Source organism: Lutra lutra, chromosome 16, assembly GCF_902655055.1.
Source record: "Lutra lutra chromosome 16, mLutLut1.2, whole genome shotgun sequence".
Taxonomy (NCBI): Eukaryota; Metazoa; Chordata; class Mammalia; order Carnivora; family Mustelidae; genus Lutra; species Lutra lutra.
Genome location: NC_062293.1, coordinates 21,278,120 through 21,564,970, shown reverse-complemented (window position 1 = coordinate 21,564,970; position 286,851 = coordinate 21,278,120). Strand labels below are relative to the sequence as shown.

The 286,851-nt window shown below is 40.4% G+C and overlaps 12 protein-coding genes, 2 long non-coding RNA genes and 1 pseudogene across 17 annotated transcripts; 2 read left to right on the top strand and 13 right to left on the bottom strand.

The window, feature by feature from the left end:
• Positions 1 to 8,029: 8,029 nt before the first annotated feature.
• KRT24 (keratin 24) lies at positions 8,030 to 12,864 on the bottom strand. Its single transcript, XM_047709057.1, has 8 exons — positions 12,205 to 12,864; positions 11,324 to 11,406; positions 10,461 to 10,617; positions 10,041 to 10,202; positions 9,817 to 9,942; positions 9,281 to 9,498; positions 8,783 to 8,895; positions 8,030 to 8,375 (listed from the first exon to the last, which is right to left on the bottom strand). The coding sequence occupies exons 1-8, from the start codon at positions 12,847 to 12,849 to the stop codon at positions 8,272 to 8,274; spliced, it is 1,608 nt and encodes a 535-aa protein (XP_047565013.1). The 5' UTR covers positions 12,850 to 12,864; the 3' UTR covers positions 8,030 to 8,271.
• A 19,061-nt stretch (positions 12,865 to 31,925) lies between these two features.
• Positions 31,926 to 39,510, bottom strand: KRT25 (keratin 25). The gene is made up of 8 exons (XM_047708273.1): positions 38,911 to 39,510; positions 38,086 to 38,168; positions 37,500 to 37,656; positions 34,958 to 35,119; positions 34,747 to 34,872; positions 34,177 to 34,394; positions 33,288 to 33,355; positions 31,926 to 32,292 (listed from the first exon to the last, which is right to left on the bottom strand). The coding sequence occupies exons 1-8, from the start codon at positions 39,337 to 39,339 to the stop codon at positions 32,183 to 32,185; spliced, it is 1,353 nt and encodes a 450-aa protein (XP_047564229.1). The 5' UTR covers positions 39,340 to 39,510; the 3' UTR covers positions 31,926 to 32,182.
• Positions 39,511 to 44,119: 4,609 nt separating this feature from the next.
• KRT26 (keratin 26) lies at positions 44,120 to 49,893 on the bottom strand. The gene is made up of 8 exons (XM_047708272.1): positions 49,448 to 49,893; positions 48,483 to 48,565; positions 47,929 to 48,085; positions 47,402 to 47,563; positions 47,191 to 47,316; positions 46,613 to 46,830; positions 45,097 to 45,164; positions 44,120 to 44,508 (listed from the first exon to the last, which is right to left on the bottom strand). Exons 1-8 carry the CDS (start codon positions 49,874 to 49,876, stop codon positions 44,357 to 44,359), a joined length of 1,395 nt encoding a protein of 464 aa, XP_047564228.1. The 5' UTR covers positions 49,877 to 49,893; the 3' UTR covers positions 44,120 to 44,356.
• Positions 49,894 to 56,445: 6,552 nt separating this feature from the next.
• Positions 56,446 to 84,595, bottom strand: LOC125087692 (keratin, type I cytoskeletal 27). Of its 3 annotated transcripts, XM_047708270.1 has the most exons (9): positions 84,097 to 84,583; positions 83,344 to 83,426; positions 82,682 to 82,838; positions 81,563 to 81,724; positions 81,353 to 81,478; positions 78,243 to 78,453; positions 57,352 to 57,358; positions 56,884 to 56,933; positions 56,446 to 56,768 (listed from the first exon to the last, which is right to left on the bottom strand). In XM_047708270.1, exons 1-9 carry the CDS (start codon positions 84,544 to 84,546, stop codon positions 56,626 to 56,628), a joined length of 1,389 nt encoding a protein of 462 aa, XP_047564226.1. In that variant the 5' UTR covers positions 84,547 to 84,583; the 3' UTR covers positions 56,446 to 56,625. The 3 variants fall into 3 exon arrangements, with proteins under 3 accessions (XP_047564226.1, XP_047564227.1, XP_047564225.1); XM_047708271.1 differs by lacking the exons at positions 78,243 to 78,453; positions 81,353 to 81,478; positions 81,563 to 81,724; ... (1 more) ...; positions 83,344 to 83,426; positions 84,097 to 84,583 and adding exons at positions 58,971 to 59,096; positions 59,189 to 59,350; positions 59,595 to 59,751; positions 60,122 to 60,204; positions 60,674 to 62,714 and having other exon boundaries at positions 57,352 to 57,569; XM_047708269.1 differs by lacking the exons at positions 56,446 to 56,768; positions 56,884 to 56,933; positions 57,352 to 57,358 and adding exons at positions 76,543 to 76,882; positions 77,163 to 77,218 and having other exon boundaries at positions 78,236 to 78,453; positions 84,097 to 84,595.
• Positions 84,596 to 91,861: 7,266 nt separating this feature from the next.
• Positions 91,862 to 96,299, bottom strand: KRT10 (keratin 10). 2 transcript variants are annotated; one of them, XM_047707468.1, is made up of 8 exons: positions 95,677 to 96,299; positions 94,772 to 94,854; positions 94,257 to 94,413; positions 94,007 to 94,168; positions 93,792 to 93,917; positions 93,250 to 93,467; positions 92,539 to 92,891; positions 91,862 to 92,229 (listed from the first exon to the last, which is right to left on the bottom strand). In XM_047707468.1, exons 1-8 carry the CDS (start codon positions 96,286 to 96,288, stop codon positions 92,123 to 92,125), a joined length of 1,818 nt encoding a protein of 605 aa, XP_047563424.1. In that variant the 5' UTR covers positions 96,289 to 96,299; the 3' UTR covers positions 91,862 to 92,122. The 2 variants fall into 2 exon arrangements, with proteins under 2 accessions (XP_047563424.1, XP_047563425.1); XM_047707469.1 differs by having other exon boundaries at positions 92,539 to 92,888.
• On the top strand, positions 92,846 to 249,624 carry LOC125087297 (uncharacterized). The gene is made up of 5 exons (XR_007123401.1): positions 92,846 to 92,897; positions 101,726 to 101,965; positions 246,569 to 246,827; positions 248,136 to 248,620; positions 249,349 to 249,624. It is a non-coding gene; the product is annotated as an uncharacterized LOC125087297 (long non-coding RNA).
• KRT12 (keratin 12) lies at positions 129,532 to 135,489 on the bottom strand. Its single transcript, XM_047707470.1, has 8 exons — positions 134,684 to 135,489; positions 134,227 to 134,309; positions 132,885 to 133,041; positions 131,641 to 131,802; positions 131,417 to 131,542; positions 131,065 to 131,285; positions 130,320 to 130,390; positions 129,532 to 129,646 (listed from the first exon to the last, which is right to left on the bottom strand). Exons 1-8 carry the CDS (start codon positions 135,296 to 135,298, stop codon positions 129,555 to 129,557), a joined length of 1,527 nt encoding a protein of 508 aa, XP_047563426.1. The 5' UTR covers positions 135,299 to 135,489; the 3' UTR covers positions 129,532 to 129,554.
• Positions 142,190 to 150,741, bottom strand: KRT20 (keratin 20). Its single transcript, XM_047707472.1, has 8 exons — positions 150,275 to 150,741; positions 147,705 to 147,787; positions 146,219 to 146,375; positions 145,780 to 145,941; positions 145,529 to 145,654; positions 144,393 to 144,613; positions 143,602 to 143,639; positions 142,190 to 143,077 (listed from the first exon to the last, which is right to left on the bottom strand). Exons 1-8 carry the CDS (start codon positions 150,677 to 150,679, stop codon positions 142,980 to 142,982), a joined length of 1,290 nt encoding a protein of 429 aa, XP_047563428.1. The 5' UTR covers positions 150,680 to 150,741; the 3' UTR covers positions 142,190 to 142,979.
• Positions 157,755 to 165,031, top strand: LOC125087298 (uncharacterized). The gene is made up of 2 exons (XR_007123402.1): positions 157,755 to 157,817; positions 164,491 to 165,031. It is a non-coding gene; the product is annotated as an uncharacterized LOC125087298 (long non-coding RNA).
• Positions 184,175 to 207,261, bottom strand: KRT23 (keratin 23). Its single transcript, XM_047707474.1, has 8 exons — positions 206,827 to 207,261; positions 193,763 to 193,845; positions 191,767 to 191,923; positions 190,258 to 190,419; positions 190,048 to 190,170; positions 187,029 to 187,249; positions 185,969 to 186,000; positions 184,175 to 184,545 (listed from the first exon to the last, which is right to left on the bottom strand). Exons 1-8 carry the CDS (start codon positions 207,220 to 207,222, stop codon positions 184,460 to 184,462), a joined length of 1,260 nt encoding a protein of 419 aa, XP_047563430.1. The 5' UTR covers positions 207,223 to 207,261; the 3' UTR covers positions 184,175 to 184,459.
• KRT39 (keratin 39) lies at positions 229,101 to 237,004 on the bottom strand. The gene is made up of 8 exons (XM_047707471.1): positions 236,549 to 237,004; positions 235,176 to 235,258; positions 234,385 to 234,541; positions 233,579 to 233,740; positions 233,344 to 233,469; positions 231,633 to 231,853; positions 229,934 to 230,195; positions 229,101 to 229,202 (listed from the first exon to the last, which is right to left on the bottom strand). Exons 1-7 carry the CDS (start codon positions 237,002 to 237,004, stop codon positions 229,943 to 229,945), a joined length of 1,458 nt encoding a protein of 485 aa, XP_047563427.1. The 3' UTR covers positions 229,101 to 229,202; positions 229,934 to 229,942.
• On the bottom strand, positions 243,739 to 249,840 carry KRT40 (keratin 40). Its single transcript, XM_047707475.1, has 7 exons — positions 249,397 to 249,840; positions 248,535 to 248,617; positions 248,115 to 248,271; positions 246,577 to 246,738; positions 246,380 to 246,505; positions 244,575 to 244,795; positions 243,739 to 244,050 (listed from the first exon to the last, which is right to left on the bottom strand). The coding sequence occupies exons 1-7, from the start codon at positions 249,838 to 249,840 to the stop codon at positions 243,951 to 243,953; spliced, it is 1,293 nt and encodes a 430-aa protein (XP_047563431.1). The 3' UTR covers positions 243,739 to 243,950.
• A 21,481-nt stretch (positions 249,841 to 271,321) lies between these two features.
• On the bottom strand, positions 271,322 to 272,146 carry LOC125087434 (keratin-associated protein 3-3). The gene has a single exon (XM_047707756.1). It carries the CDS (start codon positions 272,098 to 272,100, stop codon positions 271,804 to 271,806), a length of 297 nt encoding a protein of 98 aa, XP_047563712.1. The 5' UTR covers positions 272,101 to 272,146; the 3' UTR covers positions 271,322 to 271,803.
• Positions 272,147 to 274,628: 2,482 nt separating this feature from the next.
• LOC125086675 (keratin-associated protein 3-1-like) lies at positions 274,629 to 274,979 on the bottom strand (annotated as a pseudogene).
• Positions 274,980 to 282,646: 7,667 nt separating this feature from the next.
• LOC125087740 (keratin-associated protein 3-1) lies at positions 282,647 to 283,209 on the bottom strand. The gene has a single exon (XM_047708382.1). It carries the CDS (start codon positions 283,169 to 283,171, stop codon positions 282,878 to 282,880), a length of 294 nt encoding a protein of 97 aa, XP_047564338.1. The 5' UTR covers positions 283,172 to 283,209; the 3' UTR covers positions 282,647 to 282,877.
• Between the last annotated feature and the right edge of the window lie 3,642 nt (positions 283,210 to 286,851).

The window sequence follows — 286,851 nt, the reverse complement described above, 5'->3', positions numbered from 1 at the left end:
CTGGTGTATTCAGCTAAAATATTTTTCCATCTTTAGGATTTCATTTATTTCTAAGAAGAACAATACTCCTTTCGTCACTTGTAATTCCAGGATAAAAATAAGCCTAGTGTCCCCTACTGCTTCTCTCCACAGCTTATATTTTCCATTGTGCTCTTGAAGGTAACCACACCTTACTTCTGTCTGAAGCGTTCAGGGACTCATTTTACACTGTCAAGTCTGGTGTTGCTCATGGTTGCATTTGACATATGGACAACAAGACACAAAAAAGCTGTTCGTCGCACTCACATTCTAAAGGTCTGCACACTGTTTTTGTTGTTGTTGTTTTTTGAAGAAGGGAGATTGTTCACTTTTTTTTTTAAAGATTTTATTTACTTATTTGACACAGAGAGGGAACATAAGGATGGGGAGTGAGAGAGGGAGAAGTAGGCTTCCTGCTGAGCAGGGAGCCCGATGTGGGGCTTGATCCCATGATCCTGAGATCATGACCTGAGCCACCCAGGCACCTCACTCACACTGGTATTTAACAAAGCCTGTGTCGGGGTCTTCACAGAAATTTTATAAGTACATGTTCTTTAAGGACAAATACATTAAATAGTTGTCTAACTATATCTTCCTAGCATTTATCTCTTCTTTTGAGGATATAACAACTGCAGGCAATTTACTTAGTTTAATTTTGTTTAAGTATTTTCGAAACATTTCTGTAATTCCTTCCAGAACATAACCTATAGAAAAGTAAGCAAGTTAGAAAAAAAAAAACAAACTAACAACAACTGAACATAGCTAAGAAGAATATTCTGTTGCTTATTAAACTCCTTAATCTGGTTAAATCGAGGAAAGAATGGGTAATGGTGTCAGATGGTCTCCCATCTTTTCATATTTTGTCACTTTTCATATTCTGTTGTCCAGCAGTAGCAAAATTTCTTACCTTGTTTTTAAGTTCCTCAGTTATCTGGTGATACTTTAGTCCTGTTTTACTTCTTGACCATTACCCCAGGTCCAAATTTCTTACACCATGCTTTGATTTTATATTCAAGTGAATGGCTTGCGGGATCCATGGCGCCCTCTTGTCCTGCAGACCATGAGATGGTCACATCGTATCCTTCTCATTATCATAGAGTGGCCTCCTCTCACCTCCTCCCTACCTGGCACCCCCAAAGCTGGTGCGAAAAGGAGAAGCCTGAGGAGCCACCCGCTATCTACCCGCCCCCCCAGGATTTTTCCTTTCCTATGATCAGAATCTAATTGCCATAGACTAGATTTTGGGGCAAAATGGGACAGGGTAGAAGGGTTTCAATCCTGCAAAGCCCAACCTCCAGGAGAGTGTTAGGGAGTTATCAGTTGGTATCTCCTATTCTAGCTGATAAAGTGGGTGTTTCCTCTCTGATACCATCACCTGAAGGATTTTCAATGACATCTGTAATACTAAGTCAACGTTTTGTTAATTGTTTGTTAAACTCCATAGAGCATCTTATTTATTTGAAAGCACAGAAAACGCCTCACGCTGGAGAAGTGAAGCAGATAACATTTGCAGGCTATCAGCCTACTTGTATTTTCACTTATTGATTTCTGTCCTCATGCATTTTTAACCCACTGAGCCACCCAGGCGCCCCCCCCCCTTTTTAAAGATTTTATTTATTGTCCTCATGCATTTTTGATCCCTGTGCTTAAAAAAACTATTTTCCTTTGGAATTAGATGACAAATATACCATCTTTTCGGATGAAGGTATCTGAAACCAATTTTAGGGATTTCTGGTGAAGTAACAGCAGTAAGTCCCTACTCTATGTATATTGTTTTAAGTAAGAATAGAATGTAGGAAGAAAAAATGGTCAGATTCCTTTTTATCATCTTCTTTTATTTTTTTCTTGCTTTTGCCAGTTGTAAGAAAATAAAATTTTAAGTTTTAAAATTTTCTCAAAGCCTACCTTGGGCTTTTGAAGTGATCAATAATACCTAACCGTAGATTCTTATTTAATGAAAGTGTAAGATCTCCCAGAAAGTTAGAGAAAAGGAGAAACTGCTATGCTATAACGTTTTGATTTACTATTAAACAGCAAGCTTTTAAGTTTTTCCAGGTCCTTGTAAACCTCTGCTGTGGCTGCCCCTTATTTCTTCTACAGGTAAATCCAACATATGCAGATTTTGAATTACAGCAGATTACCTAAACTTGGAGATAATAAGCATAACATACCCTACTTCCTCTCTCCAGATGCCTTTTTATAAAGGGAAACCCCTCTTCCCTGATTTCCATATTACAAAATACATTCTTCTTCATTATGTGTATTGTCAGAGGTAGTGAAATAAATCTACTATCTATCTATCTATCTATCTATCTATCATCTTTAACTAAAGCTGTCACACTAGAAATACAATATTTTTTGGTAAATAAATTTGGTGTCACTTGATGTTCTTTCCCTATATGCCTTTGCTTCTTGCTTCATTTTACTTAAGGGAGCTCTGAGCCTGTTCCTATATCTTCAAACACCCTACTCACCAAGTAAACATTTATTAACACTTTTGTTAACACTGAAACAATTTAACACAGAATAAAATATTCAGATGGCTTATTTAGGAAACATTGATGTTAAGCTGATATTTGTGATTGGCAGGAATGATCTTTGTTGTGGTATGGCTTGCGTTTTCCAATTTTGTTGTGTTCTTTTCTAAGTGATACAAACAAAATTAATATGTTGAATGAGAGAATCAAAAATATATTTTAAAAACTTCCAGGGTAAAACGATGACCCCCAACTGGTAAGAGTTTGTGAAGCAAATAGAATAATAAAAGGAAGTTCCATGAGTTAAAAAAGAAAGGGGGAATAAAAGAAAGGATAAAGTTTCTCTGTAAAAGGTCTAGCTCAACAATTGTGAACATGCCTTGGCTGCTGAAGTTAGACCATATCAAAAGATTTACACAAGCCCAGGGGTCATTCTCCCACGGTTCTTGATCTTTGTGTTTAGTTCTGGATGCCATAGTTTAAAAGGTCTAATTAATTCCAAAGATGTCCATAATAGCCAATGTGTGTGGTCTAGTTAATGAAAAATATGGAAACAGTTTCAGAAGAGGCATGGCTCAAGAAATTGGGATTTTTGTTTAGAAAAGAAAAGACACATGGCCATTTAAAAATAACTCTAAAGGCTTGAACCAGGATCAAATTGCCTGAAGTTACACAGGGAGACAGATCTGGCTCTGTGTAAGGAAACCACTTCTAACTTTACACCTATTCTTAAATTGAATGATCTGCCTTCCCAAGTCACGAACTTTGTGAGCTCTGGGCACCTTCAACCAGAGATTGGAGGCCTAGAATAATATTTCAGGAAGAATTTATATTCTGGGTGGGAGATTGGAATAAAAGTCAAATATAAAAGTTTGTATTTATTATTTTTTAAAGATTTATTTATTTTAGAGAGAGAGAGCACAAGTGGGAGGAGTAGAGGGAGAAGAAAAGAGAATCACAAGCAGACTCCACAGTGAGCCTGGAGCCCAAGGGGGAGGGCTCAATCTCACGACCCTGAGAACACGACTCTAGCCAAAAGCAAGAATTGGGTGCCCAACTGACTGCACCACCCAGGCACCTTACCAGTTAACTTTTTAAAACTCTGTTGGGTGGACAGCCACATGCAGAATAATGAAATTGGACCATTTTCTTACACTATACACAAAAATAAACTCAAAATGAGTGAAAGACCTAAATGTGAGACAGGAATCCATCAGAATCCTAGAAGAGAACATAGGCAGCATCCTCTTTGATCTTGGTGGCAACAACTTCTGGCTAGACACATCTCCAAAGACAAAGGAAACAAAGGCAAAAATGAGCTATTGGGACTTCATCAAGATAAAAAGGTTTTGCACAGCAAAGGAAACAGTCAGCAAAACCAAAAGACAACCAACAGAATGGGAGAATATATTTGCAAAGTTTTAACACCCAAAGAACAAAAAATCCAATCAGGAAATGGGCAGAAGACATGAACAGACATTTCTGCAAAGAAGACATCCAAATAACCAACAGATACATGAAAAAATGCTCAACATTGCTCAGTATCAGGGAAATGCAAATCAAAACCGCTAAGGGAAGAGATACCACTTAACACTGGTCAGAATGGCTAAAAGTAATAAGTCAGGAAACAACAGAGGATGCAGAGAAAGGGGAACCATCTTAGACTGTTGGTGGAAATGCAAGCTGGTGTAGCCACTCTGGAAAACAGTATGGAGTTTCCTCAAAAAGTTGAAAATAGAGCTACCCTATGACCCAGCAATTGCACTAGTGGCTATTTACCCCAAAGATACAAATGTAGTGATCCAAAGGGGCATGTGCACACAAATGCTTATAGCAGCATTGTCCACGATTGCCAAACTGTGGAAAGAGCCCAGATATCTATAGAAAGATGAATGAATAAAGAAAATGTGGTGTATACATAATGGTATATTACTCAGCCATCAAGAAAAATGAAATTTTGCTATTTGCAACAACATGGATGGAAGTAGAGGGTATTATGCTAAGTGAAATAAGTCAGTCAGAGAAAGACTATCATATGATCTCACCCATATGTGAAATTTAAGAAACAAAGCAGAGGAGCATAGGGGAAGGGAGGAAAAAATAAAACAAGGGAGACAAACCATAAGAGACTCTTTTTTTTTTTTTTAAAGATTTTATTGATTTATTCAACAGAGAGAGAGAGATCACAAGTAGGCAGAGAAGCAGACAGAGAGAGAGGGGGAAGCAGTCTCCCTGCTGTGCAGAGAGCCCGATGTGGGGCTCGATCCCAGGACCCTGAGATCACGACCTGAGCTGAAGGTAGAGGCTCAACCCACTGAGCCACCCAGGTGCCTCCATAAGAGACTCTTAACCATAGGAAACAAACTGAGGTTTGCTGGAGGGGAGGGACTAGGGGACTGGGGTAACTAGGTGATGGGCATTAAGGAGGGCGCATGATGTAATGAGCGCTGGGTGTTATATACAACTGATGAACCACTGAACTCTATCTCTGAAACTAATGATGCAATGTATGTTAATTAATTGGATTAAAATAAAATAATAAAGTTAAAAAAAAAGCAAAAAAAAAAAATAAAACTCTGCAGGGGTGCCTGGCTGGCTCGGTCAGTAGAGTGTGTGACTCTTGATCTCAGGTTGTAAGTTTGAGTCCCACACTGGGTGCAGAGATTACTTAAAATCTTAAATATAAAAGTTTGAAAAAAATTATGATTTTTATGTTGTTATTATTGTGATAGATATCTCCAGCAGTGATATTGAAACTTCCTGGAAACTTTTGGGTGTGGAACACTCAGTGGGGAAAGCACAGTGACCTTGTCTTGAAATGGTGACACAAAGCCATTGTTTGCATAAAAACCATCACGGAGACTTAGAAATCTGACTTCTTGGTCTTAGGCAAACTAATACAAAAGTCATTTGAAGTCATTTATTTTACAGCTAGCTGCAAGCAGTGAGTAAAGCTAGATGCAGGGCATGTTTCTAAGGTTAGGGTGTTAGAATGAATCAGCAGAGGTTGTCATGTTATGAAACACTCCCCAGCTCTGCGGTGTTGTTGAGAAGCAAGCTGGAGCCGGGTGAGGTAGTCCTATTGCAGTTTTTTTTTTTTTTTAAAGATTTCATTTATTTATTTGACACAGAGAGAGAGAGATCACAAGCAGGCAGAGAGTCAGGCAGAGAGAGAGGGGGAAGCAGGCTCCCCAACAAGCAGAGAGCCCGATGCGGGGCTCGATCCCAGGACCCTGAGATCATGACCTGAGCTGAAGGCAGAGGCTTAACCCACTGAGCCACCCAGGCACCCCAGTCCTATTGCAGTTTTAATGAGCTCCTCCTGTATGCTTTCATGTTTGTTGTGATTTGGTTAATGAAGTAAACAACGCCTGTCCCCCAACCCCCCCACCCCCGCCCAGGCCCACTCCCCAGGAATCCATGTACTTTACATGTGATAGGTTAGTGATACATTCTGGGCTTGTCCTCTATATTTAAATGGCTTTAAAGGCAAATATAAAAACAATTGGTTGAAGTGTTATCTCAGCGTTTGCTCCTTTCCACTTTATCATATCATATTGCCATTGATACTACAAAGGAGTAAATTGTTTTTAAAAGGGCTTGACCAATATTTTCCAAGTGTCCCATTTGAGCCACTGATAATTTTTAAAAGTGCATCACATGCAGTAGCATTTTGTTAATTGAGGAGGTTATTTGGAAAATATTACCTATGAGTTATGTTCTGGGTGATTTATATTCATCACTTTGTCTTCTCTTGTAGGTCTTTTGAACAGCATCTAATTCCATGAAGTCATTAAGCAAGTTTAGGCTCCTTTCCATAGACTCTCAAATCTTTTGGCTGTTTCCTCTTCTCTGCCTACTACAAACCTTGTTTCTTGCTTCTGATCTTTGTGAGGATGGATGCCATGTCCATTCTTGCCCATTGTCCCTTGAGGTCAGAATGACAAGAACAACCACACGAATTTCTGGATCAAAAGTCAACAGATGAAAATTCTTATGCTAGTAGGCACTGGCTCTCCTTCTCATCATGAGTAAGTCCACTCTCAAGTTGATGGATTATTAACTTTAGAGTTCCAGAGTAAAACATATGCAGTTTTATGTCATGTGGCTTTGAAATGATTTTAGAGCAGGTCATAATGTGTGAGTACCCTATCCTGAACATTTTATTCAGTACTCTGAGTAAATCTCATGATCCAGATGGTTCAGTAATTTCAGGTTTAAAAAACTGATATGCTTGAAACAGACCCTGCTGCATCTCAGTATGTTCTAGCCTTTTCTACAAATGATCATTTAGTACAAACACAACATCTTAGTGCATGCCAAGGAAACACAGAATGAGGGTTTTCAGAGTAGCTACGTGTTGTTGCTTTGACATAAGGATAATACCAGCCATCAACATAGGTGCCAGGTGGTACAGGACTAGAAGACTACATCTGGGAAGACTCATGGAGAGAGGCTTCCCTGATGTGGCCACGATGACCTGGGGCTGGAGACTGCACATGACTGGTTTCCATTTGTGTCCTCTCCCCATTAATCAGCTGGTTCACATTTCTGAACTTTTCAGTACAGGAAAAACATCCAAGGTTTAATTTACTGTAATGGCTTGATGGGAAACATATGTTTGACTCAAGACCATGTTTCTCTTTTTGAGTAGTGGTTTCGTGCTTAGCTATTAGCTTTGTTCTCTGGTTATCTGTTTAAGTCGAAGTCTTAGTGTGCCTGCAGGTTCATTTTTAGGTTTTATTCAATAAGCCTAGCAAATGAAAAACTACATTTTCCCGATTGTTTTTGATTATTGAAGTTTGATACTCTCATACAGCTCTTACTGATTTTATATTTGAAGGTATGATTTGCATAAATTATGTTCAGGTTTATCCTTTGCAATTTTATATTTGTCTTTTCGTGCCAAGTTTCAAGTTCTTTTCTTGAGGACTGGCTTGTGGGGTTGATTCTCTAATTTGTGGATCTGGTCCTATTAAATTCCTTATGGGAAAGACTTAACCAGCTTAGCTTTGTCCTGTGTCTGGTTCTTCCTGGGACTGACCCTGTACCACCTCCTGACCTACTTTAACAGGCTTCATTATCCCAAGTAAGACAAGATGGAGCCATGTGGATGACCCGGGGGTAGGAACTTCAACAACTAAGAGTAGGAAAAGGAGACATCTGCTTGGTTAAGTGACAGTTTTTGGCTAGAGGTGTGGCTAGACTTTGTAAGGGTACAAGTATCTGAGATCTTTTTTCTTTGGGGCTTCCGAGGTTTTCAGAAATCTGGCACCCTATTACATATCCCATCTTATTTCCCACAACGTTTTTTTAGGGATGCTGAAGTCTAATTTTAGTTATCACTGGGTTCCAGTGGGATGTTGCTAGAAATGCCCACATACCAAATAGCTCCAATCTTGATTTTTATGAAGAGGGTATTATATAAATAATGAATTAATATTAGTAACATAATAGTGAGGAGAGATTGTAACTGATAGCTTTATTTCTAGGTAAAATATTGAACTTCTTTAAAAATTTCAGGAAGCATTTAGTTAAGTTGCAAAAGTAAGTTTATTGAAGCATGAAAACAATTAGAGCAAAGTTGTTATTTCAACTTTTTCAAGAGTGTTCTAGTAAGAAAAGAAAAGAGGATGCGAAAAAATTGCTTGGTCATCTATTTCTGGATGGAAACTCTTCCTGAAGTTATCCAGAAAGATGGCAGGATTGATGTGATTTCTTCATTTGTGTCCTTCCATTTTTCTCTGAAAGACACTCTTGCTGATCTGGAAATTGCTTATTTCACTTTCACCTCAGACACGTTGCTCACTTGAGATGAGATGACTTTGCCATCCACCACCTCCTCCACGATGGTCTTAGTCACTCTGGTCTTGTTTGGATCTGGAAGTCACAGAATCACAATGTCAGTGTGGAAACGATCACAGAAACCCAGATCAAGAGACATTCAAATGCATTCTTTTTTTTTTTTTTTTAAGATTTTATTTATTTGACAGACAGAGATCACAAGTAGGCAGAGAGGCAGGCAGAGAGAGAAAGGAGGAAGCAGGCTCTCCACGGAACAGAAAGCCTGACATGGGGCTCAATCCCAGGACCCTGGGATCATGACCTGAGCCGAAAGCAGAGGCTTTAACCCACTGAGCCACCCAGGCATCCCTCAAATGCATTCTTTAAGTAAGTTCTCTTGGGTTAAGGTTTTGTAAACAGTAGTACATGCTTTTTATAAGACAAGAGAAGCATGCCTTTACTTTTAAATTATAAGATGATCATGAACATTAAGGAGTGTTTACCTCTTCCTTGGCCAGAACAGCTTCCAGATCTTGAGTCACCAGATCCCACATTTCTGGATCCTGTACTTCTGGATCCCGAGTTTCTAAAATCAGATCCTCCAGAACCACAACCCCTAGAGGAAAAAAGAATTGTTTTCCTTTGTAGTTTGCAAAGGTGGGAGAAACCCACCATGCAGGGGGCTCTCCATGATGAAGGTAAATATTTTTGGATTGGACTGAGTCTCTGTGACTTTGTATCATCATCATCATCATCATTATTATTATTATTATTATTATTATTATTATTAAAGTTGGGCATGGAGCCCAACACAGGGCTTCAATTCATGACCCTGAGATCAAGACTTGAGCTAGGATCAAGAGTCAGATGCTTAACCAACTGAGCCACCCAGGTGCCCCACTGTGACTTTTTAAACCAAGTCTAGCCCCCAGACCCCTTTCTGGTTTCATAACAGAAGTACACCAAGAAATGCACTGAGTGGGTTCATGACTTTCACTCACCCTCCCTCCCCATCGAGCAGGCGGCGGTAAGTCTCAATCTCCATCTCTAGGCGGGTCTTGATGTCCAGAAGTTGCTCGTACTCTGTGTTCTGACATTCGGTCTCACCCCGGATCTGGCAGATTTGCTCCTCCAGGCTGCTGATCTTCATCTGTATTTCTGACAACTGAGCCATGTAGCCAGCTTCTGTGTCAGCCAGGGTTCCCTCCAGGGAGCTTTTCTAAGAGAAAAAGCAAATCAAAACCTCGTGATGCAAAATCCCCTTTTCATAAGGTGCTAAAAGAAGTACATCTTCAAGTGACAACTTAGGATGTTCTATAATTGGTTCCTTATTTTTGTTGGCGTAACTGTTTTTCTTTAAGCCGAATCTTCTACGGAAGTATATGATCTTGAACTGGAATGTTTATGCTTTCTATAACCACAAGCGAGCTCTCCTAATGCTGCTTTCATTATGTGCCAAGTGGAACATCTTGGCGAAGAAAGAACGCGGGATCGCTTAACTGCCTGTTGGAGGTGTTGCAAATCTCTTTGCACTTACCATGGCCATTTGGGACTGAAGCTCAATTTCCAGAGCTTGCAGAGTACGTTTCAGTTCTGTTATCTCATTCTTGGCGGAACTGGCTGCCCCAGCATCTGTAGAAATTTGTGCTTGCAGCGATGCACTCTAGAGAAAAAGCAAATGCCGTCAGGGCAGGCTGAAGAACTGGGAGGAGGTGGCCTGCATGTGACCGCGGGCTCGGGCATCCAGCAGTGATAATCCACCTGTTTGTTGAACTGCTCCTCGGCCTCGCGGCGGTTTTGCTCAGCCAGCTCCTCATACTGTGCCCTCATGTCATTCAGTAACTTGGTCAGGTCAGTCCCTGGGGCAGCGTTCATTTCCACGGTCACGTCCCCTCCGGAACTTCCTTGCATGCTCTTCATTTCCTAGCATGAGGAGAAACACCAAGGTGATAAAAAGAGGAAAGCAAAGACTTCTTAAAATGTGCATAGCCAACAAAAAACCTGAAACTAAGACACTATAGGCTACCCCCGCGTCCCACTAAATTCATATATAATTTGCTCATGACTACTTTTTTCCTCGATCATAGGTGTCGGAAATCCATTTAGAGAAAATGTATTTTATTTTTACAGAATGATGTGGGGTAGGCCAGGGTCCTTTAATAACGTGCAATGTGTTCCTACCTCCTCGTGGTTCTTTTTCAGGTAGGCCAGCTCCTCGTTGAGGCTCTCAATCTGCATCTCCAGGTCAGAGCGTGTCATGGTCAGGTCATCCAGAACTTTCCGCAGGCCATTGATGTCGGCCTCCACGGCCTGCCGGAGATACAGCTCATTCTCGTACCTGGAAAGGACAACAGTAGGACAGGACAGAGCATTTCAAAGTCCATCAATTCTTGCATAGTGAAGAAAAAGATTTTTCCTCTGAACTGTTGGTTTATTTATGTAATCTCTACCCCTAACACAGGGTTTGAACTCACGACTCTGACCGAGATCAAGAGCTCTATTTTCCTCTGAGTGAATCAGCCACGCACCCCCTCCTGAGCTATTTGATAAAAAAAAAGGCTACTAAGTTTTCTCTTAGGAATTATTCCCCCGGAACGAAAATTGTGAACTGAGTATTAATTCTATTGACGGCTGATATTTTTATTTTATTTTATTTTATTTTTATTTGACAGAGAGATCACAAGCAGGCAGACAGGCAGGCAGAGAGAGAGGAGGAAGCAGGCTCCCCGAGAGAGCAGAGAGCCTGATGCGGGGCTCGATCCCAGGACTCCGAGATCATGACCTGAGCCGAAGGCAGCGGCTTAACCCACTGAGCCACCCAGGCGCCCCGACGGCTGATATTTTTTAAAACAAAAATTTCATCCTTAATTTGCCTCTTTTTGTTTTCTTGTTGGAGCAGAGTGGTGCTTTTTAAAATTTACTCTTGGAATGTTTGTAAATTTAGGTCTTGATCCCCTAAAACATAGTTCTTTGAATTTAGAATAAGTGAAACAGACAGATTGCATTTTATTTCTCCCACATTTGCAAGTCTTCTCTTTTCTTACTTCATTCTGAAGTCATCAGCAGCCAATCTGGCATTGTCGATCTGCAGAACAATCCCAGCATTTTCAATAGTTGAAGTAATGATCTGGAAAAGGCAATAATAGTGAATGCGTCATGGATACTTTTTACCTGTGTCTGCATGCCCCCTCTGTGAGGGTAGATGTCCTTCACGTTGGCTTTTAAAGGTAAATTGCTCTGAAAACTTGCTTAGTAATGACATCTTTATTGATAATCTGGTGTTGTTGGACTACATTTTTCTGCAAAAAGGTAACAGTTTACACATTTACTGGAATAGGCATGAAACATTGTTTTATAGAGCACAGCCCTCTGCTTATTTCTGTTGCTTTGGAGAATCAGTTAATCTATAAGTTCTTTTAGAAAATAGTACAAAAAATGAATTTACTTCTAAAAAGTCTATAAAAAAAATTTCCCATACAATCGTGGCTAAACATTTAAGATTCTGCTCACACAGTATTTGCACCAGATTTTCTAGGAAGAAAAATAGTTGTAAAGATGATTTAAATATAGCAAGACACTAAAATATGTTGACCTGGCAGAATTAATCTGAAAACATTAGATTAAGCTAGTGTTGACTCATTGCCACCATTCTTATATGTACATGTTAATTAGCTGCCGCGCATTATATAAATTTTGCTCTTATGTAGAAACACTCAAATTTGAGATGCAAACAGATAATTAGTACGGTTGGATGTCATATACAGTACTGTCATAGTTAAAACATACCAAGTCCCATTTTACATGTACCACAAGCAAATAGGTCTTTAAATAATTCCTTGACGTGAAATCTTCATTACAGTATATGGTCTGAATAAGAGCAAAAGATACAGAAATAATAGAAACTCGGTAGTGGATAGTGTCTCACCTGGTTCTGGAGATCTTCAATGACTGGATAGTATTTGCTGTAATCTTTTCCAGATCCACCATCTCCAGATCCAGGCCCAAACTTCTCATACCACTCCCTGATTTTGTTCTCCAGATCAGTATTGGCCTCTTCCAGGGCTCTGACCTTGTCTAGGTAACTGGCCAGGCGGTCATTGAGGTTCTGCATCGTTTGCTTTTCACCTCCAGAGAAAAGGCCCCCATCGCCAACACCACCTCCCATACCACCCCCCATTCCACCGCCATAGCTGTAGAAGCCTCCACTAGCACCACCACCAATTCCAGACCCCCCACCAAAGCCAGAACCCCCACCAAAGCCAGACCCCCCACCAAAGCCAGACCCCCCACCAAAGCCAGAACCTCCTCCAAAGCCAGCCCCAGGGCCTGGAGTTCCTCCCAAACCACCCGCTCCTGAGCAGCTACCAAAACCTCCCCCAAAGCTACCTCCAAAGCCACTGGTCGATCCCCGACTCAGGCCACAGCTACCGGTTCCTCCTCGGAAGCCCCGGGCAGAGCCACCCCCCAGACCGCATCTGCTTCCACTGCTGAAGCTGCTCCCACCAGCAGACACCCTGACCAAGCCGCTGCTTCCAGCCCTGGAAGAGGAGACTCGAGAAGAGCAAGACATGGTACTCCTGCAAATGTTTAGCTCGTTCTGGGGAAGAGGAGAGGTGACACTGAAGCCCGTATTTGTAAGCTATCTTTTTGGCCCTTATATACACACTTTCAGGGTGTTCCTTTTCTGTGTCACTTCTTAATCCCTATTACAGTTTTGCTAATCTGCAGTTGGAACCCACTCTACTGGCTCTTTTTCTGAAGCTAGGTCAGAGCCTCAGGGCATTTACTCTATCAAGAAAAAAAAATGAGGTGGAGCAAAACAAAACCTTTTTTTTCCCCCAGAATTACAGTTTTAATCTTTCAGAGGTTTCGATGACTTAGAATTCTTTCCTGAAAGTGTAATTCTATTCATTTTGCTTCATGATTTCCCAACTGAAGAACACATCCCCAGATTAGCAAATGCAATTAAAATACTTAATACAATGAGAATGGAAATTTCCCAACAAACTCCTAACTTTTGTTCATATTATCCTCTTAAAGTTGAAATTAGCTCTAGCATCAGCATTAGTTTTAGGTTTACTTAATTGTCCTTCTCTATGATCATTTCAATCCCCATATTTCTAAGGGTACGTTTGTATTGAAGTTTTCTTTGTGTTCTGAGATCAGATTAGGTATTTTCACTGTTAAAAAGAAAGAATTAAATATAATAATCTTTCCTGCATGTACTATTAGATCTCAGCAACATGTTTACTTGAGCAGAGAATATCCTAGAAAGACTGGAAACAGTTTTAGATGGGGATTCATTGTCACTGATACGATGGTACGAAGATGCTTTTCTTTCTGATTAAATTCGAGCCTGAGATGGTGATAGCAACTTCCTTTTTTGGAGTCAAATCTTAAGAAACTAAGATGATGCTGATTTTATCTTTGTTTTAAAGGTGTCTGGAGAAGGGGATCTGAATCCACTTCTGCTAACCACTGTTATGCCTGGAGTCATTTTGCAGATATTAAAATGTGGAATTCCCCCCTGTCTGCTTTCTGCTCATATTTTTTCTATTTTGGTTGAAAAGATATTTAGTAAAGATACGTATCCACTTCCGATAACTAATGTTATGACTGGGATCATTTTACAGATACCAAAATCTAGAATCCTCCCCAGTTCACTTTCTGCTTCCTGTTTTTCTGTCCCTTTGTACTTTACATTACTTCCGTTTGCCTCTGCTAGTAGTTTCTCTGGTTTAAAAGTTTTTGTTTTTGTTTTTTGGGTTTTTGTTTTGTTTTGTTAAGACGCTCCTATATGATTCCCCTTACATGAAGTACCTGGCATTGTCAATTCCAGAGACAGTAAACAGAACTGAGTTGCCAGTGGCTGGGTGGAGGAGAAATGAGGAGTTGTTTAATGGATATAGAATTTCAGTTTTGCAAGATGAAAAGAGTTCTGGAGGTTGGTTGCAGAGCAATATGAATGTACTTAATACTGAGCAGACACAAATGTGAAGATGGTAAATTTTGTTATGTTCACTTTACCACAATTTTTAAAAAGCGTCTTTTTTAAAAAAAAGATTCTATTGATTTATTTGAGAGAGAGAGACAGCAAGAGAGGGAACACAAGCAGGGGGAGTGGGATAGGGAGAAGTGGGCTGCCTGGCAGGCAGAGCTCAATCCCAGGACCTTGGGATCCCCACCAGAACCAAGCTGAAAGCAGATGCTTAATGATTGAGCCACCCAGGCCCCCCTAAAAAGTAACTTGAAAAAAAAAAAAGTGTAGATGCTTTTAAAACCTTTCTTGGCCTCAGCTTTATGCTCAGGTAGCTGAGTTTTGCTTATTTAAACTAGTTTTTATCTTGGCAGTCTCTTTAAATTGTGTGTGTGTGCTTTAATCACCATCAATCATTTGTCATCCTGCGTTCTGCCTTCTGTTAATTTCTCCTTGGACTGCCTTTGATTGGGACACACTATTGAATAGGTGATAATTCCTTTTGCTGTGTAGCTCTTCAGGAATTAGTTTTTACATTTGCCTGCCCTGTCTTCTTTCTCTTCTCTCTTTCTCTCTCTCTCTTTCTTTCTTTCTATCTATCTGACAGAGAGAGAGAGAGAGAGAGCACAAGCAGGGGGAGTAGCAGGCAGAGGGAGAGGGAGACACAGGCTCCCCACCAAGTAAGGAGCCCAACGTGGGGCTTGATCCCAGGACCCTGGGATCATGACCTGAGCCAAAGGCAGTTGCTTAATCAACTGAGCCACCCAGGTGCCCCTATGCCTTATTTTCACAGCAGTGGTGTGTTACCATTCTTCTGTGGAGGGTGCCATCTCTCCAAGGCTGTTGAGGTACTTTATAAACTTTAAATTGTTAAGCTGGGAGTAATTCTCATCACACCCTTTTAAGGTAGGTAAAAAATGCACCAGCGTTAAGGAATGTTGGTCATCTTGCCTCACCCCTCCCCAGAGCTGGGAAACCAGGGAAGCCTAAGCACTAGTGATTAATGGTATGATGGTAAATGCTAGAGATAAGAAAAAACCACTGGGCTTTTCTTCCCTTTCATAAATGTATGAAATGAAATCTTTCCATGTTCATAAAGGCTGGCATTTGCCTAAAGGAAGGCCTAAAGAAAGGGACAATAGCTAAATGAAAGAAAGCTAATTGCAATGGTGAAATTTCAGAGCCTGGGTAGAAAGAGCTTTATGTGGAAAGAATGAGAAAAACCAACATTCAGCAGCAGCTCTGGCCTCTGAAATTTGCTTGAGACTTGTGTTTTTAGTTGTCATGTGAGTTGTATCTTTTTCATTTTGGTGGCTTTACTAACCTTCTATTTGGGGATATCTGGATTGTTCGGGTGTCCACTGAAGAAGCTTGTGATGACTAAGGTATTCCATCTTCTGTACTATTTTTTTTTTTTAAGCTTTCTTCTTAATATAATTTTTAATGCTGACACATTTCTTTTTTGTTTTTAAAATTGAGATTCAAAATTAAGTTCTTTTTTAAAAATTAAAAAAAAAAGATTTTATTTATTTATTTGACAGAGAGAGAGAGAGAGAGAGAGATCACAAGTAGGCAGAGAGGCAGGCAGAGAGAGAGGGGGAAGCAGGCTCCCTGCTGAGCAGAGAGCCCGATTGAGGGCTCAATCCTAGGACCCTGAGATCATGACCTGAGCCAAAAGCAGAGCCTTAACCCTATGAGCCACCCAGGCGCCCCCAAAATTAAGGTCAAAGATGCTTCTCTGATACTCTAGAGTTATTGCTGGGAAGCGTATGTAATAAATAAAACAACCATTACTACCTCAAATTCCTTGCCTGATGAGGTGGTGTATGAATATATATAGACATAAACTCACAGGATTTTCTTCTATTCATTAGTATTACTTTACATGCATTTTTAATGCTTTCTTTCTATGGGTCAGTACATTTCATTTTAAATGGGTAGACCTATCAAACAGACTCATCTTAATTCTATGATTGGCAAACTCTAGAACACTGGTGTTTAGTGGATTGAAGGGTTTTAATCGCATATATAAATAAAATTCTGTTCTTGCTTGAGGTGTTAGAATTCATTTTTTGTTTTAAGATTCTATTTATTGGAGAGAGAGTGAGAGTGAGAGAACACAAGCAGGGGGAACGGCAGATGGTGAGGGAGAAACAGACTCCCCACTGAGCAGGGAGCCCAATAAGGGCTCCAACCCAGCACCCCGGGATCACGACCTGAGCTGAAGGCAGATGCCCAACCGACTGAGCCACCCAGGCGCCCTAGAATTCTTTAGTAAATACTGGTCCCCCTTGTTTTAAGACATCCTCCAAATTTAATACTTTCTTTATTTGAAATAATGACTTGCCAAAGCTCACAAATTAATTCTTGCCATTTCTTTCATTTGTAAAATGAAAGCTTCAAGAATCTGGTGAGTTTGCAGTAAAACATAATGTTCAGAGATGCCAGCTTCAGTGCCTGGCGTCCCAGAGTTGTTCAATATAAGATCCTTTCAAAGAAATAAAGTGAAACCCTGATGACCAGGGTCCCAGTTCAGTGCTGCCCTTAGTTATATAGTGCTTTGAATAGTTTCTTGTGAGAGTTCATTTTACTTGTAAAGAATCATGTAAATGATGGTTCAGTATAGAATAAAACTTTTGCAATGAGTGCAGGATGATTTGCAAATAATAACCTTAGACATTTTTGTCAGATAGATTATAGTATTTCTTTATTTTTATTTTTTAAAAAAGATTTTATTTATTTATTTGTGAGAAAAAGAGAGCACAAGTGGGGGAGCAGCAGGCAGAGGGAGAAGCAGAGGGCCCACTGAGCAGAGGCCTGGTGGAGGTCTTGATCCCAGGACGCTGGGATCATGACCTGAGCCAAAGGCAGATGCTTAATGGACTGAGCTGCACAGGTACCCCTGTGCATCCAAATTTTACTACCTTTCAAGACCTGCCTCTTTTTGAACACTTTTCTTACCCCACCTACCAACTCCTAATTTACCAGCTTCCCCACCTCTCTACAACCTTCTTTCTTTTGTTCTTATAGTTTCTACCACATTACTCACCACTTAGCTATTCTTTTATTTTTCCTTAAAATTAAAAAAAGCGGGGGTTACCTGGATGGCTCAGTTGGTTAAACATCTGACTCTCGATTTTAGCTCAGGTCATGATCTCAGGGTCATGAGATCAAGTCCCACATTGGGCTCTACCCTCGGGGTGGAGCCTGCTTAAGATTCTCTCTCGCCCTCTGCCCCTCCCCCTGCCATCCCTCCTTGGCATGCATGCTCTCTCTAAAAAAAAAAAAAAATTAAAAAAAAAAAAGAGAACATATTCATTGCAAAAACACTTAAACATACAGTTTTTCTTTAAGGATTTTAAAGTGGTACAAGTAGTACATTTTTTTTTTCAGAAAAATTGGAAAATGCTTACAAACACGCAGCAGAAAATAAAGATCACTCACATTTTCACTACCCACAAACAGCCACTGTTCACATTTTGGTGTACATTCTTCCAGATTTTTAATAAGCATGTATGTAATTTGTGAATAATTATTTTCTTACAAAAGTAGATGATCCTGCACTCATTGTCTTGAAACTCTATTTTTCATTTCTCAAGAGATGACTGACATCTTTTCTGGCCAATATACCAACTTGAACATTCTTAACTGGCTGCATAACATGCCTTCAATGGACCTTGATGTGTGTTTGGTAACAGTCTATTGATTCTTTGTTGTGGGATATTTTATAATGTCTGGTTTTTCACTATGATAAGACACCAGAAGGATGGGCATATAATAAATAACTGTCCCAGGAATGGAACTCCAGGTTCTAAGAACATGCTGTTTTATGAAGGGCCTTTGATTCCTGTTGCTGAATTGTTGCCAATCTCACTCTATCTAACAATGCATTTGTGCCTTTTCCCTATACCCTTGCTAAAATAGGTATTACCACTAAACAAAACAGACCTGTTTTGATGTCCTTCTTTGAATATGAGAGGCCTTGGACATGGGGGACTTTGCTTTTTTGTTTTGTTTTGTTTTTTTTTTTAAAGATTTTATTTATTTATTTATTTATTATTTATTTATTTTATTTATTTATTTGATAGACAGAGATCACAAGTAGGCAGAGAGGCAGGCAGAGAGGAAGGGAAGCAGGCTCCCTGCTGAGCAGAGAGCCTGATGCGGGACTCCATCCCAGGACCCTGGGATCATGACCTGAGCCAAATGCACAGGCTTTAACCCACTGAGCCACCTGGGCGCCCCGGCATGGGGCACTTTGTAATGTTTGTTGGTCATTTATATTTTATGAATCGCTTATGTGTGTTATGTATCCATTTCTTAACATGATAGCTATCTTTTACTTAAGGATCTGTTCATGAATTTATATTTATATACTGGGGATATCAGTCAAATATGTCATATTGTCATATATGACAAGGACATTGAAAACCCCTGTTAACTTGAGGCATTGCTGAAAATTTAGACATAAAGTGATTGGCTGTTGGCTCCCTTCTGCATCCAGCCTCCAAGAAGGTGGGCTAAAGTTCTTATCTTCTTGGGTGATGGGGGGATGTGGCAGGCAGACAGGCAGTGTTGGGGGCAGTGGTTAGGGAAGGGGAGTTTGGCAAACAGGAGGTTGCGGATGAGTTGGGCCAGCTAACCAGGTTGTGGATTCTTGGAACTACCAATTTCTTGGGAGTTCACTGGTCCCAGAATCCGCTCTTAATTTTGGACAGAGAAAACATCTGCCAGCAGGTGGCGCCAAACTGCAGCTAAGACAAGATTGAAATCGTGTAGCCCAAATCTGGAGTCCCTTGGCGGGCTGCTGCAGATTCCCCTGCGGGGGGGGGGGGGGGGGGGGGGGGGGGGGGGGGAGGGGGAGGGTTGGAATGGATTTTGACCACGTTTTACCAAGGTTTAAAATGTTTTCTTTTAATTTTGTGTTTCTCACGGTATATCATTTTTTTTTTAATACGGATCTCTCTTTCCCCTCATGCTTTCGTAAAAGCAAAATCCTCTTTGGATTTCTTTCGGGTAGCAAAATCATGTACAAATATATGTCTTCCATAAAAGGGAAGTGGTATAACCGTGAATTTTTGAACAGAAGGGGAAACTTGTATTCTCTTATTATTTTATTATTTATTATTCAATTTATTATTATATTCATATACCAATTATTCTAATGTTTTCTTTTTATGATTCTATAAATTATCATCCTTTTACTATCTTATTTTATTATTCTATTCTGTCATTTATTTTATTCTTTTATTATCTTGTTAGTTTATATTTTACATACCAGTAATAAGTCAATTTTTATCAGTTATTATTTGAACATCTTGCAAAAACCACTCTGCCAGATCTTAGGGCATAAAATTGACAAGTCGTGGTCTCTGATTTTAGAGAACTTATGCATAATTTTTGTTGTATTTTACATGATCACAGAAAATCTTCTCTTATGTAATTTTCACAATGTTAAGCAAGTGTGAGAAAAATAATTTACATTTTTTTCCTACTGAGAAATAATAGAGCTTATTTGCTGTCCCAGTGGTTGACCTAGTTGTAGACACTTGGTTGCCGCGGGCTGATTTATCATCTTCCCTTGTTTACAGATCATTGCCCTAGTTAGAAACCCTGTTTCCATGTAGCTTGGTCCTAGAAGCTCACTCTACCTTCTGTCACAGACTTGTAGCCATATCCTGCTACCCAGTGACAGAAACTGATTCTCTCCTAGTTTTGCTGCTGCAGTTCTGTGTTGCAGCCCCCTGCGAAAACCATGACCCCATTGGTTCTCTGCGTTCAAACACCTGTGCCATCTCCATCATGTCCAGTCGCCCAATTGCCCATCATCATGTTCAATCGCCCAAATTCCTTTTAACCACTAACTGTTGGGACTGATGTAGGAGATGCTGGAAAGGAGAACATCGTGTTCCTGCTGTTGGGCCTTCAAGTTGTCCTAGAGCACTAATGTCGTAAAGTAGGGTTATCTGTTCTGTATTAAATCCAACAAATTTTTATTGAGCCCTTATTCTTTGACAGATATTGGGATGGGAAACAGGGCTTTGTGTTTATCAATCTACAGAATATCTGCTCAACTACATGTGGTTAAAATTGGCTATGGTGGAACTTTATGTAACTATTTATGACCTTGTTTCCATAGGAAAATGTATTCAAGGTCCAAAAGGTCAGCATGGCGTGTTGCCTCAAGAAACCTGGAGCCACATTTTTTGTACTTCCAGCTCCCCAGTCACTATCTGGCTGTGTACCAGCTGTAGGACGTTGAGAAAATTACTTAAATCTCTGTACGATGGTTTGCACATGTGTAAAATGAAGACAATGGCTCCTACGTCATAGAGTTACCGTGAGGACTAAAGAAGGTGTAGTTGTAAAGAACCAGGAGTAATACTTGGCATATGGCAGATGTGAAATGTGTTAGTCAAATAGAAACATGTATTAAAAAACCTTTTGGAATTCAAGGCCCTCTTGAATTGAAGACTGCTTTTGTTTTTAACAACACATTAATGTAATTAATAACCATTATGTCTTCGTTCATTTAAAAAAGTCCTGGGTTTTTTTAAAAAAAGATTTTACTTATTTATTTAACAGAGAGAGAGAGAGAGACCACCAGGAGGCAGAGAGGCAGGCAGAGCGAGAGAAGGGGAAGCAGGCTCCCTGCTGAGCAGAAAGCCTGATGCGGAGCCCAGAGATCATGACCTGAGCTGAAGGCAGAGGCTTAACCCACTGAGCCACCCAGGTGCCCCTTAAAAAAAGTCCTGGGATTTTAACCCTAGGACCAGTTACCTAAAAAAATAGAAAAAATAAATAGAAAGCAAGATTATGTATATGTGGCAATGCATTATTTTTTATTTTAAAAGTCCCATAAAACAAAAACTTATGAGAAAGGTTGAGGAGTGTGGGTTTCTTGCTTGACTCATCCATTCTTTAATTACTGGATAATATTTGCTGTAATCCTTGGCTGGACCAAATCCCCATTGATTTTGATTTTTGAATCAGCAGCTTGTTGATGCTGTATCCTGGGAACTGAGGTTCCAGATGGTATGCTTTTCACATGGGAAAAGCCCACCATTGTAGCCTCCAGTCTTTCTATCATGACACCTGCCTTAACTGTAGGTGTGTTTATCACCATGGAAACCTATACTTACACCTACACCACTATCTCCAATCTGTGCTAAGTATCATTTCTCAAAAGTTTGTTCTAATGATTCATCATGTTCAAGGCCTTTTGCTCCTTTAAATAAGACATCATTTTCTTGTCTAATCTCTCCTGCTATTCATACTGGCATTTCCACATAATTTTTGCAGTTTTCAACCATACTTTTACATGTCAATGAAATCTAAGTAATAATTATCAGAGTTGTTAGAGGCAGTCAAGACATTCCACAATGAAGGAAACTGAAGCTTGAAAATTACGTTTTCCCAAAACAAATGAACAAATAAAAAAAAAAAGAAAGAGAGAGACAAACCAAGAAACAGACTCATAAGTATAGAGAACAAACTGGGGGTTACAGGGGATGGGGTGGGAGATGGGGGAAATAGATTGAGGGGATTAGGAGTGCATTTGTTGTGATGAGCACTGCGTCATATATGGAACTGTTGAATCACTGTATCATACACTGAAAACTAATATAGCACTGTATGCTAACTACACTGGGATTAAAATTAAAAACTTAGTAAGATTTAAAAATTTATGTTTTCCTTTATATAATACAATTTGTTGGTGCAAACTGTAGAATTTCCGGAGTTGGAACCTGGGTCTCTTGACTCTGACCAACACTTGTTTCATTATATCGAATGTTCTTTGTCGACCTGCTCTCCTCATGGTTGTCACCTTCACTGTGTGTCCCTGATATACATTTACCTCGAAGAGATCCTAGGCTGAAAGGGGTCACACCTGAAGGGAATGAAGTTTATGAGGGAAAAAAAAAAAACAAAACCCACGAATCTCCTCATTTCTAGCATCCCTTAATGTGAAATTCAGTGTTCCCACCTTAAATTCTGTCCCTTTGGAGCAGTTTAAAAATTATCACTGGGTATTTTATATTTTATAATGTTTTCTTTCTTTGGGAAAGAAAGAACCCGAGAGAGGGAAAGAGGTGTGTTAAAGCAGTTTTTTAAAATTAAAATTTTAAACCTTTAATTTTTATTTATTTTTTTAAATTTTAAACCCTTTTTTAAAAAATAAGATTTTTTATTTATTTGTCAGAGAGAGAGAGAGAGAGCGCACAAGCAGGCAGAGAGGCAGGCAGAGGCGGAGAGGGAAGCAGGCTCCCCATGGAGCAAGGAGCCTGATGCGGGACTCGATTCCAGGACCCTGGGATCATGACCTGAGCCGAAGGCAGCTGTTTAACTGACTGAGCCACCCAGGCATCCCAATTTTAAACCTTTTAATGACCAATATTTTCTTATCACTAACCCTAATTCTGTCAGCTTTGAGATATTTACTGTGAAACAGGTTTGCTGAAAGTTACAGTTAAGCAAAGCTTCCCATGAAATCTACCAATATTCCTGTGACTTGTGGACAATCATACTTGTATCATTAATCTAGAAGCATTCAGTCTTTGCTTTAGTGAATTCTTTTCCTTTTTTAAAGGTTTAGTTATTTATTTGAGAGAGAGCGGGGTGGGAGGGGCAGAGGGAGAGGGAGCAAGAATCTCAAACGAGACTCCACAATGAGCCCAGAGTCACCCCTGGGGCTGGATCTCATGACCCTGAGATCATGACCTGCGCAGACACCAAGAGTCTGAAGCTTAACCAGCTGAGCTACCCAGGTGCCCCTAGTGAATTCTTCTTAATGAAACAAATATAATTTACTTTCTGTTCATTTAGTATTGATTGGTGGCATAAAATGAAACATCTTAGGTCCATGTTGAAGAGAAGTTTCTGTTAGCTTCTGCGTCTCCCCATATATTTTAAGACATTTTGTATAAAATCACCTTTTGTGGAATAAGTTTCAAGGGATTGAGATTTTTGAAATCCTTGCCAAATTCATAGGGTAGTGTGTTGGGTGTGGAAGGAATTGGAGTGGCAGTTTGGAGACATGAGTCCAAGTCCCCTACTGCCCCTTAATTACTGTGAGACCGAGGACAAGACAAGTTAACACCTCTGAGTCAGACCCTTGGTCTGTAAAAGGGCATCACGCTTCTTACCTTCTAGGGTTTCATGAAGATCAAATTCTTGTTATCTTGTATCTTGTATCTGTACATTAAAATATCTTGTAGCGATATTAAAATCCTAAAGTGATCTATAAACATAATGTACAATCACCATTCAATTAATTAAGATGCTAGTGTTTGTTCCTTGAATTATATTTCCAGGCTTTAAGAAAAACTGATAATTCAAGGTGAGGAGAAATGGAGGAGTGAGTTTTATGTCTGGAGGATGAGTTTTTATATCAGAGTTAAGTAAGTACCCATTTGCATCTTCTCTTTCTTTGGGTTTCTAGACCTAGAAACTGAACTGTGGCAAAGGTTAAAAAATGCTCTTTTTCTGATATGTCTGAGACATGATTATCTGTATTGACTGAATTTCCTGTTTTTGCTTTAATGGCCTGGAAAATGGTTTCAGTGCATGTAAATTTTTATTAAGGTTGCCTTGTTTCAAGTATTCTCTCTCTCTCTCTCACACACACACACACACCCCTATCCCTCTAATATGGTGAATGCTTCCAAACACTATTAAATACCTCTGATCCTGGTGGAGATTTAGGTCCATGCCCTGGGGTAATTATTTCCATCTTCTGCTTTATGTGGGAACCGAGGGGCCTTCTGTGAATGTGTCGCATGTTTTCTCTGTGGCTAAGGTGTTGGTTATATGCCAGTACAGGTCAGTGCAGACCTGACAGATGTTAAATATGGAAGAAGGTCTCTAAGATAGAACTCACTTTAAGAAAAGATGGCTTGGGGCACCTGGGTGGTTTAGTTGGTTGAGTGACTGCCTTCGGCTCAGGTCATGATCCTGGAGTTCCCGGATCGAGTCCCTCGTTGGGCTCCCAGCTCTCAGGGGAGTCTGCTTCTCCCTCTGACCTTCTTCCCTCTCATGCTCTCTTTCACTCTCTCTTTCTCAAATAAATAAATAAGATCTTAAAAAAAATAAAAAGAAAGGAAAAGATGGCTTCTACCATCAGCAACCCTTGACTGCAGAGGCTGGATATCCCAAGGGGCGTGGAGGTCTTGAGTGTGGACTGCTCATTCATCCTGGCAGGTCAGGGGTAAGCGTTGTAGGGAGTGATTGCTCTGACATGAATGCTGGAATGTCTTGGGGCTCTGCTATGGGATCCCACAGGCGGTGAAGGGTTAACTCAGCAGGCTTAGGATGCCCAAACCCTGCACATTCCAAAAAAGGAACTGGCTCTTACCCAGCTTCTGAGAGATTACCTCTAAGCCTTGGAAGATCCTGCCTGATTAGAAGACCTTTCTAGATGCCCGAGAGTTTATTTAACAATGGGATTTCTGGGGGGGGGGGGTCCTTGGGCTACCCTGTATCAGTGTGACCTCTGAAGGAGCTGGAAATTGAGTAACTAAGGTGTGTCGCATGGGTCCTCCCGGCAACATAACTGACCCCCCAGTAAAAACACTGGACATCAAGGTTTTGTGAGTTTCTTTTATTGGAAAAACAATATGTTGTCACAAGTCATTTCCGGGAGAAGTAAGTCCCAATTTATATGATTCTACTCTGCTTCATCTCTTCTATACCTGGATTTTAATCTGTATCCATTCACTATATAAAAAAAATCCCATAACCATGAATATAGCAGCTTTTCTGAGTTCTGTGAGTTCTTCTGGGGAATCATTGAACCTGAGGATGGCCTTGGGGCCCCCAACACACCTACACAGAGCAGAGCTCCAGAAAGAGAGGAAAGGGTGTTTGTTTCCTTTTTCATTTTCCCATACAACTTCCAAGTCTTGTAGCATCTTGAGACTTGAGATTATGTGCAGCCTAATGCAGAGCATTAAATTTTGGTGGATAAGGTCTGTATGTAGTTTCAGAGGTAGGGGTTAAAGAATTAGAAAAATTAGTGTGTAAGTGTTAAGGAGACTCTCTGATACCTATATATATATTTTTATGTTTCAAAGTTATTAAATCTCCTGAACAATTACAAGTCTATAGCTAGGTTTTCTCAGTGCTGTGTATAAATAAGCCCCCTTTGATGTCAGGCAGTGAGAAAGCTCTAATGAACCAAGGCAGTGATGTTCTTTTTTCCTTCCTGGAGAGCTTTCAGCTGCTTCTTGCCTGAGACATGTGTTCTAGCATGTTACCCACCGTGCCAGGTTGTACCTCCCACCTGAACAGGAACATCTTGGCCCCGCTGGGTGCCGTGTCCCTACAGGCATGAGCCTCACAAAGGATAGGATCGGGAGCTGTGCCCTGTGTTTTCTTTACAGACTTGCCATTTTGCCAATTCACTCATTGCAATTAGGTCATTTTTTTCCTGAATGCTTTTGTTTTAGTTGGCTGATTTATTAAATTCATTGTCTTATTGAAAAGTAGGGAGAATTACTGTTCACCTTTGAAAGGACTGATAACCATTCTCTCTCTCATTCTGAGTACTGTGGGTGACTCGGAATCCCGTTGAGGACTCTGAAGCCTTTGGGGGAAACGTGGACTTGATCATCTCTATGTTTTCCTATGTCATTAAGGTTCTTGGATATCATGAACTTCATTTTTATATCTTTATTTCTTCATTATACTAGCCACATTTATTGAGGGCTTAATATGAACCACTTTTCAACCTATATAAATTGAATATTTACTCCTTGTAACAACCCTCTGAAGGAATTGTTATCATTATTATCACCATTTTACAGGTAAGGAAATGGAGGGATAGGGCAGTTAGATAACTTTGTCAAAAACACACAGCTGGGGGGACGCCTGGGTGGCTCAGTCAGTTAAGCATCTGCCTTTGACTCAGGTCATGATCCCAGGGTCCTGGGATTGGGTCCAGCATCCGGCTCCCTGCTCAGCAGGAAGCCTGCTCCTCCCTCTGCCTGCTGCTCCCCATGCTTGTGCTCTCTCTCTCTCTCAAATAAATAAATGAACAAATAAATATCTTTAAAAAGCCCCACACAGCTAGAAATAGGTAGAAATTATTTTGCATTCAGGCAGTTCAGGGCCTGACCCTTTTACTGTGCTTTGATGCTGCCTTCTCAAACAAGCAAGTTAGAGCCTGTGTGTGTCTTTAGTTTGATATGTTCGTTGGATGACATGAATAGAAGGAGAAGGTATAAGCCGGGCTGCTCCGACCTGCCAGGACCACTCAGCTCCGGTCTGAGTTGTCACAGAGCTCTCGGTCGGTGCCTTTTTTGTGCCCTGGAAACTGACCACCCAGAATTGTGGAATATGGTTTTATATGATACAACAGACTACTCCTGAGGCTATAAATGGCTCCTGAGGGCTTTTCTATGGATGTACACAAGGAAACAAAGAAACAGGCAAAGGAAAAGGGCTAAAACCAGGTATGCTATTTAAAATACTTAACAATCATTATTGCATGGTCACTGATGAGCACCGAGTCTGGAGCAAGTCTGTAGTGGGGTCCTAGAGGCCTCTGCTGCCATCACATGCTTAGTCACTGGGTGGTGGGGAGTGACTCATGGAGAACGAACTGGGGCCGTAGTTGAAGGCAGTTGAGGCAGCGGGGAGGTCTCTGCACAGTGGCTACTTAAGTCATATGAAATATTTTGGTATTTTCATGACATGCACCATCACCACTCTACTCCTGGTAAATTTGTACAACCTAGAAAATGTGCCTCCTCTCTTGGGCAAGCAGCTTGGGTTGTGGTGCATGGGCTGGACCCCTGGTGCAGGGCATAGCCTGCAGAAGCCCTACAGGCAACATTTCCTAATAACAGTCTTAACGGGGAGTGGGGGAGGAGTGTGCATATCATAACTTCCCTGGGGCTGGCATGTTGTTTTCATGCTTATTCCAAAGTGGACATACACTGAACAGAGTCAAGGATTACTGCTTTATTACATTACCTGGGCGATCATCATTCTGTGTTATTATAGAACGGTATCTTGTTACAATACAGGTCATGGGCACATGTTTTGCTTAAATTATCTCAGGAAAACTCTTGTACAACCTCCATCCCCCAATCTGATGATCTGATTCTCTTGCACAAAAACCAAATTTGTTTTCATAGATGCCTTTTGGTTATGTATTATGTTAAGTGTGGTACAGGTAGGAATGATCCGAGATTATTTTGGCAGTTAACAATACCAGTGACTAATTATTTAAATTCCTTTTAGGCCTTAGATGCAAATTCGAATTGTTTTGGTACAGGTCTGAGTCACGTTATTCATTCATTCAGCTCTTGAGTTTGGTCCTGTGCTGGGTGCTAAGGATTCAGGGATGACTTAAATAGCTCCTGCTCTCAAGATCTTCCTTACAGTCGGCCAAATCATGAGTTAAATGTGAAATAGGCAATTATAACACAGAGCAAGGATATGGATCTAAGTGCCACGGAGTGGGTGTTTGGAGAAGGGCTTCTCCCAGAAGGATGAGTAGGAGTCTTTTCAATTGGGCCACACCTTCACCATCCCAGGACCCTGGAATCATGACCTGAGCCAAAGGCAGATGCTTAACCAACTGAGCCACCCAGGTGCCCGGATGTTTTGACATCTTAAACAGCTTGCTGACCCAGGGCTGGCCAACTCTTAGAGGTAGCAGAGTACTCAGCTGGGATAATGTCTTTCGTATGCAAACCAAACCATGCCGCATTTACACTCCCAGCTCTCTTCCTTATCCCTTTAATATGAATTTTCTTTCACTGAAGCTTATTAACTCTCTGTCCTTGATGCAGATACCCGGTATTTCATCTTGAATGGGAGCCTGGCTCTGGCAAGACATCCTAGGCCCATCACCCTGGAGAACATAGGAGTGAAGGGCCTTGGTCCTTCTAGTGGACATACTATGCCCCCATTCTCAGGGGGCCAAGTCCCCTCTTTGAGGCAAACGTGGTCACTCTACTGTCGCGGCCGGCGCGACAAATCGACCAGGAACGTGAGGGTAAGAGGATGCTGAAAAGAAATTAAGAGACAAAGAGATGGGGACAGGAGAGCACCAAGGAGGATGTCCAATAGTGCCAATTTTATTCAAGGCAGCAAGGCATTATATAGCTAACAGAAACAATCATAAGAAAGTATCTATTTTTAGCTGATTACTAAAGAGTTTGTAACATGCACAGAAAATCCTTCAAGTTTTCCCATTATCTATTTCCCAAGCACCAATAGCAGACCCTCTAGCGCCAGATGTACTGACTTCAAGGCTAACTCAAGACATAGTTTATGTAAGCATAGCACAGTCTTACAGTGGTGTAGTCTATAGCCCGTGCAAGGACAGCAAGGACCAGCCAAGAATTTCTGACCCCGATCAAATTGTGTCTATCTGACTAGCAAATGTGTGGGAAGTCACGTAGGCGAGCGCACAACACATAGCACAGAACCTTTCTCAGTGCTACTCGACTTTATCGACCTAAGCCTTTTGTTCGGCTATTCAGCCTTTATTATTTTTTTTTTAAAGATTTTATTTATTTATTTGATAGAGAGAGATCACAAGTTGATGGAGAGGCAGGCAGAGAGAGAGAGAGGGAAGCAGGATCTCCGCTGAGCAGAGAACCCGATGTGGGACTCGATCCCAGGACCCTGAGATCATGACCTGAGCCGAAGGCAGCGGCTTAACCCACTGAGCCACCCAGGCGCCCGGCTATTCAGCCTTTAAAGGAGGCACAAGTCAGGGCCTGGTTTGGTTCTTGTCTCAAGCCTTACCGTGGCCTCCCACACTCTACAAAAACTCACCGCTGGAACACTTCTTGGGCACCAAGCTGGTACAAGGTATGAGCTTTGCAGCTGTTGGAGATGGTAAAAAATGTGTCTTATAAGCTCTCCTCCCTTTGAAAGCTGCCAGATGAGTTAAGGAGGAAACACCTGAACTTATCACAGATGTGACATTTTATAGTTTCAATAACCGACTTTAGTCTGATATTCCTCTGATCTAAAAATATTCCTCCTGGCTTTTCAGCAAAAGAAATACATACAAATGTCTTACCACTACATCACTCATCACAGGCTAAAACTGGACACAAGTGCCCATGAACAGCAGAGTTCCACTGCTAATGCAGAGTGCTAATGCAGAGCAGCAGTTTATTTATAAAATGAAATGCTACAAAACACTGAAAATTAACAAACTTTAGCTATTGCAACAACATGAATGAATCTCAAAAATATGTTGAGTGAACTAAGCCAGGCACAAAGGAGTAAATAATGCATTATTACATGGATATGAAGTCCTATGACAGGTGACACTGACTTGTAGCATGAGAAATCAGGAGAGTGGTTATCTTTGGGGAGGGGACTATGGACAGTGTCAGGGACAAGGCAGGAAAGGGTGGTTCTAGGGGCTTAATTTTCCATTTCCTGATCCAGACAGTGGTTACATGGGTTTGTACATTTAATAAAATTTGTTGAGCAGTATGCCTATGATCTTGCATTTTTTTTCTGTGTACGTTAAATGAAAATGTTTACTTGAAGAAAAAATTACCTCTGGTTTTAAATGCATTCATTCAGGGGCTCCTGGGTGGCTCAGTCAGTTAAGTGCCTGATTTTAGCTCAGGTCATGATCTCTGGGTCCTGGGCCTGAGCCCCATGTCAGGCTCCCTGCTCAGTGGGGAGTCTGCTTCTCTCTTTCTCTTTGCCCCTCCCCCAGCTTTTGCTCTCTTGCATGCACTCTCTCTTAAATAATAAATAAATTTTAAAAAATGCACTCATTCAGCAAATATTTAATGTGTACCTACCACATACTAAGTACTGTTCTAGGTGCTAGAAATATGATCTTGAACAAAATGGATGACATCCCTGTCATTATCGAGCTCACATTCTAGTTCAGAGGAAGGAACAGCAAACAAGATAATTTGTATGGTGATGAATGTCCTCAAAGAGATAAGACAGGGCTATATATTAGAGACTTTGGCTAGAGTGATGAGAAGCAGCTCTTTTGATGGGAGTGATAAAAAGGAACCAGGCATAGGGAGAATGGGGGGGGGAGTGCATTTCAGGCAGAGGGAACAGTTAGTACAAAGGCTCTGAGGCAGGATGAACTTGTATTTAAGGGATAAAATAAAGGACAATACGGTTAGAACTGAGGTTTAGGGTCAGAGTGTAAGATAAGAGTGGAAGGATAAGCAGGGCCAGGTCATAGAGGTCACATATTGAAACATTAATCTTTGTATTGGGGTGCTCAGTCGGTTAAACTTCTGACTTTTGATTTTGGCTCAGGTTGTGATCTCAGGGTTGTGAGATCGATCCCCATTTTGGGCTCCATGCTCAGTAGAACATTGTGGGTTTTTTTTTTTTTTTTTAAGTCATTTTTTATTGAGGAGCAACCAGTGATGTGCTGGTAAATATTTAATAACCAACTCTCCCCGGAGGAAGAAGTCCTGATTTGTAGTGTTAGGTGATTTCTCTGGTGTAAATATGTTCTCCATGGCTGATTTCAAGCTACCAAGGTGACATCACTAGGTGGGGAGTTGGGAAGAGATGTACAGAACTGGATCTCCTGAGATGAACAAACAGCTCCCAGTAGGTGTAATTGACAGAAATTTTAAAATTCACCTTTTTATGGGTATGGAGCTATAAATTTTGACAAATGTATACTATTGTTGTCAGAATTTAAATTGGTTAGCATCACTTTAATGAGGTACGATTTGATGATAGGTGGGAAAGGTGGTATAAGTTCCTTCAGCAGTTAGGTAATTACGAGATATTTTTTCTAAGTGGAATTTTTTCTTAGACTATAATGTTTTGTTTCATATAATCTGATGGAGGATACTGTTAGGCATTTTGACTGTAGTGGCCTCTGGCTAAGATTCATTAGAAGAAAATAATAAAAGTAATTCAAGGATAATTCTAGTGTCTTTGAAGAATCCCAGTGTCTTTTCTGCTTAATTTTCAGATGAAGCCTGAAATCAAATTTTCATGGATGGATTATAATATGGACAATCCATCCATAGAGGACTGAGAAGTCAACAGAGTATCTAGGGATAATATTTGATCTGAGAAAATCATGTTTCAGTTCATCTGGTTTATGTCCTTTTACTAGAGATGAATCCATTGGTCAAGAGAGTTGTAAGCATCAAGCATACATTGTAATACAAGTGAATAACTCCATTAATAGAACTCTAAACCAGAACTTTTGCTTAACCTCCCTGTACTTGAAATATTGTTTAAATACATGTTCAAAAAGGAAATGAGATTTGAAAATTCATCATTATAAGTATCAAATATGAAAAACTGAGTTAGCATTTATTGAATGCTTGGTCCTTAAGAGCATATCCAATAATTTACTTGTTTAATCTTTACCATAACCACTGGAGAGAAGTAACACTATTATTTTACAGATGAACCTGAATTGTATACATTGTAGCTATTATGAAAGAGAAGAGGCTTGTTATTCTATCACAGCAAGGCAGACTGGAGATTTAATTGGAAATATTTTTATTCCTTTTGAGTTTATCTTATTTTGAGTTATTGGGAAAGCCTCATGAAAATCTAGGTGGAAGCCTGTCAACTTTCTGTAAAAATTTTCATATAAATTAAATGTTGTTAGGTGTTCATACATCTGTACCACAGACGTGAGCAGTTTGAAGATAAGACAAGACCACCAGTGGTAACTTGCTAAAGGAAGAAGGTTTATTGAATACAAAGGACTGACAACATTTTCTGTAGGGCAATCAAATGACTCATCAAATTTGCATGTGACATTCTTTCGGATGAATGGGGGCGATACCTCTATTGATTGCCTACATAACGCTTATATTTCAGTAACAGAAAGAAAACAGGACAGGCATTTTTTCTTAGGCTTGCTCACTTTTCCAGATATAATGCTCTCTCTTCTTAGAGAGTATTTGACATGTGCTCTCTCTTGTGTCATAAATTAATTGTTTTGAGATTTCTCTTCCAGGGAGTGGAGCCTGGTGGTAAGTATTTTGCTGCGTTGGTCCACTTCCTCAAGAACTTTCTTAACCACTATGGCTTTGGCCAGATCTAAGAATTAAAATTTAAAAGGAGATTTTAGAGAGTTGAAAAAAGATGAACAAGATCCTGTTAGCTAAAATGTGGAAGCAGCCCAAGTGTCCACCAAAGAATGAATAGATCAAATATGGCATGTAATTCAATGGAATATTATTCAGCCTTCAAAAGGAATGATATTCTGACACATGCTACACATGGATGAATCTTGAAGACATGATGCTCAGTGAAAGAAGTTATCAGAAAAAAGACAAATGCTGTGTGAGTCTACTTCTACTAGGGACCAGGAGTAGTCAAATGTATATAGAGAGAAGTAGAATGGTATTTGCCAGGGGCTAGGAGGAGGAAGGAATGGGGAGCTATTGTTTACCAGTTAGAAAGCAAGATGAAAAGAGTTCTAGAGATGGATGGTGTTGCTGGTTTCACCACAATATGAATGTATTTAATGCCACTGAACTGTCCCCGAAAATGGTTAAGACAGTAAAGTTATTTGAGAGGGAGAGAGCCCACAATGGGGTGAGGGTCAGAGGGAGAAGCAGACTCCCTGCTGAGCAGAGAGCCCAACACAGGACTTGATCCCAGGACTCCAGGATCAGGACCTGAGCCAAAGGCAGATGCTTAACAACTGAGCCACCTCGGTGCCTACGACAGTAAAGTTTATGTTCTGTGTATTTTACCACAATGAAAATATTGAAAAAAAAAAGATGAATAAGAAATTATATCAATTAAAGGAATAACAGCATTTTTAATAGGAAGGACTAGGCAGTAAGCACAAATAGATGAATTTTTGGTGAATTTTGACTTCTTGGTTAGCTAAAAGCCTGGTGACATATTACTTTGTTTAGAATTAGCACATATCACTGAAGTTAGACATCCAGCACATGCTGATTTGTATACTATAAATCTTTATTGTTATCTATTCTTACTAAGCCCTGGGAATATAAAAACAACCAAGCTGGACATTGCAGATGAAATAGTTCAGCATAAAAACAGAATTTCATTTTAATTACCTCTGACTTGATTTCCCATGTTTCCAGATCCATAATCTTTAGACTTGTAACCTCCAGACTTGCAAGCCCTGTGAACACGTATTGTGGGAAACTCACAAAAGAGAATGATTTAGAGAGAACCCCTTCTTTCTTTCTTTCTTTCTTTCTTTCTTTCTTTCTTTCTTTCTTTCTTTCTTTCTTGATTGTATTTATTTATTTTAGAGAGAGTACAAGTGCATGGATTGGGGGAGGGGGGAGAGGGAGAGGGAGAGAGAATCTCAAGCAGGCTCCACACTCAGCACAGAGCCCCATGTGGGGCTTGATCCCATGACCCTGAGATCACGACCTGAGCTGACGTCAATAGCTGGACGCTCAACCAACTGAGCCACTCAGGTCCCCCCAGAGAGAACCTTTTCCATTCTGGATGCACTCTTGCATTTTCTTTAGCTCTTTGGTGAGAACAGTTGCAGTGGGTTACACAGCTGGAACTATTCTGCTTTAGCATCAAGGGGTGATTTTTAAAAATTTTTTAAAGAGAGAGAAAGAGAGAGGACAAGCAGGGGGAGAAGCAGGCCTCCCACCGAGCAAGGAGCCTGATGCAGGGCTTGATCCCAGGATGCTGGGATCATGACCTGAGCTGAGGGCAGATGCTTAACCCACTGAGCCACCCAGGTGTCCCAAGAGGTGATACTTTTAACTGTCATACCTTGAACATAGTGCTTGTCCCATTTTGGTTTTGTAAGATGTTAATTTGTATCTTGGTGGTCATGTATTGTGTTTCATGTTTAGCATTCATGATAATGAATGCAGTCATGTCAGTTTATGCTCACTTTCCAGGGATCTAAGCTTTTCTCCCTTTCCTGAGATCCAGGGACCTCAGGACATCTTTCCTGTAGATTATTTCACGTACCCATCCTCTCCACCGATGAGGAGGCAGTAGGTCTCGATCTCCTTTTCCAGGTGGACCTTGATGTCGAGGAGCTGCTCGTACTCCAGCTTCTGGCCCTCCGTCTCGGTTCTGACCTGGTGCAGCTGCTCCTCCAGGGCCCCAATCTGAGCCTGGATCTGGGCGAGCTGCGCACAGTAGTTGCCTTCGGTCTCGGTCAGGGAGCACTCCAGGGAGTGTTTCTGTCAGGAAACAAGAACGAACCAGAGATGCAGAACCAGAGATACGCAGAAATTTGCCCCGATAGGTGACTTTCTTCTCTTGTTAGTTTTGTCTCCAACTGTGTTCGATTTCCCATGGATACATGGTGAAGAAGGCTCTATAGCGTTCTTAAAAAGGAGCACATCTCTCTTTTGGGTGGAATAAGCCAGAGACATTAATGTTGCTGTTTTAGCTGTTCTGTTCTTATGTTCTAGGTTAATTGTGTAAATATACCTGTGGATATATTCTCACCAGGGTGAAGGGCTTTAAAACCAACTGGCAGACATTTAAAATGATACTCTGGGAGATGGTAAGAAATCGTCCTCTTCATACCGTGGCTAAGAGAGATTGAAGTTCAATTTCCAATGTTTGGAGATTACGCTTCATTTCAGTCAGTTCGTTCCGGGCTGAGGTCGTGGCCCCAACGTCCTCAGAGATCTGCTGTTGCAGCGAAGCACTCTGAAAAGGTAGGCGTGAGGAGGAAGTCTTAGTTTTGTGACCATCCCTAAGACGCAGAGGGGTCATTTTTTTGGACAGGACTCACCTTCTCGTTGAACCAGGCCTCCGCGTCCCTGCGGTTCTGCTCGGCCAGGGCTTCGTACTCGGCCCGCATGTTGTTCAGCAGGACCGTGAGGTCCACCCCGGGCGCAGCATTCATCTCCACGTTCACGTTCCCGCCGGCTGCGCACTGCAGGACCTGCATTTCCTAGAGGCAGAGAAGTGTGCAGCTCAGGTGTGCAGGGATCTCACAGAAAGTCAAAGGCTCAGCTTTGAAAGGGTTCTTAGAGTTCAGCCCCAGATGTGCAATGACCCTCCTCTACTTCTTATATTTCCCATCTCACAAAGCATCCTGCTTCCTCATGAGAGTTTTTCAGTTGCTGCAGAGCTCTCCCATGCGGCGAACTCAAATCCTGTTTTTATGACCTCAATTCACTGGTTTTAGTTCTGTTGCACAGAAAGTCTTAATTCCCTTTCTGAATGAAAATCCTTAAGATATTTAAAATGAATTGTCCACCATCTCTTATTCTAGCCATTTATAGCCGAAATGTCTCCCCCTTGGTGGACTGGTCTTCGAATCTGCTTAGCAAGCAGCTTTGATGTGTTCTTGGCTCAACTAGAGCCTGAACACAGCATGAACAGGGGTGGGGGGCTGAGTCTGAGTTGTTCTGAACAACTGAAATAATACTTATTATTGTTATGAGTAATAATAATAAGTACTTATGTGTATATATTTATTTATACTAATATATTTGTTTATTTACCAGTAATAAAGGAAGGACACTATCCTCTATAGGATTCCTAGCTGTTTAAGAACCTGTGACCCTTACACAGGGACAGTTGGTGTCAGGCACAGCTCTAAGTGAATTCTGGTTCTGCCTCAGAGTGGTTGGGTGAACTTGAGAAAGTTGCTTAACTTCTTTGAATCTCAAAATGGTTATCTGAAAGTTGAGGATAAAAACCCGTCTCTGGGGACGCCTGGGTGGCTCAGTTGGTTGGACGACTGCCTTTGGCTCAGGTCATGATCCCGGGGTCCCGGGATTGAGTCCCACATCGGGCTCCCAGCTCCATGGGGAGTCTGCTTCTCCCTCTGACCTTCTCCTCGCTCATGCTCTCTCTCACTGTCTCTCTCTCAAATAAATAAATAAAATCTTAAAAAAAAAACCACAACCCTTCTCTGGGTGGTTGAAAGGGGTGAAGGAACTATTAGTAACATGACCAACAATATACCTGGTGTATAAATGCTAAATAAATGCTAGTTATTATGATCATTGTCATCACCGTAGAAGTTGGAATAGGTCTTGCAGTCCAAGTCCACACATGGCTCCATCTGCAGGGTGTGCTGCTGGGATGGTGTGAGGTGGTTCTCTCAGACTGTAGTTGGCAGACCTCACAGCTAACACTGTGTGCACTGAAATCCTACCAGTCAGCTTCTGTCTCTACTGCAGAAAACTCTCCTCCCCACCCACGTCCTGGGTTTGCATTGGTCTTTATGACGATCAATAATGAGGTTTTCTTTCCTTCCTGCCCCAAGTCCCTCGAGGGATGCTAGCATTCTTTCCTCCCTGTAGCCCCAGATCTGCTCTACCATCAGATGTGGTTTTTACTTCAGAGGACTTCACTTCCCCAGTTCAAGCAGAAAAAGATAAAAGAGATACATGTGGGTTTGCCTGTAAGTGAGGCATTAAAAAAAAAATCAGTGGCATTCAATTTATCAAAACTTTATTGAGTAATTACCATGGGCTATATCCATGCTTGAACCATAGAAATGTTGTTCTTTGAGTAGTTATTTTTAGAAGACAGGCTCATGACTAATCAAGTGGTATTTTTAGCCTGGTCTCCTGCTTTAAGTATTTGGCTTGACTGTAGAAGCCTTTCAGCTGTTTAAAAAGATCAAGTTCATTTTCAAAGAAAAAAGATCAAGTTCATTTTTAAAGAATAAAGATTTTTCCCCCCCCCCAGAAAACAGTGGTTCTAAAAGCAATTCCAAAGATGTGTCTGGCATAGTGGCTGTAGGATCCGATTTTAGGATCTAGCTTCCAACAGTGACTGCTTTGAAGTATACTCTTTATTTGGAAGAAAAGATTTTGATGTAACAATTTATTTTCAGTCTCACTATTTTTATAGACACACCTATTAAGAATATGCATTAATATTAAGTGTATATATTTAATGTATGTACAAGTAAATGTTTAACTGTTTTGAATCTGCCACGATCATATAGGAATTTAGATCTAGTTTTCTTAGGAAGTCCTTATGGTAAGTATATTTATTTTATGTAATTAGATGTAATCTCTTAACTGTCCCATTTTAACTTAGCTATAATTATCTAGCCAAATACTACTCTTGTAAACCTGATTGATCTGAAAATAGGATTCTTTCTTTTTTTCCCATGGGAAACCCGATGAGAGAGCAAGGTTGAATCTTTGCAAATACTTTGCCATTTCTCAAGACAACTCATGCCTCATTGCCCCTCTGACAGTCGGTGTCTAGTACCAATTTCTTATCTAAGAAGTCAAACCCATTGTCTTCCACCAGATGGATGGTGTCTGCAGAGGGATAGCAAAATGCACATCATCAGCTCTTACCTCCTTATGGTTCTTCTTCAGGTAAGTCATCTCCTCACTGAGGGTTTCATATTGAATCTCCAGGTCCGTTCGGCACAAGGTGATTTCATCCAGAACTCTGCGTAGCCCATTGACATCACTCTCCACACTCTGGTGAAGAGCCAGCTCATTTTCATACCTTAAGGAATATGAATGATTTTCCAGTATGTCATATGGTGAAAGAAATAGTCACCAATCAATGATCAAGAGCTAGAATTCTGGAATTTTGAAATGGCAGATTTGGCCACCAGAGACATTTTCAAATTCTACTGTATAAGAATAATTCCTTTCTTTAATTTGAGGCATTTCTTTGGCAGAAAATGAACTAGGGGGTTGGACACTGGTTTTATTGCAGTTTGTACTTTGTGTCTTATAGCCAAAATATTTTTTAAAAGTAGCATTTATTTCATTTCATTTCATTTTTACATTCTGTTTATTTTAAATCTAAGTGTTTTACCAGGGTTGGAATAAGAGTTTGTCATATTTAATGGAGGGCTCAAAAAATAAATTCAATCTAAGGCTTTGTATTAATTCCCATGTATCTTTTTCACTCCCTGAGTCGACTTACTTGAGTCTGAAATCATCTGCTGTCAGCCTGGCATTATCGATCTGCAGAACAGCATGAGCGTTGCTGGTGGTGGAAGCAATGATCTGGAAATGGGGAGTTTGACAGTTAAAAGGCAATTTAGCACAACCAATAAAAAAATAAGTTTTTTTTTTTTTTAAGATTACAGAGTCGGAAGGGGCACCTGGGTGGCTCAGTGGGTTAAAGCCTCTGCCTTCGGCTCGGGTCATGATCCCAGGGTCCTGGGATCAAGCCCCGCATCAGGCTCTCTGCTCAGCCGGGAGCCTGCTTCCTCCTCTCTCTGCCTGCCTCTCTGCCTACTTGTGATCTCTCTCTGTCAAATAAATAAATAAAATCTTAAAAAAAAAGATTACAGAGTCAGAATAATAAAAATTAATATAGCTACTAGATAGTTTACTAGTTCCTAGATAATGACTAGTTATCATGAGATTCACCAACTGAATCTGCTTAATGCTTATTTCCAATGTCAAATTGAAATTCCCTTTAAGAAATTACACATGGGGGTGGGCGCCTGGATGGCTCAGTCAGTTAAGCATTAGCGTTCAGCTTAGGTTGTGATCCTGGGGTCCTGGGATGGAACCCCGACTGGGACTCTCTGCTCAGAGAAGAGTCTGCTTCTCCCCGTCCCTTTGCCCCTCACCCTGCTCGTGCCCCATCACTCTCTCTCAAATAAATAAATAAAAATCTTAAAAAAAAAGAAGAAATTACACATAGGGATGATCAATGTTTTTAGTATTCAGTGAAGAAAGGAAAAGAACCTTCAGAAATAAAACTATGTAAACACGATCGTGAAGTGTAGCTTCTTACCTGATTTTTCAGATCATCAATTATCGGGAAATATCTACTATAGTCGTGATCAAGACCACGGCAAGAACCAGGCCCGAATTTCTCGTACCAGCCCTTGATCTTCTGCTCCAGGTCGGCGTTGGCCTCCTCCAGAGCTCGCACATTCTCCAGGTAGGAGGCCAGCCGGTCGTTGAGGTTCTGCATGGTCACCTTCTCGTTGCCCGACAGGAGGCCCCCCTCATTCAGCGTAAAGCCCGCACAGAGATTGCTTCCCCCCGCATTTCCTCCTGATGAGCTGCCCCCGAAGGCGCACGAGAAACCACTTCCAATCCCAGGCATGCTGCAAGCGTTGCCAGCTCCAAAGCCGGTCCCCCCGCCGGAGAGCCTGAGCGATCCCGCAGTAGCCCGGGGACAGGCCCTCCGGGACCCACTGGAAAGCCGAAGAGACATGGTATCAGGGCAGGCGCGTTGCACAGCTGTCTTGGAGAGAGTCAGAGCAGAGTGCCTCCTCGTCTCAACTGTTTTGTTTGCCTTTTTATAGACAATTCTCAAGTGTGTTCTGGATGAAATTCTGCCTACATAGAGTAAAACATGGCTTGCCAGCCTCAGCAAGTTAGCATAATTGGATGATTTTTCCTAATTAGTAACTAACTTAGCTGGGCTGCTTTCTGTAGGAGGGCAGTTGCCCTCAGGTTGGTGGTTATCTGAGAAATGGGTCTGGGTGGAGCGATGTCAGTTTCCTTACTGCCTTCTTAAATTGCAAGTGAGTCATTCTTGACTTCCATCCTCAGAAGATAAAACTCATCAGTCCACCGCACAATAAAAACCTGGCGTCATGGTTTTGGGCTATTATGCTAATAGATATGGACGTTTCTGAGACTTTTTCTACTTTTATTTTCACAGTTCTTTTCCACAGAAGTAGAGAACAGACCTGTAATAGTTAAGTCTCCCCACCCCCTGCCCCATATGGTCCTTCAATCCCTGGTTTCCACCTCCTCTTGGCACTGTCCTAATGGGAAGTTAACTTCCATTTTGGCTGACATGCCATCATCTTCTGTTGACACTTGCTTATGTTTGGGGATAGTTGTCTTCTCTTATCCATTTTGGCAATTAGGAACACACCCCTAATTGCTGTTATGTGTTGTGGGACTTCCGAAGGACATTAACTATTTCCTGACCCTGCAAAATCTGAAGCAAACCTGGAAGGAAATAGTTCATCTGTTTTTATTTCATTGTGGGTTAGCTTAGGTGAAAGTAGATTAATTATTTATTGGGTGTGGGTTCCCAGATATTCATTGAAAACCCTGAAAATTTTGGAAGTTTCTGAGACATCTGGAAATTGGCTTGTGGATAAAATTTCCTTGAATATTTGTTATGGGTGTGATGTTCATTTGTTCATTCACTTAACAAATATTTATTCATTCATTCACTTAACAGATTCATTTGTTCATTCACTTAACAAATATTTATTAAACACCTATTATGTGCCAGTTACAGTTCTGGGCACTCGGGATAAGTAGATTCATACATTATTTGTCTTTTGGTGACTGGCTTATTTTATTGAGCGTGATGTCTTTAAGGTTCAACCACGTTGTAGCATGTGTCAGAATTTCTTTTTTTTCTAAGGCTAACTGATGTTCCATTGCACGTGTATACCATTTTTGGTTTACCCACTCATCAGTCAATGGACATTAGGGTTGTATTGCTTTTTTGCTGTTGTGAATAATGTTACTACAAATACGGGGGTACGAATATCTGAGTCCCTGCTTTCAGTTTTCATGGAAATATACACCAGGGTGGGATGAACAGATCATATGGTGATTCTGTTTTTAATTTTTTGAGGAACCAGCATACTGCTTTCTATAGTAGCTGCACTGTTTTATGTCCCCATCAATAGTGCACAAGGATTCTAGTTTTTCCACATCACCAACATTTGTTCTTTTCTTTTTATTTCTTTTCTTGATAGTGGCCATCCTGATGCACAGCAGGTGGTATCCCTTGGTGGTTTTGATTTGCATTTCCTTAATGATGTGTGATGTTGAGCATCTTTTCATGTGCTTGTTGGCCACTGGAGTATCTTACCTGGAGAAATGTTCATTCAAGTCCTCTGCCCATTTTTAGAATCATGTTTGTTTTTTTGTTGTTGAGTTGTAGGAGTTTGTTATATGTTCTGGGTATTAACCCATTATCATTTCTTTGTTAAACAGGTTGACTTTATCACTCTTTTTATTTTTAGACTGTGTTTCTTTCATTTGAGAAATGACTAATTCTTGAGGTCATACACATATCTTCCTATATTGTTTTCTAAACATTTAATCATTTTGCATTTCACATTTAAGGCTTTGGTAGTTGGAATAATTTTTAAGTATTCTTTTTTAAAGTTCTTTGATATAGAATCAAATTTCATTTAAAAAATGAAATCTAGGGGTGCCTGGGTGGCTCAGTTGGTTAAGTGGCTGCCTTCAGCCCAGATCCTACCAGGGTCCTGGGATTGAGTCCCACTTTGGGCTCCTTTCTCAGCAGAGAGCCTGCTTCTCTCTCTGCCTCTGCCTGCCACTCTGCCTGCTTGTGCTCTCTCTCTCTCTCCCCCACCCCCCCGACAAATAAATAAATAAATAAATCTTAAAAAACAAACAAACAAACAAACAAACAAAAGAAATCTACCTGTATTTATGTTTGAAATGAATCTTTTGTAGATAGCATATATGTGGGTTGTATTCTAGAGAAACTCATGCACATGTAGTAGGTGACATGTACAGAATGTTTATAGTAATATTATTCATACTAGTCCCAAACTTGAAGCAATTCAATAGTAGAATGGGTAAATTGTGCCAAATATTTTAAAAGTTTTGCCAAGCTGGGAGTTGTGTAATGGTATCTCCTGTGGTTTCAATTTCTATTTCTCTGATAGCTAGTGAGGTTGAACATTTTCATACATTTATTGGCCATTTAGGATTTCTCCCGGCACATTGAAGATATCCTTCTACTGTCCTTTGGATTCCATTGCTGCTGTTGAGAAGTTGGCTTTCATTCTTGTTGACACTCATTTGAAGGTAATAATCCCCCCCCCATTTGTCTGATTTTAAAGATATTCTATTATCTTCATTGTTTTGTGGTTTCACCATGATTTATCTATATGTGGATCTTTTTATCTTGTCTTCAGCTTTAGTATGATCTGGTCCATGTGCATTTCATTTTATTTTGATGTGTAGGACTTCCTTAATCTGTGCACTGGTGTCTTTCATCCGTTCTGGAAAAATTTCAGCTTTTTATCTCTTCAGATATTGCCTTACTCCAATTGTTTTATCCTTCTGGAAGCCAGAAAGGGTTTGCTTTCTCGATTCTGACTTTAAACCAATTGCTAGGGGGTAGATGCAGTGCCTGTTCTGAGGGCCTGAAGCTTATTCGATGTTTGGTCCGCAGATGGTAGTGTCGGCAGAGGCACTATACTGAAAGAACAAACCTATATTTGAATGAAATAAGTGTTACTTCTGTTACTTTATCCCTTCAGGATAAAGGGATTCAGTAGTGTTATCCTGAGAGCATGTGGTCAGTTTTCCTTCTAAAAAAATGGTACCATCTCAAGGGCTCAGTTCCTATGTCTGCCAATGATAGATCAGTGGTTTGACCAGCCTTAGGGAGATGGAGTGTGAAGTATAGACTTCATATCTGTCACAATGGCCACTTTGACAATGGGCTCATTGTGCAAGCATTGAGGTGGTGAAGAGGGAGGTTGGCTGACCTCCACAAGATGAATCAGCTTGTCCACATAGTTTCTCTGGGGTAGCTGTTCTATAAAGGGCATTAAAATGAGCCATATGCCTTGTGCTTACTCCCAGGAGAATGCAAGTTTAATAACCATGGACTTGTCATATGTCAAGATTTTTTATAGGAATTGCTCAAAAACTAAAATTTATAAAAAAATTCTTGTGTATAAAGAGCATAAAGTGGTACTAAAAATAATAAATATATTGCATTACCCATTTATTCCTGACAGGAAGAGATTTTTGTCTTTTGTAGGCATTAGTGAAAACAAATTCTCCACAATTTTACATATTTGATGACTTAAAAGATTTTCCATAGATTAGCTTCTGGACACACTTCATACCTTATATCTCTTCTATTATCTACATATTTATTTCTGGTGCTGTGTGTTATAAGATTTGTTCATATCACAACTTGCAGCCCTGTACCTTTATGGTATGATACTGATGGGCACAGTGGACAGTGAGAATATTCTTAGAAGCTTCCCATGGAAATGCTGAGAACCTCATTAAATATCCCACTACTTTCATCTCAAATCCTCTTGACTTAGGGTGACTTTATATCCATATGCCTACAATAGGTCAGTCTATGTCTGCCAATATGCCTGGTTAATAGCATCCTTTACTCTCCCTCAAATGTTATATTTCGATAATAAATTGTATGGTCACCCCATATTAGATGTGATAGATCACCCCCAGACACGAGGGAAAGAGTGATGGAGGAGAAATTGGAGTGGAAAGAGAAAGCAGACTTAACCAGTGGTGCCAAAATTATCTTAGTTTTGCAAAAATGGCTATGCAAAAAAAAAAAAACAAACAAAAAAAAACAAAATAAATGCAAGGGCCCTTCCTGTTCTAATGAGGGACCTGAAGCTTATGCATCGTTAGTGTCATGGTAAATTCACCTGTCAATCACCCTGCCCCTCAGCTTTATCCCTTAGCCTGGTTCATCACCAGACTTGGTTCTTCTAAGTCCTGACTCTCTCCTGGATTCTATGGGGTTGGTCAGTTCCTTGAACATGTATTGCTATTGTTGTTGTTGTTGAGGATTCTTCCACCTTTCTGAACCAACAGGCTTTCCCCACTGTGGTAGGGGTAGAGAGAAGAATGTACTGCAAAATGGAAAAACAGCTATGCAGATTCAGATTCAACAAACTCACATTAACTGATCACCCATGCAGGCTCACCATTATAAGAGTGAATAAATCCTAGGGATCAATGGGGATACTCTTTCCATCCACAGAAACCCAAACCCAAGGAGATCTAGTCATTTACGTGGTTGACTGGGGACAGATTTGGGACCAGAGATGAGGTCTGGTACTCCTTCCAACTTATCATGAATTGAAGTAAATGTAACTGTGTGAGGCACTTTATTTTAGGAGCTATCCTTAGTACTGTCACATTGGGATCAACTGTAGAAGCTCAAAAGCACCAGAATCATCAGAAATAATTTGCAACAGAAAATTTTTAATGAATGACCAAAAAGTCCCTGAAATAGAAACAAAACAGACAGAGCAAGATTTTTCCTACTCCTGAAAAGGATTACATGGAAAGAACATGAGAAAGAGAAGAGAGGAAAACAAATTCTTGCCCTTGCATTTTTAAGAGCGGACATGAATGATTTCCTTGGGTTATTTGGCCAATGGGATTTTGCAAAGGCAGTCTTCTTCTTCTTCTTTTTAAAATAATAACTTCTTTTCTCACTATGGTGCTTTAGAAGGTATTCGTTGCTCCATTGTAATGTTGCTTATTTTCGAGGATTTTTCTTCAACTGAATGGACCCTCAGTGAAAGGACATTACCAAGTTGATCTAGTTCCTCAACCACTGTTTTGACAAGAATTTCTTCTTTTGAGTCTAAAATAAAATAAATGCAAATTTAGTGCTCATTCTTAACAGGCTGGAAAGTACTGTTATGCACTTTACGGTAGGCTTCTAAGAAATAATGTTTGCAATAACCTGAGATACAAAACTTGTGTTTGAAGACTATGCTTAGCAAGGCCCAGGTCTATCTTATATTTACCATTGTTTTTAGAACAATGGGTGTTTGAAGGTGTAAATAAAACATAGATTAAGACAACCTAAGTACCAGGCAGTATTGGCCTGGAGCAGGCAGTTTTGTCCTCTTTTAAATGCCAACTTGCCCTATTTTTGTGGCTTAAAATATAGTAGCTCCTTCACCAAAGCATTGGAATTGGGAGAATAATGAGTTTTAGGTAAGAAAAATGTTTGGGGATTGAGTCCCCACTTCAGAAATTTCACAATTTGACCACGTCTATTCTACAGGAGTATAAAATACATTAAGAAGCCGCCATCATGGCCCCTGATTCCTTCATTCACTAGAATTAACCTTAGAACAATTTGATTTAGTTTACAAATAAGTGACTTATTTAATAAATTGCTCAAGTTGAAAAGATTTATGCCAAGCCATAAAACCATCTGTACCTTGGACTTGATTTTCAGAATGTATGGGCCCACGTCCTTTGGATCTGGGACACACGGGCTTGCCTTTTCTGTGAAAAGAAGAGTAAATTGTTGCATTGTTTTCCCTTTCATGAGGAAGCTCAGAATAACTATGAGCTGGGAATAAAAGTTCTGGAGTTCTAGTTTCCGCAAGATGAAATTCCTGTTATGCTTAAGAGATATATAAGTAAGCCTTTCGTGACCTCAGTGTGGCGAAGGGAGAGATTAAGTGAGTATTTAGGATCAGAAATTCCCTTGTGACCAGCTATCATCTCTTTTGTCTTGTTATCTGGGGACTCCAGTTTCTGACCTTGTAGTCAATCACCTGGCCAATGAACAAGTTCAGGGTGCCACAGTGCAGAAGGTGCTGAGCTAGGTGCTGTAGAAAATATAGAATGATGATACGAGCAGTTTATGCCATTGAAAATAAAGTATATGCATGTTAGAATTTAGCTGGAATGCAAGGGGTACCTGCGTGGCTCAGTGGATTAAAGCCTCTGCCTTCAGGTCAGGTCATGATCCCAGCATCCTGGGATCAAGCCCAGAATCGGGCTCTCTGCTCAGTAGGGAGCCTGCTTCCTCCTTCCTCTCTCTCTGCCTGCCTCTCTGCCTGCTTGTGATCTCTGTCTGTCAAATAAATAAATACAATCTAAAAAAAAAAAAGAATTTAGCTGGAACACAGCATGAAAGGTACAGTGAAAGAAGGGACTAATGAGGGCTGTAATGAGCGCTTTGTTCAAAGGAGGGAACATCACAGTTGAGTTCCTATGAGAATAGGTTGTAGAGGGCTGACAGTAGCCTTGGAAGATGCATGAGATGGTGCTGACTCGGGGTGTGACCATCGGCAGGCATTTAGTAACCGCCACTGATTACCGAGTACCTTCTGTGTACAAGGCACTCTCATGAGCACTTCACCTCCATAGCGACACACGATGGTAAACAGTGTGGTTTTGGTGTTCTCACAATCTTACCAACCAGAAAAACGGGATTTAAATAGGTTAAACCATGCGTTCGAAATCACGCAGTGGTGTGATCTGCGCTCAGGGCTACAATTCCAGGGCTGTTGCTCTTGGCTAACAGGCCATGGTGACTTCCCCAAGGAAACCACCATTGTTCATCTTTCAGATGAAAATGTCATCACCCACCCAATGCAGGGTGCATGCGTGGTCACTAGTGAAGTGCCAGCAAAACAGAGTGTGTTGTTATAGGACATGTGCTTCAACATTAAATCACAGAAAGTGATTTCTCCCCCTGGCGTACAGGAATTGTTTAACATTTGGTATTTAAATGTCCTCTATGTTATTATAGATACACACACTTCACATACTTGGACATTTGATTTGGCTGCCTGTTTTCATTTCACATGGATACAATAATAAATTCCCAAGACCACAGGTGAATATGATCCTGAGAGTATGAAATTCTAGCATCGGATATCGGTACATGTGGCTACAGAGAAAACCTAATTGATGGGAGATGATTTTTTAAAAATATTTACCTTTCTTCCCCATCTATTAATTTGCAGTACGTTTCTATTTCTTTCTCTAAAAATATTTTGATATCTAGAAGCTGTTCATACTCCAGCTTCTGGCCTTCTGTTTCCGTGCGGATCTGTTGGAGTTCTTCCTCCATTGCCCCAATCTGGTCCTGGATTTGCTGGAGCTGGAGGCAGTAATTGCCTTCCGTCTCGGCCAGAGAGCATTCATAGGAATGTTTCTGAAGGGAGAATAAAGCAAGGCTTGCGTGAGTAACAGATAAAACAGCATGTTCATGTTCGAAACATGTTCAAGGTGGAAAGAAGCATTTGCACAAGGTTTAAATCTTTTCGGTTGAAAATCCGTGTAAGCCAGGTTTCTTTAAAAACAAAACCAAACCACCATTTTTGTCTCCATTGAGAAACGTTTGATTTTTAAGTATTGGGATTGGCGAGTCAGAAGGAACGTCTATGGACGGCGTTCTTATTTACCACATTTTATACTTTCAGTTCTATGTAATTCGTTGTATTACATAGATTAGATGTGCATTTACTTATACACACATACACACGCTTTCCAATCAGTGGTGACTCCTACGAACCATGGCCACGATGGACTGAAGTTCTATTTCCAAGGTCTGCAGACTGCGTTTCAGCTCCGTCAGCTCGTTTCTGGCTGTCATGGCCGCTCCTGCGTCATCAGAAATCTGCTGCTGCAGCGACGCACTCTGCCGTGTAATCATCAGAAGGTTTAGCGACCGGCTCGGTGGTCTACTGACCAAGCCCTTGGTGTGGGATCTGCTGCAGACGTACCTTCTCGTTAAACCAAGCCTCCACGTCCCTGCGGTTCTGCTCGGCCAAGTCCTCGTACTCGGACCGCATGTTGTTCAACAGGACAGTTAGGTCCACGCCGGGAGCTGCGTTCACCTCCACGTTCACATCCCCCCCTGCCGTGCCCTGCAGGACTTTCATTTCCTAGAAAAGGGATCAGTATGAACCCTCAAGGCTGAGGTTGTTGTTGTTTTTGTTTTTTTTTTTTTAAGATTTTATTTATTTATTTATTTCTCAGAGAGAGAGAGAGAGAGAGAATGAGAGAGCGAGCACAAGCAGGCAGAGGAGGAGAGAAGGAGGCTCCCTGTCGAGCAAGGAGCCCCAAGTGGGACTTGTTCCCAGGATTCTGGGATCATGACCTGAGCCGAAGGCAGCAGCTTAACCGACGGAGCCACCCAGGCATCCCAAGGCTGAGTTTTGACTGATCTTCCCACTCTGCTCTGAAGTGGACAGTGGGCCTGAGGAACGAAATCAGGTACTATCCGAAGCTACGCTGCGGGGTCCCTTACCTCCTCGTGATTTTTTTTGAGGTATGCCAGTTCCTCACTGAGTGTTTCAAACTGTATCTCCAGGTCGGCTGTACAAAGGGTCAGCTCGTCCATGACCCTGTGAAGACCATTGATGTCGGCCTCTACGCTCTGGTGGAGAGCAAGTTCATTTTCATACCTGAAAGGTTAATAAAATGCTTGAGACTTGTGACTGTGGGCAGGTGCAAAGCATAACTTCCTCTGACATCTGGTAAGAAAAGATGGGATATCTGTCCAGCCTTCTAAAGCTTAATGCTTTGGCAAAGAGAGGACCCCCTTTGGAATACCTACTGATTTAGGATGATTATTTTGGAAGAGTTGTTCCTTCAGAATTTTCATCATCCAATGTGTTTTATAGTTGAATCAAAATGTAGTTTAAAATTTATGATAGCTCTTTTTATAAGGGCACATTTAATTTCTTCAGTGATTTAGTCTAACTTCATAAAAACATGTTGCTTTTTACAGCAAAAGGACTGTTTTTTACTCCAACCATAGTATTTACCTTTATTATAGTTAATTACGTTATTTTCACCTACTTCAGCCTGAAGTCATCAGCGGTCAGTCTGGCATTGTCATTTTGTAGAGCAATGCTGGAGTTACAGGTGGCCGCAGAAATAATCTAAATAGGGTAGATTGTGCAAAACATTTAGGTGCTGAAAGTCAAGGGGGAGTCCAGATTTCAGTGTGATTCTTTTTTTTTCTTTTAAGATTTTATTAATTTATTTGACAGAGAGAGAGAGATCACAAGTAGGCAGAGAGGCAGGTGGTGGGGTGGGGAGCAGGCTCCCTGCTGAGCAGAGAGCCCGATGCGGGGCTTGATTCCAGGACCCTGAGATCATGACCTGAGCCAAAGGCAAAGCTTAACCCACTGAGCCATCCAGGCATGCCTTCAGTGTGATTCTTATCTTCTCAACCCATCAAGTATCTACTTTAGTATCACTTTTTCTACATGAAAAGAATCTGGACTTTTTTTTTTTTTCCCTTCAGACAGCAAACGTCCAGAGCTTGAGTCAAAGTGTAAGCTTTTACAATCACAGATACTTTTATTATTCTTGATCAAAATATACGAGCTAGGGGCCCCTGGGTGGCTCAGTGGGTTAAAGCCTCTACCTTCGACTCAGGCCATGATCCCAGGGTCGTGGGATCGAGCCCCGCATCAGACTCTCTGCTCTACGGGGAGCCTGCTTCTCCCTCTCTCTCTGCCTGCCTCTCTACCTACTTGTGATCTCTGTCTGCCAAATAAATAAATAAAATCTTTAAAATATATATATGAGCTAAATACATGATCAGCAAGCCAATTGTATCTGTTTTGAAACTATTTGCCTTTAATGCCCCAATTGTTTTTTGGTGGGTGGGCCAGACACTGCTTTAAGCCCTGGAAATGGAGACTGAGCAAATTCTACATCATGTCAAAATTTTAAGCACATTTTATATTTTGTCTTTTTTAGGTTACGTACACCCAAAATTCTATAGTAAAAGTAGGCAAATCCATATTTCTTACCTGCCTTTTAAGGTCCTCAATGACCGAGAAATATCTCGTGTAGTCATGGTCTAGTCCCCGGCAAGAACCAGGCCCGTATTTCTCATACCAGGCCTTGATTTTCTGCTCCAGGTCCACGTTGGCCTCTTCCAGAGCTCGCACCTGGTCTAGGTAGCATGCCAGGCGGTCATTGAGGTTCTGCATGGTCACCTTCTCGTTCCCAGAAAGCAGGCCATGTTCATTTCCAAGAAAACCAGCACAGACACCCCCACCACCATTACAGAAACCTCCTCCAGAAGAAATGCTCCCAAGAGTACAAGAAAAGCTGCTTCCTGCTCCAGAGCCACGGTACACATTTCCAGCCCCGAAACCTGGACCTCCACCAGACAGCCGCCCCGGGCCAGCTCGTGAGCAGACTCGCCTGGATGCACTAGAAAGTTGAAAAGACATGACGACAGTACCCCAGAGCCACCCTTTCTCAGTGAGGAGCGAAGCAAAAGCACACCGTCCGTAGAGGTGATCTCCGTTGGCCTTTTATAGGACTCAGTAGGTCATTTCAGTCTTGACTTTCGATCTGTAATAAAATATTACTCGCTCCCTAATTGTTGTTTTTCACAATTGGGTGATTTTTAATAGTGTCCAGTCCGTAGGTGGATAGGTGCCCCAAAGGTATCTTGGTCTATGAAAAGGTGCCTGGTCGAGTAATAGTAAATCACAGTTTCAAAGGTCAAAATTAAATATGAGTAAACATACATCTTTTTTTGACTTCTGGAAGAAAGTCTAGTCCCCCTCACCCAAAAAACAATAAAGAATTAATAATTTACATGAGAAATGTCCACTGCTTTTGTCCTGCAAATGTTTATGGAGTATTTCTATTATGCATGCCTTACTGGGCATTTCCTTTCTTATTAATATCAGATACACTCAAAATACAGTGATCTGTTGGGGTGCCTGGGTGGCTCAGATGGTTAAATGTCTGCCTTCAGCTCAGGTCATGATCTCCAGCTCTCGGGATCGAGCTCCACATCAGGCTCCCAGCTCAAGGGGGGAGCCTGCTTCTCCTTCTCCCTCTGCTTCTCCCCATACTGTGCTCTTTCAGTCTCTCTCTCTCTCTCTCTCAAGTGAATAAATAAAATCTTTAAAAAAAATACAGTGATCTATTGGTAGTGGGAATTTTAAAATTGATTTCTTAAGTTGAAAATGGAAAGTAACAGAAGTCCTGCAATATTCTGCTTATCAGTTTAACTAAAATTAATGAATATGTGTCAGGGACAGAAAATTATTTCTATTGAGATTTCTTGATTTAGTCCAGGAGCAAAATATCCTTTCAACAAACTTCTGAGTCTCCACACTGTTCATTTCTTTACCTCAAAAATATTGTTCTTTTTTTTTTTTAGTTTAAATTTATGTACTTATGGCATTAGGAATTATTTTGAGAACTGAACTTACTATTGATAATTAAGGAGTAAGATATATAAAGGAGACATGTATTTTCATCCCTACCTAGAAAACCAATAATTACAGTACTCAAGATGCTAGATTAGTTGTTAACAGGTAACCAGCCTCTTCATTTTCTTTCCTTGATGCCCATGGGAAGTTATCCCATTTGGTTGTGCTTCATTTCCCTGCTGGGCAAATGAAAATAATAACACTGAATGCTGAACAGTTTCAATAATTAATGACTATAAAGCAGTCTGAAGGGTACAAACATTTTGTAAATGTTAATTATTTAAATTATTATAATAGAGTGAACATGTCAGACAGGGTCAGGTTTCTATGACTTGTAATGGTACAAATTGATTGGTTACTGATTATGGGTTTAGATTGTGTCGAAATGGTAATTTTTTCTGAATGATTCGAAATGGTAATTTTTTCTAAATGAGATTTTTCAATGCTGTGTGTATCCCATACTTTGGAAAACACCCAACGTTACTGCTCCTAAAAGATAGGTAATATTTGGTGGGCCAGAACGCCAGGATTTTTTTTTTCCTGAAATATCTTAAGATAATTAATATAAAACTGTAATTCAGGTTTAGAATAATGTGTGATAAGAGAAGTAGCTTGTATTCAGAGGCTCACTATTGATTTTGTTGTGACCTGGTCATAATTTTAATCTTTTGTCCAAACTTCCCATGAATGAAACAAGAAAAACAGAGTATGGGGTCAGTGTAATAGTTTATGTCTTGAGTCTCTTGGATAAAAGGTATTATGAGGCTGCAAAGTATTATTAACATAATCTATTTATCTCCAGATATTTTATAAATACTAATTAACTTGTAATCTTTTGGGGAACAGGTTAAGCATATATTATTAGAAACATTTTGGGGATGAGTTGGCTGTGAGGCTAAGGGACAAAACAGATCACAAAGCATTTTTATATCCAAGGAGGACTGGAATGAGTGGTGCTTAGCTCCTTCCGAAAACACTGTCATCTGTTTAGTCATCAAGGCAGATCTCTTGACTTTTCTTACTCATAGATTTCCTCTACGCTAATACTTGCCACAGAAGTTTAGGTATACGTTAGTTCTTTCCAGAAGTGGGAGATAGACAATGAATTCTATCCATACATTTCTTCCTTGAGAGTGGCTATTTTCTTCATAGTAAGAAACACATATTTAGCCACACATCATTATCCTTTCTTGAAACTCTATTAGGTATTAGAACATTCATTATACAATGTGCATATTCTAGGTCCTCAGAAATAATTGAGGTAAACTGTGAGTTATGTGGTATAAATGTTTGCTCACCTCAGGATAAAGACATTCATCATATTATCTTATTCTAACAGTAATAGGCTAATTTCCCTCTGATAAATTTTATGTTTAGTTTCAAACATGCTTCAATACCTTCTTAAAAATTTTTTAATTTAAATTCAATTTAGTTGGGGTGCCTGGGTGGCTCAGTGGGTTAAAACCTCTGCTTTCGGCTCAGGTCATAATCCCAGGGTCCTGGGATCCAGCCCCACATCAGGCTCTCCCTGCTCAGCAGGGAGCCTGCTTCCTCCTTTCTCTCTCTGCCTGCCTCTCTGCCTACTTGTGATCTCTGTCTGTCAAATAAATAAATAAAATCTTTAGAAAAAATATATTCAGTTTCGTTAACCTATACTGTATTATTAGTTTCAGGGGTAGAATTTAGCAATTCATCAGTGGCATATAACACTCAGTGGTCATTACATCAAATGTCCACTTTAATCCCCATCACACAGTTACTCCATGCCCTCAATCACTTCCCCTCCAGTAACCTTTAGTTTGTTTCCTAGAGTTAAGAATCTCTTATGGTTTGTCTCCCTCTCTGTTTTAGTCATATTTGGTTTTCCTTTCCCTTTTCTTCGTTCATCTGTTTCTTAAATTCCACATATAAGTGAAATTTATGGTATTTGTCTTCCTCTGACCAACTTATTTTGCTTAGTAGTTCCATTCATGTCATGTAAATGGCAAAATTTCATTCTTTTTGATGCCTGAGTAATATTCCATTGTATATAAATACCACATCTTTTTTATTGTCTGTCGAAGAACATCTGGGTTCTTTCCATATTTTGGCTATTGTGGACATTGCTGCTATAAACATTGTGATACATGTGCCTTGAATCACTGTTTTTGTATCCTTTGGCTTTGTATCTGGCTTCTTTTACTTAATATAGTGACTTCAAAGTTTCATCCATGTAGTAGCATGTGTCAGAATTTCCTTCCTTTTAAAGGATGAATAATATTCCATTGTATGCCTACACCACATTTTGTGTATTCATTCATTGTTGATGATCACTTGAGTTGTGTCTACATTTTAGTTGTGAATGATGCTGCTCTGAACATGGGTGTACAAATACCTTTTCAAGATCCTGCTTTCAATTCTTTTGGGTATATACCAGGAAGTGGAATTGCTGGAACATGGTAATTCTATTTTCAATTTTTTTAGGAGCTGCCATACTGTTTTTCATAGTGGCCATGCCAGTTTGTGCCAATAGCGCACGAGGGTTCTAATTTCTTCATGTTTTTATGTCTTCCATGCTGTTTTATTTACTGTAGCTTTATAATGTATTTTGAAATCAGAAAGTGTGATTTATGCTTTCTCAAAATTGCTTTAGCTATTAAGGCCTTTTTTTTATCTATATGAATTTTAGGATTTTTTTTCTATTTATGATAAAAATGCCATTGGTATTTTGACAGGGATTGCATTATATCTGTAGCTTGCTTTGGTAGTGTGACCTTTTAAACATTATTAAACCTCTGATTCATGAACATGGGATGTCTTTTGATTTATTTGTATCTGCTTTAATTTCTTTCATTACTGTTTTGTAATTTTCAGTGTACAAGTCTGTCATGTCCTTAGTTAAGTTTATTCCTAAGTATTTTATTCTTTTTCATGCTATTATAAATGGGATTGTTTTCTTAATTTTCTTTTTGGATAACTTATTGTAAGTGTATAAAAATGTAACTGATTTTTATGTTGATCTTGTATCCTGTAACTTTGCTGAATTTATTTATTAGTTCTAACAGTTTTTGAGTGAAGTTTTTAGGGTTTTCTGTATATAAGAGCATGTTATCTGCAAACAGAGACAATTTTACTTCTTCTCTTCCAATTTGGGTGCCTTTTATTTCTTTTTCTTGCCTAAGTGCTCTGGCTAGGAATTCCAGTATTGAATAAAAGTGGTGAGTGGGGGGCACCTGGGTGGCTCAGTGGTTTAAAGCCTCTGCCTTCAGCTCAGGTCATGATCTCAGGGTCCTGGGATCGAGCCCCGCATTGGGCTCTCTGCTCAGCAGGGAGCCTGCTTCCTCCTCTCTCTCTCTCTCTCTCTGCCTGCCTCTCTGCTTACTTGTGATTTCTGTCTGTCAAATGAATAAATAAAATCTTAAAAAAAAAAAGAAAAAAAAAGTGGTGAGTGGACGTCCCTGTCTTATTCCTGGTATAGAGGAAAAGCTGTCAGTTTTTCGCCACTGAGTATGATATTAACTGTGGTATTGTCATAAATGGCCTTTTATGTTGAGTTACATTCCTTCTATACCTAATTTTTTTTTCTTGTAAAGATTTTATTTATTTATTAGAGAGATGGAGAGAGAGCACAAGTATGCAGAGCAGCAAGCAGAGGGAGAGGGAGAAGCAGCTTTCCTCTGACTAGGGAGCCTAATGTGGGGCTCAATCCCAGGACCCGGGGATCATGACCTGAGCCGAAGGCAGCCACTTAACCAAATGAGCCACCCAGGTGCCCCCTTCTAACCTAATTTGCTGGGCGTATTTATCCTGAAAAGGTGTCGAATTTTGTCAAATGCTTTTTCTGTATCTATTGAGATGACCATATGATTTTTACCCTTCTGTCTGTTACTGTGGTATATCACATTTATTGATTTGTATGTGTTGAACCATTCTTGCATCCCAGGGATAAGTCACATTTGGTCATGGTATATGATTCTTTTAAGGTATTGTTGAGTTTGTTTTGCTCCAGTTTTGTTGAAGATTTTTCCATCATATTCATCAGGGATATTGACCTGTAATTGACCTGTCTTGTAGCATCTTTGTCTGGCTTTGGTAGAAGAGTAATGCTGGCCTTATAAAATGAGTTTGGAAGTGTTTCTTCTCTTATTTTTTGGAAGAGCGTGAGAAGGATTGGCATTAATTCTTCTGTAAGTAGTAGAATTCACCAGTGAAACCACCTGGTCCTGGGCTTTGCTTTGTTGAAAGTGTTTTTGATTACTGATGCAATCTCCTCACTCATCTTTGATCTGTGTAGATTTTCTGTTTTTCATGATTTAGTCTGGCAGATTGCATGTTTCTTGGAATTTATCTCTTGTAGATTATCCAATTTGTTGGCATATAAATGTTTCGGTATTCTCTTATAATCCTTTCTATTTCTGACATCACTTTTTTTTTAAATTTTATTTATTTATTTGACAGACAGAGATCACAAGTAGGCAGAGACAGGCAGAGAGAGAGGAAAGGAAGCAGGCTCCTGGCCAAGTAGAGAGCCCGATGCGGGGCTCGATCCCAGGGCCCTGGAACCATGACCTGAGCCAAAGGCAGAGGCTCTAACCCACTGAGCCACCCAGGCGCCCCATCTGACATCACTTTTAATGTCTCCTTTTTCACATATAATTTTTATTTGAGTCCCTTCTCTCTCCCTCTGGTTGGTCTAGCTAAAGATTTGTCAATTTTATCTTTTCAAAAAACCCAACACTCAGTTTTGTTGATCTTATCTATTTCTTTTCTAGTCTTTATTTCATTTATTTCTCTTCTAATCTTTATTCTTGCCTTCTGCTGACTTTTGGCTTAATTTCCCCCCTTTCTAGTTCCTTGATATGTAAAGTTAGATTATTTGTGAGCTTTCTTCTTTCTTAATATATGATTATCACTATGTAGTTCCCTCTTAGTACTGCTCTTGCTTCATCCCATAAGTTTTGTTATATTTTCTTTTTCATTTGTCTCAAGATTTTTAAAAAATTTTTCCTTTGGTTTCTTCTTTGACCCATTCATTGTTCAGGAGTGTGTTAGTTAATTTCTATATATTTTTGAATTTTCCAGTTTTCCTCCTGTTACTTACTGGTTTCTAGTTTCATACTTTTGAGGCCAGAAAAGATACTTGTGATTTCAGTCTTCTTCAGTTTGTTAAGATGTGTTTTGTGGCCTAACATTGTAGAATTCCCCCCTTGCCCTATCTAGTTCCCCATCTTTCTCTCTTCCCTTCTACCTTCAAATATCACCATTTATATATATTTTTTATTTTTAAGATGTTTTTGATTCTTAAATTTCTTATTTCCATGTCTATGAGCATGTTGCATTCAGGGGTTAGATTTTACAGACTGTCTTATTTCACCGCAGCACTCAGCAAGTGTGCTTGACCAGTGTTTATAGAAGGCAGGAGGAAGATTGAAAATTTTACAGAGAAGTGAAAAAGACTCCAACCAGTTTACCTGTTAAACTTACTCCTAACTTGTGAAGGCCACTGAATTAAACAAAAGAAGCTAAAAATCAGATTCAGTTCCCCTTGTGGATATGTTTAAAATGCCACGATTGACCAGAACCAGAAAAGATGACTTGCAACAGGAAGAACTTTTATTGACATGCCACCATAGAGAAAGCCAAAGAAATGTTACCATTTGACAAATAGCTTGTCTTAATTCATCGGAAGAAAAGCAAAAAACTAAGGGAGATTTTATTCAGGAACCTAGCTTCAGTTTGGTATTTTAATTTAGGGGCTCTTCTTCTGGAGTTCAGGAAGGCACCCTCTGTTCACTCTTCACGTTGTTGGCTTTGGTGGATTTCTCTTCCACAGTGTGAACTCTGGAGGAGAGAACTTTGCCACGAGGATCGATTTCTTCAACAATTGTTTTCACCATGGTGGTTTTAGAGGACTCTAAAATGACACATGAATTGTCAGAATTTATCACATCGACCAAGAGGAGATAACTAACTTATCATTTGAAAGTTACACAAATGCATTTCCAATGCTAAACACAACTTTTGTTTACCTTTTATCTGATTCCCTGGTCCTCCGTAGCCTTTTGATTTAACACAAGAGCTGTAAAAATATAGAGATCTTGCATTAATTATTTAACTCTATTTTTTTTAAAGGTTTATTTATTTATTCACAGAGATCACAAGCAGGCAGAGAGGCAGGCAGAGAGAGAGGAAGAAACAGGTTCCCCATTGAGCAGGGAGCCTGATGCGGGGCTCGATCCCAGGACTCTAAGATCATGACCTGAGCTGAAGGCAGAGACTTTAACCCACTGAGCCACCCAGGCACCCCTATTTCACTCTATTTTGCCAGGGAAACTGGAAAACAAAGTTTTAAGATAGGAGATCTCTGGATTCTGAAAGAACACTAGAAGGGGTTTGGTTATACATGATGTGGGTCATATATACTTTGTACTTGATTTCAAAAAATCTTTAATAACCTTAAAGTATTAAAGTGTTTTCTCAGCAGAAGCTGTATTTACCCATCCTCTCCATCAATCAGGCGGCAGTAGGTCTCAATTTCCTTTTCTAGGTGGACCTTGATGTCGAGGAGCTGCTCGTACTCCAGCTTCTGGCCCTCCGTCTCGGTTCTGACCTGGTGCAGCTGCTCCTCCAGGGCCCCGATCTGAGCCTGGATCTGGGCAAGCTGCGCACAGTAGTTGCCTTCGGTCTCGGTCAGGGAGCACTCCAGGGAGTGTTTCTATGGATCAGTAAGACATAGTTTAGTAGAAAATATCACAGTGTTGTTTTAGAATAAGGCAGAGCACTTAAAAGATATTTAAAAGAGATATCTTACAAATTTTTTATCTACAAATTTTTACCATATTTACCACAAAGGGTCCCCCTTGTTCAATATTAATTGTTGCCTTTATTAGGTGCCATGCTGTTTTTCTGTTTGAGAATGACACAGTTGGTGGTGGATGTCACTCATATGTCCAGGAGTGTTAGCAAAGATAAACTTGTTTCTTCATAGGGCACAGTCTAAAGGTCTCTCTGCCCCACCTCTGCTTCTAGAGTCTGGTACAATTTGCCACATTTCCCAGGAATAAAAGTCCCCCTACAATTTGCTACTTTGTTTCTAATCATGTGATTAGTAATTAGTAATTAACATTAATAATTAACTATTAATAATTAACAGCCCCATGGTGAACTGGATAAACACTGCTGAAGTAGAATGACCCAAAGAAAAGAAAGACCTTTCTAAGCTTAAAATCGTTTGTAAATCCAAAGTGTTTATAAAGGGTTTCTCCTCAAGAGGGATGCTTGCTGTACTTTTAGATGGAATGAAGATGTAAGTGTCTTCCTCTTTCAGCTGCAGGAATTTTTATGCCAAGTCCTAATTTTATATACATTCATACCCTCTTTTGTGGATAAACTCTGAAGGTTTGTTTATTAGCCATAGTGGGAAAAAAAAGTATAGATGTGGGAGTTAGGAAGTTTGGAGAGAAGCTCAGGTTCCTTTGAATTCAACTGTAGGACTCTGGGAAAACTGCTTAACTTCTTTGAATCTCAGATGGTTCTTTTGGAAATAATGACAGGAATTACAAAGTCTGCCCTGCCTAAGCCCTAGGGTTATTATGGACTCAAGTGGGAGAAAGTGCTGGGCAAACCCTTAATGAAAAGGTTACTATTATTATCAAGGGCGTTTAGCTTTATAGACAACACGAATGCCTCTACTTTGCTTCTTGTTTATGCCATTTAAAAAGGAACTTGTAAGTGTTCTTAATTAAGTGACCCAAAGGAATGCCAGATGAAGATAGGAGGGATGCCAACGCATTTTTGCACTCCACCGGGATTTTTTTTTTTTTTTTTTTTTTTAAATCTTTGGACTTGGGAGAGAAGATTCAGGGTAAAAACTATTTTCTTTTTCGAGTACCTCAAAGTAATTGTCCTTGCTCATTTCCAATGTTTCCTAATTATGAGCACCTAGGTCTACTTTTCAGGCCAAGAGGATTCTGCTGCTCAAAATGCAAACGCGGATTGTGTCAAGCCCGCGAATTAACAGAGAAAAACGAAAATAAGTAATATCACGTGGAAGAGACGCTCTTTACATTTCTTCCCCACTTCTGAAATCAATCTTTTTTTGGTACTGTTTACTGACCATTGCCAAGAGGGACTGGAGTTCGATCTCCAGGGTTTGAAGAGTACGTTTCATCTCGGTTAGCTCATTCCGAGCAGAGGTGGTGGCACCAGCGTCGTCGGAGATCTGCTGCTGCAGGGAGGCGCTCTGAAAGGTTGGGGAGGTAGGGGGTGGTTAGGGTGCTGCTGGCCTTGCATCAGCGCCCAGGGCCACACAAGCGCGCGCTGGCGGGGTTCTACCTTCTCGTTGAACCAGGCCTCCGCGTCCCTGCGGTTCTGCTCAGCCAGGGCTTCGTACTCCGCCCGCATGTTGTTCAGCAGGACCGTGAGGTCCACCCCGGGCGCCGCGTTCATCTCCACGTTCACATTCCCTCCGGCCGCGCACTGCAGAGCCTTCATTTCCTGAAAAATTTGACCAGTTTGGAGCTGAATATTTTCAAAGGAACCAGACCGACAGGATGCATAAGTGAGAAACTTCTTTTCTTTGGAGGCGGGTAGATAGAAACATTTCAATCAGCCACACAGAGAAAGTGACGAGTTCCTTCTGGAATACTGATGTCGGACATTGTTGTACTGGTCATCTGAAATTCATTTTTAAATTTTGGGAGCAAGGCGGATCATGGAATCGGGGAAGACAGAGACCTACCTCCTCATGATTCTTCTTGAGGTAAGCCAGCTCCTCGCTCAGGGTTTCCAGCTGGATCTCTAGGTCGGTTCTGCACAGAGTCAGCTCGTCCAGGACCCTGCGCAAACCGCTGACATCCGCATCAACGCTCTGGTGAAGGGCCTGTTCATTTTCAAACCTTAGAAGATATTTGACAGTTGTTATCACCTTAGTCCCATCACTTCTTAGGTTATCATAAAACGCCAACCATGATTCAAGGTGAAACTGTTAAAATATACTTAAAACTTCAGTTAGACTGCCCATAATGCAGTAAGCATTTATTTGAAGTAAGAGAATGGGAACACTCAAAATTCTCTTTCATAGGATCTCGATATTCATTTATATCGATTCCTAAATTTCCCAAGTAAAGCAGATCATTCAGCTGGTCATTCTTATGTGCATTTAGTTCAAAACAAACAAGGTTAAACTATTGAGGTGACCCCGAATAGCTTAGCTTTAAGGCGGAAATGTTGAGAGAACTTCTTTGGTTTCTCTTCTGCTCTACTTACTTTAGCCTGAAGTCATCAGCTGTTAGTCTTGCATTATCATTTTGCAGGATAACATTGGCATTGCTGGTAGTTGCAGAAATGATCTGGTAGATGGAAAGTTAGTTAGAAGTTAGGAAATGTCACATTTCCTTGAAAGAAGGTCACCTATGAAATTATAGGAATCTTCTGGCATTCTGTCTCCAATAATAAGATGATTCTTTTGCAAATGGGAAACTAAATATGGCCTCTTTCACCCTTCACCACCCCCTCTACCATAAAGAAACACTTTCTATGGAAAAAGTTATAGATAATATAGCAAGAGATGGTGGGCGGTTTTTGATAGTTTCATATTACGAAAAGCATAAATATGCATACCTCATAGCAGGTATAGGTGAGCCGTGTTCAAAGATTACAATTTGAATGGAAATTATTTTTAATATTCATAATGAGTTATGGAAAATCAGAAGCTGAGAGCAAAGCCCTGCTGTGTGTGAGAGAGCTCACACATTTGTGTGTGCTTGTGTGGCTAAATATTCTTAGCATTATTAACCCTCACAACATTGTGCTTCTTACCTGGTTCCTAAGGTCATCAATTATTGGGAAGTATCTGCTGTAATCATGATCAAGACCACGGCAAGAACCAGGCCCAAATTTCTCATACCAGCCCTTGATCTTCTGCTCCAGGTCAGCGTTGGCCTCCTCTAGTGCTCGCACATTTTCCAGGTAGGAGGCCAAGCGGTCGTTGAGGTTCTGCATGGTCACCTTCTCGTTGCCCGACAGGAGGCCGTGTTCATTCCCGGTGAAGGCAGCGCAAGAAGCACTTCCTCCACCCAGCCCCCCGCCATAGCCTCCTGCAGATGAGCTGCCCCCAAAAGCGCAAGAGAAGCCACTTCCAATGCCCGGCACACCACATGCATTTCCAGCCCCAAAACCCGCTCCCCCGCTGGAGCCAAGCCGTCTGGATGCAGAAGAAAAGCGCATAGACATGATGTCCAGACCCACAGAGCTTGTTCCTGGAGTGAAGCTCTGATGGCAAATGTCCAGTTCGAACAGTTGAGTTTGTCTTTATATACACATTATCAGGGTGTTTCTCGATGAACCTAGCTACCCATAGCAAACTGGTGTTTGCCAGCTCATCATGAATTATTCATAATTGGGTAATTTTTTTTTTAATGAATGCCTTTACCCTACTGTGTCCATTTCTGTAGGTGGATAGTTACCTTGGGGTTATTTGTTATCTCCAAAATGGGACAGGGAGGAGTATTATCAAGATTATTATAGTGATGCATTTCAAATTTAGTATGAGCAATTCTTCCTGTCTTCCAGGTTTCAGGACTACAGAACTCCTATAAGAATAAAAAAGCGTCTAGACAGATTTCTCTTTCCTTGCTCAAACCAATGACATTACATTTTCTTTAGCAAGTGAGCCATCACAGTCATGGGTTTCAGTGGATAATATGGTCTTTCTTTGAAAATAATTTCAAGACCAAGTCTCATGGTACCAGAGGAAGGAGGCCAGGTCTTAAATGAGAAATGAGGATTTAAATGGACTCTTCTTTGGAGACAGAAAGTCTTCCTTGATCCTTATCCCTCCGGAATTACCATTTCATCTTTACTGGTTTTCTGTCTAAGGTATAAAGGTATTAGCTAATTTCTCTGGGTCCAGCTTTCTTATCTGTAAAACGAATGGACCAGACTATGGCCTGTATGTTCCCTTTCTATTTCTAGATTTCTTGTATTTTTATATTTCTTCCCTTTCATTATTTCTAGAAAGACTTTCTGCATTTACTTCCTCCATACTTCCCCTCCTATTCACTCCTGAATTTTGGTCCCCTACTTTACTGAAAATAACCTCAGATTGCTAATTATCTCACATCCAGTCCAGTCATTGTTTCTTATGTTTATTCTCCTACACCCTCTTGGACACATTTGATACTGACCACCGCAGGCTTACTGAATTCTGAACAAATGCCCTCTGAAAATACTTCTATTGGAATATTTCTGCTTGTTCCTCTTCTTTCTTCCAGTGTATATGTGCTTTATATCTTGTCATTCCTTATAGTTTTGTGCCTGGCACTCTTGTTTTCTACACATTATTCTTTGGTGCTGTCATCCCTTCTTGTCACTTTGACTGTAAGTGAATGGTTTCTAAATATACATCTTTAACACTGGCCTGTGTCCCATTCTAGACCTACGCCTCACTATGCCCACCAGACATTTCTGCTGGATGATTTCTAAATCAACACTCAATTACCTTGTCATCAAACTTTGAACTTTTCTATCTTTTTTCATTACCTATTGGTGAAATTACTCTGAGTCACGCTCATGATTGCTAAGAAATCTTTAATTTCTATCATCTTCTACAGGCCTACATCTAGCAAGTCACTAGGTCCAACTGAATCTACTTCTGTGGTGCCTTTTGAAACATTTTTCTCTTTTCTATTTTTTTTCTCACTATCATTTTTTTTAGCTCAATGATTGGATTTTTGGTTCAAGTCTTTTTCCTTCCCACCCTGGTCAGTAGGCAGAGCAGTAAGTTAAGATACCATTCCTGTAATAATACACAACCATTCATGTCATTGAAAGAATGTGAGTTCTTTGATCAAATATATCATCATTCATATCCTAGTTCTGCAACTTTCCGGCTGTGTGACCAATGCAGAGTTCCTTCTTGCTGAGCCTCCGTTTCTAGGACGGATACATGACTTATGTTTTGTGAAGCTATTAAATGGTAGTTACATTTGTAAAGCAATTATGCTTGTCGATAATATGTAGTCAGTAAATATTTCTTTCCTTTTCCCACTTTCCTACAGTTTAAAATCAATGGACTATAAGCTTGATAAAGCTCCTTCGCCTGATGTGTAAGTTTCTTCTTGAGGTAGGTCATACCTACCTGATTTGTGCATTCTTTCACTTTACTATTCTGCTCCCCTCCCTCCTTTTGGTCTTTGCTCTTTCCAGTTGAGACTATTTGAGATCTTGCACTTGCCAAGAACAATGGACATCACTCTCAATCATACAGATTAAAAATGAAATTGCTGGGACGCCTGGGTGGCTCAGTTGGTTAAGCAGCTGCCTTCGGCTCAGGTCATGATCCCAGCATCCAGGGATCGAGTCCCACATCGGGCTCCTTGCTCGGCGGGGAGCCTGCTTCTCCCTCTGCCTCTGCCTGCCATTCTGTCTGCCTGTGCTTGCTCTCTCTCCCTCTCTCTCTGACAAATAAATAAAAAATCTTTAAAAAAAAATGAAATTGCTAAAAATATAAATTTTCATGACCTAATAAGTGAATCTGCAGAAAAGCAAGCCAGAAAAATCTGTTGATCAAGAAATCATATTAATAAAGCATTAGAATTTATTGTATTGCATAAAATCATGACATGAAAAATGTTATTTTTAGCAATTTGTAAGATTATATTATTATATATTACTACTACCTCTACTACATGTTTTTTTTTTTAAAGATTTTATTTATTTATTTGAGAGAGAGAGCATGAGAGGAGACAAAGTCAGAGGGAGAAGCAGACTCCCTGCGGAGCTGGGAGCCTGATGTAGGACTAGATCCTGGGATTCCAGGATCATGACCTGAGCCGAGCCAAAGGCAGTGGCTTAACCAACAGAGCCACCCAGGCACCCAACAAGGATTTTTTTTTTTTGTAAGTAGGCTACATGCTCAATGTGGGGCCTGAACTCTTAACCCTGAGATCAAGAGTCACATGTTCTACTGTCTGAGCCAGCCAGGTAACCCCACTCTACTGCATGTTTTAAGTAATAAAATATTTTTTTTTTAAATTTATTTATTTATTTATTTATTTATTTATTTATTTATTTGACACAGAGAGAGAGAGAGACAGTGAGAGAGGGACTACAAGCAGGGGGAGTGGGAGAGGCAGAAGCAGGCTTCCTGCTGAGCAGGGAGCCCAGTGGGGGGCTCGATCCTAGAACCCTGGGATCATGTCCTGAGCTGAAGGCAGAGGCTTTAACTACTGAGCCACCCAGGTGCCCAGTAATAAGATATTTTAAAGAAAGAAATTTATGTGTTAGTACCTCTAACTGAACCTTTTCCTGACTTTTGGACAAGGGACCCGATACTTTCATTTTGCACTAGGCCCTACAAATTAGGTATCCATCTGTGATTGTTGGGTCCTTCTCTGGGGTAGCCAAAGAGTTCTAGAGAAAAGACCTGCAGATACTTTGAGTGTTTCCCATAAGAGAATGCTTACTACCCATCCACCCTGGAGTGAAATACACACATTGCCTCCAAATATTTAGGACCTTACTCTTACAGATGAGCAGAATTTAAAAAATCACCATACATTGAAAAAACATTCCAGCATGAAAGACAAAGACTTGAAGAAAGAAGCAAAAAATGGCACTTGACAAACAGACAATCGAGGAAGCTGAAGAAAACTTAAAAAAAAAAAACAAACCAAAAAACGAAACTACCTATCATTAATGCCCTTAGAAGTAACAAAAATACTACATATTTGAAGCATGAATAGAGTGTCATTAAAATTAAACAGCAGAGCACAAGAATGGGCTCTCAGAATGAAAAAAATAACTCCCCAAATAATTTCCAAAATAACTTCAATAGATGCATTGGAAAATAAGCTTTAAAAAAAAAATCTCCCTAGCAGTTGAGCAAAGGTCAAAAAGACAGATAAAAGAAAGGATTAGAAAATTAGAGGCTTAGTTCAAGAAGAACAACCTTAAGTAAATCTTTCAGAGAGAAAGGGGAAATGAAGAAATTATTTTATAAGTATATTTTATAACACTACTCAGAACTAAAGGACTGAGCTTCTAAATTGAAGAGACCACCAAGAACTATGAGTAATAAATGAAAAAGAATCACAGCAGAGCACATGCTCAGTTTATTTCAGAGAACCGTGGAGAAAAAGAGAACACAAAGTGTCAGAAGAAGAGACGACACCCATCCTCCAGTGATGGGGAAATCAGATGGCTCTGAACTTCCCAGCAACCCTGGAATCCATGAGTTCAGTGAAGAACGCCTTCAAAATTCTCCTTGAAAATGATGTCCAACCCCAAATTCTCTACTACAACAATTAGTCATGAGTGAGGGAGAAAAATATTTTCAGACATGAAAGGTCTCAAAACATTGATCTCCTTCACACATTTTGTCAGGAAACCACTGGAAAGAAAAGTGAACAAGAAAAGAGAAAGCTCAGAATCTGAGAAATGGTGTCCCACTACAAGTGCACCGAATGCATGACCCTGAAGATAGCTGGTAGCAAGTCAGAAAAACCAATATGAGAAGAGAGGATTCTTGAGTTGGATGTCCAGATGAAAGATGAAAAAAATGGATGAAAATAGGTGGGGATAGATGGAAATGATGGATTTTGTTTGTTTGAAAATGGTTTTGTTCATGTAAGAAAGAGGCATAAGAGATTAAGGTATACAGGAAACCGAGTTAGTAAAAATGTTAGAAAAATATTTTGAAGAACAAAAAGCTGTACAAGAAAACATGACATATACTGCCAGCATAATGATGAACAATATCCACTTAGTCATACTGGTGAGAAGACTGAACACTGGTTTAGCCAAATATTGTGGTAGAGCTATGTTAGGAAGAGGAGAAAGGTGGTAAAGGCAAAACTCTCAACTTTCTTTTAAGAGCACAATATATAATATGTAAAACTGGTAAATCAAGCATAATATTTAAAAATCTAGAGATAAAGATGACAAGGAAGAGCTCAAAGAGTTGTAAATGGTTGCCTGTAGAGGGCAGAGCTTGAGGTAGAAGAAGGGAGAGAAAAAGATACCATTGTTTTTTGTTTTTACTTTACTTTTATTTTATATTTTATTTATTTATTTAATTGACAGAGAGAGAGAGAGACCATGAGAGAGGGAACACAAGCAGGGGGAGTTGCAGGGGAGAAGCAGGCTCCCCACTGAGCAGGGAGCCAGATTCCAGGACTCTGGGATCATGACCTGAGCCAAAGGTAGATGCTTAACATGTTACGACTGAGTCACCAAGGCACCCCTTGTTTTTACTTTAAGCGCAATTTAACTGTTAAAACAACGTGCATTCATTACTTCGATAAAAAGCAAAAGTTTATTTAAAACTAACAAAGAGAAAAAAATCCCAAATGCATGTCAGAAGTTTCATTGTAAAATTTACAAATAAACTTGATACATAATGCAGTTTAAAAGAATAGACACTGTGGTATCTCCATGTCTCGCAGTTAAATAAGACTAGATGAAATACCCTAATGCTGGATAAATTATTATAAAATGCCTTTTAAATTCATATCTAAGCTCAAAAGAAAATAAAGGAAGTCGTTAAAAAAAGAAAAAGGAAAACACATAGAGTCAAACCACGAGTGGTGAGCAGACACAGAAGTTTGAGCTGTCCCAGAAATATGCTCAGAGCAGAAACAGATTTTTCTGGTTAAGAGACCCGGTGAGGGATAAGATTTGGACCTTACCAAGTGTCATAGCGAAACTTGAGACTCCACTTAAAACTATGTACCCCAAAGCCTATGTTGTCAGTGGAAAGGATGAAGTTAGAGAAATTTCCATGTTGGCAAAGCACAGAAACAAGCATTTCATTCTGTTGCCAGTGGTACTGAATAAAAATTCAATACTATGACTATTATTGATATTTGATAATGACTTATCATTATGCTCTTACTCTGATACAGTCTAGCAGTTTGAATTTATGCCCACTTAATCTGAGAACCCCAATCTAAGAATTCGTTTAAGACATTTTTAGGTTGGGGTGTCTGGGTGGTTGGTTGGTTAAGCGTCCAACTCTTGTTATCGGGTCAGGTTTTTTTTTTTTTAAGATTTTATTTATTTATTTGACAGAGAGAGATCACAAGTAGACGGAGAGGCAGGCAGAGAGAGAGAGAGAGAGAGAGAGAGGGAAGCAGGCTTCTTGCTGAGCAGAGAGCCCGATGTGGGACTCGATCCTAGGACCCTGAGATCATGACCTGAGCCAAAGACAGCGGCTTAACCCACTGAGCCACCCAGGCGCCCCTCAGGTCAGGTTTTTTTTTTTTTTTTTTTTTAAATTTTTTATTTTTAATTTTTTTTTTTAGTTTTTTTTTTATTTTTTCAGCATAACAGTATTCATTATTTTTGCACCACACCCAGTGCTCCATGCAATCCGTGCCCTCTACAATACCCACCACCTGGTGCCCCCAACCTCCCACCCCCCACCCCTTCAGAATTCTCAGATCGTTTTTCAGAGTCTATAGTCTCTCATGGTTCACCTCCCCTTCCAATTTCCCTCAACTCCTTTCTCCTCTCCATCTCCCCTTGTCCTCCATGCTATTTGTTATGCTCCACAAATAAGTGAAACCATATGATAATTGACTCTCTCTGCTTGACTTATTTCACTCAGCATAATCTCTTCCAGTTCGGGTCAGGTTTTTATCTCAAGAGCTCAAGCCCTGTGTTGGGCTCCATACTGAATGTGGAGCTTACTTAAAAATAAAAAATAAATTAAAGATAATTTTATTTTATTTTTTTATTTTTTAAAGATTTTATTTATTTATTTGACAGAGATCACAAGTAGGCAGAGAGGCAGGCAGAGAGAGAGAGGGGGAAACAGGCTTCCCACTGAGCAGAGAGCCCGATGCAGGACTCGATCCCAGGACCCTGAGATCATGACCTGAGCTGAAGGCAGAGGCTTAACCCACTGAGCCATGCAGCTGCCCCTAAAAATAATTTTAGAAAAATGTTTTCAGTTTGGTAATGCTTTGTAGTACCCTGGAGAAATCACCCCATTCCTGGCCCTGCAGGACTCCCGAAGTTAAATTCCAACCACATTTACACTCATAATAAAATAAAATAAACATATGAGAAAACAAACACGTATGACTAAGAGCCAACATTACTATGTCTATAGAATAGAACATCAAAGGCCAACAATAATGAGATTGCAAGAAAGTGTATGCAAAGAAAGTGTGGGTTTTTTTTTGTGTGTGTGTTTAGAGAAGTGAAAGAGAGAACTGGAAGTGTTCCAAATGAATAACTATTAAAAATGACTCAGTAAATTTCAAATAGAAATGGCAATGGAAAGGAAACGGATGAAGAGGATTAGGCGTGCACTTAACTAGATGAACACTGAGCATCTTGGAACTGTTAAGTCACTATATTGTACATCTGCAACTAACAGAACACTGTGTGTTAATTATACTTGAATAAGAAAAAGAAATGGGAAATGCAATAACTAAAAATTAAGAATTTTAACTGAGGGGGTGCCTCGGTGGTTCAGTCGTTAAGCGTCTGCCTTTGGCTCAGGTCATGATCCCAGAGTCCTGGGATCAAGCCTCGCATCAGGCTCCCCACTCTGGGGGAAGCCTGCTTTTCCTCTCCCACTCCCCTGCTTCTGCTCTTGCTGTGTCTCTCTCTTTCAAATAAATAAATAAAATCTTTTAAAAAAAGGAATTTTAACTGGGGATTAAGCAACAGATAAGACACAACTAAGGAGGAAATAAGTAAATTGTACGAAAAATAAAAGTTTATTGTTCTAGATGGAAGAGAATGAGATGGAAGGAGGGAGGAAGGAAGGGGGGGAACAAGAGAGAGGAAGAGAGAGGGAGTTTGGAGAGAAACTCTGAAATACTTTTCACTGGAGTATCCCTAGAGACAATATTAATGGGGTAGAAGGTAAGAATTTTCTAGAATGGGGCAGAAGGTAAGAATTTTCTGGAATAGATTAGAAACAGTCCTCCAATTCAAAAGGCAAAGTGAATTTAAGAGTCTACTTCTAGTCACATTGTAGTGATGTGGAAGAATACCAAAGACAAGGAGAAGACCTTAAAGCAGCCAGAGAAAATAGAGATCATCTACAGAGGAACCATAATTAGACTGTCAGCAGCTTCCACTAGCAACAATAGTGTCTTACCGGAATGATTGCTACAAAATATATAGTTTTTAAAGATTTATTTATTTATTTAGAGAGGGGGTAGGAGGAGAAGAGGGAGAGAGAAACTCAACCCAACTCTGTGCTGAGACCTGAGCCTGATGCAGGGCTGGATCTTATATCCCATGATACCACAACCTGAGCTGAAACCAAGAGTTGGACGCCTAACTGGTTGACACCACCCAGGTGCCCCTCTACAAAATATTAAGAAAAATATCTACCATATTAAAACTGAGTGCCAAGCAAAACTGTCTTTCAAGAATAAGGTATGGATTCTAGGAAATCATGGCAATGGTTGCAGAATTTTTGAATCCTCACAAAGAAATCACACAGAACAATTATATCACAAAACCAGAGACCTGTATACAACGTTTTTTAAAAAGATTTTATTTATTTATTTGAGAGAGAACACAACTAGGCAGAGAAGCAGGCAGAGAGAGAGGAGGAAGCAAGCCCCCTGCTGAGTAGAGAGTCCAATGTGGGGCTCGATCCCAGGACCCTGAGATCATGACCTGAGCCGAAGGCAGAGGCTTTAACCCACTGAACCATCCAGGCGCCCCTGTATACAACTTTTGTTACAAATCTAGCTGACAAGGTATTACCATGAAACCCAAAATGTAAGCCGGTAGAACAAATTACCATGAGCCACTAGACTTGTAGGAAGAAGAGGGAATCCAGAGGTATTTGAAGGGTCTGATTATTGGAGAATTATGGAAAGCCAACTGAAAAGGACTGCAGGTGCATTGGAGAAGAACAGGTAGAAACTATAACCTGAAACTGGGTTTGCCTCTTGGTAGGTGGGAGCCAAGACAAAATCAAGCCAAAGAAGAGGAAAAGAAAGGGTTAATTACTTGCAACAAGCCAGGAGAACACCATGGATATTTCCAAACAACAAAATTAGGGAAGTTTTAAGGTACATGTGTATTCATGTGGGGCTTGGCAAGGGAGAATTCAGTAAAGAGTTGGGGCAAAATCATCCTAATTGGACAGGTTCTAGTTGACTGAAGTCATGGGGTGGGGGGGAGGTCAGCATCGCCAATTCGCTGTTCCAGTGAGTCTGGTGTTTGAGTGCTCAAAAGGGTTTAAATCCTGTAAAAAATGACTCAAGGATATGTATTAGGTCAATCTTTATTTTTGAAACAGTCCTGGAAGTATTATCATTAATTTGTTGTCTCTGATATGGTTAGGCTATTTCCTGGCCTGGTACAGACTTAGTTTCTACATTCCTGTTATTCCTTTAAAATCCTTAACTACTGGGATTTTCGCATTTTTTGATTCCAGTGTGTCCTAGGAAGCGTGCAAGGAGTGCTGGCAAGGAGTGCTGGCACAGAGTGGCTGGGGGCTAAAATGACTTCTCTTATGTTAAGAAAGCTATGACTCGACTTTCCTTTTCTGGGGACCTCTAACCCTATCTGCCTACAAAACTGGGAGAGTTTTGCCTATTCAGAAGTAGGTGAGTGAAAAGAGTCTCGCATGAGCTCAGACGGAAACAGTCTAGACGTTGTGAATTCTTGAAACGGACCAGCTGTGTTTCCTTTCCAGGAGAGTGCCTCACCATGAGAAGAAACCCCCGGAAGAAGAATTGAAACTGATCAGAAGAGGGTCAGTAGAGATGTAGGGAAGAGAAGGTCCGGATACAGTGGAGGAGAGAAAAAGAGACGAGAAATTTGAAATCAAGCCAATGTATTTTTGAACTCTAGATGAAAAAATGAGAAAAGGTATCTATGTGCAGTTAGAAAAGCTGTGTGGAACTATACTCATACTAGAGGTTAAGGAACGTGAAATGCCTATAAAAATGAGCAGAAGAAAAGGATTGAGGTAAAATCCCACAAAACGTCAGCACATAAAAACAAAAAAAGTAGGAGCTGAATTACATCTCTATAGAAAAGGAGAGTATCCCAGAAAGACATGTCCACAAAACAGATTAAGATACAATGTACCACTTCAAAGTGATCTCAAATGCATTAAAAAATGGTGGTTGAAAAAACAGTCAACACAAGCCATAATTAGGACACTTCGAAATGAGAAGACAGAACTTACTAGGAAAGGATTAGATATAAAAGCAAACAAAATCATTATACTGAATAAGATCCAAATACAGGCAATGAGAAGTTTAGGGGAAATCAGTTCCCAGAGAAAAGACGTATTCTGGAAATACACACTCTTCAGTCAAACGTTAGCCAATACAATTCAGTAGTATATTAAATAGCATTTTACTAATCCAAGGAGTGATACATAGGAAATGAGGATGGTTATACTACATGCATAAAATGTCATATGACAAAAATCCTCTGATCATCTCGAAAGTACTAAAAGAAAAATATGGGCAATTTTACCTATCTTGTTGGAATGGCAAAGACCTTTCTCAGCAGATGTAAAACTCTGAATCTATGATGGAAATTGATCTATATATATATTATAACGTATTATAAAATTCTGTGTGATGACAAAACATATTAAAAGGGAAAGAGAAACAGCAACCCATTTGCAACACCCAACAACAAATGGTAATTCACTCTTGTAATGAGCATTCGCAGACCTTGGCTCTTAGAAGAAGGGATATGAGTTTGTGATTTCTGCTTTAACAACCTCGCCAGCATGGTATCTGAAGTCCTCCTTTAGATGGCAACCGATTGCTTAGAAGCTCACCACAGCAAAAAGTACCCTTCAAGGATTGGAGAAAAACATGTAATTTTTTTTTTTTTATTTCTTTTCAGCATAACAGTATTCATTGTTTTTGCACCACACCCAGTACTCCATGCAATCCGTGCCCTCTCTAATACCCACCACCTGGTTCCCCCAACCTCCCACCCCCCCACCTCTTCAAATCCTTCAGATTGTTTTTCAGAGTCCATAGTCTCTCATGGTTCACCTCCCCTTCCAATTTCCCTCAACTCCCTTCTCTTCTCCATCTCCCCTTGTCCTCCATGCTATTTGTTATGCTCCACAAATAAGTGAAACCATATGATACTTGACTCTCTCTGCTTGACTTATTTCACTCAGCATAATCTCTTCCAGTCCCGTCCATGTTGCTACAAAAGTTGGGTGTTCATCCTTTCTGATGGAGGCATAATACTCCATAGTGTATATGGACCACATCTTCCTCATCCATTCGTCTGTTGAAGGGCATCTCCACAGTTTGGCGACCGTGGCCATTGCTGCTATAAACATTGGGGTACAGATGGCCTTTCTTTTCACTACATCTGTATCTTTGGGGTAAATACCCAGTAGTGCAATTGCAATGTCATAGGGAAGCTCTATTTTTAATTTCTTGAGGAATCTCCACATGAAAATCATGTAATTATTAAAAGAACTCCTGAAGAACTCAGGAGCCCTGGAATTCTGCAGAGCAAAGGAAAATCATAGGTCTAAAGGCCATGGTGAATTCATAACTCTCCTTGAAAGGGAGAACAGATTTAAGACTAAGTTCTGAGGATGGGGTATTTGCTTTGATCCTATGAACTCAACAGAGTGTAAAGGAAACACACCCAGAATTTAATTTTACATCTGTTCCTTAGCTAAATAGATACACAGGGAATTCTGGTTTGTTTCCTTGGCAAGAAATTGTTAAAAAACAAAATTCAACAACAGAAAAGCAAGAGGTTTTTAGCAACAGAAAGAAAAAAACTAAAGGATTGTTACTTCTTCTTTTTGGGAGAAAGAGGAGAGCAAGGGGGTTTTTTGTTGGTTTTTTTTTGTTGTTGTTTCTATCATGCAGATGACCTCACCAGTAATGATCAGGACTTTTCAGATTGACTGTTAAAAGGTCACATTCCTAGAAAAGGTTGAATCTAGTTAAGTCTTGGTTTGCTGTTGTGGGGGACATATGACTTCATTATAGGCTTGTAGTTTCTTTCTTTCCTTTTTTTTTTTTTTCAACAAAATGATGACTTAGAGATAGTTGCTTTTCTTTCTGATCTTGTAACATTAAAGCAACCTTACCACAAAGTACAATGTGTGCTCCCCATTCTACCAGGAGTACAACTCTGATTTCAATTCCAGGGTGAGGGTGTCCCCCCACCCCCGACACCCAACAGTTCTTAGACACCAGCAACAATTCTCCCACACTCAATTCTGACACTGTCTACCTGGAGATAGGCAAAGGATTCAGTCCTGTTAGACTGCTCACTCTGCCTCTAACTAGTTCAGACCCTAGTCTCAAGTCTAGGTTGTCATTTGTGCTTCTAAACCCACTGGCTGTCGGGTCAAAGGCTTTCCGCCAATCCCCTCCCCTCCTTGGTTTGATTAATTTGCTAGAGTGGTTCACAGAACTCAGAGAGACATTTTATTCACTAGATCACTGGTTTATTACCAAAGGAACAGTCATATGAAAGAGATGCATAAGACATGGTATGGGGAAAGGGTGTGGAGCTTCTGTGCCCTCTCCAAGTGTACCATCGTCCCCAAATCTCCACATGTTCATCAATTTGGAAGCCCAGCAAACCCCGTCCTCTTGGGTTTTTATGGAAGCTTTGTTACATTGGTCTGGGTGATGAAATCATTGGCCTTTAGTGATTAACTCCAACTCCACACCCCTCTCCCCTCCCAGGAGGTGGGGTTGGGGGTGGGACTGAAAGTTCTAACCGTCTACTCACAGGGTTGGCTCAACTGACAGCCAGCCCTCCATCTTTAGTTTCTTTATAGGCTTTCCCAAAGTCACCTCATTAACATCACAAAAGAACCTTGCTAGCTCTGGACATCTTGGAAGTTCCAAAGGTTTTAGAAGCTCTGTGCCAGGAATGGGACAAAAACATATTTCTTATTACAAATCACAGTATCGCACAATGAAACACTGATCACCAAGAAGTGTTTTTATTTAGTCAGTGTGTTCTGAGCATACCTGATCAGCAGGGCTGGCTTCATCAGCGTGAAACCTGTGCATGACACCAGGTTTCCTGTTCAGAAGGACCCCACACTTGGTTTAATGCTCTTCTGATGCCATCTTGGTATTCTTAATAATACTGGTCTGCAGTTTTTCCTTCCTGCCTCAGCAGCCTGTAGCATAAGCAATGCCGAGTTGCACAGCCTTCTGATGCATACATCCTGTGGAGTTTGCTGAAACTGAAAGCAAGTTTAAGGTTAAGTATGTCTGTGATTGAGTAAGTAGGGTTCCTGACAACCCTGAGAGTTTTTCCACTCAAATGGATTTGTTTCAGATGCAGAAAGAAGGCAGTGGTGTTCTAAGGAACAGGAATTACCAAGGAACCTTATCACATACTCTTATATTCCTATATGAGCCAACCACTTAGGCTGAAAACAGTGATGTAGAATAGGGCAACCCACACCATCTTTTCCTGTCTTTTTTATCATCAGTATGTCAATGGTGGATAGTGTTGGCAGAATGTGAGCAGATAAATGAGTGAAAGAAAACCTGTTGAGTTGGTTTGGTGCAGTGTTTCCACTGTTTTGGTAAAAGAAGAAAATACAGATGTTTGTGTAGGGGCCAACCAAAGGCAGGGTGCCTCAAAATATGCCACTTTGGTGTACTATTTTATTTTATTTTAGTTTTTTTTAAAGATTTAATTTATTTGAGAAAAAGTGAGTGAAAGAGAGAGAGAGACCACAAGACAGGGGAGGGTCAGAGGGGAGAAATCCTGTGGGGCTCAATCCTGGGACTCTGGGATCATGACCTGAGCTGAAGGCAGGTGCTTAACCGACTGAACCACCCAGGTGCCCCTGGCATATTGACTATTTTAAATAAAAGTTACTTAAGGGATAGCTTATATAAGAAGGACACTCAGACCTCCTCTGTCCCCCTGAAAGCAGGAAATAAATCTCCCATGTAAAACATACTCTATACTAAGAGGTAAAGAGATGTCCTTATTACCGAAAATGGAAAATTTAGAGCCAAGAAGGTTGTATAAAAAACTCTTGTTACTTTTTAGTGATTTACAACCACAGCCCGAATTCCATTTAGAATTCCTTACTAATTGAAGCTCCCAAAGCGATGTTTTCTTTCTCCTGTCAATTGCTTATAGATTTAATTTTCTCTTTGTCTAAAAAGTATAAAAACTGCCTGCCTGGGTCATGTCTTTGGGTCTCAAATTCATTATTGGGTCTCTGTGCACATGTGATAAGACTTTGTTTTTTTCTCCTGTTAATCTGACACATGTAGATTAATTCTTAGTCTAGGTGGAAGACCTTGAAGAGTCAAGGAAGAATTTTTCGTTCCCTTCACATATATCAGCTACAAAATATGGCTTGTGTTATTTTGGTGATTCTGTGTACAAGTTAAATGTCCTTATATTTGAATTTTAAATGGGTATTTCCCAATATAAAAAAGAATGGCAAAATTTATGCCAATAAGTGTACATTTTAATTTTAATTTACTTAGAATGACATTAAATGGCAAATTTAAAAATCATGACAAGTAGAGTGCATGACTGCAGAAGAAAGGAAAAAACTTTATATTTTAGTGCCTTTAATGAAACTTTATCCCTCTGATTTTTTAATGAGGGACTCCACATTTCATCCTGCACTTAGCCCAGCAAATTACGCAGCTGCCCTGTACACTGCATATTTGGGAGATTATTTTCCCATGAGTTTTTAGTATTTGCTTCATGTGATGCCTTTTGACTCAAGATTTGGTAAACATCCCATCCTTTGTCACTTCTTTAACTCCCGTGTGGCTGTTGCATTTTTGGGTAGAAGTCCCACCTTCTCTAGAGCTTCTCAGAATCAGGCCACATACTACAGAAATAGGAGAGCTGCTCTCCTTTTAGGGAATTTAACATTTGTTAGGACTCCTTACCCTACATTTTGATCTAGAAACATAGAAAGACACAATAACTGTGATCATCAACCTCATGAGATTTTAAACTCTAGACCAGGTGTTGGTGGGCTGAATCTGGTCTGTTACCTGTTTTTGCACAGCTCATGACCTAAGAATGGTTTTCACATTTATAAATGGTTGGGGAAAAATCAGAATAATAGTTCATAATACATCAAACTTAGTTGCAGTTTGAGTTTCAGTGTCCATAAATAAAGTTTTATTGGGACATGGTCATGCTCATTCATTTACCTATGTCTAGGGCTGTTTTCTGTGATAAATGTCTTAGCCAAGTAGTTGAAATAGAGACATTATGGCCTGCTAAGCCTGAACTAGTTGCTGTCTGGGGCTCAACAGAAAGTTTGCTCTAGGAAAAAAAAGTCATTCACATGAGGCTCATTGCTGTGGATCTTTCCAGAGTTAATCCTGATTGTATGGGGAACAGTATCCTGGGAAGTATCCAGATCTCCGGAAGAATTTGATAAACTCATTGGTAAAAAAATACCAGGAATGCGCCATCTAGTGATGGGATTTTTTAATCACAGGAGAATTTCTGACTTTTTTCCCCAGATTATTTGCCGGTGCAAAATGGTGAGTTAGTTAATTACCTCGTGAATATTAATACTTAAATGCCATGTGCTACTGACTATTATTTAAAACTAGAGTGGAAGGCAATGAAAATAGATTCCATGCATGTATGCCCGTGAATGAGATGTAGAAAAAAAACCCCTCAAATAATTGCTTATTAGTTATAGGTAAATGGAAATGAGTACACATCCACTTTTTTATTTATTTGAAAACAAACACCCAAGAATCTATAAAAGTTAACTAAGAAAACAGGCATTTTTGCTAAGTAACTTATCGGTAAGGGTAGAAATGTTTATTTTTTTGTTTTGCTTTGTTTTTCTTCTCCTTGATATTTAGAATAATGCAGTTGTACAGGATCCTTTTTCCCCAGATTGTTCTTTTCTCAATGGTGGCTAGAACGGAACCTTTTGCTCTGTTTTACCACTGGTCATTTTAGATGTCTTTTCTTCAATGGAGTGAACTCTTGATGAAAGAACTTTACCACGTTGATCTATCTCTTCAACCACTGTCTTTACCAGTGTGGTTCTGGATAATTCTAGAAACAAAACACCTGTGAATACACATATTCCAGCTAAAAGATTACATGAGGAAGAATTCCAGTGCTGGTCGTGATATATTATGTACACTTTGGTTAGAGCATGTACAGATTTATCATAATAGTTTGGGATAATTTTATCCACTTAAGATAATACTTTAAGTTCAGAGCATTTGAATTAAAATTACTTAAAATAATACAGAGCATTATCGTTGCCACGGTATATGATTGTCATTAATGGGAAAGTACTTGCAGTAGAAACAGAACTAGATTTTATTACCTTTAGGTGAATTCCCTGAGGCTCCTGATCCAAAGCCCTTTGATTTGGAGCATGAGCTGCAAAACAAAAACAAAAACAAAAACAAAAACAAAAACAAAAAAACAGTTTATTCTTTAATATTTCAGATTACTATTTAAGAAATATTCATTGAGTCAAAGGATGGACATGAACTCAAGGAAACTTTGTATGCCAAAAACAGATCTTAATTTTCTGTAAAGGAAAATATTAAAATTTTGGGGTATAGGAGGAGAAAATAATTAAATGTCTTCTAAAGAGAGAATATAAAATATCTTTGTTTTCATTTGATTTGTTTTTTTAAACCCAAGGATTTATAACCTAAGGAGAATATATATACATATTCATATATAATATAGTCTATATCCACATGTATGAATATATACTTTTTAAATGAAAATAATACTTTTTTAGAGACAGAGAGAGGTGGGGGAGGGGCAGAGGGAGCAGGAGAGAGAGAATCTTAAGCAGGCTTCTTGTCCAGTGGGGAGCTAAATGTGGGGGTGAATCTCACGAGCCTGAGATCAGGACCTGAGCCAAAATCAAGAGTTGGATGTTTAACTGACTGAGCCACCCAGGGGCACCTCCTTTTTTTTTTTTTTAAGTGTTTTGTTTATTTAAGTAATCTCTACACCCCTGTGGGTTTCGAACTCACAACCCTGAGATCAAGTTTCATGCTCCTGGGGGAGCATAGAGATCCTGGGGGGTTGTATAGAGTGCATTTATTTCAGAGCAGCAATTATATTAGGAACAGAGTGAAAGATGGGTAAAGCCTGGTGGGGGGTAATCTTGAAACCTACAATGATTAACATGGATACAGAATGGCGTCTTCTGGGGGGACGACTGGGGTCATCCGAGGCGGATGAAGAAGGGGCTGTGATGTAGAAAATATGGCAGGGCTGACCGCAGAGGGAAGAGGTGGACACATGTCTCTGGAGTGGGAATTTAGAACAAAAGGCTTGGAGGCATGGAACATGGAGGGACAGTCCATGGTTGTGGTTTAAAATAGGTAACAACCTATTCAGTAAAATACTGGATTTTCAAATGGTGTTACTCACTTCCCATCTCCATCAATCAGGCGGCAGTAGGTCTCGATCTCCTTTTCCAGGTGGACCTTGATGTCGAGGAGCTGCTCGTACTCCAGCTTCTGGCCCTCCATCTCGGTTCTGACCTGATGCAGCTGCTCCTCCAGGGCCCCGATCTGAGCCTGGATCTGGGCGAGCTGCGCACAGTAGTTGCCTTCCGTCTCAGTCAGGGAGCACTCCAGGGAGTGTTTCTGAGGACAGGGGATGTCACAGCAAGGATGAAGCCACTTTGAGGACTATGCAGGCCAGAGCTTCTCGGCAAACAGCAGCCCTGTTTCCTAGGTGAGTTTTAGAAATCTGTGGGGCTCATCACAACCACACGGGAGGTGCAGAGGAAGGGGAAGTCATAGGCATTTCCCTGGGAGGGGGTCTGGCATGTTGGAGGACCTGATATGGCATAAATGACCCTTTCCCATGAGACTTTTGACTCTAGGTAATATTTCCTATCATGATCAACCTACATGTTTTAAAACTCTCTTTGGGGGATAGTGCAATAAGAAATCATATTGGAAATTTTATATATTGAAGTTATGTATTTATTTTTGGGTTGGTTTTTGTTTTTCAATCTTATTCTGCTCCTGTCTCCAGAGACCTACCCCACCACTGCTCCAAGGCCTTGCGTGCTGCCCTTTGTTTTTCTGCTCTGTCCTGGATTTGCGTGTTGTTATTCAAAGGTCTTTTATGAAGTACTTGAGATAGAATGAATGCCTTAACAGGGGTGGGCTTTCAACACAAGAGATGTGTTTCACAGCACAGTACAGGTCATTATTTCCATACTACTCTTATGAATATTATACCTCCTCATTTTCCCTTGCACAGCCTGTCATCTGTCTCATCATGTGATGTCTGCTTCAATTAAAGTAATTTTCCTCTCCCCTTATTATAGATGAATACCTCTGGGTGGTTATTACTTCTCCTGATATTAGTAATTATCCGAGTGTCCACCCCCATTCACGCCCTTTCAGTTTCCTGTTCTTGTGTGGAGCCACTCCTGATCTTACCTTATTTAAAATAAAAATTTATTTATCAAGGGAAGGGTAAACCTCGGTCTCTCTCATTACATATTCTGAGGTAGTTGGGCCCAAATATTAAGTATTTTTTATTTAAAAATACTTTTAGTTTTCCTTTTTATTGTACTTACGGCATTATAGTGGTTTTTAAAATTTTTTGTATTACTAAATACATCATCTATTGACTTTATTCTAGGATAAAGAGGGAGTTATAAAATATTCATCATAACAGGTGGACATGGTGTTTGATGGGGCTAAGAACCACTGACTTAATAAATAGGCCAATTGGGGCGTTACATGGGTGGTGCTGGGCTCTCCAGGGTAAAAGAGTGGAAGGTGAACAGGACAGTAACGGGGAGGAGGAGGCCCCAACTGGAAAGACATCAGTGAGGTGTGTGCTCTGCTGTCCAAAACTTTAATTTTCCTGATGATGTATCCTCATATGGTATTCATTTTATTCCTTTTTTTTTTTTTTAAAAGGGGTTGAGGGGTAAAGGGAGAGGGAGAGAGAGAGAGAGACTCTCAAGCAGGCTCCCCACCCAGCACAGAGCCTGATGAGGGGCTGTCTCAACCCTGAAATCATGACCTGAGCCGAACTCAAGAGTTGGATGCTTAACTGACTGAGCCACCCAGATGCCCCTGGTATTCCTTTTTAAGTCTGCAAATACTCTTCTTAATCAGAGGGCACAGCATTCCTACCTCTACAGCCTTTCACTGTAAGGTTAGCTTGTAGATAAGGAAGGAGGACAGGATGAACTTGCAAGTTCGCATACTACAGGAAGGACAGGAAAAGTTTATATTACACGTGATCTGTGTACTAAACCAGAGAAGATTCTTGTTAGAACCCATTTATGACAAGAGAATCTCAAGCATGGCAGTTAGGTTCTACGCCACCAGTTTTCTAGAATTCAGTTATATTGTCTAACATGGGCTTTTTGTGTGGCTCATCTCCTGAGTCCGAACTATGGTACTCCCAGCTGCACAGAATGAACTACTATCTAACATCATCTCCTATGTGATGCTTCCCTTTTAATCTGGGAACTCAGGAATTTATTTCCTTCGGCGCAGCTCAGAAACGCAAGAGCAGATCTGTGCTCAGGAATAACAGCAGCAGGCAAGGGTCCCTTGGGGTTCTAGTTGCAGGGAAGCAGGGAGAGAGGCAGGGCTTCAGGAGCCCAGAGGGGCAGGGGAAGGCTTGGGTTACCAGCCAGCAGTGGTGACGAGGGTCAGGACGAGAGGGGCACCCTTGTTAAGTTGGGGGTTAGTCAGTGGTCAAAACAATCTCTAATCTAAACATTATATGGTAAGAGAGCACTGTATCTTTTTAGGGGGACTGAATCAAAATGGTCTTCATGTAGTTCTGAGTCTTCCTTACCTTCTCTGCTTGCGGCACCTACTTGTATCATAATGACGCTTTTCTTTGGGTCACAACTTCGTGTCCTCAGGGAGCAAGAAACCCCTGATGGGTATGGGAACCGTTGGGCCACTGGTATTTGCGGTAATTCTCAAAATCAAGCTTTTTGGGTGCTGCTAGCTCATACCCCAGAAGGGAAGCCATTTTTAGTCCTGGATTGTCTCCATCCATGGTAACCTCTGAAATAGTTGGCAGTAGGTGCCAAGCTGGCTGGGTGCCCAGCTCTGGGAGGTAGGTGGGGATGAAGGGGCTGAGAGGAGCTCATAGGGATTCAGATAGGTACCCTCCTTTCCTCTGTCTGATGGAAAGGACCATGTGGCATGAATTGGCCTTCATCAATCCTAGGAGATGCTGGTGACCCTAGGTCTGCCTCGTGTGGCTGCCTGACGGTGTCCTGACACTTAATTTTCAGGCGGGGTAATACCCCTGCGGCTTGTTCTGCAGGCTGAAGAAGGGACAAGGGACACTGAGCAGAGGCCAGGAAGGAAATCTTCAGTGACCTCAGGAAAAAAGACACGCTCTCTGTCCGTCTCTCTTTCCGAGGGTCTCAGTGTCTGTCTGCCTTGCTCTCTTCTGCTCTAAGTATTTGGAGGTGAAGCTCTAACAGGGAAAAGGAGGGTCTTCGTGAGAGTCACAAAATGCAGGCTGACCCGCGCTCTCGCCTACCATTGCGAGGAAGGACTGCAGCTCGATCTCCAGGGTCTGCAAGCTGCGCTTCATGTCGGTCAGCTCGTTCCTGGCCGAGGAGGCCGCGCCCGCGTGGTCGGAGATCTGCTGCTGCAGGGTGGCGCTCTGCAAGGTGGGGTGCGGAGGGGTGAGCGGGCCTGCACCCCAGCCGGCGGGCTCGGGGGAGGCGGGGCTGGGCATGCGCCTCACCTTCTCGTTGAACCAGGCCTCCGCGTCCCTGCGGTTCTGCTCGGCCAGGGCTTCGTACTCGGCCCGCATGTTGTTCAGCAGGACCGTGAGGTCCACCCCGGGCGCCGCGTTCATCTCCACGTTTACGTTCCCACCGGCCGCGCACTGCAGAGCCTTCATTTCCTGCAGGGACACGTGAGCGGGACTCGAGGGGCAGCGTATGATCAGGGCGCGCAACTGCTCTCCCGCGCTCCTGCCTTTCTAGCCCTCTGCCCTGCGACTCTTCCCTCCCCCTCTTTCTCTTTTCATGTTTCCTGGCCTTTCCCGCCCCCATAATTCTCTCCTTTTAGGCTTTTCTAACCGGTCACGGGGTGTTTCCCGAACATTTTCATCCATTGTTTAGGAGACTATTTTGGAGATAGTCATTTTTTTCCCCCTCTAAGGGGTTTGAAGCTGCGTGGTATAACGTTGTCAAGTAAGGGGTTTATTACTGTACAGGGTTCCACATTCAAGTAAAGCCAGTCTCATTAAGTGGAGAAAACAGTGACATCTTTTCCTAGTCAGGTCTTTTGTGGGAAGGTGGATGGCAGGATGGCCTTTTACGAATGACAGAAATAATACAGTACAAACAAGGACGGGTGTATCAATGCCAAAGCAATGCACCATTTTTATTTATTTTTTTTAAAAGATTTTATTTATTTATTTGACAGAGAGAGTGAGATCACAAGTAGGTAGAGAGGCAGGCAGAGAGAGAGGGGGAAGCAGGCTCCCCACTGAGCAGGGAGCCTGATGCGGGCTGGATCCCAGGACCCTGAGATCATGACCTGAGCCGAAGGCAGAGGCTTTAACCCACTGAGCCACCCAGGTGCCCCGCAATGTACCATTTTAAAAACATTAGATTGTTCTATCAGGCTAAAAAAATGGAAGGGTGCCGATCAAATGGTTAATACTTATAACCTTGGGGGATGAGGTTAGAAGGGCAGAGAGAGGGAGAGAGAAAATTCTTTCTTTGTATGCCTTGGCATTGTTTAAATTATTATGACGAGCACGAAATACTACTGTAAGTTAATGACACCTCTCCCCCCCAAGTATTAAAAATGTACAGAATCGCGATTTCATTAGTGGTTCAGCTTCTCCTACCTCTTCATGGTTCTTCTTGAGGTACCTCATCTCTTCGCTCAGGGACTCGTACTGCAGCTCCTGGTCGGTTCTGCAGAGCGTGAGTTCGTCCAGGACTCGCCGCAGCCCGTTGATGTCAGCCTCCGTGTTTTGGTGAAGGGCGAGCTCATTTTCGTACCTTGGCGGGGCATTAAGTGAATTTCAGCCCAAGTTAGACAACCTCAAGAGGGGAGAGAAGTAAAACCTCGGTCGCTTTAAGCGGTGCATTAGAAAATGAATTGGGACTCCGAGTGTTATAAAAGCATACAAGGAACGCCTTCCTCCACTCCTTTACCCAGTGCTCTGCAAGGAAATTGACCGTTATTTAGTGACAAAAATTCTGATAGCAGATCCCCATTAAATAAAAATATGCCATTTTAGAATTTTATCTTAGTGCTTGGCATTCTTCCAGGCAGGCGTAGAAATGAAGTGATATTTTGTCCCCAAAATGTAATAAATATATACAAATTATGAGTATAGCTGATTGTAAGAACATGCCTTGTGTCATAGGGCATTGTTATAACATGCGTTACTTCCTTTAATCTTTTATGGTTTATCTACTCGGGGTGAAATTGAAATTTTATTTAGCATATTAAAATTGACAGGAAAGTTTTTCTAGAGAGTGCTTGTTTTCTATCACTTACTTTAGCCGGAAGTCATCAGCAGCCAGTCTGGCATTGTCAATATGCAGAATTACATTAGCGTTAGCAGTAGTGGAAGAGATAATCTAGAAGAAACCAAAAGGGAGGACACAACAAATAAGCCTGTTCTTAGAATTTATCTCAGGAAATGAAACATGTGACACGATTCACCTTTGCATAAAATAATCTTATTTCCTTAAGTGACAACAGAAATATTTAAAATTTTCATTTTTAAAAATGACAAATGTGGTTATTTCTCACCTACTCACATAACTTTTAGAATGCAACACTTTCTTATCAATGTATATATTTCAAAACTAGTAACATTCAAGCTGCTTGAAATTCACACATTAATGTACTTATTTTTGACTAACAGGAAGAATGATTTGTGAAAATAATAAATAAATAGGAACATAAATGACAGATAACAGTTATGAAGCATTTCCTGTTTATGTTGTTTATGTTCTATATCTTTTGCTAGGTAGTTCTTAGTTTTAAATACTTTCAGTGTTTTCAGTATTTTCAGATTTGTGATTTCTCACCTTATTCTTTTTTTTTTTTTTTAAGATTTTTTATTTATTTGACAGAGAGAGAGAGAGATCACAAGTAGGCAGAGAGGCAGGCAGAGAGAGGAGGAAGCAGGCTCAGTGCTGAGCAGAGAGCCCGATGCGGGGCTCGATCCCAGGACCCCGGGATCATGACCTGAGCCGAAGGCAGAGGCCTAACCCACTGAGCCACCCAGGCGCCCCTTCTCACCTTATTCTTAAGATCCTCGATGATTAGGTGGTATCTACTATAGTCATGATCAAGTCCACGGCAAGATCCTGGTCCATATTTATCATACCAATCCTTGATTTTCCTCTCTAATTCAGCATTTGCTTCCTCCAGAGCTCGCACATTATCCAGGTAGGATGCCAAGCGGTCATTAAGATTCTGCATGGTCACCTTCTCGTTTCCAGACAGAAGTCCCCCTTCACTTCCAGCAAAGCCAGAACAAGTGGCATTTCCAAGGACACCACTAGCACGGTGCCCCCCAGGAACACTGCCCAGGCCTCCTCCCAAGGCACAGGAAAATCCACTTCCAGCAACAGAGCTGCCACACGCATTGCTGCCCACAAAGCCTGAGCCTCCACTGGATGGTCTGATAGATCCAGTTCCAGACCATAAGCGAATATGCCTGGACCCACTAGAAAATCGGAGAGACATGACAGAATGAGCAGTGTTCACCTTGTCTGTAACAAGATTGCTGGAAGTTCAAAGAAGAACAGAATATCATGAGCTGATGGTTTCTTTGGGCTTTTATACACAATTATTGGGGTGTTTCTATTTGAGTTATGCATGCCAGAAGAAAAATGGCATCATTCTGATTAGCATGAAATTATGTATAATTAGTTTTTTTTTTTTTTTTTTTGGTAAATTGATGTCTAACATCCCTGGCTGTTGCTTCAGGATATTTGTTATCTTAAATATAACAGGGTTCATTCTATATTAAGTTCATTATTTTAACTTCTAATTTTGGATGAGTAATCCTTTACTTTCATCTAAACCGTAGGAATATACCATCATTATCTGGCACCAGATATTATAAAGTTTTACAAGTTAAGTAAGATTGCAATAGGGTACCATCAGCTAGCTCCAGCAGGGTCTTTATTAACAGAGAGGTGAATAAAGAAATAGTAACTAAAGAAACCCATATTTTATCCTGCCATAGTAAAAGAAAAAAATTGTGTTATTTAAAAAATACGATCCTGATAACTTCTCTGGTCTTACCATGATTATGACATCTACGTATTAACTTGAACAACAACATAAGTATTAACTGATTCCTTTATTGAACATGTATGGCTACTATGTCTGGTGTTCAAAACTAAATGCAAAAATGAAGGCATGATGGTAAATAAATGCAAAGATGAAAAAGATCTGGGTCCAGTCTTTAAGAAATGTATGGTCAGGATCAGGCAGAAGCTGGCTCATGTTTAGCCTTCTGTGTCAAAGAGTTTGGAATGACTGGGTATGTGTGTGGAAGGGGAAGGGGGTCCTGCTGAGAAATGGGAGAGATGAGCCAGAAGTGATCTGAGAAGGCTCCTCGTGAGGTAATGGCCAGGAAGATGGGAGTGAAGAAGGTGGAGAGGATGGGGAAAAAAGGGATAGGAGGGCTTTGGTTGGGTTTGACTGGTTCTAGGTTCTGTGGAGAAGACAGGTATTAAATTGTTTTGCTTCCAGGACAGTAAGGGGTCTCCCGGAACTGGGCTCCCATAAGCATTCTGAAGCCTGGGCAGCTGGCGTTATGGCTGTCATCGGCCTGGCCTTTAAATACATTTTCTGGGCCAAGTTGTGGGATTTTTTCTTAGAGCAGCAAAGGGCCTTAGACATTACCTAATTCAGGCCCTTTGTCATGAGGCCACTGAGGCCCATAAATGTTAAGATTTGTCCAGAGTCACCAGGAACATCCCAGGTGGAAACAGCATATGTTCTAGATAGCCTAGAGATTCGGGCACCATGGATGTATTTTAAATACAAATAATTTCTCTAAATGATCCATGCCCATACAAATACCTATTTTATATATTGCCCTCATAGTCTTAACATGTTATCTTAATTGTGAAATTATTTTCTTAAGTTACTGAATTATTGAAATTGAAATGTTAACAATTTAGAATGTTAAAATGTATGAAGAATTATAAATCTCTTCAGTGCCTGATTCACTGTAAATATTAATTATCTAAGTTATTGGTGGAGTGTGTATGCATCCTGCATATGTAAAAAAAAATTCCAAAGAACATTTTGGGACAAAAAAGGGAAACAAGTTTTTTTTTTTTTTTTTAAACTTAAGTTGAAATGACTTGTCGTGTCCCCCCCCCACCCGTCAGCATCCTCCCTGGTGATCCCACACTGTTTACCACAATTGTCCCTGTCCTTTTATTTCCACCAGGGGGCAGCGCTCACCTGCAAATGGATGTGGCTTGGGCTGAATTACCACTTCAGCCTGGGTCCTAACAAGCCCTCAGCTGGGAATGAAAAAAAAGCAACCTCAACATTGACCTTCTCAAAGTTCCAGAGCATGAGGAGTATAAAGACAAGATTTCTTTGTGCTTATATGGTGCTTTACAGCTTCCAAAGGGATTTCTTGTGCATTATCTCATTTGAATCTCACAGAGAATCTGTGAACCAGGAAGAGATATTTCCTTCTTCTGATTGAATGATGAGAAAATGGAGGACAAGGACTATTCAGGGATGCACAGCATGAAGCTGGGTGAGTCACGCTAGAATGGGCCTTGGGATTCAGTGTGGTGGTCCTTTCGTTAAAGACAGTTATCTTAAAGTCAGATAGAATAGTAACTCCAATGGTGCCAAAATCTCTTTTTAATGAAAAACATTAACATATTTCTTACAAAATTCTTTTCAGAATTTCTAGTTAATAGCAAAATGAAACTTTGGGCTACAGTTATGCTGCCTATCAGGTGTCATGCATTCATTTTTTTGTTCATTCAAGAAGTATTTAGTGACCGTCTACTATGCACAGGGCACTTTATTAGTAGTGGGACATACAGAGGGGAAGAAAACAAACGCCTTCCAAGATTTACTGTGGATAATGTTGCTGTGAACATGGCACATACAAATAGCACTTTAAGACCTTAGTATCAGTTCTTTTGGCTTTAGACCCAGGAGTGAAACTGCTAGATCATACGGGACTTTTGTTTTTAATTTTCTAAGGGATCATCATACTGGTTTCTGCAGCATCTATACCATTTATTTCCACCAAGAGGGCACAAAGATTCCAGTTTCTCCACAACCTTTCCAAAACTTGCTGTTTTCTATTATTATTATTATTATTATTATTATTATTATTGATGGTAGCTTTCCCAATCAGTGTGAGGTGGTATGTTATGGTAGTTTTTGATTTGCATTTCCCTCATGATCAGTGATGTTGAGCATCTTTTTATGTGTTTATTCACCATACCCCACTTGCTTTTATCTTTACAACTGTTTTCTATCTACTGAGATGCATTTTGGTACCATTTTGTTTTCTAGTCTTCCCTTCAAATTTCTTTCTTTAGAAAACCTTCCAGAGGCTCTATAGATCAAAACTTGAATAAGAGTTCCTCTTCCAAAAAGGTCATTGTCATCGCTTTGTCATGGCTCAGCTAGCCTGTGAACCTGTTTATTCATGCTTTTCAAGCATTTCTTCTGAGGTAACTTATTCAGAGTAGGAAAGATTAATTAGAAGCTTAAGTATGTGATTTTTTTTCTTTGCTAAAATCCTGAAGGACAAGATTATTTTCAAAGCACTACTCAAATTCTTCCCCTAGGTAATGTCTAATATTTGTACTAATTCATGATAATTTCCTTTCTGACTGTTACTAGGCTGCAAAGATCCCTTATTTAGCCTGGGGGTGTGAGATGATGTTTGTTTTTATTTAGAGACACTGAAAAGCAATGTGACAACTCAAGAGTCCTTCCTCCTTTAGCATGAATTTCTGTGGGACACCTAGTTCAAAAAGTATCCTTAAAGAAAATGTCCTTCATACTTGGTTTCCAGACTGGATTTATTTTTGTTGTGATAACTTCTCTTTGTCACTCAAAGATGCAGCATGGGTCATTTGCCTTGTGATCAGGGTGACCACAGGTGTAGCTTTTAGGGATGGTCAACTCTCTCAAACCTTTGGGATAATCATCTGGTCCTTCCTACTTGCCTTCATCTCTTGCTCTGTTTTATTGGTCCTTAGGTTCACAGGACTACATTCATCCTAATCCTTTGTGACACACTCTCGCCACTATTTCTGCTGTCTGAGTTTTGTTTTGCAGCCTCAGGATGGCAACTGGACCTTGATCTCTAACCCACGGCAGACCATGGTAATGATCAACTATTCTAACAACCTATTGGGATGTGCGTGTCCATCTTTGGAGAAGCTAGATTATTTAGCCAATAAACATATTTCTCTGGGGATGAACAGAATACTATTTTTTTTTTTTTGGTTTTTGTTTTGCTTTATAAAATCCTCATTTATTTGGACTTATTTAATACATACCAGGAGCACACATTATGAAGGCTGTTTATATACCCTTTCTTATATAAATAAAGAATAAAAGCAAATACACTGAAGAAATAGAATTCAAAATTTATAGCAGTTACCAAATTTCAGGACTTCTTTTTCAGTTTTTTTGATAATCTTTTGAAAATATTTTTCAAAATGTATTTTTTGTTTTTCAATGGAAATATAATTGATATACAATATCACATTAGTTTCAAGTATACAATGTAGTGATTTGACAACTCAATACTTATGCTGTGCTTCCAAGTGTAGCTACTATCTGTCACCATGCAATGCCATTACAATAACATTGACTATACTCTCTGTGCTGTATCTTATGCTCATCCATGTGATTTACTCATTCTGTAACTGGAAGACTGTACCTCCTAATCCCCTTCACTCAGTATACACATCCCCCTACCACCCTCCCCTATGGCAACCATCAGTTTGTTCTCTGTATTTATGGGTCTGTTTCTGCTTTTTGTTTCTTAGATTACACATATAAGTTAAATCATATGGTATTTGTATTTCTGTCTGACTTCACTTAGCATAATACCCTCTAGGTCCTTGAATATTGTTGCAATGGCAAGATAGTGCATCCTTTTTTATGGCTGAATAATATTCCAGTAGTAGAATTACCAGATCATATGGTTTTCCTATTTTTTATTTTTTGAGGAAACCCCATACTATTTTCCACAGTGATTATACCAATGTACATTCCTACAAACAGTACACAAGGGTTCTTTTTTCACCACACCCTTGCCAACACTGATTATTTCTCCTCCTCTTCATTCTAGCCATTCTGATGAGTATAAAGTGGTATCTCACTATGGTTTTGATTTGTATTTCCTTGATAATTAATGATGTTGAGCATCTTCTCATGTGACTGTTGGCCATTTGTATGTCTTCCTTGGAGAACGGTCTATTCATGTCTTCTCCCACTTTTAGTTGGATTTTTTGTTTCGTGTTTTGAGTTGTATAAGTTCTTTATGTATTTTGGACATTAACCCCCATGGGATATGCCATTTGCAAAGATCTCCATTCGGTAGGTTGCCTTTTCATTTTGTTGATGGTTTTCTTGGCTGTGTAAAATAGCATACGGTTTCTTCAGTGTCTACTCCACAGTGGGCATTTTTTAAGGGTTTTATAGGCATTAACTAATTTTATTCCCATGATAATCTCAAATGAAGGAGCTATTGTCCCTATTGTATAGATAAGAAAACTGAGACTCAGAAGGGTTGAAGTAACTTGTCCAAATATTACATGATTTGTAAATGCCAGTGCCAGGATATGAAGAACAGGAACCATTGACTTTGAAATTTCAGCATGCTTAAAGCTACAGATGACCTCTTTCCCTAATTCTCACTCTCCGGTTGGAAGGTAGGTCCACTGGGTGGACCTTATTTAGTTAACCTTGCTCAAGCTACTTCCCTTATAAACCTGACCATAACTAAGTTACCTCACCATATCCTAGCAAAATTGAGCTATCACAGACATCAGACTCATGGTGGAAAGCTTTAAGGAGCATGACACAAATCCTTCTGGAGAGACCAGCTTTTGCTGTTTAGTAGGATTCCACATGAGTGCCCGAATTGGTTCTGCTAGTCTCACCGGACACTGTCCTGCTTAAATAGCAGGATTCTGTAACTTCAGAATTTGTAAGAATGTGTACAGGATTTTTAAAATAGCTACATGATAAATCCATGTAGTAAGAAGAGTGATCTGTATAGTTAACAGTAATTTTTTAAACTATAAATACCAACATCCTTGTTAAAATCAAACTTGTTTAGACAGCCTATCTTTATTAAACTATAGTTTGAGTTCAGTTCAGAAAGTTCTATTTTAAAATGTTTTTCAGTTTTATTGATATAATTGATATATCATACTGTTTAAGGTGTGTAGCACAATGACTTACCTATTCAGTGAAATGATTACTGCAATAGTTTAATACTTAAAAAATAGTTCTTTATCAGTGAAAATGTAATATAAGTAACTGTTTAAGAAGGTATTGGAAGACTGAACAGGTAAGATGACAGGACTACCATGATTTAGACCTTTCAGGAATGAAGATTTAGTATACCAGCCAACCAGATGAAGAACTCTGACCAGCTGAGATCCTGGCTTGGGGTGGGAGGTTAGGCAGGTGGTGGTGGTAGAAATGGGTGGAAGAGACAAAGCTTAATAATAAATACAACTATCTCATGGTAACATATTTATATTTGTGTCATTGAGTATGGAAACACTTATTTTTTCAGAATAAGGAGAAAGGCTATCTCAGATTATTACTATTACTTTAAATCCTAGGACTTGGCTAACTTTGTTAGGTATTTTAAAAGGTAGTGTTTCTGAACAGCAGTGAGTATATACACAGTGGCAGCTCAGAGTCCTTACCCAGCAACATCTGTTTTAGGGTTTTACAGTGTGACATGTTGGGACTTCAACAGGTAAGCTTAGGAGACTCGCTCCCAAGAAGGGAGGCTGGTACCCACATAAAAAGACATGCCAACTACAGTGGACAGTTTCTAAACTATGGTAATATTTGGTGCTAGGTAGGTCATGGACTCTTGACTATAGAGAAGGCCATTCATTCTGAAATATGATTCTGGTCATCAGTCTGGAGTTCAGAGGGTAGGGAGTTCCAAGTAAATGACTTGGGAACCAGGCCTCAGGTCTTGGGGCAAACAAGCTCACACCAGTAAGGATACAGAGGAAGGCTGTTATTTGGTAGTCATGGGTACTCTAGGGACACTCACCAGGAAACACAAGGTAATCTTAGGGGTAAATAAATCCAGCCCTTCATAAATCCACGTGCTCCATATACTAGCAATATAGTAATGTCAGCCGGGTTCTTAGTGGCTGAAGGATGTTGACTGGGTTGACCCTGCAAGGACCAGGTCTTTAGCCCTTATCATTAGGTAAGAGTTTGGTGGACGCAGGGATCTAGAATTGTCCCTTTGGTACAACTGGCATCATCATGTCTTGACAACGTTTCTGTTGTTCGTCTGATAGATACTAAATACTTTCGTTGGGGTGATAGGATTTTACTGGCCTGGTAAGTAGTGGATGGTATCTCTTACAGTATATAGCAATTGGGCAGAAATGAATAGGAAGAAAATGAGGGTAGGTAAATGTGAGGAGCCAAGTAATCAGAAAATGTGAAACTTTTGATAACTTTATCTTTGGGGTCTTATCTGAGATATTTTAGAATTTTCAGGATTGAAATTACTCAAAGCCAGAGCACTGGGAGTTTTCCATATACTGTGTATCTTTAAGAAACAGTAAGACTGGGGTCTCAGAGACTTTCACTCTGTGAGATTACGGACATGGATCCAACATACCCATAAGATTAAAACATTTATGCAAAAGAAATCATAATAATAATTCTGTCTTCAGAATTTCTGGATAAATCAACCTTCAAATGCTATAGTTCATCAATCTTTAAAGTGAAAACTATTAATTTAAATAAAGACAATTCTGACCAAATTGGATAGCTTGCATCAGTAAGAAAGTTTATTGAAATTCATTAGTGAATGAGAAAAGTTTTTTTTTTTTTTTTCATTAAAGAACACTTTCTGGTAAAGTGAAAAAAAGAAATACAGAAACCACAAAACACCTTTTAAACACCTTATTTTCAAGGAATAAACCTATTTCCATAGACCATTAAGACTGAAGTGTTTTGGTGATTTTGTTTTTCATACATCTGTGCATAATGGTCTGCGTGAAGGGTGACTCTTCCCTCGTGATGCGGCTTAATAGTAGTGTTTCCTGGTTTCCGATTCAATAATTGATGAAAGGACTCTACCGTCAGGTGCCACCTCTTCAATAATTGTCTTGATCACTCTGGGTTTGCTAGTATCTGTAGGTGAATTACGAAAAAAAAAAAAGAATTTAGACTAAGCTATTTATGGGGTCCTTACTAATCAAAATTTCTAAAAAATAAAAAAATTCACTTTTTACGTTGTTTAAAAAAAACAAACAAACCGAACAATGTTTAAGCAAGAGCATCTTGGACCACTACATTTTTCCTTCAAGATGGATGTCAAGTGTACAGTTTACTAAAAAATGCAAGTGGGAATCTTCTCTGAGATTTTAACCTTTTTAAACAGCTCTAGAGCGTAGAAAAGCAACAAAACCATCACAGAAAGTTAAAACTAATTCTGATTACCCCAGCTAGTTTCTGCTGACCTTGGTCCCTTGGAAGAGGACTCTCCAACCGACCCAGAAGACGAGGACTTGTGACCTCCGCTGGAGCTGCCGCCACCGTAGCCGCCGCCGGAACTGCCGCCGAGACCGCCGCCGCCGCCGGAACTGCCGCCGCCGTAGCCGCCGCCGCCGGAGCTTCCGCCGCCGCTTCCGCCGCCGTAGCCGCCGCCGTGGCCGCCGCCGCCGGAGCTTCCGCCGCCGTAGCCGCCGCCGTGGCCGCCGCCGCCGGAGCTTCCGCCGCCGTAGCCGCCGCCGTAGCCGCCGCCGGAACTTCCGCCGCCGCGCCCGCCGCCGTAGCCGCCGCCGCCGGAACTACTGGGAGTAAGGGTCACGTTCGGTTAACTTAACTTTGGAAAAGGGGGGGTCGCTTTCGACGTTATTTTTACTTAAAAAATAAGCAAAACGGGTTTCAAGAGGAGAAAAAGAAAAAAACTGTCAAGTATAAATTCTGAAACCCATTACTTCAAAACAGTTTCATATTGCACACGACCCTAAGGCTCAAATTCATGGGACATTGAAGCTGTGGCTCCATACGCCTTTTCCCGTACTCTGCTTTCTCCTTTCTCCTCCCTTTCTCCTAACCTCTGGCACTTCTTTAGGTTTTGGAAAAGCCTGGCGATTTAGAACATTGAATAAAACCAATTGGGATCATTTAAAACTTGCAGTGATTTACCTTCCTTCTCCTTCTAGCAGGCTACGGTAGGTTTGAATTTCATTCTCCAGTCGGATCTTGATGTCCAGCAGTTGTTGGTACTCAGCATTCTGGCACTCGGTTTCAGCTCGAATCTGTTGCAGTTGTTCCTCCAAAGAGGAGATCTGGGCCTGAATCTGTGAGAGCTGCACACAGTAGCGACCTTCTGTTTCAGCCAACGAGGATTCCAGGGATTGTTTCTGAAAAAGAATAAAGAATAGATAGTGACTTTGCGACCTCACTGTTTAATTAAACACAGTGAAGGTTACTTAATAATTTAATAAGACATCAAATATAAGAATAAAGAAAATGAATAGAATTTGTGTTTTATGTTTAATGGCAGCATTTTAACTCAAATATGTTCAGAGCAGGGCTGCTAGGACTTTTCTCCCCTTATCAAAGAGCTTCAATTTTATTTCCTCTTTCTTACCCCCTCTTTCTTCTTAAGTTGCATATTCTTATGTGGGCATGAAAGTTTGTGTGATAAATTGAAATTATTTCAAGAGACAGAGTTATTAACGTACCAGGGCTAGTTGGGACTGTAGTTCGATTTCCAGACCTTGAACTGTGCGTCTCAATTCAGTAATCTCAGATTTGTGGCTGGACATTTGTTCAATGTTACTATTGATTTCCGTAGTCAGTTCCTTGCTCTAGAGTATTAAAAACAGGGGAAAAGATGAGAAAAAAATCTGAAATAACCAAACATCCCCTGGCCTTATTATGAAGGAAGATGAATTACCTTTTCATTGAACCAGGCTTCAGCATCTTTGCGGTTTTGTTCAGCAAGTTGTTCATATTGGTTTCTCATGTTATTCAGAAGTTCAGTCAGATCAACACCTGGGGCAGCATTCATTTCTACATTTACATCACCAGTGGACACGTTATGAAGGTCTTTCATTTCCTGTTTGAGGGACAGAAAAATTTAATGACTGCCCCATGACCACAATGAACCCTTTCTTGGCTGGGGGAAGTATAACTTTTTGTATCACCTCTTCATGGTTCTTCTTCAGGTAGGCCAGCTCCTCAGTCAGGCTCTCGATCTGCATCTCCAGGTCAGCCTTGGTCAAGGTTAGCTCGTCTAGCACCCGGCGCAGGCCGTTGATGTCCGCATCCACGCTCTGGCGCAGGGCCACCTCGTTCTCATACCTGGAACAGGCATAGTACAAAATACTGGCTAGAACTTACATATGGAAGGTGTACTTGGTCTGAGACAAAGAAGCAAATACAGAGTTTCGTTCATATCATGGCAACATTTATTGTTCACCGTAGGGATATCAGTAGTTTCATGAAAAGAAGCTTAGCATTTACTTTAAAATGCATTTTCTTCTTTTAATGTTGCCAAAAAGGTAATATTGAAATTGAAAAATTTTCTGACAACTCCAATACCATTTAACTTTGCATGAATTCAAGAAAATGTAAATACTATTGGGGTTGTTAAAGGTCATTGTTAAAAGCAACTCATGTATTTGTTGTGACAGTATTGTGCCACATTCACTTAGCTTACTTTAATCTGAAGTCATCAGCTGCCAGCCTGGCATTGTCGATCTGAAGCAGGATATTGGCATTATCAGTTGTTAGACTGAGGATCTAGAGGGAGAAGCAAAGAAATCAGATACATATACGGCTTTTATGGTGTCAGTGGCAGAGATGAACTGCATTATTATGTTTTCTTACAAAATCTTGAGGGAATTTATTTTATCTTAAATATAAAATATTGCAGGGTTACTCAGTTACTTAAATTTGAGTCATTTGTTCTCTTAAAGTTTCTATACTTTGCTGTTTCTGTATCATCCTTTTCTGGAAACTAACGGCAGTTATAAGCTGTGTTCCTGCATGTGTGTCCCCCCACTTTTATACTGGGTGATTTCCATGTATTTCAGCCAACTTTTAACTGACTCATATGTTTGGTTTAACTTGTTTCAAATATATGTTCTAAATGGGTACACTCTGGGCTGGCACACAATAGGTACAATTCACAAATTCTCACAAATGGGATACACAAACAGTATCCCATTTCCGTACTGGGGAATTTATGTTGCTTGTCATTGGTAATTAATTTTTGTTGTTATTAATCTGAATAGTATTTTGTTTTGGTTCATTTAATAATTCTTCTAATTCCTATATTTGTAAATGATCTAGTATTTTAGCTATGGATCATATACTCATTAAAACCTAAAAAATTCTCAGTAATCTGCCATCCTGTAAGATACAGAACACACGGGCTGAAGATTACAATGACCATATCATCACAAATATTTACCTTTGATAAGACTGGATTATTTTTGGAAGTAAGAAAGTAACATAGGCAAACACAGTGAATAGCTACATTGTGGTTAACTTAAGATCATTCTATTTCAATTACATGGATAAGAAATAGCCTTAAAGTTGTATTTTTAAAATGTATCTTACCTGATTTTTAAGTTCTTCGATGGTTTGGTAGTATTTGCTGTAGTCACGGGGCTCTCTCTGGCTTGAGTTGCCATGCTTTTCATACCACTCCTTGATTTTGCCTTCTAGCTCGTAGTTTGATTCTTCGAGAGCCCGAACTTTGTCCAGGTAGGAAGCCAGGCGGTCATTCAGATTCTGCATGGTTACTTTTTCATTTCCAGAGAGAAGGCCGCCATCTCCTCCAAATCCGCCCCCATAGCCTCCAAAGCTGCCTCCACCGAAGCCGCCTCCACCAAAGCTGCCCCCTCCAAAGCCGCCGCCTCCAAAGCCGCCGCCTCCAAAGCTGCCTCCTCCGTAGCCCCCACCAAAGCTGCTGCTTCCATAGCCTCCACCGAAGTTACCTCCACCAAAACCTCCTCCTAATCCTCCATAGCCACCTGATGAGCCCCCAAAGCAGCCTCCACCAGAGCTCCTGCGACTAAAAGAGCCACCACTGAACCCCCCTGAGCTAAATCCTCCGCCAATGGAGCCTTTGCTGCTTGAAATTCTGAAGGATGATCCTCCTCCTCCACCTCCTCCTCCCCCACTGCGGGAGGAAGAGTATTGCTTGCTTGAGCTGTGTTGAACAGACATGGTGATGCTGTTTAGCCCAGGGAGTGCTTGCTACCAAGGACAGTGACAAGCCTTTATATACTGAGAGGGTGTGTCCCACACGTGTTCGAGTTTGCTTACTTGCACGGTTTTCTTTTTGCCAGTGTAGCATCTTCACTTATGATTGCATACATTATCTTTAGTAATAACCAATTCCAATAGGTATGGTTTTGAATTTGCCCTCAGAACAAACAGGAGGTTTACTATGTTGAAATTGAAAATGGGTGTTGTTCAGATGAGCTTGTGTTTCATTAGGCTTTTTCACCTTTTGAAGAACATTGAGCAACTTAAATCCAGTTTTTCTCAGCACTAATTTAGGTTGCACAGAATGTTTACAAAGTTTAGAAAAGGAATTTTAGCCACAAAATTGTAGTTAAAATGATATTTTCAAATCATGTTTTAAACAGTTCTAATGGATTAGAACAGCAATTAACATAAAGTCTGCCAGAATCATGATCTCTAATGGAGATCTTGTAGAAAATTCCAAGCAAACAAAAAGAAAAGAAAAAAACATATGCTAAACAATTTAGTGTTCAGAAGTTGCCACATATAAAAATTAAAGCCATTAACACACAATTAGGAAATGTGTGTATATATTTTATATGGAATCTTTTAATTTATTTGGAGAATGAAAGTCTATTGATACCTTGCTAAGGGAGTTGGAAGTGAGTGATGATTTAGGAATCTGCTAATTTAGTGGTGCTATTCTTTTTAACCTTAAAAAAAAGAATCTAAAATCATGAAGTTATTCTGTCTATTTTAAACTTTTAAATTCATCATGTGAAGGCTTTTTTGAAGACCATAATGGAGAAATTCTTAGCACAAGATAGGAAAAACTTACCTCCAGTACTTTTCTGTACTCTATGTTTGATCCCAAAATGGAGAGTTTAGGTATGTTATGATTGTGATTAAAAATTTGTTTGTAGGAGTGCCTTGGTGGCTCAGTGGGTTAAAGCCTTTGCCTTTGGCTCAGGTCATGATCTCAGGGTCCTGGGATCAAGCCCAGCATCAGGCTCTCTGCTCAGCAGGGAGCCTGCTTCCCTTCCTCTCTCTCTGCCTGCTGCTCTGCCTACTTGTGATCTCTGTCTGTCAAATAAATGAATAAAATCTTTAAAAAAATTTGTTTGTAAGAGTATAAATCCAGATTTTTAAAAAATTTAAATTCACTTTATTTAACATACAGTGTAGTATTAGTTTCAGGGTAGAATTTAATGATTTACCAGGTGCATGTAACACCCAGTACTCATTACATCAAGTGCCCTCCTCAATGCCCATCAGATTAGAGACTGATGCTTGCTCCAAAAATTATGAACTGGACTGTGAACATATGTCTCCAAGTTAGATTCTGTTTCTCAAAAAAAAAAATTTTTCCTTGGATACACTGTATGTAGAATTTCATGTAACAGTTTGTCTAGTGAATATTTAATTAGGACTTTCATACATGATATAAAATTGTTTTTTATCCACCCATAGGCTATGATGTTGCTATTATTCAAAAATATATTCATGAATGTCATACACATTTTATACAGTGCCATTTGTGGTCCTGTACTTTATAATCTCTGAAATAACCTGCTGAAATACAGATGGATGGTGGTGATTATCGCTAGGGTGTAAAGAAGATACTGAAGCTGTGCGCGGTTATGGTTTTGCCTAACAATATAAAACAGGTGTTTGAACTGAGGTTAGAAACGTTCCTCCTCTACCGCTGTGTCTGTATCGTCTCTACTCTGGTGGTTTGATCTGATGGAATTGAATGCCTCTGTTTCTTACCATAAACTTTTCCATATGGAGCAAAACAAAATGTACTTGGAAGCAAGAAAATATTGAAGGGGCATAGTATTTGGCACACGCTCTTTTCTTACTAATTGCTTTTTCATATTAGGTTTGCAGTTGCACAGTCTATGAAAACTGTAGAAATAGTTTCTTCAGGGAAAGGGAATGTGTCTGGGGGTGTTAACGAAGAGCCAGTTGTTAGAGGTTACTACTCAGCGCCTTGCAGTTCCTCCAACTTGTTAGCACATGCAAGCAGGGCAGTAGTTAAAAGAAATAATGAAACACAACCATGGGAATTGATCTTCGTTGAAGATAGCATGCTGTAGAGGACAGGAAAAAAAAAAGCATACCAGTAAGTTCAGAAAGGATGTTGAAGCCTTGATATTAATGAAAGCAATTCAGAAAGAAACCATTTTAATTAAAAAGATATTTTAATAGATTTTACCTGCAGTTATCACTAATTTTGATCTTGATCTTACCAGTTTTGATTCAGTATTATCTTTTACTTTTTTTTTTTACCTTGGTAGGGAGATATAAAATTTCAATTTATTTTCAGTTATTTAACAAGTGGTATGAAGAATCTGTTACAATCATATTAAAGAACATGTGAAACATTTGCATGAAAGTACATGGGAAAAAATACATGTATAGAGACTCTGCTAATACCAATTAATTTAATTTAAATCACCTTTAAGGATATTATTGAAGATTCCTTATTAACCTGCATACTCTAGAAATTGATTTGTTTTAATTTGTACTGTCATTTGTTGAAATCTGCCCTTGGCAGTAGTGAAATTACAGAAGTGCTATGGAACAATTCTACAGCTAAATTGGGTGAAAATTTATGACTGTCAGTTCTAGTCTTGGCACCATTTACACTTGATTGCCATAATCCACACTAACTGTAATTTCGTTGCTTTTGATTTTTATTTTGTCTCTGTGAGGCATATTGATAGGTAGTTAGAAGACAGAGAGATGAGTGAGGCTTAGCTCTCGCCCTTGAGGATTTTGCTAATCCTTTGCAATCTAATTGAGGAGGGAAAACATACATGATCCGTCTAAACACCAGACAGAAAGAGACAGATACATCAGACAGATACAGCAGATACATTACCATGTGGATGGTAAATGAAGTGGAAAGGGAGATGGGGTGGAGAAAAGGAGTTAACATTTCCTGAACATCTCCTATGTTCCAGATGGTTTACTCTCCTTTAATTCTCCCCCTGTTCTCTATGATAGGTATCATTTACCTTATTTTATAGCTGAAAAAAGAATTAAGCTTTAGAAGGCTTTAGAAATTTGCTCAGAGTAGCACATGTTAGAGCCTGGTTTTGAACAAGACCTATGTAGCTTCAAAGATAATCCTGTTTTCGTGACACTGAACTGTCACTGTAAGACTGATGAGCAAGGAGTTTTATTGGAATAAGGTCATCTGATGAGATTTCATGGTGCCAGTGGAGTTTAAGCTGAGTCTTGTAAAGGATTGATGGGATTTTTCTATGGGTGCAGCAGCGAAGAGAGGACTCTTCTGGGGAGTAGGGACTATGAAAATGCCAAACAGGTGGACACTCTTAATGGACCACTTTGGCTGGAACAGATCATCTATATTTATTAATTTCTCTTACCAGATTTTATTGAGCATCTGCAGTATTCCCTGGGGATACACAGGCGACTAAGATACAATTCCTGCCCCTTAAGGAATTTGCAGTCTACTTGGAGAGGGAAGCAAACATACCCACAAGTCAGAGATTATAATCTAGGGTAATCTGGACTACACTTGAGGCATGGACAAGGTGTTGAAGTGGTGCAGGGAGGGGTTCTAGCAGTCTGGTTGTGTGTGTGTGTGTGTGTGTGTGAATGAGAGAGAGAGAGAGGTGTGATGTATGTTGTATGTGAGGGCATGATGAAAGAAGAGTGACGTTTTGAGAAGTTAGTTTCTTTTAAGATGGGAATTTGAAGTAATACCAGGATATTCATGTAAGAATGACAGCAGTTAGGCTCGTAGGACTACAGTTCAGGAGAGAGATTAGAGGAGACTTCAGGATAGGTAGGAAGGAATTTAGAAAGAAATTAGCAGAAGGTCTAAGCCTGAACTTTGAGGGATGTCCACTTTAGGGGCTGGGAAGAAGAGCAAGAGAATGATACTGAAAAGTAGGGCACCTGTAATGGGGAGAGAGGAAGAAGGATCATGGAAGCCAAGGGAGGAGGCCCAGATAAGTGGGCTGGTCTGCAGAGAGGTCAAAGTGAAAGGAGATTGAATAAAGACTTGATTTGGTAGTTAGGAACCACTGGCATCCTTCCATGGGGGAAGTTTAGTGGAGTTTGGTGGGGCAGTCCACAATGTATACTCTTTGCTTATTGTATTTTGTTTTCATGTAATCTAGTGTATTAGTTTCTTCTCTAATTGCTTCTGGATTTGGAATCATGGTTAAGGCGGGTATAAATGCTGTTCTCATGGGGTTAATTTGGCTAGGGCTCTTAAAGCATGTTGTTGATTCAACTTTGTTATCTTGATTTGTCTCACTGTTGGGATTTGGATCTTTTCTATTTCTTCCTTATTTTGCTTCAAGTAAAATTCTCTTTCGAAGTATCTAGTTGAAAATTCTGTTTGCAATTTCTTTCTCTGATCAATTGAAATATAATGAGTAATTTAGGTGGTTACGAGAAGATGACTCTGGTAATGCAGATTATGTCTCGAGATGGCAGGATTAATGAGCTAAATGTTTAGAATTTTCTATTGTTTATCACGTAAAGTTTGAAAGGTAGACATATTTTGCTTGAATGATCTGTGACTTTGTGTAAATTGCTAAATGTCCCTTTTTAATTACCACCCAAAGAGTCAAAGCCAAGTGGAAAGTTGTACAACTGTCTGATGGGTTTGGTACCCTCCTTGCAGAGAGTCAAGTAACTAGGCAGTGATTAGCTAAGTTATTGGTAAGGCCCATGGTGGCTTCTTATTGGAAAACATCTAAAATTCAGGGTTCTAAAATCTGTAGACACTTCCATATCACACAATTTTCCTGAAACTTCTGGGACTGTGCTGTGATGAAAGCCACAAAAATATGGCCACTGCATGCAGGCTTTTCAGTGAATGTATCAGAGTGGTTAAGTGGGTGGGCTCTGGAGCCAGACCTCTGGGGTTATAACCCATGCCCCACCACTCACTGTGTATCAGTTTCCTCATTTCTAAAGAAGGAACGATAATTTTCCTTACTCTGCAGTGTTGTGGTGAGAGTTAAATTACTTAATAAACCTAAAGCATTTAAAGCAGTGTTTGATAGACATAGAATAAGTGCTTAAGACGTGTGTTTTTGTTACTGTGATCTGCTTCTCAGAGCCCAAGCCACTGTCAACCCACAGCAGGCCAGCAAAACACGAGTGAATGAAAGGATAAGGTTAGAAGTTGGAAAATGTCTAGCAAGGAGGAAAACATGGCCAGGGAGGGGGGTGGACAAAGGAAAGTTGTGTTTTATTGATAACTTCGTGATAAACCATGTCAACTGTTTTTCTCTAAGGGATATATGCTTTCCTCTTTAACTCCATTCTTTTCTTTACCTCCTACATCCACCAAATCACCAGTTTTGTCACTATTTCTTTTGTAATAGCTGATGTATCTGTCTCTTTCTGTCTGGTCCCACTGCAGCTGCCCTAGTCCAGACTTTCATCACCTCTGTCATGGATATTACATCACCAGCTTCTGAGGACATTTTCTTGGCTCAGTGCTATGTCACCTCTTTACTGCTACAGAATTAATGTTCTTGAAGAAGTGTTGTCATGACTTCATCAACGTACTCAAGCACCTAACATGGATTCTTTTGTGGGTGGATGAAGTCTTCTCAACAGCCTTGCCCGACTCTCTCTGTCCAACTTCATGCTCCCTACGGTGAGTAAGGATGGCAGTAGGGAAGGAGAGCTGCATTCTCCTGATGATGTAATTATGTGGCCTTGGGCAAGACACTCTGCCTCTCGGTGTCTCATTTTACTACCCCATAAAATATGGGTAGTAATGTAGGTTTCCCCGCTATTTGAAAGTAGAGTGTTCGGGCAAAGCGAAGAAGCAGTTACCATTAATTTATATGAAAAAAATTTTGAGCATCCCCAGATCCCCAAAATAACCTCTCATAGGCTTTTCTGATCCCGTGGGACACATCTTGCTAATGGGTACACAAAACAGATTGAGATAAAGCACAGGTGCTCACAAACCCAGTTCAAAGCTGTGGCAGCTTCACGCTGAGATACTGAACGTAGTTCTCAGGGAGCTGGGTGGTGCCATTCTTGCTAACCACAGCAATGGCTCACTGCAAGAAACACTGAGTGCTATTTTTGCTTTGTGCCTTTTTCATAAAAGTGCAAATCTTTGGATTTTTACCAGTTAATGAAAACAGGTACCAATGCAGGTCTTTTGTAAAAGCAAAATCACACAGAGGCACCTGGGTGGGCAGTCAGTTAAGTGTCTGACTCTTGGTTTCGGCTCAGGTCATGATCTCAGGGTGGTGAGATTAAGCTCCCAGCTGGGCTCTGCGGTCAGTGTAGAGTCTGCTTGAGATTCTCTCTCCCTATCCCTCTTCCTCTGTTCTTCCTCCTGCTTGCTCTCTCCTCTCTCTCTCTAAAATAAATAAGTAAATAAATAAATAAGACCTTAAAAAAAAAAGCAAAATCACATAAAGGTGAACTTTCAAAGAGCAGGGGATGCCTGTACTAGTAAATATTAAAATATGTGTAATAATCCATAATCCAATGAAAAGCATTTCCATTAAAAAATTCTTTAATCATAAGCAAGTCTTTTTAATCTTGGCCAAGATACCATGCTTTATCTGTAAATTTAAGGCCTTCCTTTCTTGCTCATGGTTTGGAATGTCTCTCTTCCACTTGGCTGCTTATTCAAACATTCTAACCTCAACTCTAAAGTCTGGCTTGAATGCCTTCTCTTTCATGAGGTTTCTCACCATTAATATAGTTATGCTTGTCTCTTTCGTTTCCTGTGGGTGTAACCTAGTATTTTGTAATGTGCTATGTTACTATTTTTCCCAATGAGATAAGGCATTTAAGTCCCTTTAGAGAAGGGAGGGTACTTTATACCCAGTCGGTACCTGGCAGATACTTACTGTTCTCTGAATGTTTTTATATCACCCCAGTGTCTTTTTCTGCTTTCTTTTATTTGACTTTATTTTGTACTCTAAACTCTTTCCACATATTTTGGCAATGACGCATGTTCACAATTTAAATAAAGGCTAGTTGAAGACAACTAATTTTGCTTTAAAGTAATTCATAATACTTTTAGATGTTAGAATGTTGCATAAGATGATAAAAAATCCAATATTCTGCATAGGTATTTTAAGATATCTTAAAATATATAAATATATATATCTTAGACCACATATATATTTAATATATATTAAGAAAACATTTTGGGCCTCACTTTTTCCTCTTTATTAAAGATCCCCATTTTGGTTTTGGGTGTGTTGAGATGATCTTGACACTGGCATACTGCTAAAAATATATTTGTACTTCGAAAATTTCAAAGTTTTTATTAGGAAAATTGGCTATTTTTGTTGGTTTTCTGGATAGATAGCAAATGAATTTGGTGTAATTTAAAGATTAAATGTTATGTGACTTAGCTTTTATGTTTTATTAGCATGGCATAGGTTTCTTCCTTTTGAGTTCATTACATGATCATTATGAATTAACCTTCATTAGGAGGAGAATTTACCCATGTAGAACAGAAAGCAGAAACATAATATCCCTTTTGGTTTTCATAAAAAGGAGTAAAGATGAAGATATCAAAACTAAACACTGTCAAAAATACATTGGCTGTTTTCTTTCCTCATTCCTAAATCCGAGAAAATTCCTTTAAGTCCATTTGTGGTTGTTTATCAAAATTGGTCATCTCAAAGATGGCTGGTAATGAGAAAAAGTAACTTTATTACCAAATCTTATTAATTTTTACTTAGGGAATCTGGACAGATGTAGAAAAAATAGAGAAAATTTTGAATTCAAAATGGTAAACACAGAGGTTAAAACTATAATAAAAGCAGTAATCCCCTACCCTAGTAATTTTAAATGAATATATGTAATGTGCTTAAATTTAAAAAATCTTATGAAGTTAATCTCTTAATTTTATTGCTTAGAGATTTTTAAAATACTTTAAAGAATTGAGCAGTTTGTCAGTTTCATAACAAATTGAGAATAGCTCTTTGTCCAAATCACTGTGTGTGTGTGTGTGTGCGTGTGTGTGTGTGGTGGGAATGGTAAGGGATAGATTTCAGTAATTATTTAAATGTAACACATAATAGCAATGGAGAAAATTTACCATAACCATTCTGTGTCCTCTCTCCACAAGGTTGATGAGAGATAACTCCCAAAGAACTTTTAATTTCTTGGATTAAACTTATTAAATAAATATGTAAGTAACATTTGCAAAGTCAGTCCTCAGATAATTAAAGCTTATGGAGACTTATTCTAGGTTCCAGAACCCATGAGAAGCACTTGACCTGAATTTTTGTCTCATCAAATCCTGACAGTGATTGTATGAGATAGCTTTTATTTTAACTGAAAAATTAAGTAGCTTGCCCAAAATTGTTCAGTGAAAGGACTCAGCTGGGATTTGAATACAGATCTATCTTTAGAGGTTTTGCTTTAACATCACGAGTAACTTAAAACTCTCTGGAAGTGATTTAGGATTGTATTTTCCAGTCTTGTAATTTAGGAAATTAACAGGAACATAGGGATTCTATTTTCTTTCTCAGATTGGATAAGCTTTCTTCAATATCATTTCATCTGTGATGGAAGAATGGACTAATTTGAAAAGAAAGAGAATTAATGGGGCGAGAATTCTGCTGTTGAAGGGGTCAGACTTGTCAGTCTTGTCTGTACCCTGGCTAGACTCTGCCTTAACTTTCAGCAGGTCTTTTTATCTTGGGTTTCTAGAGGTTCCAGCTTTCTTTGGCTGGATTGTCCTCAGCTCCAGACCAGTCATTAAAATAACAAATCAGAGCAATTAGCCACCATGCATAATTGCAGCGTTAATCCTTTTATTATGCTGGCTTTTCTAGACAGAGCTAACACCCATTATGGAGATTAACTGCCTTTTTTTTTTTTTTTTTAAAGATTTTATTTATTTATTTATTTATTTGACAGACAGAGATCACAAGCAGGCAGAGAGGCAGGCAGAGAGAGAGGAGGAAGCAGGCTCCCCGCTGAGCAGAGAGCCCGATGCGGGGCTCGATCCCAGGACCCTGAGATCACGACCTGAGCCGAAGGCAGCGGCTTAACCCACTGAGCCACCCAGGCTCCCCTTAACTGCCTTTTATAAAGTTTTTTACTCTAAGTCTTGAGCAAGTAGTGTATTATCAGAATTAAAGTAAATTGTGCCATGAAGGGATTCTGTTTCTTTGGGATTTTCCTACTTCCATAATCCAAAAGCTACCCAATTTTTTGTGACTCACTAGTATTTCCTGTATTGATCGTTTTGGTTAAAATGTGGAGCTAAGGTTAGAATTTTTTAGTCCTAGAGCTAACATATAAATGAGTGGATATTTATAGAACTGTAAGATGCTGTATTTTTTTTTTGACATTTGGAATACAAATGCTACAACCTAAATATGATCTAGTAGAATTGCTTTAAAAAAAACTAAAAACCCAACACAAACTATCCAGTGACATGGACTCTGTAACTCAATGGGGATAATTGCTGTAATACAATGACTGATATATATAATATTACTCACACCTATGGCCATCAGGCTGCTCTTAAGTATAAGAATACTATGAATAGCAAAAACTTTCATCACTAACATTTATTTAACATTTACTCTGTGCCAGACACTGTAAGAGCTCCATGTACATTTTCTCATGGAACAACACTGTATGGCAGATACAATTTTTAGACCCTTTTTAACAGAGGAGGAAACTGAAATGTTTGGTGCTTGTGTGTTGGGCACAGGGTGGTACAGCTAATACATTAGTATCTGAGCTAGAATTGAAACAGCTCTGTCTTGTCTAGATCTTACACTCTTAACCACTTACCTTTCACTGTCAGATGTTCAGTTAACCTTTGTGGTTTCAAAGACCATCCCAGAAATGTAAATTACAGTGGTGAGGAGGGTACCTTTTTATTATAACCAGGACTGTTTTAGGATGGGCTTACATTTTCTCCTTGTAAATGAGCTAAATGGAATTTTGAAAAAGTAAGCAGAGTTGAAGATTATTCCTTTTTGTTAGGTGATTTTAAAATGTTATTTTCACAGCTGTTCTGCAACACCTTTTGATGTGGGTATGTTTTGAGGGTAATGGATTTGATTAGGTGGGAGTGGGTCAGTCACAATGGTAAATTATTTCATGGCGAGTGCTATTTGGCCTGATATTTTAGGTTTGAGTACCCATACATAAGCAATTGAAGAACTGAGTATTTAATAGGGAGCTAGGGTCTTAGTGGATTATTTTATCACTTAGCCAGACTTTCCATTCATTAGTTTATGGTACTTTTCAATCTCATTCACCAGTCGAATCTTAGGAATTGTTCTAGTCAACATTCTGGCTCTGCATTCAAGTACTGATTTGTTGAACTTGACCCTCCAGATTACTCATCAGTTTTTGATTTGTGAAAGTTGACCATATTAGTTGGTTCCTTCCAGTTTTTGTCAAACTGGACTCAAAGGATTTTTGCTGCAGGAATGGACCATAAAAGTGAACAGATGATTTGTTAAAAATTGCAGCATAGAAAAACGGAGCGTGGTAGAAAAACAGAGCAATGTAGAAAGAAAGAACGTCATCTAAAACAACTGCCAGACAGACTTTGATTTGTGCTTTTAAAGAAACTGTTCTTGGCACCGTGCCTTCCTCTTATTTCTGATTTATTGTTTCTCCATTGTTTAACCTTAAACGGAGTAACTTTTAGTTTTTACAGTGAAGAGATTATTCTATAGAGACTTAAAATGGTTTGAGAAATCTGTGATCAGTCTTATAACTGTCACAGGGGAGAACAATTTGGACTTTCAGAACAACACATTGCAACATTCTTACTAGCGATGGTTGAGCCTGAAGCTTTAATTCCAGTGTCCAGAGAGTTTGCTGCAACTCAGCCATCTTATTCCTGCTGGTACTTACCAGCAGAAGCCAATGCATGCCCATTTAGTTCTTTACTCTGAAACCGTAGAGTGGAATAAAAATAATAAACACTTGGTACCAGCTTAGTACTGGATGATTTTTTTTTTCTTGGTGATTGGCTCACCTTTCCATTGACGAGGCCTCAGCCTCTCTATGGCTTAGTTCTGCCAAGACCTCATACTGCCTCCTCATCTGGTCCAGCAGGGTGGTCGGTGTCCACTCCTGGGACACACTGATTTCTACATTAACTTCAACATGAAGTACTTTTCATGATACCCTTCATGTACTGATTCAAAATAAAATAATTTGAAATGTCACAGGTTACTTGGTTTTTGCATCTGGAATATAATAATGCAAATAGATTAAAAAGATAAAACTGCAGGGGCGCCTGGGCGGCTCAGTGGGTTAAAGCCTCTGCCTTCGGCTCAGGTCATGATCCCAGGGTCCTGGAATCGAGCCCCACGTCGGGCTCTCTGCTCCGTGGGGAGTCTGCTTCCTCCATTCTCTCTCTCTGCCTGCCTCTCTGCCTCCTTGTGATCTCTCTCTCTCTCCGTCAATAAAATAAATAAAATCTTCTTAAAAAATTAAAAAAAAAACCTGGAAATGTATTTTTAGAAATCATTGTTGAGGTTTTAACAATTTTCCAGGAGATTACAAAATTACCAGTTACCAGATTTAGTAAATAAAAATACAGAATGCCTAAATAAATTAAAATTTCACATAAACAATGATTACTTGTTCTTTTTTTTTTTTTTAAAGATTTTATTTGTTTGAAAGAGAGAGTACAGTGGGAGAGGGAGAATCAGACTCCCTGCTGAGCAGAGCCCGAGGCCCTTCTAATTTTCTGAACCCCCTCAAATGTCATAGCTTTCTTCCAAGGCCAACAGACCCCTAGCCACTTCCAGCACTGCTTTGCTGTCCGAACTCAGAGCAGGAAGCCATTGTGTGCAAATGTAGCAGAGAGCTAAGATTGAAGTATATAGCCTCAAAGTCAGCAAACTGTGGAGACCATTATAGAACTTTATATATGTAACACTGTAACATTACGTTGTCTTTAAAGAGCAGTTTGTAAAAAAAATACCTAGTTTTTAGGCATCAGCTTAATTTCTCTACTTAATTTAGAGATTGACAGGCCATATATGCTCAAGTGATGCCTCCCCAGGGTGTTGGTTATATATGACAGGAGACTACGTGCGGATGGGAAAAACAAAGATCATTTTATGACTTTGCTTTTTGAACCATGATGTATAATCATTTTTTATTGAAATCCTGCAGGCATGCCTGTCACAGAAGAAAACGTTGTTTCCTTCTGACCCTTGTGTTCTTAACACTCTCATGCTCTTGAGCCTAGCTCAGTTTTCTCTCTTCTTTGTGTAACTTTGCAAGCCAACTACCAGTCTCATTCCCGGGAGTCTGTGCCGGGTAGTGCATATGCTTAGGAATCAAACCTATGTGTGTTCACTGTTTTCCAGCCTGGATAAAAGTTACTTATGAGTTTATCTCAGTTTCCTCATATGTACAACTTCCAAAAGATGTTGGGAAAACAAATGAGAAATGAGTATTAATGCCTGGTACATAGTAGGCACTCAATAAGTGCTCACTCTCTCCCTTACCCTCTTCTCCTCCCTGTTCCTCACTTTAATCCAGAGTGGTCTTTATTATTTATTTTTAAATTTTTAATATTTATTTATTTTTATTGTGTTATGTTATTGCGTATCATACAGTACATCATTAGTTTTTGATGTAGTGTTCCATGATTCATTGTTTGCGAATGACACCCAGTGCTCCATGCAATCTGTGCCCTCCTTATTTTTTTTCTTTCTTTTTTTTTTATTGTGTTGTGTTAGTCACCATACAGTACATCATTAATTTTTGATGTAGTGTTCCAAGATTCATTGTTTACATATAACACCCAGTGCTCTATGCAATACATGCCCTCCTTAATACCTATCACCAGGGTCACCCATCCCCCCACCCGTGTCCTTTCTAAAACTCTCAGTTTGTTTCTCAGAATCCACAGTCTCTCATGTTTGTCTCCCCTTCTGATTCTCCCCCTTCATTTTTGCCTTCCTTCTCCTAATGTCCATGCTATTCCTCATGTTCCACAAATAAGTGAAACCATATGATAATTGACTTTCTCTGCTTGACTTATTTCACTCAGCATAATCCCTTTCAGTCCCATCCGTGTTGATGTAAAAGTTGGGTATTAATCCTTTCTGATGGCTGAGTAATATTCCATTGTATATATGGACCACATCTTCTTTATCCACTCATCTGTTGAATGGCTCTTTCCACAGTTTGGCTATTGTGGACATTGCTGCTATGAACACTGGGGTGCATGTGGCCCTTCTTTTCACTACAACTGTATCTTTGGGTTAAATACCCAGTAGTGCAATTGCTGGGTCATAGGGTAGCTCTATTTTCAACTTTTGAGGAACCTCCATGCTGTTTTCCAAAGTGGCTGTACCAGCTTGCATTTCCACCAACAGTGTGAGAGGGTTCCCCTTTCAGAGTGGTCTTTAAAACTCATGACCCTGGGACACCTGGGTGGCTCAGTTGGTTAAGCATTTACCTTTGGCTCAGGTCATGATCCCAGGGTTCTGGGATTGAGTCCTGCATCAGGCTCCTTGCTTACAGGGAGCCTGCTTCTCCCTCTGCCTGCCACTCCTCCTGCTTGTGTTCTCTTTCGTTCTCTTTCTCTGACAAATAAATAAAGTCTTAAAAAGAAATAAAACTCATAACCCTAGTTATATCACCATTCAAGACATACTTATTGAATGCTGCAGTGGGTGTCAGGGACTCTCACAGGATGGTTATGGGCCTCAGAGTTTAGACAGTTCTTATACATGCCTCTTGACCAGAGTTCCTCCTAAGTTCAGCAACTGAGCGTGTGCTGATTCTAGATATCCATGCAGATCTCAGACTCCTCTGGACAGAACTGTGGAGTTGTTAATGTTTGTCATTGGCTCCCTTTCTTTTTCACCCTTTCTTCTCTGGATTGAAATCTCTCCCCTTCCTCTGAAGCCATGGGCTTCCTCTCTTTCTTTTTTAAGCAATTAAAAAATATATTTAATTTATTTATTTGACACAGAGAGAGAAAGTACAAGCAGGGGATGCTGCAGGCAGAAAGAGAAGCAGGCTCCCCGCCGAGCAGGGAGCCCGACCTGGGGCTCTATCGCAGGACCCTGAGATCATGACCTCAGCCGAAGGTAGACACTGAGTCGGCTGAGCTACTCAGCCCCATACATGGGCTTTCTTGTGTTTTAATCCCCTTTTCTGTCTAAGGAGAAGATACGGTAGTGTTCATTTACACAAGTAGAAATATAGCTTTATTCACTGTGCTATTTTGGGTACCCAAGCATTTGCATTTTGAACTTGTTCTTCAATTGAGAAATAAGAAATTGTTCCCCATGATAGGATTTTCAGTTCTTGGTAAGAAGGGAGGTTATTTTGGGCAGAAATCTGTTGAAAGCACAGTTTTGCACTTAAAAGGGCAGCCTTAAGCAAAAATGTGATTTAATCTGTCAGGAGGTATGTGTGTGGGAATAGACTGAACGAGAAGGCACAAACTTTCTTATTTCTTAATCTATGCCCAGATTTCTTCCTGTTTCCATGCCTGTATCTCAGAGTTCTGTTCCAGATGTCTGCTCCGAATTTCTGGAAGCCACCTCTCCTTCCGGCTTTCTGTCTGGCACTTCTTCCTCTCTTATCTCCTAGTCTGTCCTAAGCATCCCAAATGTCTGCAGGTGGTGGCTCTGTGCCCCCCACTCCCTCATGCCATGATCCCCACCTCTGTCTGTCACACCCCCTCCCCAGAGCACAGGGAAGGTTTTGCCTTCTCATGTCTTCCCCGCAGGGCCTGTGATTTTGTTACACTTAGGTTTGCAGAATGGAGGGGGTGAAAATGCGTGGAAAGACAGAAGAGTCTGAGCCTTCCTCTGGGTTTCAAGAGTGGATGCTGATTATTGGGAAGTTAGATTCAAGGTAATTGTCTTTTTTTTTTTTTGTGACAACTGTCTTTTTAATGTTGGTATATATATTTCTGTAGCAGTGAGGAAGAAGAGAATTAAACTTATGTGTATCAGGAAAACTGTCAACTAAGACACTAATGAATGTAGCTGCTTGAGAACTAATAAGAGAAAAGTGAACCTAGAAATTGTCTGTATACATGTAGTAGTAATAATCTAATTCAGCAAACGTGTACTGAGTGCTGACCCTGCAAAACCATTTGCTCCTCTGGATCCACTTTCTACCTTTATCCTCCTTCTCTTCTGCTCCAGGGAGATAGCTATTCTCTGGCTTTTATTAGTTTGCCCAGTGGGGACCCAATCAGTAAATGGGAGGAAGAGAGGGAGGAGAATGAGTTTGGGGTATTTATTCCCCCGGCCCCTACCAGTTGGGTGTGGCTTTTCATTAAAAGGCATAGCTCCTTGGGGCACCTGGGTGGCTCAGTGGGTTAAAGCCTCTGCCTTCGGTCATGATCTTAGGGTCCTGGGATCGAGCCCCGCATCAGGCTCTCTGCTCGTGGAGGAGTCTGCTTCCCTCTCTCTCTCTGCCTGTCTCTCTGCCTGCTTGTGATCTCTCTCTCGCTGTTAAATAAATTAAAAAAAAATCTTAAAAAAAAAAAGGCATAGCTCCTTTCATGGTGACCCTCTTTATTTGACTTTCCCCATTCTGAGTCCCTTTCCTTTGTCTTTTTGGGCATGGGGGTAATAATAGTTAGTGGTGGTTTCCCTACACCATACCCGCACTTTTGCATGTAGTCGTGTATTAGACTTTCCTTAGTTTTTCCTAATTCCAGGGTGCCTGCTGTTTCCTGCTTGGAATCTACTAGATGGCAGCCCAGGAGGTTAATAGGAAAGTGAATGATTGCAATGCCATGAAATGCGTGCTTATCAAAGTATAGGCTCTTTGAAGGCACAGACCATATATTATTCATGTTTCTTTCTTGACATTTAGCACAATTCTAGGTAGAGAACAGGGCTCTCCTGCTCCTGGAATGGTAGATTTATGCATAAAGAGTATTGGGAATGGAGGATGGACTGAGCATCTGTTCTAGAAGGATCCAGGTGGGTTTCACAGTGTAGTTAATCATGGCAATCAGAAACAGACTGGTTGCATTAAGCAAGGGAATTCACTGGAAGACTATCGATGGCCTCTAGAATCGAAGGAAGGCAGAGAACAGGGCTTGGCGGATAGGAACTGGGGTGTCCTGGAGGACTAGTTTACAGAAACCCCAACAAAAGTCATTCATTCAGTATGAATTGGGCATCCTCCCCGACAGCTCTTGGCTTTCAGTTTCTTTAATATATGTTGACACTGTTACACAGGACTGAAAATGTTCCTGGTTACTTTTCCTGGTTCTGTTTGCTCTATGGAAACACTCTGGGCTTCTTCCTTCAACCTTCCTCTCAGAAACCCTGCTTGATGCTCCTAGTAAGGGAGGACGTCATAGAATCAGATGAGATCTGATCCCCTGTGGCAGCCTGTGACTTGGGACTACAGAAACTGGCTCACCCCTCTCTTCCTTGCATCCTCCCTAGATGAAAGGCAGGATAAGGCGGGCAGTAGGTGGGAACAATACTTAAGTTACAAGAGTTTGCAGGAGTAAAGTAACAATGGAAGGTGAGTTCTTTCTCTGAAGAGCCAAACCTGCCTGCAGAGGCGGGGCTGTTTTGCTGTGAGAGAGGGTGTTTCCCCCATCTCTAGGGAGGAGGAGAAGAACGAGTACCTACCAAAGTTTCCATCACTGAATTTGGATTTTTGTTATGCTGCTCTCTTCCTCTCGGCAGCCCTCCGCTGCCAGCTCTCCTGGGTCCCATGGTCACTAAAGCCACGTCCCAGTTTAGTTTGTCCTCCCCTGATGTGCTCCATTTCCCTGTTTTCTTCTTCTTTTTGAGACTTTTAGCGTTTTGGGGAAATAGGTACTAGGAGGATAACCATCTGGTTAGTCTAATTCATCAGAGGTGTGGCTTACTGACAAAGGTGGGTAGGGGCAGAGTGGTGTTCACCAAAACTACTTACATTTTAAAAATGTACTTTTTACCCATGTGAAATTTCAGGCATTGTGGTGATAAACATTTTCTAGGAAGGACTTTTCTGTGTTCTTTCAGTTAATACAACTGACTATTACATCAGGTGAAGTAGAAAAGAGGGTAAGGAGGGTTCTTTTTTTGTCTCTAGGTCTTTCCCTTCACCTTCTGCAAGGAAGGGTTGGGTACTTTGGCTCTGATTTCCCCATTGTTATACAAGTCACTCACTGAATATATATTATATACCAGAAACCCTTTATGGGGTTCTGAAGATGCAAAGATAAGTAAGATATGGTCCTCGCTCTCAAAGAAACCATATCTTGGGGAGTAGAGGGTAGGGGATAAGACACAAATAATTACAGAACAGGATGATTTTAATAATACAGATTTATGTAAGTAAAGCACCAAGAAAAGCTCCAAGAAAGACAAGCACCAAGAAAGAGAAACCAGTTTCTGGAAGACATAAGAGATGCTCTTTGAATGGTATCTTAAAAAATGAGTGGGGAAAATTTTTGAGGCAGAAGGACCAGTATGTATAAAGGAGGTGTAAATATACATGTCATATTTGAAGAACTGAGAAGTTTGATTGGCTAGGGGATAAAGTTTGTTTGAGTGACTTCCAAGAGATAAGACTGGAAAAATAGGTTGGAACCAGTTGGGGAAGGGCCTTTAATACCATCCTAAGGAATTTGGATTTGGTCCTATAATCAGGGCGTGGACCAATAAAGGTTGCTAAGCAGAGGATGAACATGACCCTAATTTTTAGAAAGATAACATTGTTGCCCGCGTACTAGATGGATCACAGAGAAACTGGAGGCAGGGAGATGAGATAGGAGGATTTATAAGGGTCTGCAGGAAGGGGAAGAAACAATGAGAACGTCAAGAAAGTAGTAGTGGGGTGGAAAGAAGGGGAAGATAGAAGATAAGAATGGTTGCATTTGATTATTACTTAGTTTTGGGTTGATGAAGGAGAAGGAGAAGGAGAGAGTGTTAAACGACAAAAGGTTTCAAATTTTGGACTTTGAGAAGTACCATTAACTGATACGGGAATGCAAAGGAGGAACAGGTTTTGTAGGAAAGATAATGAGTTCACAATAGGGAAGACTGGGGGTAAAATACCTGTCAACACCCATGTGTAGATATTCCAAAGGCAGTTGCGTGTGGGTTTGGGATTCAGAAATCGTGGCCAGATTTGGAAGTTACTGGCAAAGAGCAATCATGAAACTGGATGAGATTTTGCAGGAAGAACTGGTAGAGATGAGGACCAGGGATAAAACCTTGAGGAACTGTAACATTTAAGGAGAAACAAAAGAGGTTGAAAGGTAACACTCAAAGGAAGAAGGAGAGAGCTAGGAGACAAGAATTTCAAGGAAGCCAAGGGAGATGAGAATTTCAAGAAGGTCGAATGGCCAACAACGTGGAAGATTTCAGTAGTTCAGAGATGGCAAGTAGGGCTATGACTGCTAAGTCACTCTTCAGTTTGGCTGCTTTGGATTCTGAAAAGATCATGTAAGTATAGGGGAGTGTGTTCTCTCAAAGCTACTAACTAAAATACATACACATTTTCAGTCTTTATAGTTTGTTGGTTATATAACATGGCCTTTTTCTCAAATTAAAGGAAAATTTAAATTCCCTTTAAAAAGGAAATTAATAGAAGAATTTAGGAGAGTGCATAAGGGTAGGTATCATCCATATCAGGGTGATAGTCGAAGCCTTGAGAACAAATGGGTTTTTTAAGGGAAAGAAGAGTAGAACGTTAAGACTGAATGGTGGGGAAACTCTCAAAGTTAGGCTAAACATAGGGGATAAAGTAAGTGTCTAGTAAAGAGAGTGAATGAGGAGTGATCAGGAAAACTAGATGAACCCCCAGAAATCACATTATGGATTGAAGCATGAATGATTCACCCACTGGGGTTTCTAGAACCTCCCAGAGCTTCTTCCAAGTCTTGAATTTCAAAATCTGCAAGAAAGATCGGGGAAGATGAGGGCTAGAACAATGTCCATGATATTCCCACAAGATCCTTAGAGATCTGAAAGCCAGAATTTTCCAGACAACATAGGGTGCAGAAGCCAGACCATCATCTGTGATCAGGGAAGAAAGGATGGAGATGGAATGAAGCCATCTGTGTCTTGTATTGCTGCAGCATCGCGAGTGGGCACAGAAGACAAAAAAATTGGTGAGGAGGGAAGAGTGGAGTGAAGATTTTTGGATGTGGAATGTACTTGAGAACAGAAGCCGGTAGAACTTTGTAGCTCTTTAGGGCTTCTGGGAACGCAAGAAAAGGGGAACTTGCAATGAACCAAGAAGTGAAATAGTACTCAGGTATCTGGGAGAAAGAGTGATCAGAAACAATAGTGATCTTGTAGAATTACTGCATTGTACACCTGTAACTAATATAACATTGTATGTTGACTATATTAGAATTAAGATTTAAAACTTAAAAAAATTATTTAATTGAGAGAGGGAGAGAGAGAGAGAGAGGAAAAAAAAAGTATGGGGAGGGGCAGAGGGAGAATGTGTTCAAGCAGGCTCCTGGCTGAGTGCAGAGCCTGGCTTAGGTCTTGATCCCATGATCCCAAGATCATGACTCGAGCCAAAACCAGGGGTTGGATGCTTAACCAACTGAGCCACCCAGGCACCCCTAAAATTTAAAACCTAATAAAGAAATAATAGTAGTCCAAGACACAGTGAAGCCTTGATGATGTAGGAAATGACCTGTTGGATAATTTAAGCTTCATCATAGGGAACTTTTAAAGAACAGATACATGGTATCATTAAAAAAAAGACTAGAAAAATTCTATGTTTTAGAAGAGTCACTATGGTAAATGTGAATGGAGTCTCTAAGGTGTGTATCATTCTCCTTTGAACTTTTAAAATGATAAGGCTTCATTCTTATGTACAATGAACCAAGGGGTGCCCTTCCATACTTGAAAGAAGTAGTCTCAGCCATAAATATGGATAAGACCGTGAAGTATCCCCATGAACTTGAGAGAAAAGGAAATATATTTGCCTTCCTAACTGAACTAATAAAACCAAAATATAATCTACCTCCCAGGGCCAACAACTGGGTAAGGAGTGTGGTCAGCAGGGGATATCAAAGGGGATTCAGGGAAGCTTCCTTTGGCCTTATCTTAAGGAGAGAGATGCTGAGCTTGAGCACGTGTTCAGTCCAGCCACTAGGGGGAGTTGCCTAACATGTGGCAGAGATACCTTACCTGGCCTGGCGGCAGAGGGGTGGGGGGTGGGGGGGTTGATCTGGAGGAAATATTCCTCAAGTTTTTCTCTTAACTTCTGTTCAAATTCTATGCTTATGTCGCAACTTTCTGATTCCTAATTCATCCTGTCAAGTACGTGTACAGCAGGAAAGTGGGTGTTCTGAGTGGCCTTGAACACCGGGAAAGACATGTCCCTTACTGTTAATTAATTAGCTGGCATTCTAATCTATACATTAGTATTGTATGAATACAATCATTATAAGTCTTCATGAAGTTCTACGTCACCTCTGAGTATACTGGTAAAGTCCAGTTTCTGGACATGAAACAAGAGGAACAGATTCCAGACCAGGGTAAGGTTTCCATAATTCTAATTTATATCTTTAAAAAAGTACTTTGATAATAAGTCTTATGGGCCACTTTCTATCTGCCTCATTATGTATTCCTATACCTTCCATTAGTGGTTTTAGGAATAATAGCAGGAAGCATTACTTTCAACATTAGCTTTACTTTCAGCAGTTGGTAAAAAAGTGGAGCTTGTATCCATTCAAGAATTGAGGATAAAAAGTAGAAAATAGTTTAAGAAATGTGTAGAGATGACAAAAATAAAACATTCTTGCTGCCACTCTTCTGTCCTGTACTCATAGCAGACATTACTAATTGATAATGACATTTTTTCCTGCTGACCCTAGACTGACCTGTGAAACTTATTATTAACCTTAATCCAAGAAGCCACAGCCAGTTGCCTAGGTTGGATCCATGTGAGCTAAAACTCTGCTCTTTCTAGTTTAGATGAGTTGTTAGGGATTCTGGTCATCAAAATTACAGAATTCATCTGGAAAGGACCTAAAGGACAGTTTATCTTTTGAGTTTGATGTCATGGGGAAAGCTACTCTGCCCTTTGACCAAAAGCCCTCTAAATATTCTTACAGAAATTATACCAGACTAGAAAGATTGACAGAAATGATCAGAATGGAATCATCTAGGCCACTAACACATTCACTGTCATGGTGTCAACCAGGACACAATATTCAAGGGACCTTAGATGTTCCCAGATTTCAAATCCTAGCTCTGCCTCTTACTGGGTGTGTGGTAAGTTACTTAACATCTCTGAGCCCTAGTCTCCTCATCTGAAAAATAATACCCAATTCATTAGGTAGAGACTGCACATTTAGATAACACATGCTAAGTGTCTTGCAAATGGTAGGTACTTACAAATGTTAGTTCCCTTGCTTCTCTTACTCAAGCAGAACTCCCTTACTCAAATACTTCCCATCTCTGCTTGAATAGTTCTAGTGAAGAGAAGCTCATTATCTCATTGGGCCTTTCATTTCTGCTGCTCTAACTACTGAAAACTCTCTCATTATATTGAACTGAAATCTGCCACACAGAATATAGTGTGCTCTCTGTCACATAAAACTTAGCTTTGGAGTCTTTTGGATATTTAAAGAGTGTTACTCTACCCTCCAAAATCGTTTCTGTTCTAAGCTAAGGGGTCATCAGTTCATTCACTTGCTCCTTTGAGGACATGGCTGGTTTTCTCTTCCATTATCATCTGGGTTGCCATTGCTTGGATCACTTCTAAATCTGTAGAATTGATTGAACTTCTTTTTTTCTGTCCCTAAGTGTTAATTCAAGGGATTTTTTTTTTTTTAAGGAATCCATGCTTTGTTTTATTATGTTGCAATCAGTCTCCAGCATAGTCATATTTCCTGAGATAGAATATAGCACAGAATTTCTTGTTTTCCTCTTAAATAGAGAAATTATTTAAATTGAATAATTAGTCATTAGTAACCTAACACCTTTGCCTTCCCCACCCCCACCTCGCCTTAGTTTCAGGATGGCTCAGGTGTCTTGGACACACTTGTAATGGAAACTTGTTTCACTCACATTTTGGGTTCACCCTTTTGGGTGTGAGGCCAAGGCTCGTCACTCAGACATTTCTGATTGTGGTGTTGATTAGCTAGTTGGCTTCTAAGCTATAATTATCTCCCTCCTTCAGTTAAAATCACATTTCTCTATTACAACATGAGCTATTGCAAAATCTCATAATACACATTGGATATTTATTTCATTCTAAGCAGACTTTCCCCGACAATTCCTATTTTTTCTTCTGAGTTGTTGAGCTGTTAGGTGTTACTGTTACAGTACCGCTGAGTAGGATGTTCTTCCTAACACAAATTCATCGGTGGGCACTTGGCAGTATTGTTGGTTTTGTTTTCCTGTGTCCTCACTTGCTGCAATAAAGTGATTAAAATACGCTTTATTACTATTCCCAGATTACAGAATTTTGAGTGACTCACAGCTAGAGGCGTACCTGTGTGACAGCATAATTGGTGCCAAAATGAAAAATTCAGTCAATATATGATTTATTTTAAACTGTGCCAAATGATAGGCTTAACAAATAGTTTTCATTGGATTTCAGCCAATCTTTTCCCTTGAATTTTTCAATCATTTTGACAATGTATAATCTGAATGTGATGTTTCTAAACCATCACTCCAATCAACATGTTGGGCACACCTACATTCGGCCAGGTGCTGCATTAAGGGCTGGGAATGTATTTCTGGATGGTCTCCAATACATGGCCCTGACTTTGAAGAGGAATCAGACAACACAAACTCATCTATAAATAAAGCTCTCACCACCATGGTCAACATAGGATTCTCAGAAGAAGGTCACTGGTCTTGTGGGAAAGCATTCTGCGGGAGATGCTTTCTGGTTCTGTTCTTGCCTGCCCATTTCCATTTAACGCCATACACTGAGATTTTTATATCCTCAAACTGCTCAAATGCTTTTCTGCTGTAAAAGTGGCCCTGGTCTTCGCACCCCGGCCCTGTGTGTTCTCTCCCTCCACCAACTTCTGTAGACCTCATCTGTATATTCTTTCTGGTCTAGGCAGGTGTCTTTATCCCTCAAGGTAATGTTATTTGCATATATGTCTATGCTTGGTCCAGTTGCTTCTGTAATGGCCAGTAAATATTTGAGAGAAAAGTCTATTTGAGATAGAATACCTTGGTTAACGAAGGAGGAACAAGTTCTATTTTGGTCTAGATTGCCTGGAGTATTAAGGTTTCAGTCTCAATTTTTACATGGAAAGCCAAGCTATCTTCCATCGGTTGCTTTAAGAGAACTCAGTTTTGTATCCATAGTGATGAATGCCCGTGTACAAAGCACATTCTACTGATGAATAAAAGGATTCTGGGATTGCTTCATAAGTGAACTTTGATGGATACAGTTTTGTTTTGTTTTGTTTTTTCTTATGAAGACTTCATAGAGACTGAGGTACTGTATTTTGTGAAAACAACTCCTGGGACTCTTTAGATATATGGGAAAAGTCCTCAGGTTAATTTCCTTAAAAAAAAAAAGCATCATTAATGTAAAGACTGCTTATTGAAACTGAAGATCACTTTCTACTGAGTCATCAGATACTGTCTGTTGAGCAATATGATTTATATCAATATGCCTTGTGAAATTACCAAGTGAGAATTTGTGTATTTTAGATTAAAAAAAAGTTATGACTCTGCAAAGTGACAAGTATCCTTTAGGTTTTTCTGAGAATATCTGTTGAATTCACCAAATTTCTCAGTAAAATGCAAACAACTTCTTCATGGTGTTTCAGTCCCCAACAGTCTAATTTTTTTTTTATTAGGATTTAAGGAGAATAAAATAAGTGGAATTCCTTTCCATGTGACTCATATATTTTTTAAAAAATAAAGTAACTAGGGTGCCTGGGTGGCTCAGTGAGTTAAGCCTCTGCCTTCGGCTCAAGTCATGATCCCAGAATCCTGGGATCGAGCCTTGCATCAGGCTCTCTACTTAGCGGGGAGCCTGCTTCCTCTACTCATTCTCTCTGCCTGCCTCTCTGCCTGCTTGTGATCTCTGTCTGTCAAATAAATAAATAAAATCTTAAAAAAAAAGTAACCAAAATAAATAGATTCAACCAAAATAAATATATTCAAAGCATCCTCTTTATTTCTTTATTTAAGTATAATTAATATATGGTGTTCTATTAGTCTCAGGTATACCGTATAATGATTCTGCAGTTCTGTACATTTCTCAGTGCTCATCAAGGTAATCCCCTGTATCTGTTTCAGCTATCTACCTCCCCTCTGGCAACCACTAGATTGTTCTCTATATTTGAGTCTGTTTTTCGTTCGTCTCTTTTTTTGTTTGTTTACTTGTTTGTTTCTTAAACTTCACATATGAGTGAAATCGCCTGGTATTTGTCTTTCTCTTACTGACTTATTTCATTTAGCATTATGCCCTCTAGGTCCATGTTAGAGGGGGATGTTAGAAATTGCAAGATTTTATTCTTTTTTTGTTGTTGTTGCTGAGTAATATTCCATTGTAGATATATACTGCATCTTCTTTATCCATTCATATGTTGATGGACACTTGGGTTGCTTCCATATTTGGTTATTGTAAATAATCCTGCAAAGCATCCTCTTAATCCCTACTATATGGTGGATACTGCTTAGCTGCTGTGCATTGAGAAATTTGGGTTTGTTTATTCAATCTTACCAAAGATAAGTGGTGGAAAATTTGAGTTAAATAAATTTTAGAGTTAATAGATAAATAGAGAAAAGTCTGTTGAATATTTCAAGAAAATAATAGAAGAAATAGATCAACACTTTTCAGTGCCTCTTCTGTGGAAGTCCTGTGCTAAGCCCTGGGGATGCCACAGTAGTGTTGTTCCACTTTTATTCAGTGAATACTCTAGCCCTTGCACACAATTCCATGTACACATATTCAACAGATACTGATTTTTTTTTACTACACAATGGGCTAGATTGCTGTTTTATATACTGGGCTGGACACCAGGGCTACTGTAGAAGGCAAAACAGTAGGGAGCTTAGAGATCTTACAGTGGGAGAAGCACGCATTAATTCAGTAGTCGTGCACATAAGTATATAAGAAGACTACAGTGTACTATGAGTGTATATAATAGGAGAATCTGATGTGGTTATCATGGGGCGGGGAGGGGAGAGGAAGGGGTAGAGACTTCCCAACTTTTCAGGGGAGGTGACATCTAAATTCAAACCTGGCAAGGTGAGTGGGAGTTAGCCTGGTCAAAATGGAGAGGAAGCACATTCTAGGCAAAGAGGGGAAGGCCAGTGGCAGGGTGTAGAAAAGCTGAACTAGGCCAGTAGCGGGAGGTGAAGGCATGGGGAGGCACACAATCTGAGAGAAGGGAAAGGGGGCCCGGCCAGACCTTGCTAGATTTTGGTCTTTATTCCAAGGACCAGGAAGCCTTTGAAGGGTTTTAAGCAATAGGGTGACAGGGTCAGGTTTGTCTTTTCAAAACAATCTCTCCCTGACTGTGGCGGGAGGAACAGAAGGGAGGGAGGTGCACATGGAAGCTGTGTGGTTTTCAGGCAAGGGGTGATGAGCAGTGGCCTGGCCCCGGCTGGTGGTGGTAGGGATGGAAGAAAGTAACTGGATCACAGATACTTAGGAGGCAGAATGCCAGATGTGTCCAGGATGTGCTTAGAATATTTGTTGAATGAATAAATAAATGGATGGACTCAGGAGACACAGAGCTCGACCTAGTTAAGAAGTTACAATGGAAGGATTTTTAGACCAATTTCGGTGGAATAACGTCTCTCGGCTTGTTTGGCCAACGTGCAATTTGACTGAAATGTATAAACTGGTTAAAATAACCTTTATTTCCTGATTTTTCTGACTAAACCAAACATAAATGACCCATAAACATTGTAAACATCTAGATAAGTTACGATGATATAAGGTATTTGGATGTATTTTTATATAGCAAGTGTTTTGTGATGCATGGCATGCAATTTTGGGATGTGGTTTTATACGATTAGGCTTTCCGAATGCCAGTACTTTGGAAAATGCAGCTAAACAGTCTCCCTCTGGAGAAATAGGGAAATAATTGTGTAACCTGCCGCTTTAGCTTTTTATCTGCAATGTTATATTGTCCTTTAACTCCCCAGAAATGATCTCCTCTGTCATGGCAGCCCTTCGCCATGTACCCTGGAGGTGACAGATGATGATGATAACGATGACTAAACTGTTCAGGGAGCTCTCCTCCCTGCTGGGACCTACCTTCCCCTCGAGCGATTCTCATCTTCCCACTGGTTACCATTCAGTTCTTGCTCCTTCCAGCTCTGCAAGCTGTGGAAACACCTTCCAGAGTCACGTAGGGGAAGCTACTACTCAAGGCTCCACTGGGGAACCCAGTCAGATTCTCCCACCCTCCTCACCCCTTGGACCCCTTCTCCTTAACTCCCAACCTCTGATTAATGAGACAGAGAGAGTGGACGTCATTGTTCTGCTTCATCTAGAGAGCATGGAGGGTGAATTCTGTGTTAGTCCGGATCTAGTTCTGCAGTGTTGGTTCCGGGATTCTCTCTTGATTAGATGGTGATTGTGTATGTTTGTTTTTTTAAAAAACAATGATGAAAATTTACCTTATTATTTATCAACCTACTCAGTTACTTATCAGATAAGATAGGGAAGTTTAACATTACTCTGTCATTCCAGAATCAGCACATGAGGTTGTGTATAATGGGTGTCCAGTGAAAACATCTTAAATTACCTTGAAAGTACTTTACTATAATGAAAAATGTGTTAAAATACAATTAAATATTTAAGAGTATTGTAATTTAAAAATATGTCCCAATGTGACTCTTGATCTCTGGGTTGTAAATTCAAGCTCCACGTTTTGGATGTGGAGATTACTAAAAAGATAAAATTTTTAAAAATACCCTGAAAATACCTGTTTAACAGTGTGAGTTGCCCCCTTTAAAAACTTATAAAACTCCCGAAAATGAATGAAAAGGTGCCCTATCTTCCAAAAGGAATTGACTAAGCCTCCTCACACTTCTGTTAAATAATCACATTTACTGTGTATGGAGCAATGCCACTTCTGCCAATTAAAAATGATGGCAACTTGCCTTATTCTATTTGCATTAATGTGACCAAGGAGAATAAGGCATGAAACTTTATCATGTATTTACCTTTAGTTCATAAAAGCTGGTTATTTTCAAAAGAATATATTAAGACTTACATATAGTTGGTGCTAGATAAAAATTGGTTGAATGAATGAATATACAAATAAAAATATGTGATCCCCCACATGTATACTTAAATATACTAACTGATCATTGTTTAAAAAATTAAAAATTATACTTCAACTGGTTAAAAAAGTTGTACTTGCAGCTCTGTTCATTTGAAATATGAAATCAGAGCCTTACTGATTAAAAAAAATCCCATGGGACTGGAAGAGATTATGCTGAGTGAAATAAGTCAAGCAGAGAGAGTCAATTATCATATGGTTTCACTTATTTGTGGAGCATAACAAATAGCATGGAGGACAAGGGGAGATGGAGAGGAGAAGGGAGTTGAGGGAAATTGGAAGGGGAGGTGAACCATGAGAGACTATGGACTCTGAAAAAAGATCTGAGAATTTTGAAGGGGTGGGGGGTGGGAGGTTGGGGGCACCAGGTGGTGGGTATTGTAGAGGGCACAGATTGCATGGAGCACTGGGTGTGGTACAAAAATAATGAATATTGTTATGCTGAAAAAATAAAAAAATTATTAAAAAAAAATCCCATGGTATTTGCAAATAAATGAAATATCCCTAAATGGATACACTTCTCTTTTTTTTTTTTAATTTTAGATTTTTTTAAAAATTTGTCAGAGAGAGGGAGAGAGTGAGCACAGGCAGACAGAGTGGCAGGCAGAGGCAGAGGGAGAAGCAGGCTTCCGGCTGAACAAGGAGCCCGATGTGGGACTCGATCCCAGGACGCTGGGATCATGACTGAACTGAAGGCAGCCGCTTAACCAACTGAGCCACCCAGGAATCCCTGGATACACTTTTCTTAGCAGAAACTTCATGTGTATATAACTTTAGGAGGTGCGTTCCAAGCTGACAACTAAAATGCACATATTCTGACCAGCCAAGTTCAGCCAGGGAAGTGGCATGGGATGAAGAGGATATATTCAATTAGGACACTGATATTTTTTAGTTTGATTTTGAGGTTATGATACTAATATTAAATGAAATTTAAATCTTAGGTCCAGCTCCAAGGCTTAAGAAACATTTACTAGCCCATAAAAAGGTCATTTTTTCAGCTATGTGAATAAACTTTTCAAGTGATGTTTGAGTATGTTTTTAAAAGCTTGAGTAGTCCAGATTGTTTGTCTGGTTCTCTAGATTCTGAATAGTTACTACCTTTCTTTTTTTTTTTTAGAATTTATTTATTTATTTGACAGAGAGAGATCACAAGAGGCAGGGAGAGAGAGAGAGGGAGAGAGGAGGAAGTAGGCTCCCTGCCAAGCAGAGAGCCTGATGTGGGACTCAATCCCAGGACCCTGAGATCATGACCTGAGCCAAAGACAGAGGCTTAACCTACTGAGTCACCCAGGTGCCCCTACCTTTCTTTTTTATGTGTTAAGACAACTTGCCTCCTTCCTGGTGGACTTTCTGGTGGACACTAAAGCTACTCACTTGTTATTTAAGTAAGAACATTTTAATTTACTAAGTTGATGCTTGTAAAAGTTTATTTTTTGTCTTTCTTTACCTCTCTCTTTCTAAAAATTTTATTATTTTTTTTTAAAGATTTTATTTATTTGACACACAGAGAGAGAGAGTGCACAAGCAGCAGGAGTTGCAGGGACAGGGAGAGGGAGAATCAGGTTTCCCACTGAGCGGGGAGCCTGACCATTGGGCTTGATCCCACGACCCTGGGATCATGATCTGAGCCAAAGGCAGATGCTTAACTGACTGAGCTACCCAGGCACCCTGCCTCTCTCTCTCTCTTTTTAAGATTTTATTTATTTATTTGACAGACAGAGGTCACAAGTAGTCAGAGAAGCCTGAAAGAGAGGGGGAAGAGTAGGTAGAGAGGGGGTGGGGTGGGAAGTAGGCTCCCTGCTGAGCAGAGATCCTGATGTGGTGTTCCATCCCAGAACCCTGAGATCATGACCTGAGCTGAAGGCAGATGCTTAACCCACTGAGCCACCCAGGTGCCCTCTCTCTTTTTTTTTTTCTTTTTAAGTGAACTTCCTAGGGGCACTTGGGTGGCTCACTTGGTTAAGTATCCAACTCTTGATTTTGACTCAGGTCAAGATCTCAGGGTTATGAGATCTGATACTGTGTCGGGCTCTGTGCTGACTGTGGAGCCTGCTTGAGATTCTCTCTCTCTCTCCTCTCCTTCTGCCTCTCCTACCACCTCTCTCCATCTCTTTAAAAAAAATACATAAAAAGAAACTTTCTAGTATCAAACATACATACCTCAAGTGGCTTGAAAAGCAGGGTTGATTAAATGTTGTATTAAATGTTCAGTTCCTGAGATTCCAGTAGGTGGCACTCTTGCAAAGCCTCAAGAAGTGACTGCTTTGGCAATCTAGGGTTGTTTTCTAGATTGTTCCCTTCCTACTGTGGATTAATTGCAAACCCCTTTATTCTGGATAACTAAAATTTATGGTTTCCCTGATTATTAGAGTTATACATGCTCTTTGTTAAGGATTTTAGGAAATGTACATGAGAAAAAGTAAATTAGTCTTCCAAGTCCTTGGTAATTTCCAGGAGGTAACCACTGTAACAACTTAGTATATACAATATTTCCCACACTTTTCTGTGGCCTCTACATACAACAAATGCATATAAAAAGTAAACCTTTTAATTTTAAATTTAATTTAAAATAATCATGAATTGCATGTCTTTTGTTGTCTCATTCTGTACTTAGAATTTCTCTTATAAGTTATTTTCTTTAAAGATAGACTTCTTACTTCTGCAATTCATTAATTCCTGAGTCCAAAGGGACCTTTTATGTCTCTGTTGAAGTTGGGCTTGTGATCTAGTGAATGAGGGCTGGAATCTCATGATAAGGGTACTATGCTAAATGCATTTCTTAGCAGTGAGAATAGGGCAGAGTGAACTTAAATAGTAAACCTAATGTTTCCTTTCTCAACTGAAGACTATAGAATATTCTGAGATATTACCAGAAAAGCACTGTAATTTTGGATTTGATGGCTGAGATCCTAGCCATTGGAGCTTAAGGGAAATTTTGTGATACCACTGATTTTTTTCAGGTAGTTCCCCCCACCCCAACATTATATAACTTTAACGCCAGCTAACTTCCTCTGGAGTGAGCAATCCAAGAGACCAAGCCAGAATTGAAATGCCTTTTTTTTTTTTTAAAGATTTTCTTTATTTATTTGACACAGAGAGAGAGTGCACGCAAGAGAGCATAAGCAGGGGGAGCAGCTGGCAGGCAGAGGGAAAACCAGGCTCCTTGATGAGCAAGGAGCCCAGTGCAGGACTTGATTTCATGACCCTGAGATCATGACCTGAGCTGAAATCAAGAATCAGACACTCAATCTACTGAGTCATCCAGGCACCCCAGAATTGAAATGCTTTATTGACCTAACCTTGAAAATCACACACAGTCACTTCTTCAGTACATCTACTCTTTTCATTGTGGGAGGGAACTATATACAGGGGCATGAGTACCAGGAGGTGGGGATCCTTGGGGCCATCTTGGATGCTACCACAAGAAATTATCAATGCATAGACGGTTGCTTTGTTTTTTTACTGAGGTATAATGTTTATTAGTTTCAAGTATACAGCGTAATGAATCAATATTTGTGTATATTGTGAAATGATCACCACAATAAGGCTATAGGTGTTTATTTTAGAATGATGGGGTTAGTTAAGATCACCTAGGGAATGAGTATATAGAGAGAGGATAAATGGGAAGATTGGGCCAACATTCAGAACTCATAAATATGAATCTGAGAAAACGTGACAAGTGAGGTATTATCTTGGGGAGCTCAGTGAAGAAATGCTTCCAAAAGAAATGAATGCTGAGAAACTAAGTAGCTAAGAACCAATAAACTGGGTTTATCCTTGTGCAAAACCCTTTTCTCTTTTGAGTCTCATACAATTCAGATGTAGTTATAAGGAAGACAGATGTAATTTGAAACAGTAACTGTTCGCAGCCACTTTTGAGTGCCAAAAAAGGGACATTCTTTTTTACTTGGGGGGGGGGTGTGGACTTTATTCAGGAAAAGACCTTGATAATCTCTTCGGGTCTAAAAAGTAAGGTTCTCCTATGACATGTTCTAGAAGGGGAGAGCTGGGCAGAGAGTTGAACTGCTGTGCATAATACAGGGAGATAAACGGAGCACTGGAAACCACTAGCAAATATTAAAAGGAAGTGTGACTTCAGAACGCTGCACGCTGAAGCAAGTCAGCTAAAATGGCATAATAACCTTCCCTGGGTTTTTGTACTCAGCGAGGGAATTCCTCCAGGCTTGCATGACTCCTCCCTCTCCTTTCTGCTTCCTTTGACTCTCCTTGCTCATCAGTTTCCCTGGTTTCCGCATCCCATTTTTGTTCCATACACTAAGTAATAATAGAATGCAAATACTGAGTACTTGTTAGGTGCCAGAGACTGCTCCTAGTGCATTATGTACGTTACCTCATTTAATCTCCACAAAACCCGCCCACTTCAAAGATCCGGAAACTGAGGCCCACAGAAGTTAGGTTACTTGCTATGAAGTGACAGAGCCAGAATCTGAACCCAGTCTGGCTTTAGAGCCCAGGCTCTTAATCATTAAATCCTGTTCTCATTTTTCCTTTTAGGGTTTTGAATTTGCCAGATTGAATCCCCATCTACTCAGGCTTAGACTTTGGCCACCTTCTGCCACAACCCAGGACATGAAATTTGTTATTGACTTGGGGGTCCAATCTACCCCAACAGAAACCCACTCTGGGCCTCACCAGTGCCAGAAGGGAGAAAGGACATCAAAGCCATGTTTGTTTATAACCTTGTGTTTTTTCACGTATGTTCCTCTCTTCCCTTTCCCCTTCTCTGCCTGGTTGGTTTCTTTTAAAAAATTAATTAATTAATTAATTAACTTGACAGAGAGAGAAAGAGAGAGTGCGTGCGCCCATGCACGTGGGGGGAGGGGTAGAAGGAGAAGGAAAAAGAGAATCTCAAGTAGACTCTGCTCTGCAGAGCCCGACTCAGGGCTCAATCCCAGGACCCTGATGAGATCACAATCTGAGTCAAAATCAAAGGTTGGACAGCCAGCCTACTGAGCCACCCAGGAGCCCCTGCCTGGTTGATGGTTGAATGAAGCAATTAGTTGCCTCCTGACAAATTGTTCACTTCTTCCTCCATGTGTCCCCTGAACTGTGTGCCCTATCTCTCTGTATTCCTGGTAGATGGCTATCTCTACCCTCAGCTGTGAGCTCCTCCAGGCAGGGACCCAATCTTACTCATCTTTGAGTCTCCAGTCTTTCACACTGTAGGGGTTCTGTAAGTGTTTCTTGACTGAATGAAAGAAGGTCTTAGAAAATGAACAGGACAATTGTCATCCCCTAGTGGACAATGTAATTTTGCTGTAACCTGGATGGGCTGATGTAAAAAGGATGTAAGTTTTTTTTTTAAGGGTTGTTTTTGTGTGTGTGTGTGTGTGTGTTATTTGACAGAGAGAGAGAGAGAGACAGCAAGAGAGGGAACACAAGCAGGGGAGGTGGGAGAGGGAGAAGCAGGCTTCCCACTGAGCAGGGAGCCTGCTGTGGGGCTCAATACCAGGACCCCGTGATCATGACCTGAGCCAAAGGTAGACACTTAACGACTGAGCCACCCAGACACCCCAAGGACAGAACTTCTAAAAGAATCTTCTTAATCTCCAGCCTCGACACCTTCATCTCAGTGTTTATCTACGTTACTATTAGTATTTTCCAAACCTCTGTCTATGCTCTTGACATTATTGTTGGACACAAGAAGGTACATATTTCACATTATTGCCATTCATCTTTTATTGAACTCTATTAAAACAATACTACTTGATCAAAATCCTGTGATTAAAATATGTTCCAGGTCACCAAGAGAAAGTTTATTAGAAGACTACACTGGATCCAGAAAGATGTGAGGTGATTTTGGTTTGTTATAAAGACCGATATGGCCACTGTGACTTGTAATTAAAGAGCAAAAGGGACTCAAAGTGAATAGAGAATCCAAGAAAAATGAAACAGACTAAAATATAATTCAACTAATATAGTATCTTACTGAAAGGAATAATTTCTACTTGTAAATTTCCTGTTCCTAAGAAACCAAACATGGGGCAGATCTTGTGAAATTTTACATTAGTTCTTCTTGAACCTGAGATGAGACCACTTCACCGTTCACCACTTCCTGCACAATTGTCTTGATTTTCCGGGATTTAGTTTGGTCTAAAGATAAGAATGGAATAAAGGGGCAAGAGTTAGTGTTTCACATATTCATCCAAAGTTGGTTGTTGAGGTACTGGCAGATAGAATCCATCTAATTTAAACTTTCTTTTCTTTTTTTTTTTTTTTTAAAGATTTTATTTATTTATTTGACAGACAGAGATCACAAGTAGGCAGAGAGGCAGAGAGAGAGGAAGGGAAGCAGGCTCCCTGCCAAGCAAAGAGCCTGATGCGGGACTCGATCCCAGGACCCCAGGATCATGACCTGAGCTGAAGGCAGAGGCTTTAACCCACTAAGCCACCCAGGCGCCCCTAACTTAAACTTTCAAAAGTGACTCTTGCATTCTAAAGTAATGCGTTTTATTTAGTGAAAATGAAATATATTCAGTATCTTATGCAGAAATGAAAATATATATTTTTTTAATTTAAAAAGTGGTTATGATGCTCATAACACTTCTTTGTAGAGTAGATTGTTTTCCTTCTGGGATTGCCAGAAGTTTTACTATGGTACAGTCTACTCATTTCTCTGCAGGAATGCATAAATATTTTTTCTTGGCTCAGAATGCAAATATACCTTAAATTATTAATAACACTGCAATATTCAAGAGATCTTATTTTAGTTATTAATAAGTGTGATTCTGACTTACTGTAAGTGATTCTTAGGGAATCTACATACCTTTAGAGGAACCAATCGATTGTGTTTGAGGTTTGGACTCTGTCACATATAAAGTTTCATCGAAACCGTCACTGTAAAGAAAACAAGGGAGGTGATACCACATGATGCTTTCTGGGAGGAGGAGAAATAAAGAGTTTGCTTTTTAAGCTAACAATGTACATAAAACTATCACTAAATAAAGAAGGTATTTTAAATTTCTTAATGAACAAAGAGTAAAGAATGCACCCTGAGAGTAATCAGTGCAGTGGACCTTTGTTATCAAACCTTGCCTAAAACAGGTTCCCTAAGTGAAGCAAACTGGCAATTAAGGGAAGGTCTGATCTCAGAACTTAGATTTCCTGATTTATAGCCCTGGCCTCTTCCCCTACTCCAGGCTGCCGCTGCTTTGGGAACGTTCATTGCAGGAGGCTGTGAGGTGGTTTGGGTGGCTATTGTTTGATGGGTCATTCTTAGCATTGAGGCATTGATATCAGAACCCTAATGGGGCACTTCTCTAGTGCTCATTAGTGGTTCGCCTCTGTTTGTGGTGCCATTATCCCAGCATTTTATGAATGATCAAGTAAGATCATGGGTGACAACACTTTGCAAAGTATAGAACTTGAATAAATTTAAGGCATGTTGTTAGGAGATGTGGTATTTTCCATCAGCAAAAGAACCCTTACTTCTGTTGCCCCAAGCGCATCAGGTGGCCACAGTTGGTTAGCCACTGAAGTTATTTTCAACCTATTTGAACCTGTCTATTCACCGTTGGGCCTCCCCGTCCAGGAGGCGGCGGTAGGTCTCGATCTCCAGCTCCAGGCGGGCTTTAGCGTCCAGCAGCCGCTGGTGGTCGGCGTTCTGGTGCTCGGTGTCGGCGCGCACCTGGAGCAGCTGCTCCTCCAGACTGCTGATGAGCTGCTGCACCTGGGACAGCTGGCCGCAGTAGTCGCCCTCCACTTCGGCCAGCGAGACCTCCAGGGATTTCTTCTGCATGTGGGAGGGAAATGGCAGAACAACAGAGGGGACTGTTAAGAGGAAGGCAGCTGGCCAATGGCCTTACCAGCGTGGATGCCCGTTTTCTTTGGAAGTTGAAATGATGCTGTGTGTACGCGCCCTACCGTGGCCAGCTGGGACTGGAGCTCTATCTCCAGGTTTTGAACTGCGCGCCTCAGGTCGGTGACCTCGCTCTTGCTGGACTGAAGCTGCTCCGTGTTGGTGCTGATCTCCTTCCTGAGCTCCCCACTCTGCCACGGCAAAGAGGGGCAAAGGGATGTGAGCGCACTCTGCTCCCGTGGGTCTTTTCTGCAAATGTGGCAAAGCCTTTTATTTTTGTTTGTGGTACCTTTTCAATGAACCAGGCCTCTGCGTCCTTACGATTCTGCTCAGCAATGGTTTCGTACTGTGCCCTCATGTTGTTGAGGAGCCTGGTGAGGTCCACCGCCGGAGCAGCGTCCATTTCCACGCTGATCTCCCCTGGGCCGCCTGCCCGGAAGCTTTGGAGCTCCTGGGGACAGCGAATGAAAGAGAGGGGCGCAGAGGCCCATTATAACCTTTGTGGGTCTCTTCCAACAGAAAAGAAATTAAACGTTATATTTTATGACCACGTTGGTGACTGACACAATGCATTAAAACTTTTTTTTTTTTACCTACAAATTCATAATTTTTCTTTCAACTTAAAAGAACTTAGACATTGTCTTGGGTCCCTAAACTTACCATGGGTCCTAGGGGCTGTGCCTATCATGGCAAATGGGTGAGTTGGCCCTGCTTCTTGGAGGTCGAGGGCATTTACAAAGAAGGCAAAGCCTGGTGGAAAAGATGTAGTGGGGTTTTAACCACAGCTGCCAACTTGGGGCTGCAGGCTGTGTGAAGGCTTGCACACTGTACCATAGTCGTGGATTTCCAATAGAAAGTTCTGTAGAAGCCCATTGCCAGGGTCTTGATTAATGTCTGTTTATACACCAGGTTTTGCTATACTGTGTGGCTTACCAGAGTTCATTGTGTGTTTTACGCAGGGCATAACCAGTTTCTCAAACGTGTATAACATTATGTATTACTGACAGGCTTCTGTTTTTGAACTTTAAAAATACTATGTGTTTAGAAATCACTGAATTTGGGGCGCCTGGGTGGCTCAGTGGGTTAAGCCGCTGCCTTCGGCTCAGGTCATGATCTCAGGGTCCTGGGATCGAGTCCCGCATCGGGCTCTCTGCTCAGCAGGGAGCCTGCTTCCCTTCCTCTCTCTCTGCCTGCCTCTCTGCCTGCTTGTGATCTCTGTCTGTCAAATAAATAAATAAAATCTTTAAAAAAAAAAAAGAAATCACTGAATTTGGACAATTGAAATTCTGGTTGTCCTTATCTAATGTTGAAAACGACAAAATCAGAAAGCTCCTCTAATCTGTTAAACTTCAGTGGGAACCTCCATCAATCCTGCCACCACCACCACACATACACACACCCAGAAATTCAAAACAAATGGCTAATTTAACAGGGGTGTCATGTGTCCCCCATTATCTGTTCTAACTCTAGATTTGTGAATGTGAAATTGTAATTTTTGGATTTAGGGGGGGAAAAGCTTAGCAATCTGCCTACCTCCTCATGGTTCTTTTTCAGGTAGGCCAATTCTTCTGTTAGGTTCTCGATCTGCATCTCCAGGTCAGATCTGGCCAGGGTCAGCTCGTCCAGGACCCGGCGTAGGCCGTTGATGTCTGCCTCCACACTCTGGTGCAGGGCCAGCTCGTTCTCATACCTGAAAACCAAGCGCAAAAACAGTTTTTGGAGTAAACGTACCCGTTTAAATAAGTCTCCTGCCATCATCTTCAGGGTTGCTTTGTGTCCTGGGTGATTAGGTAGAAGTGGTAGCATTGTAATGTATGATGCTCTGTTTCCTTTTGAACATTTTTCTTTCCTTTTTTTCATAATAGTTTACTGCTCAGCTGGAGAGAAGTGAAAAAATTGTGAGATGAGACTTCTCTCCCATCAGTGAGCCTCAGTAGCCCTGCATCCCAGGGGGCAGTTTCCCCTTTGACTGGCTGCCCTGGTTGTAAAAAGTAAGAGCCACTCTCCAGGTGGAGTTTCTGGTGGAATCCTAAAAGCAGTTGAAAATAAATAATTTTTTTGCTTATCTTTATTCATGATTTAATTTAACATTTGATACTTCTCTAATAGCTTTTATCAAGATTTTATAGGCTGAGGATCATCACCAGTACAACATCCTGCATGGAGATTTTGTGCAGCAAAATGAGTGTTAGTGTTTCTGCCTTTTTTTTTTTTTTAAGATTTTATTTATTTATTTGACAGGCAGAGATCACAGGTAGGCAGAGAGGCAGGCAGAGAGAGAGAGAGAGGGGAGGAAGCAGACTCCCCGCTGAGTAGAGAGCCTGATGCGGGGCTCGATCCCAGCACCCTGTGATCATGACCTGAGCCAAAGGCAGAGGCTTTAACTCACTGAGCCACCTAGGCACCCCTAGTGTTTCTATCTTATGTGTGGGAGGGTGGAATATGGGAGAGGAGGAAGGAATATAAAAATAGATTTGTGGTTAATATTTTAGTGGTGTGTGTCATCAGGAGAAAGATAATTTCACTTCTAGGTAAAAAACATTATTAATTCATTTTGATACATGGAAGATTGTGGTTTAGAACATTGGTGTAAATATCATGTTACATTATGACCCAAAAGCAAATTACAAGCATGGTGGTGATCCTAGTCCTAAGTGTAAGTAGCTTATAATTAAGGATGTGTAATGTGAACTGTGTTTGAATCTGTTTTCTTCCTAGAATGCCCTGTGTAAATTTACCAAAACAACAAATGTGTGGAGCCTACGTACTGCAGAGGGTTTAAAATATTTGCCATCAACAAAGGCAGGAGAATGGGGAATAAGAAGAGATGATGAGACACATCAATTATCATTAGTTTTTCTTTTGTTCTACTCACTTCATTCTGAAGTCTTCTGCGGCCAGTCTTGCATTGTCGATCTGCAGGATGAGCTGGGCATTTCCAATGCTGGCAGAAATGATCTGGCAAATAGGGAAAAACGTACAAAATGAGGTTGTAAGATACTAGTATTATACAAGTGCACCTGAGAAGAAATTTTTAGGTGATGTTAACATGCTATTTTATTAAGAATTTAAGGCAGTTTAACTTTTTATAAGAAAGCATTTACAGTATTTTATTTAAAAATTGAGAAGCATTTTTTGCAGAAAGATAGTGGAAATACAGTCACTTTATGATAAGTGATAAAATGAAACTAAGTATCTTGAGATGAGAAATTGTTCCAGATAAAGCCAAATTGAAAAATACCATAAGTTTTAGATGGTTTATCACTGTAAAATATTATAATAGCAAAAAAGAAAAAAAATTCCCAAAGCCCCTCCAGAAACCACATCATTACCTCATTCTTGAGGTCTTCGATCAATGGGTAATATTTACTGTAATCACTCTGTGACCCGGGGTCTCCAGTCCCAGATCCTCGTGTTTCATACCATTCTCGAATTTTGTTTTCTAGCTCAGTATTAGCCTCTTCTAGAGCTCGAACCTTATCCAGATAGGAAGCCAATCTGTCATTAAGATTTTGCATGGTTTCCTTTTCTGATCCGGAAAGAAGGCCTCCATCATTGCCAGAGAGAATACCCACAGCACCACCACCTCCTGGGCTTCCCCCAAATCCAATTCCCAGGCCACCAAAGCAACCTCCTAGACCTCCAAAGCCACCTCCCAGGCCTCCAAAGCCACCTCCCAGGGCTCCAGAGCCACCTCCCAATGTTCCCCCATAAGCAGTGCCCAGACCTCCAGCAAGGGAAATTCCAGAGCCACCACCAAAGCCAGAGCTAGAACCAAACATGGAAGCAGCAGAAAAGCCTCCCCCACAGCTGTCCCCAAAGCCAAAAGTGCTCCCCCCATAGCTACTGCCAACAAGGGAAGCAGATGTGCCCCTGGCTCTGCCTGATGTCCCACTCTGGGAAGACAGCCGTCGGGGCAGCCCAGAGGTCCGCACTGAGAGAGACATCGTGTTGCTTGAGAGATCCACAGCCCAGGGAAGGGGGCCACAACCTGAGAGGAAGCAGTGTCAGCAAGGCAGAAAGGTTGCCCTTTTATAGGTCATGAAATGGGTGTTGCAGTTGAAAAGTTCACTCTCTCCACTCAAAACATCATGCCCCCCATTTTTTGACCAGCTCAACCAGTAAATGATTTATGCATACTGAAAACTCATTAGTATAGAAATAATTGAATAATTGTGCCCATTACATATTTGTTATATGAAAAGGAAATCTGGGTGGAGTAGATATAGGTTGTCACAAGAAATTTTCTCTTCCAGATTATTCCATTGCTTGTATTCTTTGCATCGTCCAGTGTTTTATGCACTGTGGGAAAGCAATGAGTGATTGTTAAATGGGTAAATTAATCGTACGTCGTGCTCAGCCTTGAGCTTCTTAAAGTTCTTCACTCATTATTTCCTACTTTTTCCTTTAGAAAACTGAATGTAAACCATCCGATCATGATCTAGTCTATATTCCAGTGGAATATGGCTTCAGAAGCAGTTGTAAAATGCATTGGTGGAAGGTGGAGGAATAATTGCGTTTTCCAGGGGGCGCCTGGGTGGCTCGGCAGTAGATCATCTGTCTGTGGCTCAGGTCATGATCTCAGGGTCCTGGGATCCAGCCTTGCCTTGGGCTCCCAGCTCAGCGGGGAGCCTGCTTCTCCCTCTTCTGCTCACTCTGCTTGTGGGTGCATGCTCTCTCTCTCTGTCAAATAAATAACTAAAATCTTTGAAATTAAAAAAAAATGCATTTTCCAGATTGATAGAGGAATTTGAGCTCTCAAGGATTTTAAAATCTCGGATTAGGATGTTACATGGTTTCTTTTTTTCTGATTCAGAAAGAGGACCCCTTAAACATTGAAAAAAAATTTTTGAGTAGAATATTATGTAGAGTAGAATATTGAGTAGAATATTTTTTTTAAAAAGATTTTATTTATTTACTTGACAGACAGAGATCACAAGTAGGCAGAGAGGCAGGCAGAGAGAGAGAGAGAGAGAGGAGGAAGCAGGCTCTCCGCTGAGCAGAGAGCCCGATGTGGGGCTCGATCCCAGGGCCCTGAGATCATGACCTGAGTCGAAGGCAGAGGCTTTAACCCACTGAGCCACCCAGGTGCCCCTATTGAGTAGAATATTATTATATTATAATATATTATATTATATTATATTGCTCTTCCTCTGCATGAGAATTACCCTCTTAGTAAACTCTGTGAAATCAGGAGTCCGATTGTTCACTGCTCAACCCCCAGCATTGCTAATGGATCAAAATGCAATTGATTTTTTGTATATTAAAATTCCATTACTGCTCTCACTCTCAACCCCTGTCCCCTACTCTAATATCCAGATATTCTCTGCCTTGACTCTAGCTTCCCAGAAAGTGAGGCAGGTACTTTAAACCTGTGAACAGTTTTGAGCTGGTGCTAGCAGTGCCCTGTGGTGATGTGGGGGCAAGTGCAGAGGACTTGGACCCGAAGCCCACTCGGGCCTCTCTAGGGAATACGCAGTGGCAATTCTGGCAAGCAGAAGAACTGTGTGACCCTATCTATCATCTATCTATCTATCTATCTATCTATCTATCTATCTATCTATCTATCTATCTTTTTTCCCAGGGACAGGAATGATGAACCCCAGGTGAAATCCAATTCCAGTTTCCTTCTACCTTACTGAGAAGGGACGCACATGAAGGGACATATTTTCCCCCAGCCTATACACATCACAAGGAGCAAGCCAATGGGATTTCTTTTTTTTTTAATTTTTAAAAAAGATTTTGTTTATTTTTATTTGACAGACAGAGATCCGCTGAGCAGAGAACCCGATGTGGGGCTTGATCCCAGGACCCTGAAACCAGGACCGGAGCTGAAGGTGGAGGCTTTAACCCACTGAGCCACCCAGGCGCCCAGCCAATGGGATTTCTAAGTAAAGGGATCTTAAACAAGACATTTACAGAAACTATGTATTCTCACTCACAATAGATATAAAAAGGATGCAGCAGTCAAACGTAGACTCATCTTGATGAGAGATGCCATAATCCATTTGTTTCATTTCTTGAGAAGATAGAAATATGTTAAGTGGAAATGCCAGGGACCTCAGCCTCATATGGAAATTTTTAGCAAGGATTCCTTTTAATGTATATTACAAGCGTTTTGTTTGAGCTTGTCCTTGTTTGAATTGCTGATAGTGATAGTGTGCTTACCATGTTGTGGACACCAGGTTAGGTAAACGGCAGACATTATCTTTAACCTTTGTGGCCACTTCTTAAGTAGGATACTTTGCTCCCATTTTTCCAAATAAGCAATCTGAGGGTGACGATGTTAAATGACTTATTTAAAACCACACCTCCAGGAGGTGGTGAAGATAGGATTCGGGTTGCAGTGCCTTTTATAGACAACACAACCCTGCTTCTTACAGTGAAAACAGAAAAGAGTAGAGCGTCACTCTGACCCCTCAGTCATGAGACTGGATTTTGCCCTGCACATCAACCAGGAGCTTAGCTTGTCTCCTTGAATTGCTTTTCTCCTTGAATTGTGTTTCTCAGTGTTCAGGCTGAGGCCCAAAGAATGACACCACCCATGAAATCCTACAAATACATGAGCAAATGTAGTTTTAGTTGTACTTTTTACATGTAACCACATTGTCAGAGATCATGTAAAGTACTAGTTCAGCTTGTACTTCCTGCACAGGAACTTGACATTATGGTCATTAATAGTTAGTTTATAAGTAGGATTTCCCCCCTTTCCCCTGCCTTCAAGGATAATTCCATTATTATTGCCATAGAAATGAAACAGGCTATTACTGGCTTACAGACTTGAGGAGATGTGCCCAATCCAAGCTTGTAGCTTAGTGTCATCACATAATATGGGAATATGATTAACTTGAATTCTTGAACTTGGAACTGATTTTGTGCTGAAATATATATACTTTCCACCTCTGATGCCTATGTGTACATTTTAAATAATCATGCTTGGTATCTATACATTATGTTTACGTATTATTCCTTCGTGTTTCTATACATATTATTTATCATCCTAGACTGTAAGTTTCTCAGGTAGGGACTATGTTGATTTTTTTTTTAATCCTGAGTCTTAGCCTAGTGTTCGGCTGAGCTTCATCCTTGTACTTCTGGAGTTATTTCACTTGAAAGAACTTCATCCTTAATAAGTTTGAATGTGTCATTTAAAATTCATTTCATTTGAGAGTGACTTTGCTCTAATTTGCTGGTATGCTTTGAGTAAGATTTATTCTGAATCCGATTATGAATGGACCGCAACTTCAGAACTTGGAAAGAGAGATGTTTCTTCTTCAGTGGCTGGTTTTTTTTGGAAGGGAGGGCTACGTTAAATAATAAAGCCTGTATTTTAGAGTTTTTAGAAGTGAAAATAATTTTCTCTGACAGCTTTAAAAATATAGGAGGGTGGGAATATAGAAAACAGATACAATCTGGTGGTAAAGTGATTATGTAAGTCTAGGCACAGAGGAAAATGAGAAAGGGGGAACTGCTCAAGAGTCATGACTTCTCTCTCTGTAGAGTTTAGAGAATACTCAAGATAGAGACAGTTATTTATGTGGTATTTGTAAATCTTTTGATTTATTAAGTAAAACATATGCCCATCTTCTCATGTCACATTGGTTAGTTTCCTGCTCTTTGATGACAGGACTTTCCACCTGAGTTCTTTCCATTCAAGCAGACCTTCCACTTCCTGAAATTTACTGATCACTGGGTCCCTAACACCTTTCTCTTTTGCTTTCAATAACATTTGAAGATCCTGTGAGTAAAATAATATTGGGCTACTGAAGTTTTATGCTGTGCTTTTGAAATGAGGAGGAAAAAACACTCTGGTGGTCATGCTTGAGGGTGAGTTCTGGACTCCAGAGCTCAGTGTTCTCAAAGGCAGGGAGGGTTGCCTCTGGTGAGAGAGGAGAAGGAATCTTGGAATCTTCCCTTTCCTGGGAAGGTGAGTCATAGAAGTGAGTCTAGGGGAGAAAACGAATGTTTGAAGGGAGATTAAAATCACTAGCCTGTGCTTTAAGTTGGAATTGTTATTTGAGACTGCCATCAACTTCGTGAGGATGCGAGCAGAGGGTGTCCACTGGTCAAGTTTTGATTTTATATCATTCCATGGCATTCTTTTTAGATATTACAAGGCTCTGTGTAGATGTAATTAATCAAGGCCAGAGAAAGTAGTTCTCTCCAACCTAGTGTCACCTCTAGGTTTTCTCTCTGAGTTTGATGGGTCCACTTGTGCACTGATGATTTTGTATAAGGTCATGAAATTTATTGATAATGATTCTATGTGTGATAACAAGACCTATATTTAAGGACTACGAATCTGGGGTGCCTAGGTGGCTCAGGGGGTTGGGCCTCTGCCTTCGGCTCAGGTCATGGTCTCAGGGTCCTGGGATGGAGCCCCACATTGGGCTCTCTGCTCAGTGGGGAGCCTGCTCCCCCCCCCCCCCACCCGCCTGCCTCTCTGCCTACGTGATCTCTGTCAAATAAATAAATTGGAAAAAAAAAAAAAAAGGACTACGAATCTTCCATAGTTCTGTATACCTGTCAGAAATAGGATCATGCTGTTCTGTTTCCTAGCTCGTATAAGAAGTATAGATACAGAGATTAACACTTTACTTTCACACAGTCACTACTGGTAGAACCGGTGATAGAACCGTATATATGGCCTCACCTACTTTCTTTGAAAGATTATTTAGAAGAAACTAGAGATTGACCGAAAGGCAAGGATTAGTTTTCATTTTTTATGATAGGAAATTCAGTTAAAAATAATCTGCTTTTGGGGGCGCCTGGGTGGCTCAGTGGGTTATAGCCTCTGCCTTCGGTTCAGGTCATGATTCCAGGGTCCTGGGATCGAGCCCAGCATCGGGCTCTCTGCTTAGCAGGGAGCCTGCTTCCCTCTCTCCCTCTGCCTGCCTCTCTGCTTACTTGTGATCTCTTTCTCTCTGTCAAATAAATAAATAAAATCTTAAAAAAAAAATCTGCTTTTAAACAAAGTGTCATTATTGTCTATGGCAAAAGGCAATAATTATCATATTGTCGATGGCCATGCCTAGTGAATTTCAAATCCACTTCCTGCAGGTTTTTTTTTACTAATTAGACTCAGTCTCTGGCATTTGCATGTTGGGGTTACAGACTGTTCTGCACTGTATTTTGGTAGGAGAAAAAGAATTCACTTCTAAAAGTTCTTAACATCTTTAAAAGCAGTTTACTAACCAGAGTGACTTGGAAAGAAATTAAGAGAAAAACGAGAATGAACCTCTTTACTTTGAAAAGCAAAGGGGGTGCCTGGGTGGCTCAGTGGGTTAAAGCCTCTGCCTTCAGCGCAGGTCATGATCCTGGGGTCCTGGGATCAAGTCCCGCATCGGGTTCTCTGCTCAGCAGGGAGACTGCTTCCCTCTCTCTCTCTGTCTGCCTCTCTGCCTACTTGTGATCTCTCTCTCTGTGTCAAATAAATAAATAAAATCTTTAAAAAACAAAGCAAAGGAATGAGAATGGGTGAAGATAATTTTTTCTGACAAAAGTTATGGTAAATCCAGTTGTGGGATGCTGGCTGGACCACATTTGTGACTTTTGGGTGTTGTCTCTGGCTAGTGAAAATGGCAGTCAGAAAACAGCAAATGCTGTAAGGAGAGACATGCTCATTTCAGGTGTAACTCTGTAATTGTCATGTAATTAATTGCTTAAAAGGGTATCATGACTTTAGACAAACAGTCCTAAGGTTCAGTCTTGCCTCCATTACTTGGTAACTCTGACTTTCGGAGAGTACCTATTTCGTGTCTTCATATATAATCCTCATTTGTAAAATGGGGAGAATAGAATAAGGTCAAACCATATGAAATAGCTATTTTTTTTAGATGTTATTTATTTGACAGAGAGAGAGATATTACAAGTAGGTAGAGAGGGGGAAGCAGGCTCCAGCTGAGCAGAGAGCCCGATGCGGGGCTTGATCACAGGACCCTGAGATCATGATCGGAGCTGAAAGCAGAGGCTTAACCCACTGAGCCACCCAGGCACCCCAGAAATAGTATTTTTAAAAGTAAAAAATGATTACATATTGGCAAGTTCATATGATTCAACCTAATAGCTTCTACTTCATGAAGTTACTGTGAGGATTAAATGAGAAATGCATATAGAATGTCTGGCATAGTGCTTAGCACATAGTAAGTGCTCAATAAATGATAGATGTTATTATACATAAATGAATAACATTATTTTCAATATAATCACACTCAAAATCCTATTTACTTAAAAACTTATATGTCAAAATTTAAATTCAAGTTCTTAATTTACTAAAATACCATGAGAGAGGGCAAATTTATTTTTTCCTGTAAACATTTGCAAGGTGGTTACTGCACACTGAAATGCAAAATGGGTGGGAATACAGTCTGCATCTTTTTGTGTCAGACTTTCCTCACTAAGCATTGCTTTTTCAAGGTTCATCCCTGTTGCATTATGTATCAGTACTTTGTTGTTTCTATTGCCAGTTAATACTCTATTGTGTGGACATACCTCCTTTTGTTTATCCTTTGATCAGTTGATGGACATTTGAATTGTTTCCACTTTGGGACTATTATGAGTAATACTGCTATGAACATTTCTGTACAAAAGAACACATTGTATGATTCCATTTGTAAGAAATGTCTGGAGTAGGCAAATTCATGGAGAGAGGAAGTGGATTGTGGGAGAACTGGGGGGAAGGGAAAAGGGAGGACGACTCCTATTGGGTTTTCTTTTCTCAGTGATGAGAATGTCCTAAAACTAGACAGTGGTGATGGTTGTGCAATCCTGTGAATATGTGGAAGACCACTGAATTTTGCACTTTTCAAGGATGAATTTTACAGTGTGTGAATTACATCTCATTAAAGCTGTTCTTAAAAAAATAGGTAGAGATGTTTCATAACACATATTCACCCCATAAAGAAAGAGAACACCTGATGATTTATGCGGTTTATTGTCATAAAGGGAAGAATTAGGCGTTGAGAAGGATTTCACTGATTTTGCATTTAATCTACTTCCACTTCAGGCATAATGTGCTTCATTCTTAATCTGCTCAGCATTTGTGATTGGAGTCTGACTCCCAGATTATTTGAAAAGCTGAGTTGAGTTTTAAAAGGTAGCAGAGACAATGGAAAAAAATGTAGATGTAACTCAAAGCTAGCAGGATTGTACCAATATTAAAAATCCAATGAAATTAACCAAGAAATTAGCTCATTTAAGAATCCAAGGGCCTCTGAATGGAGAGTTTGTAATTCAGAAACAGGAAAAATTAGAGCAGTTTATTTGCAGTTTTTAGGGACTCTTCTACTCTGTGAAGTTTAGTGTAATTCAGGTGTGCTGAAATTTTCAGGAATATTAACGAATTGCTGTTAGGTGGTTTCTAGCTTATTATTAATGTGTTTCATGGTGAAGGTGGTGGTAATGACGTTTTAAATGATCTAGTGCTCATTGGATTTCATTTTTGTAGGCGATTTGCAGCTTCTTGAGTAAAACATTTATATTCAATTTCAGAGATTGATCAATGGGCTTTTGTCCCTTTCTGGTTACCACAGAGCACTAATGGCGCTGTCTTATGGCTGCTGTCTTACAGCGACCAGAAATTACAGCTGTGTTTCTTTCAAACCCTCAGTGGCGTCTCTGGGCAGTCATTTACAAATCTTCTTCCACCTCATTGGTTTTATATGATACAACCTTGCCGTCCACCATTTCTTGCACGACTGTCATAATCTTCCTTTTTCTCTTTATATCTGAGTTTGGATTTAAGTATAAAATGTTAACTTGGGAACATGATTCTGATGGTATATACTATTCAACTCTAAATCTTTATTATTTTATACATTTTTTTCTTAAAAGAAAAAGAAACCCATTCTTGTTCTTAAATAATCTTGTCCAGTTAATAAATAAATGCAGAAAATATGTCACTGTCCCCCAATTCACAAATTTTCTGCTCCCTCCCCAAAGAGAAGTATTATTGAATTAAGCCAACTGCACTTTTTCATCTCCCCCCCCCCTGCCCCTTTTCAGGATCCCAGGATGTCTCAGGACAGTAATAGCTTGGACCAAGAAAATCACACTGTTGTGGGAGTGTGACAAACTTCCCATGTTGGGGGTTTCTTTATGTAATGCACCTGATTTTCAAAATCCCTACGGTAATATCTGCTCCTCCTGAGAACTAATCTCTCTTTACTTTTCACCAGTGTCATTTGATAAGTGGTAAGCTACTGAGTGAGGAGTCAGTCTCATAGGAAACACATGAAATTAGAATACTTACCTTTCTCCTCTGAGATGCTTAAGTCATCTTCTGTAGTTCTGTTTTGTTTTGTTTTGTTTTGTTTTTTAAAGAAGAGAAAAAGAAAAAAAAAGAAGAGAAAAAGAAACAGGAAAAGATGTTATTGCCATGTTAATGAAGGACTATCCTGCCTTTTCTGTTTCAAAATAAAGTCTGTGTGATGTGTGTCTTAATGCTGTGTTTGTATTTTTTCCACTCTTACCATGCTTGTTACTTTGAACTTGAGTTTCTTACTTTTCAGTTTTATATATATATATATATATATATATATATATATAGTTTCAAAACTGACCTGTTTATGCTATACTAGAAGCTTTTGTAATTAAAATAACAAAATTACAGTGGAGGTTTAAATCTTGTGTTCTCTTACTGAGTTTCTTGGGTGTGGTAGTTGAAGATGGTTGTTGTGGCAACACTAATGATTCTCAAACTGACTCCCACAAACCTGTTCTTCATTTTGTGACCTCTCAGGGAGAATTTTTAAAAGTTATTGTACTTCCAATTATGTATTAATCATAAAAATTAGCAAAAGCACAATCTGTATTGTTTACTGACTGTATATCTTCTAAGTCAGCCCTACTCATGACCTCAAGTACAAAGGCTGTACCTGGTATTTTGGGTCTGGGTGTACTTTTGGTGTATTTTTGTTGTGTTGTTGTTGGTGTATGTGTAATTGCTTTTGTGCTAGGGATTGCACTGGTGCTGGGGAATGAGTGACGGTACAGCACAGCATGTAGACCCTGGCAAGTATCCCTTGATTCTAAGAGCCTTACTTGATGACATCTCCTTCCAGAAGGCGGCGGTAAGTAGCAATTTCCTGCTCAAGCCGGGTCTTTATGTCAAGGAGGATATTGTATTCATTGCTCTGGCATTCTGTATCCTTCCTAATCTGCACCAGCTGGGCTTCTAGGTTGTCCATTACTCCCTGGATTGTGGCCAGTTTTCTACTGTAACGATCTTTGGTGTCCTCTAGTGTGTGCTCCAAAGTCTCTTTCTATACGCACAAGAAAAAGTGAATGTTTCTTAGTTGAAGACTTAAGAGGTGGTTTGATTTTAATTTCTTTGAGGGGAATTCCCACAGCTGGTCACTGTGGGCGTGATTCCTATTTCTAGCTTTATCCCACTCTTTCCATCCAGGTAAACTCAGCCAGCTGCTATGACCTCTAGGGCTCTTTTGTTTGTTTTTAGCTTCACACTCACTGTTCTCTTACTTGTGTATTGTATTCTTGTTCTCAGTATTTGTCTCCTCTCCCTGTGATTTGTGGTGCCCCTCCAAGGGGAGGATTAGATTTCCTCATCCCATGGATACCAGGTTTGATCATGTGACTTTCTTGGGCTAATGAAATCCAGGTGAAATTGATAAATGCCTTTTCTGAGGAGAAGCTTTAGGAGCTGTCACATGGTCTGGCCATTGCTCTTTTCTTTCTGCTACAGCGCTGGCATGCCCTGGCCAGGGTCTCTTCCCTTAGCCTTACCCCTGGAGTGGAAATGTCACGGAGCAGAGCTGCAGCCAAGCCGTGATGGATGTAGTGTTGTGGTAAGCCACTGTGATTTGGGGGTTGTTACATAGCATAATTCCATCAGGAGCTGACTGATCTGCTTAGCCTGGAATGTCTTTACCCCTCTTCTCCAACTACAGAGTCATTTCAGGTTTTCCCATCTAGTTGAAATGCCACTCTCTGTGTGAAGTCTTCCAGATCTCCTTGTTCCCCTGCATCCCTGCTGCACATTACTCTTGTTCTGGATTTCTTTCTGTGTTTTAATTATAATCACTATTTTGGCCTGTTTCCCTGCCGCTCTGCAGGGAAGAGGGGTTATTTCCTAGAGGTTTCTGCATCTCCAGACTTCTTCACACAGGCACTCAGTAAGCACACACTGCATTGAGAGTGGGAAGTTAGACGTGCTTTACCAGACTGAGGAGGGATTGCAGTTCTATCTCCAGGTTCTGGTAGGTGCGTCTCAGCTCCTTTACGTGAGCCTCAGTTTCTTTTAACTCTTCATTGCTCAGTGTGACTTGTTGCTGCAGTGCTGGAGTCTAAAGTTCCAAAAAAAAAAAAAATGAGTAAGGAGAGACAGTAAAGAAAATGAGTTATTTATTTATTTATTTATTTTAATGACCGCATCTACACATTTGCTTACCCTTCAGAATTATGCTATTACCTGTCTCTCAAACTGCTCTTTGGCCTTCTGAAGGTTGTCCTGGGCTATCACTTCATACTTCTGCCTCATTTCATTCATGGTGGTGCCAAGGTTCAGGCCTGGAGCAGCATCCAGTTCCACACTGACAGTGTTGCCCAGGTATTTCCGTAGGCTGTCCACTTCCTGCAAGAGTGAACATCCTGATTACAATCTGAAGCATGTTCTCACATGAGTCTGAGTGGAAAAGCTATAAGTCTTAGGGCTTCCTTCATTGGAGACAAGCGAAAAAGAAAGACAGTGACTTAGGTAGGGCTTATGCTAGTCCAGGGACTACTCCATCATTGAACCCTGACTGCTCACACCATTATTATTATTCCTTTCTTTACCAATCTGTCCCTACCAGTTATCATTATTAGAGTCATCCTGTCATTCCCGACACCACTTCCGAATATTTTCTCACCTCCTGATGTTCTTTTTTGAGAATATCCAGGTCTTTACTCAGTTCTTTAAGTTGAATCTCCAAGTCTGTTCTAATTAGGGATAGATCACCCAAGACCTTATTCAGGCCTTGGATTTCATCCTCCACTGTGAGGTGTAGCGCCCTTTCATTCTCATACCTGTGAATTAATGGGTACGCAGAGATAGTTGAGTCCTCTTGAAACTATAATAGAAAAGAGAGTCTTAATATAATGAGATATTTTTATGTGGTATATAAGGATAGATTTCAATACACTGTGTCCCTCTTTATACATTCCAAAAATGTTCCTGAGAACCTAGGAATCAGATAATTTGTTCCATAATATAATCTTTGTAATTTGGAGTGATTGGTAAAAAAGCAATCTGAAATAACTCTTAAAAGTTTCTAAATTCCAGAATATATTTTAAAAGAAATAAAAAATATTTTGCTTTAATTAATGTGTCAGCAAAGGATTCTCATTATTGATATTAAGCAATGGTTAGATTTACTTAGTGAATGCACACGATCAGTTTATTTTTATGATTTTGTAAGCAGATGCATCCAAAGTGAATTATCTCAAAGAATTCATGATTCTCCCCTACGATCTCAAATACTCTCATTTTTATTAAAGTAGCAAAACTTTAAAAAATGATAATGCAATGGAACATTCAGGTGCTGATTTAGTAAAACTGGAATTAATGAAGGTTTACTGCTTTAATCTTCGGATCTGCTTTCCCATTTCCTTCTTTTTGATCCCTTGTAGCATTCGAATGCTACCCTTCAAAACCACAAAGGACGTTTTAGTACCAAGGCATTGTACGCATTCAGAATGGGAAAGCCCTAGCATAGGGGCCATTTATGAGGAACAGCTGTGATCACATGTAGTGTGATATGGTTACAAGGGAGTGAACACAGTCTGAGCTGGTTTAATCGTCCTAGTTCTTTGGTTGGTCAGACTCTGTTATAAAACACCAGCAAACTCAGAATTATCAAAGGGAACCCCCTAGAACTTGGGCCATACACTTTCAGGCACTTGAAGGAGTATGGATGACTCAGTCGGAGAATCACCACACGTAAGTAAACACATGACTCGCTTTAGATAACAGAAGGGCCCTACTGCAGAAGGGGAGTTTTATATTGCTTTGGTATTACTCCAAAGGGCAGAATTAGGTTCAATGGGTGGAAAGGTAGATGTAAGGTTACTAAAAAAGAATGTTACAGCAACCAGAGATAACCAGTGAAAATAGGAGTAGTTACTGGAGGTGTTCAGTTTCACAGTGGGTGACGAAATCTTAGGAATGTGAGAGAGAAAAGTGTAGCCCTGAGTGCTAGGTTGGATCAGATAGCTCCTAACACCCTTCAAACTCCCAGATTCTGAAAGTACTTAAGGTAGCTCCTTTACCAACAAGAATGTGGAAAGCGGAGTGTCATGAAGGGCTACTAAAAGGAATCCTTTTTCCGGAAGGTTTACCATGGTGTTAGAACCTACTTCAGCTTGAAGTCCTCAGCAGCCATTCTGGCATTATCAATTTGAAGGACACAATGTGCATTTTCCAGTTGTGCCTTTTTAATCTGGAAAGTATATGAGAAAGAATGACATTTTCAACCAGACAGGAGTTTCACATGATCAAGTGTGTCCTCAGATACAAACACTATTCTATCAAAGATGATGTTTATTTCAAGAATTTCCAAGCCTGGGTGGCTCAGTGGATTAAAGCCTCTGCTTTCAGCTCAGGTCATGATCCCAGGGTCCTGGGATCAAGCCCCGCATCGGGCTCTCTGCTTAGCAGGGAGCCTGCTTCCTCCTCTCTCTCTCTGCTACTAGTGATCTCTGTCTGTCAAATAAATACATAAAATCTTAAAAAAAACAAGAAAATGGGAAGAGTAATGATATGGCCATTTAACACAGTGGAATCATAAAATGTAACTCTGGTCCCCAGGGTTTAGTGAACTTAACGGTTTTATAAAAGGAAAGTTTCATTCAACTTGAGCCATCAAACCTTATTGAGTGGCTTCTCTTTGATTCTGCTTAGAAAATTCTGCTTAGAATATTCTCGTTAGCCCTTCTCCCTTGGTGAACTGTTTCTCTTCCACATCTCGCCTAGACATCATTGCTTCAAGGAAGCCTCAGTGATTTCCTCGAGGCAGAATTAGATGAACTGCCTGTGTTCTCATTGCCCTACATAACCCTTCTTGGTAGCATTTATCCCTCTCTGTGCCTGTTTCCCCCTAAATCACATTATGTTCAGCAGCATATTCCTCAATGCCCAGCACGGGGCCCAGCGCTTAGTATGTACTAAGTATGTACTGAATGAATGGACACCTGTTATATGAGAGTTGTGCCAGGCACTGAGCTGTCAGGATGGATAAGCCCTTGATCTTAAAAATGGGATTACCCTAATGGGTGGGTTTTCTATGATGCATATGGATCTTGTCTGCTTGTAGAAGATATTACGTGACATGTCTCAGCAGATCCAGTCCCGGAGAGAGCTGCCCTCATAGACTGAGTTTGCCCGGCTAAATGGAATAGATGGCTCTGTCTGTGTGTTTGGGTTGATCCAAAGTAGATTCAGAAACAGGAATCATGAGACAGGGAAGAATGGTTTGCTGGTTTTGAACGTTTTTAGTAGGAACCTGAGAAGAATGACCTCTTGGTAGAAAGACAATTTAAACACCTTTGCCTCACCTCCTCCTAGTTTCTGAAACCCCCAAAATAACTTCCAGGGGAACCTGGTTCAGATTGCACTGATGTCTAATAAAAATGCAAGAAAAAGAGACTTGCTGGTAAGGAAGTGGTCTTTGCTCTAAAGGAATATGAATGTTAAAATAGAAATGGAAGGGATTCTTTCCTTGATTAGATAAGAAATTGAAAGAGCAAATGCTCCTGTCATATCTGGACTTTTCAACTGGGAGCAACGTCCACTTCCTTTATTGCATGTGATTGATAAAACAGAACTCCACCTTCGTGGGAGTAGGTTGTGATATGATTGCAACAAATTTGAACTGGGGGCAATAGAACATTTTGTTATTGTAGAAGTGGTTTCTGAACTGCTTGTGATGATGGTGAGATCATTAAACAGGGCATTTAAAAATCTGCATGTCATTCAGGTGCCTGGGTGGCTCAGTCGGTTAAGCAGCTGACTCTTGATTTCGGCTCAGGTCATGATCTCAGGGTCCTAGGATTGAGCCCTATATAGGGATCTGCCCTCAGTGGAGAGTCTTCTTGATATTCTCTCTCCTTCTCCCTTTGCCTCTCCCCCTGCTTTCTCTCTCACTCAAAAATAAATGAAATTTTAAAAAAACATTTATTTATTTGACACACACACACACACACACACACACACACACACACAGAGTGTGTGTGTGCACAAGTAGGCAGAGTGACAGGCAGAGGAAGAAATAGGCTCCCTGCTGAGCAGAGAGCCCAATGTGGGGCTCGATCCCAGGAATCTAGAATCATGACCTGAGGCAAAGGCAGATGCTAACCAACTGAGCCATCCAGGTGCCCCTCAAATATAGATAAATCTTTAAAAAAGTCTGGATGTCATTAATACCTATTTCCCTTCCCCTTATTTCCACCCTGGATCACTTTGTCATTGAAATTTATGATACAGTATCTTAATACTTATATTGTGGTATTTATGTAAATTAAAGGAGGAACATCTCTAAGTTGGCTGGGAATTCAAAAGTTAATGAGAACTGGGTGAAAAAAACCCGAGATTTATAATCACATAAAAATTTTAGCTCTTTACAGAAAAAAAAAATGTTTATTATCCATTTAGACTTGTCCTGGTAAACTGTGACAAAAATACAGATTATATTTTCCTGTTTTTCATGTAATTAGATTTTAAAAGTGAAAAAAATATTTACAGTCATCCAATTATATATTCAGCTACTCCAGCACTAACAGTAGATGGTAGAATGCACCATTTTTATAGATGTAGCATTTCAGCCTAATTGCTTTATAATGTGCGTTTGGGCCCACGTGCCATATATGCCCTCTTGGTATGTATTCTGCAGCCCCACAGTGGAGTAAAAAACACCGGAGTCATCCCTTACCTGATTTTGCAGCTCTTCTATTTGTTGGTAATACGCACTGTAGTCCCTGGTGTTGGGCGTGTTTGTTTCATACCACTGCTTAATCTGCAATTCAAGTTTGGAGTTGGACTTTTCCAGGGACTGCACTTTTGCTAGGTAGTTTGCTAGGCGTTCATTTAGGTTCTGCATGGTCATCTTCCCATTACCAACAAACAGGTCTCCACCGGAGGGATCACCCCCATAGCTCATCATATGTCTGGAGTTCGAGATGCGGATGCCCTGACCTCCAGCTCCCCCATAGACGCTGGGCGCAGCTGCAAGGTGCCGCATGCCCCCCTTCCTATGCGTGGAGCCGCTCACGCTGATTGCAGGGCCCTGTGAGGAGGAACTCAGACCTCTGTGGAGGCTTCTGCGAGTGAATTCCATTGGGGATTTGAGGAGGGAGCACCTGTAGCTTCTGGATGGCTGGAACGGAGTCTGTCTCCTGGTGGATGAGCTGACCTTTTATAGAGTTCCGAGGAAAGAAACACCTCCTCTGCTGACCTTTCACCACTGTCTACAGTACCTTGCTTTGTATTTTCTTTTCCCCTTTGTACAGCATTCTATTTAATTTCATTCCAGAAATTACCACTAGAGGCATTTCTTGGAGGTTTTCCTCAGGGGCTTGTCCTTTTTTTAAACAGAGGCAACAAAAGGAAACCAGGAAGATGTATTCTTTTAGCCTATGCACCTGCCTTGGCAGATTTTTTTTTGTTCTAATATACACATAAAGAATATTGGCAAATGCTCTGAATAATTTAGGTTCCTAAAAAGACAGATGTGGGTGCATAATAGTTACACTGGTGATCAAGAACAATGTTTTAAAATCTATTTGTCTTTTTCTTTTTGGGGAGAACATTTAAGTTCTATTCTTTTGGTAAATTTCTAGTGTACAGTACAGCATTATCAACTGTAGTCACCATATTTTACATTAGATCCTCAGACCTTACTCATCCTAAAGCTGAAAGTTTGTATCCTTTTACCTCTCCCTATTTCTCTCTCCCCCCCCCCAGGCCCTGGCAACCACTGTTCCTATGAGTTTGATATTTTTTCTTATCTTAAGATTCCGTATATAAATGATATGCAGTATTTGTCTTTTTCTGTCTGACTTATTTCACATAGCATAATGCCCCTGGGCATCTATCTATGTTGTAGCAAATGGCAGGGTTCCCTTATTTTACGTGACTGAATAATATTTAGGGGTGTGTGTGTGTGTGTGTGATCTTTATCCTTTCATCCTTTTGTGGATCCTTAGATTGTTTCTATATCTTGTGGATAATACTGTGGATAATACTGCAATGAACATAGGAGTGCAGATACCCTTGAGTGATTTTATCTCCTTTGGATATATACTTAGAAGTGGGATTGCTGGATCATATGATAGTTCTATATTTAATTTTTGAGGAACGTCCGTGTAATTTTCCATAGTGGCTGTACCACTTTACATTCCAAGCAACAGTGCACAAGGATTCCCTTTTCTCCACATCCTCACCAATATTTGCTATCTCCTGTGTTTTTAATGATGATTACTCTAATACAATGAGGTATTATCTCATTGTGGTTTTGATTTGCATAAGAACAGGGGTTTATAAGTATGGATAATCACTCTTCAGAATCTCTCTTTTATGCTTTGTTTTTGTTTTTAAGTTTATCCCTGTTTAGAGATTATATTTCATAAAACTATTAAAATATTTTGTAGAAAACCTCAGGTATTTAAAACAGGAGTGAAACATTTATACATTTGGAGATATAGTTCAAGGAAGTGAATTAAGCGAATTTAGGTGAGTGATAGATAGATGATTTTGAACTCCCTCCCCTGCCCCAATGCTAATGTTCTAAGACCAGGTAAAGTTTTTAAAATGTAAATTTAAAATTTTCAGTCACTGCCTGGCTTGAGGTCTTATTCCCTGAAAATGAAATGAATAGTATCGTGTTTTGCACCTGACCTGGTGCATGGAGTCTCTCTCCCCCGTTTTAAGGTCAGCTCGGCACCCACCGTGAGACAGATTGCTTGCTCCATCCATTCTGAAACTACAGCTGCTCCCTCCTAGATTCTCCATTGGATTTCACTGGCAGAAGTTTTCACGGAAGCCTGATCTTCCTGAGGGGTCCACAGGCTCATGGCATCAGCAGAGCAATGTATAGGCAGGGTGTGTGTGTAGGGCCTTGGGACTACACCCAGCCTCTGTGGTTGGGCTGGAAGCCTCTGCAGGTGTGTAGACATCCAGGCACATGGTGAGCTCTGGGTGTGATCTCACCAGTGGAGCTCTGATAAACATTGTCAAACCAAATGGAATCTATTCCTTTGTTCTTCCTTATTCAAACCCCCTGGCCCCAAAAATTCACTGAAACATTTAAATTGTTTCTTAATCAGGTCACATATTTCAAAGGGTTGGAGAAGTTACAAAAAACATCTCATTAATTTTCATTCTGATGCTTTAATTGAGGTTTGTATATGGTTAAAACAAGTAAGCAGACAAATAAAAAAAAAAGAAGAAATCTAAAAAAAGTCATCTCCAAAATCTCTGCACATTCTTTCTGAAGAATTTGGAATGTGCTTTTTTAGTGGCCCAACAAAATGGCTTTTTACATTTGAGTTTGAGTTTTTTTGGTTAATCTTTTTTTTTTAAACAAACATCCTTTTTCTAAAATAATATAAGACTATATTATTTCTCTCTTATAAGCAGTGTACTTTAAAATAATGTTTTGTGTTAGACTTTGCTTCAGTTACATATAAATTGGGAGAGTTAAATCTACTTCATGCTCTTGATGATATATGTGTGGGTAGCTCTTACTGTGTTTTCATTCATTCAAACTGCCATCAGTCGACTTTCACAGAGTGTTCACCACCAGTGACTGAGCATGTAATATGCAGACCTTGCTATTTGTTACCAAGCTTTAAATTACTTTGTAAATAGCTGTCATAGCTAAAATCCTCTATGAACCTTTTATAAACACATGAACTGTATTCTTTTATATATGTGTTTTCACTAAGTAATATCTTTTGTTGTTGCTTGATGGGGGAGAAGGAGGTCTTTTGATTAAAGCCATTGGAAAGCTGTACTGTTTAAATTACACAAGTTTTACAGTGAGTTAGTTTCAGCTAAGAGTTTAACTACATTAACACAAATGATCAAGGTGTGCAGAAGCATTATTTAAATTAAGAGTTAGCTTTCTAAGAGCTAGGAATATCAATACAGTTATTAAACATGATAATTTGTCTTTTCTTCTTTAGCACAATTATTCCTTATGGCTGGCTGGACACAGTTTAAGTGAAACAGTTGAAGTCTCATTAAAATCATTAACATAATTTTTAACTTTCTGGAAAAATAACTATGTTATTCCACCAGTTTTTGGCTAGTATTTGTAGGTTTTTTGAGATCTCAAATTTAAACTAAAATATGATATAGTAGGGCTATTATTATTTTTAATCAAAGTATAATTGACATAGAGTGTTATACTAGTTTCAGGTGTACAATGTAATGATTCACAATTCTGTTATTATGGGGTTCAGTCATCCAATCTAGAAAAATTTTTGTTGTGAAGATTTCCACATATATTTCAGGGCAGGAGAATTTTCCAGCTCCTCTGCCACATTGAGTTTTATGCTCTGGTAGATTATTATAACTTGTAATGTGGCCAGAGAAAACCAGGTTGATATTTCATAGCAATTAATTTTTCTGAATTATACCAGAGGACCAGATGACTCTTGTTCATACACAAGTTATTTAGAAGTTAGAGCCCCTGCTATTCCAGACTGTTGGATGACAGCACCTATAAATAAATATTTATTAGATCTCCACTTTGTTATATTAAGAGGAGATACATTTTGACCTCTGAGACAGACTCTGCTGAGGGTATTAATAATTAATATTAAGTATAGCCAGTCATTTGGAAAGTTATTATAAGCACTACATAGCCAGAGGATTTTCAATTTTTTCCCCCATCAGGGACAAAGTACCACAGCCCGGATATGATACATACAGAATCTGCAGTCTCTGGTGGGGTGTGAAGCTGTCTTGCCCAGACTTCTCAGGTAGGGTGTATTGCTCTCATTGGTTGAGGAGGACGGCATGTAGTAACTGTGGGTGTTTTTGAGCATTGTGGCTCTAGATACCATACAAAGCTAATTCAGAAAAAAACATGGCCTCTGTGTTTAAAACCTGGTGTACTTAATGAAATGGTTACAAGTGAAATGATGTGGAAAGGAATAAAGTATTTCCATATTTTAAAAATGGGAATTGTAATTCTCTCAGACAAAATTACATATACAAAAGTAAGTTCCAGATTCATTAAAGATATAAATGTGAAAGGTAAAAATTATACAAAATTTAGACAAAAATACAGAATAGTATCTCTAGGAATCAGGGTAAAGGAATATTTCTTAAACAAGACACAAAAAATGGGAACAATGATATTAATTTAACAATTTTTGCTCATTAAAGGACTCGATAGTTATAATAGGAAGAGCCCCAAAGGGTGAGCAGTTATAATACATGTAACTGACAAGGAATTAGTTTCCAGAATATGCAAGGAATACCTACAAAAAAATAAGAAAGAGAAAAAACAACCCAGTGAGAAAGTGGGCAAAAATATGAATGGATGCCCAGAAGAGGAAAGCTGAATAGCGTATGTCACACCTGCCAACTGGAATAAATTAGAAGGATGGATAAGGGGAATTCTTATCCACTAGTAGTCGCTGTGTAAATAGATACAGTTACTTTGGAAAACAGTTTGATCTGATCTCAGAACAGTGAGCGTCAATATGCCTGTCATCCAGTAATTTCCTTCCTAGGTACATCTTCCAGAGACAGTCATACAAGAATATTAACAGAAGTATTATTCATAATACTAACACACACACACACACACACACACACACTCTTGAAACAGCCCTAATGTTCATCAGCAGTAGAATGAATAAATACATTGACAGATATTCACACAATGGTATACAATGCAGCAGTCTGAAATGGACAAAGTACATCCTTCACATGGATGGATCTAAAACGCATGTCTAATGAAAGCAAGGACACAAAATAGTGTTTTCAGGTCAATCAATTGATATAAGTCACAAAAACAGGCAGAACTAAATCATGTATGATTAAGGGATATACATACAGATCGTGTGGTAGATTGCAAGCAACAGTCACAAAGCCCACACCCCTTTGCAAGTCCTCTTAGAGTTTGAGGGGCATCTGGACCATTGACATTTTTTGAAGTCTCCTGATATATTAAAGAAATGAAAAAAAAAATCCAAAATGGGGGTAGCCAAAATTACCATGTTTATTTTTATTTCCTACACATTAGCATTTTCAACACAAAAAATAGAGTATGTTCATGTCAATACAAGATTTATAAAAAATGCTCGCTTATTCTCATGCATTGTAGGCTGTGGGATCCAGTGCTGGGACAGTTTTAACTGGCGAGACGAACTGAAGGTCTTTCAGTGCTGGAAGTGATCACTGAAACCAGATATTGCCACATTTGAACGTAACCTCTAAAGTCTCTGAATGGGAAGCCATAGGTTGAATGACTCTTCCTGCAACTGGCCTCATGTCTGGATTATTTCACTAAGGTTTGATGTTATACCAAGGATAGCAACTAGGTACTTATTTTATATTAGCTTGACTAAGAGAAGGCCTAACCAAATTCCTCCCAAAACAGAATAATTTTTCATCCAGGCAAATTCTAGTTCCTATTCTTAGAATCACAGTTAAGAACTTAATGACAATTTTAAAAGAACCTCTTAACTCCTGCTTCTAGCCATCAATGGTTCATAAATGTAGAGGTCTATCTCAAAATGCCTACCTACAAATGCAAACCTGATCGTTTGACTTCTCTGAAAAATTCCTGGCGCTTATGTGGTCAAATCCAATACATAGCTCTCTAAGATCTAACCCCTGCCTACCTTTCCAGAATCCCCTTCACACTCTCTGTCCTCCTACTCTGCAGTTCAGTAACACAAGCCACTGATACCCCTCCACTTCATGCCTTTGCATGGGTGTCATTCCTTCCAGGAAGACATCTTTGTGTACCCAGACTCTTTCCTTTCTAGGGTCCCCAGCTCTCTTGGTTTGCCTGAGACTGAGAGGTTTTCTGGGATGTGAGATTTTGAGTGTTGAAATAAGGACAGTTCCAGGCAAACCAAGACAGTTGGTCATCCTTTTCAGCTCTCCAGTGCATGTCTGTCTGGGATACACATGCATACACTCTGGTCCTGAATTCTTTGTTGAATGAATGGGTGTGGATGTGGGGAGGAGATAAGGATGACTCTCAGGGTTCTGACTTGGGTGACTGGGCCATGATAATCGTGCCCTTTACTGAGGGGGTGCACTGAGGCAGGGCTGGGACGTGATCCGGGGAGGGATATTGCAAAGGAATACATGATGTATTCATCTGTAGACATGCCAAGTTTGTGGTGTCTGCACTATCAGATGTACATGGAGAAGACCTCTATGAAGATGACTGTTGAATGCTCCAGTCTGAAAGAACTGGGTTGGTGGTGTACAATGAAGTAGTAGGTAAGCTTTCTTCTACTTTGTTCTCACGTTATCCCTCATATACAAATTACCACCATAACTCTAGTTCACTTGGTCTTTTGGGAACTCCAGAGTCAAATCTCTGCACTGATAGATCACAGTGATGGGGAGGAGCCCTACCTTGCATGGGCCTCTTTGCTGCCCTAAGGTTTTTCCTTTCCATTCCATTTCCTTTCCATTCTTTAGACTATACTCTAGAATGTACAGAGTACTGCCACATTGCCAGGCAACTGAACATTTCATTCATTTCAATAAATTAAAAATGTAGTAGTTATGGTACTTAAGTGCAATTTGTGAAGGATCCAAAGTCTGACCTAGACTTAGCAACTGAAGGGTAACAACCAATTAGCATTGAACCTTTTGGACTTTAAGGGAAGAAGTGATCAGTGGTTCAGTTTTATGATGTCTTTTCATGTTATTTGAACAACCTAAACTTAGTATTTTTGAAAACAAGTGACAGTTACTCACTGTGTTATTCTTCATGGTATGTATGTATGTATGTATGTATGTATTTCATGGTGCTTATTTTTAAATACAAAGAACTGTAGGCTATTATGTCTGGAAGAGACCTTGAAAATTGTGTAGGTCATGTTTCTCGTTTTATAAACAAAAGAGCTAGGGTGTTCATAGATTAATTGTTGGGGCATCTGTTGCCTATAGCAACAATACAAATATAGAAAGTTGGTCAACTTAATCAGCATAATGTTTGCTCTCTAAATTGTTTTTCAGTAAATTTGCCTGATCCAGGAAAGCTGCCTTGCAAACAGCACCCTGATAAAAAAACAAAAACAAAAACAAAAACGCAACTCTCACTGATTGTATTACTACTTAAGAGGCCAATAATATGGCCATATGTTCTAATTTCCACTCTGGGGCTAAAAACCTGCTCTTTCAATATCTTCCTCCATTTGCTCCTAATAGAATGAAGTAGATGTTCTACGGTGTGGCAGTGATCACTGGCCCCAGAATATTCCTCAAACAAGGTATAGTATATATGAGTACATCAAGCCAGATGAGGAGATGTATTATTAATTGGTCTTGTGGAGCACAAACAGCATATGTGTTCACATTTCAGCCTTGTTGGGTATGTCATTACTTTTTAATGTGCACACATATAAGTTAGAAAAAACTATAGAAAGCAGATTGTTGATTAGATGCTTATAATGAAAATATGTTGTAGGGAATTAGGCTAGAACTTGAAATGAGGGAGAGAGAGAGAAATAGAGAAAGAGAGACCAAGAGAGGCAGGTTGAGAAAGAGTGAGTTTTTACAACATATAATTTTGGAAGGAGGAGTTGTAAACAGGTTTTAGTAAAAAGTCTATAAAGATCAACATTTTGTGAACTAGGCAGTTGGCAAAACACCAAAACTGGCTTTTAAAAATAAAAAAAAATAAATTAATCAAATCATTTATTCTTTGTTGAATAAATGAACAGTGTATTCAGTCTCCAGTTACGTTTGTTGAATGTAATAAATATGACATTTGACTAGAAGTCATGTTTTTAATCTCTAATTCAGATCCCCTCCCCCCCGCCCAGCCTCCACAGGCATAGGGTCTTAGCATTGTCAAAATGGAAGCACCATATAGCAAAAACAGCCCAGGAAGCAATGATCAATTAGTCAGATACTGCTCTCAAGGAATGCCTCTAGCAGAGGAAATACTGACGTGGATTTTAATTTTAACTGTAATTTTAAAAAAAGATTTATTTTTTTTTAAGAGGGAGGAGGGGTGTACAGAGAGGGAGAGGGAATTCCCCCAAGATCCCCAGGACCCTGAGATCATGACCTGAACCAAAATCAAGAGTCAGCTGTCTGACTGAACCACCGAGATGCCCCTTAATTTTAATTTTAATTTTAATGTGCATGGATAAGAAAGATGAATGAGTGTGGGAAGGGAGAGTAGAACATGGAGACCTGAGGGGCTCTGAAGATAAAGACTTGGATGAGTTAAGTCAGCTATCCAGCTCTGGGGTCCAGGTTATATATTAACTGTTGAGTGGGGATGCTAGGATATGATAAGGTAATAAATCCTTAGGTAATCCCATTTGGGCATCAGAGGGTCAGGAGGAAACAACCTTATCATGAGGAGCGTCATTTAACCTGATTTTGAAAAGCGAAGGCAGAGAAACACCATCACTGTGACAAGATTGACTCGCGACAATACCCAGTGCACATAGTAGAGCCTTTGGACAGTTTGATGTTTTGTTCCTGTGCTGTGTTCCTTGCCTTGTAACCAGGGGCTTTACACCTCCCTGGGGACTTCCTAGGTGTCAGTGGAGACCTGGTTCATTCCTATTTTTTTTCTAAAAACAAGTTGCTACCATTCAGCTCTCATAATGCTGCTAATATTTTTGATGCCTCATGTTCCACAAAGGCCTCCTTTGTTTGGTGTTTTCTACTTTTTTTTTTTTTTTGGTGTTTTCTACTTTTTTAAGCAATGAAAAGCCTGGAGCAATTTCTTATGTGTTTGACACATATGTTGAGGGATACTTAATAATTGCTGCCCAGGGCAAAATATAACAGGGTTTTATAGCCAAGTCTTTTGTTGATAGAGGGGACAGGCTGGGAGCTACACACACTGTTTCAAAATCAATGCGTCTCTGTGACATGAGCTGCCAGGAGGACTACAGGTTTTGGAAGCCCAGAGTAATTAAGGAGCAATATATTGGTTCTGAGGAACTGACATTAATGTTGACATATGAGGTTTCTGGGCAATTTGATCTGTAACAATAATTCATTTTTTCCTATTGCAGCACTAATTTTGTTCCTAAGTCATTGGAGGCTTTATTAAAGATTTACCTGGTGGCTTTTTAAAAGCACAGTATTTACTGTGGTGTATGTTCAGTTACCAGTTATGTTTATTGGACATAATAAGTGTGACATTCAGCCAGAGGCCGGGTTTTAATCTCTAATTCATCCTCTGCCCCAACAGCCTAGACTGACACCAACATAGGGTCTTAGCATTGTCAACATGAAAATACCAGACCACAAAATTGTTCCTGGAAGCAGTGATCAGCTAGCCATAGATTAAAATGGAAACCAATTATTCTGGCCTGCCATGCTCTCATGTTAAAGCCACTGTCCTTAACCTGCTTCACCACCATGATTGCATTTTGTCTCCAACGTTTTGCATTGTAGTATTCCAGAAATTTTAGCTCACATTCTTTTTTTTTTTAAGATTTTATTTATTTATTTGAGAAGGAGAGAATGAGAGAGAGAGAGAGAGAGAGAGCACTAGAGGGGGAAAGTCAGAGGGAGAAGCAGATTCCCTGCTGAGCAGGGAGCCTGATGCAGGACTCAATCCTGGGACTCCAGGATCATGACCTGAGCCGAAGGCAGTCACCCAACCAATGGAGCCACCCAGGCACCCCTTTAGCCCACATTCTTAATGTGGACACTTGAATGAAATCTTTTGGTAGAACTATAAGAAGTCTTTAAGGACTCTGTCCTCTTTACAGCTCTGTCAAAATGGATTCAGCAAGTAGTTTGTATATTATTTCATAGCTTGGGAGTTTTAAAATAGTCCTAAGGGGGCGCTTGGGTGGCACAGTCGGTTAAGTGGACAACTCTTGGTTTGAGCTCAGGTCGTGATCTCAGGGTCATGAGACTCTCTCTCCCTCTCCCCCCATGATCTCTCTCCTTCTCTCTCAAATAAATAAGTCTTTAAAACTGTACTAAGATATTTATATACACAGGTGATAATATCCAAGGTAAACTTACCATCATAAAATTTACCTTTTGGAATGAACCAGCTCTCTTGGTGAGGAAAGAATAAAGTCAGAAAAGAAAATGGCTGCAAAAACCTGAAATTGACTCAAAAATTTTAGGTCCATCTTTCAAAGATATCCCAGAACTTGTGCCTTCATCATAAAATAATTCATTATAATCAATTTTGAGTTATTCTTCCACATTTTTCTTTATAAGCCTATTTGCCCCATGTTGCTCTGCTATGCCCCATATTAAAACTTGAAATGCAGTGTACGTGTTTACATACATATCAAACACAATTCATAAATGTGTATATACATGTGTTCACAACTTTCTGCTATAAAGGAAATGTCAGATTTACATACTCCCTGATTTGGAGGAATAAAAGGTTAATGATGACTTCTATTTTCTTATATATTGAGAAACACACATTTGAAAAATAGACTCAGTAAAAGAATTAAGGAAGGGGCACCTGGGAGCCTTGGTTGATTAAGTGTCTGCCTTCAGTTCAAGTCATGATCCCAGGGTCCTGGGTTTGAGCCCAGCAGCAGGCTCCCTGCTCAGCAGGGAGTCTGCTTCTCCCCCTCCATAAACATGAGCACACTTAGTATACACTAGGCTAGTAGCATTGTGTCACTGATATTGATTGAGCCCGTGTGGCTAGTATTAGATTTGCTGAAGGACAACCTTCTGGATGAACATGTAACTGAGAAAGCATGTGGTAACTTTGAAATGTGTACAGTGACCCAGACATATTGTAAGTGGGAGGAGCTATGAATGATCTACTTAGAGCATCAACACATGAGATATTCATGTGCTGGGCACTGAGGATAGAAAGATGCATAAGACAAGGTCCTGTCCTCAGGTCTGCTCCACTCTGGTGTGTGTGTGTGGGGGGGTATGTTGGGATGGAGGGAACCAGAGAAGCAAATTTATAGTGCAGTGAGAAGTTGAGGGATAAACTCAGCTATCAGGGTGTTCCCTTCTTGGATGATGTCCAGGGGTGGTCTCATGTTCCTACCCTAGGGAGTTTATAATCAAATGGAGAGGATATGTAAGGGAAGGTCCAGTAGTGCTCCTAGAACAGTGCTATTCAATAGCAACCACATATCTAAGTTAAAATTTTCTAGGGCCACATTTAAAATGGTTTAAAAAAAAGGATTAATTTTAATAATGTATTTTGTTTAAGCCAATATAGCCAAAACATGTAATCTATAAAATTATTAATGAGATACTTTACTTTTTTTTTGAAATGTCTTTTTTTTTTTTTTAAGATTTTATTTATTTACTTGAGAGAGAGAAAGAGAGCAGAAGCTAGTGAGAGGGGCAGGCATAGGGAGAGGGAGAAACAGACTCCCTGCCGAATGGGGGGCCTGATGCGGAGTTCATTCCCAGGGCCTGGGGATCATGACCTGAGCCAAAGGCAGACACTTAACCAACTGAACCACCCAAGCGCCCCTTTTTTGAACTGTCTTTGAGATGTGGTATCCACATAAACTAACAGCATATCTCCATTTAGACAAGCCCTCAGTAGGTTCATGAGGTTAATGGCTACTTTACTGATAGTTCTAGAGCTCAGCTACTCAGTCTCACAGTACAGGTGTGCCCTGGGTCCCCTACTTACTTCCTGAATCAGGATCTACATTTTAACAAGACCCTTGATGAATCACTGATGCTTTATATGTGCTGTCTGATGACTCAGAAAGCTGATTATTTGAAATCACACACAACCTCGCCTCTAATCATATTTGTGCTGTATACTTCCTTATCAGAGATTAGGTAAACTATCTTATCATAACCAGACCAAATGTAGGGTTCATTTTAGCCCTTGTTGGAATCAGTGGCTTCTCATTAGTTTTTTCTTTTTTTTTTTTTTAAATTTATTTTCAGCATAACAATATTCATTGTTTTTTGTACCACACCCAGTGCTCCATGCAATCCATGCCCTCTCTAATACCCACCACAGGGTTCCCCCAACCTCCCACCCCCCCACCTCTTCAAACCCTTCAGATTGTTTTTCAGAGTCCATAGTCTCTCATTGTTCACCTCCCCTTCCAATTTCCCCCAACTCCCTTCTCCTAACTCCCCATGTCCTCCATGCTATTTGTTATGCTCCACAAATAAGTGAAACCATATGATAATTGACTCTCTCTGCCCGACTTATTTCACTCAGCATAATCTCTTCCAGTCCCGTCCATGTTGCTACAAAACTTGGGTATTCATCCTTTCTGATGGAGGCATAATACTCCATAGTGTATATGGACCACATCTTCCTTATCCATTCGTCCGTTGAAGGGCATCTTGGTTCTTTCCACAGCTTGGCAACAGTGGCCATTGCTGCGATAAACATTGGGGTACAGATGGCCCTTCTTTTCACTACATCTGTATCTTTGGGGTAAATACCCAGTAGTGCAATTGCAGGGTCATAGGGAAGTTCTATTTTTAATTTCTTGAGGAATCTCCACACTGTTCTCCAAAGAGGCTGCACCAACTTGCATTCCCACCAACAGTGTAAGAGGGTTCCCCTTTCTCCACATCCCCTCCAACACATGTTGTTTCCTGTCTTGCTAATTTTGGCCATTCTAACTGGTGTAAGGTGATATCTCAATGTGGTTTTAATTTGAATCTCCCTGATGGCTAGTGATGATGAACATTTTTTCATGTGCCTGATAGCCATTTGTATGTCTTCATTGGAGAAGTGTCATTAGTTTTTTCTTGATCAGGATGTTGAGATATTTTAGTGAAAAATGAAGGGTAGGGCCAAGGATGAGACAGGGTCAACTTTTTACTCAACAATGACACTATCATTATCATCATAGCAATTCTTTTTGGACATTTAAATGTTTTGAGAGGGAGAAAGAGGAGGAGAGGGATTGAGAAGGTCTGGTTAGTTTCTTAATTCATGGGTTTTTCATTATGTCAGACCCCTTCCCCCCAGGGTTGGCTTCATGGGCATATGACCTTAGAAGGGTCTGGCACTTTTTAAAAAAATTTAATTTAATAATTTAATTAATTTATTTGAGACAGAGCACACACACATGTGCATGCATGTGAGAGCACGCATGAATGGGGGTAGGGGTAGAGGGAGTGGGAGAAAGCAGACTCCCTGCCAAGCATGAAGGCTGAAGTGGGGCTCAATCTCAGGACCCTGAGATCATGACCTGAGCTGAAGGCAGATGCTTAACCGACTGAGCCATCCAGGCACCCCTGTCTGGCCCTTGTTTTAATGCTCTGCTTTTGCAGTGTGGAAATTTTTAATAATTCTGAACAAGAGGTCCTGAATTTCATTTTGCCCTGGGCCTGCCCATTATGTGCCTTCTTCTGTTCTCCCCCTTAAGTGTGTTCTTAATATTCACCTGTATGTAGCTAGCTGTAAGAGAGTAAGTATGGTTTGGGAGGAGCTGATGCTCTCTTTCACTTCTCCATCACCACAATCTCTTTATAGCCCAAGAAATAAAAAAGAGATAACCCAGGCTTCGGGGGAACTAGGATCAACAATGCATGACCTAATGGTGCTTTAAAACTGGATGTCAGTGAAGGCTAAATGCTCTGACGGTGTAACAAAACACCGTTCCCATGGAACAAAGAGTAAGTCCTAAATCAACATGTATAAATAGCCCCACCCTCCCAATCATCTCCACCAAATTTACTTTTATTCATCCACACTGTTTGTACAGAGCTCAGGTCTATCTGGACAATGCCAGTGAGTCAGCTGGGTCCATCTGTGTTGAAAGTTGTGTATCAGTGAAAGTTAAAAGGTTGACTTGCTTCTGTTTTGTCACAATTTTAATAATAAAGTGTATATGCTTTTGGTAGTTTTAGTGCTCAGACCCCAAATCAAATGCTTTGAGCTAACTCAAAGCTTTCAATTTTCAATTTTCAATACTTCAAAGTATTCAATTTTCAATACTAATCTACTTGGTCTAATTTATAATGCCTTAAACTCAGAGTTTGGTCCATGGAGCTGCAACACTGGCCTCACCTGCGAGCTGGATATGAAAGACCCACAGTGAATATTATCCTCAATGTGGAAGAACTGAGAGCTTCTCCCCTAAGGTCAGGAACAAGACAGATATGTCCACTCTCACCACTGTTGTTCAACATGGCAGTACAAGTCCTTGCCTCAGCAATCGACGAGGAAAAGAAATTAAAGTCATCCAAGCTGGCAAAGAAGTTAAACTTTCACTCTTTGGACACAACATGATACTCAATGTAGAAAATCTAAAGACTGCCAAAAAATTGCTAGAACTGATAACAGGCTTTCAGCAAAGTTGCAGGATATAAAATCTATGCACAGAAGTCAGTTGCATTTCTATACACTAGCAATGAAACAGAAGAAAGAGAAATCAAGGGATTGATCCCATTTGCAATTGTACCAAAAAACACAAAATACATAGGAATAAACCTAACCAAAGAGGTAGAAGATTCAGAAGGTATTCTGAAAACTATGTAACACTTATGAAAGGAATTGAGGAAGACACAAAGAAATGGAAAAACATTCTATGCTCATGGACTGGAAGAACAAATATTGTTAAAATGTCTATGCTACCTAAAGCAAGCTACACATTCAATGCAATCCCTATCAAAATACCATCAGCATTTTTCACAGAGCTGGTATAAACTATCCTAAAATTTGTATGAACCAGAAAAGACCCTGAATAGCCAAAGTAATGTTGAAAAAGCAAAGCTGGTGGCATCACAATTCTGAACTTCAAGCTCTATTACAAAGCTGTCATCATCAAGACAGTACAGTACTGGCATGAAAACAGACATTATAGATCAATGGAACAGGGTGGAGAACCCAGAAGTGGGTTGGGTACAAAAGTTGGGTATTGGGAGGGAGACAAACCATAAGTGACTCTTAATCTCACAAAACAAACTGAGGGTTGATGGGGGGAAGGGGGTTGGGAGAAGGGGGGTGGGGTTATGGACATTGGGGAGGGTATGTGCTATGGTGAGTGCTGTGAAGTGTGTAAACCTGGCGATTCACAGACCTGTATCTCTGGGGGTAAAAATATATGTTTATAAAAAATAAAATTTAAATTAAAAAAAAAGAAACAAAACACAGGATAATAGGGGAAGGGAGGGAAAAATAAAATAAGATGAAATCAGAGAGGAAGACAAACCGTAAAACACTCTTAACTATAGTAAAGAAACTGAAAGCTGGATGAGGGGAAGAATGGGGGTAGGGGATTGGGGGTTGGGGGAACTGCATAATGGGCATTAAGGAGGGCATGTGATGTAATGAGCACTGGGTGTTATATGCAACTGATGAGTCACTGAGCTCCCTCTCTGAAACTAATAATATACTATATGTTAATTAATTGAATTAAAATAAAATAAAATTTAAAAAAAAGTGGACCCTCAACTCTATGGTCAGTTAATCTTCGATGAAGCAGGGAAGAATACCCAATGGAAAAAAGATAGTCTCTTTAACTAGATGTTAAAGTGATGTTGGGAACATTGGACAGTCACATGCAGAAGAATGAAACCAGACCACTTTCTTATACCATACACAAAAATAAACTCAAAATGGACAGAAGACCTAAATGCGGGATAGGAATCTATCAACATCCTAGAGGAGAACATAGGCAACAACCTGTTTGACCTCGGCCACAGCAGCTTATTGCTAGGCATGTCTCCAAAGGTCAGGGAAACAAAACAAAAATGAACTAGTGGGACTTCATCAAGATAAGATGCTTTTGCACAGCAAAGTAAACAGTCAGCAACACTAAAAGGCAATCTGTGGAGTGGGGGGAAGATATTTGCAAATGACTTATCAGATAAAGGGCTAGTATCCAGAATTTATAAAGAACTTATCAAAATCAAGACCCAAAAAACAAATAAGCCAGTCAAGAAATGCGCAGAAGACATGAACAGACATTTTCCCAAAGAAGACATAAAAAGGGCCAACAGACACATGAAAAAAAAAATGCTCAATATCACTCAGCATCAGGGAAATAGAATTATGCTGAGCGAAATAAGTCAAGCAGAGAGAGTCAATTATCATATGGTTTCACTTATTTGTGGAGCATAACAAATAGCATGGAGGACAAGGCGAGTTAGGGAAATAGAAATCAAAACCACAATGAGATACCACCTCACAGTGCTCAGAATGGTTAAAATTAATAACTCAGGAAACAACAGATGTTGGTGAGGATGCAGACAAGGGGAACCCTCCTACACTGTTGGTGGGAATGCAAGCTGGTGCAGCCACTCTGGAAAACAGTATGGAGATTCCTCAAAAAGTTAAAAATAGAGCTACCCTACGACCCAAAAATTGCACACTAGGTATTTACCCCAAGGATACAAATGTACTGACCCAAAGGGGCACTTGCACTCCAATGTTTATAGCAGCAATGTCCGCAAGAGCTGTGTAGAAATATAGGGCAGGGACCTTCCAGTGTGGGTAGAGCAGTGGCCCCTCACAACCCAAGCTGGTGCTGAGGGATGGAAGGATCAAGACCAAGGGGAAAGGAGGCCACAGGTAAATGGTTATGGTGTGCGGACAGCCTTGTCCTGCAAGGACTCTGGCTTTTAGTCTCTATAATATGGGCAGCCAATGAAATTTGCCCGTGGAGTAATCCCCTATTATCTTTTGAAAGATACATACAGGCCTCACTTTATAAACAGTGATTTTAAATGAGCAGAATAGGCAACACACCACTTCTTCTTTACCCCTTCATTTGAGAGGGGGATGTAGTTCCAGTGGTCACACACACACACGCACACACACACACACACTTGAATGCAAAGAAATTGAAGCTACAGAACAAACTAGTAATGACTCAAAGTGAGACCCCTAACACTTCCCAAATGGGGTCAGAAGCTAAGGACTCTGGTAACGGAGGCAGAGTCTGGGTAACTGGAGTTGCCCTTCACTCACGCACCCACCCCTTCCTTCTTTCCTTCCCTCCTTCCTTCCTTCCTTCCTTCCACCCATCTGATCATTAGGAATTCTGGGAACCTAGTGTCATCCAGGTACAAATATGAGTAAGCGTGTTTTCCCCTGAGGATTCACAGCATAGGCAGAGAGGCTAGCGTAGGGCTTGCAAGTGGATGTACATGGGAGCACCTGGAGAAAGTGGCACATAGGTGGGGTCTGGCACAGACAGCAGAATATTATGCAGCAGGCACCATCTGGCAGAGATAGTATTCTCATCCCAACAGAGTGTTACATGGTACTGAAGCAGCCGCTTTCACTTTCCTTCAAAAAATGCCTTTCAAGCTTATTCATAATAAAGAATAAAGCCTTTGCCTTTATTCCATGATCACCAAGCAATTATCTGATCTCTAATGTAGTTTGTAGGCACAGTGGTCATAAGACAAGGTACACCAGATAGTGGTCAAACACCATCACCACTTTCACTGTAAATGAATAGGGGTTCTCTTGTTACTGGGGTTTATATGACTCTATTCTCTTAGCTCCTTTTCAACCTTAAGTGGACTGATAACATAAAGTTTGTCTGAGGAACAACCTTGAAGTTTGAGGAATGGACCTTGGCCACCAAAAGTGCTTTGAATGGCTAAGTGTATATAATGCAGGGGCTCTGGAATGTTCCTCCAGAAATATTCTATCTTCCCCACTGTGAGTACCAATGAACTAGTGTGCCCCTATAGCCGTGAATGTGACACTGACAGCCACATAAGGACATGGCACAATAATATCCAGCACTGTATCCCACGAAGTGGGCTATCTGAAGAAGGGGCTAAAATATCCCCAGCTTCAACACAGGGCAGTGCAGAGATCTCTGGTGAGGTCTGGATATAAAGTCTAACATAGTACGTGCACAGTTAATAGTTAATAAATGAATGAATGAATTAGTATGAGGGATCCAATTTATCTTTTAAAGAGGAAGACAATTCTCTGTATTTTTCTTTAAACTCCTTTCTGTTTTTAAGGTGTCCACCCCCGATTAAAATGTGTTTTACTATGTTCCTTATTCAGTGAAGGAATTTTGACTGCATGTTTCTGTAGGTAAATGAACATAAAACAATCATTTCATGTTAGCTTTGTCATGGGAAAGAACACAGAACCTGGAGTCAAGAGATACAGGATTTTGCTCTGTGTTGCTGTGACCAAGTTTCTTCACTTTTCAGGAAATAGTATCATCGAAGATAAAAATGAATCATTTGGGGTCCAAAGTCTTAAATTCCATGTTGCAACTTTATTTTTTTCTGCAAAGGCTTATTTATTTATTTTAGATAGAGGAAGCGCGCGAGAGAGCGTATGTGCGCGTGAGTGGTGGTAGGGGGGTACTGGGGCAGAGGGAGAGGCAGAGAAGCAGATTCCCCTCCAAGCGTGGAGCCCCACATGAGCTTTCCTCTCAAGAGCCTGAGATCATGACAGACAAAATCAAAAGTCCAGCACTAAAAAAAAAAAAAAAAAAAAAAAAAAAAAAGTCCAACACTTAATCAACTGAACCACCCAGGAGGCCCTCCGCCTTGCATCTTTAAAAGAAGTATTTATTTATCTCTTGCTCCCTCTGCTGGGCGATTGGCATTGTGCTTTGCTCTTATAATGACTATATTACGTAGCTGTGGGATTTTCTTTATTCTTTTTTACTTAAAAATTCCCAAGCTTATACTGAACTATAATTAGACTCAAGAAATCCTTTGGTTTCTGTCATTAAGCTGCACACTGGAATCTCCAAGGGGCTTGATGTCATAAGCTAAGGACAGAATTCAGGCTTTTACTGTGTTCAGTGTTTTTGTCCTAGAGGATGGCATTTGGCCACAGTGTTTTCAAATTTAAGAAATCAGAAGCCACAATCCTTTGTGTTTTTAACCTAGGGACCGTTGTTTTACATCAACATGGACATTTTAAGGGATGTTCCAAAATCTTGAACTAGCTCAGGGTATGGGCATTCATACTACTTCTGACTTGATCCTTCAAATCAGTCTACTTGGAACTTACCTTCAAGGTCCTACTAAGTTCTTTTAAGAGTATTGTGTGACTGAGTTGCTGTCCTGCCCATCTTCTTTCGCTGTTATTTTACTTCAGATAATTCAGATTATTTCCCATAACTCTTATGGTTTTTGTAGCTAACAGTGGGTGCTGAAAAACGGGCCCACAAGAATGATTGTTGTCTTGGCTGCTGTGGTTAAGACATCCAGATCCACATCAATTTTTATTTCAAAACTCAGATGCATTAATGAGTCCACATTCTAATTTGCTTGGTATTCAAAACTTTTATTTTTATTTTTTAAAAAAGATTTTATTTATTTATTTGACAGACAGAGATCACAAGCAGGCAGAGAGACAGGCAGAGAGAGGAAGGGAAGCAAGCTCCCTGCTGAGCAGAGAGCCTGATGTGGGGCTTGATCCCAGGACCCTGGGATCATGACCTGAGCTGAAGGCAGAGGCTTTAACCCACTGAGTCACCCAGATGCCCCGGTATTCAAACCTTTTAAATGTTTGCTTCCCAGATTCTCTTTTTTCAAGTCAGAAGTCCTTGCCCTCCTGACACTTGGTCTGTGGCACTGTCTGCATCTGTCTTGATCCTAGTCCTCGACTACATGGCGTCTGCACGGTGTAGACACCACTGCCATCTCACAGTCATGGTCAGTGGGGGTTTCACTTCACAGGCTGCCCAACATTCCTTTTCCTGTAGAGCCTCAGAGAGTGAGGCAATGCCGAGACCACGATTTTACAACCTCCTCTTCCCAGAAGCTCTTTAATTAGGACACTTGTGTTAAAAAAAGAAGACTGATTTTAAAAAATGCTAAAGCATCATATGGAGGAGGGTTGCCTAAATGACAAGAAAGATACTTTAAAATCCCAGCCTCTGTTTTTATTGGTCAGAGGAATTCTGAGGTTGCCCCAGGGGAGAATTGTGAGGACAGAGGATTTAGGTCCTGTATCCCCAGGTTCCAATTACTGTGTCTGTTGATCAGAAAGGGAAGTCCGTCTTCTGACTTCTGTGTATCTTTGTCAGTTGTTGTTGATGGACTCATTACATATGAAATTGTCATTTTTGTGGGTCAAGCAAGTGGAATATCAGCAGTTTCATATAGTTTGGCCTATTTCGAACAAAATCCTTGGCCAGCATTTGATTTCAAATAAGTAGTTAAATTCGTTGTTGTTAAAGGAATTTGTGTACAATGAGCTGTTGTAGAAGGCTGTATTTTTGTTTATATTTAGTGGAGAGGGAAATTTAAAGAGGAGACGTGAACATCTGTTTTGGTGGTCGTTTTTCTTTTTTGCTACCGTACATGTTAAACAAACTACTAAGATTTACAGCTGCCTTGGGCATTAATTGTGAACGTTTGGTATCCTTTTATGCCCTCACGGGACTATGTGGATATTGATCCTTGTCTAACCTGAGACCCCCCCCCATCAGGAAAAAGAATATTGAGTTCAGGCCCAAGTTGCCTCTCTGGTCAGCAGGGGGTGCCCTTGCCCTTCTTATCCAATAAAGGCACCTTTCGGAAGCTCCTAGTGGAGGGTGGGGGAGGGGAGGCACCTAAGCTTGTGAGTCACCATTCCCATCCTTCCCACTCTGTGCAAATTGGCATTTTGCAAAGAACAGCATTGTTCATTGGTGAGCAACAGTTGACCAGTCCTCCTGAAAAACAGGGGAAACTACAACTTTTAAAGTAAAAAACAAAATATATTTTTTATATTATTTTTGCAGTTAGGCATGAATTTCCTGGGGGAAGAACAGATACTTTCCCATCTCTTTAAGTTATTACACGAGCCCTGAATTATTCAGGTGCTCTTTAAGTTGGCCATGTTCCTGGTTAGTAGTGTGCAAAGAGTGAAAAGCACTCTCAGCTGTCAGAAAGGTACAATAATCTGTCCCCTTTCCCTGGCAGAGATGTTATAGTTGGGCCTGTTTCTGCTGTAATTTCAACTCATTTTCTCCTGGTAACGTCTGTAGGCAAGGTTGGCAGATTTCTTTCTGTAAAGGCCAGATGGTAACTATTTTAAGCTTTGTGGGGCAGAGAAACTCAGTTGTAACTATTCAGCTCTGCTGCCGTAGACGAAAGCAGCCACAGACAATGTGCAAACAAGTGGGTGTGGCTGTGTCCTAATGAAACTTTATTTATAATTTGGCCAACCTATAGGTACCTATAGATATTTAAAAACCAGCTAATATCTTCCCTATATCAGTTATTTTATATTTATAAGTGTGAACTCTACTAATGAATAAGAGAATAATCAGGTTTATTTTTTAAGGTTTTATTTATTTACTTGAGAGAGAGAGAGAGCGTGAGAGAGAGCATGAGAGGGGAGAGGGTCAGAAGGGAGAAGCAGACTCCCCGCCGAGCAGGGAGCCCGATGCGGGACTCGATCCTGGGACTTCAGGATCATGATCCGAGCTGAAGGCAGTCGCCTAACCAACTGAGCCACTCAGGTACCCCAATCAGGATTTTTTTTTAAACTTTTAATTTAAATTCCAGTTAGTTAACAATACACTTAATATTAGTTTCAGGAACAAGAGAATAATCAAACCCAAATGTCTGCCATCTGGTTCTACTCCGGTTTAGAATTAATGGCAGTCCCCCTTACAACATTCCTGACCAGTGTTGTCCTCCTCTGCTTGGAAAGCTCAGAATTTCTGTTTTCCCTGTAAGCAAGGCTGTGCCCCGAAGAGCAGAAATGCTGATAAAAATCCATAGACGTTTATAAGGAGATAACGCAGAAGTTTAGAAACCAGCACTGCTGGATTTGCGAACTTTTAATCTTTTCATTTGTCATGCCATTTAATCCATATTTTAAAAGAAAAATGCCACAATATAGAATAACAGGCACTGACTGGCCTGAAAGAGCCCAGGAAAATCTGGTTTAAGGTTTTTCTAGGAGTTGAGCCAAGAACATTTTTCTTTCTACCTTTTGATCTGTTGAAAGATACACAAGATACTTGGATGCCTTGAGGACACAGATGCCAATATGGAAATAAACTCTGACAAGTTGCTTGCAGAGGGAGCCAGCGTTCAGAGAAGGGATTGGTGTAAGGGCAGGAGCTGGAACTTTTTTGTCTATTGCCTGATCTCAAACCCATCTTTGTACTCTTTCTGTGAATGATTCTGTCTCTTTCAAGTTTGAGTGGGTTTGGGGGAAACTGAGGTAACACAGTTGCTGCCTGTGATTTCAGTCCCTCCTCTTAAACTCCCCCTTCCCCTCCCAGCTTCTGATAGTGGAAGCTACATACCACTCTCCCTCCTGCAAAGAAACCTTCATCTGGGGCTGCTGCAGAGGGGAAGGAAGCTAGAGGACACCAAGAGCAGGAGAAGCTTTTATACCAAGACGATTCTATGTAAATACCTAAATGTAAATACCTAAATGCCAGAGGTTGCTTCGAAGCACCAACACGAAGCTGGGGGGCAGGAAGGGAATATCTGAGAGGCCTCCAAGCCTCCCCTTGCTGTGGGACTCACACAAGCACAGGAGGGCCTTCTAGATATCTTTTGGATCCTTTAAGCATAGCAGAGCCACTTAGAAACTTTTATTTCTAGAGGATTATGAGGATGGGCTCTGAATTCTCCCCTTGACATGCTCCTGGTAGGTGAGGTGGGGAGGGTTCCCTAATTCCAAGGACTATCAGGAAGAAACTGGCAGAGCATATTTGTGTATCAAAGCCTTGAACTCAGCTCCTGACCCTACCCTCCATCATTGCCCTACTTCAGGTGTCCTGTGGGTCCCTCCTACCCAGCCTGCCCAGTGTCTGGACCCCATATGGGTATCTGGCTTGTCCAGAGATGCAGGCTCCCACCTTCCTTCTGCCAGTTGCCTGAAAACATTGTAGGCACCTTTCTGGAGGCTGTGGTTTTAACATTAACTTTTGCCTGCTGTAAAATAGTTAGCAGGCCTGTGCTTGTCCCTGGGGGATTTATTTCTACCTTCTGCTTCCTGTGTTCAGGGAGGGAACAGACTCTGGACATCTGGTATTCAAAGGCAGCCCCAGTATGGTCTGACACAGAATCCATCCTGGTCACTCCGACCTCTGGCTGGCCAAGGAACAGTGTGGATGGGGTGGAAGAGAGAAGACTTGAGTGCTGTCATCTCCTCTCTTGCCTACTGGCCTCAGGTGCATCCATATTAGAGCTGGGGGCAGAGGAGGAAGACAGATGATGATGCCTTCTCTCCTGCAGAGAGGCTTCTTCCACAACTTTCGTACCACCTAACATGGTAGAGGGAAGAAGAGGGGACAGAGTGAGAAATGGAATTACCCATGTCCCCATAATATGGCTCAGCCTGATGTCCAGGCAGGAATGATTAAAGGTGCTACCTCCTTCCTCAGAGCTGCCAGCCCACAGGTGTGTAACTTCTCCCAAATCTCAGCATTGTAGCAAGTGTAGTTCATAAACTTTTAGGTGACTATTATGGCCGTGGGTACGTTAGACCTTTCTTTGAATAACTGAAAGATAAATAAATTTAGATTTTCAATGGCTTCCCCAAACACTTGAATTAATGAGTTTTTTTTGGAATGTCCTTTTTTGGTCTGCCAGTTGATTATTATTTTCAGAGGACACTAATGACAGCCCAGGCGTGATGTCTACAAAGCCCTACATTAAGGCAGCTTGCATTGCAAACCTGCCATTCAGGTAATGACTCTTGGCCTCTGGAAAAACAAGCTGGGCCTCATGAGAGGAAGGCCATATGGTAATGCCTTGATACCCGAGAAGGGTGGGAGGCCCAGTCATAGGAGTTGACTTGGTGGAAATGGGCCAGGGTCATGGATGACTTTATGCAGTTTTTGTTGAGTGTGGGAGGAAATTTCAAAAGGATAGAAAGAGCTTTACTGGAGAGACATGCTTTCTTTTTGTATTGCAGCTCCAGTAGGTTTCCTTATCACAACACCAGGAAAGGTATAATTATTATGACTACTTACTATGTGTATGGGTGACAGGAATTACAGTTGGGCAAAGGGATGGTTTTGTGCATTTTAATATCCTTCTCAGAAGTTCTGACCTCATGATCTTCCTTATTTTGTCTTCCTAATCATGACTGGCTTCAGAGCAGTCATGTGTCAGAAGCTTAATAAATGTGTCCCGATTGGTTCTTAATTCCAACTCATTTGTGAATTTCTTGAAAACAAAGAATGGTAAAATTAATAACCATAATGAAAGCAGCCAGGTCAAGCTGGTGTGTGTGGAACGGGACATAATTTCACAGAGTTATTTTTGTTTGTCTTAAAACTTCAGCCATTGTTTAGTTCACTGAATAATAAAATGGTATTGAAGAGAATTGAGGAAGAATTTTATAGGTGAATACTCCTATGTAAATAGTGGTGTGCTTTTTAGTGCTATGTTAGAAGCATGATGGACAACTTCTGACAGGTGTTTTTCACCCTCTCCAATAAGTCTGGTTAGTGGTGAAATTTTCATGTCATGTACTCATGCAGTGAGACCAGGAATAATCTGGGACAAAGTGATCAATCTCCTCGGTTTCCTGACTTCATTCTGATTTCCACTCTTGACCAGAACCAAGAAACCCCTTCTTGAAGTCTTTCCTTAATCAGGGAGCACTCTTGCAAGTTTCTCTTGCCTTGAGCAAAACGGTACGAATTAGATTCTAATGATGCCACCTTTCCTACTGTATTTTTCTTCCAGTTCAATCTACACCAAATCTATTGAGACTGGCTTGTGGATAAGACACTCAGTCTAGGGGATTTACCAATGGTTAATGAGTTGAACTCATCTTGCTACTTAAAGTGTGGTTTCTGGATCAAGAGGTTCAGCATCATCTGGTAGCTTGTGAGTAATGCAGATTCTTGGACCTCCAACCCAGACCTACTAGAAACCCAGAATCTGCAATTTTAACATGATCATCAGATTTAATATGTGTGTGTGTGTGTGTGTGTGTGTGTGTACACAGATACACACACATTAAGTTTTCAGAAGCACTGATAAACGTGTAAGTCTTGGGATTAGATGTTGACCCCAAACTACTGCTTCCCAGAATGTTGGAAATGATAAATGGACACTTTCACAATATTTTTGTGATGACACTCTGGACAAAATATTTGTAATTTATGACTCTGGAGCATATTTTGTGTAACTATGGCTCATCCATCATTATGATCTTCTCCTTGTCCTTCTTTTTCTTTCTTATTCTCTGAGTGTAAGGGGGAGATAACTCTGATAGAAGTGAGTGTAAGGTCTAACTGGACAGACTAAGGGGCGAGGTCCTATAGTTTTGGAATTTGTTAATCCCTTCCCTGGTGTTGACCTCTGGGCACAGAGGATTGAATGCTTAGGTTTGGGTAATGGGAAGGTAGCTTTTAGTCATAAAAGCCTGTCCCTCTCTAGTCCTGAGTGCGTATTTCTGATTCCTTTGTATTATTCTAGTAGAGTATACATTCAGATTTCACACTACATTCTGGACTTCACCTTAGATAAAGATCATCAGCAAGAGTTCATAAGAACGTGTTGCCTGTGTTAATCTTCATTATTTTAAATACATTTTTGTTTTGTCTCTAAGAAAAATTAAAATCCCCATTGAGAGCCTGTGGACACTACTGTCTGCTCTGTGATGAAGATGTGATTGTTTTGAATTCCAGAGCAGTCTCAAGTGCCCCTTCTCCTCATGACTTTTCCCCTGAGCTGTAAGTTGTTTAGATAATTTGGTGGACACAGAGGGTTAGCAGGCCACCCAATTTCTGACCCCCACTTTTATTTTTTTTAATGCTTCTTACTTTTATTTTGTGTGTGTGTGACACCCAGTGCTCCATGCAATCTGTGCCCTCCTTAATACCCATTACCGGGCTAACCCACCCACCCCCCTTCCCTCTAAAACCCTCAGTTTGTTTTTCAGAGTCCATAGTCTCTCATGGTTTATCTCCCCCTCTGATTCCCATCCCCCCTTCATTTTTCCCTTCCTTCTCCTAATGTACTCCATGCTATTTCTTATGTTCAACAAATAAGTGAAACCGTATAATTGACTTTCTTTACTTGAATTATTTCACTTAGCATCATCTCTTCCAGTCCCATCCATGTTGATGCAAAATTTGGGTATTCATCCTTTCTGATGGCTGATTAATTTTCCATTGTATATATGTACCACATCTTCTTTCATCTTCTTTATCCATTTTTCTGTTGAAGGGCATCTCGGCTCTTCTATAGTTTGGCTGTTGTTGGCATTGCTGCTCTGAACATCGGGGTGCATGTGGCCCTTCTTTTCACTACAACTGTATCTTTGGGTTAAATACCCAGTAGTGCAATTGCTGGGTCGTAGGGTAGCTCTATTTTCCTATATTCTATATTCCTCTATTTATCTATATTCCTCTATTTTTGAGGAACCTCCACACTGTTTTTCAAAGTGGCTGTACAACCTTGCATTCCCACCAACAGTGTAAGAGTGTTCCCCTTTCTCCACAACCTCTCCAACATTTGTTGTTTCTTGCTTTGTCAAGTTTTGCCATTTTAACTGGTGTAAGGTGGTATTTCACCTTTTCAAATTTTGATTTGAATTTCCCTGATGGCTAATGATGAACATTTTTTCATGTGTCCGTTAGCCATTTGTATGTCTTCTTTGGAGAAGTGCCTGTTCATGTCTTCTGCCCGTTGTGTATGCATACTTTAAAACTAGCAAAAATTGGCATATAGTTTTTTTCAGTGATTCATAATTTTATTAGATGGTTTCTAATTTAAATTTTAAAGAGTTTTGGTGCATAGGACAGTCCATGTACTGGTATAACAAACACACACACACACACACACAGACACAGACACATACACAGACACATATACTCAAGAGTTTTTCAGTAAAACTCCCAATTTAGGTCAGATCATGAAGTATATCAGAGGCACTGTCATCTTTTCCTTTCTGCATGACCTCACTGCAAATATATTTTAGAAACGCACTCATCCTCTTCAGAAATAAGGTGACATATAGATGTTGTGATAGCATAAATGAGATGGTGAATGACTCGCCCACATGGGAATGATCTCAGTCATGTAGTGAGGAAGAGAAACCAACATTGTTTTGATATACAAATAACCAACAAAACACTTCAGAGGGTGTATACAAACACCAAAAATCTTGAAAGCACTTATTGCTATAATAGTATACTAAAGAGACATGCCTAGAATGAATGGACAATGGTCAAGGGTCATAATGACTTAAAAAGTTAAAAGTTATAACTAAGAGCTACCTGATAAACATGATCATCTTAATTTGTAAGAGGCCTTATAGTTTCTAAGGGAAGGAGAACATTGCTCGCCTACATTGAAAACAGATCACCTTTCAGTGAAGCTCTTGATCTGCGTGATACTTACCATTAGCATATTTATAGAGAAGTTGCTAATGTCCCTGGAATGGGGAACTTAAAGACAGAGTCAGAAGGAATCAAAACTCAAAGATAAGAAGAAGGAGAATTTACGTGGGCATTCTGGTGTGCTTGAGGGAAGAGCAGAGGATGTCCCTGCTTTTCGGGTTGGAGTTACACTGCTTGGTCCCCATTGTGAAGAGCCAGAGAGGAGAGCTGTAAACATACATACATGGGCAATGGCTTTACTCTCTGCTATCTCTGAAGAGTGAGAATTTTGACTTTTCTCTTAGATGCTTTGGTGTTTCATCTATGGTTATTGGACCAGGACTTCCATACAGATCAATTTCACTGTTAAAATGACTAAAATCCTGGTTTAAATGTTGAGACCAGACTTAAATGAGCAATTGTCATGGAACAAATAATGGTCTCTTATTTTAAATACTGTGTTTTGTTATCCATGGTCATGTGAAAAACTTCTCCCAAACTTACTGGCTTAAAACAACAACCATTTTATTTGTTTGTAATTTTGTGGTTCAGAATTTCAGATTCAGAATATTGGGGCTGACTTATCTCTGTTCCATGATGTCTGGGGCCTCAGCCTGTTTGGCTTGAATGGCTGGAAACCAGCTGGAATGGTTGGAGCAGAGTCGTACATCTGGACCGTCAGTTATTACTGTTGGCTGTGTTCCTCAGTTTTCCATGTGGCCTCTCTGTGAGGCTAGCTTAGACCTCCTCACAGCGTGGTAGTATCAGGGTAAATGAACTTCTCATATGGCAGCTGGCTTCCTAGAGGGAAATTCTAAGAAGATATAAGCCTCATGTGTAAGCATTTATTAAATCTCTGCTTGTGTCTTGCTTGTTGATATTCCATTGGCCAAATCAAGCCACATGGTCAAGCTCAGAATCTATGTGGGAAAGACTACAGAAAGGCCTGAGACCTGGTGGTGTGGGTTCACTGGGGCCACCAGTATCCACTACATAGCCAGAAAATGATGCTACTATTTAGTATCCATGTTCTATTGTGAAAGGCTAGAGAAGTGTATATGTAACTATGGTATGGTGTTGCTTAATGTCCATAAAATGTATTTTTAGAATTATGCTATTTTTAATTCCAAAGAAATGGTATGCTATATTATTTGATACAATGTAAACCTTAAGAAATCTCCATGCTATGTAAAGCTATCATTAAATAATTTACATATATATATATATATTTAAAGATTTCATTTATTTATTTGACAGAGAGATCACAGGTAGGCAGAGAGGCAGGCAGAAAGAGAGATGGAGAAGCAGGCTCTCTACCGAGCAGAGAACCTGATGTGGGGCTAGATCCCAGGATCCTGGGATTATGACCTGAGCCAAAGGCAGAGGCTTTAACCCACTGAGCCACCCAGGTGCCTCTAAATAATTTATATTTAAGATCATCTGTATAGAAAATAAAAATATTTAAACTTTAGTACCTATTGCACAGGCTTACTTTTCTCTGGCAATTATTAGCATTTTTACAAATTGGTTCCCTTAAAATCTCATACCTTAATTATTTTGGTTTTTCAATTTTTCATACATTTAGAATTATTATTTTTAATTTGCTATGAGTTTTAAAAATTATATGGTGCTTTTTTTCAATTCTGATGTTTCCATATGTCAGGGATGCTACATATAGGTAAGAATGAGATATATGAGTCCCAGGAGAGCTGGGCTAACTTTTCTAGACTTTAGCTTCTTCATCTTTTTAACAAGAAGGTTCAATCAATTGATTGCTGTTTTCTTCTAATGCTGCTATTTTTTTGTTTGGCCTCCATGTGATGCCTGATTAACTTGATTATTAGAGAAATGTAAAATGTGCATTTGGGAAATACTAAAATAATCTGATATTCCCTTAAGGAAAGATTTACTTAGGTGTTCCTAAAAATTAAATTTTTTAGTCACTTGGCTTAGGGATGTTTTCCCCATGAATCTCTTACTTGCATATGTTACTATTTTGCTTTGCTATTAAAAAAAAAAAGTAAGATGGGATGCCTGGGTGGCTCAGTTGGTTGGACGACTGCCTTCAGCTCGGGTCATGATCCCGGGGTCCTGGGATCGAGTCCCGCATCAGGCTCCCAGCTCCATGGGGAGTCTGCTTCTCCCTCTGACCTTCTCCTCACTCATGCTCTCCCTCACTGTCTCTCTCTCAAATAAATAAATAAAATCTTAAAAAAAAAAACCAAAACGAAAACAAACAAACAAACAAAAGATGATGAACATTTTTTCATGTGTCTGATAGCCGTTTGTATGTCTTCATTGGAGAAGTGTCTGTTCATGTCTTCTGCCCATTTTTTGACATGATTATCTGTTTTGTGTGTTTTGAGTTTGAGAAGTTCTTTATAGATCCTGGATATCAGCCTTTTGTCTGGGTATTTACCCCAAAGATACAGACGTAGTGAAAAGAAGGGCCATCTGTACTCCAATGTTCATAGCAGCAATGGCCAAGATCGCCAAGCTGTGGAAAGAACCAAGATGACCTTCAACGGATGAATGGATAAGGAAGATGTGGTCCATATACACTATGGAGTATTATGCCTCCATCAGAAATGATGAATACCCAACTTTTTTATCAACATGGACAGGACTGGAAGAGATTATGCTGAGTGAATTAAGTCAAGCAGAGAAAGTCAATTATCATATGGTTTCACTTTTTTGTAGAGCATAAGAAATAACATGGAGGACATGGGGAAATGGAGAGGAGAAGGGAGCTGAGGGAAATTGGAGGGGGAGATGAACCATGAGAGACTATGGACTCTGAAAAACAATCTGAGGGTTTTGAAGGGGCAGGGGGTGGGAGGTTGGGGGAGCCTGGTGGTAGGTATTATGGAGGGCACATATTGCGTGGAGCACTGGGTGTGGTGCATAAACAATGAATTCTGTTACACTGAAAAGAAATTAAATTAAGATAAGAGGTAAAGGAAATGAAGAGGCTAAAATAACATGGCAAATTTTTATCATAGAAATGCATTACAGGAGCATAACACCTTGGGAAAATATTTGATTAAGCAACTGAAAGGGATTTTACTAAGATTAGGTGGAAGTAAATTTGCAGAGTTTTGTGAAATACATTTCAGTATTTGTCTTACCTCTAAGTTTTTATTCAGCTGTCCTTCTGGAAGGAACTTCCAGTCTGGTAAAATGAAAGTCTTATCTTCACAAGCATTTGGAAGCTTTTACTTTTCAATTAGCTGTTATTCATTCTTACAACAGTATTAAACAATTAGTAATATGGGAAAAATACAAATATAGAAGCACTCACCTGAAGCTACTTGAGAAACAATAGGTTCTCAAATTTGTCTATATGTTGTAATTATTTGGGGATCTTTCAAATGTATTTGCCTGGGTCCTGACCTTCAAAAACCATGATTTAATTGATCCATCATGACCTGGCCATTAGAATTTTTAAATCTCCCAGGAGATCCTGAAATGCAGCTGAGTTTGAGGACCTCTGCCCTAAAGAAATTTTCTGGGATCTCTTTCTCTTATCATTTTTTCCTATGGTCCTTGCCATCTTCTCAACTTTAGACCTCTTCCCCCAATGTACAATTGCTACATTCCTCAATAATAAATTTTTATAAGTTTAGTTCTCAATTTCACGCATCATTAACAGGGTAGGTGTATAAAAGCATTAATGGAAAAATAAACATTAAGTAAAGGCATGTATTTGATTGGCTGGGCATCCATTAGATGGATCAATCCACTCAACCATGTTATGGTACTGTTGGAAAATATGTTGCCATAAATATTAAATTCTGAAGCAGTACTTTATATTTCTCTGGGTTAGCCAACTATTTGTTTAGTTGGGTCTTGGGTAATAGAATAGGTGCTATTTGCTTAAAGTGTTTCTAGAATGAAAACAATGTAACTTATTACTAACTGCTTTATGTGGTTTGGGTGTGTGTTGGTCAAAACTAAATACAAATGAAAACGTTTGTGGTTAGTAACTCACCAAAACATGTAGGCACTAATCAATTTGCAATGTGTATTTTGAAATATTTTCGAGGTGATTTAGATGCAGGGGAGAAGTTATTCTGTGTTGCCTCGCATGCAATTGTCTTTTTTTCTTAAAGATTTATTTATTTTAGAGAGAGAGAGAGAGAGAAAGAGAGAGCAGGGGGAGGGGTAGAGGGAGAAGAAGAGAGAGAGAATCTCTAGCAGACTCCATGCTAAACATGGGGCCTGACATGGGGCTCAATCCCACAACTCTGAGACCATAACCTGAGCTGAAATGAAGAGTCAGATGCTCAACCAGCCGAGCCACTCAGGTGCTCCACCTCTTTATTCAGGCAAATTGTTTAATTTTTCTGCTTGTCTCTAGTTAGTGAAATAGAGATGGTATGGCCTAAAAAATTCATATATTAAAATCTTAATCTTAATTAAATCTTAATTAAAATCTTAACCCCTACACGTGATGGTTTTAGTAGGTGAGACATTTGGAAGGTGCTTAGGTCATGAGAATAGAGCCCTCATGAATGGGTTTTCTTACAAAAGAGACCCCAAGATCTCCCTGGCTTCTTCTCCCATTCAAGGACACAAGCTGTGAACCAGGATGAAAGCCTTCACCAGAGGCTTTAAGTAACTATAACCAGAGTTATAGTTACTTAAATGGGCTGAGTCAAGAGCAATTAATTATTACTAGGGTGACCAAACACCCCAGTTTGCCTAGGACTGAGGGGTTTCCTGGGCAAACTGGGATGAATTGATCACCTTAATCAATACAGTGAAAATTAATAAAATGTTAAGGATATTTATCCCCTTGACTGAAAAATTATTCATTATGTTATGATTTCCTGTTACCAAATCATATATAAATTATGATGGTAACTGGAAGATTAGTGATTATTTTCTGGGCATAGTATTATAACTTTCCCTTCAGCTTATCATATTTTTTTAAATGTACTTCAAAAGATTTTGCTAGCAATGCTCAAACTTCACCTTGAGAAAATATGTACATTTAATGCATAATTTCTAGATTTTAAGGAGATAATAATGTCTAAAATTGCAGAGTAAATTGGTGCTAAAATGGAAACAATTTAATTTTTAGATCTGCCTTAAGATTCTAGTATCTCATTAATGTAAGGAAGTTCTTGTAGTGAAGTGAAATAGAAAAAGAGAAATAATGGAGTCTAATATGGGTCTCCTCTTGTCCCTCAAAACATCAAACTTCTCCACAGACAAATACTGCACAAAGAAAACTCACTGAAGTTGTTGGTGTATTGGTTATTTTTGAGATTCTCTGAAGTAATCACATAGTACAGATAAATTTATAATTATACTCCAGAGAATTAGTGTATTTCAGTGAAACCAATAACACATTTTTGCAATGATATAATTACCTTGGGTTCCTTTTGCCTAATTTCAGGTTGGTATGGGTTGGTTTTCCATTCTTTGGGCATTAAGAATCAGAAACACTGTTTAATTGCCTTAAAGGAAAGACCAATTCAGTTTTGACAGATGCTCAGTTCAGAAAACATCAAAAGCAATCCTTTCCAAGAAAGTATTAAAACACGGAGACAAAAGACATATGGGGCATTGCCAATGTGTTAGATGATAACATTACACCATTTTAAGTTTAATAACTGTTAATGGACTCGAGAGAGCTGGATCTAGACTAGCAACAATCCAGTAAGTGTTTGAGTAAATGCCTTTAATGTTCTGGGCCTCAATTTATTTGTCTGTAAAATGGGAGAGTTTGACTAGCCTGTGCCTGTGGTCCCTTAAATTGTGAACAACCTATAATTCTGTATACAGCATTCTGATAAGGCCTTACCAGATATATGGATTTCTAGCTTCCTTTTCTCCAACATTCCTCCTCTGTCCCAGCCCTGGAACAGTGGCTCACACTGCTGCAGTTTGAGAAAAATGCATCTTTTTGAGAGAACAGAGGTGCATAGTCTCTGTGCTTCAGCCCCTACTCCACCTCAACATAATACTCAGGATCCCAATATTTGCATTATGGGTCTTGGACAAGTCACTTCCCCTTTTAGGGGCTTACTGTCTGTTTGTAATAAGGGTCCCCCCTCCGAATTCCCTTTTCTAGCTTTAGCTTTCTTTTAGGCCGTTAAGGTTATGTATGTATGTGAACTAGAATAATTTTTGGTCATCTCACATTCTCAGTGAAGATTTCCAGGCCTCCCCTCCTCTGTGTCTCCCCACTTCCTGCTGGCAGAGGTCTGGAGAGCCTCATGAGCTACATCTTGTCCCTAGGTTGCATGGCTGCTAGGTAACAATTCTGCCCAGCGTTTGGCTGCTGTGGAATAGTTCAAAGCATTAAGGTCCCTTTCTTTCATGAACAGTACCCTGAGAATCCCTTGCTAGGATGAGACCTTGATATAAAAATGACATGAATATGATGTGATATAAACAGAGACATGATGCAGCTGACATAGGATTTTATTGGCTACAAAACAGATATGTAGTGATGGCAATCTGAAGATTGTAGTAGGAAAGTAGAGCTTGAAAAAGCTCATGAACTCATAATTTGATTCAAAAAGTGCAGCAATATATTAAGATCATTATAGAATATCTGGTGAGATTGTTACAGAGGAAAAAAAAAGATTCTGAGTTTGATAACTCCAAGGATATATCTTAGGACTCACCCAGTTGTGTCTGGGCAAGGATTTCCGTTGGAGAAAAGTAGTTCTTACAATAGGCAGAAACTTTTATTGGCCTTAGGCACACTTTTGGATCTCATTCACTTGAGAAAGAATTATTCTTCCGTTGACACTCTCCTGTGTGATGGCCTTGATCTTTGGAGCTGAGGGAAAAAGCAATGAACAGGTCACTGCCATGCTTCTCCCACCATCTGAAATACTCATTTTTAGTTCCCTGCTCTCAGTACCTGAAGCTTCTCTGTCCCTTCCAAAATGATCACTCAGCAATATGGTGGGCTTTGCTGGAGTGAAGAGATCTCACCAAGGAGGGTTTTTCCTCTCACCCTCCAGGAAACGAGGGTGTGTGAATAGTGTTACCTTCTAGAGGCCAAGACCTGCATCCTAGGCTTGCTTGATACAGAATCTAGGCTGAGTACCTACTCTTAAGGAGGTCTTCCTGCTTATGGAGGCTTTGTTGCACTTGTATCATAGATTCTGTGAGCTAACAGAGAACTAAATGCCATTCTGGGCATGTCATTTAAACATCTAGAAAGCATGAAGGATGGGTGAGAGGCCAGGGATATTTATCATTTCGAAGTTATGGTTTATTTGGATATGTGTTTTGTCGACATACCAGGACACTGATTCAGACCAAAGGGAAGACTTGACATTAAGAGAGATACAGGGAGAACTTTGTTAAAATCAAACTTTCCAACAGTAGATTGGGCCACTCCTTCAAGTAATGGGTTCCCCGTTCCTGGACATGTGTAAGGAGAGACTGAAGGACCATTTGTTGATTTCTTATAGAGGGGTAGCAGTTAGACAAGCTGCCCTTGATGGTGCCTGGAACCCTGATTCTCTGAATCTCTAATGCCTTAGAACATTTTTACCACAAACTAATCAGAAAAGTGCCACTTGTCCCAGCCTGTGATTTCTTAGAACTTTTCTGTGAGACCTTAAAGAAAATCTCAGAAAGTAGGGTTCCTAGGTCAAAGACACTGGGTGACACCGAGTTAAGCAAAGTAAAACTTTTGATGTTTCTTTGTCTTTCCTGTTCCTTTTCTTCCTCACAGCAGTGAGGTGGCTGGTCCATCTTTAACTTACTGAAATGCATGACTGTTCATGAAGAGGATGGTAGAACCTAGTATTTCAACCATTTCTGTCCATGGAACATATCTTTTGTAATACACAAAGTCTTATGGAACACTAATGTTCAACAGAATGTAGTTTGGGAAAATATGTGAAATTGTTTTCTTGTAATCTCCTAGGAGTTTAGTAAACAGACTCTATAACTTAACAGAGATCTAATAGTATGAATGATCATTGCTATCTGCTTTACTGCTGGCAGAGAACTTGCATATATATTATTGAAGACAACACTGAGAGCACACTTTTTTCTTTTTTATCTACTTTAAGTTAATTAAAAATTCCTGGACATCTGCAAGTAAAATAAAAATCGAACATGGGATACTTGGGAGTACACTAAGGATTATGAGTACTATAGATGATGTGAGTACTATAGAATGAATAAACATGTTGATTCATTTTTAAAAAGCAGATTCCAACAATGAAAGAAATTTTTTTTACCTTCCACACTTGACTTTGATTCCTCCATTGTCCTATAAAAATGATAAGAGTTACAGCTCATTCTAGTGTTAGCAACAATCATAAAAACTCGTTAAGGTGAACTAACCTCCTTTGCCTGCTTGTAAATTCATAGCTCTTTAATAAGGATAATTGAGCTGTGTAGTCTCAAGGTCATGAGTTCATGGGAAACCCTTCCTGGATCCAGAAGGAAGTGAGTACCGCCTCCAACTGACCCTGGGGTCAAGGGAAGTCTGTCATACCACCTCCATTATTTCAGCTGGCTCCAGGCTTTGCCTCCACTGGGATCCTTTCCAGGATCTGGGTTTGAAGTCTGGAATCCCTGGGATTTTCAGACTGTTCAGGATTTGGTCTGACAGTCTTTTATTTATGTATATTTATTTATTTTATTTTGTTTTTTAAGGTTTATTTAAACAATCTCTACACTCAATGTGGGGTTTGAACTCATGACCCTAAGATTAAGAGCCACATGCTCTGCTGACTGAGCCAACCAGGTACCCCTATTTATGTATCTTTTAAAAAACTTTCTAACCCTTTCTCTTGGGTCATAGAATATATGTGCCCCCCTCCCCCCCCCCCCTTTTTTTCCTTCCTGGACAAGTTGGTCAGAAATACCAGATTGAAGAATCTAGATTTCTCAATTTCTTAGGACTCTTTTCCTGCTGTCAGGCTAAAATATTTCCTTCTGTTGTTGTTGTTGTTGTGTTGGTGGTGGTGGTGGTGTGTATGTGTTTAGCCAAAATGGTGTGCATTCCCTGTGGGAAACACTATAGCCAAACCTTCCTAATTGTTTCTTTCTAGAGACTTTATTATATTAATTTTCACTATTGACCTCAAATCTTAGTGCTGTGGGAATAACAATTGATTAATTCATACTTGCTACTTAATGAAATTTAACCTGATCTAAATGTCCAGAAGAAATTCAACATAAACCTTTCTTTCTCTAGAATGAGGATTGCTAACAGAACCCTGAGGTATATGAATGCACCCGCAAAAACTTGATGCTCTTTCCATCTTCCTCCCCTGCCAGCCTTTGTCTTACCCCTCACTCTCTCCCTCCAGGAGCTGGTGGTAGGTGGCAATTTCCTTCTCTAGGTGGGTCTTGATGCCCAGGAGGACCTTGTATTCGTTGTGCTGACGCTCCAGGTCATGGCGGAGCTGCATCAGTTCTTCCTCATAGTGGGAGATGACCCGTTGCATGTCCTGGAGCTGGCAGGAGTACCGAGACTGGGTCTCTGATAACACGTTCTCTAAAGCAGATTTCTGAAAGAGGAAATGATGTTTCTTCTATTAATTGACTGATGGCTTGATTGCTTCAAAATGTGGGCTTGTTGAGTAGTTACAATACACCAACCACTCTGCTAGGTGTCTTGGCGGCTCCTGGGATGCAAAGGTGGGCAGCTGGCCAACTTACAGGTTTGGGGCTTGGGCAGTGACAAGTGGACCAGAGTCAGGACTTTTGAAGCCCATTTTCTGGGCATTTCTTTGTGTTGGGGAGCTCTTGGCAACTTCGCTACATTCCTGCAGTGTTTGTTGTGTATGCTACTCATTTGGGATTGGGTGTATGCTGCCTTGCCCTGATCTGTTCCTCACCTCCTCATGCTTACATTTCGTCTGTACCCAGATGGAAAACTGCTGGGGGAAACAGTAACTGGACTGCTGTCTCTTTATATCTTCAGAGTAGGGTCTCAAGTAGGAGTCCTGGATAAAATAGCGCCTTGTTAAATTTGAATTTCAAATGAGCAATGAGTAATTTTTTAGTACAAGTATGTCCTAAAAATTGCCTCAGTATTGCATGGGACATACTTATAGTAAAAAAAAAAAAAAAAGAAAGAAAAACCAAATGAACAACAACAACAACAAAAACCTTTGTTTTGTATCTGAAATTCAGATTTAACTGGATGGCCTATATTTTAATTTGGTCAATCTGGCAACCATCGTCCCAAGAAATACTTGTTGATTATGGCAATGGTGACAACTTGTCATTACTGAGGAAATACTAAAAGCTGCACAGTGAAGTTGCTGCACTAGGGTACAGAGAACTGAGTTCAAGTCCCCGTTCTGTTTGGATTTCCCACCTGTTTCTGGCGCATGTAATTTTAACCTTCAGGAGAAACTCATAACTGTGCTGGGTACCCTCCCTTGATGATGGCTGCTGACTTTCAGGGGGGCACTTCATGTTGCCTGGCCTGCGCTCATTACTCTCCTGTTCTCCCAGAGGGCTACTGCATTCCTTCTCCTCTGTCCTCAGACGCCCTTTTCCCTCCCCTTTTTCTAAGCCCATGGCCTTGCTTCCTGTGTTACGGAGGAAATCAAAGCCATCAGGAGACAATTCCCACAAGCTCCCACCATTAATTCCACCCACATACGTGAACCTGGGTCCAGGTTCTTGTTTCCCTCCTGTTCCTGTGCATGAGCTCTCTGTGCTTCAGTCATTTTAGCAACTGGTGCCTTCTTGCATCATTCATATTTTCCTCTCTACCAGATTCTTCCCATCGGCTTTCAAATAGAATAATTTCTCCCACTTTAAAATATTTCACTCTTGAATCCATATCCACCTTCAGTTGTCATCCAGTTTCTCTGCTCTCCTTCACCTACAGCAAAGCTCCTCAAAGAGTTGTCCATACCTGCTGTTCCAAATTCCTCTGGACCTCCCTCCAGGGACCAAGATACACAGTCTGACTCCCATCATTACCCCAAGGGTCTCCCCTTCCCTTCCCTCTTCTCATCTTTCTTCTCTTGGTACACTCACTACAGAAACATTGGCTTCCCTGCTCTTCCTCCAACCCATCTGAAACACCCATGCCTCAGGAATTTTGCGTTTATTGTCCCCTCCCCCTGGAATCCCCTCTCTCTAGCCACATAATGCACTTCTTTACCACTTCTAGGTTTTTGCTCAACTGTCATCTCAACAGTAAAAACCTTTCCTGACCACCTTGTTTAAAATGCAGCTCTGCACTCCAGCATGCCTGACTTCCCCACTCCATGTTCCATTTCTTGGTAGCCCTTTTCTCCATCCCACATATTATATATTTTGATGATCTATCATCCACCCTAGAATGTAAATTCCCTTATTATAAAATCCTTAGTACTTAGAATAATGTCAGATAGTAGAATGCATGAAAATGAATGTAAATGTCTTGCTGACCTCACAGGGTTGTTGTGAAATACTGTATGTCCAAATGTTTTGAAAACTATAAAACACTGTAATTATTTCTGTGCTCATTATTATCACCTTGACAGTGTACATTTTAAATGTCTGTTCACTATCACTTATTTCTAAAGCATAACAGTAATTTACCATGTGTACCTGGCAACAGAATGAACCAATTACTTCTCAAGATCAATGTCAGAGTAGCACTTGGAAATAATATTGATGAATGATTAGAAGCTTCAGATAGGCTACAAAGGGAATCAAATCATAGATATCATTTAATGAATTTTGAGTGCTTGTGACACTCATACAGAGCATTTTACTAAAAACCATGAAAGGTATAGAAATGACTTAGATATAAGAATTTATAATTTACTGGGTGATAAGCCATCTACATGATGGACAGAGCAGTACTTTGGAGTCAGCTGGCCTGGATTTGCCACCAATTCATGTTGACACCAGAATTTTTTTGTATTGGGGTTTCAGGGGGCAGCCTGGTTGTAAGTGGGGAGAGCACTGGTAGCAATTATGAGGGCCTACTAGACCCTCACACCTTTTCCTAAACACCAGGTGGCTTTGCCGCTGGCCACTTACTATCTCTGTGACCTTGGCCAAATTTACTTAACTGTCTAGAGCTTTGGTTTCCTCATCCCTAAAGTAAGAACACAAAGACCTACCTGGAAAGGCTAAAGTGAGGTTTGATGGCAGTTAACATTAATGAACCCCCTGGCACACAATGTGGCACATTGTGGACACCTCAATAAATGACAGCACTTATTATCTTTCTCACCGCAAACAGTTTGGATGAGAAGTGGGAACTCCCAAGGGAGTTGGGGAGAGGAACCCAGGAGAGATGTCAAGAGAGGCTTCATGGAGGAGGTGGTACCTGACCCTATCTCAGACTCACCCTGTTGCGCTGTGCCTGCAGGTCTATCTCCAGGGCCTGGAAAGTGCGCTTCAGCTCATGGATGTCACTTTGGCTGCTCTGCACAGCTGCTGGGCTGGCCACCTCCTGGGCCATGGCAGCTGACTAGGAGACCAAGAGAAGGAGAGAGGCATTGGCATTGGGACCACATGGCAATGGAAACTTTGGGAAGTTTGAACTCCTTTCCTTTACCCGCTCTTTATACCAAGCGTCCAGGTCTTGATGCTTCTTCTTTATTATATACTCATATTCCTGCCTCATATCCTCCAGGACCTTGATCAGATCTTCTCCTGGGGTTGTATCCACCTTCACACTGACCTTGAAGTCATTTGGTACATGATGTTCCTCCATTTCCTGTTTAATAACAGAAAGAAAACGAATTGGCTGTGATAATCAGAAGGCCAGAGGTGTGTTGATTGGCAGCAGTTAACAGATCTTTTAAAAATTCAGCTTTTGTGGTTGTTTTTCTTTTACTGGTGTGGTTTGGTTTCTCAGTTATTTGTTGATGGCAAAACACTGTATGTTTTTTTCTATTATAAGTTTATAAAGTAAAAAAAATCACACTAGATAGGTAACCAAATGACCTCTGTGATTACTGACTTAATCCCTGGTTGAAAATGTTTCATAAAGAATTATGCTTCCATAGCATGTAAAGTACTCCGGCACATGTTCATGGGTGAAGTGGTGGCACAATTCAACAGTTGAACATTTCAGGTTAGAGGCCAAAGCTTTTGGGAGGCAGTTCAGGACCCAAAGCCAAAAAGTATAAAGACCTTTAATATCTTGTCAATGCATTATGACTCTGTAGGGCTGACACCCATAGGATGTCATGAAAATCAAGAGGGGCACTTGGGTGGCTCAGTTGGTTAAGTGTCTGCCTTTGGCTCGGGTCATGTTCCTGGAGTCCTGGGATTGAGCCCCAAGTGGGGGGGGGGTGGTCCCTGCTCAGCAGGGAGCCTACTTCTCCCTCTCCTTCCTGTTCATGCTCTCTCTCTCTCTCTCTGTCTCTCTTGCTATTTCTGTTTCTCTCTCAAATAAAATCTTAAAAAAAAAGAAAATCAAGAAACCATAGGAAAAGTATAATTAACAATCACTGTCTAACCAACTGTTCAGAATTGAGGTTCCTTGATGTTCATAATTAATTTTATTTGCCTAAAACGGGGATTGCTTTTCTCTTACTGCATCAGAGTTTCAGGGAATTTAGATTGATGGTACCTTTTTCAAAGTCAGTTAAATGCTTATGGAAATTAAGTTTCTTCTTCTCTTCCTCCTCCTCCTTCTTCTTCCTTTTTAAGATTCTTCATTTTTGCCACTAGTTTTATTTATCTTGGTTAGTGGCAAATTCTCTTTATTCTACTGTCTCCCAATTTGCTGCACATTGGGTCAATGAAGGAAGTTCAGTCTCATGCATTTATTCTTGCAGTATCATATTCATAAACTAGTCTAAGTAAACATTGTTGATTAGCAAAATTGTTGACTGATTCATCATTAATTTTGATCGTATTTTGGCTATTGGATTTGACACTGTATAGATAACCTTGAAGATGGAAAAATTAGATGTTTATATGGTTCCTTATAATTACTTAGGTTGAAAGAAACTAAGACTGACATTTAGATGGTTGTTTCTTCTGGGCTATTGAATCATCTGAAGGTACAGATTAAGAGCTGTGCTGGTTACCAGGAGCTCCTGGGGAGTCCTACCTGCTCATGTCGCTTCTTCATAAGGATGAGCTCTTTCCTCATCCCCTCAACCTCCTGTTCCAGATCTGTTGTGACAATGGTCAGATCATCTAAGGTCTTTCGGAGACCTTCAACTTCAATTTCCAGATCTTTCTTGAAGGAGTGTTCATTTTCATACCTTTGGTTGGAAGGAAGAGAAGAATACACCTGTTGTTGGAAGGCCATGGCCTTGTAAGGATTCGCCTTACTTTAGAGGTGAATTTTGTACTTTTTAGGTTAGGAGCAAATGAACACATCATGAATCCCTCATATGTCTGTTTCACGCAGGTTTTTCTTTTCTTTTCTTTTCTTTTTTTTTTTTTTTTTACTAGTAGGACAAATGAAAAAAATCATTTGTCAACTTTATCGTTTTTATTTTGATCATAACAGGCTTTTATCATGAATTGAGAAGAGTACCATGCCAGCAAATTTTGTGGTCAGGCCCTCCTCTTCCCCACAACAATGCTTTCCTAGTGCTGCAAATGGAAAGGAGGTAGAAATATGGACATTAATTCATAACACAGACACTGCTGATAGCCCACTGGAAGATGACTTGCTCATAAATTACCTTGAGTTTGTTTTTCAATATGTTACAAGTGAATAAATTACAGCCATCATTTATACTCTTGACAGTGTAAGTAAATGATTTCTCCTCCTCCTTTCTTCTTTATTATTATTATTTTTGACTTATTTTTATTTTTTTTTCAGCATAACAGTATTCCTTGTTTTTGCACCACACCCAGTGCTCTATGCAATCTGTGCCCTCTCCAATACCCACTACCTGGTTCCCCCAACCTCCCACCTCCTGCCCCTTCAAAACCCTCAGATTGTTTTTCAGAGTCCATAGTCTCTCATGGTTCACCTCCCCTTCCAATTTCCCCCAACTCCCTTCTCCTCTCTAACTCCCCTTGTCCTCCATGCTATTTGTTATGCTCTAAAATAAGTGAAACCATATGATTTTCTGATGGTGACTCAATGTTGTTGTTGTTTTTAATTAGAGAGGACTGTTTACTAATAAACAGTCATATGCCCATTGCTTAGACTTACTGTTAAAATTTTGCTTCATCTCTATTTTGTATTTTAAACTAAATTATAGACATTATGACATTTCCCCCCTAAATACTTAGGGATACATCGTTAAAAAAATTTTTTTTTGTTAAGAGTGAAGCAAAATGGGGACACCTGGGTGGCTCAGTTTGTTAAGCGTCTGACTCTTGGTTTTGGCTTGGGTCATGATCTCAGGGTCCTGAGACCAAGCCCCATGTTGGGCTCTGGGCTCACTGTGGAGTCTACTTAGGATTCTTACTTTTCCTCTCCCTCTGAATTTCCCTCCACGTGCTCTCTCTCTCTCTCAAATAAGTAAATAAATCTTAAAAAAAAAAAGAAGCAAAATGTTAACAGCTGTTAAATCTAAGTAATGGACATACTTTTAACTATGGAGAACAAACTGATGGTTACCTGAGGGCAAATGGGTAGGGGCTGGGGGAAAGAGGTGATGGGGATTAAGGAGTGTACTTGTGATGAGCACTGGGTGATGTATGCAAGTGCTGAATCACTATATTGTACACCTGACAGGTGTAACAACACACAAATAATAACACTGTATGCTAACTATACTGGAATTAAAATAAAATTAGAAAAAACTAAATAGAGGAGTTTTCTAAATAAGCATAATAACATTATCACCCCTAAAGAGCTGATAATAACTCTTTAAAATCATCTAATGCTTGGTTCGTATTCAAATTTCCCCATGCTATAAGGTGTATTTGTATTTTATATCTAGTTTGTTTAAAGTAGGGTCCAGTCAAGTATTTGTTCATATTATGCTTTTTGATTATATTTTTTAAAGATATTACATGTGGCTAATGGTGAAATAAGTTTTCCTTTAGCAAAATAAAAACAAGAGGAACCCCCAAAACAAAGCAAAAGAAAAACAGCAAATGAAAGCTGCCTACAATAGGATGAGGAAGCAACTTACTTGAGGCCAAAGTCATCCACTGCCATCCTGGCATTGTCAATGAGAAGAATGATCTGAGCATTTGTCATCTTACCATCCATGATCTGTAAAACACATATCAAGAGTCATTTAAGTCAGACACACTCCCATGGGAGAGCTGCATTTCCAAAGACTGTATTTCCTGGGTATATGACTTCTTAGCATAGCTGACTTCTTTTCTGGCAGTGGAACAACAAATAATCAAATCAGTAAATGCTGAGCACTTACTAGGTACAAAGCATCAGAATGGTTTTTAAAGTAAGAACGTGGTCTGCAGCCACTTCACTGTCTTTCTTCACATTCAGTTTGACAGGCTAGGATTGATGGTAATGCTGAAAGAATGACATTGGAAGAGGAAAGAGAATCACAGTTCAAAGGGCCTTCTGGCTTTCTAGTACTGCGAACATAACCTTACTGTTTTGTTTCAAGTCACCCACGTCTGATGATGTTACAAGAGTTTTAAGTTCTAGTTCTATTTTTATTGTGACTATTAGTTTGGCTCCCTTCAAGTGCAATAGTTATTTTAGATGAACATAATTCTTCCCTGCAGTAGCATTCATGTTTCTGATCAGTGATACTGAGCAAAATATCAAAATATCACTGATACTAGTTCATCAAACTGATTTTAAATGAATTTCATAAGAGTCATCACATGCCATAATTATTTTTTGTCCATAGTGACTATAACCATTCACATAACTTGTAGGTATGTTTAAGTGTTTGTAAATTATTCCATGATGAGAATGCCCAAATTGTGGCTGTTCAAATATTAACTGAAGTAACTTTTTGGGAGCTTAGTAAACTTTAACTGTGATAAAGCCTCTGGTTAAGACTTTTACTAGATGTTTATGTGTTGTTTTTTTTTTTGTTTTTTTAATAATTTTTTATTTTTTCAGCATAACAGTATTCATTATTTTTGCACCACACCCAGTGCTCCATGTAATCCGTGCCCTCCACAATACCCACCACCTGGTGCCCCCAACCTCCCACCCCCCACCCCTTCAAAATTCTCAGATCGTTTTTCAGAGTCCATAGTCTCTCATGGTTCACCTCCCCTTCCAATTTCCCTCAACTCCCTTCTCCTCTCCATCTCCCCTTGTCCTCCATGCTATCTGTTATGCTCCACAAATAAGTGAAACCATATGATAATTGACTCTCTCTGCTTGACTTATTTCACTCAGCATAATCTCTTCCAGTCCCGTCCATGTTGCTACAAAACTTGGGTATTCATCCTTTCTTTTTTCTTTCCTTTTTTTTTTTTTTACAGCTTTATAAACATATATTTTTATCCCCAGGGGTACAGGTCTGCGAATCGCCAGGTTTACACACTTCACAGCACTCACCATAGCACATACCCTCCCCAATATCCATAACCCCACCCCCCTCTCCCAACCCCTCCCCCCATCAACCCTCAGTTTGTTTTGTGAGATTAAGAGTCACTTATGGTTTGTCTCCCTCCCAATCCCATCTTGTTTCATTTACTCTTCTCCTACCCCCTCGACCCCCCATGTTGCATCTCCTCTCCCTCATATCAGGGAGATCATATGATAGTTGTCTTTCTCCGATTGACTTATTTCGCTAAGCATGATACCCTCTAGTTCCATCCACGTCATTGCAAATGGCAAGATTTCATTTCTTTTGATGGCTGCATAGTATTCCATTGTGTATATATACCACATCTGATTTATCCATTCGTCTGTAGATGGACATCTAGGTTCTTTCCATAGTTTGGCTATTGTAGACATTGCTGCTATAAACATTCGGGTGCACGTGCCCCTTCGGATCACTACGTTTGTATCTTTAGGGTAAATACCCAGCAGTGCAATTGCAGGGTCATAGGGTAGTTCTATTTTCAACATTTTGAGGAACCTCCATGCTGTTTTCCAGAGTGGTTGCACCAGCTTGCATTCCCACCAACAGTGTAGGAGGGTTCCCCTTTCTCCGCATCCTCGCCAGCATCTGTCATTTCCTGACTTGTTAATTTTAGCCATTCTGACTGGTGTGAGGTGATATCTCATGGTGGTTTTGATTTGTATTTCCCTGATGCCGAGTGATATGGGGCACTTTTTCATGTGTCTGTTGGCCATCTGGATGTCTTCTTTGCAGAAATGTCTGTTCATGTCCTCTGCCCATTTCTTGATCGGATTCTTTGTTCTTTGGGTGTTGAGTTTGCTAAGTTCTTTATAGATTTTGGACACTAGCCCTTTATCTGATATGTCATTTGCAAATATCTTCTCCCATTCTGTCAGTTGTCTTTTGTTTTTTTTAACTGTTTCCTTTGCTGTGCAAAAGCTTTTGATCTTGATAAAATCCCAAAAGTTCATTTTTGCCCTTGCTTCCCTTGCCTTTGGTGATGTTCCTAGGAAGATGTTGCTGCGGCTGAGGTCGAAGAGGTTGCTGCCTGTGTTCTCCTCGAGGATTTTGATGGATTCCTTTCTCACATTGAGATCCTTCATCCATTTTGAGTCTATTTTCGTGTGTGGTGTAAGGAAATGATCCAATTTCATTTTTCTGCATGTGGCTGTCCAATTTTCCCAACACCATTTATTGAAGAGGCTGTCTTTTTTCCATTGGACATTCTTTCCTGCTTTGTCGAAGATGAGTTGACCATAGAGTTGAGGGTCTATTTCTGGGCTCTCTATTCTGTTCCATTGATCTATGTGTCTGTTTTTGTGCCAGTACCATGCTGTCTTGATGATGACAGCTTTGTAATAGAGCTTGAAGTCCGGAATTGTGATGCCACCAACTTTGGTTTTCTTTTTCAATATTCCTTTGGCTATTCGAGGTCTTTTCTGGTTCCATATAAATTTTAGGATTATTGGGACGCCTGGGTGGCTCAGTTGGTTAAGCAGCTGCCTTCGGCTCAGGTCATGATCCCAGTGTCCTGGGATCGAGTCCCACATCGGGCTCCTTGTTCTGTGGGGAGCCTGCTTCTCCCTCTGCCTCTGTCTGCCACTCTGTCTGCCTGTGCTCGCTCTCTCTCTCTCTCTGACAAATAAATAAATAAAATCTTTAAAAAAAAATTTTAGGATTATTTGTTCCATTTCTTTGAAAAAAATGGATGGTACTTTGATAGGAATTGCATTAAATGTGTAGATTGCTTTAGGTAGCATAGACATTTTCACAATATTTATTCTTCCAATCCAGGAGCATGGAACATTTTTCCATTTCTTTGTGTCTTCCTCAATTTCTTTCATGAGTACTTTATAGTTTTCTGAGTATAGATTCTTAGTCTCTTTGGTTAGGTTTATTCCTAGGTATCTTATAGTTTTGGGTGCAATTGTAAATGGGATGGACTCCTTAATTTCTCTTTCTTCTGTCTTGTTGTTGGTGTAGAGAAATGCAACTGATTTCTGTGCATTAATTTTATATCCTGACACTTTACTGAATTCCTGTACAAGTTCTAGCAGTTTTGGAGTGGAGTCTTTTGGGTTTTCCACATAGAGTATCATATCATCTGCGAAGAGTGATAGTTTGACTTCTTCTTTGCCGATTTGGATGCCTTTAATTTCCTTTTGTTGTCTGATTGCTGAGGCTAGGACTTCTAGTACTATGTTGAATAGCAGTGGTGATAACGGACATCCCTGCCGTGTTCCTGACCTTAGCAGAAAAGCTTTCAGTTTTTCTCCATTGAGAATGATATTTGCGGTGGGTTTTTCATAGATGGCTTTGATAATATTGAGGTATGTGCCGTCTATCCCTACACTTTGAAGAGTTTTGATCAGGAAGGGATGCTGTACTTTGTCAAATGCTTTTTCAACATCTATGGAGAGTATCATATGGTTCTTGTTCTTTCTTTTATTAATGTGTTGTATCACATTGATTGATTTGCGGATGTTGAACCAGCCTTGCAGCCCTGGAATAAATCCCACTTGGTCGTGGTGAATAATCCTTTTAACGTACTGTTGAATCCTATTGGCTAGTATTTTGGCGAGAATTTTTGCATCTGTGTTCATCAAGGATATTGGTCTGTAGTTCTCTTTTTGGTTGGGATCCTTGTCTGGTTTTGGGATCAAGGTGATGCTGGCCTCATAAAATGAGTTTGGAAGTTTTCCTTCTATTGCTATTTTTTGGAACAGTTTCAGGAGAATAGGAATTAGTTCTTCTTTAAATGTTTGGTAGAATTCCCCCGGGAAGCCGTCTGGCCCTGGGCTTTTGTTTGTTTGGAGATTTTTGATGACTGTTTCAATCTCCTTACTGGTTATGGGTCTGTTCAGGCTTTCTATTTCTTCCTGGTTCAGTTGTGGTAGTTTATATGTCTCTAGGAATGCATCCATTTCTTCCAGATTGTCAAATTTGTTGGCGTAGAGTTGCTCATAGTATGTTCTTATAATTGTCTGTATTTCTTTGGTGTTCGTTGTGATCTCTCCTCTTTCATTCATGATTTTATTTATTTGGGTCCTCTCTCTTTTCTTTTTGATAAGTCTGGCCAGGGGTTTATCAATCTTATTAATTCTTTCAAAGAACCAGCTCCTAGTTTCGTTGATTTGTTCTATTGTTTTTTTGGTTTCTATTTCATTGATTTCTGCTCTGATCTTTATGATTTCTCTTCTCCTGCTGGGTTTAGGGTTTCTTTCTTGTTCTTTCTCCAGCTCCTTTAGGTGTAGGGTTAGGTTGTGTACCTGAGACCTTTCTTGTTTCTTGAGAAAGGCTTGTACCGCTATATATTTTCCTCTCAGGACTGCCTTTGTTGTGTCCCACAGATTCTGAACCGTTGTGTTTTCATTATCATTTGTTTCCATAAATTTTTTCAATTCTTCTTTGATTTCCTGGTTGACCCATTCATTCTTTAGAAGGATGCTGTTTAGTCTCCATGTATTTGGGTTCTTTCCAAATTTCCTCTTGTTATTGAGTTCTAGCTTCAGAGCATTGTGGTCTGAAAATATGCAGGGAATGATCCCAATCTTTTGATACCGGTTGAGACTTGATTTAGGACCAAGAATGTGATCTATTCTGGAGAATGTTCCATGTGCACTAGAGAAGAATGTGTATTCTGTTGCTTTGGGATGAAATGTTCTGAATATATCTGTGATGTCCATCTGGTCCAGTGTGTCATTTAAGGCCTTGATTTCCTTGTTGATCTTTTGCTTGGATGATCTGTCCATTTCAGTGAGGGGAGTGTTAAAATCCCCTACTATTATTGTATTCTTGTCGATGTGTTTCTTTGATTTTGTTATTAATTGGTTTATATAGTTGGCTGCTCCCACGTTAGGGGCATAGATATTTAAAATTGTTAGATCTTCTTGTTGGACAGTTCCTTTGAGTATGATATAGTGTCCTTCCTCATCTCTTATTATAGTCTTTGGCTTAAAATCTAATTGATCTGATATAAGGATTGCCACTCCTGCTTTCTTCTGATGTCCATTAGCATGGTAAATTCTTTTCCACCCCCTCACTTTAAACCTGGAGGTGTCTTCGGGTTTAAGATGAGTTTCTTGTAGGCAACATATAGATGGGTTTTGTTTTTTGATCCATTCTGATACCCTGTGTCTTTTGATTGGGGCATTTAGACCATTAACATTCAGGGTAAGTATTGAGAGATATGAATTTAGTGCCATTGTATTGCCTGTAAGGTGACTGTTATTGTATATTGTCTCTGTTTCTTTCTGATCTACTACTTTTAGGGTCTCTCTTTGCTTAGAGGACCCCTTTCAATATTTCCTGTAGAGCTGGTTTGGTATTTGCAAATTCTTTCAGTTTTTGTTTGTCCTGGAAGCTTTTAATCTCTCCTTCTATTTTCAATGATAGCCTAGCTGGATATAGTATTCTTGGCTGCATGTTTTTCTCATTTAGTACTCTGAATATATCATGCCAGCTCTTTCTGGCCTGCCAGGTCTCTGTAGATAAGTCTGCTGCCAATCTAATATTTTTACCATTGTACGTTACAGACTTCTTTTCCCGGGCTGCTTTCTGGATCTTTTCTTTGTCACTAAAACTTGTAAATTTTACTATTAGGTGACGGGGTGTGGACCTATTCTTATTGATTTTGAGGGGGGTTCTCTGAACCTCTTGAATTTTGATGCTTGTTCCCTTTGCCATATTGGGGAAATTCTCTCCAATAATTCTCTCCAATATACCTTCTGCTCCCCTCTCTGTTTCCTCTTCTTCTGGAATCCCAATTATTCTAATGTTGTTTCGTCTTATGGTGTCACTTATCTCTCGAATTCTCCCCTCATGGTCCAGTAGCTGTTTGTCCCTCTTTTGCTCAGCTTCTTTATTCTCTGTCATTTGGTCTTCTATATCGCTAATTCTTTCTTCTGCCTCATTTATCCTAGCAGTGAGAGCTTCCATTTTTGATTGCACCTCATTAATAGCTTTTTTGATTTCCACTTGGTTAGATTTTAGTTATTTTATTTCTCCAGAAAGGGCTTTTATATCTCCCGAGAGGGTTGCTTTAATATCTTCCATGCCTTTTTCAAGCCCGGCTAGAACCTTGAGAATCGTCATTCTGAACTCTATATCTGACATATTACCAATGTCTGTATTGATTCGGTCCCTAGCCTTTGGTACTGCCTCTTGTTCTTTTTTTTGTTGTGAATTTTTCCGCCTTGTCATTTTGTCCAGATAAGAGTTTATGAAGGAGCAAGTAAAATACTAAAAGGGTGGCAACAACCCCAGGAAAATATGCTTTAGCCAAATCAGAAGAGATCCTGAATTGTGAGGGGGGAGAAAGGGGATAAAAAGGGGTTCAGAAAGAAAGAAAGAAAGAAAAAAGAAACTATTAAAAAAAAGAAAGCTGATAAAGAAAAAACATAAAAAGAGGAAAAAAAAAATATATATATTAGATAAACTATTTAAAAAACATTAAAAAAGAAAACGGTAAAAGTTAAAAAAATTTAGCAGAAGAAGAGAAAAAGAAAAAAAATTAAATTAACTGCAAGGCTAAAAAATCATGGGGAGAAAGCCATGAGTTCTGTGCTTTGCTTTCTTCTCCTTTGGAATTTCGCTGCTCTCCTTGGTATTGAAACTGCATCCTTGGTAGGTGAACTTGGTCCTGGCTGGGTTTCCCGTTGATCTGTTGATCTGCTGGGGAAGGGGCCTGTTGTAGTGATTCTCAAGCGTCTTTGCCCCAGGCGGAGTTGCACCGCCCTTACCCGGGGCCGCGCTGAGTCATCCGCTCGGGTTTGCTTTTGGGAGCTTTTGTTCCCTGAGCGCTTTCCGTAGAGTTCCGGAGGACGGGAATGGAGATGGCGGCCTCCCAGTCTCCGGCCCGGAGGAGCCGAGAGCCCGGGGCCCCACTCCTCAGTGTGCCCTCAGAGAACAGCGCCCAATGACTCCCGCCACCCTGGCCTCCGGCCGCGCTCCGAGCTGACCGAGCCTGCGACCGGTTCAAGGCAACCCCGAGCTGAGAGTCACTCCTCGGCTCTGTCTCTGTAGCCGGCTTCCCTGTTCTAATACTGGTAAGCTCTGCGACACTCAGACACCCCCGATCCTTCTGCGACCCTGCGGGACCTGAGGCCGCGCTGACCCCGCCTGGGCTTCACCCCAGTTAAGCCTCTGGAGCGATGTCCCTCAGCGGAACAGGCTTTTAAAAGTCCTGATTTTGTGCTCCGTTGCTCCGCCGCTCGCCGGGAGCCGGCCCCTCCCCCCGCGGTCTATCTTCCCATCGCTTTGGATTCACTTTTCCGCCAGTCCTACCTTTCAGATAGTGGTTGATTTTCTGTTTCTAGAATTGCTGTTCTTCCTCTCTTCAATCTCCCGTTGGATTTGTAGGTGTTTGCAATCTTTAGATAAGCTATTTACCTGTTCTCCTGCTACCCGAAGTAGTCTCAGCCTGCTACTTCTCCACCATCTTGACTCTAAGACTCACTATTGAAAGTTTCTATTCGAGCAGTTGTGTTTACGTACATGATTTGTTAATTCTTCTAGGTAGTTGTAACCAGAGTAGTGTTCATTTGATATATGTCCCTGTCTTCAGGAAAATTAGACGGAAGATGTCTCAACATCAAAAGTATAGTACTACTTACTTTTGTGCCAAGTATTGTGCTGAACCAGGAACTGGGGATTTTTCTTCTTTACTTCCTTACTGGCCATTGGCATGAACTTGGGTCAGTCACCCTATTTCCTGGATTTCGACTTCATCATTTGTTAAGTAAGGAGTTTGAAGTAGAAACTACTAGAGGTCCTAGCTCTAAACTTCATGATTTAGCTGGAGGCAGAGAATCCTGTGACATTGCCATCACATTTGAACAGATAATTCCTTTATTTGGAAAGGATTTCCTTAGCGCAAATTTATAGTTCAATACAAAGGCACCGTTTCAAGATCTGCTCCCATTCAAAGCTTCCCTGATTACTTGGAATCTGGTATCATGAATGCACAATAGCAGGATTCAGAGGTGGTAGTAACTCTGGGTCTGGAACCCAAAAGGCAGAGCCTGGGGTCCTGCGTTGCACCTACTAGCTGAGTGAGCTTGTTGAATCTCAGTTTCTTCATCCATAAAATGGCAATAGTAATAATAATAGTAGCTACTTCATCAGAGAGTTACGAGAATTATATTAGAAGAGGTTAAACACAATAACATTGTAACATACTTAGCATATTCTGGGCACACTGTAGACACTCAGAAGAATTAGTTGAAACTATGTTAATTTAGAAAACTGTAGAGTGCTTAATTTTCTTTTTTTTTAAAAAAGATTTTAATTATTTATTTGAAAGACAGAGATCACAAGTAGGCAGAGAAGCAGGCAGAGAGAAAGGAAGGGAAGCAGGCTCCCTGCTGAGCAGAGAGCCCAATGCAGGATTCGATCCCAGGACCCCAGAATTACGACCTGAGCTGAAGGCAGAGGCTTTAACCCAATGAGCCACCCAGGTGACCCCTTAATTTTCTTTTATAAAAGAACTTTTGAGAAGATATACAGATTGCCAAAAGACACATGAAAAGATGCTCAGGATCACTCATCATCTGGGAACAGCAAATGAAAATCACAATAAGATAACACTTCACACAAGTCAGAATTGGCTAGTAGCAAAAAGATAAGATATAGTAAGTGTTGGAGAGGATATGGGGAAGAGGGAACCCTTATACATTGTTGGTGGGAATGTAAATTGGTACAGCCACTGTGGAAAAACAGTATGGAGGTTTCTCAAAAAATTAGAAATAGAACTGCCAAATGACCCAATAATTCCACTTCTGGGTATTTACCTGAAGAAAGAACCTCACCAATTTGAAAGCATGTATGCACCCCTGTGTTCATTGCAGCCTTATTGATAGGAGCCAAGATAGGGAACCAACTTAAGTGTCCATCAACAGATGAACAGATACAAAAGATGTGAGAGATATATATGTATACACACATACATACGTACACACATAATGGAATCCTACTACCAAGCCATAAAAAAAAAAAAGATTCTACCATTTGCAACCACATGGATGGACCTAGGGGGTATATACTGGTTGAAATAAGTCAGAAAAATACCACAGAGACAAGAAATAAGTCAGAAAGACAAATACTATATGATTTCACTTATATATGGAATCCAAAAAACAAAATAAATGGACCAACAAACAGATAGAAATGAACTTATAAATGCAAGGAACAAACTGGTGGTTGCCAGAGGATGAGGGGAGGGAAGTGGGTGAAATAGGAAAATGGGATCAAGAGATGCAAACTTCCAGTTACAAAATAAATGAGGCATGGGAATAAAAAGTACAGTGGGGGGTGGGAGGTTGGGGGAGCCAGGTGGTGGGTATTATGGAGGGCACATATTGCATGGAGCACTGGGTGTGGTGCATAAACAATGAATTCTGTTACGCCGAAAAGAAAGAAAAATAAATAAATAAATAAATAAATAAATAAATAAATAAATGTATGTACAGTGTAGGGAATATAGTGGGAAAAAAAAAGAAGGAAAAAAGCCAGCACTTTTGTAATTAGAGCCAAAGTCTGTACTCGATAAAGCCCAGATTCTGTATGTTGAGAGACATCCTCAAACTTCTGCTCTTCATGGTGGGAGATAACCAGATTGCTGCCCTGCTCGACTCCTTTCTTCCTTTGGTGGATTCCAAAAGGTAATATGACTACTTCCTTTGCTCTAAAAAAGGATTCTGTGGATATTTCCTAGTCTCCCCACTGCAGTGCTGCTTAGGGACTTTCATACCAATGCTTTTCCCTTCCAGGCTCTTTATTCATTCTGTTATCTAAGCAGCTCCATCCTCGAAAGCCTGGGGACCCTGTGCGCTGAGGTTTTGACTGACATCCAGAGAAACCAAACAGTATTCCCTCTGTGGAATCAGAAAAATAAAAAATACAATCTGTGGGCCTATTTGGCTTTTCTGAGTTAAATTGGTAATTTATCTGTTGTAAAACCCACATCAAGAATCTGATGCTGGGGCGCCTGGGTAGCTCAGCGGTTAAGTGTCTGCCTTCGGCTCAGGTTATGATCCTAGGACCCTGGGATGGAGCCCCACATCACGCTCCCTGCTGTGTGGGGAGCCTGCTTCTCCTTCTCCCACTCCCTCTGGTGGGTTCCCTCTCTCATGCTCTCTGTCTGTCAAATAAATAAGTAAAATCTTAAAAAAAAAAATGAATCTGATTCCCCCAGTCAGCGTTCTTCTCAGAGTACATGAATGGTGAGTTCTGAAATGCATTTGATACAGAGCACATTTAAAAACCAAAATTATTTCCCCTGTTCAGTCTTACTTGATACAATATTATGATACAGCCACTCTTTCTGAGACATCCTTCACAGTAATGAATGGATGATGAGGATGGGTTGAGAAATAATTTGTGAAGCATAGGTTTTGCATTGTGTGTTGTAATTAATCACCTGGATTCTCCCTCAAGGCTCTGAGTTCATTCTTTTAAAAACACTTGAGTTGGTGTATCGTATAGCATTGTTGCTCCAGGGTGTGTAATCTTGTTCCAGGAAGAAGAAAATAGAATTTTCTAATCATAAACCACAGTGCCAAAATATGGTACTATTGAGAGCCATTCGAAAATACACATATCCTTATGACAAAGTCCAACTCGGTGTTTCAAAAGGATTGGATTAATTTTTGAACTCATTTTCTTACAGACTTTTTGAGTAATACTTAAGATCCCTACAGTGGGGGGTGGAAGAACACTATATCTACTGATAGCATTTCATCGAGGCCTGGGAAGGGGTCAGCCCCTGCTTGTTGTGGGTTGTTGTACTCTTGTGACTCTGTTTTCTTGCCTGTGAGTGGGGGATAGTACAACCTCAACTTCAAAGAACTGTTTTCTTCAATCATGAAAAAAGTACAACTAAAATAAGTAATCCAGAAACGAGTGGAATTCAAACCTGAATTTAATATATAGCCCAGAATTTAAAGTCAGAACCCAGAATCCCAGGCTTAGAGAGTGGGCTTCGAGAGTAGGCTTAGAGAGTGGGCAAGCCACTCACTTCTTGGCATTGCCCTCGCTCACTTCACTCAGTTCTGTTCCAAAGAATTTGGGCAACCACTCAGTCTCAGTCTCCTCATCTATAAATCTGGGGTAAGAATATTTGCTTTGCAGAATGAGATAATGTGTATGAAATGTGTGTCGTATGATTAGCAATGCAACTGTAATGCAGTATTTCTACCGCAAGCAGTACCGTTTTTGTAGGACATAGGCTAGTGAGCACCATGCTGTGTGGAAATTGTGAAGCCTTTAGAAACAGATCTGAATTAGAATCCCATGTCCGCCTCTTGCTGGTGGCTTTTGGTGACTATCTCACCTCTCTGAGCTTCTATCTCTTTACAGGGTCATTGTAAGAATTGAATCAGGTAACGTCGAATGTTTCCATCAGCGCAGAAAGCTTTCTGCTTTCTGCTAATGTGTATTAAAAAATCCAACATGAAGGCTGGCATACAATAAGGGCTTAATAAATGTTTTCCTCCCTCTTCCCTTTTTTCTGCTGTCAGTTAGTGAATTGTTTGACCCGGTCTGACCTCATGTTTCTTTCGGGAGTTAGGTTCTCAGCAGTCCCTTTGCAAAAATCTTCTATTCTCTCCATTCTAACACAAAAGCAACTTTATTAATGAAAAAAATATGATGTGGTTTGTTGAGTCACCTTGTTTTTTCCATAAAGACAACCATGTACTATATAGTTAGGGTAATTATGCAGTCAGTTATTAGGTTGATTATTCAATAATTAGGGTTCATTATGAGGACAGATTTATATTATCTTGATTGGTCTTTCCTACATTCAAGCAAGGACGACTGAGGGTTGAGAAATCATACTGTATAAATACTGGAAACCTGTGATGCTCTTTCGAGGATGGATAAAACGGTGATCTTACAGGGAATTTTCTGGGACCACTTTACATAAGAGAGAAGCTATATAGCTTTAAAAAATAATTTATGAGCCGACTGGATTCCCTCCACTTCTAGCCAATGTTGTGAGATGTTCCAGAAGGTATAAGCTCAGCTTTTTTTTTTTTTCTTTTGGTTGAAAATTTTTTTGTTTTAAAGAAGTCTCTATAACCCATCCCAACTCCAAGATTCCAAGAATTGTGCTCATTTTATTATTTTTTTTCTAGCAATATGCCTTTTTAGAACTGGGAGCAGCAGAACTCAGAGCTTCTAGCAGCCCTCAAGAGGAAATACTCAGGAATGTCAGAATGATGTATCTGTTAGTGGAGTGACAGCCTTTAGGTATGATCTCCAGAATCGTGAGCTTGGCCTTTCTTCCTGTGGGTAATCATGCTGTTGCCAGGACTTTTGAGATGGAGCAGAACTGAAGTAATGAGAAAGCAAACGCTCTCTTGTGCCTCTTGTGCCCTGAGCAAGAGGGATGAATATTGGCCTTATTGTTACTGTAACATTCCCGTATCACAAGTGACACAAGGCAGCGCCTGGTTGCCTTACATTTTTTGGGATTTTCCATAAAATTTATGTATAGAGGACGAAATACACAAAATAGGCTTTCCCAAGTCCAAAAGGTATAACAAGAAAATATCCTCAAATACCTTTGTTTACAATTACTTTCAGGTCTTTTGCTATTTTTCCTGGAAATCGTCTTTTGTACTGATTTCTCCTCCCACGACTCTCTGGAAATGCACCCCCCTCTTGAGTTCCAGGGTCACCCATGATCTTACCTGCTCCTGCAGGTGGCTGATGTTTTCCTCATACTTGGAGTAATTTTGCTTACTGCCAGGATCTCTCTGCTCATGCCACTTCAGTATGCGACGTTCGAGCTTCTCGTTGGCCTCCTCCAGGGCGCGCACCTTGTCCAGGTAGGAAGCCAGGCGATCATTGAGGTTCTGCATCACCTCCTTCCCACTTGCAGCAGGGAGGGAATTGCCTCTTCTAGATCCCCAAGGGCCTCCCGGAGGCAGGCACCTTGGTGAGCTGAAGGAAAGGGAGATGCGGACACCCCCAGCGCCCCCATGGACACTGGGAGCCCGAGGGAAGCTCCCCAGCTGACCCCAGCTGCCTCCCGTGCCACGGAGGGAGCCAGAGGGGGTCTGGCTGAAGCTGTGGCTGGAGTTCATGGTCCCATCTGTGATAGGTGCAGGGCTGGGTTCTGCTCCGCTCCCTGGCCCTGCAGAACTGAGCAGCCCCAAACTGCCCTGGATGGTTTTATGCGCTTCACTGTGGGAGTTCCCTTTCCTGACAACTGCACCAACAAGATCGTATCATTGTGCAACAGGTGTTTCCTCTTGGTCAATCCTGAAGTGCCCTTGGGCCTTCACACACACTGTTGTTGTTTAGAGCCACATCAATACACCAGTTTGCTTCTCCCTTCTTGTTGTAACCGGGAGGTGCGGCCCACCGCATGAGGTGGGTATTAGTCTCAGGTGTCTTTCTAATCTTTCTGTGGGATTTTTTCTTTGACCATTTATCTGAAAAGGATCAGACTGAAGTTGACAAAAAGGCTATTTGGTGTGGTACAGATTTCCTTTTAAAAAGTAGACCTTAAGTACACACACACACACACACACACACGCCTTCCCCAGCCCCAAACACACCCCAGCTCTAAAGTGAGGGTGGGAGAGACTCCCAAGGGAAGAGCCAGATCAGAATCTCAAGTTCTAGAATAAAAATACTCATGCTGAGGAGATGGAGAATGTTCTGAACATCTGATGCCTTTGTGGCAGTTACTGTTTGATGGAAAGTAATTTCAAAGGATCATTCTTAAGAACAAACCCTCAATTATAATTAATTAATGAATGACCGAGCCTTCCACTTCTAGGGTGCCTTTCATCCCCAGCACACCTCAAAACCAAACAACCCAGCCTGCACCAGGACTTCCTTGGCCCCTGGCAGGAATGTAGCCTTTGGTAACTGGCCAGCGGCCCTGTCCCGGCTGAGCCTTGAACAGGCTGGCTTCTGTGTGTCTGTGACCTGCAGAGGGGATGGAGGAACACAGGAATTGTGCCATGGGCTGTCTAACATGCTTGATGAATCTTAGGCTTTATCTGCCAAGGTAAAGGTTAGAAATGGATAAAGAAATAGTCTGGGGGTGGGGAGCCACGTGCTGGTTACCAGCAATTAGATTTAAAGGGGACTTTGAAATAAAATGGCAACACTGGAAGGGACTTTAGTATACCTCCATTCAAACCACTAATCTTACAGACGTGGAAACCTGGCCTGGGTGAGGGGTAGTAGGGCATGGCAGAGGACAGATCGTGGGTTAGAGGCAAAGCCACGGTGGGATTCTTTCCATCACACAGCACTGTCATCATTGAGTTGAATCTTGACAGAGCCCTGTAAAGATTCTCTTCCATCATGGTGGTAATGGGACTTCCCAGATTACACAGCCCTTTGATGGTCGTTATTAAAGGTGCTCGACCACTCTTGAGGTAGCCACGCAAGGGTTAGTGTCCCCATTTTATAGATAAAGCATCAGGGGCTCATGGAGGTGACTGATTCAGAGCTGATTTGCATGTGCAATGTAATTCAGCACATGAATGCGTAGGCGTCACTGCCTTGGTCTGTGCTGTTCCTACCTGCTGGGATACTTACTGCCTGACTGCCCGCACCCACTCCCCTGACTTCCAGATGTAGTTCAAGGGTTACCTCCCTCCATAAGATCATTAACTGATTTTTCCTGCATGAGTTGGGTGCCCCTTCTATGAAGAAACCACATTTTCTGGATCCTAAGACCCTCTGGAGGGGCAAACAGCTTTGTATCCCCACCCCACCATGGAAACCGGGAGCCCCTCAACTGGGCCCAGCTGCCTCCCCGGAACTGACTCCACCCCTGTTCTTTCACTCATCACTCTGCATTTGTCACACTCCTCTGGGACCGCAGGCATCTTGAAAGCTGGGATTATGTCTTCCATCTCTCAAACACCAGTTTGGCTTCTTCTTCTTCTTCTTTTTTTTTTTTTTAAGATTTTATTTATTTATTTGAAAGAGAGAGAGAGCGAGCACAAGTGGAGTGAAGGGCAGAGGGAGAGGCAGACTTCCCACTGAGCAGGGAGTCCAGTGAAGGACTCGATCCCAAGACCCTGGGATCATGACCTGAGCTGAAGGCAGATGCTCAACCAACTGAGCCACCCAGGCTCCCCAGAGTCTGGTTTCTTATAGGCATTTCATAAATGTGTGTTAACTTGGTAATGAATTTTCTAGAGTTAGGATTTTAACTCTGCTCCTCTGATGTCATTGCCTCCTGCCCCTTTGAGAAGTGTGAGTTGTAAAATCAGATAGTAAGAGAAAGCCACTCCAAGAGGTGAACTAGCTAGCCATAAAGGCAACCTCATTCCTTATTTTGCGAATAAAATCATTTAAAGCATACCAGCTCTGCTTGTCCACCCTGGCAACAAAACCTTGCACAAGTTCTCTGGATTTCTTCATCTTACTGTGGGCAAGATGGAAAAATTTAGTCAAGACTAAAGGTAGCCTTGAGGGTGCTTAGGGGGAATATCCTTTAAAAGTGTTCTATGGTCACTTATATCTCTGAACACTAGAAAGAGACAAAAGGGAAACAAGATGAAAAGAGGGCAAATGAGGGAAGCAGAGACTTGTTTGGATATGTGGATGCTGCCTGATCACTTATTGACTCAAGGTTTGGGTCAGCTCTGGATAGTGTTCACATGGACCCAGCCTCACAAATGACAACACCCAGGTTGTGTAAAGGGCCAGTCTGTGTGCTGTCTCCTGAAACTCCTCTCAGTGACTGGTGATGGGAATGATCACTTCACTGCACTTTGCAGGCATGTCTGAAGTGGCCATGACCTATTAGCCTTGTGAATTGGCCCATGCGTCATTTTACATCGGTGTGTGGGAGTTGGGATTTACAGGAGTTAACCCGAAGCAAAATACTTCTTGTGTTATATCCAGCAGGATCAGGGTAGGGAAAAATTGGTTGTGCCATCTGAGAAGACTGGAGAGAGGTCACAATTTTTTTTTTTGAGAGAGGTCACTTCTTCTAGAACTATTATGCAAAGATTTTCCTTGTAGCTCCGAATCTATAGTGCTCCACTACACTTTTTAAAAGAAATTTTAAAAGAAAGATTTTAAAAGAAATGGTGGATTTTTGTTTGTTGGTTGGTTGGTTGGTAAAAATGATACCTGCTTATTATAAAAAATACTCAAATAATACATGAAAGTATAAGAAAAAAAGATTCTACCACACAGACAACATTGGTAAATTAGTGAACATTATTTCAGATACTCTCGATCTCTATATATTATAGACATATGGGTGACTAGAATAATTTTAGAAAAATGAGCTCATACAGTTTATTCTATTGTAGAAGAATTAAATTTTAAAAATTTAGTTGACAAATAAGCTGAAATGAGTTCTCTTTAGTTACGTGTTTTCTATAGGATTTTTAGACTTTTCATCATATTCTTTTTGCAATTTTTAAGGGGAATAAAATGACCTGTAAATTTGTGGAATCACAGAGTAGGAGAGAAGGGCAAGAACAGGTCATCTGTTGCAGCTTTCTGCTTCTAGGGAGGTCAACTGCAAATTGCTGAGCTTATTTTTAAACTGATTTTTAAAGAACTCAAGGGATAAAGGCTCAATCGCCTTCTTTTTTTTTTCTTTTAAAGATTTTATTTATTTGTTTGACAGACAGAGATCACAAGTAGGTGGAGAGACAGGCAGAGAGAGAGGAAGGGAAGCAGGCTCCCTGCCGAGCAGAGAGCCCGATGTGGGGCTCGATCCCAGGACCACGGGATCATGACCTGAGCCGAAGGCAGAGGCTTTAACCCACTGAGCCACCCAGGTGCCCCTCAATCGCCTTCTTAATAGATGCCCAACACCTACTCATCTTTCTGGTCAATGAGCATTTCACCTATGATCCGGTTTCATGAATATTTTTTGTATTTCTATGGGGTTCAAACTGTTTCTAAATTATTCTTCTTTGTATGACTTGACAGCTAAAAGATTTGTAATTTTTGCATTTGGTTCATCTTTCTGATGAATTGAGATGTAGTTGCTAAAGGGGATGGATATTTTGCAGGAGAGCTTGGGCAGAGAGTGAATGAAGGGGATTGCATGTGGGCATTAGGGGATCAGAAGGGAGCCTGACAGCCATTGGCTGTCATTTTCTGGGAGCACAGTGTGTGTGTGCCTTTTAAAGACAATCATTCCATCACTGAGATTTTCCCTAGGCACCTTTTCTTTGGATTGAGAGAAGTACGGCCAGAACAATCCCCAAATAGAAATTTGACTCTGCATGGCACTTCAGAACAAATGAGTAGATCTTCAGGCAAAATTGCTATGTCATTATCCTGTGACTTGGAGGGCTACATAACAAGATTAGACACTTATAGAAATAAAACATAGTGCCTGCTGTGCAGGCAGACCAGACATCCTAGAAGTACCTAAGTTTATCAAACTGTGGCCAAATAAAAATAAAGTTTTTTCATATTTTGACTTTTCCAGGAAAACATGGCCAACAGGTAGAAGGTTTAAGTGAAGAAGTATTCCATATAGTATTCTAGACTAGGAGGAGAAGGCAAGCTAGTGTAAGGTGCTTCCAAATAATATGTGTATGTATTGACTGATGTACAAGGAGAAATAATAAAAATACACACAGGCAAAAAGAATTTCAGGGTCATCGAAGGAAGTTTTCTCAAATGGTAGGTGATAAGACCACCTTGTTGGAAACTCTTCATGATCTGATTTTGAAAAGCAACGAAGAATTAGATGAGGATGCAGAGGTAGACAGAGCCTCATAGTGACCACAGACAAAGAGCATGTGTGGCCTTATGGCCAGTGTTAGGAAATTTGAAGAGAAGAGAGCAGAATAAAGAAAGAGAAAGCAGATTTCAATTCAGTAAAATCTGGTCATAAGTATTCACTGAGGTCTTACTCTGTATTAGCATATTCCTGAGCAATTTCGTTATATAAGAATATAAGAAACAAAAGACATGTTTGGTGCATTTACTGCACGTCAAGCAACTGCCTGGTTACCCCAGGACTTAATAGTAAGGAAGCTGAAAGGCCCAGGCTCTGGCCTGCTCACCTTTAAGTCTTCAATACTATTTTCAGTTTATAGAGGGCTGTGGTGGACCTTCCATAAATGTTTATTAACCTTGGTCTTGGGAAGTTCCACTACTGCTCTATGGATTATGTCAAACAGACTATGTGAGATACAGAGAAGAAGAAGGAAGATGACGGTGGAGGGGTCTGGTTAAAAATAAGCTCTCTAATGGAGTGGATACTTGAGGGGCTGTCATGATTGAGAGGGAGCAGGTGGTCCCAAGTAATGGAGTCAGAAAGAATGGCTGGAAAGGAAAGACAAATCCTGTAGAAGTTCCCAAATTCTAGATTCTTTTTTTTTTTTTTAAGATTTTATTTATTTGGCAGACAGAGATCACAAGTAGGCAGAGAGGCAGGCAGAGAGAGAGGGAGGAAGCAGGCTCCCTGCCGAGCAGAGAACCCGATGCGGGGCTCGATCCCAAGACCCTGAGATCATGACCTGAGCCAAAGGCAGAGGCTTAACCCACTGAGCCACCCAGGCGCCCCCCAAATTCTAGATTGTGCTGATCGCATCCCCATGGTGTTTTTAAAAAATAATGTTCCCGGGGCGCCTGGGTGGCTCAGTGGGTTAAGCCGCTGCCTTCGGCTCAGGTCATGATCTCAGAGTCCTGGGATCGAGCCCCGCATCGGGCTCTCTGCTCGGCGGGGAGCCTGCTTCCTCCTCTCTCTCTGCCTGCCTCTCTGCCTGCTTGTGATCTCTCTCTGTCAAATAAATAAATAAAATTGGGGCGCCTGGGTGGCTCAGTGGGTTAAGCCGCTGCCTTCGGCTCAGGTCATGATCTCAGAGTCCTGGGATCGAGCCCCGCATCGGGCTCTCTGCTCTGTGGGGAGCCTGCTTCCTCCTCTCTCTCTGCCTGCCTCTCTGCCTGCTTGTGATCTCTCTGTCAAATAAATAAATAAAATCTTAAAAAATAAATAAATAAATAAATAAAATCTTAAAAAAAAAAATAATGTTCCCCCTGACCCCTGTATGTCTTGTAAGGTAGTAGTTTGAGCTATACGCTTAATTAGATTCATGTCTGACACTTTTGGCAAGAATGCTTCCCAAGGAGTGTGGTGTTCTTCTTCTTGTTCATCCTGTAACAAAATGCCTTATGTCAGCCTTGCTTCACCATCGATGCTGAAGCTCTTAAAGCTTCTGTATCCCAGGTGAAAATTACCCAGGTGAAAAAATAAGACAATGCTTCATTCTAAGCTGAGAGTTTTCACTTGGAATTCAATGGAGAGTTTAGTGGAAGTTAGTAAACATCTCTGAAAGTGTGTGCAGAATAGTCTCTGCACGTTCCTATGTTTACTCTTCAGAGAGGAAGTTAAGCTTTCATTAGCTCGCTAAAGGAGCATATAAATAGAAAAAGTTAGGATCTAATGGTGGTTCATTCTCTCATTGGCCTTTAGTTACCAGTAAGATGTGTAGGATTTTCATGTTTTGTAGGGACACAACATTGGACTTCAAAATGAACCATATTTATCACTTGTCTCATACCCATCACTTTAGAGACAGGAAAATAAAAAAGGGGAGTACTTGGAGCAAGGGCCCTTGGCCAGCTAATAGCAGAGCCAGGACTACCAGAAGGATTCCATGACATTGTTGTATAGCTCCTTAGCGTTTCTACTTTTTCTGTTTTTTTTTTTTTTTTTTTTTTTTTTTTTTTTTTTTTTTAAATCATAAAGCTGATGCTTGGGATTCACTAACATTTTTGCACTTGTGGGATGTCAGTTCATGCATTTGTTTGTCTACGAATAGCCAGCTTTGTTTAAAACGTTTCTGTTCCTTTTTTCCTCCTGCCCTTGACCTATCTGATTCCATTGCTACTTAAACTCCATAGCCACACATAATTAGCATTAAAAATCCCCTAATTTAATTAATGTAATTACTTATTTTATTGAGAGTTCCCTTTAGAGGTGCTCTGGACTAGACCGATAAGACACAGCTCCTGCCTTCAAGTATCCTTCAGTCTATGGATATGAAGGTTTTGTTTTGCTTTGTGTTTTGTAGTCTGCACTGTCTGTGTCACTGCAGTCACTCTGCCAGTGATGCAGACTGTTATGTGAGGGTCTGTGCTGGGGGTGCTTAGAAGCAGTTACTGACCTTTACTCATTTAGACCCTGAATTCAGAGTTGCCAGATCTCAGGGAGACATGGGACAGTTCAGCGTTACCACCAACAAAGAAAGCCATGTTTTCCTGGAGGCTGGGATCTTTTCACCCGGTAGTGATGAAGTCATCCTCATTTGAGTGACAGATTTGTCATTCAGTCCCTCATCGTGGAGCTTGGGGAGAATGGGTTGGCCTATCCCATGATACTGGGAGTTCAGTCTCATCACTATCACGTTTAAAAAAAGGAGGCCCATCCCCTCCCTTTTCCCAGTTTCCTTTTCCAGCTGCCACCAAACCTCTCTGAGCAGTTAAGAGATGTTCCAGCCAGATAGCTTCTTAGAAAGGAGTGCCAGGACAATCTGGGCTAAGTCTGGCTTTAGACAGATCCCCAAGTCCTCCTGCCCTGCCTTTGGCAGGCCACCAGGCCTGTTGAGGTGATTTTGTTCATTTAAGGCTGCGCAAGACAAACAGATCTCACCACTGGGTGGGGAATGCTAGTGTAAGACTGAAATGATTTCATTTTTTCCTCCTTTTTATCATCTTAGTCTGATGAACATGATAGGTAACAGATAAATCCCTCATACAAAGGTTGTTGTCATTGATAATCCTCGAATCAACCTGCACATTAGTTTCAGTGCTCGTGGGGCATTCCTTTCTTTGGCCATTTAAGGAGATGTTTTGAGTAACTGTGATGTTGGTTTGCTGAGACGTCATGTCATGCCTTTTGCTGAAGTCTGTCTTGGTAGCTTTTACCTCTAGTGCAGTGTGGTTCATGTTGTGACATGGTCAGTGTACGGAGGGTTGAGGGAAGGTCCTTGTGCTCCAGGATTCTTTCCCACTTGACAGTTTTTGGTGCCTGAAATCCAACCATTTATTTGTTTGGTTCACCAAAATAATGCTTCCTGTTTAAAAAAAAAAAAAAAACCACCTTAACGTATACTTGCTCTAAGGGATAGGAGCCGAGAGAGCAAGGGGGAATGGTGATGAGATGAAGTTGGATGCACTCAGGTACTGGTATGTTCTGGGCTTTCCCGACCCTGAGTATTTTGATCTGAAACATAAGAGTTTCTTACAGAAAGATTTTAAGTGGGGGAGTGCCATGCCATGCCTTGTGGAAGATGCATGAGAGTAAGAATAAATGTGTAGGGGTCAGCTGGTCTAGAAGAGAGACAGTGGTGGTTTACTCATTATTATTATTATTATTATTTTGCAGGAGAATGATTTTATGAAATACGCAAGGATATTTGAGGAGTAGCACAGCGATGGTTTTCTGCCATGTAAAAGAAGATATTGTCATAAAATTCAGTTTATTTTTTATTCTTATGGTGTCCTCAGTACACATGTGCTGCGTTGACCTTTTCTACAGGCTTTTATCATTAGCACAGTGTTGAGTATGCTGTCTTAGACCATGCATGTTTGATACATGTCCTAATCAGTCTGATTTTAGACAGGAAGTAGACCAATCATATAGGTGGCTAAAATATTCTTTTGTTCAAGGCTCTTAACCTTTTTTATGGACAAGTAAGTACTATGATGGAATCTCTATTACAGCTAAAAGAATTTACACAGTAAAAGGAGATAGATTTGCCTGAGGTTGTCCAGTGTCAGTGGCACAGGGGCCCGGGGGCCATCCCCTACTTAACCACTGGCTGCAGATTTCACACATGTATTAACATGGCTTCATGTGCATTTATAGTATCTTTGCAAATTTATTACTGGGTTGCTCCTCTTAATATTTGTGGGTGATGTTCTTCTTCTTTTTTTTTAATCATTTTTTAAAATTTATTTTCAGCATAACAGTGTTCATTGTTTTTGTACCACACCCAGTGCTCCATGCAATCTGTGCCCTCTCTAATACCCACCACCTGGTTCCCCCAACCTCCCACCCCCCCCCCCACCTCTTCAAACCCTTCAGATTGTTTTCAGAGTCCATAGTCTCTCATTGTTCACCTCCCCTTCCAATTTCCCCCAACTCCCTTCTCCTAACTCCCCATGTCCTCCATGCTATTTGTTATGCTCCACAAATAAGTGAAACCATATGATAATTGACTCTCTCTGCTTGACTTATTTCACTCAGCATAATCTCTTCCAGTCCCATCCATGTTGCTACAAAAGTTGGGTGTTCATCCTTTCTGATGGAGGCATAATACTCCATAGTGTATATGGACCACATCTTCCTTATCCATTCGTCCGTTGAAGGTCATCTTGGTTCTTTCCACAGTTTGGCAACCGTGGCCATTGCTGCTATAAACATTGGGGGTACAGATGGCCCTTCTTTTCACTACATCTGTATCTTTAGGGTAAATACCCAGTAGTGCAATTGCAGGGTTATAGGGAAGTTCTATTTTTAATTTCTTGAGGAATCTCCACACTGTTCTCCAAAGAAGCTGCACCAACTTGCATTCCCTTTGTGGGTGATGTTCTTCTTACCTATTTTCTTGCTTATTTACTATTCATGGCTTGGCTTTTGGTTTAGGAAAATTGGATTTATTCTTTCTGTATTCTCTCCTTTCTTTTGGTTAGGAATGATTGCTTTTCCTTTCCTTTCCTTTCCTTCTTTCTTTCTTTCTTTTTTTTTTTTTTACTGTAAAATGATTTAACTTTTTTTTTTTATAAACATATATTTTTATCCCCAGGGGTACAGGTCTGTGAATCGCCAGGTTTACACACTTCACAGCACTCACCATAGCACATACCCTCCCCAATATCCATAACCTCACCCCCCCCTCCCAACCCCCCTCCCCCAACAACCCTCAGTTTGTTTTGTGAGATTAAGAGTCACTTATGGTTTGTCTCCCTCCCAATCCCATCTTGTTTCATTTACTCTTCTCCTACCCCCTCAACCCCCCATGTTGCATCTCCTCTTCCTCTCTTTCTTTTTTTTTTTTTTAAAGATTTTATTTATTTACTTGAGAGAGAGAGAAGCAGGAGAAAGAGCACAAGCAGGGGAAAGGGGCAGAGGAAGAGGGAAAAGCAGACTCCCCATTGAGCAGGACTTAATCCCAGGATCCCAGGACCATGACCTGAGCTAAAGGCAGGCGCTTCACTGACTGAGCCACCCAGGCACCCCAGGAATTATTGCTTTTTCTATGGTTCTAGTTTCCATGCCCCTTTTAAAAATCACCCTGACGATGTTGTACCTTTTCCACATCTTTGTTATGGTGTGAATTAGTGGAAGGGACTTTGGCCTGGGGTGTTAAAGACCCTGCTTTGCTACTAACACTCTAGGCAATCTTAACCTCTTGGTCTCAGTTTCTTGGTCTCAATTTTCTTATCATTAAAATGGGGCTAACAATCTTACCGGTAATTAATAGGGCTATTGTTGGGAGTGAATGAGTTAATGTACATATGTGACCTGTATAATCTGTATGTAATGTACATACATGAACTATGTAATCTGCATGCTATATGCACACAAACAATGTAATCTGGGTACAGTGTACCTCCATGAGCTGTGGAATTGGCATATAATGTGCTCATATGAGCTTCATAATCTATAAGCTTCAGTGCACAGTTGAGGGTAGAGGGTAGTGGTGGTTGTAAACACTCCATGTCTACCCTCAGCCATGATCCCACAGGTCTTGAGAGAGAGGAGACCAATGGGGTTGTCAGGAGGTCACAAGGGCTCAATAAAAAAGCCTTGCCTAACAGGGATACTTCTGTCCCTAGATGAACTCAGAAATAATCATTAATTGCAAGACTTTACATTTTATAGATACAGTCCATGCGAAGATTAGTCTACATTTATGCTGACGAATGTTTTAGTTAACAGCTTCAAGTTCAGATTTTGCTTCTGCCATCTGCTGCCAACCCTCAGGCCTCAATTCCCACAAATGTGAACTGAGCTTAATACTCACTCTGATGGATAGGGGTTATTGTGGAGATTAAATTAAATAGTTCATGTACTGTACCTAAGAAGTGCTCAGTGGTACTTATTAAAATGTGTGTGTGTGTGTGTGTGTGTGTGTGTGTGTGTGTGTGTGTGTGTCTGTGTTAGGATAGTCCATTCTGGTCAGATAAAATAAGCCTTCATCACTCTCTGTTCTGGCTTTAGACAGTTTCCTGGGAGTTATACATTTTTTATAGAATGAGCTAAACTTAGACATTGTTTCAGTATCCTTGGTGTCTTTTAAATTCTCACTTTTCAATTAATTATATCCCAATTTCTTTTTTTGGTGTATTTTATTCTTACTCCTACTGTGTTATCTGTTTAGAGTTATTTGTATTTTAGGACGGACACTTTTTGCACTCCGAGGAAGTTACCAGAGCATTCTCTATCTTACGTTGTGTTATGACAACTGGGGTTTAAGGTAGCATGAAGTGCAATGAACCGGTCTTACAGTTCTTCCCTAGGAAGGCTTTAATTTGTCCTGCTTCCTTTGAGCAAGTGAAAGCCATTCCTGAACACCTTTTGTTAGATCTCACTTCCATTCTTTCTTTCCATCTCTGCCTCTCTCGTTTCTCTCATGGACCATGACTCTTCCTCTCCCCTTTGTTTTCTCTATTCTCTCCCAGAGAGGAGAGATCAGGAGAGTAGCAAGATTGGCTGGAGGGATGGGATCATTCCAGCTAGATGCCCTTTTTCTTTAACCCTGAAATCATAACAGTCAATTAGGGAATGAATTCTTGCAAAATGTATGTGGGTTAAAAAAAAGAAGATGGACTTTTGCGTGATGGTTTAAAGTGCAGGGTGTGAAGTCACACAGTCTGGGATTTGAATACTGTCTCTTGACACTAAGTTTCCATGAGACTCTGGTAAGTTAAGAGTGTCTCTTGCCTGAGGCTCCTCAAAGATGAGTGGGTGTATAGGAAATGCACATGAAGAACACTGAACACTTTGTTTGGCACATTGGAAGGACTCAGTAAATGTTAATTGTTGTTATTGTTGCTATAAAAAGGTGACCCCCCAGAAGGTTATGGAGTATGTTTACATCTTCAAACTATGAGTTAAGGGATGAGCCTAAGTATACACTCTCTTTACATCACTTGTGTTCCCTGAGGCTTGAAGTGCAACATGGAACTTGGTCGGTTGGTAGACTTAAACACTCATGACTTTGTTACCATACGCATCAAGCTATAGTTTGGGTCTTAGTGCTTTATGGAGAGGAAATGACCTCTCTCTCTGGTTTTCTTTTGGTTTAGTTGTAGGAGAGTGTGACAGGCAGAATAATGTCCTCCCTCCACCCCCCAGCATGTCTGTCTCCTAATATCTAGAACCTGTGAATATGTTATGTATGGTATGTGGCAATGGGGAGTTAGTGTTGCAGACAGAGTTAAGGTTGCTAATAAGCTGGCCTAAAAATGGGGAGATTATCTTGAATGATTCAGGTGGGGCTGTGTCTTTAGAGGTAGAAGAAAGTCCACATCTGGGAAGGAATATGGAAAAGGCAGAGTGGGAATGATGAGGTTGCTGGCTTCAAAGGTGGAAGGGGAGCCCAAGCCAAGGAATGTGGGAGGCTAAAAGAGGCAAGGAAACAGGTTCTTCTCCAGGACCTCCAGGAGGGAGCACAGTTCTGCCAACACCTTGTTTCAGCTCAGTGGGACCTGTGTCAGACTTCTGAAATAAGATAATAAATTTGTGTTATTTTGAGCCATTCAGTTTGTGCTAATTTGTTTCAGTGGCAATAGCAGATTAACATAGCAAGTGTATGTGTGTGTGAGAGACAGATACAAATAGAAACTCTTGTGATGGATTTTTGCTGAAGATTAAATTAAGGTAAATAGAATAGTTTCCATGTCATTTGTAAAATGTACATTTTTGTAGGTATCATATGGATTTTTAATTGTTAGCAGAATAGTAGAGATAGTTGTAGAACTATTTAATAAACTCCACATTATCCAAATTACAGGCAGATTTTTAATTTGCAAGTTAATGTATATATCTCACAAAATTAAAGCATTTAAACTTTTAAATATTTAAACATTTACTGAAACATTTCAAAAATGATTTTTACTGAAAAGTGTAAAATTACAAAAACCAGGGGTTTTCTTGAAGAGCCAGGACATCCGTGGGTACCATCTTTAGGGTGGATGTGAATATTTGTTTTCAATTACACCCCAAGGCTATGTCCCACGCGATCTCCTCCTCTGGCCATAGCTCCTGAGCTCCTCTGTGGACCTTCCTTTCAGACAGAGCTACCCGAACCACAGGTTTGTTTATCAGTAATTGCTGTTTACTGCATGGGCTTCATATCATTAATATGAAGAGGCGGGGCTGTAACTGCGGTGCTAGACGTGATGCCTGCAATCCATTCCCACCAAGCATTCTGTTCTGTTTGTGTGAGCTGCAAATGACCTCTTGTCTTAGCTCGCTGTGTGGCCACAAGATCATACCTATCTTCCCCCTTCTTCCTTCTTATTTTGTCTGTGCCGCCCAGAATCTCCCCTGAATTTGCCAGTCATAGCATCTTCTACTTTTACTATCTAAACCCAGTACATTTGATTTCACTTCTTAGTGCTATCCCCCAATAATTTGTAGCCTATATTAAAAGGGATTCGGGGGGGGGGATTTTTGACATCCTTTCCTGTTACCCCATATCCTTTTAATCTCAGGGTCACAACCAGAAAGTCCTCTACAGCTTCAGCAGCTCATGACTGATGTTGAAGCTAAAGGCCATCTGTTGGAAACATGGCTGATTGGCAGCTGTTGTTTCGACCTCGGGCCCACCATGACTATGGACAGGGTTAGAAATGAAATCTGTGCTTTCCTGATGCTTCTCCAAATCAAGACCTCTTGGTTTTATGTCTGGTATAGAGCTGTGCCATTCTGTGCCTGTCCTCAAACAGTAAACCTCACATGAACTCAACCACCTAACTCCTGTATTTAGAATGAGATGAGCTGGAAGTGCCATCTAGTTGGGCTGTCTGTTCTCTGAGAAAGGGCTTCACAGGGTGACACTCCCTCATGCAGTCCCTGTGGTCTGAGTCTCTTCTTAGGCTGGTGGGTTTGAAAGCTCCATTTTATTAGTGCACCAGAACCAAAGGGGTTCTCAGGAGCTCACTCACCTAATTCTTAGGTGCCAGGTGAATGAGCCAGAACACAAACTTAGTAATTTAACATTGAGAGATGAGCCATTCTGCAACCAGGAAATTCCCATCTGTGTTGTATCGGGGTATTAGAGAAAATAGACGGTAATATGGAAGCTGGTTGGTAAACACGGAACCAGAAGAGAGATGTGGGGTCTTAAGGAACTCAGCCTGAGGAACTGCCCTTACTCTCCATGCGCTCATGTGATTTGCATGCAGCGTCACTCCTTCCTGGACTGGGCTGGGTACAAACACTGTTGAGTTGCTTTTTGGGTTCACCTTCTTCAGGACTCCATGACAAACACATTTCCTTAACAATTTGTATCTTTGATTGGGCTACAGATAGATGGCCAAATCTGAGTGATTAGAACCAGGGTATTTAGAGTACAGAAGACACGAATTTGTTCAACTTGGCCATTACTCATTGTGTGGTGCTGAGCAACTTAGTTAACTTCTGTAAGCCTTTTCACTTATTAGTGAAGTGGGAATAATAATAGTGTGGTAAGGTTGTTGTGAGGATTGAGCAAGGTAATGCAGGCAAAGCACTTAGCACAGTGTCTGACAAGGAGCTTTCAACTTTTGGTTGACTGGAAGAAGCCTTACTTTCTACTTGTTCACCATAGGAGTCTCTGTGGCTTCTGCGTGGATCTCAGTGCTTTCATTACATGTTGATTGTTCCGTGTTAACTGGGACAGGTGTTTTGGAGGCTTCCTGCTGCTTTCTCTATTGAGCCCATAACCTGACTCCAGGGAACACTGGGGTCCGGATAGACAAGGGCAGCAGAATCTGTTCTCGGAGAAGGGCCACCAGTCCTATCTGGGCTGCCCTGTCACGTCTAATCTTCACAAAAGTGATCCTGTTTATAGGGCTGGCTTCATATTGTTCTCGCTCCTCCTCCTGGGCCATCGTCTTCCTGTTGGCTGCCAAAGAGTATGAAGGTTGATATATTATGGGGAGGTCCTTTCCAGCTGAGATCCATAACATTCCAGAAAATTTAAGAGTTGGGCCTGCATGCAGTAATCATTTCCCTAGGTAAATGTATGTAAAAACATCTTAAATAGATATAATTTTTACCTTAAAAATAGAAAAAAAGAAAGAAAGAAAGAAAGAAAGGTTCCAGGCTTAATCTGGTGCTCTCATTAAGTTATTGGGATGACTTGGCTTGACAGCATCACTTGTCAGCTCCAGTGAAATACTTCCTTAGCTTGAGTGTGACTGTTTGGCAGTGGAATCTGTCTCAGAGCAACAGTGAAATCATACTCACAGTGTTACTGGGTGCCAGGCATGCCTAAGAGCTTTGCATGCATTCATTAATGTGATCCTCTCAACCCTATGAAGCCCCATTTTAAAGACGAGGAAGTGGAGATACAGAGGTTCAGTAACTTGCCCAAGATCTCACAGTAGGTGGCAGGGCTGAGAATCAGACCCCTGGTCTGGCTTCATGAATCTGTTCTAAATCATCATGTGATTGTGTTTCTTGGCCTCAAGTAGCCAATGTTTTCTTCTGGCCCTTTCTTCCCTCCCTCTTTCTTTTCATTTCTTTTCTTTTCATTTCTTTTCTTTTCTCTTCTCTTCTCTTCTTTTCTTTCTTTCAGATTTTATTTGAAAGAGAGAGACACAGTGAGAGAGGGACTACAAGCCGGGGAGTGGGAGAGGGAGAAGAGGGCTTCCCACTGAGCAGGGAGCCTGCTGTACCAGGCCCCCTGATCATGACCTGAGCCAAAGGCAGATGCTTAATGACTTAGCTACCTAGGCGCCCTCTTCTGGCTCTTTCTAATGCCATGGTAGGCACAACTTGTTCTAAATTTTCACCTTAGTCTCCTTTTCTCCCTCATGTTACAGTGTTCTCTTAAATGGGATATGATTTTTACTTGCCTTTCACTGTGAGACTTTTCTCTGCACCCACAAAATCTATGCTGGGGGCAGGGAGGTGGTCTCTTGGAGAGTGGCAGTGATGGAGGAGGGCACAGTTATGTTTTTCTGATTGGTTAGTGGCAAATGAGCTAACAAATATGAAAGAGAAGACCTTTCTATCCTTACATACAAGTTTGGGATAGGCAGTTCTCTGTAACCAGCAATATGGATTTGGAGAAATTCAGCCGAAAATGTGGTTTCTCTAGGTCTTCTGGTAGAGTTGTGTTGCTTCTCTAAGAGTCACAAATATCAAGTAGGTACATACTCTCAAGTAACTCTCAAGCACTTGCTGGGCCCATTGGGCCACCACAATGAGCTATAAAGCAGAGGGTTTTTATTTTATTTTATTTTTTATTTTTTTTAATTTTTTAATTTTTTTTCAGCGTAACAGTATTCATTATTTTTGCACCACACCCAGTGCTCCATGCAATCCGTGCCCTCTACTATACCCACCATCTGGTGCCCCCAACCTCCCACCCCTCACCCCTTCAAAATTCTCAGATCGTTTTTCAGAGTCCATAGTCTCTCATGGTTCACCTCCCCTTCCAATTTCCCTCAACTCCCTTCTCCTCTCCATCTCCCCTTGTCCTCCATGTAAAGCAGAGGGTTTTACCCCTGGCTTAGAAGGCCTTTTTGATTTTTTTTTTCTTTATAGAAAGACCCAAAGAAGGGAGCCACAAACCTGCTTCCTTTCTAGGAAATAGTAAGATAAACTTTAATCTCAGGTGTTTTTCTTCAGGTACCACCAATATGTCCACTCCAATTTTTATGTTGTTCCAGACAGACAGGGAGGAGAGAGTAGAGGGGAGGGGTGGGAACAGAAGAACGTATGTTCAGAAACTTTGCTAGTGGTGACACCTGAACTGGAATACTTAGAAACATCATATAGAAACAGCATATTACATATTTTCCTATGTGCATATACGTGGTAGCCTGTGGTTTAAAAGCATCACATAAGAAAACTCTCCAAGTATAATTCTCAAGCTGAAATGATCATTTGACTACATAAACCTTTCTAGTGTTGCCAAATAGGGTTGGTTGTTCACATTTGAACTGGGTGTGTGGGTTGTTCCCATGAAGCTTGTGAATCATTCATGAACACACCAGAGATTTCCAGCTATCCAACCAGCCAAAGGATTCATTTCCTATAAAGGCATTGATTACAGTGTTGAAACAGTGCATTCCAGGCTTGCTTGCATTGATACTAAGCAGGGCATTGTGTCATGGGTGCTGGTTGCCTCAGCCTACAAATTCTTCCTAGCGTGGATGGTGTTCTTCCTTCTCTTCTGGGACACTTTCTGTTTCTCCTGAATTTTCATCTCTTTTCCCCCCTTCTTATTTGGAGAGGGCACTTGCTTTTAAAATGATTTTTATTATCTGAACTTGTATTTTAAGTCAAAATGGACAGACTTATTATAGATTTACTCAGGCAACAAGTTAGATACTTTTCTCCATCATTTGATAAATGGAAATTATGGGCATTAATAAGAAGAACATATAATCATTAGCTTCTAAAGAACTTAAATATCTTATTAATAGCATCTAATTGCCTTTTTAAAAAGACATCAGAGAAAGAAGGAACTGAAGGGTGTTATCTCTAGTGTTATTTCCTAAGAAGGCAAGACACAATAAGGTGAGTAACATTAGGGATTGTAAGAGAAGTTGAAGATATTAGATCAGAAAAATCTCTGGGCCTAAAGCAGAGAAGTCAAATGATGCCCCTAAGAACTAGAATGGAAGGTCACTGCCTGCTGGCCCAAGGTTGTTTTCTATCAACCCAAGTTTCAGCACTATCTACTCCAGATGTGGGGAATGAGAAGTAGAAGAAAGAGCACTGGGTTCTCTCACTGACTGTGTAGTCATGGACCAATCCCCTTTCTTTCTGGGACCCCATTTCTCCACCTCTGATATGGAAAAAGCTATTAGATGCCATCAAAAATCTTTCTGGGGCGCCTGGGTGGCTCAGTGGGTTAAGCCGCTGCCTTCGGCTCAGGTCATGATCTCAGGGTCCTGGGATCGAGCCCCGCATCGGGCTCTCTGCTCAGCAGGGAGCCTGCTTCCTCCTCTCTCTCTGCCTGCCTCTCTGCCTGCTTGTGATCTCTCTGTCAAATAAATAAATAAAATCTTAAAAAAAAAAAAGTTTAAAAAAAAATCTTTCTAATTTTCAGAGAATTATAGGCACTCCCATGTGTATTGAGGCATTATTCACAATAGCCAAGAGGTGGAAACAATCTAAATGGATTGTTTGATGAAGAATGGATAAAGAAGAATGTGATATATATATATATATATATATATGCGCACACACATACACATGTAATGGAATATTATTCAGAATGTAAGAAGAAGGACATCTTGCAGTAAGTGACAACATAAATGAAGCTTGAAGACATTATAGTAGTGAAATAAGTCAGTCACAGAAAAACAAATAATGCATAATTCCATTTATATGAGATATGATATGATTCCACTTACATGGTACATGAGATATATCTAAAATAATCAACTCATAGAAGCAAAATATAGAAAGGTAGGTGCCATGGAAGGAGGTTGCTTGGATGGAGGGTAAAGGGAAAGTTGCTAATCAAAGGGTAAAAAAATAAAATAAAATAAAATAAAATAAAATGAGTTCTAGAGATATTCTGGACAACATTGTGTATATAGCTAACCATACTTTATTGTCCACTTAATTATCAGTTAAAAGACTAGATCTCATGTTAAGCATTCTTACCACAGTTAAAAAGTTAAAGTTAGGGGTGCCTGGGTGGCTCAGTGGGTTAAGCCTCTGCCTTTGGCTCAGGTCATGATCTTAGGGTCCTGGGATCGAGCCCTGCATTGGGCTCTCTGCTCGGCAGGGAGCCTGCTTCCCCGTCTCTCTGCCTGCTTCTCTGCCTATTTGTGATCTCTGTCTGTCAAATAAATAAATAAAAAAATCTTTTTTTTTTTTTTAAGATTTTATTTATTTATTTGACAGACAGAGATCACAAGCAGAGAGACAGGCAGAGAGAGAGGAGGAAGCAGGCTCCCTGCTGAGCAGAAAGCCCGATGCGGGGCTCGAACCCAGGACCTGGGATCATGACCTGAGCCGAAGGCAGCGGCTTAACCCACTGAGCCACCCAGGCGCCCCAATAAATAAAAAAATCTTAAAAAAAGTTAAAGTTAAAAATAAAGTTAAAGTTTAAATTTAAAAAGTTAAAAGTTTTAAAAGTTAAAAAATAAATCTCAGTCTATGAATTTATAGATAAAAAGACTATATAGACTATTTATAGACTATTTAAGACTATTTATAGACTAATGCTAATACTATAGACTCCTTGGATGGTCTCTCACTAGAAGCAGAGACAAGCAAGCTAGAAAATAGTTCTTTGAAGAGTTGAAAAAAATAATCTCTTGCTACTGTGAATTCTTTCCATTCTTGGAGACTGATTACAGAATGTATCTGGTGCTATTTTAACCCTATTAAGGAAATCAAAGTACTTAACATTCAATCTTATTATTTTGTGACACTGGGTGATAGTCACAATATTGTGTGATAGTCATTGAACCACTCTATCCATTAGTTCCTCTATCTATTAAATGGAAATATTAGGGGTAGCTCCTTCATGGTAGTAAGGATTAAATGAATTAGTTATTAAATGAGTTACTTACTAGCTTTTTAATTAACCCTACTTCATAAATAGGTCGATGGATATGTAGGGGAGGAATTGTCTGCAAGTGTGGTCATCTATCAAGCTAGTTTCAAAACCTAAAAGATAATTCCCTAAGATAGTAGGTCATCCAGATCTTTAAAGCAAAAGGCATTTGTCAGTTAGCAAGCAGTGGCTTTTATAATTCAGCACGCATGCTTCAAGTGAGAATCTTTTAAAATTTGGATGCCTAGGTCCCACACCTGGAGATGCTGATGCAGGATGTCTAGAGTATGGCCAAAGAATCTAAATTTTATAGGTTTCTCGGGATTTTGGATATAAGTGATTTCTGAGTCAACTAGAGAAATCCTGGTGGCAAGTAATGTAATGGGTTACCACTGACTAAACTCTTGAGGAAAAATTTTCAGGCCACTTCTTCTAAGCATGAATTGGTGGAGTTGATCATAGAGGATGAGGATGGAGAGGTTGTGAGCCATCTATAGGGACGGGGGGGGGGTAGTTAATGGTTGAGAGACAAAGGGGAAGAGGGAAGCATGGTTACCCCTGTATTTGGAAGTGTTTAAACCAGTTGTCGTATATTAAGGTAAGGTCAACATGAAAAAAGACAAAATCTAGAAAAAATATATCCTTAAACCTCCTTTGTTGGGAAATATAATTGCAGACCACCAAATGGGTTTTGATACTCTTTTCTGCTCTGAGACAGGTTCTACCAATCAAAAGGCCATATTGCTCTTGGAGTCAATCCTTCTTAAGATTATGTCTTACTAGTACTTTATAGACTTCCAGAGAAAGGAACCTGGCATTATATTGCCTTACAGGACTGGGATTCACAGTCTTTTTGGTTTCAAATATCTATAATTCAGCCTAGTATGTATGAGTGTGAGTTTGGCACATGGGATGGGATATCCTTGCATGGAGTGGGAGGAAGAGATCCTATTTTGGGAATAAATTGAGAATGGCATTGCCATATCAACCCAAGGTTAGCCTGAATCCATCGAGGTTCCTAAACCCTGAATCCTGTTGGAATCAAAACTCAGAGCAGACTGAGCAACTCTGGCTTCTCACCAACTGGTTTCTCAGTTAGTGTTGATTATACATATGGGGTTCACTGGGGACCATCACTGAACCAGATACAAAGGAAGAAGTTTGTGAAATGACAAATGCCTGGTTCCAATTAGGGGACAAACCTCTCTTCTGCCTGGCCTTATATAGCTTACACAACACTTTTAGTGTTATTATTCCATTTAATCCCTCCAGTGTGTCAGGACCTACATTGTTATGTTCCTTTTACTCAAGGTCATACACACAGACTGGGATGAGACTTTCTCCTAGGGCTTCTGAGGCAATCCCCTGCTCTTCCCACATTTCCATCCTTCAGTCTGAGATAGTATGCTGTGAAGTGCTACCAGGGGTAAGCTGGGCATTCAGATGGGAAAGAAGTTATTGGGAGGAAGGAGATCACTTTGAGAGTTTCCCATTCCTCTTGCTCAGTATAAGTTGCTACTTGTATGGAGGAAGTGGCTGCTGAGCTCTGAGTTAAATGATGCTTCTGTTTTTGCTGTGGGCACTAGCTATCAGCTGATATCTGATATAGACCTGAAGATTCAGAAATGCTTTACTGAGTAGAATTGCAGGCTTGATGACAGGAAGATCTTGTTCTGTTCTTTTTTCACCCTCAAAGCCGGGCACTATTAAAACTCCCCAAATCATGAGTGGATAACTACATTTATGGAGAAAGAATTTTGACATGGGATAATAACACAGTTAAGTCCAGGGCTGTAGTTAAAGGCAAAGCTTATGTAAAAATAACATTTGCATCATGCTCTTCAGTGTACCAAGTACACGACATAAACAATTTCATTTGATCTGCACAGCAAACCTGTCAAGTAGCTATGGTTCTCTTAACAAATAAGGAAATTAAGTTTGATAAAGGCTAAAGGTTTTGCCCAGGGTCCCAAGAGACTAGTTTAGGACTTCAGGTCTTTTGACTCCACATTCTGTATTTGATTTGTAATTATTTATGAGAACTTCTGGAAATGTCAAATACTTTGTAGGGATTGACTGAAACCCTCTGTGACCCTACTTATGAGAAGCTCTGATAATGGCCGGTACATACATGGTATCTTCTCACTTGAGACTCTCATGCTCTGAATCAGCAATTACTAAATGATTACTTTTCTGCAAAGTTTGTGGAATCAAGTCCATTTCTCTGTGATGGATAAATTGAAGGAGGAAGCTAAGCTATGTTTTCATGGTCATCAGTCCCAGGGAGATGGAGGAACAGGATTATGGCGTGAGAGTTCCAGCTCCATGTTCCTTGTTAAACAGTCAGAAACAATTTCCATTCCCTATAGAGTGGAAAGAGAAATAGCAAACATTTAATAAAAGGATCCATATATTCCTTCAAAATGCTCTAGATTCACTCCCCACAGCCATTCCTGACTCTTGATGAAAATATTTGGAGAACCCAATGGTTACAAAGTTTTGGAGAACACAGACATCTTCAAAAATGCCTTGGGGAATATAAAGTATGTGTGTATGGTTAACAGACAGCCCAGTTCAACAGGAGTCAGACTCACAACTATTAAAGGAAACACAACATTAAAGATCTTTCCCCCTATTCATGCTATTCCTATATAGGCTTCTTTTTACAGCCAAGGAAGGATTTTAGGAGGGAAGGTCGCAGCTTTTCACCTCATGTACCATGGCCAAAACCAATCTTAGAACTTGTCTGACTGGATCTAGTGAGCAATATACATAAACAAGATCTGAGTAAACAAGAGAGAAACCTGCCTATCACCTGTGGAGTCAAGTAATGTAGGGCACCTTCCCAGGCACTTATAAATCAGTGCCCGTCTCTCAGAGAAATGGGTGATGTGCTTCCTGAGAAATGTCATTTGTTATCCTGTTGATAGTGGCAACTTAGGGAAGGATCAGAATGCAAGGTATTCTATCTAGCAATGTAGACCCACTGTGGTAGTAAGAAACTAGGTACCTTAAGGGGCTGGGGACTTTTTAAGCCTTTCTGGTAGGAGCAAGTATTGGCCCTTCTTTCATGAATGAGGGTCATTTTCATCACCTTGGGATGTTAGACTCTGACAGTTCTGATGATGAAGCAAGGCTGTACATGCTCGTGAGAAGAAATGATTTTGCCATCCTGAATCTCCTGAGTGATGGTGCAGATTTTAACCAGTATTCGGGGCAGGCATCTGTAGGCACAGCAGGGCCCGTGTGTCCAGTGGGAAGCTGAGGATGATGCGCTGTCAACTGAGGCTGTGCATTCCATGGCACTGGCCTTACTGGAAGGCTCACATTTGGTGGCACATAGGCTACAGGGAAGCCTAGAAAAAACAGAATTTTACCTGTGACTGAGGGAAGCTAACGATGGTGATGGGGTGGTGTCAACATGGGCCACTCAAAACAAGGACTCCCAAAAGCTTGTTCATTCATTTTGTCATATCATTAGTGAAAGAAGAAGAATGAAAGCAGATCCATGGGAAAGCAGCATCCTTGGTTTGGAAGCGTTAGATTACGTAAGCTGCCATTATGCACAATGCCACTGCCTTGTGGAAGAACACCATGCCAGGAGTTAACGACCAGGGTGCAGCCCAGCTCTGTCGTTTACCAGCTGGTGACCTCAAATAAGTCAGTGAAGCCTCCTGAGCTTTAGTTCTTCATCTCCAGGCTGGGTATAATGGGAACTAAATTTACAGGGTCAGTAGTGATACGGTACAAGCTGAGGGGCTTATTATCTGAGGACAAGAAATTAGTCAGATATTTTTCTTATCGGAGAGTCATAATACTACTGGTGGCCTGAGCCCCATCTATGGAAGAGTGCTCAGTCTTTATCAAGAGGCTTTAAAGTGCCTTTGGATGGATTTATTTATTTATTTATTTATTTATTATTTTTTATTATTTATTTATTTATTTATTTTGCCTTTGGATGTATTTAAATGAAACTTTACGGAATTGGAGTTGGAAGCAGTTAACAGAGCTCTTTATAGAAAGCATCATCTTTCTTTGATGATTCAAGGCAATTTGGTGCCTTGTAGCTCCTCATAGGGACTAGCTATGGTTAACTTTATGCTAGTATAATGTGGCAGTTAAAATGTGCAAGTTAAAAGAATGCTGGGAACAGAATTCAGTGGTTATTTTGGGGAAGAAGGTCTCTGTAGCAATTTTAACGGAGTCCGCACCCACCTGGGGCATTCATTTGGAAGGAGCTGATTCCTCTGAAGAGGTTGTGCTCTATCTAGGTCAGTTCCTTATGAGTTGGTTGGCTTCTTATTGAAAAACCTTACAATTTCTACTTTTAAAAAAAGATGCTAAAATACATATCTACATGCTGCTGTTGGCATCAAGGACGAGTGGCCGGACAGGGATGGGCATTTCAGCCTGAGCAGAATGTTCTGCCAAATGGAACAGGGTCATCCTATTCAATTTCATGAAAGTTCATCTCAGTGGGGGAAAATCTATAAGTGGCCAGGAATATTCGAATATTTGGGAAAACCATTTTTTCCCTTGTACTTAAAAAAAAAAAAATCAACATATAAGCAATTAACCTGGCACACTGGCTCTTCAGAATGACTCAGCTCAGCTAAGGCCTCAAGTTTGGACCAGGTTACAATTGTAGGTCTCCGAACAGCACAGCTTGAGACCATGTATCGCAAGTTCCCATCACTGGCAAGAAGATCAAAGCTCACACCCCCTGTTGCCAGTGGCAGTAACACATGTAGGTGAGCATATTTTCTAGTAGGAGCTGTTTTTATTTTACTTACTTGACATCTGAACTCTCCAGAAGGCTGCGGTATGTGGCAATCTCACACTCTAGCCGGGACTTGACATCCAGCAGAACCTCGTATTCTTGGTTCTGTCTCTCCAGGGCACACCGGATGTCTGCCAGCTGAGCCTCCACATTATCAATCAGACACTGGATCTGGGCCAGTAAGGCTGTATATCGGGCCTCTGTCTCCACCAGGATGCATTCCTGGGAATCTCTCTACCATGGAGGAGGAAAGTAGGATTTATAACAATGACTCGTTGGAGCCTAGGTCACTTGTAAACTGCATCATTTTAAACAATGGTTTCTTTGGGACAGGTACTAATGAATCTCCAACCCTCTTATTACTTCCTAACCAAATAAATCCAAAACCAAAATTATCAACTATGCTAAAGCTCACTTCCCTTTATACTCTTAACTTATTTTTGCTCTCTTTTAAGTATTTACTTCTTTCTCAATCACGTGATAATATCCTACCACACTCTCCTACCTGTGGGACAAAAAAATATTCCAACTTATTTTACACCTGGGCTATAAGAACCTGTTACTATGGCACCTCATTCTATGAATATTTACACCTTAAAGAAGTTAACAGCATCTAACGCAGCATATCTAAAACATGAGAATTGAAACTTTGATGATTAAAGTTCTTTCCTGCTCCGTCATTCTGTAAGTCTATGGACAATGGAATTTTAGGGTTGAATAACCTATCATTTGCATGGTTTTCCCAATTTTTAGAGAGGAGAAAACTGAAGTTCAAGGGGTTAAGTGGGTTGCCCATGGTCACATAATTAGCTGATGACAAAACCAGCTTTGGGGCAGGCTCTTCCAAGTACCCTTCACATCAGAGCCATTTAAATAACTCCTTACGGGGCGCCTGGTTGGCTCAGTGGGCTAAGCCTCTGGCTCAGGTCATGATCTCAGGGTCCTGGGATCGAGTCCTGCATCAGGCTCTCTGCTCAGTGGGAATCCTGCTTCCCTCTCTCTCTCTCTGCCGGCCTACTTGTGATCTCTCTCTCTGTCAAATAAATAAATAAATAAACAAATAAATAAATAACTTCTTACTTCAGAGAGGCAGTACAATGAAGCAGAAGTGTTTCCAGCTTTGGAACCTGAATTCCGGCTCAGACTCATTTCTTTTGTGACCTTTAACAAGTTACTTAATGCCTCAGGATCTCAGTGTCTCCATCTCTATAAAATAGGCAAGATGGAACTCACCTGGGATTTGGCGTGGGAAAATCACTTTAGCTGCCTGAGTCTCAACTGTAAAATTGGCTCAATAATTATGCTACCTCCTTTATAAGATTATTTTATAAATTTGATAGTTTGTAAAAATGTTTTGCATGTAATAAAATGCCCTCTTAATGTTTCCCAAAGTGTATTCCATAGATCATTATTGCCATGAGAGGATCTTAAAAAAGGGGGTCCAGAGTCAAATAAGTTTGGAAAGCTGAATACCATATATCTCCTTCTGGGAGAGCCATAGAGCATATTAGCTTATTAAAGGCCTGCAGGAAGGTACCCTGTTGAACCTGTGTTTACTCCAGCATTTCCCAGGCTTTTTTGACCACAGGCCCCTTTTTTGGCCATAGGCCCTTTAGCAAACAGAGGAACTTCTGAGGGACACAATTTGAGAAACATTGCAACATGCAGGTGTCTGGGGCTATTGCCATCACTGCTGTGTTAGGCTTGGTCAGCTTGCTGGGTACCATTTGGTGTTGGGCCTGCAGTTCAATCTCCAGAGCATTCACAGTGCGTCTCAGTCCAGTGACCTCCTTCAGGCAGCACTGCTGCTGTTCAGAGCTGGTTACCACCTGCTGGTTCAGGCCCTCCATCTGAAACACAAAGACCATGACTATTATGAAGGAAAACATGACTTTGATTAATGGGCACCTGGAAATGCAATGTCAACTTTTTGGTTTTGACTTTTCTATTCTCCCCCACCTGCGTGTTGAACCATTGTTCCACTTCTCTGCGGTTTGTCTCCATGATGGACTCATACTGACATCTCATTTCTTGTAGAACCTGGTTTAGATCAACAGAAGGAGCAGCGGTCACTTCAATGTTGAGTCTGTCCCCAAGCTGGCTCTGTAAGGAATTTATTTCCTATGGAAAGAAAAAGAATGGGAGGTCATTTGGTGAACAGATGACACCCTTGTGTTCTTGTTTGTCTAATAGCAATGATTTAGCTTAATTGTATCTGAAATATAGCTCACAATAAAGACATAGATGATTTATAGGTGCTATTGAGATGCTATAAAATGACTTCAGGCTAGTTCAGATATGACTCTGTGTTCAAATATGTAGAACATTAAAAGGAATCAATCAGCAAGATCAGAGTCTTAAAGAATTTAGATCATTTCCAGCGATGGGTAATGGTGAAGCAGCAGAGAGGTAGAATTTATAATAAGAGACCATAGCCTCTATGACGCCAATATGGGCTTTTACTAATACAGACTTATAGCAATAGTGGCAGAAGTCTGTGTAGGGATCCTACAAACAGAGAGGAAAGCTGTGAGGACAGGAAAAGTGTTGCTTCCTTCTCCTGGAAAAGCGGGAAGGGCAATGGAGGCCTCAGATACTGTGTTATAGGTGATGGATTCCCATGGTAGTAGCGGTAGGTACTTTCGGGGCTGAAAAGCAGAGTAGTGTCTACTTTTTGGAGACACCTATTGCCCAGTTCAAGTCAAAGGAATTGCTGCTATTTTTAGAGGCTTAGCTTGTAATGACTCTCTTGGTTTTTCTCTAACCTCTCCATGGTTGTTTTTGAGGCAGAGGAGCTCCTCCTTCAGAGACTGGACTTGCGCCTCCAGGTCAGCCTGGGCCAGGGTCAGTGCATTGAGGATCTGCTGTAGGCCTTTGGCGTCTGCCTCCACTAGCTGGCGTATGGACATCTCAGCTTCATACCTTTAAAAATGAGACACAAAAAGAAAGGCATTAAAATCAGATAGTGTAAATCAAGCCAAGCAGAACTCTCCTTCCGCATTTTCCTTTGGGCCTTTAATTTAGTATATTTCTGTGTCAGTTTTATTCTCATTAGAGGTGAGACCACTTGATAAACATCACCACGTAATTATTATTCCTTAATCAGTTTGCTGGGATGAGGCCATATTGCTGTTCTTTGAGATAAGGAAATTTATCCTCTTTCTCCTGCTCCAAGAGGCAATGCAGTCGACGGAGAAAGAGCCGTGGATGAAGAGTTAGAAAACTTGGAGGCATGTTTTAGCTATTTCTTGTCCTAGCTGTATGTCTTTGGATGTGACAGACCCCCCCCCCCCTCAAACCACAGTTTTCTCGACTTAAACAAGGCAACTATTTATTAACCCATTTTCCTGAATTACTGTACAGGTGATCAGATGGGTTCATATGTTAGAATCTCCAAGTACTGTTTCCATTTATCGAATGTGAAGGTTTTCCCTGGGCTCGTGCTGGTATGGTGTGGAGCAGGAGGTTTAGCAGATTTGGGGATAATCTTCTCAGGAGTGTATAGAGTCAGAGGCGGGTGAATTCTGTCTCGAATGACAGTGCTGGGTGGGCTTACTTGGCTCTCATGTCATCAGCAGCCAGTTTGGTGTTGTCAATTTGTGAGACCAGTCTGGAATTCTCAGCCTTGGTGCACAAGATCTAGAATTAAGAAATTGTACACACAAATGAGACAAACACCAGGATCTCCTTCTTTAAAAACCAATGGCTTGTGTGTATTGCAATTAACAGTGGGGGGGGGGGGGTTAGGCTTTTCATAGCTATGCTTAGGAAGTTTGGGAAGCTTTGGAAAGTCTGAGTTTTTCTTTTTTTTAAGATTTTATTTATTTGACAGAGACACACAGAGAGAGGGAACACAGCAGAGGGAGTGGGAGAAGGAGAAGCAGGCTTGCCGCAGAGTGGGAAGCCCGATGCGGGGCTCGATCCCAGGATGCTGGGATCAGGACCTGAGCCGAAAGCAGACGCTTAACGACTAAGTCACCTAGGCACCCCAGGAAAGTCTGAGTTTTTGTTATTTTCCTAAGAAATCAACAAAACCCACACCAATAAAAACTTCTGTATATGTTTTACCATTAAATTATAAAATCTGGGGTGCTTGGGTGGCTCAGTGGGCTAAAACCTCTGCCTTCGGCTCAGGTCATGATCTCAGGGTCCTGGGATTGAGCCCCGCATGGGGGGGGGGGTCTCTGCTCAGCGGGGAGCCTGCTTCCCCGCCCTCCCGCCTCCCTCTCTGTATACCTGTGATTTCTGTCTAATAAATAAATAAAATCTTTAAAAAAATAAAATAAAAGATAAAATCTGCCCTCAATTTGCATCCTCTGAAATGTAACCACTATGAGGGCAAGGACTTTTTAGTACACAAATATTTTCCCAGAGCCTGGAGTAATGTCTGGTGTGTTGGTGGTGGTGTTCAGTAAACACTTGTTGAAGAAATAAAATGGAATAAATCTGGCATGTGCATTAACAGCAACACATTGCTCTGATTAGGAGATAGGCTTGGTGTTGGAAGAAACCACTGAAATAATTTGGAGATAATGAAATGAGCATAAAAGGGGGAAACAGTGGTGATGGTAGCAAAATGGATAAAACATATAATAATTCCTAAACTATTGGGAACTTATTAAAACACAATGCCCTTTCTCAGATCCCTGTTTTCTTATTTTTGCTAAAGAAATGACAGCAATAGGTTGTTGACACATTTTAACACATGTTGACACACTTCTGACACAGCAGAATGTATCTCTGGAAGACGAACAAATATAAAACTCTGAATATTGCCTCCAGATGACAATTCCATTCAAGAGATTCTCTTATTCTACAAAATATTTTTTCCAACATAAGATGAACTAAAAATATTAAGGGTTAGCAAATGGCTATTGCTTGGAGAGTGTCATGACACAACCCAATTATACACATTCCTAAGAATCTTACCTTCCTCTGGAGCTCCTCTATGGTAGCATAGTAGGACACGTAGTCAGGACATACAACACAGAGCTCTTTGTTACACTCCTCCTGGATTTTGCACTCCAGTTCAGCATTCTCTTGTTCCAAGATCCGTACCTTCTCAAGGTAGTTAGCAAGGCGCTCATTCAAGATTTGCATGGTCTCTTTCTCATGGCTGTTGATGCCTTCACCACACCAGCCACAGTCATCCAGAAGGGGACAGGCATTGAAGTTGCTTATTAAGCAGATGGGTGTGAAATAAAAGCAAGGAGTGGTTCTGGCAGTCCTCAGAACATGGCCAGCTTGTTGGCAGCTGTTGGCTTTAAGACCATCATGTTGGCAGCTGGCGTTAGAAGAAATGGTCCGAAAATGTGTAATCCTAGAGCAGTTTTGGTGTGGCGTTGAACAAGAAATCATTGTTGTTGTACAACCATTGGTTTCCATCGTGTGTACCCAGTTTTGGTTTATTTTAGTCCGTGGTCCGGATGGAAAGCTCAAGCAACCTCGACTGTGTCTGATTTCCAAGCTTCTCGGCTATTTCCTCTTTGAAGTGCTTATATAGCCTTTGCTCTAGGTGGGGTCACAGCTGACAGGATGTTTTCCTTTCTAATGTTTATATCAAATCCCACAGGAACATCTCATTAGTCTGCTTTTTACTTGCCTGAGAAGAGTTACTTGTCTCATAAAAATGTGCATTGAGGCTGTTACTAAGTTATGACCCATCACAACTACTACTTGTCATCGGATCCAGAGCTTCACATGAAGTCTTCAAAAGGAACTGTCGTCACAGTTCTAACAGCATCCATTATTAAGTAGGTGTGAGTATATTAAGTTCATTAAATCCTTATTGACCTCTCCACCTGGCATTAAGCTTGAATCGGGAATGAGTTCATCCTTCTTTTCCTTTCTTCTCTAGGAAAGGGAATCTATTAATATCTAATAATTATTGGAGAACTCAGAAATCAGTGTTTTATTTTGTTCTGCCCCACTGATTTTCCCATTTTCATTGTTCAGACATTGTGAGTATGGGTTAAATTGTTAGTTTTAAATAAGACACTTCTTAAAGGTCATTGTTAGATTCCTGTTTCAGTTTTCCAGGTAGGGTTTGATTGCTAACAAGAAATTTCTTGGAAATTTTAGGACATTTTATGACATTTCTAGCACTCAGTGTTTGCTTGTGGGATTATGTTAGCTAAAAATTTATCATGGTGTTGACTTATATTTGCTATTTAAACATGATCAGTTGAAAGGCATGTGTTTTCTTTCTCAGGAATACCTTCTCAGCATTTTCTGAAGAAAGTTATTTGTTCCTGATCCTTTATGGAGGCTCTAGGAGAGAATAATTTCCTTGACTTTTCCAGCTTCTAGAGGCTGCCCATGCTCCTTAGCTCGTGGCCCCTTCCATCTTCAAAGCCAGCATGTGGCAGATCTTTTTCACATGGCATGACTCTGACACTGACTCTTCTGCTTCCCTCTTCCACACTTAAGGACCTTGTGATTATATTGGGCCCATGCATATCATCTAGGATAATCTTCCTATTTTAATGTCAGCTGATTAGTGGCCTTCCCCTTTGTCATGTAGCCTAACATATTCAAAGATTGTAGGATAAGGACATCTTTGGGGGCCCATTATTCTGCATATCACATAATGTACAGAAAAAGCACAATAATTTACAATAGCATCAACAAATATAAAATACACAGGAGTAAATTTAGTTTGAAAGGTAGGTCACATGAATAAAATACTGAAATGCACTGGAGGACAGAAAACTAGGATAAATGGAAAGATTTATCATGTTCTTGGCCTGAAATACTGTAGTCATCACTATAAAAATGTCAGTGATCTCTAAATTAATTTAACTTAGATTCCAATAAATTTATTGAGATCCTCCCAAAATTGATTTTGTTTCAATCAGACAAGATAATTCTGAAGTTCTATGAGAAAAAAATTAATCAAATTTGAGTAGCCGGGAAAATTCTAAAAAAGAAAAGTCACCAAGAGATTAGTCCTTCCTATTTTAAAGCCTCAATAATTAAAATACTATGGTATTCATCCCTGAATAACCAGACAAATGAAGAGAATAAAATAAGGAGTCTAAAACAGACCTTGGGACACCTGGGTGTCTAGTTGGTTAAACATCTGCCATTGGTTCTGGTCATGATTCCAGAGTCCTGGAAAGAGTCCTGTATTGGACTGCTCAGTGGGGAGAAGAGCCTACTTCTCCTTCTGTCTGCCTCTCCCCCTGCTTGTGCTCTCTCCCTATCTCTCTCTAACAAATAAATAAATAAATAATATTAAAAAAAATAAAAAAATAGACCTCCTTACAGATTGGGATTTAGTATATGATAAATGTGACATTTAAAATCAGTGGGGGAAAAGATAGACTATGATATGTAGTTTGGGGACAATTCTGTATCAATTGAGGTCAAAGGTAGGGCAGGAAATGTTAGAATCATACCTCATGCCTTATAGTAGGACAAATTATAAATTTTTAAAAAATATTTTATTTATTTGAGAGAGAGAGTGAGAGAACACAACCAGGGGGAGGGACAGAGGGAGAAGCAGACTCCCCATTCTGCATCAGGGAGCCTGATGCAGAACTTGATCCCAGGCCCCTGGGATCATGACCTGAGCCAAAGGCAGATGCTTAACTGACTGAGCCACCCAGGAGCCTAACAAATTACAAATTGATCAAAGAATCAAATGCAAAAAAATGAAATCATAATTGTGCTAATAAATATGAGAGTTCTTTTATAAATTTGAAGTCAGAAGGCCTTTCTAATAATGACCAAAATAAAGAAACCATAAAAACTTATAAGCTGATGACACCGAATAACTTGTACATTGGTAAAAACACAACCTCTAAAATCAGAAGACAGATGACAAACTGGGAAAGCATATTTGCAATAACACTGTAGATAATGACCGGAAAGAAAATACAAAAGGCATTCAATTTAAAAAGTGCCTTATAACAAATGCTTCATGTCACTAATAATAAAGGAAATGTAAACTTAAAGTACACTGAGAAATCATTTTATCTTTTTACCTATCACATTGGAAAAAATCGCAGTTTGATAACAAATGTACTGTATACAGCCTTTCACTTATTGCTGGTGAGAGTATAAATTCATACAAGTTACTATACTGCTACAATAGTTGGATAGGGTGATATTGGCATGAGGGTTGGCAAATAATGAAAAAGAGTACGGATTCTAGGAATAGACTCACATACATGCAGTCAGTTGATTTTTTTAAAAATTAATTTATTTTTTTAAGATTTTATTTATTTATCTGACAGACAGAGATCACAAGTAGTCAGAGAGGCAGGCAGAGAGAGAGGGGAAGGGAAGCAGGCTCCCCACTGAGCAGAGAGCCCGATGCGGGGCTCGATGCAGGGCTCGATCCCAGGACCCTGGGATCATGACCCAAGCCAAAGGCAGAGGCTTTAACCCACTGAGCCACCCAGGCGCCCCAGTGGTCAGTTGATTTTTGACAAAGTTTCCCAAGTAGGTCAATGAGAAAAGGATAACCTTTTCAATAAATGTTGCCAATCAGGTAATTGTATAAAAGAAATTACTATATCTTGAGCTCTACCTCACAAAATTTATTTAATAATAAATATTAATATAAATTAATGTTAATATTAATTTAGATTTATATTACTTAATATTTATAATATATATTAATATAATAAACAATAAATAATAAATTAATTTAATAATTTAAATTAATTATAAAAATTAATTCAAGATGGATTAAACACTTAAATGTGAAGATTGTATGTATGGAGTTTTTAGAAGGCAACATGGAAGAGTATCTTCGTAATCTTGTGGTGAGCAAAGATTTCTAGCACACGGAGAACACTAAGGAACGTAACACTTCATTCCAGTTAAAATCTTTTGTTGATTAAAATATACCACTAAGAAAGCAAAAGGGCAGGCCACTTGCTGGGTGAAAGGATTCACTATTTTATAAACGAACTTCCCTTTGACCCAGCAGATACATGACTAGTTCTGTGCCCAAGAGAAGTAAGTACATGTATATACACAAAAAGACTTGTATAAAAATGCTTGTAGCATTTTTATTCTCAATAGCACCCAAACTGGAAACAACCCAACTGCTCACAAGGAGGACAATGGATCCACACACTGTGGTATGTTCATAGAATAGATTGATAGTAACAAAAAAGAATGAACTATTGTTATTCACAGTAACACGGAAGAACTTCATACATTATGTTAGCCTGAGGAAGTCAGGCACAAAAGGGTACAAACAGTATGATTACATTTATATTAACTTCAAGAACAGGTAAAACTCATCTGTAGCCTTAGATATCAGAGTAGTGATTGTCTTCTCATGAGGGAGGCGAGCTGACTGGGAAGGAGCATGAAGACACTCTCAAGGTTGGTAGTTTACATCTCGCTATGCTAGTCTGTATCTTGATGTGGATGATTACATGACTGTATGTTTTCAAATTTCGTGGAACTGCATACTTTCCATTGATGCATTTTATCGTATGAAAATTAGATCCCAATAAACTGTGATTAATACAGAAAGTTAAGATTTGATACAGCTGAGTCGCTCTGGTAATGCTCATTACTCTATTCATATACTTGAATTACAAGTGGATCATAGAGTCACTTGCAAAAAATGGAAGTCATAGATGTGCTAAGAGAAAGCATAAGAGAATTTTTTTTATAAATTAAGAGTGTATACATTTTTAATTTTATTTATAAAATTCTTTTATAAATTAATCATAAATTAAGAGTGACAATGACTCAAAATCTTATTTATTTATTTATTTATAAATTTCTTTTACAAATTAATCATAAATTAAGAGTGACAATGACTCAAAATCAAGAAACCACAAAAAATGGATAAATCTGACTCCAAAAATAATAGCATTTGAAATCATAATCATTTTAAAAACACATAAAAAGGACTTTGAGTTTTATAACTTTGATTAATGTTATTTTCTTCTTTATCTTTTTCTACACATTCTACCACTACTTGGGTGTATCACTTCCAGAATCAGAATTTGACAATTATTTTGTATTTTTGTTTTCATACCCTTTTCTCCATCTTCTCACTTTTCTTCTCTTGAGTGTCTGGGGTAGAGGTTTTCCTTCCTTCCATGGCCGACTGCTTTATTTGTGTTCTGGAGCTGACTCCTCTCTGATTCCTTCAGTATCATATTTCATCAATTATACTCCTCATTTCTTTCATCTTGGACATCTTTGGTGCTGCTTGATCAATTTTCCTTTCCCTGTAAGCGTATTTGTTTTTTTTTTAAATTTTTTATAAACATATAATTTATTATTAGCCCCAGGGGTACAGGTCTGTGAATCGCCAGGTTTACACACTTCTCTGTAAGTGTATTTGATCCGAAATGGCTTACTCATAAGTATATAGCACTTCAGCCATGAAGGCAGCTTCTTCCTTCCTTCCGTTTTTTTTTTTTTTAAAGATTTTATTTATTTATTTATTTATTTGACAGCGAGAAAGACAGAGAGTGAGCACAAACAGGGGAGCAGGAGGCAGAGGGAGAGGGAGAAACAGGCTCCCTGCTGAGCAAGGAGCCAGCAGTGGGGCTCAATCCCAGCACCCTACAATCATGACCTGAGCTTAAGGCAGATGGTTACCGACTGAGCCACCCAGGTGCCCCTTATTTTATTACTTTTTTTTTTTTTGAGAAAACATTGGGTGTCTGTCACTTTCATTTGCTACCACCAGCTCATTTGTTAACTTTGGGCAATCTGGCTAACCTGTGAGTATTCTATGACATAGTCTATCTTGAAGAGCTTCTTTATCTGCCTTAATAGCACCATTTTCCAGTGTGGAAATGCTCAGTGCTTCCTACAAAGCAATGTACAAATTCTTGATTGCCAGGTCACAGGCTTGACCCAGCTGACTCTATCTCATATCCCTTGACTCTTGTACCCACTGCTTACACTCTAGCCAAACTGTATCCCTTGCCATTCTCCAAGCTCTCCTTGCTTTGTTTCCCCAGAGCAGATTTATTGTTGAGGTTTCCTCTACCTTCTTCATCTAGGTGTTTCAAGCCTGCTCTGGGAGAGAATTCAGCACTCACCCATATTTGGTTCTCCTCTCCTGTGGGGCACATGGGAAGATAACTCTTTCTTGTCCCCTTGCAGTTAGGAGTAACTAGGTCTTTAATCTCTAGCTCAAGACCCTCGTACAGCCTCTTTTCCTGCCCCAGGGACTGGGGAGCCAGCACATTCCAGATGCTGGAAAAGCAAGTCTGAGAGTAATAGAAAGGAGTCCCCTTTACAGTGTTGTCCTGGCTGGAGCCTTCTGGGAAAGAGGCTGTGTAGGAGAGAGAAAGGTTGGGCTTTAGGTCCAGACTGAGATCAGTAGCTGAGATATAGGGAGGAAATATCACCTTTGTAGGGCTAGCAAGTAATCCATGAGTTGTAAATACCAAATACATACTATGAGAAGCCCGAGTCCTTGGGTCATGAATGCTTCTTGCATTTAGAGCAGGTAAATTTTGAGGCCATTGTTTTACATGAGAGTTCTCATGGTGGACTATACACAAACACTAGAATGCAAGGCTTTTTGCTGGTTCTTACAAATGAGTGATGCATTATATTTTTAGATTAAAAATTTTATGCAACACTAAGTGCTAAAATTACTGGCATCTTGTTTAGTGCATTGTTAAAGCTACAAGGACGTTATATTCTTTTTTTTTTTAAGATTTTATTTATTTATTTGACAGAGAGGGATCATGTAGGCAGAGAGAGAGGGGTAAGCAGGTTCCCCGCTGTGCAGAGAGCCTGATGCAGGGCTCGATCCTAGGACCCTGAGGTCATGACCTGGGCTGAAGGCAGAGGCTTAATCCACTGAGCCACCCAGGTGCCCCAAGGGTGTTATATTCTTAACTAAAAATTAGGATTCTACGAGATTTTACTGAGGAAGGTCTTATTGTTTTACCCAAACATAAAATGGCCATTTCAGTGTTTGACAACCCAGGTGAACTCCTTCTATACATGTCCATGTAGAAAAGGATAGAGTTTCCTACTTCAGTTCCACTTTGATTTTGCATTGAGCCAGGCGTAGGCAATTACCCTGGCATCACATGGTTATTACATCCACTGTTATAAGCCACAAAGCTATGTTTGCCATGTTAAAGGAATGAAACACATTTTATTTGGAGATTAGCAAGAAAGTTTTATAGACTGCTCGAATATCACAAGCAGGTGGGAGAGGAAATGATAAAGCAGAAATATAGTGAGGATGTTTAGAGGACAAGTTTAGGGTAGAAATGCCTTCTTGACTTTTAGGTTCGGCTGTCTGTGCTGCCCCTTTTGCTTTCCAGGACCCCGCCGACTTTGATTCCTCCATCCAACACACGGGGGGGTTTAGCGCTCACGTACAGCAGTTTTCGACCGTGCAAATCACATACGCTGAGCAAGGCTCACAGGTGTTGCTTGATGTGCTTATGGCAGAACACGGGTTACAGGGGAGCCTGTGGAAATTTTGAACCAAGCTTAACAAGGGAAAGCTGGATAGAATTTCAACTCAGGAAAGATCATGCCAAAATCTGCCCTGCAAATGATGTTCTGAACACTCTTTGCCGAGTAACATTTGACTTAAGCCTATGTCAGGCCTGGACCCAGCATTGCGGTTCCACATGCACTGCAGCTACGCCAGCTGAATACAATTTTACATGTTTACTTCACTTGCAGATGTTGTCTTGCACATGTTCCTGATTTCCCTTTGGTGCCAGACAGGAACAAAGGGAGATCGCCGGCATGGAATCTTATATGTGATACTCATTCCGCTTTAGAACTTCCGAATACTTTTGAACACTTCTGCTGTCATGTGATTAACCTGAGCTATTTTTTTGTTTGTTTGTATTTTACCCTTGTAAGGAGATTCTTTAATGCGTTAGGGGGGTTTCACCTTGGGCAGACCTTGAGGAGGCAGGATTCTCCTGCATGAGCCTCTTTGTGACTTGGGGGAATTGGAGAATAATCGTGTGGAACTTGCCTGCTGTCCTCCCTCTCGAGGAGACCACGGTACGTGTTGATCTCACACTCCAGCCGGGCCTTTGTGTCCAGCAGCACCTCGTACTCCTGGTTCTGCCGTTCTAGGTCACACCTGATCTCGGCCAGCTGGTTCTCCACATTATCAATCAGGCACTGTATCTGGGCCAGCTGGGTGCTGTACTGGGCCTCCGTCTCTGCCACAGTGCATTCCAGAGATTCTGTCTGCAGAAGGAAAAGAGTGTATTCAGGAGGGCTGTTTAGCATAGTCCTGGGGCCAGAGCGCTGCTTTCAAATCCTTGCTCTACCCTAGTGCAGCTGTATGACTTTGAGAAAATGACTTAGCTTCTCTGAGCCTCCGTTTTATTCTATAAAAAAATGGGCAATGCAAAGTACTTAACTCATAGGAGATGGTTGTGAGGATTAAATTGATTAATATGTGTAAGGCACTTTGAATAGTGCCTGGAAAAAATTTTAAAAGCTGTGTAAGGGTTAGGTATTCCTACCACCACTGTGCTTACTGCAACGTGCAACATACTGATGTAGCTTCAGGGGGGTCAACAGCATTTGAGAGGAGAAACGGAGTATGGGCTTGAGGTGGGGAGGAGCCCTAAAGAGTGGTTCAGAGAAAAGGCTCTGGGATTGAACCAGCTGGATCCAGTTCCACTTTTGCCTCTTAAAAAACTGCATGGCCCCTATGTAATCTGAATCTCAGTCTTCTTCATCTATATAGTGGGGTTAGTAAAGGGGTTTACCCCATAAAGCTACTGTGAGGCTTTTAAGGCTCTCAGAGGATGAATGTGCAGCTATTATTCACCAAGATAGTCTCTCTAGGCTGTAACATGGGCACAGACAGTGGTGTTCCACTGGAAGCGGCTAGTGTGGTCTTCAAAGTGTGTTATTTTTTTTTTCTTAAATTGCTTATTTATTTTATTTTATTATTTTTTTTTAAAGGATTAAGACCTGGGTCTTCTTTTTTTTTTTTTTTTTAATTTGACAGACAGATCACAAGTAGGCAGAGAGGCAGACAGAGAGAGACAGGAGGAGGAGGCAGGCTCCCTGCTGAGCAGAGAGCCCAATGCGGGACTCGATCCCAGGACCTCGAGATCATGACCTGAGCTGAAGGCAGAGGCCTTAACCACTGAGCCACCCAGGCGCCCCGCTTATTTATTTTGAATAATCTTTATACCCAGTGTAGGGCTCGAACTCATGACCCTGAGAGCAAGAGTCTCACTCCTCTGACTGAGCCAGCCAGGGGCCCCCCCGTGGATGGTATTCCCGTTGCTTGGTGGTGTGGGGTGCAGTGAAGGTTCTGGTTGAGGTGTGGATCCTGGGAAAGTTTAGGGTAGTGGTAGAATGCAAAGTGTGAATACCATTCTTTTATATGATGATGAGTTTGGGAACGTGGCCCATATCAAAACAGAGTTAAAACTCACTAGAATACTTGAATGCCTTTGGCTCAGAGATTCCACTCTCATCCTGCTCCTATCCTCCTGCGTGCATGCGCTCTCTCTCTCTCTCTCTCTCTCTCTGACTCTGGAAGGTGCTGGGGGATCATGCTCAAGGCCAGGAGGGAAGGTCGGGCATCCTGCTGGGACAGTACAAAGCTGTTGACCTATCACCTCTGCTTCTAGCTAGGTAAGCAGCAGTATTTGGGGGAAAGCAAGGGAATACAACTGTTGCAAATAAGAAATTCAGACTTTCTACCCTGTGAACTGTGGGTCTCTCCTTGGGGTTACGGAAGAGGGGATAGCATCTCAGGGCCTGATTCTTTAGTGAGAAAAACAGAGCTGTCTTTCTTTCCCATACCAGGCTTTGCTGCGCTTGGAGCTCGATTTCCAGAGCATTGGCTGTGCGTTTCAGTTCCAGGATCTCTGCCTGGCAGTCCTGCAGCTGCTCCGCACTGCATACCTGCTGCTGGTTCAGCTCCTCGGTCTGAAACACAGGTATGATTAGAGGATGCAAAGAAGGATGAAGCCTGTCATTTTCTTGCTCCAGATGCTGACCTGAACAGCGAACCATTCTTCCACGTCTCTGCGGTTGTTGGCCAGCACTGTTTCATACTGACAACGCATCTCATCCAGGACCCTGTTGAGGTCGATGGTGGGGGCAGTGTCCAGCTCCACACTGAGTCGGTCACCGAGCTGTCCCCGGAGCAAGCTGACTGCCTGAAAGAGGAAATGGAATAAAGGAAGCCACAGAGAGCTGGAGAAGAATATTCACTTTGACATCCCAAGGGCATCCTGTTTCTGGAGAAGTGAGTAAAAATGTGGGATTTAGATTCAGATTGCTTAGGTTGAATCTCTTTTCATTGCTCAGTTTCTGCATCTGCAGAATGGGTATAATAATTTTGCCTTCCCCAGAGAGTTATTGTGTGAGATACGAGTTAATATTCATATAAATCACTTATGAAAGTCCTTGGCACAGAAGAAGGTCTCAGTAAATGCTATTATCATCATCACATGCTCAAAGGGAAAATATACGATGTTACATCATTCAGCTTTTCACTTTGTAGCCTCATCAATGTAAGATAATCATATACTTCATATTTTATGAAAAGGTTTATAGACACAGAATATTTTACAATAGTGGCCCAAATATTACATAAGATGTTATCCCCATTCCGAAACGGCCTTCATACCCTGTATTTACCAGTCTGATTTTCATACTTTATGGATTAGAGGTACATCTAGCATAAAGCCTCCAAGGAAGGGCCATTTCTAGAGTTACCTCCTTCACAAAAGCAATGGCAGGTGAACAGTGGTTCTTTCATGTGTTACTGGCTGGGGGCCATTTCATATGTACATCCAGAGATATGCTGGAGTGATCAGCCTGGACAATGTTAGTGCAGCTAGAGGTTAATTGGACACTTGGGTCATCAGGGCCAGGGTCCCCAACAAGAAAACTGGGATCCAGGATGCTAAGACAAAACCGTGCTAGCATCCTGTTTTACAGCAAAGACAAGACCATAATAGCCTCCCATCTGGCAGCCTCTGCAGAAGTGATTTTTGCCAAACATCCTGAAACAAATAGTTACCCATAAAACACTGGTCACTATCTCAAATTGAGGCAGTTAGTCTCCAGATATCAGCCCCGAAGACCAGCAACACATGAACAGTAACCCGATAGGTAGACAGGTGCCTCATCAAAGCTTTGATCGGCGCACCTTAGCAGCCAAGCCACAGGCGGCCCACACTCAGGATGCTCAAGATAGTTCCTGGAAAGCGCTTCTAAAAACTGCTAAACTGGAATGGGAAAACGGCAACCCTCTCGGTTCCCCTCCCTCTCCAGGAGCTTTATACTATCACTCAATAAATTTTGCTTTGCTGCCACCACTCTTTATCTGGTCTACTTCTTCATTCTTCGAAGCGGTATGACCAAGAACTGTGGGCACTAAGAGAACAAAAATCCTGTAACGGTGCCTCGAGTAATCTCATTCCAGCTTTAGCAATATCTGTCCAAGTTAGATTTATATGCACAACATGAAATCTCTCAGTTTGACTTTGTCACTTCCTTTGTTCAGCAATTTTACCACTTGCCTTACCTCTTCGTGGTTTTTCTTAAGGCAAAGGAGATCGTCCTTCAGAGACTCCACATGGGCCTCCAGGTCAGCTTTGCACAGACTCAGCTCACCCAGGATCCCACGCAGGCCACCAATGTCTGTCTCTACCAGCTGGCGAAGAGACAGTTCAGACTCGTACCTTTCAGAGCCAAAGAGATACAGACGGTGATTACTTTGCTAGACACCATGTACTGTGCTGGGCATGCTGGTGAGTGACACAAGGACTCAAGGAAGCCATATTCCAAATAATAAATGTGAGCTTTGTGAGCATTCTTAGCTTAAAATAAAGCTTATATAGAGAATATTGGTGGCATGTGCAGATGTGTGCATGTGTGAGAGACTTGGGGGTGAAGAGAGAGAGAGGGGAACCATAAATTATTTTCAAATTCAAATTCAACTTACTTTGATCTAAAGTCATCAGCAGCCAGTTTGCAGTTGTCAAGCTGTACAGCAAGTCTAGAATTCTCTGCCTTCGTGCACAAGATCTGGTGAGTAAGTTATATGTAATAGAGGGCTCTTTGAAAGAAATGTAAATAACTATTTATTTAACAACTATGCCACTATTTATCTTTTAGAAGTCTTTATAAGAAAGTATAAAATAGCTTTCAGCCTATTTTTCTTATTAACCATGTCACTTCAATGAAGAGAAAAGCAGGACCAATTTATAAAAGAAACAGAAAAAAAAGATTTTTCAGCGATCTAAGACATTTTGCAATATTCCTGGCAGTTGAACTTGGATTTTTCTCCCTAGGTAGTTTGTATTAGGAGTGTATCCCCATCCACGATGATAAAAATTCATGAGTAAGAAAAGAAAATGATTACAAGGATGATACTACATGAGTAAAAAGATGACATTTCAATATCTGTGTTAAAGATAGCAGCATAAATATCCAGTGTTACATACAGTTTTCTTCTCATTCTCTGGATGACATAGTCTAGATGTGAGTGAGTTTATTTGGGCCACTTCATGATTACTGGCAGCCCCATGGCTAATGCTGATGGTTGCTGATGCTCAGCCCACCACCTTTTCCTCTAAGTCACACTATCTCTTGGAGGACCCCTTTCCCTTGGGGGAGACTTCCATAGAACAGACTTTCTTTTTCTCTTTTTTCTTTCTTTCTTTCTTTTCTTTCTTTCTTCCTTCCTTCCTTCCTTCCTTCCTTCCTTCCTTCCTTCCTTTCTTTCTTACTTTCTTTCTTTCTTTCTTTATTTCTAGTATAAGGATAAAGCAAATCACAGGTTAGGGCAGTGAGAGACACCAGACCTTTTGCTGGAGCTCTTCGATGGTGTCGAAGTAACATTGATAATCAGGGCACACCAGTGGGAGGTCCTCTTCACATTGCTCTCGGATCCTGCATTCCAGCTCCGCATTCATCTCCTCCAGGCCACGCACCTTCTCCAGATAGTTGGCAAGTCTGTCATTGAGGAACTGCATCGTCTCCTTCTCGTTGCTGTTGAACACTCCATCCTCGCACCAAGCACAGTTCCCCACCAAGCACGGATTACAAGTCCCAGCCAAGTAGCATGGTGTGAGGCAACCAGTCGGCAAACGAGACCTGGATAGAAAGCTGGGAGTCTGGCATCTGGATGTAGCAGGGGTGCTGGGGAGGCAAGTGGTTTCCACGGAACAGGTTGATGCAAATGCACAGTCAGAAGCCCTGGCACAGGATTCAGAAGAGCAGCCCGTGGGGGAACAGTCAGAAGTCATCCTGTTAGACGTGAAGAACAAAGACTAGTTGTGAAACTCCAAGTGACTGGCTCCCAAGGTCTCTTTGCCTCCTGAGACTTTTATACAGCCCGCAAAATGAGTATTTACAGAATATACCAGATGTTCTGTTTATCATTGTTGGTGCCAGTTTTCATATGAACATTCATTAGTGTTGTTTGCTGAGAAGAGTTTTATGCCTCATAAAAGAGGCATAAGTTCAGGTTACCAAGTAAGGACACTATTTCCATGTGCCAGTAGGATTAAATGCTTGGTTCAGAAAATCTTCATAGGAAGCATTGTCTTTTTGGTAGAATATGGAAAGGCAGAAAAAATTTGGCCACTCAGTAATTATAGATACAATTAATTACAAATAACGAAAATAATATTCCCATAGATTTTACTCTTATCTATTGGAAATTGTTTATGTATCCTTTAAAAATTCATATTACTTATCATTAAATGCCATTTATTTGTTTGTGCCACCATCATAAAATGTTCTATGTAGTTAGCAATCTTTGTAATGCTTTTTTGGTCTTGCTGTGTTCACATGGTAGAGGAGTGAGATGTGAACTGGGTTTAAAATGTGTGTGTGTGTGTGTGTGTGTGTGTGTGTGTGCATATGTGTGTATGAACCATGTCTACCTGTGCGCAAATTGAAAAGTCAATTTACATAACTGATGGGCATAATCTGTGTCCTCAACGCCAAAATACAAATTGGTTGTCAAGATCTGGAGTGGTGATTTTTGATTTCCTGAAACTTGTTTTTTCCACATTCTTATGCCTCATTTTTAGATTAGGATACTGTTTTTCACCTGTATTAATAATAAGAGTGAAATGATATTTCTTTTTTAAAAGATTTTATTTATTTATTTGAGTCACAGAGAAAGAGAGAGCACAAGCAGGGAGGAGGGAATAGGGAGAGGGAGAAGCAGGCTCCCTGCTCAGCAGGGAGCCCAATGAAGGGCTCAATGCCAGGAACCTGGGATCATGACCTGAGCTGAAGGCAGATGCTTAATCCACTGAGCCACCCAGGTACCCTAATGAAATATGATTTGTAGGTTACAATCTTTTAGTCTCTTGGTAAACTAAGCCCTCATGGGTTATACTTCAGAATAGGGGCTAAGAAGCTACAGAAGGCTTCTCTCTTGAGATAGACTCTGTTTTCTCTTATTTACTTCTTTTTTAAGGCCACAAGTATAAAAATTTGAAATAATGGGACTGGGGAATAAAATGGTATAATGTGACTTCCAGACCAGCAGTTCCATTGGTTGAAATCCCTGGTGCAGTCCCAAATGGATAGGGATCTGAGATAAAACTTTTTAAGATTATGTCTTGAATTTCCTCTCCAGTATGTAGAATAATCTCTTTTACTTTGCTTGGAGTAATTGTGGTATTTATTTCATTTTCAAAGGGTGGGAGAGCAGATTGCCTCCAGAATCTTTAAAATTTGGAAAAAAAACCACTATTCTTACAAAGTTAAAATTTTCATGATCCAGAAAAATTTAGTTTCTTTTTTCTTTTTTTTTTTTTTTAAGATTTTATTTATTTATTTGACAGACGGAGATCACAAGTAGGCAGAGAGGCAGGCAGAGATAGGAGGAAGCAGGCTCTCCACTGAGCAGAGAGCCCGATGCGGGGCTCGATCCCAGGACCCTGGGATCACGACCGAAGCCGAAGGCAGAGGCTTTAACCCACTGAGCCACCCAGGTGCCCTAGTTTCTTTTTTTCTAACTCTGAACACTCTTACCTAGGTAGGTGATAATGGAAAAACCCAAACCAAGAGATTTTAAATAGATGGATGTAAATAGCCTCTTAGGATTTATTTATTTATTTATTTATTTTTTTAAGATTTTTTATTTATTTGACAGAGAGAGACACAGAGAGAGAGGGAACACAAGCAGGGGGAATGGGGGAGGGAGAAGCTGAGCAGGGAGCCCGATTTAGGTCTCCATCCCAGGACCCTGGGATCATGACCTGAGCCAAGGCAGACGCTTAATGACTGAGCCACCCAGTTGCCCCGCCTCTTAGGATTTATTTACTCTCCCATCCAAGTACTAACCAGGACTGACTCTGCTTAGCTTCCAGGATCAGATAGGATTGGGCACCTTCAGGGAGGTATCATTGTAGACTTTTGGGTTTTATTATTCACTGAGTGGAGTTGAGTTTGATTTTAGTGATTCTCTTTACATTTCAACAATGCTAAATGTTCTTTTTTATTCTTTCATCATTTTATTTAAATCCAAGTTCGTTCACACATAGTGTGGTGTTAGTTTCAGGGGTAGCGTTTAGTGATTCATCAGTTGCATATAACACCCAGTGCTCATTACATCACCTGCCCTCCTTTCTTTTTTTTTTTTTTTAAAGATTTTATTTATTCATTTGACAGATAGAGATCACAAGTAGGCAGAGAGGCAGGCAGACAGAGAGAGAGGAGGAAGCAGGCTCCCTGACAAGCAGAGAGCCCGATGCAGGGCTCGATCCCAAGACCCCAGGATCATGACCCGAGCTGAAGGCAGAGGCTTTAACCACTGAGCCACCCAGGCGCCCTATCACCTGCCCTCCTTAATGCCCTCCTCCTTCACCCCATTACTCCATCCCCCTACCCTCCTCCCCTGCAACAACTCTCAGTTTGTTCTCTACGTTTAAGAGTCTCTTATGATTTGCCTCCCTCTCTTTCTCTTATTTTATTTTTCCTTCTGTTCTCCTGTGTTCATCTGTTTTGTTTCTTAAATTCCACATATGAATGAAATCATATGGTATTTGTCTTTCTCTGACTGAATTACTTCGCTTAGCATAATACACTGTAGTTCCATTCACATCATTGCAAATGTCAAGATTTCATTGTTTTTGATGGCTGAGTAATATCCCACTATATATTTTACACACCATATCTTCTTTATCCATTCATCAGTTGATGGACATTTGGGCTCTTTCCATATTTTAGCTATTGTGGATATTGCTGATATAAACATTGGGGTGCATGTGCTCCTTTGAATCACTATTTTTTATCCTTTGGATAAATACCTAGTAGTGCACTTGCTGGGTTGTAGGGTAGCTCTATTTTTAACTTTTTGAGGAACCTCCATACTGTTTTCCAGAGTGGCTGCACCAGTTTGCGTTCCCACCAACAGTGTAAGAGGGTTCCCCTTTCTCCTCATCCTCCCCAAATCTGCTTTCTGAATTGTTAGTTTTAGCCATTCTGACTGGTGTGAGGTGTTATCTCATTGTGGTTTTGATTTGTATTTCCCTGAGGCAAGTGATGTCGAACTTTTCTCCATGTGTCTGTTGGCCACTTGTATGTCTTCTTCGGAGAAATGTCCATTTATATCTCCTGCCCATTTCACGTTCTTGGAGTGCTGATGGTATATTGATGCTGTTTTGCAGAGGACATGAGTTCAAGGACTCAAAAACATTTGAAAATCAGAAATTACAAATCTCTGAAGGAAAATTCTTATTTCCACAGTAACCTAATGAATTAAAGGAAGGATTTCTTGGAAGAGAATCCATGTCTTTGTTGTCTATTGTAGATTCCAGTTAATGAAAATGCAGCAATGTGTCATTATTTTAAAGTAACTGCAGGTAAAAATAAGAAATATTTCCTTTAATCTTAAGCTAATTTCTATTTGTAAAATGTTGATATATGGAAAGAGAGAGGATGGAGAGAGAGGAAAGTAGTGAGAGCACCAGCACACAGGACTATTTTATTTTGGGCTTGATTAGTTAGGTAGTGTTGTATGACAATCCATAGCTTTAGTTCCTATCTTAGTATATTGAAATTGCTGGGGTACCTGGGTGGCCCAATTGGTTAAGCGTCTGACCTGTGATCTCATCTCAGGTCTTGATCTCAAGTCGTGAGTTGAAGGTCCATGCTGGGCTCCATGCTGGGTGTGGAGCCTACTTAAAGACAAAAACAAAACGACAACAAAAAGAATATTGAAATTGTCCAGAATTCCTTTTTATGGCATATCATCCTCAAAAGGAGGGGACATTGGGAATAGAGAAAATAAAGAGATGCTGTTAAAGGTCATGATAACATGACATCATGGTTTCTTCTTGTAATGTGCCCTTACCTCAGAACATCCACCTCCAAGGGCTGGAATCACTTTAATAAAATGCAAATCCATTTTTTGCCACTTTCCACCTATAACATCCCAACTTCCTGGCTTGGCAAATGACCTTTTCCAATCCGGTGCCAGTTTACCTTTCTAGGTTAATTTCCCGATACTTTGTCTCACAAACCCCAGACTGCAGCCATCCTTCAAGCTTTGTAGGTGGTGCTTCCTTGGTCCACTGCTCTTCTGCCGCCCCGGATGAACCCACCTGTTAAGACAGCTGAAACGATGTCCAGCTCCTCACACTGAGATGGAGGCATTTCCCATCGCACACACGTCCATTACAGCAGTTGTCACATCTCTTACCATTATCAGTATTTTGTGTTTACTGGTCTTTCTCATTTTTGGAAAATGTCTCTTCTAAGACCAGCATATCTTATTTGTCTGATCCTCAGCACGTGCGACACAATATAATGGGCCCTTAATAAGTGTTTGCTAAAAATATAAACACTTGGCTCAGTAGAGATTTCTCTTTGACACATAATTGCTAAGGAAAGAAGCTGAATGCTGCAGGACAAGGAAGATAGGCGGAGGACGAACAGTGACATCCTCCTGGTCATATTTACATTCTCGTTCCAGTGCTCTTACTAACTAGCTCTATTGTCTTCATCTAGTCATGCAAATCCTTTGGGACTTACTTAGTCCTCACTGTAGGGAAAAATAATAACCTGTCACTTCTACATGGAGTTGTCAAGGCATAAACAATATGGATATATTTTACTTTATAAATAGTAAAATGATGCCCATGTAAGGTCTCCAGTTAATCAACCTTGGTCCCCAATAACTCCCTAATTGTCAAGTACATATTCTTTTTTTCTTCCAAAATTTTTAAGTTGAGATGAAATTTACATATATTGAAATGCAATTTGACAAATGCATATACCTATGTAACCCTCACCCCAGTCAAGATACCTAACATTTCCATGATACCAGAATGTTCCCATGTACCCTTTTTCACTCAGTCCCTACCTCCCAAAGGTAAACACTCCTCTGATTCTGGTTACCAGAGATTGGTATTCCCTATTTGTGAGTTTCATAAGTAAAATCACAGTGTATGTACTTTTTTATTTGATTTCTTTGGCTCAGTGTCACAGTTTTTATTTCATCTATGTTGTCTCTTATACCAGCACTACAGTATTTCCTTCCCTCCCTCCTTCCTTCCTCCCCCCTTCCTCCCTCCCTCCCTCCCTCACTCCCTTCCTTCTTTTTCTCCCTCCCTCCCTTCTCTCCTCCTGTCCCTTCTTCCTCCCACCCTCCTTCCTCCCTCTCTCCTTCCTTCCTTATTTCCCTCTTCCCCTCCTTCCTCCCTCCCTCCCTCCCTTCCTTCCTCCCTTCCTTCATTCTTCCTTCCTTATTTCCCTCTTTCCTTCTTCCCCTCCTTCCTCCTTCCCTCCCTCCCTTTCTTCCTCCCTTCCTTCCTTCCTCCTTCCTCCCTCTCTCCCATCCTCCCTCCTTTCCTCTCTCTCTCTTTCTTCCCTTCTTTCAAAAAAAAAAAAACAACCACAAACCACAAAGTTGCTGAGGAGTATTTCATTGTATGAATATGCTACAATGTGTCAATTCTCCTTGGATGAACATTAGGAGTATTTCTTATTTGGGGATGTTATGAATAAAACTCCCATAGATATTCTTGTACAAATATTTTTGTGGATATGTATTTCATTTCTTTCTCATAAATATTTAGGAGTAGAATAGTTGTGTCATATAGTAGGTATATGTTTCTTTTTGTAAGAAACTACCAGACCTTTTCCCAAAGTGATTATACATACCCTTTTATACTCTTACCAGTAATGTAGGAGAGATTTAATTCCTCTATATCTTCATCAATATTTTTTATTGCCACATAGTTTAATTATAAACATGTCAGTGTAAAAGTGTTCTCTCATAGTTTAATTTACATCTCTCTGATGACTGATGCTGAGCAACTTCTCATGCATTTATAGCCCATTTCGATATCTTTTTCTGTGAAGCAACTATTCAAGTCTTTTGCCTATTTTTCTTGGTTTATTTATCCAGGAGAAAGTATATGCCCCTTTGCAACACATTCCCCACTGTCCTTCTAAATTTTTACCATTTCCAGTGTTCCTTCCTGTGGTAAAATTACTATTTTAAACCAAAAGGACTTCATTCAGTGTTTCCCTCATCATAGGGATAACATTTTGTAATCCAAGCCAATCGGTTTCAGTGGATGAAAATACCATTAGGGTAAGTGTACAGGTGCTACAAAAAAGTGGCAATAAAATCATTGTTTGACTTAAGATTATCAAAAAGTAAAAATTAAAAGAAAACTTCCTAAGGTGGTTATTACAGGCTATAGCATAAATGAAAGTTTTTTCTGGAAGTACTTTCTCTTAGTTGTTCTCATAGTTGTTTTTCAATTCCCATTTCTTTTTAACAGAATATTATACTTCTGAATTAAAAAGAAATTTAAAGTATTTAAGGATTACTACAGATAACATTTAACAGTGTTAGCATCATGATGATTATGGGCTAAGATAGATGAAAAAATGGTATTGGTAAAATTTATTGATAGTTTTCTAATGTCTGATCATGACAAAAATATATGCTTTTTTATTAGAAGGCTATTGTCTTTGTTGATTATAGTTTTTCCGGATTATAAGCTTCAGAATGTATTTACTTAGTTATTTTTGTTTATATTAAAAAGTGATTTGGGGCATCTGGGTGGCTCAGTGGGTTAAAGCCTCTGCCTTTGGCTCAGGTCATGATCCCAGGGTCCTGGGATCGAGCCCCGCATCAGACTCTCTGCTCAGCAGGGAGCCTGCTTCCTCCTCTCTCTCTCTGCCTGCTTCTCTGCCTACTTGTAATCTCTGTCTGTCAAATAAAATAAATAAAACCTTTTAAAAAAAGTGATTTATTTTAAAAATTCAATATATTTAAACTAAGGAAATAAAACAGTTCACCCGTTTCTTCAACTCCCCACTTCCCTGCCTCTGGCAACCAATCTGTTCTCCATAACTATCAAATTGGTTTTATTTGTTTGTTTGTTTGTTTTTGATTCCACATATGAGTGATCATACAGCATTTATCTTTCTCCATCTGACTTATTTTACTTATCATTATGGCCTTGAGGTCTATCCATGTTATTGCAGTGGGAAGATCTCATTCTTTTTTATGCCTGAATAATATTCCATATATGGTATAGGTTGTTTCTGTATCTTGGCTATTGTAAATAATGTTGCAATTAACATGGGAGTGCATATATCCTTTTTTTTAAAAAAGATTTTATTTATTTATTTGACAGAGAGGTCACAAGTAGGCAGAGAGGCAGGCAGAGACAGAGAGGGGAAGCAGCTCCCCACTGAGCAGAGAGCCCGATGTGGGCCTCAATCCCAGGACCCTGAGATCATGACCTGAGCCAAAGGCAGAGGCCTAACCCACTGAGCCACCCAGGTGCCCATATCCTTTTTTTTTTTTTTCAAAGATTTTAATTTGAGGGGGAGAGAGAGAGAGAGAGAAAGAGTGAGCACAAGTGGGAGGGGAGAGAAAGAGGAAGACGGAGAATCAGGCTCCCTGCTCAGCACAGGCTCAATCCCATGACCCTGGTCTTGATCCCATGGGCTCAATCCCATGACCCTGGGATCATGACCTGAGCTGAAGGCAGACACTTAACCGACTGAGCCTCCCAGGAGCTCCTGGGAGTGCATGTATCTTTTTGATATACAATAAATACATATAAAATATAGAACTATATGAAATATAAAAATTATACAAAATTATATAAAAATTATATTTTCTTCAGACAAATACATAGAAGAGGAATTTCTGGATCATATTGTAGGAACTTCCATACTGTTTTCCATAGTGTCTGCACCAATTTACATTCCCACTAACAGTGCACAAGGGTTTCCTTTTTTCCACATCTTGCCACCACTTGTTATTTCTTATCTTTTTAGTACTATCCATTCTGAATGATGTGAGATAGTATGTCATTGTGGTATTGACTTGCATTTCCCTGATGATTAATGATGTAAACATCTTTTTATGTATCTATTGAACATTTGTATGTCTTCTTTGGAAAAATGTCTATTCAGAACTTCTGCCCATTTTTTTTTTTGTTTGAATGGTAAAGTCTGAACTTTAATTTTTATATTAGCCATAAAACTATGAACCAAAAAAGAAATGTTGAAGTATTCAGTACGACTTCCTTTTTATAACTATTTGTTTTTCAAGAGAATCTGAGGTGTGAACTCAGCATGTTCATTTTCCCACAACTATGAAAATGTATCCCAGTAAAGAAGCTGATCACTTAATTTGACAAAAGAAAAAATTCTACATAATTTTTTTTTAATCAAAAGACACTCCTCCAGCAAATACTAAGTTGTGCAGAATTGCTTTTAATCTTCTGACAATAGTGACTGCAACTAGATGTCAGCAACTAGAAAAAGGTTGAGGCAAAAGGCAAAACTGGTAAGATGTGTAAACATCTATTTTGCTAATAAATGTCCTGTATTTGAAGGCATTAACATGATAACATGGAAATAATAGTAAATGTAATCTAAATCAATGCCAATTTATTGGGGTAATTTTTTTTCCTCTGTGTGGTAAAGTTGTCACAGAAAAGAGGTTAAGAATGACATGTGCTAACAATCATTGGTACAGCATCCCTTCCTGATCAAAACTCTTCAAAGTGTAGGGATAGACGGCACATACCTCAATATTATCAAAGCCATCTATGAAAAACCCACCGCAAATATCATTCTCAATGGAGAAAAACTGAAAGCTTTTCCGCTAAGGTCAGGAACACGGCAGGGATGTCCGTTATCACCACTGCTATTCAACATAGTATTAGAAGTCCTAGCCTCAGCAATCAGACAACAAAAGGAAATTAAAGGCATCCAAATTGGCAAAGAAGAAGTCAAACTATCACTCTTCTGCCCATTTTTAAATTGGATTGTGTTTTTGGTATGGAGCTATATGAATTCTTTATACATTTTGAACATTTCACCTTATCAGATATATGATTTATAAATATTTTCTCCCATTCAACAGATTGTCTTTTCACTTTGTTGCTGATTTCCTTTGCTGTGCAGAAGCTTTTTAGTTTGATGTAGTAGCGCTTGTTTGCTTTTGTGGCTTTTGCTTTGGGGATCAAATTTAAAAAATCATAGTCCAGACCTATATCCAGGAGCTTCCTGCCTATGTTTTCTTCTAGGAGTTTTATGGTTTCAGATCTTACATTCCAGTCTTTAGTCCATTTTATTTTTATCTTATTCATTTGGAAGATAATCCCCTGTTTCTTCATCTTGCTTTACCTTTATGCTGGGTTCTATACAGTAGATGGCCTTATGTAGGAGTGGCCTTATGTAGGAGATGAACCTTGTTGTTCACCTCTGCTCTGGCTCTTCATTGTGTTTCAAACTCTGTGCTTGTCCAAGTAGCCTATTATATTTTTAATAGCTCCCAGCGTTAAGGATGTGCCAAGACCTGTCAGTGCCCCAAAGAGGAGGATCTTAGTCAGCATCTAGACTCAGGCTGACTGGGAACCAGACCCCCTAGGCATTAGCTTTTTAAAGTAGGCAAATATATACAGTCCTGTGAGACCGTAGGCATAAGCCCAACCAGCCAGAAAAGCCAGGTGATCTGGAGGTGTCCACTGAGCGCAGTCACAAAAATAGGGGCTCAAGATGAGGGTATAAGCCCTTTTCTGGGTTGTACCACTGAGCTGGAGAAAGGCAGAGTGCCAGCCAAGATGGTGTCCATAGTCTATGTTCCTTGAGAGCCACTCAACCCAAAATGTGTGCTGGGTGTGGAGTCCTCCCAGGACAAGCAACCCGCCTCTTCTTCACAGAAAGAGAAGGGAGTGGGGGGCGGGGAAATGCTTGTCTATGTGGTTTTCTTGGGGTGGCAGCCTGCCAAGAACTGTCTCCCCTGTTGCCACAGTTTTGCCACAGTCCCGTGGAACCCAAAAGTGCGAAATAATCAAGGGTGTCCCTCGGGCACAGGACATGTGTAAAGTTCCCTTTCAGGGGATAGTGGTGTTCTGAAGTGCTGCAGACCTGAAGGTGAAGATAGCGCCTACCCTCTGAGATTCCTAGAAAGGATTACAGATGTATGTTTAATTAGAAACCTGCCCCTCAGGTGTAGATGATGATTAGCTATAGGCCTCTTTTTTTTTTTTTTAAAGATTTTATTTATTCATTTGACAGAGAGAAATCACAAGTAGGCAGAGAAGCAGGCAGAGAGGAGGAAGCAGGCTCCCCGCCCAGCAGAAAGCCCGATGCGGGGCTCGAACCCAGGACCTGGGACCATGACCCGAGCCGAAGGCAGCGGCTTAACCCACTGAGCCACCCAGGCGCCCCCTCTATTATTATTATTATTTTTTTTAATTTATTTATCTGACAGAGAGTCACAGTGAGAGAGGGAACACAAGCAGGGGGAGTGGGAGAGGGAACAGCAGGCTTCCGGAGGAGCAGGGAGCCCGACATGGGCCTCGATCCCAGAACCCTGGGATCCTGACCTGAGCCAAAGGCAGACGCCTAATAACTGAGCCCTCCAGGCGCCTCAGGTACGGGCTTCTTAGAAAGACCAAGCTTCTGGGTAAGAACTCTTTCTCCTTTGGTTACAGTCCTCTGGGACACATGAACGTAAGCTCCACGGGCCACAGGTGTCCCCTTGTAGCACTGACAAAAATAGGGGTGCCAGACGGGGTGACTGGGTGACACGGATTCTTACAGTCCCATGTGACCAGGAGCACAAGTTCCCCGCTGGCCTCCAGAGCCAGGTTATCAGGACGCATCTGCTAGACAGCTGTGGCTGCAAAAACCCGGGCACCAGTTGAGGATAATAAACACCAGGTTTACTGAAACGCTCCAGCCCGGGAGCAGGAACGGGAGCACACCAAGATGGCCCCACCAGCTTCCGGTCGGTGCCTGTCGCTGAGAGGTGGGGGTGGGGTGTGTGTGTGTGTGTGTGGTAGCGCCTGTGTGTGTGTGTGTGTGTGTGTGTGTGTAGTAGCGCCTGCCCCTCAGCCACCCACGCTCTAATATAAGCGGGAGCGCCTCCTGGGTCGAAGTCCGGGGACCATGGGCTGCTGGAGCTGGGCCCTGCACTGGTGAGTCCAAGTGCGGGCCCCTTGAGAGCCCTTTCTCGCACGGCCGTCGCGTGGGGCTGGGGATGCTAGCCTCCGCTGGTTTGAAGGGTTGGATGTTTTGGGGGCTTGTCTTTCAAGTATGTGTCTGAAAATTGGGATGCCGGATGTGGGGTTTGAACGCACAGCTACTCAGGGAGAGGCTCGGGGTTTTCATTTCTCTCCTGGTGGCGGGTCCCACCCCTTCCCCCCAACCCCCACCCCACCGTCACCCCAGCGGTGGGGGCCAGGCGGTGCCCCAGCCTCTCCTACCCGCCTCGATGACCTGGTGTGCCCCTCAGCCAGCCCTTAGGTTTCTGTCAGAGAAAGTTGTTCCAGATGGAGCTGTAACCCTGGGTATCTGTGGGAGGAGGGGCGTGCAACAGCTTCTCAGGCGTCACCTTGAACCGGAACTCCAAAGTGATCTTTCAGATGGATGCTTTTTATTAGCTTTATCTCAACGTGTTTTCATTTTCCTTCCATTCTTAAAGTGGTTTTTACAAACTATAAAACCGAGGTCCCCCCGCCCCCCCCACGCCTCCCGACAATGAGATTTGATTGTCCTCTGACCTCCGTTTTTTGTCTGAATTGAAGTCAGACGTTCTTCTCTTTGCTGCCCTCTGTTTAATGTGTATTTACTCCTCTTCTTTCAGGCGTGCTGTTGAACTTTTTTATTCAATAGTTTGGCTGTGGTATATCTAGGTGGTTGTGTGTGTTTATGTGTAGGTTGTGTTACCTGTTTGGGGTTTGTTGAGAGTCTTCAATTTGTAGTTTAATAAGTTATATCACTAAATTTGGAAAAAATCAGCCTTTTTCTACCCAACTTTCTGCCCCACTTTCCTATCATTCTGGAAATCCTATTTTCATAATTGTTGGGTCACTTGGTGCTGTCCCACAGGAGGCTGCTCAGGTTCTGTTCATTTTTTTCAGTCCCTTTCTCTGTTTTAGTTTTGATAATTTTGATCTATGATTATTTTGAGTTATCTTATTTCACTGACCTCACTCCTAATTGGCAGTTTCCAATCTGCTGTTAAGGCCATCTACTGAATTCTTTATTTCAGATTGTACTTTTTAGTTCTAGAATTTCTATTTGCTTCTCACTTAATGTAAATAATTTAAATTTAATTTAGCTTGTAATTTTATTAAAAATTTAAAATTCCACTTTTCTGGTGAGCTTCTTCATCTTGTTCACTCTTTTCCTTTCACACTGTGTTCCTCTTTCCCTTTGTCCCTGAAAATACTTATAATGACTGTTATAGTAATTGTTATAAAATTCTTGTCTGCTAATTCTAATATCTGTGTATCTATGGACCTGTTTCTATTGGTTGATTTTTTTTTTTTGGCTGATTTTTTTTTTTTTATTATGGATGACATTTTTCTGCTGCTTCATATGTCTGGCAAATTTTTTTTCATTTTATTTTATTTATTTATTTGACAGACAGAGATCACAAGTAGGCAGAAAGGCAGGCAGAGAGAGAGAGAGGAAGGGAAGCAGGTTCCCTGCTGAGCAGAGAGCCCAATGCGGGGCTAGATCCCAGGACCCTGGAATCATGACCTGAGCCGAAGGCAGAGGCTTTAACCCACTGAGCCACCCAGGTGCCCCTGTCTGGCAAATTTTTGTGGGGTTTTCTTTTTTCTTGTTTTTTTTTTTTTTTTTTTTTTTTTTTAAGAGTCATTTATTTATTAGAGGGAGCATGTGGGTCAGTGGGAGAGGGGCAGAGGGAGAGGAAGCCACTCCCCTCTGAGTGTAGAGCCTACAGCCTGAGCCCACAACCCAAGCCAAAAGCAAGAGTCAGTTTCTTTTTTTTTTTTTTTTTTTTTTTTTTTTCTAAAGATTTTATTTATTTATTTGACAGAGAGAGATCACAAGTAGACGGAGAGGCAGGCAGAGAGAGAGAGAGGGAAGCAGGCTCCCTGCTGAGCAGAGAGCCCGATGCGGGACTCGATCCCAGGACCCTGAGATCATGACCTGAGCCGAAGGCAGCGGCTTAACCCACTGAGCCACCCAGGCGCCCCAAGAGTCAGTTTCTTAACTGACTAAGCCACCTAGGCACTCCTGTCTGACAATTTTTAATATGTCATTCATTCTGGAGGATATATTTCAGGAAGTCTTGGTATTGTTGAGTGTTGAGTTTTGTTCTGACAGGAAGTTAAATCACTGGAAGATTCTCTTGATTGTCTCAGGCTTGGTTTTAGACTTTTCTAGAGTATAATTTGGTGTGTTCTTTACTCAATTTGTGATTTTTTTTTTTAAACTCTTTTTGGTGTGTCCTTCCGGAACATCAGTTGAATGCCAGAGGTACTGAGAGCTTTGTCATCTCTGGATGTACTGGAACTTCGGTGTCTGTTAGTACTGTTTGACATCTGGTATCTCCATTCACCTCTTTATCCCCAGAAGCCATTCTTGTTAGCCTCATGGAATTTTATCCTGCATGCAAGCAACCCAGCCCTTTGCAAGTACTTAATAAGAACATTTATTTACACAGACTTGTACACCTTCCCTCATACATCTTCTTCCTCTCTAGAACACTGTTGGGCAAATTCCAGCTCACTAATTTCCCATTTAGAAACCGTTGTGCTTCAAAGTTCACATATCTAGAGCAGAATACAGTATTTCCTTTTTAAATTCTCTCTTCCTTCTCTGCTCCTGTGCTCTGTAGGTGACAAAACCCCACTACCTAATCTCTCTTTGACACCTTCTTCTCTTTCAAATCCCTTTGACCACAAGCTCAAGTCAATTTGTCTTTGTCTTTCCCCTGTTTATCACCATGGCAACAATCTTAATTTCTCAATTGTCCTCAATTTTATGGTATCACAGCACTTTGCTAATACTACCAGTAGAACTTATTTTTTTATTATAATACGGTGCCCAGCATTCAATAAATAATTGTTAATGTATGAAGGAATGAATGGGTATTGTGTTTGTATCTGCCTGACCTGCTAGACAGTCTGTTCCTTTTGAGCAGGAACAATAAAATATAGGGCATGTAATCAGGTATTTAATAACTGTTTACTGAGTGAATAATGACATTATAAAGTTATTAAGTTTTTTTGCATAAACACATTAGGTCATTGGGAGTTAATATGTTATGTCTTCATGTCATGTTCAGTTCTTCCCAATTTACCTTAAACCTATTTTTTGGGAAGACAAGGCAGGAAAAGTCTATATGCAATTATGCTGAAATAGTGGACCATCTTATATGCAAGACCATTTAGTTTTCTTTAAGCAACAAGAACAATAAAAGCAAGAAATATTTGTACAGTCACAATTTTTAGTTTTGCAGATGTTCTCAGTTCTTAAAAGGCTGAGAAGTACATTTAATGAATTAATAGGAATAAACAAACATAATTGTGGACATTTGTGCTATGCCAGAGATGTAAAATTTATTGTATGATCATCAAGAAGCTCCTCAGTTTCCAGAAAGATACCAGCCAACACTGGAAACAGAATTCCCAAAGCACCCAAAGAAAGATAAACTTTAATATGGAGGAAATGAAAAACCTTGGGAAGCCAATAGCATCCACCTATTCAAATTGCCCTTGATCACTAATATCTACCACATGGCCAGTCTCTTGGTTTCTTTTTGAGCCAGGGTTGGCAGGGATAACGTCATCCTTGTTCCAACTTGGAAAGCAGAGGCAGTTAGTTGCAGGTACAGAGACAGGTGAATGCTAAAGCTTCTGGGTTGATTCTTTCAAAGTCAGGCACGGAGCAAAGCATCCATCATTCAGCAGCAGCTTGAGATGCAGGGCTCACAGGAGGGCTGAGTGAAGGTCGTGAGGTTGATGGTCTCCAGGCCTGGGGTGGGGTGGCAGGAGTTGAGCAGGAAGCAGGTGGGCACACAGGGCTGAGGAATGTGGCAGGGTGGGGGGCAGTTGTCACAGCAGGTTGGCTCCAGTAACCAAGTGGTGTGAGGGCAGGTGCTGGGCAGGCAGACTCCGCACCGGCAGCATTTGTCAGAGGAGCAGATGGTGGTGGCGGGGCCGGTGGGGACGCTGCAGCAGCAGGGAACACAGCAAGCCATGGTGTTGGGAATCTGTGTTTTTAATTGATTTGCTTGCAACGACAGATGAGGCTTCTAAGGTGTGAATGTCTCCTCTTGCTTTGAGGCTCTTATATACCCTCCCCAGTGGGTGTTGGTCCAACCAGAAGGCTTCTTTCCTGGTTCTTGTTTATATTAGTGTACCCATTATCCTTTGATTGGTTTGACATTTAGATGCTTGTAAAGAGTCTCTATTCTCCTAATTAACATTTATTTGAATTCCTTGCTAAATCTGAACTGATTACTCTTGCTATTTGTGACTGGAACACAAGCTTTATGACGTATCACCAAAAGCTTCTGCTATTACAATTCCAACACCAGACTTTCTGGAGAATATTGCACAATAGTATACCTGTAGTTTGTAGGTCTTATCTCTAGTGATGGTTTAGTGTTTATTCTCTTTGCCTCTGTCTGTATCAATTGCCCTGATGATGTATTCTTGTTTGGAAAAGTTGAACTTAAGTTTAGTAACTTTCTTTTAGCTTTGGGACTTTAAAAAAATTACTTAATTTTTTGTTGAGATATAATCGACATGGAACATTGTATTAAATGTTGGGACTTTCAAAGATCGTACTTACATTAATATGGAGAAATACGCTATTGAGAAACATGGCAAACTTTTAAAAGACACCTATTATTCCATTTTTGACTCTAAATATTATATATTTAAAAATTTGGACAAAATAGGAAAGTATAAAGAAAAATTGCTCATATTCTTATCATCAAGAGATATTCTCTATGAATATTTGTATATATGCCTCTAGTCATTTTCCTATACATTTATTATTATGTTATTGGAATCATACCTACTTTTCCGTAACTTGCCTTTTGCTTAAACATATATATTTTCATTATCTTGTATTCTTAAATATATTTGATAATGTTATTCTTAGGGTATCCTAGTATGCAGCATATAGTTACACATCTAAGTTACTTAAAAATCTCATATGATTAGGTTATTTGCAAGGTGGTAATTGTGGCAGTAGTAACAACTGTGGATAGAAATCTTTATGTACATTTCTGACCATTTTAGGAACAGACTTGTCGGGTAGAATTATTGGAACAATATTTTAAGGCCTTTGATATTCATTGCCATACTGCCCTTCAGAACAGTTCTTTTTGTCTCTATTTATGTATTCCCACTAGCCGTATTTGAGAGTTGCTATTTCCCTATACTTTTTGATGGATATTTTATTTTAAAAGTGTTTTGCCAACTTAGTGGGTAAAAATGAAATTTCATTATTGTTGTATTTGTATTCCTTTTATAATGCGTTAAGTTGAGACATTCCTTCATATGTGTATTGGTTATTTATCTCTCTATTGAGAAATGGCTTGCTTTGTTTCCTTCATTAACTGCTAAGTGTGGGGAAAGTTGAATTTGTAGCTTATATCTACATCCTAAGTAAAAGAATAATTCAAGACCACACTACTAATATTCACATGAAATTACTAACAGTAGAAAATGAAGATAAGGGTCTAAGTTAATCTGTATATATTTTATTTTATTTTATTTTATTTTCCAGTGTAGTGCATTTTCTCCCCAAATCAGTTGTTTCTGTGGTAGGAAGGACCTGGACTCTTTAGTTCCAGTACACTGTTTAGGCTTTAGATATGGTTCAGTGTTTAAGAGGGAACACACAGTAGGTTTCTGTGCAGGATCATCCCGAACTTCACACTATTCTGCTCAACTTTGACTCACTCATACTTCAAGCCATGATTCTTCTCACTTGCTCCCCACCTCTTCCTTTAAGTATACCTGTGTATCTGTGCATGATGGGGGAGCACGTCTATATGGTTTTCCTGGATGGCATGTAGATTCAAAAGGACCATATTAGGAGTCAGAAAGCTCTTTACTAATCCCAGTCCTGCTCATAGTCTTCCTTGTTATGGTAAGTCATTCACATTCTAGAGCTTCATCCTTTCTCCTTTGCAAGATAAGAATCATAATATCTACATTCTTCTACTTGGAAGATTATTTTCCATAGACAATCATAAAGTGCTACACAAAGATAATCATTATCCAAGTAAGTTGCAGATCAAATTCGAAGTAAGGAAAAGGGGAAATAACCAGTCTAAAGAAAAAAAAAACATAGCTGCAGACAAATAGAAGAGGAACCCTGTAGGAAACAGCAAGCATTTATTTGAAGGTTCATACCTACAATTAAAACAGCTGGCACATAAATTAATAAAATTTAAATTTAAGAAAGTACTCTATGACTCGGGAAAAAAGGATTTGTAATCTCTGCTGGTGTCCCTGGACTTCAACCAGATTTATCTTTGAGTGAATACCTGCCAAATTGCTCATTCTTTTACTTAGGACTGACTAACATTTTCAGTATTTTAAAAATAATTTAATAGACATTTATTGAGCAGTTCCCACGTGCTAAGCACTGTGATAAATTTTAGATACCTAACCGTGAACAAAATAGACTTCATTCTTGCTCTTGTGGAACTTGGAGTTTGATGGAAGGTTTACCATGCACATATTATTTTAAGTTGCTGTTATTATACATTATGATAGGAAGGGTTCTAAGAGCATAAACATTAAAAGCAGAAGGAAATTATTTTAACATACTAAGAAAAACAGTATAGGGAGGTTTTCAGACTCTCACAGAATTTCATGGCAGAAAGAGATCACTCTCTTATTTAGAATGTGGTGTTACTTTGAGTTAAGCTTATAAAGATAAAGAAATTATTACTGTTCTGTGTAGAATGTTATGTTTTCATAATTATAAATATTTAAAGTTATAGATTAGAAGCAGTTGTAAAGTAATACGTTTATGATAGTAAACTCATCTCTTTTATTGAAAAGACTTGTGGTGCTTTATTAAATTTTTTTTCTTTGCCAGGGTCTAAGAGACCTGGGAATAACTCTCCTTTGTTCATAAATTAGGACAGTGAATCCTAGAGCGGTGAGGTAATTTGCCTTAGATGGCCTGGTGACTGACTTGTTATAAACTAAATATAGGACCTGTTGAGATTGAGATACCTTTTTGTGGTTTAACATGCAAGTTTAAAGTATGTGTCAGAGATACTAAACATTTTATTTTAAGAAACAAAATTCACCTTTTTCCTTTAAGCAAATGCAGGAAAAACGTGGTGATTCTGATTAGATGGTAGATTTTCAAATTGCTGAAAACCTGCATACATGTACACATGCACCTGCGCACACACACAAGTACTTGCCCAGTTTTATTTTTTTATTTTTATTTTTTTTAAAGATTTTATTTATTTGACAGAGAGAGATCACAAGTAGACAGAGAGGCAGGCAGAGAGAGAGAGAGAGGGAAGCAGGCTCCCTGCTGAGCAGAGAGCCCGATGCGGGACTTGATCCCAGGACCCTGAGATCATGACCTGAGCCGAAGGCAGCGGCTTAACCCACTGAGCCACCCAGGCGCCCACTTGCCCAGTTTTAATTATACCATCTATAGTCAGTGGAGGTGTGGGGAAGGAGAAAATTCTTCCTCTACCCTCGAAGGTCTTCCAGTTGGCCTAAGAATTAAATTTACATGAGAGAGATTAACAGGAGAAAACACCAAAGTTTTATTATGTGCTCATGGAAGGCCAATAATGAAATTGAGACCTAAAGAAATGACTAAGGTGGGCAAAGAGACAATACGTGAGAAATTGGCAGGTCAAAAAAAACCTTAACTTTGGGAACTTCAAATAGTAAGGAATTGTAAATGGAATTTGGGCTATGGTAGTAAATTAGGAGCAAGTAAAAGGTAGCAAGGTTTGTTTATATACATCCTTCTCAGCTTTACATTTCTTATCTCTGGTAATGATGAGGGTGTGTCTTTATCTCCTAATACAGGGAGGGTACCTTTCACAATGGAGATTATTACCTGCTTTCACAGGGACAAAGGAGGATCTGGATGTCCTTGCATAGGCTGTCTCTGAAGTAATTTTTATTTAAAATAATCAGTATAAAAAATTAGTATGCCAGAGTGGCACATCTTGGGGTAGCCTGCCCTTGGCCCTACAGGGTTATCTGTGACAGTGAAGACCTAAATCAAAGGTTGATAATAAAAAGAAACAAAATAGGATTGTTAGTTTCTTGCTTCAAATCTCTCTTTGCTTGGAGGTTTCAGTCTTAAAACCCTTTGCTTAGGGAGCCCCAACCTCAGGGTCTTTGCATTTCTTCTCTTCTCCTCCCCTCACTTCTTCTCCCTATCTTCAGTGGACTCAATCCATGACTTAGTAAGCTGCTGTTGTGTCTGGAACAGCATCTCCCCTCCTCTCCTGCCTTGTCATCTAATTTTTAGCCTGGATAGCTCAGAGGCTTTCCATAACTATCCCTCACCCTGACACTGAATCACCAGATCTGGGTTTTAGTTCCTCTGTGTGCTTGCATGCCATGCTGCTCACATCAGTCACAGCAGGATCCACATGGCATTACAAATATATTCATATGCTCATGTAAAACACATGTATTGTGATTACAATAACTGGTTTGTCTTAGGGTTCCTGGGTGGCTCAGTTGATCGAGGATCCGACTCTTGGTTTTGGCTCATGTCATGATCTCCTGGGTCATGAGATTGTATATTGGGCTCTATGCTCAGTAGGGTGTCTGCTTGAAGGTTCTCTTCCTCTGCCCCTCACCCCGCTCTCTCTCTAAAATAAACAAATACATTTTTTAAAAGATTGTATTTATTTCCGGAGGGGGGTGGTGGTAGAGAGTGAGAGCACAAGCAGGGGGAGCAGCAGGCTCCCTGCTGAGTTAGGAGCTCAATGTGGGACTTGATCCCAGGACACTGGGATTATGACCTGACCTGAAGGCAGACACGTAATTGACTGAGCCACCCAAGCACCCCAAATTAAAAAAAAAAAAAAAGACAGCTTGTCTGCCTCCCTCATCAGATTTGAGAGAAACTTGAGAACACTCCAGGTAATAACATTTCTTTTATCTTTACAATCCTAACACAGATATGATGTCTGGCACAGGGGAAGCACTCATGAAATACTGGCCAAGTGAATGAATGAATGGACTAAATTCCTTGTTGGTATTATTGTAGCCTGAATCCATGTACCCCATGGCTGCTAAGTTCTGTTCATTCAAACCACTAATAAGCCTGTGAGATTGTCTGAGAAATCCCTCTCTGAGGAGACTAAGAGCATTGAGAAACATATTTATTTAAAGGCTTTTATTTCTTCCCTTCCTTGCCCTGCCTTTTTCTTTTTTGCCTTTATTCTTTTGGTTTTCGCTCAATGCTTTTCATATTTTGAGTTGTGCCTTTGTATATGAATGACACATATATACATTACACATGCATATGTATACTTTGTGATATGTGTAATATATGAATTATATATGTATTCTCTCTCTAAGGCTGGGTAAAGGATAATCTCAAGATAAAAGTAAGTAGATTGGTAAAAACAAAATGAAGTCATAGATTAAATCATGTTTATTTTTTGTATTTTGTTTCTTTTTAAAGATTTTATTTGTTTATTTGACAGGCAGAGCACAAGCAGGGAGAGGGGCGGAGGGAGAGGGAGAAGCAGGCTCCCTACTAAGCAAGGAGCCAGATACTGGATTGGATCCCAGGACCCTGGAACCAAAGGCAGATGCTTAACCAATTGAACCACCCAGATGCCCCATTAAATCATATTTAATCAAGCCTTAGCTCTAGTTCTCAGCTCATTGCCTGGAAAGTTTTGACATTCTGTTGATTTGAATTTCTGTGCCAAGGATGGTGGCAAGTAGAGATATAGTGCCCTGCTTTTTAGAGTTGGCCACTTAAGTTCTCTTTAAGGGAAAATGAAGTTGAAATTGGTAGACCCATTAAATGACCCAGATCTTAGAACTGAATACCTGCCACTTTTAATCTGTGAGCCAATAGATCCTTTTCTGTTATAATTGGATGTGATGATTTTGTTAAAGATTCTTACATTTTTTATTTCTCTTGCATTTTTGAAGTTGATGTCATAACTGTTCACTCAGCTTCTGGCTGTTGGTATTGGAGGCTCTGTCATATGGTAGAAAGAATTGGGCTTTAAAATCAGACATACAAGGAGCTGAATTCTGGATTTCTTACTAAGTAACTTTGAGAGTGTTGAATAATTCTTAAAGCTTCATTTTTCTCATCTATGAGTGATGTTTTAAGGATTATGTGAGTTACTATGATTTACCTAGCAAAGTGTAGGGAAATAAATATTGGCTCACCTCCAAATTATATGTGGCTGAGGAAAAGGAGAGAACATAAAAGATAACCAATTTGAAGTTAACAAGCCTAGGAAGCTAGCTAGTTCCAAGCATTCTTCTAATAGATTATTTCTTTTAATAAAATAATCATCTTATCTTTACCTTTTTTAAAAAAATTAGACATATACCCAAAACTCTGACATACACAAACAACAAACCTTGCCAGAGAAATAGTTTATTGGAAAACCCATCATGAATTTGTTTTCTCTAAGAAAATATCCAGTATAAGAAATGGGATCCACAAAGCAACATGACCAGAAAATACAGCCAAGCTCTTAGAGAATTCATTAGTATTTTGATAATAGATGATATTCACCTGCCCAAATGAATGAAATGGTTACTCAGCCAAATAATCATAAAAAAGGTCTCAATTTTTCTTTCTGTTAAAATGAAAGGTAGATTTTCATATCTGGGCCATCTGGTCTGCCTCAACATCTGATAAACTGCTGAGGCAAGTGAATACTGAATGGACAGCTTCTGGGTTTTTCATTGTCAGGCACGGAGCAAAGCATCCATCATTCAGCAGCAGCTTGAGATGCAGGGCTCACAGGAGGGCTGAGTGAAGGTCGTGAGGTTGATGGTCTCCAGGCCTGGGGTGGGGTGGCAGGAGTTGAGCAGGAAGCAGGTGGGCACACAGGGCTGAGGAATGTGGCAGGGTGGGGGGCAGTTGTCACAGCAGGTTGGCTCCAGTAACCAAGTGGTGTGAGGGCAGGTGCTGGGCAGGCAGACTCCGCACCGGCAGCATTTGTCAGAGGAGCAGATGGTGGTGGCGGGGCCGGTGGGGACGCTGCAGCAGCAGGGAACACAGCAAGCCATGGTGTTGGGAATCTGTGTTTTTAATTGATTTGCTTGCAACGACAGATGAGGCTTCTAAGGTGTGAATGTCTCCTCTTGCTTTGAGGCTCTTATATACCCTCCCCAGTGGGTGTTGGTCCAACCAGAAGGCTTCCTCTCATTTTTGTTTATCCCACTCCTCTTCACTAAGATTCTCTAATCAGTTTGGTATTTACTTGTCCATTAAGAGTCCTGCCCTTATTAAGGTAAATCATGTTTTTGACTCACTGACTTGTCATTTTTGTCATAAGATGATTACATTTTATTTTCTCAGGGTCCTGGAATGCCAAACCTTATATGAATTATGGATAATCAGTCTGAGAGGCAATTTATCTATAGTTTCAGAGGCTATATTCTTTTCCTTGTTTTTCCCCCTTAATTTAAAATAATTGCATAACATGATACAATTTTTAATTACTAATTTTAGTACATATAACTCAAATGGTTAATTGGACCATCCTCTCAATAAAGTCAACAGGGACATGGCTACTTCTAGATGAACGTTGCATATGGCTGTATGCATCTCAGACATATTTACTTTATTTATTGAGGCTATAATTCAGGTTCTGTTGAGTAAGTAGGGTAGAGCCAGAATGGAATAAGATGAAACTCCTTTTCATTATTTTTAATCTATTCCAAGTTTCTGAAATTTGTATTACTATTTTTTTTTTTTTAGCATTCTTTACTCAAAGTTATGTCAAAATGTAAATTCACTGGGAAGAAAGATCCACCCAAGTTGCTGGCTTTTGTAAAATGTACTGTTAAAAGAAAATTCACCTCATCTTTATTCATTTTTCAAATGAATGCTCTACTAAATTTAAAATAAGTTGAAACAAGGACTAAAAGGAGTAGTCACAAGATTCACAAAATGACAGTGGGTTCTGGAAGTTGATCTGATCCAATGTGATTTAGAACTATAGAAATCCTTTCTTCATGGACTTATTTCCTATTGTGCATATTTATTTGTTTTCATATCTTGGATCTTCAATTACGTTGTAAATTCCTTTGAGGAATGCCTTCTAAAGCATTCCTCACCTCACTTGGCCTTGGTTTGCCAGAGTCTAGGTTGGCAGATGAGGAAGTTGGACTGAATAATCTCCAGGGTGTAATATCCTGATTCCAGCATCTTCCCTTTGTTTAGCACGAAACTATTCAGGTATTAGAATCTAAAGTACATAATTTGTTGGATGGCAAGTTGTTGAGGAAACACAAAGTACACATTCTTTGGTGGGCTGTATCTGAGGGGACGTTACTGAAAACCAACTTGGCCTCTTTAAAAGTGAAGAAATCTGGTTGAAACAATCAGCAGAAAATACTAAATGTCATTGGTAAATAAGCTTCATGCATTTTATTGGAAGAAAAACTCATTAGTGAAGGTGGCTTGATTTTTGCTTGAATATTGATATGTGTCACAAAGCTTATCAAATAAAAATGAAGGTTAGCGCCTTCTAGGTACTTTGCATCTTTGTGTGATCATCCATTGCAATGTCCTTCCCCAACTCTCTACTTCTCAAATCCTGCTTATTCCTCAAGTATCAGCTCAAATATCTTCTTCATGGCAACCTTTAGGTGGTTCTTCTAGATGTTTTCATTCTTTGCTTTCACAAAGTATGCTGCCTATCTTTTCATGTAAACCTCATTTCAGTCTGTTATATATTATGGCTCATCATTTTTATCTGTCTTCCTCACTCCAATGCAAACTCTCTGAAAGTGGGAATTATGACTTCACTTCCTTTGTCTCTGTCAAGTACCTAGGTCAGAGTAGGCATTTGATAAATGTGTTTTGAATTGGATTAAATTGCAGATTAGAATGAAAAAGGTATGTATTTATTTTTAGAATATCCCCTAATAATAATAATAATACTTTAGATAAGCAGAATGATTCATTTCATTTCTGAAGTGCTTTTACACTTGTCAAAACGATTTTACATTTAAAACTTCACCTAAATGAGTAAAAAAAAAAAATATGGCTCAGCTCAGTTTTTGGGGTTTCTTCTGTATGTGGATATTTAATTGCCAGTTTCTCAGAATCTTTAAAAGGAGAAACGTGATGTAGTTACTTAAAGAGGCAGGGAAATATTAAAATTAAAAGTAAGAGTTGACCTTGGAATTTAAAATGATTTTAATCTTAGGGTTTAATATATTTGACCATTTAGGCAATTTTCTTCAAGTATGTACATATCCTTGTGAGGCTTCCTTTTGCCTGTGAGATTTATGCTGATGTCATCAGATGGTGTCATTCTGCTGGACGTATTTATAGGTTTATGATATGCACACATGTGTCAAGAGTTGTTTGGTAATTATAGCATTAAACACGAGACAGCACGTGGTTTGGGCACAGTGGTGTTTATTTAGTTTTAAAGTGAGGAGGTCCATGACAGTGTTTATTTGACTTCTCACTGGAAATCATTCAAAATGTAGAACAGTTCTGCAAAACTGAAGGCACAGGGTCAGAACATTTTCTTCCACAGCTTTTAATTAAAGACCATTTGCTGAGTGGCCCTTAATGACTATCGTTGTCCCTTGGGGCAGTGTGGGCAAGCTCTTGGACCTATCTTTGGCTAGCAGCCTGGTGCTTCACACTCACCGGGCTGGACACAGGTTGTGACAGAGATCCCGCTCAGGTGTGGAGGAGGGTGGCTGCTGTTGAGCAGCCAGCATGATGGAACATAGGAGTCAGGCTCACAGCAGGGTGCGGAGCAGGTGTCGCAGCAGGCGGGCTGGAGGAGGCTGATCTCATGTGGGCAGGTGCTGGGCAGGTCGACTCCATGTTGACAGCACAGGTCAGAGGAGCAGATGGTGGTGGCAGGACCCTCGGGGATGCTGCAGCAGCCTTGGAGACCAGACTCACAGCAAGACATTTTGTTGCAAAGGAAGATATTCTACAGAGTTGTTTTCTGAGTCTTTTATATGGAGCTGTCTCAGGGAACACAGCTTCTGTCCATCATAAAGTTTCCCTGTTGTTGTTTGTATAATCCCGTACAAATAACTCACTAACTTCTTATTTATCAGCTGTGGGATGAGCTCTCCTTCAGTTTTATTTGGTTGTGTTGCTACATTTCAAACGTGCTTCCTGTTTCTGTTTCAAAATGGTATCAGTGTAGGTTCTCTACTTACTCAATCACGGGCAAATATGTCACTGTCTTTTCTAACTTTCCTCTTTTTTACCAACCAGAATTTGTTCTTAAAAAGGATCACTGCTGAGTGTAAAGAATCAAGAGTGATTTCCCTAGAAAGTAAGAAATGATCCTTCTTAAAATGTGTGTTCTGGATATATTTGGGAAGTCAAAACCTCTGGGATTTTTTTCCTGCCACATTCACCTTGCTATCTTCTCATGGATTTGAGGGAATAAATGAGTAATCAGAAATAAAAAAAAAAATCATCTTCATTGGGAAGTTCAGAGCCTGCTAGATGATTTTCTGTATTGATCCACTACATTGTCTGTGTATGCAATTATGTATAAATAAGCTCTCAAAGGGCATTGTTTTTTATTTTTAACCAGGAGCCTGAACATATTAAAAATAGGTCCTGGGGCACCTGGGTGGCTCAGTGGATTGAGCCTCTGCCTTTGGCTCAGGTCATGATCTCGGGGTCCTGGGATCAAGCCCCGCATCGGGCTCTCTGCTCAGCAGTCAGCCTGCTTCCTCCTGTCTCTGCCTGCCTCTCTGCCTACTTGTGATCTCTCTCTCTCTGTCAAATAAATAAAAAATTTAAAAAAAAAATAGGTCCATAAGACTATATATGGTCTGAAAAATGAGCTTTCCTCTCTTTGCAAAACACCAAACTTTTCAGAAAAGCCAAACTGCTGACCTGCCTATTTCATTTTTCAAAACTACTGCCAAAGCTGGTAGTCACCTCCCATCAAACTTTTAGAAAAGTCCTTCCACTTTAATTCAAGGTAATATTAAGATGTCATGGCCAAAGCTAGTACATAACTACAGTAAAGGACACTGGTAAGCAAATTTATTCATTATAAATCAAATATTTATTCAATCTGTAATACATTCTGAAAACTGTAGGAGAGAGAGAAAAATAGAAGGCATGGTGCCTGCCCTCCAAGAGTACCAACTCTGATGGAAAAGGCTAGATATTCCTTTGCATATGATTCAAACAATGTATAATTAAGTACAAGACAAGGTAATGGAAGGAGTGCTGGAGCTAGGTTTGAATCCAAATTATAAATTACATGTTGTGAGACCTAGATCAAGTTATTTGGGCTTCAGTTTTCTCAACTACAAATTTGGGAAAAATAGTAATATATACCTACTATAGTCTTACTTCAAGAATTAAATAAAGATGACATGAGAATTGCTTATGCAAATCATTCAGCCTTGCGTGTGACACTGTCAGGTCATTTCGGTGCAATTCTCCGGATAGGCACTGTGAGAATGTCCACAGGAGGAAATACAGTGGAAAGGCTCAGTGATCAGAGATGCCTGCAGGGTTTGGAATAAGTCGTTTTGATTAGACAATGTTTAGAAAAGAGGTAAGTGTCTTTGGGGCAAGGAAAACAATGACTTCTTCCATGTTCTGCCCCTATGCTGCCCCTGTCCCTGGTAGAGTTGGCCAGGCCTTCTTGGGCCTTGATTGCAACCCTTATCTATCCATAAAACTTGGCTGCAGTTTTTGCACATGTGTTGGTTCTTTTTTTTTTTTTTAAAGATTTTATTTATTTGACAGACAAAGATCACGAGTAGGCAGAGAGGCAGACAGAGAGAGAGGAGGACGCAGGCTCCCCGCCAAGAAGAGAGCCCGATGCAGGGCTTGATCCCAGGACCCTGGGACCACGACCTGAGCTGAAGGCAGAGGCTTTAACCCACTGAGCCACCCAGGCGCCCCTACATGTTGGTTCTTAACTAGAATGTAATCTCCTTCAAAGCAGAGACTATGTCTTATTTTTCCTGGTTTCTGTAGTACCTAACCGTAGGGCCTGGATCATGGGATGGAGTTTTGGGGGTGGAACACATGGAAGGAATGGTTGAGGAAGGAAGGTTGGAAAATAATGATAACTGACATTTATGATGTAAATACTTCTGTATCAAGTTTAGTTGGGAAAACCTCACACAAAGTATTTCAACAGAGAGAATTTTAAGTTAGGGGATTGGTTAAATAGTTATTGGAGGACTGAAAAAGCCAAAAAGGAAAACTGAGGTAACAAACACAAGAAGCAGGCTACCAGCCTTAGGGTGGGGACTGGGAAGAAGAGGTTGGGAGCAACTGAACCCAGATGCTTGGCAGAGTGGCCCTACAGAGCTGGGCACAGATCCCGGGGGCTGCCCAACTGGTACTCTTGCCTCAGAAGCTCAGGGGAGAGGCCCTGTGGGGCCAGAGTGTGGGCCTTCATGGGTGGGAGTCACCCCCTTGCTGGTATAGGTGTTTCTGAGGGGGTGCAGTGATGCTATTTTTGGAGCATCATGGAAAGAAGCTGGAGACTAGAATCTACTGTGGCTGCCTGATAAAGGACTGGATGCTGGGGCAATAAGACCTTCTCTTCCTTGGGCCTTACAGGCTCTTTCTAGTGCCCTCCATTGGTGGAATCTACTAGAAAGTCAGGCAAAGGAGATTAAGAGTCCTCACCCCAAGCATCACAGAGTATAAGAAGATGGACCTGGAGGTCGACAGTTGGTACACACTATTCTAAAGGCTGTACATGTTTTAATTTTAATCTTGACTACAGTTTTAGAAGGTATATATTTTTTTGTAAAAACTTTTTTTTATTAACATATAATGTATTATTTGTTTCAGGGGTACAGGATTGTGATTCATCAGTCTTACATAATTCACAGCATCCCCATAGCAATATCCTCCCCAGTGTCCATCACCCTGCCACCCTATCCCTTCCACTCTCCTTTCCTCCAGCAACCCTCAGTTTGTTTCCTGAGATTAAGAGTTTCTTATGGTTTGTCTCCCTCTGGTTTCATCTTGTTTCATTTTTCCCTCCCTTCCCCTATGATTGAGTCTTGTTTATCAAATTCTTCATATCAGTGAGATCATATGACAATTGTCTTTCTCTGATTGACTTATTTTGCGTAGCATAATACCCTCTAGTTCCATCCTCATCGTGGCAAATGGCAGGATTTCATTTTTTGATGGTTGCATAATATTCCATTATATATATGTATGTATTTTTATACATATATATATATCCCATCTTTTTTATATGTTCTGTCATCTGTTGATGGACATCTAGGCTCTTTCCATAGTTTGGCTATTGTGGACATCACTGCTATACACATGGGGTGTACATGCCCTTTGGATCACTACCTTTGTATCTTTGTGGTAAATACCCAGTAATGCAATTACTGGGTCGCAGGGTAGGTCTATTTTCAACTTTTGAGGCACCTCCATACTGTTTTCTGGAGCAGCTGCACCAGCTTGCATTCCCACCAACAGTGTAGGAGGGTTCCCCTTTCTCTGCATCCTTGCCAACATCTGTCCTTTCCTGACTTGTTAATTTTAGCCGTGCTGACTGGTGTAAAGTGGTATCTCACTGTGGTTTTGATTTGTATTTCCCTAATGCTGAGTGATGTTGAGCACTTTTTCATGTGTCTGTTGGCTGTCTGAATGTCTTCTTTGCAGAAATATCTGCTCATGTCCTTTGCCCATTTCTTGATTGGATTACTTGTTCTTTGGGTGTTGAGATTGGTAAGTTCCTTATAGATTTTGGATACTAATCCTTTATCTGATAGGTCATTTGCAAATATCTTCTCCCATTCTGTTGGTTATCTTTTGATTTTGTTGATTGTTTCCTTTGCTGTGCAAAAGCTTTTGATTTTGATGAAGTCCCTATAGTTGATTTTTGCCCTTGCTCCCCTTGCCTTTGGTGATGTTTCTAGGAAAAACTTGCTTTGGCTGAGGTTGAAGAGGTTGGTGCCTATGTTCTCCTCAAGGATTTTGATGGATTCCTGCCTCACATTGAGGTCTTTCATCCATTTTGAGTCTGTTCTTGTGTGTGGTGTAAGGAAATGTTCCAGTTTCATTCTTCTGCATGTGGCTGTCCAATTTTCCCAACACCATTTGTTGAAGAGCTGGTCTTTTTTTCCATTGGAAATTCTTTGGAGGTATATACTTTAAAAAATGTTTTTAAATTGCAATATAGCTGACACACAATTTTACATTGGTTTCAGGTGTACAACATAGCGATTGGACAGATCTGTACATTGTGCTGTGCTCAACACAGTGTGGCCACCATCTGTCACCATCCAACACTATTGCAATACCATTGACTGTATTCCCTGTGTTGTACTTTTCATTCCCATAATTTATTCATTACATAACTGGAAGCCTGTATCCCCCACTCCCCTTTACCCCCTTTGCCCATCCCCTACCCCCTTCACTCTGGAAACCACCAGTTCTCTCTATTTATACATACTTTTCAAAAATCACCTCTTTATTCTTGAATAATTCTAGACTTACACAAAGTTTGCAGATAGTACAGCATTCCTATCTACCCCTCACTCAATTTCCCTTAATGATAATACCTTAACAATGCCGTTGTGCATATGTTGAAACTAAGAAACCAACATTGGTACATTGCTGTTAATTAAACTTCAGATGTTATTCAGATATCACTAGTTTTTCCATTAGTTTTTCCATTACTGTCTTTTTTCTGTTCCAGCATCCAACCCGAGATCCCAAAATACATTTAGTCATCACATCTCCTTAGTCTCCTCTGGTCAGGGACAATCTTTTCTCAGTCTTTCCTAGTTTTTCATGACCTGCACAGTTCTGTGGTATATTGTTATGTAGGTTACAAACTATTTTTAATCTTATTTGACAGTTGAGGAACCTGAGGCAGAGAGGAGTTAAATGAGATGACCAAAGGACACATAGCTAGTAAGTGTTAGAGATATGATTTAAAAGCAAGACAGTCTGGTTGCAGAGACAACTCTCTTGACTGTCATATAGGGGACATTGCTCTGATAAGTGTAGGTTACACATTGCCCCAGGACTAGTAGCAGGTAAAAGTCACTGGAATTGACTATATCAGGTTATTGGGGGTCTTAAAAGCCACATTGAAGAATTTAGCTTTGATTCAGTAAAAAAATAAAATTAAAAAAAATTTTGAGTTATCCTAGAGTTTTGAGCAATTCAATTTAGCCAATATTTATAATAGGAATAGAAGCTTGGTCTCACAGAGGTATAGTTTGGATGAAGGGAGAGGCATGGGATTATTGAACCAAGGTTAACTAGGAGGCTGTGATCAGGGGTCTGGTGATCTGTGCCTAAATTAGGCTAGAATCAGTGAAGATGGAAAGAAAGGTCTGGAGGCCAGGATAAATTTGAAAGAAAAATGATATGACTTGGTTTTCTGTTCTCTTATCATGGATAAACAATTACTAACTTTACAGATAGTTTGTTTTTGCATTGAACTGGGTTATTGAAACTCATCAGAAAATAAAAAATGTGTTTGAGTTGCCAAACATTCCATATTTCAGTGCGGGCTTAATGACTCAGTCCATGTTTTTCCTGTGCTGAGGTTGCTAATCACTGTTGAATGTCTGACTTTAAAAAAAAGATGATTTGTTTTCACCTTAGAACCTAAACAGCTTTTCCTAGACTCACTGTATATACTCATTTTGTCTTAAACTGTAATCACCCCAGAAAGAGTGAGTTACTATATACAACCAGATATATAATTTAGGGGGATAATTGAAAATGTGTTGTTAAGTGGCATATACTTTCTCCTAGATAAAGAGAGCCACGTGTAATCCTATCTGTCTTGAACATGGTGCTGTTTGCAAAGGAGGTGTGTGCTTTGGTATAGTGGAAAGAGAAGCGGTTTTTGGATTCAGGTTTGATCCCCTGCGGCGCTTACTATTTGTGTAACTTTGGGAGCCTCAGTTTTCTCTCCTGTAAGAGAATGATGGTAGTTATCTGTCTGTGTTTTTTTGTTAGAAATGAAATAATTCCCATGAAGCATAAATTAGAATGCCTGGTAGATATTCACCAAATGTTAGCTATAATGAATGAAAGTAGCAAAAGTGATAAAGTGGGGTGGAGTTGGTTAGTGGCATAGAATACTTTTACTTAAAATGCTTCTGGACGATCTAGAGCCATAGAATTTTAAAGCTGAAAGTGTCCTAGAGAGCTTCTGGTCAACCAACCCTTTTAATTGATTTAAGATGCACAGAGCTCCAGTGACCAGCTCAGGGCCGCAGAGGCAGCTCAAGCGCAGAGCCACAACTTTCCTGGGTTCCATCTGGGGCATTTTTAACTAGAGCCAAGGGTCTTTGATTGCCTAAAGGTCCACAGAGGTAGTACTGGGACACTCAGACTTATTTTCAGTATTAAAAATAAAGTCTAAATATTTATCCCTTACAAGCATGTATGAAAATGTCAGACTGATTTGCTTTTGACTAAAAAAAAGAGGTAACTTGGGTATATTAATCCTAAAATTCTCACTGATGCTTATAAATGTATTTTGAACAAACATGAAGGAAGCAATGAATTATTTTACAAAGGTACATGGGAAAAATAATGTTTTTCTAGAAATAAGGGGGTGCCTTTTGGTGAGGAAGCTGGGAATCCTTGTGTGGCAATAATGGCAAGTGTCTCTCACCACCCAGAGTGGGGCTGTCAACACTTTGGGTTGTTTGATTCTCACAATAATCCTGAAACATAAGCAGGGATAAGAGTATCATTTCTGCTATGATAATAAGGAGACTTAGGCTGAGAGGAAGTACATAGCCCAAAGTTCTAAGGCAAGTCCAAGAAAATATATGAGATTACAGTTTGGGTATTTTCTGTAAAAATCTTGCACACTTGGAATTTTACAGGACAACTATGGAGATGAATTAATGGTCATCACCAAAGTTAATTGTTCTAAGAGGAACTGTGTGTTTTCGCTTCCAGAATTGTGTGCCTGTTTCTTGTGTTTGGAGAATACTGCACTACAGTCTGATATTTTTAGTTCATTTTAACAACATGATATTATGACACTTGGACTAATAAACTTCTAAGGAGAATTCTGACTTACATAAACCAAGCCTCATTTGAGGGATCAAGGAATAACCAATAAATGCTAATATTCAGAATTGATTTTTCTAGAAGATAGCATATATGAAGAAATGGGTATTTGGTCTTCCCCAAATTACATTGCATTTTGAGCTTGGATGGTTATAACTAATGGAATCAAAATTATTTCTACAAAGTGGCCAGTTTGTTTAGTCACCTAGGGAATAAAGAAAAATCAATTTCAGGGTCAGTGGAAATTAAAATGAATAAAGCATTTAAAAAACCTATTAATCTCCAGGTTCCAGGATAGGGCTTGGCATAGTGGTTGTCTTAAAAAAATACCTATTGAGTAAAAAGATCCTATAAGATGACCTAGTGAATTTTTCACTTTTCAACCCATGACAAAGAGCCAGTATCTAATTTTTCAATGATTCCACCACACATGCTCTCCTTCTGCTGAGATAAATCTTGGATATGATGAATTGCTGTTCAGGTTTAGGTAGGCATTCCACTTTCCCTGAGAGGAAACACGAGAATAAATCATCACAAAGCAACATTTGCTAAGCCAGAATAAAGTTTATTAAGGAATAGTCAAAATAGTTATTTCTCAAAGAGCCATGAAATGGCCTAAAAGACAGAAAGAAGGTCTTTAACTCCACTCAAATCAGGAGAGAAGAAGTTGAGTGAATTCATGAAAACATGGCCCAGGGACTTGGGATTGATTTAGCCTGATGTAGGTGGTAGCAGGGGTTGAAGGTCAGATGAGCCCCACATCACTGACCTATGCAGAGATAGGGTTGCTTAGCAGGGCTCACACGGGCTCTGACAGCCAGGCTGCACGTAGGTGGTCAGGTTGATCCCACTCATTCCAGGAGTTGGGTAGGAAGAATTGAGCAGCCAGCAAGTGGGCACATAGGTGTCAGGCTCACAGCAGGGTGGGGGACAGGTGTCGCAGCAGGTGGGCTGGAGGAGGCTGATGTCATGAGGGCAGGTGCTGGGCAGGCAGACTCCACACCGGCAGCATTTGTCAGAGGAGCAGATGGTGGTGGCGGGGCCGGTGGGGACGCTGCAGCAGCAGGGAACACAGCAAGCCATGGTATCAGGAGTTGGGTTTTTGTTGGGTTGAGAAGAGAAGTCTGTTGGTGTCTCAGTGCTTCTCTCTTCTGCCTTGGCTCTTTTATACTCACCTCCCTGGGCGTCAGCCTATTACCACGATTTTTTTTCCGTGTTTCAGTTTATAGCTATCACCATTAAAACCGTCTAATTACTTAAGTGTTTATTACCTGAGACACATTCTTTACCTTATAAAAGGGGTTTAGGTTGTTTTGTTGTCAAATTAGGACTCTTCATGTTGGCTCTTTGTCACTTTAAGGACACTTCATTTCAGTCTTCAAAGGCACCGAGTCATTAACCTCTAATCATTATACATCATTAGTGATGGTCTGGTATGCTAGGTATCTGCAAATCATCTCCACATTTCTTTTGTCTGTTTTTCAGATAAGGAGATAAGTAGGCTTTTTGATTGCCTGTCTTCCAGCAACCAAAGATTCTATGGGATAATCCAGGTCTTCTGGCTGAAAAAGCGCTAAGGGTCTTAGATTTATTCTTCATGGCTCCGACAAGCTGAATTAAGATGAACAGTTGGGATCTGTAGAGAAGGAGATTCTGATTCTGTGTAAAGAAACACTTCCTTAGCTGTAAAAATCATTTGCTTTTCATTCCCTCCATGCGTGCCATGAACAATAACTTGTCAGGGACAGGCAGATGAGAGTCAGGAATTGTACAGTGACAGATGCCCTTTAAAACTCCATCCAACAATGTTATGAACTAGGATTATTCGTAACCCAAAGAACAGTCATATGGGGCCATTTAGAGACTAAACAGTATTTCATAAAATGAGTTCCATGAACACATGTTTGAAGCAACCATTAAAGGGTTCTCTGGTAAATACATATGGGAAATAGAGTTCTTCATTGGTGGACCTTCCAGAGCCTTTAATATGCAAAAATGCTCTGTGACTTTCCAATAAAGAGATGTAACATGTATTTTTCTCCAAACTTGCTTGGCCATGGAATCATTTTGTTTGTTTCCATAAGTTAGCTTCATAAGTTAGTGTTCTATGGAGCACACTTGGGAGATTTCAAAGTCACATCTAAACTACTATAGCCTTAGTGATCGTATTATTTAATTAAATAAAGGTATAAATCTTACTGTGATGTTTTAGAATTGCTTTGGAGTAGGAAAAGTACCAAACTAGTAAACCTTCAGGAAATATTTTACTTTGAAAGTCTTTTTTTTTTTTTTTTATTTGTCAGAGAGAGAGAGAGAGCGAGAGTGAGCACAAGTAGATAGAGTGGCAGGCAGAGGCACATAGGTGCCTTGCCGAGCAAGGAGCCCGATGTGGGACTCGATCCCAGCACTCTGGGATCATGACCCGAGCTGAAGGCAGCCGCTTAACCAACTGAGCCACCCAGGCGTCCCTTACTTTGAAAGTCTTAAAGAATATGTTTTCTTGACCCATCTGCATATAAAATGGCTCAGGCTTTAAAAAAATAAGTAGAAAATTGTACAACATAAAGATGTCAGAAGCCAAAATCAACAAGATGATGGATCCAAAAGCTGCTTTACATTAAAACTTTTCATTTTAGCCATCTTTTCACTACTAGAATGATTTTGTGGTTTTGGATTCCTCTGCTAGAATTTTGCTTGTCGTCCACATTCCTCCCACAGATATCTCTTGTTCAGTCAAACCCTCATTGGTCGAACACCTATTGCAAGTCAGACATTGCATAAAAAAGAAGCAAATATGTGCCTGCCCTTGAAGTGGTAGAGAAGAGACACAGAGAAGTAAACTGGTAAATGACAACAGGGTTTTACATTCAGGTGTTTTGGGTGAGGTGTGGGAGTTTAGAAGGAGGTACCACTGACTCTACGTGGAAAATTCAGGAAGTGCTTCATGAAAAGAGAACAGTTGTGTGGGTATCGAAGCATGATGAGGAGCTTAGCAGGTAGGAAGGAATAGGAAGGGAATTTCAGCAAGTAAATCAAGGAAACAAAATGCAGCGGAGCGTTCATGGGATGGCAACAGGGTTGACTGGGGGAAGCCAAAGCATGGACTCCTGATCTCCTTTACTCGGGGAGGCTGTGGAGGAGGAGCAGTGGGAGATGGAGTTGGAAAGGTGGGTTAGGGCCACAGTAGGAAGAATTTGTTCTAGTAGGCTCCACTCAGGATTTTGAACTTCGTCCTCTTGGCAATAGAAGTTAATTAAAGATTTTGAACAGATATGGGGCATGTGTGTATTTGTTTTTAGAAAGATGACTAGTTTTTGAGTAGAGGCTCAGCAGCATCGTCACTTACTAAGTATTAGGCTTTGTGCTGGGTGCTTAACTTGTGTTACACAGTTCTCTCCCCAGGCTTATGAGCCAGGCAGAGTTGCCGTCCCTGCCACTTCCAGATGAGGAACCTGGGCCGTAGACAGGCTAAGTAACTAGTCAGTGAGTAGGTGATGGAGCTGCCATTTGAAGCCAAGCAGTCTGGCTCCAGGTTGTGCACTCTCAGCCACTCTACAGATTTCCTCTTGGTGGATGGGGGTGGGGGTGGGGGTGTTGTTCTGACTAGACAACCCTAAGAGAAGTTGATGTAAGATGGGTGGGATCAGGTTATTGAAGTGCTTGAGACCATAAAAAAGGGGAATTGATTTGAAAGCCTGTTTTCTTAACCAAAATGCTAGCGGTAGAAAGGAGATAATTTGAAGGCAGGGACAGTAGATGGGAAGCTATCTGGGTGTCCTATGGGGATATTGAGGAGGTTGTGGTTTTTGTCTTACAGGGTATCATAGAGAAGAGGGGATATATCTGGGATTTCTCGTCAGATTATTCAATTTCCTGGGGACCACTGGTGGCTTAGCAGTTTCCACAACAAAACTAATATTCTTGTTTTTAAGATGAGTACAATGTGGTCATCTTATCCTCAGCTAATAGGTAACAGTTATTGAACATATATACCATATGCCAGGCATAATACATAGTATTTTATGCACATTTTCTTCCTTATTTCTTACAACCCTATAAGACCAGGACTGTTACTATACCTGCTTCCCAGAAGACAAAACTGAGAGTGAGGATATTAAATAATGATTTAAAGTAATAGGGGTAGTGAATGGCACCTTGTCTAATAGCAGTTCCTCACACTTATTAATAAAAATGAGCATTTTTCTGGAATTAAATTTACATAACTGTAAATTGTGTTCATTCGTTTTTTTTTAATTAGTTAAATCATTCAGCAGATCACCCAGCACTGTGGTAGGTGCTGTGCATATAGGTGTTAACAGGCCAGATAAAGTCCTTGTTATCAAGGTGTTCATTCTAGTAGGGGAAAACAACAATAAAAAAAATGAAGGAGTAACCATGACAAGTGACAAGTCCCAGGAGGAAATGAAACAGGGTGAAGTGATAGAGTGGTTGGAGGTCAGGGCAGTCAGTGACAGCCCTTGCCAGGTAGCTGGTGTGCGTGCGGCAAAAGATGAGTGTGAAAGTGCGTGAGGTTCACAGAGGTAGGCAGATGCTGGGCCATGTAGGATTTTTGTAGGTTCAACACAGTTTAGTTTTTATTCTAAAGGCACTGAGAATGCACTGGGTGCTTTGCAGCAGGGGGTGAAAGCATGTGTTATGTTCTGGGGAAAGGTAGGTGCTCCAGGACCAGAGTGAAAACAGGCAGAACAATCCATGGTCCAGGTGAGAGGATGAGATTTGGTGCCAGTGGTGGAGGAACTGGT

Coding starts and splice junctions, on each gene's coding strand:
- LOC125087434 (XM_047707756.1), bottom strand. CDS start 272,100: ATGGCTTGCTGTGTTCCCTGCTGCTGCAGCGTCCCCACCGGCCCCGCC.
- KRT23 (XM_047707474.1), bottom strand. CDS start 207,222: ATGAACTCCAGCCACAGCTTCAGCCAGACCCCCTCTGGCTCCCTCCGT. Junction 190,171..190,257: donor ACGCTTGGTATAAAGAGCGG/GTAAAGGAAAGG, acceptor TTGGTCTCCTAG/TCAGCTGCCATGGCCCAGGA. Junction 186,001..187,028: donor CTGGAGGGAGAGAGTGAGGG/GTAAGACAAAGG, acceptor TCATTTTTATAG/GACAATGGAGGAATCAAAGT.
- KRT40 (XM_047707475.1), bottom strand. CDS start 249,840: ATGACTTCTGACTGTTCCCCCACGGGCTGCTCTTCTGAATCCTGTGCC. Junction 248,272..248,534: donor GCTGATGACTTTAGATCAAA/GTAAGTTGAATT, acceptor TGGCTCTGAAAG/GTACGAGTCTGAACTGTCTC. Junction 246,739..248,114: donor TTAAGAAAAACCACGAAGAG/GTAAGGCAAGTG, acceptor TTCCTCTTTCAG/GCAGTCAGCTTGCTCCGGGG.
- KRT10 (XM_047707468.1), bottom strand. CDS start 96,288: ATGTCTGTTCAACACAGCTCAAGCAAGCAATACTCTTCCTCCCGCAGT. Junction 93,468..93,791: donor TACAGTCCCAACTAGCCCTG/GTACGTTAATAA, acceptor ATTCTTTTTCAG/AAACAATCCCTGGAATCCTC. Junction 92,892..93,249: donor CTGCTAGAAGGAGAAGGAAG/GTAAATCACTGC, acceptor CCTTACTCCCAG/TAGTTCCGGCGGCGGCGGCT.
- LOC125087740 (XM_047708382.1), bottom strand. CDS start 283,171: ATGGCTTGCTGTGTTCCCTGCTGCTGCAGCGTCCCCACCGGCCCCGCC.
- KRT20 (XM_047707472.1), bottom strand. CDS start 150,679: ATGGAATTCACTCGCAGAAGCCTCCACAGAGGTCTGAGTTCCTCCTCA. Junction 146,376..147,704: donor GCTGAGGACTTCAAGCTGAA/GTAGGTTCTAAC, acceptor ATTAATTCACAG/GTATGAGAATGAAAGGGCGC. Junction 145,655..145,779: donor AAGAGCAGTTTGAGAGACAG/GTAATAGCATAA, acceptor TTGGAACTTTAG/ACTCCAGCACTGCAGCAACA.
- KRT24 (XM_047709057.1), bottom strand. CDS start 12,849: ATGTCTTGCTCTTCTCGAGTCTCCTCTTCCAGGGCTGGAAGCAGCGGC. Junction 10,618..11,323: donor GCTGATGACTTCAGAATGAA/GTAAGAAAAGAG, acceptor TGTCCTTTCCAG/GTACGAGAATGAGCTGTATC. Junction 9,943..10,040: donor AGGAGCAGTTCAACAAACAG/GTGGATTATCAC, acceptor CTTTTTCTCTAG/AGTGCATCGCTGCAAGCACA.
- KRT26 (XM_047708272.1), bottom strand. CDS start 49,876: ATGTCTTTTCAACTTTCTAGTGCATCCAGGCGAGTCTGCTCACGAGCT. Junction 47,317..47,401: donor AGGCTTGGTTTAACGAGAAG/GTACGTCTGCAG, acceptor ATTACACGGCAG/AGTGCGTCGCTGCAGCAGCA. Junction 46,831..47,190: donor TTCAGTCCATCGTGGCCATG/GTTCGTAGGAGT, acceptor TTCTCCCTTCAG/AAACATTCCTATGAATGCTC.
- LOC125087692 (XM_047708269.1), bottom strand. CDS start 84,546: ATGTCTCTCCGATTTTCTAGTGGGTCCAGGCATATTCGCTTATGGTCT. Junction 81,725..82,681: donor TCAAGAAGAACCATGAAGAG/GTAGGAGAAGCT, acceptor GTGTCCCTGCAG/GAAATGAAGGCTCTGCAGTG. Junction 76,883..77,162: donor CTCAGGGAATTCACCTAAAG/GTAATAAAATCT, acceptor TTTTGTTTCTAG/AATTATCCAGAACCACACTG.
- KRT12 (XM_047707470.1), bottom strand. CDS start 135,298: ATGTCTCTCTCAGTGCGGACCTCTGGGCTGCCCCGACGGCTGTCTTCC. Junction 133,042..134,226: donor GCAGAAGACTTCAGAATGAA/GTGAGTAGAACA, acceptor CTTGGTTTTCAG/GTATGAGAACGAGCTGGCCC. Junction 130,391..131,064: donor CTGGACGGGGAGGCCCAACG/GTGAATAGACAG, acceptor TTTTCTTTACAG/TGACGGTTTCGATGAAACTT.
- KRT25 (XM_047708273.1), bottom strand. CDS start 39,339: ATGTCTCTTCGGCTTTCCAGTGGGTCCCGGAGGGCCTGTCCCCGGGCT. Junction 37,657..38,085: donor GCAGATGATTTCAGACTCAA/GTAAGTCGACTC, acceptor ATATTCCTTAAG/GTATGAAAATGAGCTGGCTC. Junction 34,395..34,746: donor TTCAATCTCTCTTAGCCACG/GTATGAAGAGGA, acceptor GTTTCCTGACAG/AAACACTCCCTGGAGTGCTC.
- KRT39 (XM_047707471.1), bottom strand. CDS start 237,004: ATGGAAACCAATGGTTGTACAACAACAATGATTTCTTGTTCAACGCCA. Junction 234,542..235,175: donor GCTGATGACATGAGAGCCAA/GTAAGCCCACCC, acceptor TCATTTTTAAAG/GTATGAAGCTGAGATGTCCA. Junction 233,470..233,578: donor AACAATGGTTCAACACGCAG/GTGGGGGAGAAT, acceptor TTTGTGTTTCAG/ATGGAGGGCCTGAACCAGCA.